Source organism: Salmo salar, chromosome 02, assembly GCF_965601325.2.
Source record: "Salmo salar chromosome 02, fSalSal1, whole genome shotgun sequence".
In the NCBI taxonomy this organism is placed as follows: Eukaryota; Metazoa; Chordata; class Actinopteri; order Salmoniformes; family Salmonidae; genus Salmo; species Salmo salar.
The window spans coordinates 51,078,161-51,345,000 of NC_138292.1; the positions used below are offsets into that span (position 1 = coordinate 51,078,161).

The 266,840-nt window shown below is 41.9% G+C and overlaps 7 protein-coding genes and 1 long non-coding RNA gene across 12 annotated transcripts in view; 3 read left to right on the top strand and 5 right to left on the bottom strand.

Annotated features, from left to right (window-relative positions):
• The window catches only part of LOC145861425 (uncharacterized), a 5,639-nt gene extending 5,527 nt beyond the window's left edge, over positions 1–112 (bottom strand). Inside the window, exon 1 of one of the 2 annotated variants that reach the window (XR_014381226.1) lies at positions 1–107. This exon is cut by the window's left edge and continues 45 nt beyond it. The gene's annotated coding sequence lies outside the window, so the exon portion shown is untranslated. The other variant, XM_082964100.1, reaches the window with a different exon arrangement.
• A 9,254-nt stretch (positions 113–9,366) lies between these two features.
• LOC106585074 (voltage-gated delayed rectifier potassium channel KCNH1) lies at positions 9,367–69,132 on the bottom strand. The gene is made up of 12 exons (XM_014170860.3): positions 68,552–69,132; positions 65,684–65,807; positions 62,974–63,080; positions 62,725–62,853; positions 62,076–62,194; positions 60,371–60,538; positions 59,878–60,102; positions 57,234–57,663; positions 38,144–38,343; positions 34,522–34,774; positions 25,371–25,567; positions 9,367–12,302 (listed from the first exon to the last, which is right to left on the bottom strand). The coding sequence occupies exons 1-12, from the start codon at positions 68,622–68,624 to the stop codon at positions 11,415–11,417; spliced, it is 2,913 nt and encodes a 970-aa protein (XP_014026335.1). The 5' UTR covers positions 68,625–69,132; the 3' UTR covers positions 9,367–11,414.
• Positions 30,387–32,460, bottom strand: LOC106585081 (uncharacterized). Its single transcript, XR_014381230.1, has 4 exons — positions 31,743–32,460; positions 31,531–31,612; positions 31,124–31,161; positions 30,387–31,037 (listed from the first exon to the last, which is right to left on the bottom strand). It is a non-coding gene; the product is annotated as an uncharacterized LOC106585081 (long non-coding RNA).
• A 2,137-nt stretch (positions 69,133–71,269) lies between the features above and the next one.
• LOC106585063 (REST corepressor 3) lies at positions 71,270–93,502 on the top strand. 2 transcript variants are annotated; one of them, XM_014170827.3, is made up of 12 exons: positions 71,270–71,506; positions 71,618–71,674; positions 72,090–72,167; positions 72,276–72,328; positions 72,693–72,854; positions 73,132–73,256; positions 73,343–73,421; positions 80,007–80,228; positions 86,476–86,553; positions 87,884–87,941; positions 88,046–88,290; positions 90,816–93,502. In XM_014170827.3, the coding sequence occupies exons 1-12, from the start codon at positions 71,383–71,385 to the stop codon at positions 91,164–91,166; spliced, it is 1,632 nt and encodes a 543-aa protein (XP_014026302.1). In that variant the 5' UTR covers positions 71,270–71,382; the 3' UTR covers positions 91,167–93,502. The 2 variants fall into 2 exon arrangements, with proteins under 2 accessions (XP_014026302.1, XP_014026312.1); XM_014170837.3 differs by having other exon boundaries at positions 88,046–88,113.
• A 349-nt stretch (positions 93,503–93,851) lies between these two features.
• Positions 93,852–105,750, top strand: LOC106585043 (TNF receptor-associated factor 5). 2 transcript variants are annotated; one of them, XM_014170798.3, is made up of 11 exons: positions 93,852–94,031; positions 97,213–97,452; positions 98,863–98,926; positions 99,219–99,320; positions 99,492–99,656; positions 100,666–100,743; positions 101,578–101,652; positions 102,914–103,006; positions 103,128–103,268; positions 103,828–103,999; positions 104,428–105,750. In XM_014170798.3, exons 1-11 carry the CDS (start codon positions 93,964–93,966, stop codon positions 105,027–105,029), a joined length of 1,800 nt encoding a protein of 599 aa, XP_014026273.1. In that variant the 5' UTR covers positions 93,852–93,963; the 3' UTR covers positions 105,030–105,750. The 2 variants fall into 2 exon arrangements, with proteins under 2 accessions (XP_014026273.1, XP_014026281.1); XM_014170806.3 differs by having other exon boundaries at positions 93,892–94,031; positions 97,220–97,452.
• Positions 105,751–111,918: 6,168 nt separating this feature from the next.
• zgc:172076 lies at positions 111,919–129,522 on the top strand. The gene is made up of 9 exons (XM_014170818.3): positions 111,919–112,269; positions 112,535–112,581; positions 114,503–114,701; positions 117,009–117,163; positions 119,214–119,346; positions 122,570–122,726; positions 123,394–123,517; positions 127,299–127,488; positions 129,063–129,522. The coding sequence occupies exons 1-9, from the start codon at positions 112,254–112,256 to the stop codon at positions 129,221–129,223; spliced, it is 1,182 nt and encodes a 393-aa protein (XP_014026293.1). The 5' UTR covers positions 111,919–112,253; the 3' UTR covers positions 129,224–129,522.
• A 234-nt stretch (positions 129,523–129,756) lies between these two features.
• mark1 (MAP/microtubule affinity-regulating kinase 1) lies at positions 129,757–243,043 on the bottom strand. 2 transcript variants are annotated; one of them, XM_014170765.3, is made up of 18 exons: positions 242,477–243,043; positions 224,675–224,878; positions 207,424–207,477; positions 168,209–168,257; positions 164,292–164,357; positions 163,744–163,814; positions 161,567–161,623; positions 161,078–161,314; positions 150,322–150,441; positions 149,836–149,935; positions 149,477–149,589; positions 148,828–148,981; positions 141,357–141,529; positions 138,235–138,326; positions 137,802–137,963; positions 136,606–136,863; positions 134,463–134,507; positions 129,757–132,262 (listed from the first exon to the last, which is right to left on the bottom strand). In XM_014170765.3, exons 1-18 carry the CDS (start codon positions 242,525–242,527, stop codon positions 131,917–131,919), a joined length of 2,352 nt encoding a protein of 783 aa, XP_014026240.1. In that variant the 5' UTR covers positions 242,528–243,043; the 3' UTR covers positions 129,757–131,916. The 2 variants fall into 2 exon arrangements, with proteins under 2 accessions (XP_014026240.1, XP_014026260.1); XM_014170785.3 differs by lacking the exon at positions 134,463–134,507 and having other exon boundaries at positions 242,477–243,042.
• Positions 243,044–247,389: 4,346 nt separating this feature from the next.
• The window catches only part of LOC106585011 (inactive tyrosine-protein kinase 7), a 54,070-nt gene continuing 34,619 nt past the window's right edge, over positions 247,390–266,840 (bottom strand). Inside the window, exons 7-20 of the mRNA XM_014170745.3 lie at positions 266,726–266,840; positions 266,163–266,299; positions 265,355–265,490; positions 259,489–259,608; positions 258,781–258,930; positions 258,270–258,414; positions 257,720–257,847; positions 257,108–257,305; positions 256,548–256,703; positions 256,166–256,419; positions 255,705–255,785; positions 255,249–255,400; positions 249,475–249,653; positions 247,390–249,031 (exon numbers count right to left, since the gene is read on the bottom strand). The exon at positions 266,726–266,840 is cut by the window's right edge and continues 152 nt beyond it. Of these exons, the coding sequence (XP_014026220.3) occupies positions 248,871–249,031; positions 249,475–249,653; positions 255,249–255,400; positions 255,705–255,785; positions 256,166–256,419; positions 256,548–256,703; positions 257,108–257,305; positions 257,720–257,847; positions 258,270–258,414; positions 258,781–258,930; positions 259,489–259,608; positions 265,355–265,490; positions 266,163–266,299; positions 266,726–266,840 (2,112 nt within the window). The 3' untranslated portion in view covers positions 247,390–248,870. The remainder of the gene's footprint in view (positions 249,032–249,474; positions 249,654–255,248; positions 255,401–255,704; positions 255,786–256,165; positions 256,420–256,547; positions 256,704–257,107; positions 257,306–257,719; positions 257,848–258,269; positions 258,415–258,780; positions 258,931–259,488; positions 259,609–265,354; positions 265,491–266,162; positions 266,300–266,725) is intronic.

Consider the following 266,840-nt stretch of genomic DNA (forward strand, 5'->3'; position numbering starts at 1 on the left):
CAAAGGCACATATATGATCCCGATAGAGTTTTTTTCCTCTCAAACTAGAAGGTTCAACCAGGATGCAAAAACAAATCTGCTAAATAATAGGAGGCCATGAACTCCACGGGGGAGGCAGGGAGGGGGCTTTAAAAAGGAGGGTCCACTCAGCAATTCTCACTGCAAACAGCAACGGATGATCCCGGCCAGCCAGCCAATCAGGGGGTCGACCACAGGGGCCCTGTTGCCATGACATCCGGCACTTGACCAATATAAAAAGCACAACACTTGGACAATGTATAAAGAGGTCAGCCAAACGGTCATGTCCCCACGGAAAGTGGGCACATAGTTGGATCATCTAACTTAAGTTCACTTACATCGGAATCTTTGCTTTTCTGGTGGAAGAAGATCTGGCCATTCATTTCCAGTACCTTTATTATTGCACTTTCACTACATTCTTTATCCCGGGGGAAATATTTGACTAAAATGTGCTCTACTGGCTCAAAAGCGACACAAACACTTAGACACAGCATATTTAGAACCCACCATGCTCAGAAATGTATCCTTTTACACTCACTATCAGCTATGACACCTTTTGTTAGTCCACCTTGTGCATTTAGTAATAGAAACCGCTGTAATTGTAGTGGCTACATAGTGCTCTCTAGAGGGAGCTGTGGCTTCAGCCAATACTTAATGAGATGCAGGAAATGTGTCCTCAGCCCAGGCAGGAGTGGGAGGAGTAGGACTGTAATGGCATGCTTAGTTGACAGTCTGCACAGCTCAGGATAGACTGCTGTTTTGGCACTGCAAAGATTGCTCAAGAAGAAAAAGGGGGAGGAGGAGGGTGGAAGACCTGGCACTGCATTGCAGATCATCAAATGGGAGGGAGGGAGGGGATTTCCAGAGGGATGCTGTGTGATTCCCTGTTGTAAGTCTTCAGAATATCAAATATGCCAGTCTAATGGCTCCTCTTACTCACTGCAGTTTAGTGTGTTAGGGTATGAATTTCAATTTGTCTTAATATTACAATTAATTTAATTGTATCATTATTTGTAGTTATCATCTTTGATTGAATAACTTACCCTCAATTATCCAGAGTAATTACCCTGATTATAATGGAACCTTGACTGATTGATCCTTATACACTTCACACATGGTTAAATAAAGTGTGAAGCCTTTATACATTGCATTAGGAAAGTATTCAGAGCCCTTGACATTTTCCACATTTTGTTACTTTATAGCCTTATTCTAAAACGTATAAATAAAAAAATTAAAAACATTTAAATAAGTATTCAGACCCTTTGCTATGAGACTCAAAATTGAGCTCAGGTGCATGTTCTTTCCATTAATCATCCTTGAGATGTTTCTAAAACTTGATTGGAGTCCACCTGTGGTAAATTCAATGTATTGGACATGATTTGGAAAGGTTCACATCTGTCTATATAAGGCCCCACAGTTGACAGTGCATATCAGAGCAAAAACCAAGCCAAGAGGTCGAAGGAATTGTCCATAGAGCTCCGAGACAGGATTGTGTCGAGGCACAGATCTGGGGAAGGTTACAAAAACATTTCTGCAGCCTTGAAGGTTTCCAAGAACACAGTGGCCTCCATCATTCTTAAATGGAAGAAGTTTGGAAGCCCCAAGACTCTTCCTAGAGCTGGCCGCCCGGCCAAACTGAGCAATCGGGGAGAAGGGCATTGGTCAGGGAGGTGACCAAGAGCCCGATGGTCACTCTGACAGAGCTCCAGAGTTCCTCTGTGGAGATGGGAGAACCTTCCAGAAGGACAAATATCTCTGCAGCACTCCACCAATCAGGCCTTTATGGTAGAGTGGCCAGACGGAAGCCACTCCTCAGAAAAAGGCACATGACAGCCCACTTGGAGTTTGCCAAAAGGCATCTAAAGAACTCTCAGACAATTACAAACAAGATTCTCTGGTCTGATGAAACCAAGCTTGAACTCTTTGGCCTGAATGCCAAGCGTCAAGTCTGGAGGAAACCTTGCACCATCCCTACAGTGAAGCATGGTGGTGGCAGCATCATACTGTGGGGATGTTTTTCAGTGGCAGGGACTGGAAGACTAGTCAGGATCGAGGGAAAGATGAACAGAGCAAAGTACAGAAAGATCCTTGATGAAAACCTGCTCAAGAGCGCTCAGGACCTCAGACTTGGGCTAAGGTTCACCTACCAACAGGACACTGACCTTAAGCACACAGCCAAGACAACACAGGAGTGGCTACAGGACAAGTCTCTGAATGTCCTTGAGTGGCCCAGCCAGAGCCCAGACTTAAACCCGATCTAACATCTCTGGACAGACCTGAAAATAGCTGTGCAGTGACGCTCCCCATCCAACCTGACAGAGCTTGATAGGATCTGCAGAGATGAATGGGTGAAACTCCCCAAATACAGGTGTGCCAAGCTTGTAGCATCATACCCAAGAACACTCGAGGCTGTGATCACAGCCAAAGGTGCTTCAACAAAGTACTGAGTAAAGGGTTTGAATACTTATTGTAAATGTGATATTTCCAAAATGTCTAAAAACAGTCTTTGCTTCATCGTTATGGGGTATTGTCTGTAGATTGATGAAGAAAATTGTACAAAACAGGAACACCTTCCTAATATTGAGTTGCACCCCCTTTTGCCTTCAGAACAGCCTCAATTCGTCAGGGCATGGACTCTACAAGGTGTCAAGCGTTCCACAGGGATGCTGGCCCAAGTTGACTCCAATGCTTTCCACAGTTGTGTCAAGTTGGCTGGATGTCCTTTGGGTGGTGAACCATTCTTGATTCACATAGGAAACTGTTGAGAGTGGTGCTACAGGCCAAATAAGAGCTTTATAAGAGCTAACTTCAGTAGCAAACTTCCTTGATGCTCACAGTAATGAATGAGACTTGAAATAAATGATAATCTAGGTTATCTAGGGAAGTTACTGTAAAGGGGGAAAAATGAATCCAAAGTACAAAATAATTTAATATGAACATTTTACACATTTTACAAATACTAATCTTTGTGACAGTATGTGAATAGAATGACATGTACAGTGCATTTTAGAAAGTATTCATACCCCTAGACTTTTTCCACATTTTCTTGTTACAAAGTGGGATTCAAATGGATTTCATTGTTATTTTTTGTCAACGAACTACACAAAATATTAAGTAAGTATAAGAACATTTTTAACATTTGTAAATAAAAATGAAACACTAATATCTTGATTAGATAATTATTCAACCCCCTGCGTCAATACATGTTGAGAGCTTCAAGTTCCTTGATGTCCACATCACCAACAAACTATCATGGTCCAAACACACCAAGACAGTTGTGAAGGGGGCGCGACAAAGCCTATTCCCCCTCAGGGGACTGAAAAGATTTGGCATGTGTCCTCAGATCCTCAAAAAGTTCTACAGCTGCACCATCGAGAGCATCCTGACTGGTTGCATCACTGCCTGGTATGGCAACTGCTCGGCCTTCGACCGCAAGGCACTACAGAGGGAAGTGTGTACGGCCCAGTACAACACTGGGGCCAAGCCTCCTGCCATCCAGGAACTCTATACCAGGCGGTGTCAGAGGAAGGCCCTAAAAATGTTCAAAGACTCCAGCCACCCTAATCATAGACTGTTCTCTCTGCTACCGCACGGCAAGCGGTACCGGAGCGCCATGCCTAGGTCCAACAGGCTTCTTAACAGCTTCTACCCTCAAGCCTTAAGACTCCTGAACAGCTATTAAAACATTTGGGGTTGATTGCCAAAATAGTAAACATGAAACAATTTGAGCCGCTACTTGTCCGCGGTTAAATAAATACCACACCCAGACTATTTGCAGTGCCCCCCCCCCCCCCCGTTATGCTGCTGCTACTCTCTGTGTATTATCTATGCATAGTCACTTTAACTCTACCTACATGTACATATTACCTCGACTAACCTGTGCCGCCACATATTGACTCTGTACCGGTACCCCCTGTATAGAGCTGCACTACTGTTATTTTACTGCTGCTCTTCAATTATTTGTTATTTAGATTTTTTACTTAAAACTTATTTTCTTAAAACTGCATTGTTGGTTAAGGGCTTGTAATTTAGCAGACACTCTTTTTCAGAGTAACTTACAGGTGCAATTAGGGTTAAGTGGCTTGCTCAAGGGCACATTGACATATTTTTCACCTGGTCAGCTCAGGGATTCAAACTAGTGACCTTTAAATTACTGGCCCAATTCTCTTAACCTCTAGGCTACCTGCAGTTGAATTGGATTTGCCCCAAACATAACACTTTGTATTCAGGACAAAAAGTTAATTGCTTTGCCACATTTTTTGCAGTATTACTTTTACAATATTTACTTTACTGCATGTCTTGGAATATTTTTGTACTCTTTTCACTCTGTCAATTAGGTTATTACTGTGGAATAACTACAATGTTGTTGATCCATCCTCAGTTGTTTTCTCCTATCACAGCCATTAAACTCTATAACTGTTTTAAAGTCACCATTGGCCTCATGGTGAAATCCCTGAGTGGTTTCCTTCCTCTCCGGCAACTGAGTTAGGAAGGACACCTGTATCTTTGTTGTGACTGGGTGTATTGATACAACATAAAAAATGTAATAACTCAAAGGGATATTCATTGTCTGTATTTTGTTTTATTACCCACCTACAGTGGGGGGGAAAGTATTTGATCCCCTGCTTATTTTGTACGTTTTCCCACTGATAAAGAAAGGATCAGTCTATAATTTTAATGGTAGGTTTATTTGAACAGTGAGAGACAGAATAACAACAAAAATATCCAGAAAAACGCATGTCTAAAATGTTATAAATTGATTTGCATTTTAATGGAGGGAAATAAGTATTTGACCCCCTCTCAATCTGAAAGATTTCTGGCTCCCAGGTGTCTTTTATACAGGTAACGAGCTGAGATTAGGAGCACACTGTTAAAGGGAGTGCTCCTAACCGTAGCTTGTTAACTGTAAAAAATACATCTGTCCACAGAAGCAATCAATCAATCAGATTCCAAACTCTCCACCATGGCCAAGACCAAAGAGCTCTCCAAGGATGTCAGGGACAAGATTGTAGACCTACACAAGGCTGGAATGGGCTACAAGACCATCGCCAAGCAGCTTGGTGAGAAGGTGACAACATTTGGTGCGATTATTCGCAAATGGAAGAAACACAAAAGAACTGTCAATATCCCTCAGCCTGGGGCTCCATGCAAGATCTCACCTCGTGGGGTTGCAATGATCATGAGAACGGTGAGGAATCAGCCCAGAACTACACGGGAGGATCTTGTCAATGATCTCAAGGAAGCTGGGACCACAGTCACCAAGAAAACAATTGGTAACACACTACGCCGTGAAGGACTGAAATCCTGTAGCGCCCGCAAGGTCCCCCTGCTCAAGAATACATATACATGCCCGTCTTAAGTTTGCCAATGAACATCTGAATGATTCAGAGGACAACTGGTGAAAGTGTTGTGGTCAGATGAGACCAAAATGGAGCTCTTTGGCATCAACTCAACTCGCCGTGTTTGGAGGAGGAGGAATGATGCCTATGACCCCAAGAACACCATCTCCACCGTCAAACATGAAGGTGGAAACATTATGCTTTGGGGGTGTTTTTCTGCTAAGGGGACAGGACAACTTCACTGCATCAAAGGGACGATGGACGGGGCCATGTACCATCAAATCTTGGGTGAGAACCTCCTTCCCTCAGCCAGGCTCATTGAAAATGGGTCGTGGATTGGTATTCCAGCATGACAATGACCCAAAACACACGGCCAAGGCAACAAAGGAGTGGCTCAAGAAGAAGCACATTAAGGTCCTGGAGTGGCCTAGCCAGTCTCCAGACCTTAATCCCATAGAAAATCTGTGGAGGGAGCTGAAGGTTCGAGTTGCCAAACGTCAGCCTCAAAACCTTAATGACTTGGAGAAGATCTGCAAAGAGAAGTGGGACAAAATCCCTCCTGAGATGTGTGCAAACCTGGTGGCCAACTACAAGAAACGTCTGACCTCTGTGATTGCCAACAAGGGTTTTGCCACCAAGTACTAAGTCATGTTTTGCAGAGGGGTCAAATACTTATTTTCCTCATTAAAATGCAAATCATCTTATAACATTTTTGACATGCGTTTTTCTGGATTTTTTTGTTGTTATTCTGTCTCTCACTGTTCAAATAAACCTACCATTAAAATTATAGACTGGTCATTTCTTTGTCAGTGGGCAAACGTACAAAATCAGCAGGGGATCAAATACTTTTTACCCCCACTGTACCAATAGGTGCACTTCTTTGCAAGGCATTGGAAAACCTCCCTGTTCTTTGTGGTTTAATCTGTGTTAGAAATTCACAGCTTTGACTGAAGGACCTTACAATTATCTGTATGTGTGGGGTACAGAGAGGAGGTAGTCCTTCAAAAATCATGTTTAAAAACTATTATTGAACACAGAGTGAGTTAAGCACATTTTTACTCCTGAATGTATTTAGGCTTGCCATAACAAACGGGTTGAATACTTATTGACTCAAGACATTTCAGCTTTTCATTTTTGTAAACATTTCTAAAAACATAATTCCACTTTACGGGGGTATTGTGTGCAGGCCAGTAACAACAAATCTAAATATAATACATTTTAAATTCAAGCTGTAACAACAAAATATGGAAAAAGGCAAGGGGTGTGAATACTTTCCTTACTATTCATTATTAGTCCTTACAATTCGTTATTAGTATTCCTTCAAATCTGAAATTCCAGAACAGTGCATACAGGATATTACAGTTTAAAGGTCAAGTACAAACATTGTGGTGTAATCATGCACACAACAAACAAGGCTGTAGGAAAGACAGAAGATGTAAAAAAATAAGAATTGAATCCAATAATTTGTTTACTAATTTCAATTACTGGTGTTATTTTATGAATAACAAATGTGTACTCAAGACAGCTGCAAGGCGACCCAAGGTCAAGTTGGTCAGTTAATAAAAATAATAGAAAGGGAAAGTGTCAAGGGCCAGCATTGGGAGATACTGATTCATTTTCTATGTCTTTTATAATTGCTCAAGGAAAATACATTCAGATGCAGTTCTCATGCATTGACTACAATATTTCTTTAAATGACAAAAGTGCAACTGTGAGAATGTCCTTATTATATTCCTTATACATTATCTGTAAATGCCACACACTCAGGTGCAAAACTATTAGCACCCTTGATAAAGATAAGCAAAAAAAGACTGTATACAGTGCATTCGGAAACTATTCAGACTCCTTGACTTTTTCCACATTGTTACGTTACAGCCTTATTATACAATGGATACAATTTTAAAATGCATTAAATAACCCATAATTAAAGCAAAAACCGTTTTAAAAAAAAAATCTTAGCAAATGCATTAAAAATATAAAACATAAATAACGTATTTGCATAAGTATTCAGACCCTTTGCTATTAGACTCAAAATTGAGCTCAGGTGCATACTGTTTCCATTGATCATCCTTGAGATGTTTCTACAACTTGGAGTCCACCTGTGGTCAATTCAATTGATTGGACATGATTTGGAAAGGCACACACCTGTCTATATATAAGGTCCCACAGTTGACAGTGCATGTCAGAGCAAAAACCAAGCCAAGAGGTCGAAGGAATTGTCCGTAGTGCTCAGAGACAGGATTGTGTTGAGGCACAGATCTGGGGAAGGTTACAAAAACATTTCTGCAGCATTGAAGCTCCCCAAGAACACAGTGGCCTCCACCATTCTTAAATGGAAGAAGTTTAGAACCCCCAGGACTCTTCCTAGAGCTGGCCGCCCGGTCAAACTGAGCAATCGGGGGAGAAGGGCGGGAGGTGACCAAGATCCCGATGGTCACTCTGACAGAGCTCCAGAGTTCCTCTGTGGAGATGGTTTTCCTTCTGGAAGGTTCTCCCATCTCTGCAGCACTCCACCATTCAGGCCTTTATGGTAGAGTGGCCAGACAGAAGCCACTCCTCAGTAAAAGGAACATGACAGCCCACTTGGAGTTACCAAAAGGAACCTAAAGACTCTCAGACCATGAGAAACAAGATTCTCTGGTCTGATGAAACCAAGCTTCAACTCTTTGGCCTGAATGCCAAGCGTCACGTCTGGAGGAAACCTGGCGCCATCCCTATGGTGAAGCATGGTGGTGGCAGCATCATGTTGTGGGGATGTTTTTCAGCAGCAGGGACTGGGAGACTAGTCAGGATCGAGGCAAAGATGAACAGAGCAAAGCACAGAGAGATCCTTAATGAAAACCTGCTTCAGAGCGCACAGGACCTCAGACTGGGGCGACGGTTATGAGAGCAAAATTACAAGATTATGTTATAATACTGTTATTGCATAAAATGGTTGTTTTATGCAACAGAATAGGGTTCTTAGAACTCTAATGTGTCTGTGTGAACTGAGAGTGGGCCTTTGGGGCTTAATGCTGATAGTAGATTTACGATGCCTTAGGTGATAAACCTAACAAGCCACATTCCATTCATGTGAGGGTGATTGCTCCAGTCTGACTGAAAGGTACCAGGGAGAGATGGCTCAGGTATGGATAATGATGAAGGGAACCTTGTCTTGGGGGCCAGACTCTGGTTTCCACACAATGAGAACAGTCTTTACAGTAGATACTGTCTGCTGTGAATTATTCATTTCTTTCATACAAATCCTAACCATGTGACCCATTCCACACATCTGTTGTTTGTCCTGTATACTAAGGTGGTGTATCTCTGCTATAGAAAATAGCTGTGCAGCGGTGCTCCCCATCCAACCTGACAGAGCTTGAGAGAATCTGCAGAGAAAAATCTGTAGAAACTCCCTAAACACAGGTGTGCCAAGATCGTAGCATCATACCAAAGAAGACTCAAGGTTGTAATCGGTGCAAAAGGTGCTTCAACAAAGTACTGAGTAAAGGGTCTGAATGCTTATGTAAATGTGATATTTCAGTCGTTTTTTTATACATTTGCAAACATTTCTAAAAAACAGTTTTTGCATTGTCATTATGTGGTATTGTGTGTAGATTGAAGAGGGGGGAGGGGGGACTATATAATCCATGTCAGAATAAGGCTGTAATGTAACAAAATGTGGAAAAAGTCAAGGGGTCTGAATACTTTTCGAATGCACTGTAAATATATTTTCTTACATTTTATTTTATACTAATACAATTGCACAGAGAAAATATATATCTAAAAAAGATGGGGTTAAAAATTATTGGAACTGCTAAAGATTCTTGTAAAAACAAACAAAATCTGCATTAACGTTCTACTTTTTAAATTAATCTCAGTTTAAATAACTGTATTGTGGTCTTTCATGGCTCTGTTTTACTGGGGTATAAAATGAGGTAACACGCATGTAAATATATCATCCATCGCCATGGGAAAATGCAAAAAACTCACAACAGGAACAAAAAATTGCTTATAAAACAAATATATCACTTACCACTATTATGTCAACAATTAAGAGGTTTAAAACCGTAAGCCTGCCTGATAGTGGATGCATGTGTATCTTGTCCCCACACACAGTAAGGAAGATGGTTTGGGATGTAAAGAAAAATTGAAGGGCCAAAGTTGGAGAATTATGGAAAACTTCAGGTCACCAAGTAAGTCTTTAAATCTAGAATTAGACGCCACCACCATGCAAATAGGCTCTTTGGAAGGGTTGCCAGAAAAACTTAATTGAGAGCAACCCACAATGGAAACGCTTGGAGTTTGCATTGGCACTTGGATTGGAACCTGTGCAAATAGAGCTCTTTGGCCACGCACAGGAGTGGTGGGTTTGGCATCAAAATAAGAATGCATATGCAGAAAATAACCTCATACCTACTTTAAAATATGGTGGTGGATCTTTTGATGTTATGAGCTATTTTGCTTCCACTGGTCCTGGGGCCCTTGTTAAGGTCAACGGCATCATGAACATTTTAGCCCAAAAACCTTGTTGCCTCTGCCAGGAGGAACCCATCTTTATCAAGGGTTCCAATAATTCTAGTATCTCCTTTTACTCCTTTAACATTGCAATTCAAATGCGAAAGACACAAAATAGATGGCAATACTTTGCATATTATATCAACAGTGATGACCAAAAATGCACAACGGTTTCATAGTTTAGACAAATTCATATTGATTTCTTGCCATGACAATTTAGGATGGATGTTGGTTGAAAAGATGCCATGGTTTCCACCATACATTGAAAGTTCACAATCATGATTTTTCCTTCATTTTAATACCACAAGGAGAGAGCAATGGTGTAAATAACAAGCCACAATGCTTTCAAGATATTTGTGTAAATTTGCTTTACTAAACAAGTTTACAGTTGTTTCCAATGTGTGCTTTGAGCTAGCATAGCAACATTTGTTTGGTTGTTGACTGGAAAAAAACAAATAATATAACGGTTGGATGGGGGTGAAAACGCGTACTTTAGAAATGGCTCAAACATGTATTTTTGGTGTAACTTAAATTTAGCATCATACCGTATTATAATGACCAAGCATGCGAGGACATTTAACACACACAAAAATTCAAAATATCCAGCTTTCCCACTGAAATTATACCACACATGGTATGTGTTCATATTGTGCAACTGTGCTTATCTACATGTACCCGCTGCCATTGGGCAGTGATGGATATCCAACATAACAATCCATCATTATTTTACAAGATTGTACTTTATCCCAGTAATACATTAACCTTTGACAAACTATAATGAAAGCAAATCCATTCATGGACATTGTCATTTTAGATATGTGTATCCTCGCTGCTGCTCCACACTGCTCATGTTATCATGGCCACATCACCCCCTGCAAGTTGAAGTGCTTTGAGACCTGGTGAAAAACTATATAAATGCAATAAAATATTATTGCTAATTCCAACTGAGTGCACAGATTTTATGAAAACCTCCTTAAGGGGTTAGTCATTTTACCATGTGAAATGTGTGACCAAATTAAAAGTAAAACGAATCCAATTGAAAAGAAATTAGACAACAAATGCGTTATGCGGTTTACAGTTTGAACCCCTACAAAAGTAGATCGATTGAATATCGCACAGTATGTACCTCAAGGTGCAGAGATAATCCAGATGTGCATTTTTTTAAAATCCAGATTACCCCTATATCTAATAATAATAAGAAGAAGAAGAAGAAAATGGTAAGAAAATCCCTCATTACTCATCTGTACTAATTTAGGAACATCTTACTGCCCAAGTATTCACAAAACCTCTCTCACAATATTGCGACACCGCAGCCAGCTCCTGGATGAATTCTAGGATGTATTCACTTCATGTTCCATAGACCAATGTTGCACAACTCCAGTTCCAGTACCCCCAACAGGACACATTTTTGGTGTAGCACCGGACAAACTCACCTGATTCAACTCATTGAGGGCTTGATAATTAACAAGTTGAATCAGGTGTGCTTGCCTGGGGCTGCTGTTGAGGGTAATCAGGGACTGGAGTTGGGAAACACTGCATAGACTGCCAAAACATGCAGTGTCAAGGTTGTGAGAAGCTGTCGTCCTTATGGGAATTGGGGGATGCTGGTCGTGACATCTCAAAGAAACAGGATGAGTGAGAGGCCTTTCTCGAACTAGAGGCCTTTTTCGATTTTAGTAGTTGAAGCATCTCGGCCAGCTGTGCCTCCACCACCGCCATGCGGCCATTAAGAGACCCGATGTCTCCCCTAAGTTCCTGCTTCAGCTCCAGGAAAGAGGCGTGCATGGTCTGTACGGGTATAGGACAGACAACCAGCTTCCCTTCTGACTGCATAGAGCTCCGGTCCTGCGGAGTGTGGGAGTCACTCACGTTATCTAAGCGCAGGTCGCTCTTAGTAATACCGCTGTCACAAGAGTCCGTCTTCTTGAGAGACATCTCGTTATGGGACTTAGTCCTGTCCGGCAAGGTCTCCATGGACTCGGCCTTAGAAACGCTGCTCCACGACCCTGCTTTCACAACAGACTCCTTGAAACAACCCCAGCCCTTTTTGGTCTTTGGCGCAGGCTCTGCAGACTTGCAGCCTATGAGGTTGCCGTTTTGGATGGCAGGGGCATGAAGCATGACTCGGCTAGAGGGCCTGGAGGACAAAGACAAAGATGTGGATGAAGCTGTGGGAGTGGCAGGGCTCTCGGTCACCATGATGATGCTGGTGGAGGCGAGGACCTCATGGTCCTTGGTTTGCTCCAGGTGGACAGTGCCCTTCTCCACATCTGGTGGCTCCCCCTGACAGGTTCGCTCCACTGCCAGTCGTGCCTCCCTCTGCTGCCGGAAGCGCTGGAAGAGGCGACGGACGGGGTGGTCCGGAGGAAGGTTCAGAGGGGCCTCGTTATTCCTCTTGAGCATCTCCTCTTCCTCACGTTTCACATCACTGATCTTCCGGAACACTATCTGTAACAAGAAATCAGAACATCAGGTTGGGATCAAGCCTATCTTAAATGTATTGGGTCCAAAATGGAATTTGCTGCATAACATCTACTCAACACGTTACCCTTTAAGTATTTTAACTTTAAGTATTTCTTTGGACACTTAAACATTTCTAAACTGAAGGAAAATAGCATAATGTCCCTAAGCCTCCAAACATACACTACATGACCAAAAGTCTGTGGACACCTGTTCGTCAAACATCTCATTCCAAATCATAGACATTAATATGGAGTTGGTCCCCCCCTTTGCTGCTATAACAGCCTCCACTCTCCTGGGAAGGCTTTTTACTAGATGTTGGAACATTGCTGCTGGGACTTGCCACAAGCCACAAGAGCATTAGTGAGGTCGGGCACTGATGTTGGGCGATTAGGCATGGCTCGCAGTCGGCGTTCCAATTCATTCTAAAAGTGTTCGATAGGGTTGAGGTCAGGGCTCTGTGGAGACCAGTAAAGTTCTTCCACACCGATCTAGACAAACCATTTCTGTATGGACCTCACTTTGTGCACAGGGGCATTGTCATGCTGAAACAGGATGGAAGCACAGAATCGTCTAAAATGTCATTGTACGCTGTAGCGTTAAGATTTCTCTTTTTACTGGAACTAAAAAAGGCATATCCCGAATCATGAAATGTTCTTCGACATGGATGGTCAGATGGTGGTGATGTCCTAAGAAAGATGTACAGTAATTATTTCATAAAGCAAAAGTGTCGTAACAATAAAGTGTTGGCATTTGGGAATAGTTAATGCCTCATAAGGGAAGTTGGCACTGACTAACCAGGTTTGACTGTAATTCAAATCTCAATCGTGGAGAGTTTGGAAGTGGTAATGTTTAATTAGATCAAATGTAGGTAATATTGTGCAACATCATTACTATAAACATGTGGAACTGGCACGTTAGCATCGACTAGTAGGCAACTACTCTGAGGACAACCACTCACTGCCATAAAAATATCAGTGCGGGTTTTGTTTGTCTCATTTATTTATTTAATTATTACATTTTCAATGGCCAGATGGAAGCTCACAGGAACAAGAAGCCTGCATTGTGTTTATGTAACACAGTGGTCTTTATTTAGCTGCACTCAGCACAAACACAAAGCAGTAGCAGCAAAAAGTAAAGCAGCTACCCCTCACCATAGTTATTTATCAAGGCAGTGGAAATGCAAAGTGTGGCCCCTTTTAAAATGGAAGAATATATTGAACCACATTGAAATCATGGCAGGTGACACATAAAACAATACAAACACATAAATAAGTAATGTTGGGGATAGGAAACATAATCAAAAAGGACAAATCTTATATCGGTCTGCTAATACAAGACTATTAAAGGCCCAGTGCAATAGTTTTGTAAAAAGCAAAAACAATAATTATTTATGATTTTTCTAGGGGTGCTGTGGCTATGAGCACAGGTATGGTTTGAGAGCATTTATTTGAAACCTTGAAATTGTATTAGTCTAACCAAGTAACTGAAATTAATTGGTTTTCTCGTCACATCAGATATTTTAGAGTGAAGTGAGTGAGGTTAACATTGACCTAATGCCTGTCGAAATGCTTTAAGCAACGCTTTATTCAAACTTGCCAGATTAAGGCAAAGCACTGGTCACAATAACTTTCCATCTCAAAGCATGCAAAATGCAGCTTTAGCTGTCTGTTCAAACAGAGACCGTCTATGTCTAATACACATTCAGACTCTTCTCCAAAGACTGCTCCAAAAGGCATAGACTATCCCAAAGTGCAAATTACATTTGTGTATTCATAAAGCACAATCCCCTGAACAGCCAATCAGATCTTTTGTATTTTTGGCAGACCAGAGAGCTGAGATAACTGCTTGACCTGAGGAAGGATTCAGTATGGCTAAAAAGTAGTGCTGAACGATTAACCAACATCTGTTAAATTATTTTAATTCCATTTTGTTCATTTTTTTTCTGTGAATTCAATGCACACATTGCACAGTTTATCTAGAGATAAATCCTATCTAGCCTGAACTGTGCAATGTAGTAGGGAGTTGTAGTTTCCAACAGGCAAATATTTGAAAATAATAAATTGGCAAATATTGTACAATCCAGGTGTGCAAAGCTCTGCCAAAGGCGATTCTAACATATTGACCCAGGGGTGTGAATACTTATGTAAATTATTTTTTATGCATTTCATTTTCAATAAATTTGCTAAAATGTCTAAACATGTTTTCACTTTGTCATTGTGGGTTATTGTGTGTAGATGGGTGAGAAATCAATGTAATACATTTTGAATGAATCCGGTAACACAACAAAATTTGGAAAAGGTCAAGGGGTATGAATACTTTCTGAAGGCACTGTATCTACCTCTCCAGTATCCCTGCACATGTATTGGAACTGACCCAGTATATAGCTAACTCATGTTCTTATTTTGTATGTATTGTGTTGTACTTTCATGTTATTTTAGTACTAAATTGATATTGATTACTGCATTGTTGTGTTTTAGAGCTTGCAAGGAAGGCATTTCACTGTACTTGTGTACGTGACATTAAAATGTAACTTTTATTTTCATGACGGTCGTCATCCATAACCATTCGTTTATACGGTAATTGTGCCCGCACTACAGCTGTAGTGTTCCATCTTCAGCAAATTACAGCGCTACAATTACTCACCTGTAATATGTCGTCTAATCATGGCTACAAGAAGTCGCCACATTGCCCATAACTGTCCCCATCTTTATCTGTCTCTAGGAATGTGGCAGATTCATTCAGTTAATATTACTTTGTTCATGACCATGATACTATTTGAGATTCAGTATGGCTAACAAGAAAATGTGTTGTCCATGTAGTGACAGATCAATCTCAGTATCTTGTGTTATTAAATAGACCTTTCTCAGATCATGATTACATGTGGTCATGCAGATTGCAGAGGCTTTTCCAGAATCACTTTGGCATTAACCACGTAATCAATATCTTTATTACCCTAGTCGTTTTCATTTAGCCATTTCACCTGGTGAAATTGAATCGTGACAATGGATTAACATTTGGGTCAGGAGATTTTAAAAGTTCTTGGTAGTCGTATAATAAAACATAGACGAAGAACAAGAGAGTAGTTGGTACATAAAGCTTTGTAGAGTGGATTATTGTAGCTAGTTGTTTAATGTTATGAAACAGCTGGTCATGAAATCATGTAGATCAATGTGTTATTAGGAAATACAGCACAAATACTGTTGTATTAGACTTAGATTAGATTTAGACTTGTATCCCAGACCTGTATCCCAGATTTCTCACAAGATCAGTAATATTGGCTGAAACTTCACCAGCAACCTTTCCGTAGAGTTTCTTAATGGAGATATCTTCGATTGGTGAAAAATACAAAAGAACTTTATAGTGTAGAGGGATTATTTTTGTAAATCCTGATGTGTAATGTCAAAAGATCTGTCCTGTGAAGCGACTGCAGAGGATGCAGTATGGGGTATTGCAGGTGGAAGACCAGCACTGTGCCTACTCAAGCGAGTCAGGGTCATTTCTCACACAGGAGATCATTATTGCACAGTGCGGCAGAACGGGTCCCATGCAGCAGGGCTGGGTTTCAGATCGATCAGGGGAAGGGAGAGGCCATGAGAGGGGTAGAGACAACGAAAGGGAAATAAAGAGGAGAAAAAGATAATGGGAAGAAGATGGAGAGAGACTGGTGATGACAGACAATACCCACCTAGTGTTTAATCAGCCTAGGGTGGAGAGGTGTTACACATAGGATTCAGTGGAGGCTGCTGAGGGGAGGACGGATCATAATATTGGCTGGAACGGAGCGAATGGAATTGCATCAAACCATGTGTTTGATGTATTTGAAATTATTCCACTGATTCCGCTCCAGCCATTACCACGAGCCCGTCCTCACCAAATAAGGTGTCACCAACCTCCTGTTATAGGATTTGTCTTTTGATCAAAAAGTTGGTGGTACTTATCTTCTTAATAGTTATGTACTTTGTACAGTGAGGGAAAAAAGTATTTGGTCCCCTGCTGATTTTGTATGTTTGCCCACTGACAAAGAAATGATCAGTCTATAATTTTAATGGTAGGTTTATTTCAACAGTGAGAGACAGAATAACAACAAAAAGATCCAGAAAAACGCCTGTCAAAAATGTTATAAATTGATTTGCATTTTAATGAGGGAAATAAGTATTTGCGGAAAACTCGCACTGTCGTTGCACCAATGTACCTAACCATAAACATCAATGCCTTTCTTTAAAATCAATACACAAGTATATATTTTTAAACCTGCATATTTAGTTAATATTGCCTGCTAACATACATTTCTTGTAACTAGGGGAGTTGTGTCACTTCATTCTCATTCATTCAAACAGCACCTTAGTGTGTTTGCCAGCAGCTCTTCAAAATTCTTCAAGCATTGCGCTGGTTATGACTTCAAGCCTATCAACCCCCGAGATTAGGCTGGTGTAACCGATGTGAAATGGCTAGCTAGTTACCCGGGTGCGCGCTAATAGCGTTTGAAACGTCACTCGCTCTGATACTTGGGAGTGGTTGTTCCCTTTGCTCTACATGGGTAACGCTGCTTCGAGGGTGGCTGTTGTCGATGTGTTCCTGGTTCGAGCCCAGGTAGGAGTGAGGAGAGGGACAGAAGCTATACTGTTACACTGGCAATACTAAAGTGCCTATAAGAACATCCAATAGTCAAAGGTATATGGGAATATTACCTGGGAAAATTGAAGACTCATGTTAAAAGGAACCACCAGCTTTCATATGTTCTCATGTTCTGAGCAAGGAACTTAAACGTTAGCTTTTTTACATTGCATATATTGCACTTTTACTTTCTTCTCCAACACTTTGTCTTTGCATTATTTCAACCAAATTGAATATGTTTCATTATTTATTTGAGGCTAAATTGATAGTATTTATGTATTATATTAAGTTAAAATAAGTGTTCATTCAGTATTGTTGTAATTGTAATTATTACAAATAAATAAATAAAAGTTTAAAAAACGGCCGATTAATCGGTATCGACTTTTTTTGGTCCTCCAATAATCGGTATCGGTGTTGAGAAATCCTAATCGGTCGACCTCTAGTATGTGGTAGTACTGTAGGTACTGTATTGTAGTAGTAAAGTATTGCCCAATACTATACAGTGAGGGAATATGATTGTAGTGTGTTTTATCCCTGTTGGCTGGCTTCTACCATGCTGTGCTGGCAACATTGCCAGGCTCTGCTTTGACTTTGCCTTTAAAGGACAACTGTCTGGCATTGGTGGTCAATATTATGAACCCTGAACTATCTGATCAGCCAGTCAGAAAGGTATGGGTTTACCTCTCAAGGGTCTAGTTCTTCTTAAGGCTTTTTTTTTTACTCCAGTCACCTTTGCTCTTTGTGGATTTGAGGCCCATGCTTTTTTGTTGTTGACCACTTCATTTGTAAAAAGTGATATACACATGAAAATTAATTGAATGACTGATTACAAATTTCAATTATTGGCGCATGGACAGTGATAGAACAAGTTACTAATGTCTCTCTGTTGTAACAATATATTCCCAGAGCTTGTGTGTTAGTCTATGAATCACTTTTTGTGCAAAGTCCCTTGCTGCTGCACTCAACTGCAATGCTGGAGGTCTTTCACACTTCCTGTTTCTCACCTTGACCTTATGAATTCTGGTAAAGAAGGGAATTAAAAAAAAATAATCTTCATGGTAAAGCAGAACCGAGAAGAGGATCTGACCATAGCCCTGAAGGAGTTCCCCCACTCGCCACCTAGGTTACTTCCCCTTCTGAAATATCGCGTTTTTTTACTTTATGCCTTGGTTTGTGCAACATGATTTGGAAACAATTAACATCACTAAGGGGCAGTATTTCTAACCTTAGATCTGTGGGTTTGACAAACATTTTCCTGCAAGTCTCCCACTGACATCAATGAATGATTCACGTGAAAGTAATGCATGCTTTTCCATACTTGGAATGGGGCCCCAACAATCTAAATAAAGCATTTATGAATTGTAAACCTTCTTTTGCCAGGTAAGTTGATAGAACTGCGAAAAGTTACAGGGGCGAGGTTTGAGGTTGAATGAGTCATCCATAACTATTTAATGAATATGATGTAACAGTTAAATAAAGGTGATAAAGATTCATGCATATTTGACATCCATCTCGCAGGCACTATAAAACAAGAAGTTGAAAGCAGCCCTCTCGTCAAATGTAACAAATGTATCCACTTCGCTGTACTGTATGTCGCTTCGGATAAAAACTTTTGCTAAGTGACATTTATATACACAACCGGTCAAAGGTTTTAAAACGCCTACTCATTAAAAGGTTTTTCCTTATTTGTACTATTTTCTACATTTAAAAAATATATATTTGACCTTTATTTAACCAGGTAGGCAAGTTGAGAACAAGTTCTCATTTACAACTGCGACCTGGCCAAGATAAAGCAAAGCAGTGCGACAAAAACAACACAGAGTTACACATAAACAAATGTACAGTGAATAAGACAATAGAAAAATATATGTACAGTGTGTGCAAATGTAGAAGAGTAGGGAGGTAAGGCAATAAATAGGCCATAGAGGAAATAATTACAATTTAGCAATAACACTGGAGCATTAACACTCTTGCAAAAGAGCAAGAGGAAAAGTAACAATATGGGGATGAGGTAGTTGGGTGTGCTATTTACAGATTGGCCGTGTACAAGTACAGTGATCGGTAAGCTGCTCTGACAGCTGATTCTTAAAGTTAGAGAGGGAAATATAAGACAGAGAGGGAGATAAAAATGACATCGCTGAAGTCAAGGATCGGTAGGATGGTCAGTTTTACGAGGGTATGTTTGGCAGCATGAGTGAAGGAGGCTTTGTTGCAAAATAGAAAGCCAATTCTAGATTTAATTTTGGATTGGAGATGCTTAATGTGAGTCTGGAAGGAGAGTTTACAGTCTATTGTAGAATAATAGTGAAGACATCAAAACTATGAAATAACACATATGGAATCATGTAGTAACCAAAACAGTGTTAAAAAAAATCTAAATATATTTTATATTTGAGATTCTTCAAATAGCCACCCTTTGCCTTGATGACAGCTTTGCACACTCTTGGCATTCTCTCAACTAGCTTCACCTGGAATGCTTTTACAACAGTCTTGAAGGAGTTCCCACATATGCTGAGCACTAGTTGGCTGCTTTTCTTTCACTCTGCGATCCGACTCAATTTGGTTGAGGTCGGGGGATAGTGGAGGCCAGGTGATCTATGCAGCACTCCATCACTCTCATTCTTGGTCAAATAGCTCTTACACAGCCTAGAGGTGTGTTGGGTCATTGTCCTGTTGAAAAACAAATGATAGTCCCACTAAGCCCAAACCAGATGGGATGGTGTATCGCTGAAGTGCCTTGAATTCAAAATAAATCACAGTGTCACCAGCAAAGCACCCCCACACCATAACACCTCCTCCATGCTTCAAGGTGGGAAATACACATGTGGAGATCATCCATTCACCCACACCCCGTCTCACGGACACGGCGGTTGGAACCAAAAATCTCCAATTTGCACTCCAGACCAAAGGACACATTTCCACCGGTCTAATGTCCATTGCTTGTGTTTCTTGGCCCAAGCAAGTCTCCTCTTCTTATTGGTGTCCTTTATTAGTGGTTTTGTTGCAGCAATTTGACCATGAAGGCCTGATTCACACAGTCTCCTCTGAACAGTTGATGTTGAGCTGTGTCTATTACCTGAATTCTGTAATGCATTTATTTGGGCTGTAAATTCTCAGGCTAGTAACTCTAATGAACTTATCCTCTGCAGCAGAGGTAACTCTGGGTCTTCCTTTCCTATGGCGGTGCTAATGAGAGCCCCAATTTTGTGGTATCCAATTGGTAGTAGTTACAGTCTTGTCTCATCGCTGCAACTCCCGTACGGACTCGGGAGAGGCGAAGGTCGAGAGCCATGCGTCCTCTGAAACACAACCCAACCTAGCCGCACTGCTTCTTGACACAACGCACATCCAACCCGAAAGCCAGCCGCACCAATGTGTCGGAGGAAACACCGTACACCTGGCGACCTGGTCAGCGTGCACTGCGCCCGGTCCGCCACAGGAGTCGCTAGTGCGCGATGAGATAAGGATATCCCTGCCGGCCAAACCCTCCCTAACCCGGACGACGCTGAGCCAATTGTGCGTCGCCCCATGGACCTCCCGGTCACGGCCGGCTGCGGCAGAGCCTGGGCTTGAACCCAGAATCTCTGGTGGCACAGAAAGCTAGTTTAATGATAGAGCTTGATGGTTTTTGCGACTGTACTTGAAGAAACTTTCAAAGTTCTTGAAATTGTCCAGATTGACTGACCTTCATGTCTTAAAGTAATGATAGACTGTCATTTCTCTTTGCTTATTTGAGCTGTTCTTGTCATAATATGGACTTAGTCTTTTACCAAATAGTGCTATATTCTGTATACTCTCCCCCCCCCCCCCCCCCCCCCCCACACACCAAGTCACAACACAACACATTTGCTCAAACGCATTAAGATGAAAATAAATTCCACAAATTAACTTAACAAGGCACACCTGTTCATTGAAATGCATTCCAGGTGACTACCTCATGAAGATGGTTGAGAGAATTCTAAGAGTGTGCAAAGCTGTCATCAAGGCAAAAGGTGGCTACTTTGAAGAATCACAAATATAAAATATATTTGGATATGTTTAACACTTTTTTAATTACTACATGATTCCATGTGTAATTTCTGAGTTTTGATGTCTTCACTATTATTCAACAATGTAGAACATTTAAAAAAATTAAGAAAAACCCTCGAATGAGTGGGTGTTCTAAAATTTTGGGCCGGTAGTGTATATTATGCATTTTTACTTCTCTCACCTCAGATTATGCTGCAATGTCAATAGTTGCATTGCTATTTACTTTTTTAAACGAATAAATTTACAGCCTTGGAGACTTTTGATCATGTGTCATTAAATTTGGTTTATAAACTTGCATGAAATTAAGTTTACAAAATAAATCCAGACTGCATATCTCAGTATCTCTGCTAAGAGCTCATTTCATTTTGTAAAAATAGATCCACAATGGGTGTGTTCCTAATTATTCACTTTTCACAACCGATCTGAGTAAACCACTCAACAAAAATAAACTACACATATAGGAAGCTACTTCAATACTTGTTTGTGAATCTGGTCCCGTCTCTCCAGTGTATAGTTCATTCATTAAACTTATGTAACATAAACCATGTTTCCAACCACAGTTTTTATGCGAATAAAAAGGTCATACCGTATAAAAAAAAAAACACGACAGCTGTGATGGAAACAGGAAGTTTCGGTACAATTGTATAAATGCCGACAGATTTGTTCGCTTGTGTAACGGTTTTTGCAAGGAGAGGATCAAGGTGCAGCGTGGTACGTGTTCATGACGGTATTTATTAAAACTGAACACTGAATGAAAAACAAAGAGGAACAAAAAATTGCAACCTACAGTTGAAGTCGGAAGTTTACATACACCTAGGTTGGAGTCATTAAAACTAGTTTTTCAACCACTCCACAAATTTCTTGTCGACAAACTATAGTTTAGGCAAGTCGGTTAGGACATCTACTTTGAGCATGACACAAGTACTTTTTCCAACAATTATTTACAGACAGATTATTTCACTGTATCACAATTCCAGTGGGTCAGAAGTTTACATACATACAGCTTGGAAAATTCCAGAAAATTATTTCATGGCTTTAGAAGCTTCTGTTAGGCTAATTGATATCATTTGAGTCAATTGGAGGTATTTCAAGGCCTACTTTCAAACTCACTGCCTCTTTGCTTGACATCATGGGAAAATCAAAAGAAATCAGCCAAGACCTCAGAAAGAAATTGTTGACCTCCACAAGTCTGGTTCATCCTTGGGAGCAATTTCCAAACACCTGAAGGTACCACGTTCATCTGTACAAACAATAGTACGCAAGTATAAACACCATGGGACCACGCAGCTGTCATACCACTCAGGAAGGGGACGCATTCTGTCTCCTAGAGATGAACGTACTTTGGTGCAAAAAGTGCAAATCAATCCCAGAACAACAGCAAAGGACCTTGTGAAGATGCTGGAGGAAACAGGTAGAAACGTATCTATATCCACAGTAAAACGAGGCCTATATCGACATAACCTGAAAGGCCGCTCAGCAAGGAAGAAGCCACTGCTCCAAAACCGCCATAAAAAAATTCAGACTACGGTTTGCAACTGCACATCGGGACAAAGATTGTACTTTTTGGAGAAATGTCCTCTGGTCTGATGAAACAAAAATAGAGCTGTTTGGCCATAATGACCATCGTTATGTTTGGAGGAAAAAGGGGGAGGCTTACAAGCCGAAGAACACCATCCCAAACGTGAAGCACAGGGGTGGCAGCATCATGTTGTGGGGGTGCTTTGCTGCAGGAGGGACTGGTGCACTTCACAAAATAGATGGCATCATGAGGTAGGAAAATTATGTGGATATATTGAAGTAACATCTCAAGACATCAGTCAGGAAGTTAAAGCTTGGTCGCAAATAGGTCTCCCAAATGGACCATGACCCCAAGCATACTTCCAAAGTTGTGGCAAAATGGCTTAAGGACAACAAAGTCAAGGTATTGGAGTGGCCATCACAAAGCCCTGAGCTCAATCCCATATAACATTTGTGTGCAGAACTGAAAAAGCATGTGCGAGCAAGGAGGCCTACAAACCTGACTCAGTTACACCAGCTCTGTCAGGAGGAATGGGCTAAAATTCACCCAACTTATTGTGGGAAGCTTGTGGAAGGCTACCTGAAACGGTTGACCCAAGTAAAAAAATGTAAAGGCAATGCTACCAAATACTAATTGAGTGTATGTAAACTTCTGACCCACTGGGAATGTGATGAAAGAAATAAAAGCTGAAATAAATCATTCTCTCTACTATTATTCCGACATTTCACATTCTTAAAATAAATTGGTGATCCTAACTGACCTAAAACAGGGAATTTTTACTAGGATTAAATGTCAGGAATTGTGAAAAACTGAGTTTAAATGTATTTGGCTAAGGTGTATGTAAACTTCCGACTTCAAATGTATCTACTGTGTCAATTATGCAATCAATGTATTTCTGAAATCAATATGACTTAGTATACTCATCAATATTTTTATCGACATTCACTGTCTAAATGCCTAATCAGCTCGCGTTAATGCAAAAGTCTATGAAAAATGGTGGTTGTCGACAGATTTCCATGGGCATAACCTTACAGAAAGGGGCACCACGACACTATGGCGGAACCAGGCTTGTGTTCATTAGGGCACACGATAGAAAACAACAATGAGCGTTTCTAATTGGACAGGTCCAGGTAGTTCTACAATTTGGTTCCTAATGATCCCTGCCCTGTATCATACCTCACAGCAGGTTCTAGCATTAGCCAAATCAACACCTGTGGTTACCTAACCTGAAAGGTACAGTGGATTAGTGGCTGCCTGAAGAGACTTATGCACCTGAAAGCTTTTCTAGACTCAACAAAGCAATAACCTTGATGACCGCGAGAAACCGCATGCACCACGGCTAAGGGTGCAGATCGTGGCTAACCATAATAGGATATGCGGTAAAAGTGAGTCATCGTATTAGTCAACATGACCTCTATTGCCTAACATATACTCAAGTTTGAATTGCATGATGATGACAAGGACAGAGGATTGCATCTTGATGAATCAACAGCACCTTCTGATGAATAAGCTATGTCCTCCTTGTGAAGATGCTGTGCTTTCTTCAGCAAAGTTTAATCAATTTCAGTACTTGATGTTTTATAGGAAATGCTGTGGGTTTTCAGTGACGTTCTCAGTTTACAAGTTTTGAGTGGGTGTAAAAAGTCAATGAAGAAACGCGCTCATCACTACCATGGTTAAAGGCTACAAGATTATAGCACTGATATTCAGATCAATAAGACACTGCGGGCCATTTGTAAAAACAAAGGCAACATAAAAAAATTATCAATAAATCTGCATCAATAATAATCTGTGAAATTATGCATTTATAATATACTATTCAAACACCATGATGATTGTCATATTGTAACGATCCTCGCTAATGAGCCCACTTTACAATTCCCCCTAAGTGAATTAACCCTATTGGAGCAATGCGTAGCGTGTCTTTAACACAAGCGACCTGGGTTCTATAATATTTTGATAAAGGCTGATGGAGCATAGTGGAGTTGATACTTTGTTTAGATGCCTTATCTTTTCACGGGTAAAATGACAGAAACAAAAGAGAAAAAAATGACATTTTGATAAAAATGGAGGACAAGGTGAATCCATTATTGAGTAATTATTCAACATTCTTCAAATATCACTTTGTGCATTTTACTTGTCTCTGAAAGGAAATATTGTACTATGCAATACAAAGACCGGGAACTGGCCATCATTTTGATCTCAATTCCTCTTGGTCCCAGAAAGTGAATCAATTATGAAAATCAATTATGGTGTAACCTCGTCAATTATGGTGTAACCTCGTCCCCAGCTATTGCGAGCATTGAGCGGATGTGTCTGGGAATGAGATTAACTATGGTGAAACAGCAAGGCCAGAGTCACAAATGAAGTGTGAGACACTCAGTACAACTGACTCTGCATGATGAAGGTATATTCAGCAATGACATCAGTTTTGGCAGATTGTTGTTGTTTATGCCTGTAAGGCAGAAGTCATTTTTTTATGCTGTTGTTGATGTCTAGCCAAAGGTTGCCCCACTGTGTTTGATGATGAAATATTGCTGAGTCTATCTTTAAGCTGTTCCCATGAAGAGAAGGTGCCACACCCACCAAAAAAAGCAAGCTTTGAGAAAGATCAATTGAGGTTGAAGTGTCAGCTTTTTTAAATAAATAAGAGCACCATTCATTGAGGGAGATGCCATCACCTTTGCTTTTTTGAACTACAGGACACAGAGAGATCTCTGTACCAATATCCTTAAATAGCTCTTGTTTCCCTCCAGACCACTGTTCAGAAAGGACTGGATAGGTGAAAAATAAATAACTTAGGAGTCTATCCAATCTTTTTGCCAATCAATAAGCTATTGGAGACTATCGAGACACAGTCAGAGAGAGAGCAGTGCCCCCGGGCAGCTTACCCTCTTTCTGAGGTTATAGGTGAGCAGCAGGTTGCGGGAGAAGTGGTTGGAGAAGGCCGTGTAGAACTCCAGAACTTTCTGCAGAGCGTCACGCTTGATGACGTGGAGGTCGCAGTAAGTCAAGGCCCGAACGTTGGCGCAAGCCTGGGCTAGGGTCACCTCCTTCCAGAAGACGTCCCCAAACACGTCTCCCTTTCCTGTGAAGATAAAAACAGGGGACAGAAAGGGGAGAGATAAATAGTGAGGTGAATGATAACAAGGGAAACCCCATCCATCCACAATGCTATGAATCAAACTGCCATGAAGCTAATCTTGCAGCCTTTCATGGTAATACAAAGTAAAAAGCCCAAGGTCATGCTTCTATGCTGAAATGTGCTTCAATGCAAACTGCCTGTACAATGTTAACACACAAAAAAATGGACCATTGAAAAATAGTGTGTTATGTAACTGGTAATTTAAAAAATATCTAGTTTGAGACCAATGGGGGGAAAATGATACACAGTGCATTTCTGATACCAATTGTAGAAGCCTTGTCGCCTACAAGGCAAACAGACGCTGTACTGAACCGTAAACAACATATTGTACCTCTTACTAATGTAAAGCTGCATCCCTCACTCCACCAAGCTCCTATTTTTCTGGAAACAGATCTAAAAAAGTATTAGCCAAGACTCTATAAGTCATGGTTATTAACACATATGCAGACCTTTTGTTTTTCACACATGAAAATACAAATCTGTCCCTTTCCAGTGTCCAAATACAGCTTATGGGAGCTTTTGGAGTTACAGTACAAAATCAAATGAAATTTTATTGGTCACATACACATGGTTAGCAGATGTTAATGCGAGTGTAGCGAAATGCTTGTGCTTCTAGTTCTGACAGTGCAGTAATATCTAACAAGTAATCTAACAATTGCCCAACTACCCATTTCAGTTTGTCCGTGATGTGTACGCCGAGGAACTTAAAACTTTCCACCTTCTCCACTGCTGTCCCGTCGATGTGGATAGGGGGGTGCTCCCTCTGCTGTTTCCTGAAGACCACGATCATCTCCTTTGTTTTGTTGACGTCGAGTGAGAGGTTGTTTTCCTGACACCACACTCCGAGTGCCCTCACCTCCTCCCTGTAGGCTGTCTCGTCATTGTTGGTAATCAAGCCCACTACCGTTGTGTCGTCTGCAAACTTGATGATTGAGTTGGAGGCGTGCATGGCCACGCAGTCGTGGGTGAACAGGGAGTACAGGAGGGGGCTGACCACACACCCTTGTAGGGCCCCAGTGTTGAGGGTCAGCGTGGTGGCTGAACCGATTCCGACAACACATCCCGAGAGAGCCATGTTTCCGTGAAACAGAGAATGTTACAATCTCTGATGTCTCTCTGGAAGGCAACCCTTGCTCGAATTTCATCTACCTTGTTGTCAAGAGACTGGACATTGGCGAGTAGTATACTCGGGAGTGGTGGGCGATCTGCACGTCTATGGAGCCTGACCAGGAGGCCACTCCAACTGCCCCTTCTGCGGCACCGTTGTACTGGGTCGGCTACTGGGATCAGATCCATTGTCCTGGGTGGTGGTCCGAACAGAGGATCCGCTTCGGGAAAGTCGTATTCCTGGTCGTAATGTTGGTAAGTTGATGTTGCTCCTATATCCAATAGTTCTTCACAGCTGTATGTAATAAGACTTAAGATTTCCTGGGGTAACAATGTAAGAAATAATACATAAAAAAACAAAATACTGCATAGTTTCCTCAGAACTTGGAGATGTACAATACAGCTTTGAGTGACTGGGTAAATATAGCTTTGTGAATAAAATAGACTGGGGGAAAAATATATACTGAACAAAAATATAAATGCAACATGTAAAGTTTTGGTCCCATGTTTCATAAGCTGATATAAAAGATCCCAGAGATGTTCCATTCACACAAAAAGCATATTTCTCTCAGATTTTGTGCACAAATTTGTTTACATCCCTGTTAGTGAGCATTTCTCCTTTACCAAGATAATCCATCCACCTGACAGGTGTGGCATATCAAGAAGCTGATTAAACAGCATGATCATTACACAGGTGCAGCTTGTGTTGGGAACAATAAAAGGCCACTCTAAAATGTACAATTTTGCCACAAATGTCTCAAGATGAGGGAGCGTGCAACTTGCATGCTGACTGCAGGAATGTCCACCAGAGCTGTTACCAGAAAATTGAATGTTAATTTCCCTACCATAAGCCGCCTCCAACATCATTTTAGAGAATTTGGCAGTACATTCAACCAGCCTGACAACTGCAGACCACGTGTAACCACGCCAGCCCAGGACCTTCACATCCTGCTTCTACACCTGCGGGATCGTCTGAGACCAGCCACCCGGACAGCTGATGAAACTGAGGAGTATTTCTGTCTGTAATAAAGCACTTTTGTGGGGAAAAACTAATTCTGATTGGCTGGGCCTGACTCCCAAGTGGGTGGGCCTATGCCCTCTCAGGCCCATCCATGGCTGTGCCCCTGCCCAGTCATGTGAAATCCATAGATTAGGGCCTAATGAATTTACTTCAATTGACTGATTTCCTTATCTTAACTGGTGACAGAAAATGTTCTGCCCTGCGTCCTCAGTGATGCCATTCACACACCAGCCGAATCGTTACAACTTCAGCTTTAAGATTTAGTCTGTCTGTGATGAACACAAAGTGGATATCTTTCACATCTACAAATTATGTTCTTTTATTTTTAAATTAAGCTCGAAATAAAACAATTTGCGTTTGTCATAGAGCAATGGGAATACTTTTTTTCAGCACGGAAGCTAAGACGCTCTCAAGTGGTATATGGCATGTCAGAGCGTGACATGTCCTTCCACCACAATAACAATAACAAAGTGAACTCCCCTCCTGTTTCTGTAAAAAGCTGAGGGCTGGAGAAATGTTATCACTCTCAAATTCATAGACAAGCTATGGATGCAAGGACTGACCATCCATGATATAACAATTAGTTTTAACCATGTTTTGAGGCTATATAATGTTTGTTTGGATTTACTTTGTTTACAAACATTGAACTTAAACAAGCTTATATTTTGGGTTCTGATGGGGTAATACAGTTGAACTAAGCCCATGAGCCATTTATACATTATATTCTTCAAGAATAAATGGGTACATATCATTGATTTATGTCCAGCACTTGATGTAGCAACTGCTGATTGTCCCATTATAAGGACATTTCACTCATAAATGAAAGTTGTCAGATGTTTTCGGGCCTCGAAAGTACAGTAATTTCAAGATGAAATAACCTCCCACAACATTGGTTGTGTAGATACCTCCCAAATGAATGGAAAAGTTAAGCACCGTCTAATTTCCTGGTTTCATTCGAAGCTTGACTTTTCTATTCATTTGGGGTGGAGGAATACAGCTGGATCTACACGTTGTCATGTGGTTTCATCTTGACATTAGATTACTTTAGAGGTCTGAAAACATTTGACAAACTTTGATTTGAAAGGGAAATTAATGTCCCTTTTTGATTCATTAACAGACAAACAGCTTGTCATTACACAATGGCTTGCTTTTGGGGAGACCCTTTCTTCCCTTGGCTGATATTTGAGGTGATATGTGAAAAATGGGTACGACAAGTCAAATTTCATCTGCTCAAGCCACATCTGGCACAAATTGCTTTAATGACACGTTACTCATACTAACCCAATGGGAAGAGGACATTAACATACACGACTTGGTAACATTAGCTAGGTAAATAAAATCATTTCTGCATTCTTACAAATGTAGCGGAATGCTGACGTTTAGCTGATCCATAGCTAGATAGGAGCTTTTAGGCTTACACTAGCTACCATATTAAAAGGTACCTTAGAACAAACCAGGCTTCATTTGCTCAATTTCATGGAAGTCATTATATTAGGTGGTTGGCCGAACAGAAAACCTGAATCCCCGATTTTTTTTTGTATATGTATTTTTTGTATATGGCCGTAAAACATTCTTATGACTATAACATTTGTTGGCACCTTCAATTCTTGAACATTTTCTTATAAGTGTATTTCACCACTCTGTCTGCTTAGGCAAGTTTTCAAAAATTCTGAACTTGGAACGAAATCCAGAACGCCCGTACATACCCCTCGTGATGACAGCAGCCAATGGCCTGCATCTATCTACGTCTGCGACGTAAACACAGCCTCTGGTGAAAACACTAGCTGCTGCCTGATGAAGAGGAGCGTGGTAAGCTCCCAAAGACTGAACTAGGATAAATATATTTTTAAGTGCACGTTAAATATGCAAAATGCAATACGAATTGTCTTGATCGTATGAAGCGGTAACTCTGTTAACCATTTAGCCAATTTATTGAAAGCTAGCCAATGTTACAGTTGGACTAGCGTTTCCAGCTACAGTAAACGTCAACTTGTGTTTCATTAGCCATCTGAATTACATTTTAGAATCATATTGTGGCCTGATTACATGTCTAATTTCATGTAACTAGCTGCAGGCTTAAAGAAACATTCCATCATATACTTTGTGTAGAAACCCAAATAAAAGCATGTAGATAGAAAGATGTGTGTGTGTCATGTATGCTAGAATGGACATGTTAATAAAGGAGATCTGCATATGCATATTAGCCAATACATATAGCATACTTTGCAATACAATATTCTCTAAAAACATTTGTACAATGTGCTCTGCAATAAGATTTAGAAACCAGACGAGTTCTCAAATAGCAGCTGCCCAATACCATGGTGGGCATGCATAATGTTGGATGCATTGGAATAATATAAGGTTTGAACAATAATAAAGAGCCTGTAGGCTTATAGAAAAAGCAGTTGGGGAAATGAATATTTATTTCAAATACTAAAATATTCAGTGAATGTGAGTATATTTAGGTGGTTTAAATTATTTACTTTTCTACTAACCTAGAAGTTGACGGTGCCAAAATCTTGCCAATCCATTCATTATTCTACTAACTATGACTGAGTATGAGTCATGTTTTCGTTTTCCATAATCTAAGTTTCATGCATATACATATGAACAAAGACCAGCATTACAAATAGTGTTTCACCATTTATTGAGTACGGAGACAAATAGCAAAAGGTGTCTCAAGCAGTATTTGAAGTATCTAAATATAGTGTAACCTACCAATACATGTATATCAAGTGCCGTGGAGGTAACAATCTTACAATATTGCAGTCCAGAAATGAAAGCTTTACCATCTATGCCAAAAGCCTGGGCCTCTGATGGAGATGTTACAACTGTCATCATGGCATGCTTCAGTATTCCCCCTTCTCTCTAAAAGCATTTGTGTGCCCAGGCCCCATAGGCATATCGAAAGGATCCCACCCTGCTCACCAATGTTGCTGACGGATGTAGAGAGAGACAAGTGCCTCTCACTCTAAAGCTTGTGTGGTCCAGAGACGAGAACTCTACCATCTATGGCGAAAGCCTGGGCTCCTGATTGGGGCAATATAATTCTCCCCACTGCATATTACAATAATCATCCATTTGTCACCTGTTAAACTGAATCTAAACTGAGACGCTCAAACAAGCATGTGTATCTGTAGTTGGTGTTCTTTAACTCTGAAATGCACTACACCTTGTAAGACAAAACCCACAAAGAAAAGACAACAGGCAAATGCATATGCAGTCTCAATGTCTAAATAGTGTGGATAGTACTTGGTTGATCTCTTGGAGCAGGACACAGGAGAGCTGAATAGATCATGTGAGACAATAATTAATAAAACAAATCACAGTAAAGGAATGTAGTTTGTGAGCTAGAAAATAAACATCCTTACAGTCTGAGGCAGGGTGCTCTGCAATCATCCTACTCCAACTATTGATAGGGATAATGTGACATTTCTTATTAGTCAGTATGAATTAAATTAGTGGGTCCTGCCTTGACTGTATTACACTCACACTACTTGTCCTATAGATTTTTGTAGTCTTAAATTATTACTTGAAATAAACTTGATAGCTAAAACGCTCCTTGTCTCAGAATGACATGCTAGCTAGTGATTAAGCTATCTGCTTCTGCTAGCTAGCAACATATCTACTTGCTGTAACTAGCTAGCTAACTAGCAAGCTAGCTACATTACCAATGTTGCGGTGTTCTAAATTAGGAGTAATTTTACAGTTTACATTGATGGTATCGTGTTTCTATAACTAAATAGTTAGATTACAAAAAATAAAATAAACACTTTACCTGATAGCAGTTTGTCGGACAGCAATCTCTCTCGAGGTTTCCTCAGCAGTTTACTACCTTTAGATACGGAAAACGTGGTTGGCTGACATGATCAGCAGAGATAGTACACGAGTTTTGATTAGTTTACAGTTTGATACTCGCCGATGTTTGCCTGTACAACTAGCGAACATTAAAAAAATAATAATTAAAGTGCAAGAATTGACATTACCTACCAACGGAAATACATATACACAATGTGTAAAAACCAGCTACTCCCTCGGCAGAGATCGATCATCTCGAAAACTAAAGCATAGCTTGCTACAGCCCACCACCTATATGAGATAAAAGCGAATTGCGACTGAAAACGATTATTCCCTGGGGAGATGCTTCTTGCCTGGACCTCCACGCAGTCAAGCAAAACAACAAAACATTGTTGAGATTTAAAGCTACGGCGATTTTTTTTTTTTATGTAACAGGCTGTTACTACAATTTCAATTTCAGGTATTTTTAAAATCAATAAAACACGTTTTTAAAAATACGAAAAATATATGTACATTTCAGCCGTTTCAAAATCATTGCTATTACAATTTTACTGTAAGAGTGTTGTCTCAACGAGACAATTCTGTTTACAGTGCTTACAGTCTAAACGTGACAAACTCGCAAGTTTACATTCCAGTATATCTGTAGCTGAGGGTATTACTGCAAAAAGTCTAGTAAGTGTGGAGACCCTATTACTGCGGGATATTCTCCTGCTCATTTCTTAAAGGTTAAATCCCTGCTAGAGGGAGAGGGCAATCCAAATATTTATCCCTCGCGTAAATACGAGCTCCATCGTGATAACCAGTCTTCTCGCTTGACGATTTGGAGGAAAAAACAATCACCGAAAGGATGCAGAGGGCAGCCCTAGAGTATTGTAAATTCATCATCCCACTTCCTGCCAGCGTTTTTCTGTCTCAGTGACACAGCTAATCTCTGAGGATGAGTTATCAGACCATCATGCATCTGACAGAGGTCTGACTCAAGAGCGCCTCTTCTCTTTCTATTTGGAAGACACTACATGAGCACAGCATAACACCTGCAAAAGCAATTTATATTTTAGAAATTATATCACACAAGCATTTTAAAATAATAATAATTTTGATAATAATCCAGAATAATTTTGGTAGCTCATGTTGACCAATAGTGTGTGCCACAGAAAGTATTTGACTCTAGCCACAAAATTAAGGAAATTAGATGGGGGGATTTCGGCAAGGATATTTTCTTTCGTGCCGAAATCCCCCCCTCTATCTTGGGACTGCAAGGTCTGGCACACGTCAGAATCATTTTGGAAGTAACACAATGTAAACTGATGAGCACATGCCATGGTCTCCTCTAGTTCATATTGCTTTTATAATGTTAGCAAAGTACAGTATAAACAAGTGATTATATATGACATTAGAATTATGCCTTAATTAATTGACTTGATGGATCAGTTAAAAACAGTGGTAAAACATATCTTTATGATTCTGGTGGTCAATGACTTTATGTCAATCCATGGAAATGTGATGAGCATGATGAATTTGCGGTTTGTGAAGAGAATAAAGACGTTTATTCTATCACGAGGAGCGAACATTACAAGGATTGCTGGAGCGCACCTGATTAGTAGGGCTAAGTATGAACATTTTTAAACAACTGTGAAAAAAATCATTTTAAAGTGAGATGAGAAAATATGGTTAATATAGCTATTATGTAATACATTTTTGTCCGATTTAATACTGTAAGGCAAAATATTGTGGTGGCGCAACATTGCGATGTTGAGTTTATTTATTTACATTTTTGATCTTTCATTTTTTTTAAAGAAGCTCTCATGCTAGAAAAGGTTGGAGAACCCTGCTGTAGACCTACAATGCCTTTTAAATGAAAGTTTGACAAAGTTCTCTTCACATCAGGTCCCAGACAACAGAGGTTCAGTATACTCTCAAAGTATCATTTCAGAAAGTGTCGTTTGTCTTCATTTGACTTCTCATGTGGTTGAACACAGATGTAGGATCTTAATCATTATAAAAAAATATATAATGCAATGCAGGAATGTTTTACTTGTAGTGTATGAGGTTTTAAAAAGGCTTCTGAAGTTTGTAATTTCCACTTTGAAATTCCAGACTGGATTTTCAGACTGGATTTGTATCAACCTCTACAAATTTTTTTTACATCATAATGTATATAATAATTCACATTTCCTGTTGCTGCAGGATTATTTTCCTGCTGTAGCAAACTGGCTCAAATTAAGGTCCTACATCTGTACATCACCTCCAGAGATCCACACAAAGCTGATTTTGTTTATTACAGTTAGTACTACTACTGTTTGCTTTGACATGCTCACTGCTAATTTTCACAACATTCATTTCCGCATAATAACGGATTCACGAGATTCGCCCTAAGGGGTTGCACAGATGTTGTTACAGCTCTTATGAAAGTAAAAAGCATGCGACTATCAAAACATTTAGTTTGCTCAATGTAGGCCCTTGAGCATACTTCCTGAACAGATTGTATAGAGAATAGGGACTCTTTTATTCACTTTTCATTAACATTAAAAAGAAGCACAGATGTAATTTGTTATTTTGAGGCTGGCTTACGCTTTAAAGCAGCAGACGTGAACCTACATCAAGGGGTGGATCTCCGCAATCAGAGTCTCTATTGTCGTCTTGAATACTAATGTGATGCAATACCTTACAGTCAGGTGTACACAAACAGGAAACACATGTTTTTCAGCGCAATCCACTTTACTCTCACCTCAATTTCACAAATGAGCAATAAGCCAGGTCCATCAATGCTCTATGCATTTAAAGGTCACTAAGCGTAATATGGTCATAAAAACACACCATTTTATAATGCAATTGTTTTAGTGTCAAATATTGACTATACATACAGATACCAAAGATGGCCTCTTGACCATGTCTCCCTCTGGTCTTCTGGACTCAATGACACTTCCTGGATAAATTAAGGTTTAAAAATTAAGAATAAATAAACCCTCACCTAATATGGCCACAACCTCATCGTCCTGGATGACCTCCAAGGACCCGGACACCACGAAACAGAGGCTGTCTACGCTTTCGCCCGCGTGGTAGATGAGGTCTCCAGGGGCACTGTGGGTGGTCTGGAACTCCATGGCCAGGGCCCGTAGGCACCCGTCACTCGCCAGTCGGAAGGCTGGGTGCTCCTTGAACACCTTTCTGTTAAGATGGACGCAAATGTCCGCCCGCATGTCCTTGGGGCAGATCTGCAACACCTGCGGGAGATGAAGGTTACTTATACATATTCACATATTGGTTGTGGTATTTTCTTCGTGGAGTTGATAAACATCAACAAATAGGGCACTGACAGCTGTTAGTGTAGCTAGCTAGCATGCTAACCTTGTCTAACTAGCTAATGATATGGTGTTGCGTTTAAAAAATAATAAAAAATGTACTACATCATATTCCAGCTCTATGGCTGGTTCTGGAGCTGGATTTGTCATAAGCATTGATTTTATTTATTTATATTTTTTATTTAACTAGGCAAGTCAGTTAAGAACAAATTCTTATTTACAATGATGGCCTACCCCGGCCAAACCTGGATGATGCTGGGCCAATTGTGCGCCTTCCTATTAGACTCCCAATCAAGGCCGGATGTGATATAGCCTGGATTCGAACCATGGACTGTAGTGACGCCTCTTGCACTGAGATGCAGTGCCTTAGACTGCTGTGCCACTCGTGAGCCCGATTTAGGGAAAGGTTTGCCACAGATGGAAACCACTGCCCTATCTTTGACTTCGCCATATATTGTCATCTACAAGGTTTTGGCATCGTTCATAAATTGCAGCCGTGAATCCACCTTATAAATAGATGAAATAATATGATGACGCTCCAGTAATATGGATAACTATTGAAAGATAGCTGATATGCGTTTTTCTACTTTGTAATGGACAAGGTGCAACCTTTGGTAGGAAGGTTTCTAGCAGGCTTTGCCTGAAGTACAGCAAAGTCAGCCTGTGCTCACAGGGAAAGTGAAATTATAGCCTACAATGACTGCTCGTGATCATGCACGCTGCAATTTTCTTTCGCAGCGTGGATAGCGGATAACGTTACACCAATCAAAGCAGTGGAGCATGCAGTGAAGCAAAACTTCGGTAGTCAAAAACGTTAATCTTGGGGCGACAGGGGGGGCGGGTTAGCAAAATGCTATCATACAGTTTTATAAAATGGTCCTGTATATATACTTTTAATACAGACTAGCTAAAATATAAGTGAAACGTGACAAATTATCCAATGGATTATGATAATGAAAAAATAATGTAAAAAAAAAAAGTGGAGGTTGAAATACATACGTTTGCACCCCCTAGTTGAATTTGTTCCATGGCTCAGGTAGCCAAGTGGCCACAAGGGTGTTTGGCTCATCTCAGTAGCGAATAGTAATAACATTGCAGCCTTTTCTGATTAATAAACAATGCATGCTGGTGGGTGGTTACATTAAAATAAAACCCAGCCCTGAAACGTAGGCTGACAATAATGTTTGTCATATCATAGGAAAAAACACCACATGCACACAGATTTGCGTGGAGTGGGCAGTTTGAATTTGTCACTTCAAGCCCAAAGATATCATACTTTGACTAAAACGATGTCTTATTGACTTAAATCATTGTGCAACATCATGGGTAAGCTCTGGCCATAGTCTTTCAGTTGAAAAAAAAGTGGATTTCTACTGGTATGGGCATTTAAAAAAGGTTTGAATGAAACAAGTCAAAAATAAGCTAAATCTCCCCCCCCCCCCCAAAAAAAAATGAATGATCCCTGTAACATCAACTTCAAAAGGGGTGAATCTTTGCAAATTTCAGTCTCTCCCTGTTCTGGGAATAGAGGGCCAATTGCACATGATTACCTCTGCACCTCCTATTGTGTCAAATGTTAAGAGGTCATACCCAACAGGCATTTGCAGGACCAGGTCAGGAATAATTCTAATTTAGGATGAGCCGGAAGACAAATAGGACCGGTAATGTTGAAATATGACAGTAGATGACAGAACATCAGATTGTATTTGTAGTTCTGTATGAATCTATTCCCTTTTGACATAATACAATAATGATAATAATAAATTGTAGGGATGTGCATCATTCCCTTTCAAGACGATTCAAATCTAGATACGTGGGCTCCGATACGATACAGGAACGATAAGTTTTAGTTTGAAACTATTTGGTGCGATTCAGTTGAATTCGAGAATGAATCGATGCGATACAATTCGATGCAGTAATATTTGTTGTTATAAGCACATACATTTTCCATTCTAAATTTTAATCTGCTGGTGATGGAACTCATGAGCTGGGCCTCTCTGAGCTGGATCTGTCTGAGTGTGTAAATTATGCTATGGTGTATACTATGTAGGCACCTAATCTGATCCATAAAGGAGACTTTCCATCTACCACCCCAATATCAGATTAGGAGGGGTGGGGACAATGTAGCCTAATTTTTTTGTCCCCCCACTTTGGCTCTGAAATTACCATCACCCACTAATTAACTTCTAATTTTTGCAGATCAAGTGTTTGAGCTAGTAATGTACATGTATCAATATTTTTCCGTTACAAATTAGCTATGACATAGACAATAAATATATAGCACAATTTTGGATTATACCCCCATCTCAAAATCAAATGGTTTTGACCGTTTGGAAGTGTAGTGAGTTTATTTTCTCCTCCCGCTTTAGCCATGCAGTGCTCCTCCCAAAGGTGATTCCTCCTTATGAAATAATGAACTTTAACCTGTATGTCTAAAAATGACCATATACACTAATTGTTTAAAGTAAAACTACCCAAACTATTGCTGATGGGTTTCCTGCCGCAAAATCAAATCTATTGTAAACCCTGCTCAGCAGGTACATCTAGATGAGAATTGTGTTTCTGGTAGCTTACTTTTATTTTGGTTAAAACACACATTTTCAACAGTGCATTGATAACAATAACCTAGCAAATTACATACGTTGTCACTCAACTAATAAACCCTAATATCACGCAAGCCATTTTAGCATTTGAACACAGATGTGCAAAATCAGCAACACGCCTTTTACCTCGCATTGGTCAGCGTGAGAAGCTGGGCACAGTGTGCAGTTTGACTACGCTACTGATATTCCCTAGGGTTGTTCGGAATGCAAAATTACTTGTAGATCAATGACTGTCAACAGTTACATGCTTTTAGTTTGACACTGAAGGAGAGGACACATCAGTTGTCACAAAAGATGAGGTAGTTTTGGAAGGTAAAAAGAAAGTAATATGAGAAAAAAATGTTAGTGAATCGGCGATTCCTAACTTTGAATCAATTTTCTGACTAATGCATTATACATTTGGATCGGTATGGGGTCCGAGGAATGATGCAGTCATATCTTAAACATTTGAATCTGGGGCCGATGAGTATCGGTAAATCGGTAAATTGTATCAATATAATAATAATTATAATAAATTAATAATAATGTATAACAATGACAACATAATACCACCAACACATACCAGTAATATCCATGGTGATGCATAACTTTTGCTTCCTCTCACAGACCAACTTAGCCATGAAATAAAGATGCATACTGTGAGATGGTAACAAAATGGTATGGAAGTTTTTAGCCACGTTTGCGTTACCTTGTCTGTTTCAATGCCTCTAGACATGGACCATGTAGAGACAATGTAGTCCATGACGCGTTCACTGAGGCCCTTTGGCACCTGGTAGAGCTTGAGGAAGTCGCGGACGCTGTTGAGCATCTCGTGGTAGCGGTTGGTGTTGGCGTACATCTGCTGGAAGATGGTGGTCACGTTACCGAAGATGGTGGCATACAGGAGTGCTGGAAAAGACCGATAAAGAGTGTGGTCAATGTGCTGTTAAATATGGCATACTGTAGATGTGTCAACTAAAGGATTCTAGCAAACGGGACCCTTAAAATATGAGCTGGTAAGAATAATGGTTTTGAGTTTATTAGCATTTTTCCACTGACAAGACTGTTCTGTGTATTATTAATAGTGGAAGAACAGACCACTAGAGACCCAAAGGAACCATTCGTGATGTTTTCTTTTGGCAGACAACAGTCTGTAAATCTATCACAATAATATCCCCATATTCACAGTCATAACTTGGAAACATCATTATGTGCCCTTGCAAATGCAGCGATGTGTGTAGCAAAACAAGTGGCATGTTACATTTATCATATCTTCTTCTACAAGGACATTATCTCTCCATTGGTCATAATGGGCTTTGGGAGATGGTCTGTAAAGACAAATGGTGTCACGCTCCCTCTCACTTCCCACTGACTGCTGACCAATCAGCCATCATTCATTCTGTGTCTCAATCCCGCAGCTATCCAATCAATATCGGCTCTCACAATTCATACCCAAGTCAGCACTTTGCCTGAGAATGTGTCGCCCTATTCCCCTTCCAGTGTCCCACTCCTCCACAGCAGGGTCAGAGGAATCAATAGAGGTCCTGTCAACCATTAGTGATGACACTGGTGGCATCCATTTTCAAGGGAAGTGAAACATAGTGCTCGTTTTCAATCGTTCAGGTGGCACACCAAAAGCTGAAAATCACTGGCTTTATTATAATCAAAGGGTCATCATAATTGTTAAACTGAAGGGGATATTGAGCAACCTTGCCAAAGGACGTTTTAGAAGGTGGATGTCATGACTATATTATTGTTGTTGCTGACCCTCGCAGAGGCGGCGAGCGAGCACAACAGGTAAACAGTCAGGGAGACGAGAGAGGGCCTGTCATATACACAATGGGGCAACGCTCAGAGGCATTAGGCTGGGATAAAAACGTCTGTCATTTTTCCAGCTGCAGCAGTGATGAGTGATGGGCCAAATAGACCTGTCTGATCAAGCCACAGAACTGAATTATGGGTAGTCGCCTGGGATAAAAATGCAACAGGATACTGTTGATTACTGTTAAATGCAACATCTTGGGACTGTCCTGACAACATACACTAAGTTGGATCATTCAGTTATCAGAAGCAATTTAAGTGTGTCATTTAATTGTAACTGGATTCAGAGACTTGTCCCGAAGCCACTCCTGCATTGTCTTGGCTGTGTGCTTAGGGTCGTTGTCCTGTTGGAAGGTGAACCTTAGCCCCAGTCTGAGGTCCTGAGCACTCTGGAGCAGGTTTTCATCAAGGATCCCACTGTACTTCGCTCCGTTCATCTTTCCCTCGATCCTGACTATTCTACCATAAAGGCCTGATTGGTGGAGTGCTGCAAAGATGGTTGTCCTTCTGGAAGTTTCTGGAGCTTCTGGAAGGTTCTGGAGCTCTGTCAGAGTGACCATTGGGTTCTTGGTCACCTCCCTGACCAAGGCCCTTCTCCCCCGATTGCTCAGTGTGGCCGAGCAGCCAGCTCTAGGAAGATTCTTGTGGCTCCATACTTCTTCCATTTGAGAATGATGGAGGCCACTGTGTTCTTGGGGACCTTCAATGCTGCACAATTTTCTTGGTACCCTTCTCCAGATCTGTGCCTCGACACAATCCTGTCTCGGAGCTCTACGGACAATTCCTTCAACCTCATGGCTTGATTTTTGCTCTGACATGCACTGCCAACTGTGGGATTTTATATAGATAGGTGTGTACCTTTCTAAATCATGTCCAATACATTCAATTTACCACAGGTGGACTCCAATCAAGTTGTAGAAACATCTCAAGGATGATCAATGGAAACAGGATGCAATTTCGAATCTCAAAGCAAAGGGTCTGAATACTTATGTAGGTGTCTTTTTTAATTGTAATACATTTGCAAAAAATTCTAAAAACCTGTTTTCGCTTTGTCATTATGGGGTATTGTGTGCGAAAAATATATGATTTAATACATTTTAGAATAAGGCTGTAACGTAACAAAATGTGTAAAAAGGGAAGGGGTCTGAATACGTTCCAAATGCACTGTATGTATGTATATGTGTGTGTGTGTGTGTGTGTGTGTGTGTGTGTGTGTGTGTGTGTGTGTGTGTGTGTGTGTGTGTGTGTGTGTGTGTCTGTGTGTGTGTGTGTGTCTGTGTGAATGTACACTACCGTTCAAAAGTTTGGGGTCACTTAGAAATGTCCTTGTTTTTGAAAGAAAATCAGATCAGAAATACAGTGTAGACATTGTTAATGTTGTAAATGACTATTGTTGCTGGAAACAACAGATTTTTTTATGGAATATCTACATAGGCGTACAGAGGCCCATTATCAGCAACCATCACTCCTGTGTTCCAATGGCACGTTGTGTTAGCTAATCCAAGTTTATCATTTTAAAAGGCTAATTGATCGTTAGAAAACCCTTTTGCAATTATGTTAGCACAGCTGAAAACTGTTTTCCTGATTAAAGAAGCAATAAAACTGGCCTTCTTTAGACTAGTTGAGTATCTGGAGCATCAGCATTTGTAGATTCGATTACAGGCTCAAAATGGCCAGAAACAAAGACTTTCTTCTAAAACTCGTCAGTCTATTCTTGTTCTGTGAAATGAAGGCTATTCCATGCGAGAAATTGCCAAGAAACTGAAGATCTCGTCCAACTCTGTGTACTACTCCCTTCACAGAACAGCGCAAACTGGCTCTAACCAGAATAGAAAGAGGAGTGGGAAGTCCCAGTGCACAACTGAGCAAGAGGACAAGTACATTAGTGTCTAGATTGAGAAATAGATGCCTCACAAGTCCTCAACTGGCAGCTTCATTAAATAGTACCCGCAAAACACCAGTCTCAACGTCAACAATGAAGAGACGACTCCGGGATGCTAGCCATTTTACAATTTTACACTGTAGAATAATAGTGAGACATCAAAACTATGAAATAACACATATGGAATCATGTAGCAACCAAAAAAGTGTAAAATAAATAAAAATCTATTTGAGATTTGAGATTATTCAAAGTAGCCATCCTTTGCCTTGACGACAGCTTTGCACACTCTTGGCATTCTCTCAACCAGCTTCATGAGGTAGTCACCTGGAATGGAACTTCCAAACCAAGATGGCGTAGCAGTCAGAAGTCTTTATCCTTCATCTTGTCGTGTCCCATATATATATATTTTTATAACTTTTTCTTTGTATATCTTTTTATATTTTTCTAACCCCTTACTTCAAAATACTCTCCCGTAACCCGCCTCACCCAATGTGGTGTGGACCTGCTTTTTCTCTAAAGTATTTTTCTTTACCTCTATTACTGGAATCTCTCCAACATAAGCTAGCCAGCTAACTAGCCAGCTAACGGTCATCAGCTAACCTTTAACTCAGAAAGCGCTCGCCAGTTTGTACAACGCGATTCAACCAGAGCATACCGGACCTATTTTTCTCTCCATACCCCCGGATTCCTACCGCAAGCTCTGAACCTTCTCACCTTCCGACCTTCGCAGCTAACGTCCCCTGAATGCTAGCTGTCTAGAGCACAATGGACTGTTAGCTTACGAGGCCCATCGAATACATTCCGAAGCTACTAGCTAGCAGTCAGCTATCCTTTGCTAGCGGTCATCAGCTACCTTTATCCCGGATAACTCTCGCCAGTCTGTACAGCGCGACTCAAACCAGAGCTAGTCGGACTTATTCTTCTCCATATCTCCGGATTCCTACCGCAAGCTCTGAACCAATTTTATATATATATATTTCACCTGGAATTATAGCAGCTAACGTCCCCTGAACGCACAGCCACTAATCCGCGGCCTGCTAGCTATCTAAAGCACATTGGACTGCTGGCTTAAGAGGCCCTTCGGACATATTTCTTTGGCCACTATACATATTTTGCCAATTGGCCTGGTTTACCACACGGAGCCCTGCTGATCCGTCCGCTGATGTAACTGCACGAGGGGGCCACAACAGACTTTCCTCCGTCGCGTTGTCCCTCTAAGGCCTTTCTGTTAGCCTGCTAGCCCCATGCCGCTAGCTGCCTGAAGCCACGCACTGGACTCGTATGATCACCCTGCTACGCATGCCTCGCCTTAACCTGTTAGGGCTAGGGGGCAGTATTGACAAGGCTGGATAAAAAAACATACCCGATTTAATCTGGTTACCACTCCTACCCAGTAACTAGAATATGCATATACGTATTACATATGGATAGAAAACACCCTAAATTTTCTAAAACTGTTTGAATGGTGTCTGTGAGTATAACAGAACTCATTTGGCAGGCAAAACCCTGAGACATTTTCTGACAGGAAGTGGATACCTGATGTGTTGTATTGCCTTTAAACCTATCCCATTGAAAAACACAGCGGCTGAGGAATATTTTGGCACTTCCTATTGCTTCCACTAGATGTCACCAGCCTTTACAAAGTGTTTTGAGTCTTCTGGAGGGAGATCTGACCGAACAAGAGCCATGGAACGATGATGTCCCATTAGACACCTGGTTGCGCGAGTTCATGTTGGGTACCCTCGTTCCAATACGTTATAAAAGAGTATGCATTCGTCCACCTTGAATATTATTCATGTTCTGGTTAAAAAAGGCCCTAATGATTTATGCTATACAACGTTTGACATGTTTGAACGAACGTAAATATATTTTTTCCCCTCGTTCATGACGAGAAGTCCGGCTGGCTTAGATCATGTGCTAACAAGACGGAGATTTTTGGACATAAATGATGAGCTTTTTTGAACAAAACTACATTCGTTATGGACCTGTGATACCTGGAAGTGACATCTGATGAAGAGAATCAAAGGTAATGGATTATTTACATAGTATTTTCGATTTTAGATCTCCCCAACATGACGTCTAGTCTGTATCGCAACGCGTATTTTTCTGGGCGCAGTGCTCAGATTATTGCAAAGTGTGATTTCCCAGTAAGGTTATTTTTAAATCTGGCAAGTTGATTGCGTTCAAGAGATGTAAATCTATAATTCTTTAAATGACAATATAATATTTTACCAATGTTTTCTAATTTTAATTATTTAATTTGTGACGCTGACTTGACTGCCGGTTATTGGAGGGAAACGATTTCCTCAACATCAATGCCATAGTAAAACGCTGTTTTTGGATATAAATATGAACTTGATAGAACTAAAAATGCATGCATTGTCTAACATAATGTCCTAGGAGTGTCATCTGATGGAGATTGTAAAAGGTTAGTGCATCATTTTAGCTGGTTTTATGGTTTTGGTGACCCTGTCTTTGAATTGACAAAACATTACACACAACTCTTGTAAATGTACTGTCCTAACATACTCTAAATTTATGCTTTCGCCGTAAAACCTTTTTGAAATCGTAAAACGTGGTTAGATGGCTAACAATTTAGTTCCACCTCCCACACACGCAGTGACATCACCTGGTTAAAATGCTATTTCTAGAGACAATATCTCTTTCATTATCACTACATGCACAGGTTTACCCCCACTGTATTCACATCCTACTATACCTTTGTCTGTACATTATGCCTTGAATATATTCTACCGTGCCCAGAAATCTGCTCCTTTTACTCTCTGTTCTGAACTTACTAGACGTCCAGGTCTGATTGCCTTTAGCCGTACCCTCATCCTACTCCTCCTCTGTTCCTCTAGTGATGTAGAGGTTAATTCAGGCCCTGCAGTGTCTAGCTCCACTCCCATCCCCCAGGCTCTCTCATTTGTTGACTTCTGCAACCGTAAAAGCCTTGGTTTCATGCATGTTAACATTAGAAGCCTCCTCCCTAACTTTTATTCACTGCCCTAGCACACTCCACCAATCCAGATGTCCTAGCCGTGTCTGAAACGTGGCTTAGGAAGACCACCAAAAACCTTAAAATTTCCATCCCTAACTATAAAATTTTCCGACAAGATAGAACTGCCAAAGGGGGTGGTGTTGCAATCTACTGCAAAGATAACCTGCAGAGTTCTGTCTTACTATCCAGGTCTGTACCCAAACAATTCGAGCTTCTACTTCTAAAAATTAACCTTTCCAGAAACAAGTCTCTCACCGTTGCCGCTTGCTATAGACCACCCTCTGCCCCCAGCTGTGCCCTCGACACCATATGTGATTTGATTGCCCCCATCTATCTTCTGAGCTCGTGCTGCAAGGTGACCTAAACTGGGACATGCTTAACACCCCGGCCATCCTACAATCTAAGCTTGATGCCCTCAATCTCACACAACTTATCAATGAACCTACCAGATATAACTCCAAATCTGTAAACACGGGCACCCTCATAGATATCATCCTAACTAACTCGCCCTCCAAATACACCTCTGCTGTTTTCAACCAAGATCTCAGCGATCACTGCCTCATTGCCTGCATCAATAATGGGAATGCGGTCAAACGACCAGCCCTTATCACTGTCAAACGCTCCATAAAACACTTCTGCGAGCATGGCTTTCTAATCAACCTGGCCGGGGTATCCTGGAATGACATTGACCTCATCCCGACAGTAGAGGATGCCTGGTTATTCTTTAAAAGTGCCTTCCTCACCATTTTAAATAAGCATGCCCCATTCAAAAAATGTAGAACCAGGAATAGATATAGCCCTTGGTTCACTCCAGACCTGTCTGCCCTTGACCAGCACAAAAACATCCTGTGGCGTTCTGCATTAGCATCGAATAGCCCCCGTGATATGCAACTTTTCAGGGAAGTTAGGAACCAATATACACAGGCAGTTAGGAAAGCTAAGGCTAGCTTTTTTAAACAGAAATTTGCATCCTGCAGTACTAACTCAAAAAAGTTCTGGGACACTGTAAAGTCCATGGAGGATAAGAGCACCTCCTCCCAGCTACCCACTGCTCTGAGGCTAGGAAACACTGTTACAACCGATAAATCCACTATAATTGAGAATTTCAATAAGCATTTCTCTACGGCTGGCCATGCTTTCCACCTGGCTACCCCTACCCCGTTCAACTGCCCGGCACCCTCCACAGCAACCCGCCCAAGCCCCCACCATTTCTCCTTCACCCATATCCAGATAGCTGATGTTCTGAAAGAGCTGCAAAATCTGGACCCCTACAAATCAGCCGGGCTAGACAATCAGGAACCCTATCTTTCTAAAATGATCTGCCGAAATTGTTGCAACCCCTATTACTAGCCTGTTCAACCCCTCTTTCGTATCGTCTGAGATTCCCAAAGATTGAAAAGCTGCTGCGGTCATCCCCCTCTTCAAAGGGGGAGACACTCTAGACCTAAACTGCTACAGACCTATATCTATCCTACCCTGCATCTCTAAGGTCTTCGAAAGCCAAGTTAACAAACAGATTACCGACCATTTTGAATCACACCGTACCTTCTCCGCTATGCAATCTGGTTTCAGAGCCGGTCATGGGTGCACCTCAGCCCCGCTCAAGGTCCTTTCGACTCTGTCAATCACCACATTTTTGTTGGCAGACTCAACAGCCTTGGTTTCTCAAATGATTGCCTCGCCTGGTTCACCAACTACTTCTCTGATAGAGTTCAGTGTGTACAATCGGAGGGCCTGTTGTCCGGACCTCTGGCAGTCTCTATGGGGGTGCCACAGGGTTAAATTCTCGGGCCGACTCTCTTCTCTGTATACATCAATGATGTCGCTCTTGCTGCTGGTGATTCTCTGATCCACCTCTACGCAGACGACACCATTCTGTATACCTCTGGCCCTTCTTTGGACACTGTGTTAACCTGTTAGGGCTAGGGGGCAGTATTGACACGGCTGGATAAAAAACGTACCCGATTTAATGTGGTTACTACTCCTGCCCAGTAACTAGAATATGCAAATAATTATTGGCTTTGGATAGAAAACACCCTAAAGTTTCTAAAACTGTTTGAATGGTGTCTGTGAGTATAACAGAACTCATATGGCAGGCAAAAACCTGAGAAGATTCTGAACAGGAAGTGGCCTGTCTGACAAGTTGTTGTTCATCTTGGCTCTTTTTATTGAAGACTGAGGATCTTTGCTGTAACGTGACACTTCCTACGGCTCCCATAGGCTCTCAGAGCCCGGGAAAAAGCTGAATGATATCGAGGCAGCCCCAGGCTGAAACACATTATCGCGTTTGGATAGTGGCCGATCAGAGTACTCTGAGACTCGAGGGCGCGAGATGTTTTTATTTTCTCTCTCTTTGTACGTATACACGCTTTCCAGGTCGGAATATTATCGCTTTTTCACGAGAAAAATGGCATAAAAATTGATTTTAAACAGCGGTTGACATGCTTCGAAGTACGGTAATGGAATATTTAGACATTTTTTGTCACGAAATGCGCCATGCTCGTCACCCTTATTTACCCTTTCGGATAGTGTCTTGAACGCACGAACAAAACGCCGCTATTTGGATATAACAATGGATTATTTGGGACCAAACCAACATTTGTTATTGAAGTAGAAGTCCTGGGAGTGCATTCTGACGAAGAACAGCAAAGGTAATAACATTTTTCTTATAGTAAATCTGACTTTGGTGAGTGCTAAACTTGCTGGGTGTCTAAATAGCTAGCCCTGTGATGCCGGGCTATCTACTGAGAATATTGCAAAATGTGCTTTCACCGAAAAGCTATTTTAAAATCGGACATAGCGAGTGCATAGAGGAGTTCTGTATCTATAATTCTTAAAATAATTGTTATGTTTTTTGTGAACGTTTATCGTGAGTAATTTAGTAAATTCAACGGCAGTGTTCGGTGGGAATGCTAGTCACATGCTAGTCACATGCTAATGTAAAAAGCTGGTTTTTGATATAAATATGAACTTGATTGAACAAAACATGCATGTATTATATAACATAATTACCTAGGGTTGTCATCTGATGAAGATCATCAAAGGTTAGTGCTGTATTTAGCTGTGGTTTGGGTTTATGTGACATTATATGCTAGCTTGAAAAATGGGTGTCTGATTATTTCTGGCTGGGTACTCTGCTGACATAATCTAATGTTTTGTTTTCGTTGTAAAGCCTTTTTGAAATCGGACAGTGTGGTGAGATTAACGCAAGCGTCCCACCTAGCCCATAGAGGTTAACTAACCTCCAGATGGGCTTCAATGCCATACAACTCTCCTTCCGTGGCCTCCAACTGCTTTTAAACGCAAATAAAACTAAATGCATGCTATTCAACCAATCATTGCCCGCACCTGCCCGCCCATCCAGCATCACTACTCTGGATGGCTCTGACTTAGAATACGTGGACAACAACAAATACCTAGGTGTCTGGCTAGACTGTAAACTCTCATTCTAGACTCACATTAAGCATCTCCAATCCAAACTTAAATCTAGAATCGGCTTCCTATTTTGCAACAAAGCATCCTTCACTCATGCTGCCAAACATACCCTCGTAAAACTGACCATCCTACCAATCCTCAACTTCGGCGATGTGATCTATAAAATAGCCTCCAACACTCTACTCAACAAACTGGATGCAATCTATCACAGTGCCATCCGTTTTGTCACCAAAGCCCCATACACTACCCACCACTGCGACCTATACGCTCTCGTTGGCTGGCCCTCGCTTCATACTCGTCGCCAAACCCACTGGCTACAGGTTATCTACAAGTCTCTGCTAGGTAAAGCCCCGCCTTATCTCAGCTCGCTGGTCACCATAGCAGCACCCACTCGTAGCACGCGTTCCAGCAGGTATATCTCACTGGTCACCCCCAAAGGCAATTCCACTTTTGGTCGCCTTTCCTTCCAGTTCTCTGCTGCCACTGACTGGAACGAACTGCAAAAATCACTGAAGCTGGAGATTCCCATCTCCCTCACTAGCTTTAAGCACCAGCTGTCAGAGCAGCTCACAGATCACTGCACCTGTTCATAGCCCATCTGTATACTGCCAATCTATCTACCTCATCCCCATACTGTATTTATTTATTTATTTACCTTGCTCCTTTTGCACCCCAGTATCTCTACTTGCACATCTATCTTTTGCACATCTTCCATTCCAGTGTTTCATTGCCATATCGTAATTACTTCGCCACCATGGCCTATTTATTGCCTTAATTCCCTTATTTTACCTAATTTGCACTCACTGTATATAGACTTTTTGTTTTCTTTTTTCTACTGTATTATTGACTGTATGTTTTGTTCATTCCATGTGTAACTCTGTGTTGTTGTATGTGTCGAACTGCTATGTTTTATCTTGGCCAGGTCGCAGTTGCAAATGAGAACTTGTTCTCAACTAGCCTACCTGGTTAAATAAAGGTGAAATAAAACAATTTATTAAAAAAATTCAATTAACAGGTGTGCCTTGTTAAAAGTTCATTTGTGGAATTTCTTTCCTTCTTAATGCGTTTGAGCCAATCAGTTGTGTTGTGACAAGGTAGGGGTGGTATACAGAAGATAGCCCTATTTGGTAAAATACCAAGTCCATATTAATGCAAGAACAGCTCAAATAAGCAAAGAGAAACGACAGTCCATCATTACTTTAAGACATGAAGGTCAGTCAATCAAGAACATTCGAAGAACTTTGAAAGTTTCTTTAAGTGCAGTCGCAAAAACCATCAAGCGCTATGATGAAACTGGCTCTCATGAAGACCGCCACAGGAAAGGAAGACCCAGAGTTACCTCTGCTGAAGAGGATACGTTCATTAGAGTTAACTGCACCTCAGATTGCAGCCCAAATAAATGCTTCACAGAGTTCAAATCAAATTGTATTAGTCACATGCGCCGAATACAACACCTTACAGTGAAATGCTTACTTACAAGCCCTTAACCAACAATGCAGTTAAGAAAAATACAAAGAAACAAAAGTAACAAATAATTAAAGAGCAGCAGTAAAATAACAATAGCAAGGCTACATACAGGGGTTACCGGTACAGAGTCAATGTGCGGAGGCTCCGGTTAGTCGAGGTAATTGAGGTAATATGTACATGTAGGTAGAGTTATTAAAGTGACTGCATAGATAATAAACAGAACAGCATCACCGTAAAAGAGGGGGGCGGGGGGGGGGGCAATGTAAATAGAAGCCTCTTGGACCTAGACTTGGCGCTCCGGTACTGGTTGCCATGCGATAGCAGAGAGAACAGTCTATGGGCGGCTGGAGTCTTTGACAAGTTTTAGGGCCTTCCTTTGACACCGCCTGGTATGATGTACTGGTGATGTACTGGGTCGTACACACTACCCCTTGTAGTGCCTTGTGGTTGGAGGCCGAGCAGTTGCCATACCAGGCAGTGATGCAACCAGTCAGGATGCTCTCGATGGTGCAGCTGTAGAACCTTTTGAAGATCTGAGGACCCATGCCAAATCTTTTCAGTCTCCTGAGGCGGAACAGGCTTTGTCGTGCCCTCTTCAAGACTGTCTTAGTGTGCTTGGACCATGTTAGTTATGTGGACACCAAGGTAATTGAAACTCTCAACCTGCTCCACTACAGCCTGGTTGATGAGAATGTGGGCGTGGCTCGGTCCTCCTTTCCTGTAGTCCATAATCATCTTCTTTGTCTTGATCACGTTGAGGGAGAGGTTGTTGTCCTGGCACCACATGGCCAGGTCTCTGACCTCCTCCCTATAGGCTGTCTCGTCATTGTCATCAGAAAACTTAATGATGGTGTTGGAGTTGTGCCTGGCCATGCAGTCATGAGTGAACAGGGAGTACAGGAGGGGACTGAGCACGCACCCCTGAGGGGCCCCCGTGTTGAGGATCAGCATGGCGGATTGTGTTGTTACCTACCCTTACCACCTGGGGGTGGCCCGTCAGGAAGTCCAGGATAAAGTTGCAGAGGGAGGTGTTTAGTCCCAGGGTCCTTAGCTTAGTGATGAGCTTTGAGGGCAATATGGTGTTGAACGCTGAGCTGTAGTCAATGAATAGCATTCTCACGTAGGTGTTCCTTTTGTCCAGGTGTGAAAGGACAGTGTGGATTGAAATAGAGATTGCATCATCTGTGGATCTGTTGTGGCAATATGCAAATTGGAGTGGGTCTAGGGTTTCTGGGATAATGGTGTTGATGTGAGCCATGCCCAGCATTTCAAAGCACTTCATCGCTACAGACGTGAGTGCTACGGGTCGATAGTCATTTAGGCAGGTTACCTTAGTGTTCTTGGGCACAGGAACTATGGTGGTCTGCTTGAAACATGTTGGTATTTTAGACTCAGACAGAGAGAGGTTGAAAATGTCAGTGTAGACACTTGCCAGTTGGTCAGCGCATGCTCGGAGCACATGGCCTGGTAATCCGTCTGGCCCTGTGGCCTTGTGAATGTTGACCTGTTTATTGACGCTTTGCCTGTTTGATGGTTCGTTGGAGGGCATAGCGGGATTTAGAGTCCTGCTCTTTGAAAGCGGCAGCTCTACCCTTTAGCTCAGTGCGGACGTTCCCTGTAATCCATGGCTTCTGGTTGATGTATGTACGTAGAGTCACTGTGGGGACGACGTCATCGATGCACATATTTATGAAGCCAGTGACTGATGTGGTGCACTCCGGAAGAATCCAGGAACATATTCCAGTCTGTGCTATTAAAACAGTCCTGTAGCTTAGCATCTGCTTCATCTGACCACTTTTTTTATTGACCGAGTCACTGGGGCTTCCTGCTTTAGTTTTTGCTTGTAATCAGGAGGATAGAATTATGGTCAGATTTGCCAAATGGAGGGTGAGGGAAAGCTTTGTAACCGTCTCTGTGTGTGGAGTAAAGGTGGTCTAGAGTTTTTTCCCCTCTGTTCGTACATTTAACATGCTGGTAGAAATTTGGTAAAACGGATGTAAGTTTCCCCGCATTAAAGTCCCCGGCCACTAAGAGCGCAGCCTCTGGATGAGCGTTTTCCTGTTTGCTTATGGCCGCATACAGCTCAATGAGTGCGGTCTTAGTGCCAGAATCGGTTTGTGGTGGTAAATAGACAGCTACGAAGAATATAGATGAAAACTCTCTTGGTAGATAGTGTGGTCTTCAGCTTATCATGAGATACTCTACCTCAGACGAGCAAAACCTTGTGGCTTCCTTAGATATCGTGCAAAAGCTGTTGTTTACAAATATACATAGACCGCCATCCCTTGTCTTACTAGAGGCTGCTGTTCTATCCTGCCGATTCAGTGTGTAATGTGTAACCCGCCAGCTGTATGTTATTCATGTCATCGTTCAGCCACGACTCGCGATATCTCTGTCTTTTTCTCCTGCGAATGACTGGGATGAGGGCCTCGCCGGGTGTCTGGAGTAAATCCCTCTCGTCCGACTCATTAAAGAAAAATTATTTGTCCAGTTCAAGGTGAGTAATCGCTGTTCTGATGTCCAGAAGCTCTTTCCGGTCATAAGAAACGGTGGCAGCAACATTATGTCCAAAATAAGTTACAAACAATGCGAAAAAAACTACAAAATAGCACGGTTGGTTAAGAGCCCATAAAACGGCAGCCATCCCCTCTACTTAGTAACAGAAATCTCAATATCAACTGTTCAGAGGAGACTGCGTGAATCAGGCCTTCGTGGTCGAATTGCTGCAAAGAAACAACTACTAAAGGAAACCAATAATAAGAAGAGACTTGCTTGGGCCAAGAAAAATGAGCATTGGACATTAGACTGGTGGAAATCTGTCCTCTAACCGCCGTGTCTTTGTGAGACGCAGATTAGGTGAATGGATGATCTCCGCATGTGTAGTTCCCACCGTGAAGCATGGAGGAGGTGGTGTGATGGTGTGGGGGTGCTTTGCTGTTGACAGTGTCTGTGATTTATTTAGAATTCAAGGCACACTTAACCAGCATGGCTACCACAGCATTCTGCAGCGATACGCCATCCCATCTGGTTTGCACTTAGTGGAACTATTATTTGTTTTTCAACAGGACAATTACCCAAAACGCACCTCCAGGCTGTTTAAGGGCTATTTGACAAAGAAGGAGAGTGATGGAGCTGCATCAGATGACCTGGCCTCCACAATCACCGACCTCAACCCAATTTAGATGGTTTGGGATGAGTTGTACCGCAGAGTGAAGATAAAGCAGCCAACAAGTGCTCAGCATATGTGGGAACTCCTTTAAGACTGTTAGAAAAGCATTCCCAGGTGACTACCTCATGAAGCTGGTTGAGAGAATGCCAAGAGTGTGCAAAGCTGTCATCAAGGCAAAGTGTGGCTACTTTGAAGAATCTAAAATACATATACTTTTTGGTTACTCCATGATGTGTTATGTCATAGTTTTGATGTCTTCACTATTATTCTACAATGTAGAAAATAGTCAAAATTAAGAAAACCCATTGAATGAGTCGGTGAGTCCAAACTTCTGACTAGTACTGTATATTGAAAAATTAAAACAGCAATTGGTCTCACTGAGGATCGGAGATTCTGAGGTTGATTCGAGTTGTTATTTTACAGTAGTGGAACCCTCTACATGTAATATATGTCACGTTAACGAGTGGAAATGTAACCAGGCTTTGAGGCTAGGAGAAACTGGGGTAGTGAAACTATGCTGTGTGAGGTCTGCCGAACCAGGTGCTTTCATAGGGAACTGGATCATCTATTTTTACCATTGGATTCTTGAGCCTGCTCATGAAGTAGTCTCAGGTACTCAGTGCATCCCTAAAAAGATCAGTCCAAGTAATAAGGCACAGCAGATTAGAGTAATTTTTGATTGTTAAGATATTCACAAATTACTACGCTAATGAGCTAATATGGTCCACCTGGACGTTGGTTGCTATGGCAACGAGTTCCCACAAATCTAGTACCATGCAGTGGCCCAAACACACAGTGTGTTTGATTGTCCGTGGCACACATTAAGTGTGACTCCTAAATCTAAATTAAACGCAGAGCTTGCTGACAAGCCACATAGCTCATGTCTGGGGCTTTGTCCAGGCTGGCTCGCACACAGTCATTCTTCTGAGTGTAATCATCGAGACCTGAAGGCACAAACTCTCACTACTTCTCAACTCCAAATGTTGCCTCACGGGGAGTGATCACCATTAGGGCTTGCCGTCAAGCACAGGGTCTCTCTTTGGTGACACTTGGATAAGGCAGCAAGCTGGGCTTTAGCTGCAGGTAGCTAACTGTCAGAGTGAGGAATGTGTGTGTGCGTGTGTGCAAGGGTTGGATTTGCATGTTGCCTTGAGCTTTTGTTCTAGATCATTGACACCGAATGTGTCTGCTGGTTGCGGAATGTGTCTGCTGATCATGGACTTCAAGGAAACAGCGGAGGGAGCACGCCCCTATCCACATCGACGGGACCGCAATGGAGAAGATGAAAAGCTTCAAGTTCCTCGGCATACACTTCACTGACAATCTGAAATGGTCCACCCACACAGACAGTGTGGTGAATTAGGCGCAACAGCACCTCTTCAACCTCAGGAGGCTGAAGAAATGTGGCTTTTACAGATGCACAATTGAGAGCATCCTGTCGGTCTGTATCACCGCCTGGTATGGCAACTGCACCGCCCACAACCACAGGGCTCTCCAGAGGGTGGTGCGGTCTGCCCAACGCATCACCGTGGGCACTCTGCCTGCCCTCCAGGATACCTACAGCACGAGATGTCACAGGAAGGCCAAAAATATCATCAAGGACATCAACCACCCGAGCCAGGGGCTGTTCACCCCGCTATCGTCCTGAAGGCGAGGTCAGTACAGGTGCATCAAACCTGGGATCAAGAGACTGAAAAACAGATCCTATCTCAAGGCTATCTGACTGTTAAATAGCCATCACTAGCCAAGCACCACCCGGTTACTCAACCCTGCCCCTTAGAGGCTGCAGCCCTATATACATAGACATGGAATCACTGGTCACTTTAATAATGGAACACTAGTCACTTTAAAAAAAATTACATACTGCTTCATATGTATATACTGTTTTCTATTCTACTGTATTTTAGTCAACGCCACTCCGACATTGCTCGTCCTAATATTTATATATTTCTTAATTCTATTCTTTTACTTTTAGATTTGTGTGTATTGTTGTGAATTTATGATACTACTGCACTGTTGAAGCTAGGAACACAAGCATTTCGCTACACCCGTAATAACATCTGCTAAATATGTGTATGTGACCAATAACATTTGATTTGATTTGAACCAGCTACCTTGCGATTTACACCAAAAGGTCCAAACCTCTTGACAAGGTCACTAGTGCCAATAATGGCAGTTGCATGAATCAAAATCTTCAGTGAATATTCTTTTTAGGGGTAGGCAGGATGTCAGTCAACCTACCTAAGTGGTCCCCTGTCATCCTGTACCGGCCCTGGGTGCCAAGCGCCAGATAAAAAACATTCTACTTGGCAATTTTTCAACTGACTTAAAATTGCTGACAACTCAGAATCAGTATAAACTGGCACTAGGATTTTATCAGGGGGTCATATGGGCTCAGAAAATGTATTTCAATGCACTACATTGGCATCATTATGCTGATACATAATACCCATGGCCTTTAGCCAAGTCTCCCTGATTTAGCTCATATTTTGTTTCAGAATGGGTTGAGTCCTGTACTCCCCCTCCCCTTGGGCACATCACAGAAGTGACAGTTCCCACTGAGCAAGCAATGAGTCAAAGAAGGGAAAATGCGTACTATGACAAAATAGGCAGTTTACTATTCGCATGCAAAGCAATTGGTTGATATTTTGAAAATGCAATACCTGGCAGCGTCTGCATATACAATAGGGAACCGTTTGGAAGCAAGACACTTCAAATGTATATGAAGTGACTTTGCTCATTTGAGTCAATTCCTCTTTTGAGAACATTTCCATAATGTCGTCTATTCGGCACAACACTGAGGATGAAAACTGCTATTTTGAGTTTGTGTTCAAGCAAGTCGTCATTACTGGCCCAAAAGAGAACATGACTTTATCAACTTGAAAAGGGGAAATGATTAGTATTAGCTAACTCTCAGCTTACGTCAAATGTTAACCTGTCTCCTCCCCTTCATCTAGACTGAAGTGGATTTAGCAAATGACATCAATCAGGGATTATAGCTTTCACCTGGATTCACCTGGTCAGTCTGTCATGGAAAGAGCAGGTGTTTCTAAATGTATACTCAGTGTATATAAACAGTGAACAAGCCTTGTGGGAGAGAGAGAGGAGCGGGAGAGGAGGGTTGGTGTGCGTATGGGGACACAGAAGGGTATGACACGGCTGGCTGCACTGAGACAAGACCACTGTGACAGCCAGGAACAACTTGTCACACCGCCACAGAGACTGTCGTGTCATAAGCTCTGGACACCGCCAAAATGCACCGGGGGTGAGTGGACCTCCGTGTTTTACGGCGACAGTTTGCACGATTATGAATGCTCTTGTTGGGACTAAGATTTGCAGAATAGTGGCGAATGTATTTATCAAGACCTAAACAAGAACACATATTCAAATACACATACAGAAAATACAGAACATACTCCCTCACAAAAAGACCAAGACACAAATGAAATCCAACCCATAACACACACACACACTGGCAGGTGACTTAACTGGCAACATATTGTATGACTAAGCTTCTGTCCAGCTTCCAGGCTGTGGGTGGCAGACTGTCTTCCCACCACTGAGGAATAGCAGCAGGACCACCCCGCGCCCCCCGTCACTCTCGCTTCCCCTATCATCTGCCACCCTGCATCACTGTCACCCATGGGCAGTGCCAGTCTCTCCCCGAGGTGCTAAGAAAACCTCTTGATACTCCCCCTCACCTGCAACACCAACACAACAATGCTGCATATTTCTGTTGTGAAAGAAATCTAAAAACTGCTTCACTTGTGAGTTACTTAAGTTATACTATGTGTCTTATAATTTAACAACATAACATTGCATTGTTGTTTTTTACTCAAACTGATCTCCTGAGCTGGATAACTTTCCCCCCCATGTTTTATGTATTAAAAGCTAAATAAGATGAGGTTCTGTTGGTTGGAGTGTGATGCTTTGAACACTAGGATTGTGGTTTTGATTCACAATCAGAAATTGATACCAAGTCACTATGATAGCAAGTCAGTATGGATCATAATGTATTCTAAATGGTCAGCAATGCATTCTGGGATGGAATAGTAGTGGAAAGGTGCAGATCACGATTGATTCATTATTCCGCAACTGTGATATTTCACAGGGATGTTAAAGTTTACTGGTCTGTCCATAGTCATGTTAAACAAACTTTTTTTATACTTGTAAACTTCAAGCATGACACTGGCACGCAAATTGATGATGCCTGCCACAGTTGGCCCAGTCCTATCACATTTTATGTCTATTTCCAGGTAGATAATGAAAGTCTCAACTTGACCTAAAAAGACAAAACAGAACTCTCTTTCCTTTATGCAATCCATCATATTCCCCAATCTTGAGACCTGCATTGCAATTGACAATGCAATTTAAAATCACAACAGGGTTCTATGAAAAGCAATGTCCCACAATAGGACCGGGACAAAACTGTGTCAATCGCATCTCCCGTAGAAGGAGTAACCATGGGCACGCGATGAATCACTCAGTTGCCAGCTCAAAATGGATGAAAGCATTTGAAAATCCTCTTTAAATATGTACAATCTTCACAGCACAAAATTAAACAAATTGGCATACTCATAATAAACCTTAAGCACCATGTGAAATTCACAACCTGTGTCTTTTCGGAACTGATTAGAACCATCACAATGTTCATAAATGCTTCAATCAAGCATTTTTCTGTAATAACTTAATGGTAAATTTAGCTGTGATTGAGTTGTATAGTAAGTACATTAAACAGCATGTTATCTTCTACTGAATTCCTCAAGGATTCATAGACATACTGGCCTGTTAACAATACTTCTCCCTGAAGAAGCAAGGGACACATCTGGCATGGTATTTCTTAATGAAATGTCAATTGTGTTTTTCATAAAGACAATACGGCAGTCAGAGGAGGCTGGTGGGCGGAGATATAATTGTAATGGCTGAAATGGAATCGGTGACAAGGTATCAAACATGGTTTTGATAAGGTTTAATTTGTTCCATTGATGACAGTGTGAAATTTCATGGGTAGGGTTCTTACTCACATCCGATCATCATCATTGCCACGGCGAAGAGCTTTTCTCCGTCGGTGGTGGGGGCGATGTTGCCGAAGCCGATGCTGGTCAGGCTGGTCATGGTGAAGTATAGGGAAGTGATGTAGACCGAGTCCTTGCTTGGCCCGCCCTCCCACCTCCCGGAGCCACTGGCGTTGAAGCGGTACGGCGTCCCCCCCGATTCGCTCAATATGTAGAGCCAGCTGTCCATCCTCACACTGTTGGTGTTCTCGTCGATGACCTCGTAGTCGCCGATGCTGTACCAGATGCAGGCCAACCAGTGGGCGGCCAAGCCAAAGACGCACACCAGCAGGACCAGGACAGCGGCCCCGTACTCAATATAGTGGTCCAGTTTACGGGCCACCCGACCCAAGCGAAGCAGACGGACTACTTTGAGGGAGCTGAAGAGACTGCTGATGCCCTGATGGGTAGAAAAAAAGAGGGGAATGGTTAGGCTTAGAGAGAGAATGAAAAGTAGAGCTTTACTAACCAACCAATAATTTTATTTTTTATTGAACCTTTATTTAACTACGCATGTCAGTTAAGAACAAATTCTTATTTACAATGACGTCCTACACCAGCCAAACCCGGACGACGCTGGGCCAATTGTGTGCCGCCTTATGGGACTCCCAATCATGGCCTGTTGAGACACAGCCTGGAATCGAACCAGGGTCGAACCAGGGTGTCTGTAGTGACGCCTCAAGCACTGAGATGCAGTGCCTTAGACCGCTGCGCCTCTCGGGAGCCCATTATCCATTGTTCATGGTTCTAACTATTTTAATAACTGTTCATTTATTGATTAAAGATAAACTGGAAGGGTCCCAACAGTGAACCCTGTGGAACTCCACTCCCTAAAACACTGTACAGTATATCCTGCATATGGATTTATGATAATGAATACAATGCTATTAGCAATAAAATAAAATAATAGCTGGAGGGTATGCTTTACAACATGCTACTTCCACAAAACATCACTTTTCTACAGAAGCGGGTTTAGTGAAGAATTCCACACTGCCGTGTGACAGAATAATGGTTATTTGGGTCCTGGACCAACCTCTGGAAAGTACAGTATTGGAATTAATTTAGCCCGGGGTTACTTTTGTTTTCATAGATGGGCACGGAGCAGGCACCCAAAATTAACGTTCCAGGATCTTACTCCGATAATGGAATGTGAAAGAGTACTAGGGAGGACAGGTTTCTGATCCATTTGGAGATGACACATTTAATTCCAGCATTTGAATGAGTCACTCGTATGTGGCTTTATCAAAAAATTCCATTACCCTCATTTGCTTGCTCAATTTGAATCAAGCTCTTGGTGTCTTCAAACGTCAAAATGTGATGTGAAATCAACTGCTCATCGAATCTAGATTCCCTAAAACATTTAAGACAGTGTGACATACTGTACAGAGAGGCTGAGATGTACCTGGCGCTTCCCGAAAGGGTGAATCTACATTGAGTACTGAAGGCAAACACATAATGCAGTGCGGTTTATGTAATCTCACTAGCCTCTGCTCGCATCCGCCTCCACGACGCGTGCAAACCTACTGCATCAAGCTATTTTCAGTTCACCAGGGACACATTCATAATGCAATTACGTTCAACTACAAAAAGCTGAAATGTGTCCCTGTGGCAACTTGAATGTCTCACTACAATTGTCATTGAATACAACAAGGTCACTGTGCTGAAAGCCTTTGCTTCAGAGGAGCAGAATGGATGCTAGCTGCACAATGCTTGTATCTGAAGCACAGCGCCGAATGAAAAGGAAGGATAACTGGCGTTGACAAGTGCAGCAAAGGCACATGCAACGCCCACAGGCTTTGTGGGAGCTCACTGTTGGGGTGCTATAATCTTTCGCCACACCACCCTTCGTACAACAACAGGCATACAACAGAACAGTACATAACACTGGAGATGTGGCGAGGAAATATGGTGGTTTCTGCACTTTTGTTTTGGTTCTAAGTTACAATGCCCAAAGGGCAAAAGCAGTGTTTTTACTTGTTAATTAAGCTATAATTGGCTAACAATGCTTGTTGTTTGACCCATGAAGCACGTGTTTATTCATTATTTAAATGTAATATTGACCTTTATCTGTGCCTTATGTAGTACAGAGTTATTTTTATGCTAATAATACTGTACTTGGGCGTAGGTTAGAATGGTATCACTTGCAGCATCTATTGATTACTTTAAGGTTATCAAGACTAGCGTGTGAATCAAGATGATCTGGACCATCCTACAAGGGCCTCTGTGCCAAGTTTGATTACAGTGTGTTTTACTACAGAATGTCTCGAAGAGGCATCAGAAAAATGTGCCTTACCAGCCTCCAATTCTTGTGTTCTTTTTAATATGTTAGAGGGATCTTGTCTGACTTTTTAGCCTCTATTCACAGTATTCCCCAGCAACCATTAGGCAACTGCAGGGGATGACATTTCTACTGCTGAGAAGTCCAGTCGGTGTCTATTATGCTATAATGATGTGGTGAGCTTTCCAAGAGTCAACGATGTGGTAAGCTTTCCAGATCCATAAACAATGTGTGTGTCTGTGTGTGTGTGTCTATCTGTGTGTCTGTCTGTGTGTCTCCATTCATATCCATCCATCCACAAACACACAGACCCCAGTTAGCAAACAAACCACTGACCTCGTCAACATTCTCGAAGGCGTTGATGACGTCGTACGGCAGGCAGGAGAGCAGGTCGATGACGAACCACGTCTTGACGTAGTTCATCCGGATCAGCTTGGGGTCCGAGATTACCTCTCCGGCTGGCCCCACAAACGTGGTATGGAAGTTGAGCACGATGTCCACCAGAAAGATGACATCCACGATGCTGTCCACCACCAGCCAGGTGACGTTGTTCTGCTTGGTCTGGAGGATTAGAGTAGAGAATCTTCGTTACTTAAGTAGTAGAGTAGAGAATCTTTATTACTTAAGTAGTTGAGTAGAGAATGAATATAAGTTATCCCTGAGTGGCAATTTACTTTACAGCTGGTACATAGTCAATAAAAGTACACACAAACAAAGTAAAAATCCCCAAAAACAGCTTGCTAAGGTTCGGTTTGGGGTTTAGAGTAAGGGTTAAGGTTAGGGTAAGGGTTAAGGTTAGGGTTAGTGGGTAGTTGAATAGAGTTTAGACCTTGAATGAGACGTTGTAGGGCACCATGATGGCTGTGTAGAAGGTCAGGATGAGGATGACCCAGTCCCAGGTGGTCTTGAAGGCGCAGTAGTGGAGGATGATGTGGGGAGGAGTTTTAGGCGTCTCCTGCTTGTACTGCGGGAGGATGTCTGAGCCCAGCTGGAGGACCTAGGTTGTTGGTTAAGAAACAGTTGGTAACAAGTCATGAATGAGTCAGTGTTTTGGCAGCTAGCTACCTTGAATTAGCCTGGTGGAACCAGCCTGATCGTTGCGTAGAATGGTGACCGCGATCAGGCTAGTTCCACAAGGCTAACACTGAATTGGACCAGCGTGTCATCTGTTTCTCCTGCTATTTACCATTTCAGGTGTGTGTTTTTACCTAGTGTACATAAAAATATGACAACATTTTAGTTTGTTATGACAGTGTCTCTTATTGTATGAGAGCGATAACTTTGACATAACACTCATAATATAAAATAGTAAGTCATGGCAATATAATGACCATGCTCTGTAGTCTTTTGGACCGCACAAAGACAGTTCAGTGTTGCCTTGATTTCATCTCTCAGTATCTCTTGGAAAAAGTGACATAACTCTTTATCCCAATCAATATAACATACAAAAAAAAGTGGAATTCCTCTCTCCCTTAATATATTTTTTTAATTAATGTAACTTTCCAGGATCAACAAATAAACTAACTGTAGCCATTTTGTTTTACCTAAGCTACTGTAGCAAGCTCATCTTCCCATTAGTAAACAGAGCACCTTATCTGACCATCTAAACACAATTAGCTTTTCCACCATTTTTCAAGAAACAGGATGTTGCTAGAAGATGGTGGTGGTAAGACATCTTGGACTAGTCCCAGAAGATGTCAGAGGAGATATCTACCCAAACAATCAGTCCCCTTGGGATATCAGAGAACTAGATTTTATTTCTAGCCTAGGGATTTTCAGAGGACTAAGGACTATTCAATCAAACCAGCATTGCTGTATGGTATATGCACTGTAGACTGTAGTATAGACGGCTGCATTATTCAGAGTAAAAAAAGTGTACGTGTGCCAGTAATAATCAAGTCCATAAACAAGTCAAACATTGCTGAAGCAGATTTAATTGAATCCTGCACCTGCTGACATCTATCCTTTTACACACTGATTATAAGTGAGTGCACTGGTTATAAGTCACTCTGGATGAGAGAGTCTGCTAAATTAGTCATGTAAATGTACATTTAGGTTACACAACTCCACAGCAAAGGTCATAGGGCAGGGTTCCCCAATGGGCGGCTCACGGGACAAATTCTTTGTCAAATACTATATCTGTTTCGGCTTCTTGCGGTCAAATGCGTACAAATTATGTATAACTATGTTCCTGCCCCCCGACCATGCGCTCAAGCCCACTGCTGAATGTAATTGGGGACTTCTGCCATAAGGATTTATGGTCAGGACTATATATAGAGTGATCATTCATATTAGAGGTGTGTCTGTCTGCAGAGTTACAGTTGCCCAGGTGGCCAAGGGCTTGCGGTCTTCTGCTTTGGGAATGGAAAGACACACTTCATTAGCTCAGAAGTTGCGAGTGAGTATGGGGACAGGATTAGGCATTTCATCTGAAGCTAAACAGAAGTGGGCTTGGAAAAATGAGACGGGTGCTCCTTCCAGAAACACTTAGGCAGATGAGTGCTTATCAACAGGGACAGAGGCACACACTCTACCTCAGCCAGACGAGAGTGCTTGTGGACGTTTTCGCCCTTGTGGACGGTGGGTGCCAGCTGCTGCAACACTCCCCGGCTGCTCGTCAGGGCCCGGGTGAGCCGAGCTAATTTACCCCATCCTGAATGACAGAGTCAAAGAAATGTGGAATACCAAATCAACCCATATCCACTCCCTTTAGCCTTGAAATCAAGACTGAATCATGCTGCATTTAAACAAATGTGACACTGAGCTAAATTCAAACTGAATTTTCAGGCTACTACCCCGTAGGCATATCTGTAAATCTGAAAAGATTTACTAGGTGTATTCAATATTACGGAAATTATTCATAGCAAATTTGATGGCAAATGGAACTAATACCATATGCTTATACCTATCCATTTCTTTCAGATCTGCATGAACTGCCTAAAGACAAGGGCTAGCTAGCAGTTGATTTGGAATTGTGAGAAAGTCCAACATTACTAGCTCAAATTATCAGACAAAAATGTAAGTAGTAATGTGAAATGCTGCACTGTGGTTTCTCTCAATAATGTCAGCAACCCACATTTGTAGCTGTCTAAAACCAATCGCATCTACTATCCTCAGCGTGATCCTGTCCTCATTAAAAACAGAATCTTCCTTAGATTATCTGAAATTCAGTGTCACGCCAACCTTTCACAGAGTCATCCTCAATGGGCTGTTTGAATGCCGTGATGTCACTGAAGGTGCACAGAAACAACACCACCTTGTCCTGCTCATTCCTGATAGGAGCGATCGTAACAAAGAACCACACCGGCATCCCTGTAGGAAACACAAAATGGTGTTATGGTATCTGTTCATATTCTAATGAATCTCATAAGTAATTGATGTAACAATTTAATTTGATATGATTCAATCAACAGAGAGCAAAGAAACACTTACGATTTTTCTTATACATGAGAATTTCGAACGAATTCATCTCATAATTCTCAAAGATCTGTTGAACTTTCTCACCCGTCTCCTTGTCTGTGAGCTCCCCATACATGAAACTGAAAATTGCATTGTTGGTGCTAATTTACATACACAACAAATAAAACTGGATAATACATTCAGATTCTACCAGAGCTTAGGCAGATGTGACACTGTTCTTGAAACAAATTATCCCAGCTACAAAGGCCTCACGAAAAACATTGCGGCTCACAAACAACATGGTTAAGCCATCTGCATAAGCACTGGTCACAGCGAATGTCATGTTGAATTCACATACAGTTGAAGTCAGAAGTTTACCTACACCTTATCAAAATACATTTAAACTCAGTTTTTCACATTTCCTGACATTTAATCCTAGTAAAAATTCCCTATCTTAGGTCAGTTAGGATCACCACTTTATTTTAAGAATGTGAAATGTCAGAATAATAGTAGAGAGAATTATTTATTTCAGCTTTTATTTCTTTCATCACATTCCCAGTGGGTCAGAAGTTTACATACACTCAATTAGTATTTGGTAGCATTGCCTTTAAATTGTCTAACTTGGGTCAAACGTTTCAGGTAGCCTTCCACAAGCTTCCCACAATTAATTTGATTAATTTTGGCCCATTTCTCCTGACAGAGCTGGTGTAACTGTGTCAGGTTTGTAGGCCTCCTTGCTCACACACGCTTTTTCAGTTCTGCCCACAAATCTTCTATAGGATTGAGGTCAGGGCTTTGTGATGGCCACTCCAATACCTTGACTTTGTTGTCCTTAAGCCATTTTGCCACAACTTTGGAAATATGCTTGGGGTTATTGTCCATTTGGAAGACCCATTAGCGACCAAGCTTTAACTTCCTGACTGATGTCTTCAGATGTTGCTTCAATATATCCACATAATTTTCCTACCTCATGATGCCATCTATTTTGTGAAGTGAACCAGTCCCTCCTGCAGCAAAGCACCCCCACAACATGATGTTGCCACCCCTGTGCTTCACGGTTGGGTTGGTGTTCTTCGGCTTGCAAGCCTCCCCCTTTTTCCTCCAAACATAACGATGGTCATTATGGCCAAACAGTTCTATTTTTGTTTCATCAGACCAGAGGACATTTCTCCAAGATGTACGATCTTTGTCCCCATGTGCAGTTGCAAACCGTAGTCTGGATTTTTTATGCCGTTTTTGGAGCAGTGGCTTCTTCCTTGCTGAGCTGCCTTTCAGGTTATGTCGATTAAGGACTCATTTTACTGTGGATATAGATACATTTGTACCTGTTTCCTCCAGCATCTTCACAAGGTCCTTTGCTGTTGTTCTGGGATTGAGTTGCAGTTTTCGCACCAAAGTACGTTCATCTCTAGGAGACAGAACACATCTCCTTCCTGAGCGGTATGACGGCTGCGTGGTTCCATGGTGTTTATACTTGCGTACTATTTTTTGTACAGATGAACGTGGTACTTTCAGGAATTTGGAAATTGCACCCATGGATGAATCAGATCTATGAAGGTCTACAATTTTTTTTCTGAGGTCTTGGCTGATTTCTTTTGATTTTCCCATGATGTCAAGCAAAGAGGCACTGAGCTTGAAGGTAGGCCTTGAAATACATCCACAGGTACACACCCATTGACTCAAATTATGTCAATTAGCCTATCAGAAGCTTCTAAAGCCATGAAATCATTTTCTGGAATTTGTATGTAAACTTCTGACCCACTGGAATTGTGATACAGTGAATTATAAGTGAAATAATCTGTCTGTAAGCAATTGTTGGAAAAATGACTTGTGTCATGCACAAAGTAGTTGTCTAACTGACTTGCCAAAAATATAGTTTGCTAACAAGAAATTTGTGGAGTGGTTGAAAAACTAGTTTTAATGACTCCAACCTAAGTGTATGTAAACCTCCGACTTCAACTGTACGTGTGCTAGTTCAGAGGCACATTTGAATTCCTTAGTGCCTATATTGTTTTCTCCCATTCCAAAACACTTGACTGCTGTTGACTGAAATTACCGGAATTTGCATGGAACAAACATTGTCAACTTATGTCTTATTTATATTGTAGTAACAATAGGATTACTAATGTATAGAATGTACTGTATGTTTAAACATTTATAAACTGTGTCTCGAACCCAGATTAAGTCTATTCCTGGACTAAAAATCACTTTTATTAGATATTTTCCATTGAGTATGACTTTAAATCGGGCAATCTGCAGTTCAAACAATAAAGCGGGCACCCTGACATTTTTTGGGGTTAACAAGCTATGGGATGGGGTTGGAGAAATGTTACCACTCTCAAATTCATGGACAGAGCTATGGATACAAGGATTGACCATCCGTGATATTAAAATGATCGTTTTAACCATGTTTTGAGGCTATAAAGTGTTTGTTTACAATAATCTTTACCAACAAAAGAGTAAAACCAGCTTTTATTTTGGGTTCTGAAGGGGTATGACAGTATCTATAAGTTATATTCAAGAATCATTGGGTATATATTATAATAATTGGATGTACCAATTGCCCCTTTAAATCCAGGAGTAGGTTTAATCTGGGTCCAGGAAACCAGCCCGATATGTTTATATGTTATTGTAGATATACTGTATTTATACTCTACTGTATAGTATTGCTGTTAGTGAAACAAAATGCTGACCCACAAAATCAGTGGTGCCATAATGCAGTCATAAGTAGCAAAGTGAGTACCTGCAGGTGCTACTCTTCTGCATGACCTCAGCACGGTGGTAACCGGAGAGCTTGCAGAAGCCGTCGTTGCTGTACACAATGGGCCAGTTCACAATCTGGGCATTGCCCAGAACAAAGTTGGTATCTACCCAGGGAGGGAAAACAACATGAAATCTGTTGAGAAAGAACTGATAGAAACTACTACAGCCCTATTAACTGTCTAACTCATTATTTTACTTGGAAGTTATAAGGTACCTGGATGTAGGCCTACTTGTCTTTATTTCATGAAATCATTATTGTACTTTTAAAATTAAATTGAAAACATGGCTCAAATCTATCCAAACCTGTACACATAAGTTATCTGTGTTTCTCGTATGTAAGACGACAGTTGATGATAGTTTTTTTATTACGAATAAGTTATTGTTCTTATTCTATATTATTGGATGTAATGTATTTGTATATTGTATTGTTTTAGTGAGTATTTGTATTGTGGCTGTGTAACTGCCCATAGCTTCCCTGGGACTACAGGTGCAAATTAGCCTTTGACTTTTGTAATATTGATGTTGATTAATGTGTACTGTACCCTATATATATTTTTTTTTATAAAAAAAAATGTTTAATCAAAATTAGTAGTCAGCTAACAAGTTAGAGTTAGGTAAAACCAGGTATTACTGTAATACTGAGCATTATGGCATATTGTTGAGTAATAACTGTTACCATCTACATCTATCTAGATAAATATCAAACAGACAAATTAGCGCATTGTAAAATAAAGTTTGAAGCATACTTAATATACTACCATACTTCTAAATATGTACTGCCAACTATAGTATGTGAATGTAAAATTTATTGGACATGAAATACATGTCGAACTCCACTATAGAAACAGGGGAAAGAAAGCATCTAAAACATTGCCATGATGATACAGCATATTGGCAAAGATGTTTTACTTGTTGTGGAAATTGAATCCGAGGCTACTGCAACAAGGTTGAGAGAAGAGTGAAAACGTGACAGTGAAATCAATATGCTGTACACAAAATCCAACAATTTCACTGTTGCCGATATGACCAATACATCATCTGCCAATATTAATCGGTCAATATTAACCTGAATATTGCATACTTTTTCATTTGCAGAAAGCTACTACATTAAACAATGTTTAAGATTCCACTGGTTCAAAGGGGTTACGATACAACACCACATATCCCTCTTGTATAGTATCGGACAGATTCAGGTGCCGGTATCCATTGTACCACAACTTTAAACCTGGTAAATGGGGTCTTGCCTGTTTTAATGCAACCTGACTAACATTATCATTGGCTGGGCAGTGGTGCCAATCATTATAACATTGTCTATCATTGGCTAGGTAGGCAGTGATGCAGTAGTAGCAGTGACCTCAGAAGGTGCTGTGTTGTGTTTAAACGTCAGGCGTCACTTTTAAGACTACATTCATTACAGTGTCATTAAAATGGCCCAGTTCTAGGTGATGAGCCAGCACATTTCAAGCAGCTGGGTGTTTTGCCCTTCGACCTTAGCTGCCCAATTCCAAAACTCTCTGAGCAAACTTTGAGCGGGGACTACCTCATTTGTGAAGTGGTCTTGGTACCATTATACATAACCTATGTGTCTATAATGGGGTGGGGGTAGAGAGAGCATAAGATGTTTTCCTCTCTTGTCTAGCACACTCAGGGGATGTATGTATCAAGCATTTCAGATCAGGAGTGCTGATTTAGGATCAAGTTCCCCCCCTCATCTTATTCATTGTGACCTAAAAGGCAATAAACACTGATCCTAAATCCGCACTCCTACTCTGATTTATTTTGTACTTACAGTATACTTAATCTCGCTCTTATCTTAAGAAAATATGTATTCTTCATACATATTAACAACACAGACCGACATGAGAATGTCACGAGACCATCACAGACATTGGGTATGTCAAAACATAATGTTTCACAAGACTGACACAACGCCTTGAAAACATGGGGAGTAGTACGGAAACTGGAGGGAGTTTATCTACTAGAGTATATCCCACATAGAATAGGATAGCATCAGGAATGAAAACTTGGGAAGCAAGTGCAAAGAATATTTGAGGGTGAAGCTATTCACCATAAGTGAGGTCTATGTGATAAAAAGTGGATAAGAAAAATGGGTCGACAGAACACAAACAAGTCTATGGTGGATGATTGGGGGAGGAACATAAAGGGGACATGACACCACTTTAAAACACTGCTTATACCTGTCTGTCTATGTGATAATGTCCAAACTGAAAAGTTAAAAAGAAAAGTAGTTAAAGCAAGAGGCAAAAAACAGTGTCAAAAACAGATAAATTAATTAACCATTGCAAAAGTTCCCGTGGCAAGCATGTCACTTTCAGAATAAATCAACGGATTAATTTTGCCCAACAAGTCTGGGTGCCTCCGCAAACCAATACATTGAAAACCAGTTTTAATTTGGGTTTACAACATGAATCGAATAATTATGTGAAGAGGAAAATGTTAATCCATTCATTTAGTTATTTATTGCACAAATCATGTGGAATGCAGTGATGTTTTGGTTTATTTTTAGGTGCAGTACAGTTGACTGGTAAGGAATACAAATTGTAGACAGCTATTTATTTGAGTTTTTTGTTGTAAAGACAACATCCATTAAATGCCATTATTGTTTGAATTGTTGAATCATTCTTTGCATAGCATGCTGGCTGTATAAATGTATAAATCAAATAGGCTAATCAACAACAAAAAAACGGTTAACAATGACTAGTGTCAATAATCGGTTAGTTGTCCTGAGTGTTTTGGTTTTAATTAAATCAATGTTTTTCAATGATTGGACAATGGACTATCATCCACAGTGTTTCTTCCTACAACATAAAAACGAACACATTCCTACCATTGGATCTTCGGACGATGTTCTCGAGAAAAGTGTTTTGTGGGGCCACAAGTCCTCGACGTCCACCTGCCATTCCGCCTCGTCATTCAACGTCGGTAAAAAGAGAACGCGTTTAGAGTGAAAGGATGCCTGAATTATCCGTAGGATGATACAGCTGCTCAAATCTCCACTCGGCTGCTTTCATGGTCCCTGTTCTGCTTAGATATGATGAGTGGAAGAATCCCTCACCTCATGCTGTTCCGACCGTTCGTCCCGTGGCAGTGCTCCCTCTGTTGAAGACGGGATGCAGGCAGACAGCGCATCACCTGTCTCTCGTCTCACATCTTTGCACATGAGTACCCCACCCCCACAATTGCGTGAAGGAATACCGAGTAGGTTACTAACAGCCCTGCGTATAGGCTATGAAGAACACGTTAGGCCTTATACTAGAACCCCAAAAATGGAAAACTGACTGGAAATGCGATTATTTTGCGCAGTGGATTCCGGGAAAACAACACAGATATATTGCACTTCACACTGGTAGGTGTTGCGACCTCATCGCTTTTTTTAGGCTAATAGGCCACAGAGGGGAATTAGAGCAGGTAGCCTGCCTTCAGGAGTGCAAGGACTAGCATCCCAAGGACTCAACACACACACACAGACAGAGAGACCAGGGTTGTGTAGGTTAGGCTACTTTCTAAATGTAATGTGTTAGTTAAGTTACTAGTTACATGTCCAGAATTGTAATCACTGATGTAACTTTTGGATTACCCAAACTCAGTAACGTAATCAGATTACTTTCAGTTACTCTTGGATTTCTTTCCCTTTAAAAGGAAAACTCCTCCCCAAAACTTCTTCTAAAACAATTTTGGTATTTGTTTCATCAGTCCATTGTTGATATAGTCCCAAAATGTTTTGCATCATGCGAAATGCATCATACTGGCTGTATTTCTGTATTTTGAAAGTTATATATCATTAAAACTTGATTGCTGACATGCAAAACATTTTGGGACTATATCAACAATGGACGGATGAAACAAATACCAAAATTGTTTTAGAATAAGACAAAAAGGATCCATCAAACGCATTTGGTGTGTCATCATAATGGTCGCTGACTTGTGGAACAAGTTTAAAAACTTTTTTCAAAACGGCCTTGAATGTCATTGAGACAACAAAGGTGTCAGTGTTTTTTTCCCCAAAAACATCCTTTATGAATTTAAAAGTAATTTCTGAATTTAGAAGTAATCTAGTTTTTAAAAAGCATCTGTAATCTGATTACAATATTTTTTGTTCAGTTAGTCCTAGTGGTTTCCCCGAGTTCAATATGGCACCATTGATTAACTCATTCTATAGGGCTTACTCAGATTGAAGAGAGTTGTAGCATAGGTATCATGGCGAAATTACATAAATTATTATGTTATGTGACAAAAGACCCCTGATCTTGGGTAAACAGTTTATCTGTATGTGATTGAACTATGGCCTCTGCCAAGTGGCATAGTGCACTTATCCCCCCCCCCCCAATATTATGTTTTTGCCAATGAATAGATGTAAGCCTACATTACAGTTATTTACATGTGAGCAAGACTATTTTGTACAGAAATGCAGCTCATATTAGGTACACTACAGTGGCCTGCCTAATAAATTGAAGATATAGGCATTTCTTTATTCTTTATCCATATTTGTATCTTTATTCATATCCAGTTTGCCTCCTTCATAGCAAACTGCTGGGGTCCATCTTCACTGACCATCTAAAGGGCTTTGTGTTTTTTACCAACCATTGTATCCATAGTTTAGTTCATAGACTAGGCAGAGGATAATGGAATGAGGTCTACCAATGTGGATTGGGAGGGATAGCCTACTGACATTTTCAGTTAATTAGGCCCGTACTCATTTTGGATACCTAAATGGTCAAAACCATCTCCAAACGCTCTCAAAGTCACCACTCATCACTCACACGGACATAAGTCAATTACATATACCTAGTAAACATTTAATAGGCTTATACTTCCAAATCAATAAATTACATTCGAAAAACCAAATAAACAATTCATTAATTGTGGGATCTCTCGAAATAGGCTAGTGGTCTTTTGTCTCCATCTGCTGGCAAACCAAGGACAATGTTCAGAATAAAAAGTGGCTACCCAAACGACAGGTTATTTTATTTTGTACAGTTGGGCTATATTCCTCTACTTCTCATTAGCCTAATATGGGGCCATCATTGCAAACGTAGAGTTGTTTATATTTGCAAAAAATTCAAGTCAAAAATAGCCTACGTTGAAATGCTGAAAAGCTGTGTAGCCGCTTCTGTGAATAAAGACGCTTCTTTAAAAAAAAAGAGCCTCGGGTTCTATATTGGCTTTACAAAACGCATCCAACGTGTCCAAACAGACGTAGCCTATATTATGTGTAAGAAATTGTAACAAATGATATTGTTGTAGCCTATTCGTCTACGGAGCGTGACTGTAGACAACTCCATTTTCACCGGCGCACGCAGAGCCGCAGTTCGGCTTCATATAAGCAAGTGCGTAAAAGTCCTTCCGCTAGACGAATTAGTTCTTTCTGATTTTAAATATTCAAATCCTGCATGTCTGAACAGATACAAGTCGTGTGAATTACACTAAAAACAACCAATATCAGACTCAGGAACAGGCTTGAACAATGTTTTTTATATATCTTTGTAAAACCATAATAAGCTAAAAAAAAAAAAAAAAAGGTGGATTAATACTGGACTGTGGCACAGTGTCACAGCTGCGTAGCTGTGGGAGTTATTGAAAAGACAGTCTGTGAAAAAATATACATTGCATGGTTATATTAGGTATTCTCCAGAGGAGAACCCACAAAGATACGTAAAAATGCCTGGGATGATGGATAAAGGGTCGGAGTATCTCGGAAAGGGACGCTCTAACGGAACAAAAAGCCCTTCAAATGCATCGAATGGACATTTTTCTGATGAGAGCGGCAGTGACGACGAGCACGGTATAGCCTCGAACACTCCTTTTGCATGTCACACTGTGCATGTATTATTTTGAACGCGAAAAACAGAAAAGGTGTCTATTAATGTGTTATACACATTTTTCCTAATTGCAGATGTCGGAATGCGTGTGGGATCCGATTATCAAGCCAATATACCAGAATTTGATCCTGGTAAGGTTATGCTTGATCTACCTGACTGTATTCTGGTGGTAGCCTCGGTCTAGGTTATGACAGTACATTTAAATGAACCTTCTTACTTTACAACCCATAGTCAGTAGTCTTTTATTTCAGAATTGAGCCAGATGTGTTGAGAATTATGGGCCCATTGAAAGATGTTGTCCATGTTTGGTTTATAGAAGCGTTTTGAAACACATTTCTATTCCGAGGCTATACTTGCCCATGCTAGGCTGCTATTGGTCTCCTTCAACTGAATTGGCTTTTTGTTGCTATCTAAACAATATTAACAACAATAAAGCAGCCTCTTTAGTCCTGCATGTATTGCTTTAATTAGGCTGTTAAATAACATGAAATTACACTATATGAAAATGTGTTTTTTCTAATTATGTAATTATATATTTTTCTGTAGGTTCTACCAAGTACAGTGATAAAGATAGTGGGGGAATGTTGGTGTGGTCTCCATATCACACCATTGTCGACCCAAAATGTAAGTCCGTTTGGATTTCACAAGCATCTTATTTCTAAAGACAACTAAAAGTTGATTTTACAAAAATATTTATAAGTAGTTTAATTAAACTATGATTTTTCCCCACAGTGGATGAATATATTGCCATTGCAAAAGAGAAGCATGGATATAATGTTGAGCAGGTATGTCTGCTTTTAGGATTATTAGGGCCACTTTTACTAAGCTTTTTCACCAATGCAGAGAATCCACCTTATTTTTCAAAATCATATGAAAAACTTATTGAAGCATATTCCCAATTTTAACATTTTCCAATCCCCCCGACAGGCCTAAAATGTACAACTGTGTGAAAGCTCAGTAAATTTGACCCACAATGTATTAATAAACTACCACGACATACTTAAAAATAACATATTCAAGTGTTATTTAGGGGAATACCTACTCTACCTATTCTAGTTCTGATGCTCAAGCATTTCTGGCTTTGTGAAGCCCCATAGACCTGCCTGGTGTCCATTCTCAGTAGATTCCACTCGTTGCTGTCCCCCACAGGCATTGGGCATGCTGTTCTGGCACAAACACAACATTGAGAAGTCCCTGGCAGACCTGCCCAACTTCACCCCCTTCCCCGACGAGTGGACCGTGGAGGATAAGGTGCTGTTCGAACAAGCCTTCAGCTTCCACGGAAAAAGCTTCCACAGGATTCAACAAATGGTAACATACATATATTAATATACAGCATCTTTTACTTGAATGTGTGTCTGTATACTATTCATACAAACATACACAAGCAGTCTGGATGAATATTGCAGTTGAATTTAAGGTAATTTACACTTGAGCCGACATCCGAATGCAACCTCTGTGAACGATTGCTTTTAAAAGGCGCATTGTCGACAGTGCAGTGCGCTTGTCGACAACGCGCCTTTGATTGAATCCCGGCTTTAATGTAAGTATAAATGATCGATTGGTACCATTTTCTCATCTGTTGTAGTTACCAGACAAATCCATATCCAGCCTTGTGAAGTATTACTACTCCTGGAAGAAGACCCGGTCCAGAACCAGCCTGATGGACCGCCAGGCCAGAAAGCTGGCAAACCGAAATGCCCACGATGAAAGGTAAGAGTTGTAGCTCGGCTTTTACTACTGTCTGTGAAATTCCAAGTGGTCGGAATCCAATAATGATTTGCGTTTCTTGACATTAGTGATGAAGAAATGGAGGAGGCCAACCCCATCGAAGCAAACGATAGCGATTATGACCCCACCAAGGAGACGAAAAAAGAGGTACGTTATCTAAACTTTAGAATTTAAACTGATGGAATGGCAGTTGGGATATATCAAAAAGTAATCTGACTAGCATTCACTTACAATGAGTAGTATCGTAGACAGACGCCAAAGAAAATAGTGAAATAAAATGCAAGGTGTTATGATGTGAGCGGGAAGGTTAGTGTTAGGATATACAGTAGACAAACACTATCCAGGATACACTTCCACACTCCATCCCCAGGTGGCAGTAACCTTGTCCAGGTATTGAGCCTGCTTGATAAGCGAGTCAGGTGCTGCGAATTAAGGATGATCATCTGTCAGTGTCCCAGCTTGCAAGCTGTGAGGTTGCTAGTTGGTTTGGTGGCCTAGAGGCCTTTCGTTTAGTTTTGAATCTTTAGTTTAGTCATACTTGTTTGTGGTTTCCTTTTTGAATGCATGTATTTTCGTCACCATCTGAACAAATGATAATCCACTTGGATGACCACGAGGTCAAGAGAGACATAGCTAGCCCTGGACCAAGATAAGATTGATGTCTCCCTGGGCACATGTGCATCCAACACGGTCCTCCAATGCTGATTTCTCACAAATGCACACATTCAGGTTACAGACCATGTAACTAGGCCTAGGACCACTGGATAAAGCGAGTGCAACAATATCCGTAGGCTAGTTATTGGGTTAGTAACAAAGGTCACACAAAAAATGTACAGTAAGCGATGCATAAAGTAAACGCAACAGGGCCGATTTCCACAACAACAAAGAGCGTTTGAAGCACGAGAATAAACTTTTACACAGTTTTGGTTCCATAGCTATTACGTTGTAGCAGTGAGAAGCACACCCATGCACTAGAATCCTGCATCGGGTTGGATACTCACTGTTGACCCGCAAAAAAACATTTCTGGCAGGTGGAATGAAAAGTCTTTCAACCCGTGGGTTGGATCGCAGTTCAGAACAATTATATTGCAGGTCAAAAGTTTTAAATCAACCTTTTTTTTTTACAAACCCAGGGGCTTGTTGAATTGTTGCGATTTCCATTATGTGAGCGGTGAGCCAGACATAGTCTAGGCTACCAGCCACACAGCGAGAATGGAGCAGGGAACTATTCATTATTTGTGTGTTGTTGAAACGTTCCTAATTTGTCCACGTGCTGACCTTACGTTTCCTTCCACCACGCAAGTTTATTTTCCCTGACTCCTAGCTCACGCAAAAATGGCTAAAGTAACAGGAGAAATGGAAAGAAAGGTAATGATGGTGGATTACACCATCGTGGAAACAGGTGCTCCGCGAGTGAAATCCCCGGTTTGGAAGGATTTTGTAGTCATTGTGGACAAGGAGGACAACCACCCAGTAGATGGACACACAGCCTGCAAAGTGCAAGCAGGTATTTGTTTACGATAATTCAGTTAATTATCAATGAATTACTACAATTATTCAGGCTTTTGTTCATTTAGACCATACGCAGGCTATATAAAGTCTAAACCTACTAAATAAATGTAGGATATATTTTTGCAGCCTATAGCTTATTCGATTCTGGGAATTGTTTATTTGTTTCAATTAAACAATTTGATTATCTAAACAATATTGAATGTAAAGGTATTGTTTCGTTATGTCGCCTATAGGCTTTAATTAGGTAAGAAGGCTAATTATAAGGCTTTTTTCAAAGCGATTTCAATTGTCAATGTGCACGCATTAAGAAAATAAGTTAAGGCTATCGTTCTTAATTCATGGCATGGTTTCCTTTTATCCAAATGTTTAATAGACATGCAGACAAATTCTTTCATGCAGGGAAGGGAAACCAAATTACATTTTATTTGTCACATGCGCCGAATACAACAGGTGTAGACCTTACAGTGAAATGCTTACTTACAAGCCCTTAACCAACAATGCAGTTAAGAAAATACAAAAAAAAAAGTAAGAGATAAGAATAACAAATAATTAAAGAGCATCAGTAAATAACAATAGCGGGGCTATACACAGGGGTACCGGTACAGAGTCAATGTGCGGGGCACCGATGTCGAGGTAATTGAGAAATATGTAGATGTAGGTAGAGTTATTAAGGTGACTATGCATAGATAATAACAGAGTAGCAGCAGCATAGAAGAGGGGAGGGGGGCAACACAAATAGTCTGGGTAGCCATTTGATTAGCTGTTCAGGAGTGTTATGGCTTGGGGGTAGAATCTGTTTGAAGCTTCTTGGACCTAGACTTGGCGCTCTGGTACCGCTTTCCGTTTGGTAGCAGAGAGAACAGTCTATGACTAGAGTGACTGGAGTCTTTGACAATTTTCTGGGCCTTCGTCTGACACCGCCTGGTATAGAGATCCTGGATGGCAGGAAGCTTGGCCCTGGTGATGTACTGGGCCGTACGCACTACCCTCTGTAGTGCCTTGCGGTCGGAGGCCGAGCAGTTGCCATACCAGGCAGTGATGCAACCCGTCAGATGTTCTCGATGGTGCAGCTGTAAAACATTTGAAGATATGAGGACCCATGCCAAATCTTTTTATTCTCCTGAAGGGGTATAGATTTTGTCGTGCCCTCTTCATGACTGTCTTGGTGTGCTTGGACCATGTTAGTTTGTTAGTGATGTGGACGCCAAGGAACTTGGTGAAAATTGGGGTGTGCTCGGTCCTCCTTTTCCTGTAGTCCACAATCATCTCCTTTGTCTTGATCACGTTGAGGGAGAGATTGTTGTCCTTGCACCACACGGTCAGGTCTCTGACCTCCCTATAGGCTGTCTCAACGTTGTCGGTGATCAGGCCTACCACTGTTGGGTCGTTAGCAAACTTAATGATAGTGTAGGAGTCGTGCCTGGCCGTGCAGTCATGAGTGAACAGGGCGTACAGGAGGGGACTGAGCATGCACCCCTGAGGGGCCCCCGTGTTGAGGATCAGCGTGGTGGATGTGGTGTTACCTACCCTTACCACCTGGGGGCGGCCCGTCAGGAAGTCTAGGATCCAGTTGCAGAGGGAGGTGTTTAGTCCCAGGGTCCTTAGCTTAGTGATGAGCTTTGAGGGCACTATGGTGTTGAATGCTGAACTGTAGTCAATGAATAGCATTCTCATATAGGTGTTCCTTTTTTTCAGGCGTGAAAGGGCAGTGTGGAGTCTGTGGATCTGTTGGTGCAGTATGCAAATTGGAGTGGGTCTAGGGTTTCTGGGATAATGGTGTTGATGTGAGCCATGACCAGCCTTTCAAAGCATTTCACGGCTACAGACGTGAGTGCTACGGGTCGGTAGTCATTTAGGCAGGTTACCTTAGTGTTCTTGGGCACAGAGACTATGGTGGTCTGCTTGAAACATGTTGGTATAACAGACTCAGACAGGGAGAGGTTGGAAATGTCAGTGAAGACACTTGCCAGTTGGTCAGCGCATGCTTGGAGTACACGTCCTGGTAATCCGTCTGGCGCTACGGCCTTGTGAATGTTGACCTGTTTAAAGGTCTTACTCACATCAGGTGCGGAGAGCGTGATCACACAGTCATCCAGAACAGCTGATGCTCTCATGTATGTTTCAGTGTTACTTGCCTCGAAGCGAACATAGAAATTATTTAGCTCATCTGGTAGGCTCGTGTCCCTGGGCAGCTCTCGGCTGTGCTTCCCTTTGTAGTCTATAATAGTTTACAAGCCCTGCCACAGCCGACGAGCGTCGGAGCCGGTGTAGCACGATTCGATCTTAGTCCAGTATTGACGCTTTGCCTGTTTGATTGTTCATCGGAGGGCATAGCGGGATTTCTTATAAGCTTCCGGGTTAGTCCCTCCTTGAAAGCGGCAGCGCTACCCTTTTAGCTCAGTGCGAATGTTGCCTGTAATCCATGGCTTCTGGTTGGGGTATGTACAGTGGGGAGAACAAGTATTTGATACACTGCCGATTTTGCAGGTTTTCCTACTTACAAAGCATATAGAGGTCTGTAATTTGTATCATAGGTACACTTCAACTGTGAGAGACGGAATCTAAAATAAAAATCCAGAAAATCACATTGTATGATTTCTAAGTAATTTATTTGCATTATATTGCATGACATAAGTATTTGATCACCTACCAACCAGTAAGAATTCTGTCTCTCACAGACCTCCTGTTCTCCACTCATTACCTGTATTAACTGCATCTGTTTGAACTCGTTACCTGTATAAAAGACACCTGTCCACACACTCAATCAAACAGACTCCAACCTCTCCACAATGGCTAAGACCAGAGAGCTGTGTAAGGACATCAGGGATAAAATTGTAGACCTGCACAAGGCTGGGATGGGCTACAGGACAATAGGCAAGCAGCTTGGTGAGAAGGCAACAACTGTTGGCGCAATTATTAGAAAATGGAAGAAGTTCAAGATGACGGTCAATCACCCTCGGTCTGGGGCTCCATGCAAGATCTCACCTCGTGGGGCATCAATGATCATGAGGAAGGTGAGGGATCAGCCCAGAACTACACGGCAGGACCTGGTCAATGACCTGAAGAGAGCTGGGACCACAGTCTCAAAGAAAACCATTAGTAACACACTACGCCGTCATGGATTAAAATCCTGCTGCGCACGCAAGGTCCCCCTGCTCAAGCCAGCGCATGTCCAGGCCCGTCTGAAGTTTGCCAATGACTATCTGGATGATCCAGAGGAGGAATGGGAGAAGGTCATGTGGTCTGATGAGACAAAAATATAGCTTTTTGGTCTAAACTCCACTCGCCGTGTTTGGAGGAAGAAGAAGGATGAGTACAACCCCAAGAACACCATCCCAACCGTGAAGAATGGAGGTGGAAACATAATTCTTTGGGGATGCTTTTCTGCAAAGGGGACAGGACGACTGCATCGTATTGAGGGGAGGATGAATGGGGCCATGTATCGCGAGATCTTGGCCAACAACCTCCTTCCCTCAGTAAGAGCATTGAAGATGGGTCGTGGCTGGGTCTTCCAGCATGACAACGACCCGAAACACACAGCCAGGGCAACTAAGGAGTGGCTCCGTAAGAAGCATCTCAAGGTCCTGGAGTGGCCTAGCCAGTCTCCAGACCTGAACCCAATAGAACATCTTTGGAGGGAGCTGAAAGTCCGTATTGCCCAGTGACAGCCCCGAAACCTGAAGGATCTGGAGAAGGTTTGTATGGAGGAGTGGGCCAAAATCCCTGCTGCATTGTGTGCAAACCTGGTCAAGAACTACAGGAAACGTATGATCTCTGTAATTGCAAACAAAGGCTTCTGTACCAAATATTAAGTTCTGCTTTTCTGATGTATCAAATACTTATGTCATGCAATAAAATGCAAATTAATTACTTAAAAATCATACAATGTGATTTTCTGGATTTTTGTTTTAGATTCCGTCTCTCACAGTTGAAGTGTACCTATGATAAAAATGACAGACCACTACATGCTTTGTAAGTAGGAAAACCTGCAAAATCGGCAGTGTATCAAATACTTGTTCTCCCCACTGTACGTAGAGTCACTCAATGCACTTATTGATAAAGCCAGTGACTGACGTGGTGTACTCCTCAATGCCATCGGAAGAATCCAGGAACATATTCCAGTCTGTGCCAGCAAAACAGTCCTGTAATTTAGCATCTGCTTCATCTGACCATTTTTTTATAGCCCGAGTCACTGGTGCTTCCTGCTTTAATTTTTGCTTGTAAGCGGGAATCAGGAGGATAGAATTATGGTCAGATTTGCCAAATGGAGGGCGAGGGAGAGCTTTGTACTTGTCTCTGTGTATGGAGTAAAGGTGGTCTAGACTTTTTTCCCTCTAGTTGCACATTTAACATGCTGATAGAAATGAGGTAAAACTGATTTAAGTTTCCCTGCATTAAAGTCCCTTTCCACTAGGAGTGCCGGCTCTGAATGAGCATGTTCCTGTTTGCTTATGGCCTTATACAACTCATTGAGTTGCGGTTTTAGTGCCAGCATCTGTCTGTGGTGGTATGCAGACAGCTACGAAAAATACAGAAACTCTCTTGGTAGATAGTGTGGTCTACAGCTTATCATGAAATGGCCTAATACTCTGGTCATAATTTTTTTTAAATAAATTGATGTTATTTGGCGTGTCATAGATCGGCTCTTGGAACAATTCTATGCTGGCGGGTCGTGTTGCGGAAAAAAATCTAACTTGATATCGGATGGGGCTCGGAATTGATGTGGCGGGGATGGGTTCGGGTCTCTCTCCGTGCAGGACTCTACCATGCATATGTGCAGATACTCTGATACTGTGAGAGCACAGTCTTGCATTGCGCTCATCTGAATATCAATGGTGCTGCTCATGGCAACTTCATATCGCTGAGTCTCACTTTAATATGGCACTTCTTTGAACTTGCAAAAGCTTCAGAAAATCCACACATCCAGGTACTTTTTTGCAGGTGCGTCAGTTATAGGTGAACTCATTACCAATTAAAATGAGAGCGCCACACTGCTCTTCATCTTCCCAGGTGATTTTTCATTGATGCCTGATGAACACCGAAGAGTCGAAACGTATCAATAAAATCACCTGGGAGCATGAACAGCAGTGTGCGGCGTTTCCTTTTATTATACCTCTTAAAATATTCTCCCAGTTGTCATGTCATATGTCCTAACAATGACCCAATAGATGTTACGAACAGTTGTGACAGCTAATAGAAAGTTTACCCACGCCTTTCCAGAGCCACACGGAGCCCCAGCCCCTGAGCTCCTCCAAGATTGGGCTCGGCCGACGGGAGCACCTGACGCTCATGCACCGGCACCACTCACAGCGTTCCAAGTGCCGGCCGCCCAAGGGCATGTATCTGACCCAGGAGGATGTGGTGGCAGTGTCGTGCAGCTCCAGCGCTGCCAACACCGTCCTTCGGCAGCTGGACATGGAGCTGGTGGGCCTCAAAAGACAGGTGAGCGTTGGGGATTCTGGTCTCAATGCAGGGCAACCTGGGTCCTCAAGGTGTTGAGTTGAGGCTTTTTCACAGTACATTTTAGTAATTTATCCAGAGCAACTTACACGTATAGGAGCAATTAACGTCCTCTTAACCGCTAGGTTACCTGCCGCCTTAGTGCTTAAGAATCTTTGGCTGTATCCTGAAAGTAAAAGATAAATACACAAGATATATATATATAAAAGTTTGGCCACACCTACTCATTCAAGGGTTTTTCTTTATTTTGACTATTTTCTACATTGTAGAATAATAGTGAAAACATGAAAACTATGAAATAACATGTAGTAACCAATGGTGTTAAACAAATCTAAATATATTTTATATTTGAGATTCTTCAAAGTAGCCACACTTTGCCTTGACAGTTTGCACACTCTTGGCATTCTTTCAACCAGCTTAATGAGGAATGCTTTTCCAACAGTCTTGAAGGAGTTCCCACATATGCTGATCACTTGTTGACTGCTTTTCCTTCACTCTGCGGTCCAACTCATCCCAAACCATCTCACTTGGGTTGAGGTTGGGTGATTGTGGAGGCCAGGTCATCTAATGCAGCACTCCATCACTCTCCTTGGTCAAATAGTCCTTACACAGCCTGTGGGTGTGTTTTGGTCATTCTCCTGTTGAAAAACGAATAAGTCCCACTAAGGGCAAACCAGATGGGATGGCGAATCACTGCAGAATGCTGTGGTAGCCATGCAGGTTAAGTGTGCCTTGAATTCTAAATAAATCACTGATGGTGTCACCAGCAAAGCACCCCAACACCATCACACTTCCTATCCTCCATGCTTCACGTAGGAACCACACATGCAGAGATCATCCGTTCACCTGTTTTGCGTCACAAAGACATAGCAGTTGGAACTAAAAATCTAAACTTTGGACTCATCAGACCAAGGACAGATTTCCACTGGTCATACTGGTCTCGTGTTTCTTGGCCCAAGCAAGTCTTTTCTTCTTATTGGTATCCTTTAGTGGTTTCTTTGCGGCAATTTTACCTTGAAGGCCTGATCCATGCAATCTCCTCTTAACAGTTGATGTTGAGATGTGTCTGTTACTTGAACTCTGAATTTATTTGGGCTGCCATTTCTGAGGCTGGTAACTCTAATGAACTTATCCTCTGCAGCAGAGGTAACTCTGGGTCTTCCCTTCCTGTGGCGGTCCTCATGAGAGCGCTTGATGGTTTTTGCACTTGAAGAAACTTTCCACATTGACTGACCTTCATGTCTTAAAGTAATGATGGACTGTCGTTTCTCTTTGCTTATTTGAGCTGTTCTTGCCATAATATGGACTTGGTCTTTTACCAAATAGGGCCATCTTCTGTATATTGTGCCCTGTAAAAGTATTCATCCCCCTTGGAGTTTTTCCTATTTTCTTGCATTACAACCTGTAATTTGAATTTATTGGGATTTCATGTAACGGACGTACACAAAATAGTCCAAATTGGTGAAGTGAAATGAAAAAATATATTTTTTAAACATGGTAAAGTGGTGCGTGCATATGTATTCACCCCCTTTGCTATGAAGCCCCTAAATAAGATCTGGTGCAACCGATTACCTTCAGAAGTCATAATTAGTTAAATAAAGTCCACCTGTGTGCAATCTAAGTGTCACATGATCTGTCACATGATCTCAGTATATATATACACCTGTTCTGAAAGGCCCCAGGGTCTGCAACACCACTAAGAAAGGGGCACCACCAAGCAAGCGGCACAATGAATACCAAGGAGCTCTCCCAACCGGTCAGGGACAAAGTTGTGGAGAAGTACAGATCAGGGTTGGGTTATAAAAAAATATCAGAAACTTTGAACATCCCACGGAGCACCATAAAATACATTATTAAAAAATTGAAAAAATATGGCACCACGACAATCTTGCCAAGAGAGGGCTTCCCACCAAAACTCACGGACCAGGCAAGGAGGGCATTAATCAGAGAGACAACAAAGAGACCAAAAACATACCTGAAGGAGCTGCAAAGCTCCACAGCGGTGATTGGAGTATCTGTCCATAGGACCACTTTAAGCCGCACACTCCACAGAGCTGGGCTTTACGGAAGAGTGGACAGAAAATAGCCATTGCTTAAAGAAAAAAATAAGCGAACACGTTTGGTGTTCACCAAACGGCATGTGGGAGACTCCCCAAACATATGGAAGAAGGTACTCTGGTCAGATGAGACTAAAATTGAGCTTTTTGGCCATCAAGGAAAACGCTATGTCTGGCGCAAACCCAACACCTCTCCTCACCCCGAGAACACCATCCCCACAGTGAAGCATGGTGGTGGCAGCATCATGCTGTGGGGTTGTTTTTCATTGGCAGGGACTGGGAAAATGGTCAGAATTGAAGGAATGATGGATGGCGCTAAATACAGGGAAATTCTTGAGGGAAACCTGTTTCAGTCTTCCAGAGATTTGAGACTGGGACGGAGGTTCACCTTCCAGCAGGACAATAACCCTAAGCATACTGCTAAAGCAACACTCGAGTGGTTTAAGGGGAAACATTTAAATGTCTTGGAATGGTCTAGTCAAAGCCCAGACCTCAATCCAGTTGAGAATCTGTGGTATGACTTAAAGATTGCTGCACACCAGCAGAACCCATCCAACTTGAAGGAGCTGGAGCAGTTTTGCCTTGAAGAATGGGCAAAAATCCCAGTGGCAAGATGTGCCAAGCTTATAGAGACATACCCCAAGAGACTTGTAGCTGTAATTGCTGCAAAAGGTGGCTCTACAAAGTATTGACTTTGGGGGGGTGAATAGTTATGCACGCTGAAGTTCTCTATTTTTTTTGTCTTATTTCTTTCACAAAAAAAAAACAACATTTTGCATCTTCAAAGTGGTAGGCATGTTGTGTAAATCAAATGATACAAACCCCCCCCCCCAAAAAAATGCCAAGGGGGGTGAATACTTTCACAAGGCACTGTACCACCCCTTCCTTGTCACAACACAACTGATTGGCTCAAAACGCATGAAGGACAGAAATTCCACAAATTAACTTTAACAAGGCACGCATGTTAATTGAAATCATTCCTCATGAAGCTGGTTGAGAGAATGCCAAGAGTGTGCAAAGCTGTCATCAAGGCAAATGGTGGCTATTTGAAGAATCTAAAATATATTATGATTTGTTGAACACTTTTTTTGGTTACTACATGATTCCATATGTTATTTCATAGTTTGTATGTCTTCACTATTCTACAATGTAGAAAATAGTACAAATGAAGAAGAACCCTTGAATGAGTAGGTGTGTCCAAACTTTTGACTGGTACTGTATATATACACAAATGTGGACACCCCTTCAAATTAGTAGATTTGGCTATTTCAGCCACACCCATTGTTGACTGGTGTATAAAATCGAGCACAGCCATGCAATCTCCATAGACAAACATTCACCGTAGAATGGCCTTACCGAAGAGCTCAGTAACTTTCAACGTGGCACCGTCATAGGATGCCACCTTTCCAACAATTTAGTTAATCAAATTTCTGCCCTGCTAGAGCTGCCCCGGTCAACTGTAAGCGCTGTTATTGTGAAGTGGAAACATCTAGGAGCAAAAACAGCTCAGCCGCGAAGTGGTAGGCCACACAAGCTCACAGAACGGGACTGCCGAGTGCTGAAGCGCGTCAAATTCATCTGTCCTCAGTTGCAACACTCACTACCGAGTTCCAAACTGCCTCTGGAAGCAATGTCAGCACAATAACTATTTGTCAGGAGCTTTATGAAATGGGTTTCCATTGCCAAGCAGCCGCACACAAACCTATGATCACCATGCGCAATGCCAAGCATCGGCTGGAATGGTGTAAAGCTCGCCGCCATTGGACTCTGGAGCAGTGGAAACGCGTTCTCTGGAGTGATTAATCACACTTCACGTCCGACGGACGAATCTGGGTTTGGCGGATGCCAGGAGCTACCTGCCCCAATGCATAGTGCCAACTGTAAAGTTTGGTGCAGGAATAACGGTCTGGGGTTTTTCATGGTTCGGGCTCTAGCCCCCTTAGTTCCAGTGAAAGGAAATCTTAACGCTACAGCACACCATTACCTTCTAGTTGATTGTGTTTCCAACTTTGTAGCAACAGTTTGGGGAAGGCCCTTTCCTGTTTCAGCTTGATCTAGCCTCCGTGCAAAGCGAGGTCCATACAGAAATGGTTTGTCAAGATCGGTGTGGAAGAACGTGACTGGCCTGCACAGAGCCCATCGAACATCTTGTGGATGAACTGGAACGCCGACTGCATGCCAGGCCTAATCGCCCAACATCAGTGCCCAACCTCACTAATGTTCTTGTGGCTAGATGGAAGCAAGTCCCCGCAGCAATGGTCCAACATCTATTGGAAAGCCTTCCCTGAAGAGTGGAGGCTGTTATAGCAAAGGGGGACCAACTCCATATTTATGCCCATGACTGTGGAATGAAATGTTCAAGCAACTGTCCATGTACTTTTGGTTCATGTAGTGTATCGGCACTACTTACTGCATTGTGGTGTTCTAAGCATATGTACGGTGCCTTAGAAAAGGATTCACACCCCTTGACTTTTTCGATATTTTGTGTTACAAGGTGGGATTAAAAAGGATTTGTAATTTTTTGTCAATGATTTACATGTCAAAGTGGAAGAATGTTAGTGTTTTATTTTTCTTAAATTCTCTTGAATACATGTATTCAACACGTATTAATCACCTTTGGCAGCGATTTTAAAGCTGTGAGTCTTTCTGGGTAAGTCCAAGAGATAAAAAAAAAGAAATGCAAATATTGTACATTCTTCAAGCTCTGTCAAGTTGGTCATTGCTAGACATCCATTTAAGTCTTGCCATAGATTTTCAAGCTGATTTAAGTCAAAACTCTAACTACACCACTCAGGAACTTTCAATGTCGTCTTGGTAAACAACTCCAGTGTATATTTGGCCTTGTGTTTTAGGTTATTGTCCTGCTGAAAGGTGAATTTATCTCCCAGTGTCTGTTGGAAAGCTGACTGAACCAGGTTTTGATCTAGGATTTTGCCTGTGCTTTGCTCTATTCCGTTTCTTTTTATCCACCTCCAAAAAAAGTCCTTGCCGATGACAACCATACCCATAACACGATGCAGCCACCACCATGGTTGAAAATAGTAGTTGTTGAAGTAGTTGTTACCCTTGCTCTGCAAGGGCCGCGGCTTTTGTAACGATGCTTCGTGGGTGTCAGTTGTCGATGTGTGCAGAGCGTCCCTGGTTCGAGCCCAGGTAGGGGTGAGGAGAGGGATGGAAGCTATACTGTTACATTGATGCTATTGACCCGGATCACTTGTTGCTGCGGAAAAGGAGGAGGTCAAAAGGGGGGTGAGTGTAACCGATGTGAAATGGCTAGCTAGTTAGCGGGATGCGCGCTAATAGCGTTTCAATCGGTGACGTCACTCGCTCTGAGACCTTGAAGTAGTTGTTCCCCTTGTTCTGCAAGGGCCGCGGCTTTTGTGGAGTGATGGGTAACGATGCTTCATGGGTGTCAGTTGTTGATGTGTGAAGAGGGTCCCTGGTTCGAGCCCAGGTAGGGGAAAGGAGAGGGACGGAAGCTATACTATTACACATGTTTGAGAAAACAATTCTGTACAGGCTTCCTTCTCACTCTTGACATTTAGGTTAGTATTGTGGAGTAACTACAATGTTGTTTATCCATCTCCAGCTTTCTCCGATCACAGCCATTTAAAGTCACTATTGGCCTCATGCTGTAATCCCCGAGTTTTCCTTCCTCTCCGACAACAGAGTTAGGAAGGACGCTTGTATCTTTGTAGTGACTGGGTGTATTGATACACCATCCAAAGTGTAATTAATAACTTCACCATGCTCAAAGGGATATTCATCGTCTGTTTTTTATTTTTATTTATTTTTTCATGTACCAGTAGGTGCCCTTTGAGGCATTGGAAAACCTCTCTGTGGTTGAATCTGTTTGAAATTCACTGCTCGACTGAACGACTTTACAGATAATTGTATATGTATGGGGTACAGAGATGAGGTAGTCATTTAATAAACATGTTAAACACATTGTACACAGTGAGTCCATGCAACTTATTAGGCACATAAAAGGGGTTGAATACTTGGACTCAAGACATTTCAGCTTTTCATTTTTTTATTAATTTGTAAACATTTCTAAAAACATAATTCTACTTTGACATTATGGGGTATTGTGTTTGGGCTGTAACAACAAAATGTGGATAAAGTCAAGGGATGTGAGTACTTTCTGAAGGCACTATGAATTTATCCCACAGGTTCAAAATGCAAAGCAACTGAACAGTGGTCTGAAACACAGGATGGAAGCGGGCATTGATGACTTCAGGCTGCCGGAGGTATGTGCCAAATGTTTAGATTTCAGTGAGAAAGGGACCTAGTACAAAGCTTATTTCTCAAATGGTGTGCACAAGTTTGTTTATATCCTTGTTAGTGAGCATTTCTCCTTTGCCAAATAATCCATCCACCTGACAGGTAGAAATGTTTACAAATTAATAAAAAAATGAAAATCTTATTAAAACAGCATGATCATTACACAGGGGCACCTTGTGCTGGAGACAATAAAAGGCCACTCTAAAATGTGCAGTTGTCACAAAACAATGCCACAGATGTCTCAAGTTGAGGGAGTGTGCAATTGACACGCTGACTGCAGGAATGTCCACCAGAGGTGTTGCCAGGTTATTTAATGTTCATTGCTCTACCATAAGTGGCATCCAACGTTGTGTTAGAGAATTTAATAGTAAGTCCAACCGGCCTCAACTGCAGACTTGTGTAACCAGGCCAGGACCGCCACATCCGGCTTCTTCACCTGCGGAAATGTCTGAGACAAGCCACCCCGACAGCTGATGAAACTCGTCGTCCTCACCAGGGTCTTGACCTGACTGCAGTTTGGCATCGTAACTAACTTCAGTGGGGAAATGCTCACCTTCGATGGCTGCTGGAACACTGGAGAAGTGCGCTCTTTACGGATAAATCCCAGCTTCAACTGTACCGGCCAGATGGCAGACAGCATATATGGCGTCATGTGGGCGAGCGGTTTGCTGATGTCAACGTTGTGAACAGGGCCCCATGGTGGGGGGTTATGGTATGGGCAGGCATAAGCTACGGACAACTGCATTTTATCTATGGCAATTTGAATGCACAGAGATAGCAAAGAGATCCTGAGGCCCATCATCTTGCCATTCAACCCACCACTATCACTTCATGTTTCAGCATGACAATGCACAGCCCCATGTCGCAAAGATCTGTAAACAATTCCTGGAAGCTAAAAAAATGTCCCAGTTCTTCCATGACCTGCATACTCACCAGACATGTCACCCACGACAGCGTGTTCCAGTTCCCGCCAATATCCAGCAACTTCGCACACCCACCCACAGGCCACAATCAACAGCCTGATCAACTATATGCGGAGATGTCGCGCTGCATGAGGCAAATGGTGGTCGCGGCAGATACTGACTGGTTTCTGATCCATGCCCCTACTTTTTTTTTAAGCTATCTGAGACAACAGATACATCTGTATTCCCAGTCATGTGAAATTCATAGATTAGGCCCTAATTAATTAATTTAAATGAACTGATTTCCTTATGAACTGTAACTCAGTAAAATCTTTGCAATTGTTACATTTGTTTTGTTCAGTGTATAATATCAGGTATTCTTTGTCTGTTCTAGTGCAACCAAAAAGTTAATGCCCGCTGGACAACAGACGAACAGCTTCTGGCAGTTCAAGGTAAACCTACGTTCTTTGTGCGTTTGTAGTCAGCGAATGTTCTTGTCCATGGCCCGCCAGTCTGTTTACCTTGTGCAATTTCAGAATATTTGTTGTTTCACCAGGTGTCCGCAAGTACGGGAAAGACTTCCAGGCCATTGCCGACGTTATCGGTAATAAGACGGTAGGGCAGGTAAAGAACTTCTTTGTGAACTACCGCCGCCGGTTTAACCTGGAGGAGGTGCTGCAGGAGTGGGAGGCGGAGCAGGGAACTGGCACCCCCAACGGTGACACTGCCACCTCTGGCGAGGAGGGGAAGAACAGCTCCAACACCCCTTCTGGGAAGAGTACGGACGAAGAGGAGGAGGAGGTGGTGGAGCGTTCCTTTATTCCCCTAAAACAATTTTTTTTTTACCTTCCCAGAAACCCCTTCTGTGATTTCGCTATAGTTAGCTATGGGAGTTGGCCCAACAAATCCCTAACACTGTTTCATAAAAATTCCTCCATAAAAAAAGTGTCTTAACATTATAATCAGGGCATAAGATGTCATAAGCAGTTCCTAACAATGTTAGTTGCATGTGGACATTCACACCCTGGGGGGGAAATATGCAAAACACTACATTTTCAATTCACAATTTATTATTCTACAAATTTCCCATTGACTTGATAACTTGTAGAATATCTGAATGTGGTTGACTAATGGTCTTTTACTCCTTGCATGATGTGTAGCTAAGTATTATTTCATAAGCAGTGGTAGATGACCATGCTATACAGTATAGAAAATAATCTAATACAAATACACTGCATGACCAAAAGTATGGACAACTGCTCGTCGAACATCTCATTCCAAAATCATGGGTATTGATATGGAGTAGGTCCCTCCTTTGCTACTATAACAGCCTCCACTTTTCTGGGAAGGCTTTCCACTAGATGTTGGAACATTGCTGCTGGGACTTGCTTCCATTCAGCCACAAGAGCATTAGTGAGGTCGGGCACTGATGTTGGGCGATTTGGCATGGCTCACAGTTGGCGTTCCAATTCATCCCAAAGGTGTTCGATGGAGTTGAGGTCAGGGCTCTGTGCAGGCCAGTCAAGTTCTTCCACACCGATCTCGACAAAACAAATCTACAATCTACACACAATACCCCACAATGACAGAGCAAAAACAGGTTTAGAAATGTTTGCTAATTTATAAAAAAAATAAAAATCTGATCACATTTACATAAGTATTCAGACCCTTTACTCAGTACTTTGTTGAAGCACCTTTGGCAGCGAGTGCAGCCTTGAGTCCTTGGGTATGATGCTACAAGCTTGGCACCCCTGTGTTTGGAGTTTCTCCCATTGTTGTCTGGAGATCCTCTCAAGCTCTGTCAGGTTGGATGGGGAGCGTCGCAACACAGCTATTTTCATGTCTCTCCAGAGATGCTTGATCATGTTCAAGTCCGGGCTCTAGTTGGGCCATTCAAGGGCATTCAGAGACTTGTCCCAAAGCCACTCCTGCGTTGTCTTGGCTGTGTGCTTAGGGTCATAGTCTTGTTGGACTGAGGTCTTGAGCACTGTGGAGAAGGTTTTCATCAAGGATCACTCTGTACTTTGCTCTGTTCATCTTTCCCTCGATCCTGACTAGTCTCCCAGTCCCTGCTGCTGAAAAACATCCCCACAGCATGATGCTGCCACCACCTTGCTTCACCATAGGCATGGTGCCAGGTTTCCTCCATACGTGATGCTTGGCATTCAGGCCAAAGAGTTCAAGCTTGGTTTCATCAGACCAGAGAATCTTGTTTGTAATGGTCAGAGTCTTTAGGTGCCTTTTGGCAAACTCCAAGGGGGCTTCATGTGCCTTTTAAGGAGTGGCTTCTGTCTGGCCACTCTACCATAAAGGCCAGATTGGTGGAGGACTGCAGAGATGGGAGAACCTTACAGAAGGACAACCATCTCCACAGAGGAACTCTGGAGCTCTGTCAGAGTGACCATCGGGTTCTTGGTCACCTCCCTGACCAAGGCCCTTCTCCCACGATTGCTCAGTTTGGCTGGCGGCCAGCTCTAGGAAGTGTCTTGGTAGTTTCAAACGTCCTTCATTTAAGAATGGAGGCCACTGTTTTCTTGGGGACCTTCAATGCCTAGACACAATCCTGTCTCGGAGCTCTACGGACAATTCTTTCGACCTCATGGCTTGGTTTTTCCTCTGACATGCACTGTCAACTGTGAGACCTTACATAGACAGGTGTGTGGACATGATTTGGAACAGCACAATCAATTGAATTTACCACAGGTGGACTCAATCAAGTTGTAAAAACATCAAGGATGATCAATGGAAACAGGATGCACCTGAGCTCAATTTCAATTCTCTTAGCAAAGGGTCTGAATATTTTTTATATTTTAGTCATTTAGCAGACGCTCTTATCCAGAGCGACTTACAGTAGTGAATGCATACATTTCAATTAATTTCATACTTTTTTTTTTTCCCATACTGGCCCCCCGTGGGAATCGAACCCACAACCCTGGCGTTGCATACACCATGCTCTACCAACTGAGCCATAGGGAGGCTAATGAATAATATGTAAATAAAGTATTTATGTTTTTAATAGATTTGCCAAAAATTCTAAAGACCTGTTTTTGCTTTTTCATTATGGTCTGAATAATATGTAAATAAAGTATTTGTTTTTAATAGATTTGCTAAAAATTCTAAAGACCTGTTTTTGCTTTGTCATTATAGATATTGTGTGTAGATAGGAGAATATTTTTTTTTTTTTAAATCAATTTTAGAATAAGACTAATGTAACACTGTGGAAAAAGTCAAGGGATCCCAATACTTTTCCGAATGCACTGTATGCTGTAATGTATTGCCCATCTGTGTTTTGGTCTGAAATCCCAACTCACGCCTCTCTCTTCCAGGGCCAGGTGACCCCCTCGTCAGGCCCTTCTCCCGCTGCAACTTTCCAGACACTGGTGACGTCGTCGGGAACCTCGCTCAACCAGCCGCCCCCGCTCCTACGGCCCTCCCTGCCGGCCACCCCAGCCCTCCACAGGCAGCCGCCCCCTCTCCAGCAGCAGGCCCGCTTCCTCCAACCCCGGCCCGTGCTCAACCAGCCCCCCCCACTCATCCGGCCCTCCAACCCCGCGCCCCCGCGCCTCAATCCCCGGCCGCTTGTCTCCACCTCCACAGGGTGCCCAGGCTCCAGCCAGCCACTCCCCACCCTGGTGGGCATCCCATTGGAGACGCCGTCCTCCTCCACGCTGCACTGAGTGTGTCCAATGGCGAAGGAAGAAAACTGAAAAATCGTGGTTGTTTTTTTTTTTACTTGGTCGTTTGTTTGCTTGTATTTTTCTTGACAATGATCTGTTGTTTTCCTGAAGGTCGTCGATCATTGGTTGTTATGAGGAAATTATGTATATTAATGAGAAAAGTAAAACCGTTGAAGTTTTTAAAGTTGATGTATATTAGGTTAGGTCTTAGTTTTTTTATTTATTTGAAATCACTTTTTTTTATTCACTCATCTTTAATAGACTTGCTTAGATGTTATGTGTTGGTGATGTTAAAGATTTACTAGAAGCATTGGTCCTTTTTGAAAGTGTTCTTGGCTTCTGGTTAATGTATATTTTACAAACTGGCAAAATTTGCAAGTAGTATATAAACAAAAGGTATATTGAAGACACTATGATGGACAATACACACAACTAGTGAAAAGGTGGCGTTGCCATATTTCTGTTGGATTCTTTGATTTGCTGTAACGCATATTTGTTCTTTGAGCGAATATAGACGTTTATCTTTTATATAAGCATTATTTATTTTTCTACTCGGTGCTATGGACTTGACTGATTTTTGCCTATGTCCAGTATAATAATAACCATTGTGTAAGTGCTCTTACACGTCTAGGACAACTGTATTTACGTGATTGAATTGATCTAAACTGGAAGAAACCTATTGAAAAAAATGATGAACCGGTTAATAAAATTAACTTGTTTAAATGTAATATTAAGCTACGAGGATGTCACTGTCAGTGAATTGATTGTTGTAGTCAGTGAGCCACATTTTCAGGAATTTGTTTAAATGATTTTCATTTAAGATATATTGAAGAACAAAATGTTTGACTTCTGTACAGTTGTGTCATTTGTTTGCTTAATTTTAAACCGTGATGATCATAACTAAATCCAAAAGCGTGGTTTTAACAGTCGCCTATCAGTAATTCCCCGTGTAAGATGTGGCATAGTCCCTAACATATCCATTCAAATATTTCTAACATTTTGTTTTATGTTGTCTGTCCAGCTATGACCAATAGTTTCTTTTACCAAGTTTTGGGAATTAATTAGTGCCACTTCATGTTCGGGGTTGAAAGATTCCGTAAAATGTTATATGTTCTCCAGAAATCCTGGTTGGAAGATTTCTGGAACATTTCTCAAATTCTGCCTAATCACTGTTAAGGAATGGAGGAAGAAATAGGCCAATTCACTACTGTACATGGTGACAAGCTTTAACATGTTGAAATGCGAACTTAAATTACCTTTAAACCACTAATACACTGAGTCATTAATCCTTTCCTGTGGAAATAATGTGGCCAGAAGTAAGTATAATCATGGACATTGAGGACTTGCATTTTGCCTTAAAAATACATGACATTGTGTTTACTATGCTATTCGCTTGCCATTATTTCGGTCTCTCGTTGCACTTGCATTTCAATCAAGCATCTTTCAAACATTTTTCAATTCCATGTCTATTGTAGTACATTTATTTGGTTTGTCTTTGTCCTATGTTGTCATAGTAAATTATTACGTTTCCCTGCCTGCTTAAATTGAAATGAATATTGCCCCAAAAATATAGCATACTAGTGCAATCCCAAATATACAACTATAAATGTAGCACTTAAATGAAAAACAGACATTTGGAATTGTTGCATAGTTTGCCTTTAATTGATTTGTCTACTTTAGCCTATCATTTTATCAGCATCCAGCATTGTTTCGGCTATTTACATTTTAGTAATTTAGCAGACACTCTTATCCAGAGCAACTTACAGTAGTGAATGCATACATTTCATACATTTTTTTTGTTTTTTTATACTGGCCCCCCGTGGGAATCGAACCCACAACCCTGGCGTTGCACACACCATGCTCTACCAACTGAGCCACAGGGAAGGCATATGATATGCCTAATTGACAATTTAATGGTTTCCCAAAATCATCACGCCTCAATGTAACTGCTGTGGAATAATTCTAAACAAATGCAATTAAGTAGTATAGTTAAAAAGCATAGGCTTATGTAAATAATACCTCCACACTGGGCAAAGACATCAGTTGATCTAGTTTTGGTTACCATGCCATTGGATTTAGGTTAAAGGTTGGGGGGGAAAAAATATGCCCTTACGTTGACTTTTTGCAAATACAGTCAGTTTCACGTTGATTCATCAGTTTTATATTGGTTAAAATTACGTGGAAACAACGTTGATTCAAGCAGTTTTGCCATGCATGTAAAAATATCAGCTGTGCTTCTTGGTGGTCTTGACTTACTAGGCCTAGGGCCTACATGATTCTGTTGTAATGTATTTGTTATATTAAAAAGCAGTATCAATGTGCTCAAAATTTCTAAATGTATGCATGTTATTTTTGACCACTTATTACATTTCCATATGCTCAAACGTGTAATACAGCAGTATTATAAGCACCACTATGACGTTTGATAGAACTACTAGCTCCGTGAACTGTAGCCTATAGTTAAATTATCACAATGTACTTGAAAATAACTAGAAACTTCTCCATTTTCAACTCTCATTTTCCAGCAAATACCATTTTAAACCTGTGGATGCATAAAAAAGGGACAATTTCTTCAGCACCCTACCTCGATACGCTTCAGGGAGGCTATGCAAGGTGCCAACCATACATTTTATTTTACAGCGTTTCAGGATACGGTCATTTAAAGGGTGTGAACCTCACACAGTGCCATTACATTCACTTCCTGAAACATTTTCCGCTCATATAGAATTTGCGGCACGCCGAGTTGTGACGTATAGCCTGGGCTACACACACTGTACTGTGCAGAAGTTTTTGCCATATGAACGTGGAGGTAAATTACAAAAGTATATCAAGAACATCGTCGCACATTCCGTTTTTAAAGACACGGTAAGAACGCACTGCATGCCTGCTCAGATCTTCAATCCAACAGTTTATTATGTAGGCTATGAAAACGAAAGCAAACTCATTTCAGTGTGCCGTTTTAACTAGAACTCCCTTGGATTTCGTCTTAACATTAAAATTATCTATTTTTATAATAATCATGACGTTTTCATCTATTGGAAACAACATTAATTATGCTGTTCTTCAGCAGTGGGGATTCCCCGACATTGTGGTGCTGCAAAGAGCGCATTATTCCGTCGCGGCTTTTTGTCTCTCTCAATATAACGTCAATGAATACCCTCGAACTGTTAATGCAATAATACAACATAAGACATGTTTTGCATATTTGTCCATTGTCTCATTAAGGATTTGCCGCGTACCATTAGCGTGGGCTGCGAGGGGGTTACCCCAAAGACAGAATCGCTGGTTCCATCAGCGCTAAGCCACTAGGCTTGGGGGATTTTTGAAAGGGAGATTTTGATGAGACAATGCACTGACGACCAACGGTCCTTCATGGGTGCCGATTGAGAATTATAGGAATATTTGCTTGATTTAACATTAAACATGTTAGAAGATGGAAACTTTACCACACACTAATGCCTTAATGAACATCCCGACAAGCAGGGCTGTAAGCTAGGGTCTGAGTTTTAGTGAGGTCTGGAAGGACCCCCCACCCCCCCACCATTTCAATAGATGTTAAGACAGTTGAAGCTCATTAACTGCATTTCTATACAATTTAAAAACGCTATTTGGAGAACCTCAAAAATAAGTAAAAATGACCCCAGCCATTATAACATTGGTTGCTGTAGCGTCATTCACCTCAGTCGATCTACAAACATATACAGTTGAAGTCGGAAGTTTACATACATTTAGGTTGGAGTCATTAAAACTCATTTTTCAATCACTCCACAAATTTCTTGTTAACAAACTATAATTTTGGCAAGTCGGTTAGGACATCTACTTTGTGCATGACACAAGTAATTTTTCCAACAATTGTTTACAGACAGATTATTTCACTTATAATTCACTGTATCACAATTCCAGTGGGTCAGAAGATTACATACTCTAAGTTGACTGTGCCTTTAAACAGCTTGTAAAATTCCAGAAAAGGATGTCATGGCTTTAGAAGCTTCTGCTAGGCCAATTGACATAATTTGAGTCAATTGGAGGTGTACCTGTGGATGTATTTCAAGGCTTACCTTCAAACTCAGTGCCTCTTTGCTTGACATCATGGGAAAATCAAAAGAAGTCAGCCAAGACCTCAGAAAAAAATTGTTGACCTCCACAAGTCTGGTTCATCCTTGGGAGCAATTTCCAAACGCCTGAAGGTACCACGTTCATCTGTACAAACAATAATGCGCAAGTATAAACAACATGGGACCACGCAGCCGTCATACCACTCAGGAAGGAGATGCGTTCTGTCTCCTAGAGATCAACGTACTTTGGTGGGGAAAGTGCAAATCAATCCCAGAACAACAGCAAAGGACTTTGTGAAGATGCTAGAGGAAACGGGTAGAAAAGTATCTATATCCACAGTAAAACGAGATCTATATCGACATAACCTGAAAGGCCACTCAGCAAGGAAGAAGCCACTGCTCCAAAACTGCCATAAAAAAGTCAGACTACGGTTTGCAATTGCACATGGGGACAAAGATCGTACTTTTTGGAGAAATGTCCTCTGGTCTGATGAAACAAAAATAGATATTGGCCATAATGACCATCGTTATGTTTGGAGGAAAAAGGGGGAGGCTTGCAAGCCGAAGAACACCATCCCATCCGTGAAACACGGGTGGCAGTATCATGTTGTGGGGATGCTTTGCTGCAGGAGGGACTGGTGCATTTCACAAAAAGATGGCATCATGGGGTAGGAAAATTATGTGGATATATTGAAGCAACATCAAGACATCAGTCAGGAAGTTAAAGCTTGGTCGCTAATGGGTCTTCCAAATGGACATTGACCCCAAGCATACTTCCAAAGTTGTGGCAAAATGGTTTAAGGACAACAAAGTCAAGGTATTGGAGTGGCCATTACAAAGCCCCGACCTCAATCCTATAGAAGATTTGTGGGCAGAACTGAAAAAGTGTGTGCTAGCAAGGTGTCCTACAAACCTGACTCAGTTACACCAGCTCTGTCAGGAGGAATGGGCCAAAATTCACCCAAATTATTGTGGGAAGCTTTTGGAAGGCTACACGAAATGTTTGACACAAGTTAAACAATTTAAAGGCAATGCTACCAAATACTAATTGAGTGTATGTAAACTTCTGACCCACTGGGAATGTGATGAAATAAATAAAAGCTGAAATAAATCTCTATTATTCTGACATTTCACATTCTTAAAATAAAGTGGTGATCCTAACTGACCTAAGACAGGGAGTTTTTTCTATGATTAAATGTCAGGAATTGTAAAAAACGGAGGGAATTTGGCTAAGGTGTATGTAAACGTCCAACTTCAACTGTAGCATATTAGCTATACAATTAGCCACTACACCTTAACTCACATCAACTCAGCACCGGAATTCAAAACTATAATTTTATATGTACAGAGGGATCTGTTGGCAGAAAAAGTATTTTGTCAACAAATAAGTTTGCTTTACAGATTTGTTGCAGTTTTACAGCCAATTTCCTGCAATTCTACACACTTTGCCATGTTTGTATAATATGAGTGAGAGTGACTACCAGAATGAATGTGGGCCCCTTGGAGGTCAGGACCCCTAGGTACATGCTTTGCGTTCCCGGTCGGTAATTCAGCCATGAAAGTTTAGCTGGCTAGACTAACGACTAATTTACCAATCTATAAAAGGTTAACAGTCATGGTCTAATTAAGTGACTGTCAGTCAGTGACAATGTATTTATTTGTATTCAAAAATATTACAGGAGGTCCAGACCTCGGTGTCCTCATATGTAGCTACAGCCCTGGTTATAAGTCCGTGTGAATAAACTCCTTAAAAAGATAGGTTTGTTTTACAATGTGGGGATTTTACATAAACCCCTCCCCCTATTTACTAAACACTTTCATGCACAAATGTTTGGCCTATATCTCATTATGGAGAGCTTTGAATGGGATTTTCTGAATGTCAAAGTCATGCAGGTAGTCAGTCAATTGCAGGACTTCTGGAATAGGAGTCTTTGTAGATGTACATTTGCATAGGTCTACAAACTGTCCAACATCTACCGCACACCTGTCAGTCTACAGGTTGGCATGGCAACAAAGGAGAGTGACCTGAGTGGATCCGGAGGACTCTCCAGGCAGAATTCGGGAGTGGCGGGACCGTGGGAATCGGACTTGACTGCAGTGCAGCACAGTTTGAAGTTTGTGAAGAAGCTGGAAGAGCACTATGTTTGTCCCACCTGTAAAGGAGTAGTTCTCAACCCACACCAAACTGGCTGCGGACACATCTTCTGCTACCGCTGCATCCAAGGGCTCCTGTAAGAATAGTAGTGATAATAAGACAGCCATTTACTGCATGTTATGTGTTCATATACATTTTTGGGGGGGGTATGATTTTGGGTCAAATCTATTTCAGTTCCAGTCAATCTAGGAGTTGAATCGAAATTCTATTTGTGATTTGAAAATGGTCCTTTCCCTTCTGAAGATTGTATTATTGTTTAAGTAAAAAATGTACCCAAGCTGACTGAAATCGAACTGGAATCAGCCCTCAATTACCAGCCCTCAATTGTGCAAGATCTGTCACAACTTAAAGGGGAAGTTCAGGATTTAGAAATTTGAAGTGGTCTTGTGTGGCTCAGTTGTTAGAGCATAGCGCTTACAATGCCAGGGTTGTGGGTTCATTTCCCACGGGGGGACCAGTACAAAAATGTATGCAGTCACTACTATAAGTCGCTCTGGATAAGAGTGTCTGCTAATTGTAAGTTAGGTGGTTCCTGAAAGTAGTCCAGGAGAAATGGTTTAGTTCTTTTTTTAAACAGCCACCACAAGACTGGAAATGAAAGCATTTGAGCATTGTTTTTTTGTTTTTTTTTAAACGGCCACATGACTATAAAGTAACATCAAACCAAATATGGAGTTAATTTCAGGTGATTCAGCCTTTAAATATATATTTATTTTAAATGCTCATGTTTGCAGTGGCTGTTTGATCTGCACTTGGAGCAGGGGTATAGAAGCAGCCCATGTCCAGGCAGTCGCACATGTCCTTGCCCAGGCAAGCAGCCATCCTTTGTACACTTTGTCCCCATGGTTGATTTGAATCTCTTTTAGCCCACCATGGGCTGGTCTTCCAAGAGTCCTTAAAGCTACAATATGTAACTTTTCGGGCAATTTGAACAAATTCACATGGAAATGTGAGATAAAGACCTGTCATCTCATTTAAATGAACTCTAATTAGCGGTAGATCTGTTCTAAGTTTTGTTTCTGCATCTTTCACTTTCGGTTTTGTAGACCAGCAAACAGCTGAACATACAATATTTTACTTGGTACAAGGATTCTCCACACTATACCTTGCTTATTTTGTCAAACTGAAATTAGGCGAACTATTAGATCCAGGAAATGTAAAAACATACAGAAATTTGGAAAAACTACAGAAGCAAAGTAAAAACAGATCCACATTCCTAATACCTTTACATATTACTAGTTACACCTGCCAAGAGGCATGTGCACATATTAATTTAAATACAACATTACATATGACAATAATCTCCTACCTATTCTAATTGTTCAAAAGGCTTTGTGAGTTAATCAAGTTGTACAATTCTGAATTTACTCTTTAATAATGTGTTAGCCCATTGAGCTAAAGGGCCATTCGTTGATACTGTAGGTAGCATATGTCATAAGTTAAAAGTCAGCAATCATATTGAAATGTGATGCTCTCTTTTGTGCAGGGAAAACTCCCCTGCCACCACCCCTGCCTGTCCTTTGGACAGAGGTTTGATCAAATCTGATGAGGTGAGATTAAGAAACCATGGTTCATTTGGGAAGAAAGCTAAATATGAAGAAATACTTTAGGCATACTTTATTCAGAATTACTTTTGCAGAGTACAGTTTTACTGATAACACAACTGATGTCTACTTTGTATTTTTATTGGTACACAAAAATATTTGGGGGTTTTACTTTTCATGAAACTTTAAGACACCCAACCTACTTCATTTGTAAGACAAACGATTGTATTGACAGAAATTAATCATGAGTTTCTTGAAATGTAAAACAATACTACACAATTGTTACCGTTTCCTGCAGGTTTTCCAAGACAATTGCTGCAAAAGGGAGATCTCAAATTTAGACGTTTACTGCACAAACTCCCCCAACTGCTCCCACAGAATGACATTATGTCGGTTGCAGGTAAATCCCACAAGACACCACAAGTACCCGATGTTACCCGTTGCTGTAGAAAATACGAGACAAACGCCAGCTGAAACAGGACTGTAAAATAAATCATTAACAAATGCTCAGACAGCAACATGACTAAACATTTGATACATGTCAGGCTCTCCCCTTCCCTCTCTTTCTCAGGAGCATCTACAGACATGTCAGTTTGAGTCATTGCAGTGTTCCAACGCAGGCTGCAGTGAGATCATGCAACGTAAGGACCTGCAGGAGCACCTCAGAATCAGCTGCTCCTATCGTATGGAGCCCTGTCACTACTGCAAGCATCCTTACACATGTTGCCAACTCGAGGTGAATGCCAGAGGAATTGACTGTTTTATAAGTCTGTTTTAATTTGTTCTTACTCTTGCAATGGTCAGGGTTTAAGTTTTCTGATATAAATGAGGACTTTCGATTTGCCGTTGTATTTGGGATTTTCTAAGATGGTGGAACGGTCCTCAGGTTCAACATAGTATTTTTACTCTGTTACGAAACCCATAACTAACCTACTGATATTGCTGCACCCGTTATGTCTAGGTGTCTTAGGCCTAGGTAACCGGATTTAAGATGTGCATATACAGTATGTGAGAAATCACTGTATGCACCTAGGTATTGAATGCATGTACCCAGGACACAGCTACCTTAACTTAGGTCCAAGGCCAGCTCCGTCTTGATCTTTTGGTCAGCCAGTCCAAGCTATTATTATTTGTTCAGATGGTGACAAAATAAATATGTACAAAAACCAAACTACGAAAAGGCCTGCCCATTCAAAGAGGTTAACTAACACAAAGAAACAAACAAAAGGCCGGCTGGGGGGCTTCTGGCCTCTCTTTCTCTTAGACTGACAATCATTTTAATTGGCTGCACCTGATGTGTTTCTCAAGGCTTAGCTCAGCATCTAGATCTGATTGCTGCCACCTGGGGATGGAATGTGGAAGTGTATCCTGGAAATGTGTCGCCTAACTCTGTGCTAACACTATGCTACCCCCCATATCATAACAAGTAATATTAAGGAAGTGGATTGTCCTTCAACTGTGTTCCCCCTCTAACCCTTGGTTGTACTACATTTAACCAAAGATTATTTTTACATAGTCTGGGAATTACGTATAGTAATTCTCCCAACAGGTGGCGCAAGTGACTTGAATATTTGTTTGAATCCCTCACCCTTACTTCAGTCTCTTAACAGTTCACAAAACTACAAGTGCCTTTGACAACACTTGATCGAAGTTCTTTTCAGTCTATTATGATATGATACTGTAAGTCACTAAGAAGGAACATCCTTCTTAATAATCCCTTATTATTTCTGTTCGGACTCCACCAGGATCATGAGAGGCATTCATGCCCAGAGGTTGAAATCAAGTGCCCCAACAAATGCTCCCAGATGATTAAAAGATGCATGGTGAATATTCAGATATGACCATAATATTTGTTTTATTTGCTAAATGTATTTTTTGAAGAGACTCATTTATTGTTTGAAGAAGGATTTTCTATATTCCTTGACATTTTGCCACAAGTACGTACACTGATTGTACAAAACATTAGGAACACCTACTCTTTTCATGACAGACTGACCAGGTGAATCCAGGTGAAAGCTATGATCCCTAATTGATGTCACTTGTTAAATCCACTTCAATCAGTGTAGATGAAGAGGGGGGGGGCGACAAGTTAAATAAGTATTTTTAAGACATGGATTGTGTATGTGTGCCATTCAGAAGCTAAATGGGCAAGACAAAAGATTTAAGTGCCTTTGAACGGGGTAGGTGTCAAGAACTGCAACGCTGCTGGGTTTTTCACGCTCAACAGTTTGTCTGTATCAAGAATGGTCCACCACCCAAAGGACATCCAGCCAACTTGACACAACTGTGGGAAGCATTGGAGTCAACATGGGCCAGCATCCCTGTGGAACACGTTCAACACCATGTGGAGACCATGCCCCAACGAATTGAGGCGGTTCTGGGGGGAAAAGGGGGTGAAACTCAGTATTAGAAAGTGATCCTAATGTTTTGTACACTCGGTGTATAATACACTGTACAGCTGTTTGTAAAACTGTATGAGTGTGTAGAGCTAATTTGGTTCCTGCTTCTACATCTCACCCAATCTCACTTATCCTTCTTCGTCTGACTTCTCTTCTCTATTCTCCCCTCTCTTTTTCACCTTTTTATACCCTCCCCCTCACTTTCCCTCTCTGACTAACACCTCTTTGCTTTTAATGTACTCTCTCTCTATCACACAGCTTGAAGACCATGCTAACCAGTGTCCTGAGGTGCAGACGGACTGTGTTTTTAAGAAATATGGCTGCTTTGTCCGGGTTGGTGGACATATTCTCCCACTCTCCGTGCTTTGGAATCCAATTCTACGCCAAAGGATATCTAGTTGTAGTCGGACAATCTCAATTTTTCGGTTGGGCTGGAAGCTCCAAAGTCGCAATGATTGCATTCTCAATGGGTCGAAGTCCTTATTCGACCCTCTTGGATGGGTAGTGGCTGACACAGATGTCGTGTGGTGATAAAACAATGGCCTTGTAACAATTCACTACAATAAGAAATGTCTATACGGTCTCCAGAATATCTGTCTGAGAGTGTCAGAATGAACAAAAATATATACGCAACATCCACGATTTTACTGAGTTACACATAAGGGAATCAATCAATTGAAATAAATTAATTAGCCTATGGGTGGTCATGGGAGGGCATAGGCCCACCCACTTGGGAGCCAGGCCCAGCCAATCAGAATGAGTTCATCCCCACAAAAGGGCTTTATTACAGACAGAAATACTGTCCGGGTGGCTGGTCTCAAACGATCCGCAGGTAAAGAAGCCAGATGTGGAGGTCCTGGGCTGGCGTGGTTACACGTGGTCTGAGGTTGTGAGGCCGGTTGGACGTACTGCCAAATTCTCTAAACAACGTTGGCGGTGGCTTATGGTAGAGAAATTAACAAAATTATCTGGCAATAGTTCTGGAGGACATTGCTGTAGTCAGCTTGCCAAATGCACGCTCCCTCAAAACTTCAGACATCTGTGACATTGTATTGTGTGACAAAACTGCACATTTTAGAGTGTCTTTTTATTGTCCCTAGCACAAGGTGCACTTGTGTAATGATCATGCTGTTTAATCAACTTCTTGATATGCCACACCTGGATGGAGGCGGCTGGATTATTTTAGAAAAGGAGAAATGCTCACTAACAGGAATGTAAACAAATTTGTGCACAAAATTTGAAAGAAATACGTTTTTTGTGTGTGGAACATTTCTGGGATCTTTTATTTCAGCTCATGAAACATGGGACCAACGCTTTACATGTTGCGTTTATATTTTTGTTCAGTAATGGTAATAGGTGTTTATATGAACTAGTCCTATACATTACAACCAAAAGACACATGAATTTGTCTTGGTTCAACAACAGCCTTACCCATCGTGACAAGTTAATGTCAATACAGTATGTATAATGAGTGTTATAATTTCTATGTCATTGTTTGGCATATCATTGCTAAACATGTCTAGACATGATAGGCAGTTGTATGGCAACAGATGATTGCCATACAACTAATTGTTATTTCTTTCTGTGTGGACAGGAGAGGAGAGCCCAAGTTCAAGTTCATGAGGAAACCGCTCTCAATGACCATATCCTCCTGGTTCTGGGGAGCAACACCAAGCTGGAGACACAGGTAGGACCAATCACTACCCAGAACCTTTCTCAAGTTAGGATTCAGCCCTTATAGTGTCTAGATCAGTGTACCAAAGGGCAAGTTGCACCTGGAGACTTTGACCATTCCTCTGACCCGGCAGATGGCAATCCTCCAGCAGGAGGTGCTGCTGAGGCACAAGGAGCTCCAGGAGAGGAGCCGCCAGGTCAGCGGTCTGGAGAAGGAGGTCCGCCCGCTGGCCCAGCAGGTCAGCCGATGTGACAACACCCTGTCTGCAGTACAGGTAAGAAGCATGTAACAAACTTCAAATAAATCACAGTACTTTGAAACAACACTGCATATAACTGTTGCCAGATAATTTTATGTTAATTTCTCTACCATATGTAACCAATACAACACCCAGAGGCCTGGCAGGTCTAGCGGTAATGTTTCTACAGTGTAGGTATAGGTTTGAATCTGGCCTACTGCCCTTTGACACAGCCGCTCTCCATCTTTCCCCACTTGCATCTTCTCTCTGTTTAATAAAATCTGAAAATACCTTATAAATATTTATGGAAATAATGCACTCTGTCTGCAGTACAGGTAAGAAACACTGCTGTTACTGTTAATGGAACCCAAAGCAGGAATCATTCATTCACACACTGCACTTAGTAGAATCCTTTGGTCATAGGAATCAAAACTTTAAGATTCTCATAAGAGAGACTACCTTGATTGTGTTTGAGGGCATGCAACAGAAAACGTTTTAAAACATTTTGTTTGGTGCCTAATGATTATGAACACTACCCAAGTAAATAGCAGTACTGAAAATAAAGTGTTACCGTTTTCTGGTCGTCCCTGTACAGAGGTCTCTGGAGGAGCAGAGGGACCACATCTCAAGCGTCCAGCTCCAGCTCGTGGAGCTGTCCAGTGTGTTTGGCCCTGGTGTGGCCCGGGAGGAACTGGGCCAAATCAGAGCGTCCCTGGACGCCCTCAGACAGCAGGTGTCCGTCACGGAGGGGCTCAAAGACCACCTGGGTGAGTGGAGGAGGTCCTTAATGGTCTGGGTGAACTAAAGGTGGATTAGAGATCATTATTATGGTTTCCACCGACAGTAAGTCCATGAAGTGTGAAAAGTGGGTCTTGTGAAATGTAACTGGCACTGGGTTATTTGAATTATGGTAAAACTGCCTCTGTCTTTGGCAGCATATTCCACAGAATTCAAGTAACTCAGTGGTTACCAATCCCGGGTTACTGGAAAGATGCAAGACTTTTAGGGCAATACGCTAAAGTCTCCAAGGCTTGTAACAGATTATGGAAAGACTCAAATGTTAGGCCAATGATCTTAAGTCTTTAAGGCTTTTAAGCGATTATAGGCAAATCATTAACATTGTACTGACATTTATTAAAATCACTTGTGGATTAATTAAAGTATAAAAAATTCCATCTCCCATCTTTTCCCCCAGGGGAGTTGAAGGAGACCTACATGCGCCACTCGCGCCTCCTCAGCATCCATACAGCACAGCTGGAATGCAACGAGAAGCACTTTAGAGAGCTCGAGTCCACCTCATACGATGGCAAGCTCATCTGGAAGCTCCGCGACTACCGCAAGAGGAAGGAGGCCGGGTCTCAAGGCCAGGGACCGTGCCTGAGCAGCGCGCCCTTCCACACGGGCCGCAGTGGCTACAAAATGGCCGCCAGGGCCTACCTGAACGGCGACGGGGCCGGCCGGGACACCCACCTGTCTCTCTACGTGGTCCTCATGAGGGGTGACTTTGACCCCCTCTTGCCCTGGCCCTTCAGACAGCCTGTGTCATTGTCAGTGCTGGACCAGAGCGGCACCAACAACCACCTGACTATGAGTTTCAAACCCGACCCAGAAAACACTAGCTTCCACCGGCCTGGCTCGGCCGCTGCAACCTCCAACGCCCCCACCAACGTGGCCTCTGGTTTCCAGTGCTTTGCCTCGCATGCCCAGCTGGAGACACCCAAGAACGCCATATACGTGAGAGACGATACGCTCTTTGTTAAGGTCAAAGTAGACACGAGCGGTTTGGAGGACTTGTAGAGAGGCCTTAAAGAACTGGTTCGAGATCATTTCAAAAACAGTTAGCTAATGCTACAAAGCTCAGTGCAGCTGTACTCCAAATTTAGCAAAGTAAGCAAACAGAAAGTGTCAGCAAGTCCATGCATTTTTCCCCAGATACTGAAACGATAAAGCAATACAGATATTTCAGTGAAGTATTTACATTTTTTTATTGCTTTAGCCTTGTCTGCAGACTGCTTGTATGTGTTCCCTGAGGATTCCAGTGTTAATGCTCCCCACAGATATTGCATTTTGTGTTAAAGTCCTACAATCTATTAATTGTCAATTGATGACAACTCAGGGATTTTAATGGACAGCTGTTAAAAAGTAGTTGATGTTATTAAAATACACTTTAACAACTTTACTGAATAAGCCAATATACCGTACATGTTGAAGGTTTATATAAATGATTGTAAATTATTTAGAAATGTAAACATTATAAAAGTAAGAATGCTTATTCATAAAAAATATTATAAAGTGTTACCATTGAGTGAATTGTTTCATGCTTTTTTGATTCATGAATTGAATGAATGTGTTTTTCCTTAATCATTTATAAACAAAACGTATGTTTCTGCATTGTTTTAAGTAGTTAGGGAAACCAAATGTGCTTGTTCTAGTAGAGTTGAAGTGACATTATTTTGAATGCTATAAAGTAAACAAAATTATTAAATGGCTATTAAAATAAAATAACAATTCAAATGTGTGTAAGTTCTATGTAATTGTGTTACCACCTTGAAAATAAGACATACAAGGACCTTGAATTCCCTCCAATGGTAAACTTATTGGGGGAAGGGTCTATATTAAAGAAAACGATTAGCTAATCATACCCTTTTAGTATTTCTTTTTGACAATTTGAGGATTCCATTGAGGATCTAGTGTCTAAATAAAAAGTGTAGTTAGTTTTTTCCTAAGTGTCATGGCCAAATGCCAATTCCACAACAACTCTGATAGAAAAATTACATATTTACCTGATTTGTTTGATAATAATATACTGCTCAAAAAAATAAAGGGAACACTTAAACAACACATCCTAGATCTGAATGAAAGAAATAATCTTATTAAATACTTTTTTCTTTACATAGTTGAATGTGCTGACAACAAAATCACACAAAAATAATCAATGGAAATCCAATTTATCAACCCATGGAGGTCTGGATTTGGAGTCACACTCAACATTAAAGTGGAAAACCACACTACAGGCTGATCCAACTTTGATGTAATGTCCTTAAAACAAGTCAAAATGAGGCTCAGTAGTGTGTGTGGCCTCCACGTGCCTGTATGACCTCCCTACAATGCCTGGGCATGTGCCTGATGAGGTGGCGGATGGTCTCCTGAGGGATCTCCTCCCAGACCTGGACTAAAGCATCTGCCAACTCCTGGACAGTCTGTGGTGCAACGTGGCGTTGGTGGATGGAGCGAGATATGATGTCCCAGATGTGCTCAATTGGATTCAGGTCTGGGGAACGGGCGGGCCAGTCCATAGCATCAATGCCTTCCTCTTGCAGGAACTGCTGACACACTCCAGCCACATGAGGTCTAGCATTGTCTTGCATTAGGAGGAACCCAGGGCCAACCGCACCAGCATATGGTCTCACAAGGGGTCTGAGGATCTCATCTCAGTACCTAATGGCAGTCAGGCTACCTCTGGCGAGCACATGGAGGGCTGTGCGGCCCCCCAAAGAAATGCCACCCCACACCATGACTGACCCACCGCCAAACCGGTCATGCTGGAGGATGTTGCAGGCAGCAGAACGTTCTCCACGGCGTCTCCAGACTCTGTCACGTGCTCAGTGGGAACCTGCTTTCATCTGTGAAGAGCACAAGGCGCCAGCATTCAAAAGTGACCAAAACATCAGCCAGGAAGCATAGGAACTGAGAAGTGGTCTGTGGTCCCCACCTGCAGAACCACTCCTTTATTGGGGGTGTCTTGCTAATTGCCTATAATTTCCACCTGTTGTCTATTCCATTTGCACAACAGCATGTGAAATTTATTGTCAATCAGTGTTGCTTCCTAAGTGGACAGTTTGATTTCACAGAAGTGTGATTGACTTGGAGTTACATTGTGTTGTTTAAGTGTTCCCTTTATTTTTTTGAGCAGTGTATATTTAACTAATAGTATGACATTTATGTTCTATTAAATGTCTGTGTGAGCTGAGAGGAGCCTAAAAACCTACAGCTGGCATTCCATAGATAAATGTGGTGGGTGTAACCAAGAGATAGAGCCTGGAGGAATAGAACAAAACCTTTATTGTGTCTAGTCTTTCTTGCATCTGGGAAACAACACCAGAGGCAGATGACCACAGGATAAACCCAAAGTGGCTTATGGTGCCCCCAATCGGCATGGGAGGGGTGGATCCAGCCATGACTAAGCATCTTTAGTATCAGTTATATAAAAACTCTGCAATGTCTGTAAAGGTTAGGCTACTCGGCCCAACAGTCGAGTGTTGGGTTGACTAGTCTCATTATTGCAATAATTAATGAATATTAAATAAAGATGATTGTTTGAAGAAATGACAAAGTCTCTCTCAGTATGAATTTTCCACGACACAACCCATTCATGGTAAACACTGTGCATGTCGGCTCAAACGTAAATATACTTTAAAACGTAAAATGCAATGTGCTGCTCTATACCGAGTATTGCATTGAATGCCGGCCTATGTTTCCGGGATGAGTACAACAAAATGGCACTCAAGCATAACAAGAAAAAAATATTTAACACTGTAACCATTGTTTAGTGAACTACACGAATCCAAACAGTAGTTTTGCAGCACAAGACAAATTAACTAATGCTGGAAACCTAGTAGTTACCAATTATTAGCCATAAGTTAATTGTTTGAGTTGTTTAATTTTGCTCTCTTGCAGAGATACAGCAAGCCATCTTTAGTCTCTCATATCTTGCCACACAGAACTTTAAGCATACAACAGACAGTTGTTGTATAATGAGGGAAGGCATGATCATTTGGTCTCACAGAAAGCTAAAGTTGATATACATTTGATTTTTGCATTAAAACTGTTCTCATTATTCAATACGGCTATTTTTCAATGAATGTATAATGTTTGGCTCCATATTTTCTAGGCTGAGGCTGCAGATCCGAAGGTAACCGCCCTGTTAGCTCCCCTGGAAGCCTCTTCCCCAGAGCTGAAGATCCGAATCACATCCTGGCCATGTGTTTCTTTACCTCTACTTTACCCACCAATTTCTGTGGTCACCCTACCTTCCCATTTCTCACTGTCAATTGTGAACGATAATTATATTTACTAGTGAAATGACAATGCAGAATCTCCATTCCAACCATTTGATCCCAATAAGTTTCATGGGAATACGCATTAGATCTTCTTGAATTATATGCAGTGTTGTTTCAAAATACTATGTTTTATTTGAAGTTTGTTACATGGTTTGTTCCTTACATTGTGTTTACATGCATAACACTTATGTGCATCACATCTCATATTCAGCCAGTAAATATGTAGACTGTGGTTGTGAGATGCCATTCATTTGTTCTATAATGCCTTTGATAGAGATTGGCGGGGAACAATCTTTAGTAACATTTTCCTACGTACTGTATCTGAAACCACTGTGGGATGGACATGAACCTCCACAATGACAGTGTGTGCGGGTCATTATTCTCATGACTGTGTTAACGGTAAAGCAACATTATGTGAGCTTTCATGTAAAAACATTATGGGATGCCAATGCATAATAAAAAGGACACTTCAGATACAGGTATGCAGCTGTATTATACATTTCTATGGGAATGGGGTGCTTTTCTGGGTAAATACTGAAATACCAAGGCTGGGATTCAATCCGAGGCACGTTACAGAGCAGTGAACTAAGCGGAAGAAAATTTATGTGATCTATGAGAAAGAAATTGCCTTTAAAAAGGTGCATTAACGGCTAGTACGCTGTTCCATTATGGAATCCCAGCCTAAGCCTTAAAAATAAGGGAAGAGTAACAACACACATGAATGGACCACAACAACCATATTTATGAATTAATGGTGCTAGTTTATTCAAAAAGCTGACACTTCAACCGTAGTCTTGTCAAAATGACAGCCTTGTCATTCTGTCTGAATCTACAGAAACACAGTTATACTTTACAGAAATATGAAAGCAAATATATACATTACATGTATGTAAATGCCTTAAGTCTCATAAAGAAAGTTCAGCCCATCAGATTGGAACATTTGGGGAAAAAATGATGACAGACAGATCCAGTAACTTTGGGCAGGTGCTGGAAGTTAAAGTAAATGTTCAACAAAAAGTACAAGTAGACATGGCACACATATCTTGTGGTTTAAGGAAACAAATGTTAACATTTCAACATATACCTATGGTAGATAAATTACAAGATTATGTTATAATATTGTTTATGAATCGAATAGCTATGATGAGTACTCTCTCATCTGTGTCTGTGGGACTGAGTTGGGCCTCTGGAGCTTGAGTTGACAATTGATTCATGACTTGGTGATAAAAACCTACAGCTGGCATTCCATAGATAAGATGTGGTGTGTGTGACCCGAGATAGAGATAGCTGGAGGAGTAGAACAATCCGTTATTGTGTCTAATCATTCTTGCATTTGGGAAATGGCACCGGGTACAGATGACCACAGGATGCACCCAGGATGGCTTTTGCACCCAGGATGGGGGAGTAGAACCAGCCATGACTAAGCATTTTTGGGTCTCCTACTGTATATAAGATCTGTTTTTTCATTTAAGGTTAAGCTCACGGCAACACACACTTTGGAGTGTGTGGTCGACCAGCTTCATTCTAATTAATCAATATTAAATAAAGATGATTGTTTGAAGCAATGACAAAGTCTCGCTCAGCACTATGAATTTCCACGACAAAACTTAAAAAAAATAAAAAATAAAAAGGGGCAATCTGCAGTTGCTACATCCAATTTGGAAATATATTATAAGTGATATATACCTGTTGATTCTTGAGCTTAGAGTTAAGCTGTGGTACCCTATCAGAACTCCAAATATAAGCTTGTATTTTGGGTTCTGATTGGGTACGACAGTTTATCTAAGCTCATGGCATTTATACGTTATATTCTTCAAGAATCAACAAGTATATATCACTAATATGTAAGTCCTCCAATGTTTTGTTATCTTGGTTGATCCGTCCTTGCATTCATAGCTTTGTCTATGAATTCGAGAGTGGTTACATTTCTCCAGGCTGACTGCTTTGTTATGTGGATTTCCCCTTAAAAGGGATAGTTTAACCTCATTATAGGTTTCCTTATCTTCAGACAAGATAATACAGCAATCCTGCTTTGTTTTAGTTTCCCTGGCCACTGTCTCCAAATGCTAACTTTTTAGCATGTGTGACCCAACAACAATCCCGTATATCAGCATTTTTCGTGTTTCAAATCTTATAGCTTAACTTAATTCAGCTACATAAGCAATTTCAGACACTTTAGGATGATTTGGACATGAAACGTGAACAATTATTAAACTACAACAATATTTGAAATGTAATAGGGCAGACATCTTACACAGAACAATAATAGTTTGGGATGGTTTACAGGAAAGTCGTCTAAGCCTTTTGAAATCTATGATTTAATACATAAATACACATGCCTTACATTATTGAAAGATACACCTGTGAAGATCAGAGAGGATTGGACCGATATACGCACGCACCTACCTCACCGATAGGATTTTACTGTCACAGCCACCTCTGATTGTCAGAGCCGTATATCACAGTTTAACTTCCAAACAGTGTTAATGACTGTAAACGTGTGTACTGTTGTCACAGAAAGCTAAAGTTGATATAGATTTGATTTTTGCATTAAAAACAACTGTTCTCATTATTCAATAAAGGCTATTTATTAATAAATGTATAATGATTGGCTGCATATTTTGTTGGCTGAGGCTGCAGATCCGAAGGTAACCGCCCCCTTGGAGATCCAAATCATGTTCTGGCCATGTGTTTCTTTACCTCTACTTTAAGCACCAATTTTTGTGGTCACCCTCCCTTCACATTTCTCGAAGGGAGGGTGACCTGTGAAATGACAATGCAGCATCTGCATGCCAACCATTTGATCTTAATCAGTTTCATGGGAATACGCATTAGATCTTCTTGAATTGTGTACAGTGTTGTTTCGAAGTACAGTGTTTTATTTGAATTATGTACAGGGAGCAAATTATAGAGCAGATGGTGTTAAGCTGTTAGCATACCTGTGTTTTGTTTCAAACAAAACACATTTTGCCTAGTGGTGCGCCTAGGGTTTTGGCCATGAGAGAAAAATGCTACCATTCTCACAATCATCCTAAATCTCATACGAAATTAGGTGGTGTTTTTTGTCTTACAGTAACGTTATACTATGCTATTATGTTCGGTTCTGTTATCCCACACATGCGCAGAAGCTTTGGATTTAGCTTTTGGGAAAATGGTTCTAGAGAATTTAGATCTGCAGCCACTCTGTATTTTGAAACTTCTCTTAATGGTCTATCAAGGGCACAATCCCTGATTCTGTTTCATTTTTTTACCAACTATATGGCAGCCCTGCTTTTTGGTGGCTGGACGTGGCTGGAGAAATGTAATCAGTGGGTATCATCATTCATTTATATTACCATCGAACAGCTGTAGATATTGCAGATTGCACCTTTAAAACAATTATTTACACTTTCTTTAGAAATATATAAAATGCACCAGTGATAATTTAGTCTGGTCCCAGATCTTTCTGTGCTTCATGTCATGTCTTTGTCACTCACTGTCATGCCAAATATGGAGTTGACATGTAGTTGACATGATGGCACAAACAGATCTGTGACTAGGCTAGCTGTCAGTAACTTTGACTAAACATTGAGCCCTGGGGGAACCTCCTCCAAATCAGGATTCTTCCATTTAGCACCATTCACTGCTATGGTGTGCCTATCCTAAATCAACTCTACGTTTGCGTGAACACCCATCCACCACATCCTAGCAGTGCTAATTTACATTGAGTTATAAAAAGACTGACATTGTTAGGGCCACGCAACATGACACCGGCGACCGTCGCACCACTTTGTAAAGATGAGCGTGTCAGGTGGGACTTGGACAGTCAAAACTGGGGATGACGAGACTCCACTGCTATTCTTAGCTCTTTTGTTCAGCGTTGAGAGAAGAGTTGGGACCGTACTATCACCTCCACTACCACCCTATACCCAGGCCACGAAGTCCAGACTGCCAGCCACCAAAGTAGTTCTCATTTGACGAGATGTGGAAGATCAAACGTAAGTGACGCCACCATTTTGTGGCATAAATGCATGCTCGTTCACATTGTCAAAACGAAAATAACAAAATGACTGCAAATGGCAAGTTGTTTTTCCCTACACACACAGGCTACAGTTCAGCATGGCTGAGAGACATTTTCAACCAGGCAACTAATAGAACTTGGTAGAGCTCACACCTTAAATTCCTTTGCGTTATGATTTTGATTAGAGATTAAGAATATAAATGCCACTATACTGCATTCCTGACGTAAAACTTCTCTTACAGCCCCCATCACGTACGCTTTGGAAGCAAAGTACAGGCCCCATCTCGAGGTAATACTTTTGGGAACCGTTTTGATCCAATCTAATTCACTGCCTAGCAGGGATTGATGTTCTATATTCCTACTGTGCAGGGTAACTAAGGACTAAGCTATGTGGACGAAAGCCATCGCAGCCTTGCAATTCCTACTGTGTTTTCAAACATCTGGTCGGACAACAAGGCAGACTCAAGACCAGCGTCATGTTCATTAGGCATCGAATGGAAGACAATGGACTGAAACAGGGAGGGATTACCTGGCCTTGTCTCCCCCCCCCCCAAAAAAAATGCTCATTAGGTTTCCATTGCAAAATTGTGTTAAAACATTTTCTGTTGTGTGCCTTCTTGAAACCTACCAAGGGTCCAGTTAAATAATGAACTCAATTAGAATTTAATTCATGAACTGAAAATCCATCAGGAAAATCCGAAGATACTGTATGTAGTCATTATAAAAATAGAGGACTTTATATCTTTGTCATTATAGCGCATCTGTGACAGCATGGGCAACACCCGAGCAGTGGCGGTTCTAGACCATTTCAACTGGGGGGGGGGGCAAGCTGGGGCCAGTTGTAGTGTTAGAGGGGCCAGTTACATTAGACATTATTGTTGTCATATCGTTTTCTTCACTGCATTGCAGGCAAAAGACCATGTTCATAATCATCATCGTTGCCAGTCTAATAACGGATGTAAAAAAAGAACGATATCAAAAATGTATGTAAAAATGATTTCATACTCCAGATTTAGGGGGGCCACAAGGGGGTCCAAATTTATTGTCACAGGGGCACTGCCCCCCCAGAACCGCTAGTGCGCCCGAGGCAACAATCCATAGGAATCCCACCCAGTTGACTACTTGGAATACTTTAAAGTGGCGCTAACCATGCCAAATCAGCCTTTTGGCCACTAGAGGCCTCTATCGTTCTCTATGGTGGAGAGTTAATTAAAGGCGTCAGCATGCTCCACAGCCGGAACAGTTCGTGCATATATTATGACCGCATTTTGTGACGAACCGAGCAAGTGTGCCAGCATACTTCCTTAAAAGACCTTTGGTTGAAAATGAGAAAAAAAGTGGCAATAATACTGTTTGTCCATTTTGAGATACCTTAGCCAGTATACACTTACTCAAAATAGTCCGAATTAATCTAAGATTACTCAAGAAATCTGTCATTCATTTTGACATTTTTGCAGAGGACATCTTAAGCGTGCAATTTTACATCTAAGATGTTTGGTCCAGTATTTCTCAAGTAAAAAAATGTGCATGAAAATTAGTTGTCTCTCATTGAATGACAACGACTATTGAAGAATCCCTACTGTTAACCAATCACAGACACAGAGTAAACTTCGGCTACCGACTTCGGCTTGCCTTGAGAAAACATTTTGTGTGCCCGAACAGCCAAAAAACCCAACAACAAAAAGTCTAAAACGAACATAAGAGTCACAAAATGTCGTCATAATATATGCACAAATTCTTCTGAACTGTTTTGGCTGGGAAGCCGAAACAGTGCCTTCAGAAAGTATTCATACCCCTTAATTTATTCCACATTTTGTTGAGCTACAGCTTGAATTCAAAATTGATTAAATAGATTCTCTCTCACTCATCTACACACAATACCCCATGACAAATCATCACTCCCATAGAATTCTATGGTCACTCCCACTAAGGCCAACTTTGAATCGTTGATGTACCAGACTTACATATATGCGCTGTGTGCAATAACCTGGGGATGAGGTTACCTTAGAACTATTCTATTTGTATGGTATTGGTCTGCATCTTTATGTGTAGGCCAATATGGGCCATAGTGTATGCATTTCCATTTAGGAATTGAAATTCTCATGCTATTCTATGTAGTCTACTGGTATGTTCTAGACAAACGGCCTTCAAGGCCAATAACGTTTATACTCTATTATATTGTCCCGTCTGACCACATCCTGTCCGCCCAGACCTTGGTCCCTACAGACCCCATGTCCCTGTTCAACCTGAAGAGAGGTTCCCCCGAAGAGGAGTTCCCTACCCTAAAATACAACTACACGTGTATGGCGAGCATCCTGACTCCAAAACTGTATACTCGCCAGTTCAACCGTGCCACCCAGAGCGGGGTCATCTTTGATGATGTCATACGCCCGGGCCTCGAGGAACGAGGTGACGTCAACAGGCATTACGCAATCTATAGGGAACGCTTGTCGCTAGATCTTTATGTGCTGAAAACAAAGGGGATTGAGTACTGTGCTATACTGTACATAGTACTAGTACCACCAGTGTAGGAAGTGATAGAGTAGTATATAGACTGTCTCTATACTACTCTATCACTTCCTACACTGGTACTATGTACAGTATAGCACAGTACTCAATCCCCTTTGTTTTCAGCAAAAAAACAAAGAATTAGGGATTAAGGTTAGGTTAAGGGTGTGTGTGGTTACTGTGCTAAGGAATCATAACATACTTTTCGTCTCCACCTTAAGCCTATATATAGCATGCGACGAGGTTAAGAGTTAGAGGTTAAGGTTAAGTTAAGGGTGTGTGTGGGAACTGTGCTAGGGAATCATAACATACTTTAAGTCTCCACCTGGTCGCAGGATATATATACACACACACACACTGAGAAAAAAAAGTATTTGATCCCTTGCTGATTTTGTACGTTTGCCCACTGACAAAGAAATTATCAGTCTATAATTTTAATGGTGGGTTTATTTGAACAGAGAGAGACAGAATAACAAAAAAAAACAAGAAAAACACATGTCAAAAATGTTATAAAATGATTTGTATTTTAATGAGGGAAATAAGTATTTGACCCCTCTGCAAAACATGACTTAGTACTTGGTGGCAAAACCCTTGTTGGCAATCAGAGGTCAGATGTTTCTTGTAGTTGGCCACCAGGTTTGCACACAGCTCAGGAGGGATTTTGTCTCACTCCTCTTTGCAGATCTTCTCTAAGTCATTAAGGTTTCGAGGCTGACGTTTGGCAACTCAAACCTTCAGCTCCCTCCACAGATTTTCTATGGGATTAAGGTCTGGAGACTGGCTAGGCCACTCCAAGACCTTAATGTGCTTCTTCTTGAGCCACTCCTTTGTTGCCTTGGCCATGTGTTTTGGGTCATTGTCATGCTGGAATACCCATCCACGACCCATTTTCAATGCCCTGGCTGAGGGAAGGAGGTTCTCACCCAAGATTTGACGGTACATGGCCCCGTCCATCGTCCCTTTGATCAAAGGATTTCAGTCCTTCACGGCGTAGGGTGTTACCAATTGTTTTCTTGGTGACTATGGTCCCAGCTGCCTTGAGATCATTGACAAGATCCTCCCGTGTAGTTCTGGGCTGATTCCTCACCGTTCTCATGATCATTGCAACTCCACGAGGTGAGATCTTGCGTGGAGCCCTAAGCCGAGGGAGATTGACAGTTCTTTTGTGTTTCTTTCATTTGCGAATAATCGCCCCAACTGTTGTCACCTTCTCACCAAGCTGCTTGGCGATGGTCTTGTAGCCCATTCCAGCCTTGTGTAGGTCTACAATCTTGTCCCTGACATCCTTGGAGAGCTCTTTGGTCTTGGCCATGGTGGAGAGTTTGGAGTCTGATTGATTGCTTCTGTGGACAGGTGTCTTTTATACAGGTAACAAACTGAGATTAGGAGCACTCCCTTTAAGAGTGTGTTCCTAATCTCAGCTCGTTACCTGTATAAAAGACACCTGGGAGCCAGAAATCTTTCTGATTGAGAGGGGGTCAAATACTTATTTCCCTCATTAAAATGCAAATCAATTTATAACATTTTTGACATGCGTTTTTCTGGATTTTTTTGTTGTTATTCTGTCTCTCACTGTTCAAATAAACCTACCATTAAAATTATAGACTGATCATTTCTTTGTCAGTGGGCAAACATGCAAAATCAGCAGGGGATCAAATACTTTTTTCCCCTCACTGTATGTATGCATACATGCATACATTACTTACATACATACATACATACATACATACATACATACATACATACATATAGCCTGCGACGAGGTGGAGACGAAAAGTATGTTATGATTCCCTAGCACAGTTCCCACACACCATTAATTTAACCTCTAACTCCAAACCTAACCCTTAAGCCTAAAATTGCATTTTAACAAATTCAGGCTAAATTTATAAGGGCATTCTGGTGACTTGTCAGGACATTGTGGTCCTGATACGGTAGGAAAACATCTATATGCTCATGCACACACACCTGTTAACGAGCAATTAAAATACATTTGCAAACCCGAAGCCATCTCTTCCACATTAAGCCATGCTCAGTTACATCATAAATGCCGGTTATAACGATAGTCACCCACTTAACAAATACTAAAACAATGTCCTAACATCTAGCTTATCCGAAATAACTGCTGCTGCTTATGCATAACAATGTGTGACTAGTGTGTGAGTGTGTACTTACTATATGTGTGTATACTGTTCCTGTACTGTCCTACAGGGGAGCTTCATGGACCCATGACTGTGGGTTGTGTGGCTGGTGACGCCCAGTCTTACATCCTCTTTTGTGACTTCTTTGATCGGGTCATTGAGGCCTACCAAAACCACAAGATGAGCAAGTTACAGGAGAGTGACTTTAATCACGACAACTTAAAGGTACTGTAGCGTGGACATAGAGTCTAGTCTTATAAGTGTATCTCAATTTCACATAAAAAAAATGTTCAATATTGTTAAAAAGTTTTATTTTAAGGTTTCTTCATAATCCCAACTACGACGTTTCATGCCTTTATGAAAAAGTTAACATTTGTCACATATCGCTTGGACTATTCACACGATTTCAGTGTGCCACACTTCATAACAGACTTCTACCAAAGATGTGATGTGACATGTCATAAAAACTGTTGATAGATGTTATGTCAAGATCTCAGTCATGTTTATGACAACCACAGTGGCTTGCGAAAGTATTCACCCCCCTTGGCATTTTTCCTATTTTGTTGCCTTACAACTTGGAATTAAAATAGGTTTTTGGGGGGTTTGTATCATTTGATTTACACAACATGCCTACCACCTTGAAGATGCAAAATATTTTTTATTGTGACACAAACAAGAAATTAGACAAAAAAACTAAGAACTTGAGCGTGCATAACTATTCACCTCCCCAAAGTCAATATTTTGTAGAGCCACCTTTTGCAGCAGTTACAGCTGCAAGTCTCTTGGGGTATGTCTCTATAAGCTTGGCACATCTTGCCACTGGGATTTTTGCCCATTCTTCAAGGCAAAACTGCTCCAGCTTCTTCAAGTTGGATGGGTTCCGCTGGTGTACAGCAATATTTAAGTCATACCACAGATTCTAAATTGGATTGAGGTCTGGGCTTTGACTAGGCCATTCCAAGACATTTAAATGTTTCCCCTAAAACACTTTAGTGTTGCTTTAGCAGTATGCTTAAGGTCATTGTCCTGCTGGAAGGTCAACCACCGGCCCGGTCTCAAATCACTGGAAGACTGGTCAGAATGAAGGGTGGCGCTAAATACAGGGAAATTCTTGAGGGAAACCTGTTTCAGTTTCCCAGTCCCTGCCGATGAAAAACCTCCCCACAGCACGATGTTGCCACCACCATGCTTCACTGTGGGGATGGTGTTCTCGTGGTAATGAGAGGTGTTGGGTTTGCGCCAGACATAGCGTTTTCTTGATGGCCAAAAAGCTAAATTTTCGTCTCATCTGATCAGAGTACCTTCTTCCATATGTTTGGGGAGTCTCCCACATGCCTTTTGGCGAACACCAAACCTGTTTGCTTATTTTTTTCTTTAAGCAATGTCTTTTTTCTGGCCACTCTTCCGCAAAGCCCAGCTCTGTGGAGTGTACGGCTTAACGTGGTCCTATGGACATATTCTCCAATCACTGCTGTGGAGCTTTGCAGCCCCTTCAGGTTTATCTTTGGTCTCTTTGTTGCCTCTCTGATTAATGCCCTCCTTGCCTGGTCCATGAGATTTGGTGGGCGGCCCTCTCTTGGCAGGTTTGTTGTGGTGCCATATTCTTTCTATTTCTTTATAATGGATTTAATGGTGCTCCGTGGGATGTTCAAAGTTTCGGATTTTTTTTTGTAACCCAACCCTGATCTATACTTCTCCACAACTTCGTCCCTGACCCGTTTGAAGAGCTCCTTGGTCTTCATGGTGCCGCTTGCTTAATGGTGTTGCAGACCCTGGGGCCTTTCAGAACAGGTGCATTTGTACTGAGATCATGTGACCCTCGGATTGCAGAAAGGTGGACTTTATTTAACTAATTATGTGACTTCTGAAGGTAATTGGTTGCACCAGATCTTATTTAGGGGTTTCATAGCAAAGGGGGTGAATACATATGTACGCATCACTTTAATGTTTTTTATTTTGTAGAATTTGAAACATGTTAATTTTTTCCATTTCATTTCACCAATTTGGATTATTTTGTCTAAGTCCATTACAGGAAATCCAAATAAAAATCCATTTAAATTACAGTTTGTAATGCCACAAAATAGGAAAAATGCCAAGGGGGATGAATACTTTTGCAAGGCACTGTATGTAGGGCATTGTGGCATGACATTCCAATAGTGTTACCCAGTACATCCATATCAGATGTGTTTAAATGGCTCGCTTTGTCATTCAGTCTCTCTGTATGTGTGTATGGCTGGCTGATTAATGTATACTTTCTGTGTGCGTGTGTGTGTAGGGAGGTGATGATTTTGACCGTGATTACGCCTTGAGCTGTGAGGTGAGTGTGGTGCGCGGTGTGGATGACTTCGGCTTTCCGACACACTGCAGCCGGGGAGAACGTAGACAGCTCTTCATGCTGGCCAAGAAAGGTATTGCGTGCTCTGATCTACAGTTGTGGCCAAAAGTTTTGAGAATGACACAAATATTAATTTTCAAGGTCTGCTTTATCAGTTTGTATGATGGCAATTTGCATGTACTCCAGAATGTTATGAAGAGTGATCAGATGAATTGCAAAGTCCCTCTTTGCCATGCAAATGAACTGAATCCCCCAAAAACATTTCCACTGCATTTCAGCCCTGCCACAAAAGGACCAGCTGACATGTCAGTGATTCTCTCGTTAACATAGGTGTGAGTGTTGACGAGGACAAGGCTGGAGATCACTCTGTCATGCTGATTGAGTTCGAATAACAGACTGGAAGCTTCAAAAGGAGGGTGGTGCGTGGAATCATTGTTCTTCCTCTTTCAATCACGGTTACCTGCAAGGAAACACGTGCCATCATCATTGCTTTGCACAAAAAGGGCTTTACAGGCAAGCATATTGCTGCCAGTAAGATTGCACCTAAATCAACCATTTATCGGATCATCAAGAACTTCAAGGAGAGCGGTTCAGTTGTTGTGAAGAAGGCTTCAGGGCGCCCAAGAAAGTCCAGCAAGCGCCAGGACAGTCTCCTAAAGTTGATTCAGCTGCGGGATCGGGGCACCACCTGTACAGAGCTTGCTCAGGAATGGCAGCAGGCAGGTGTGAGTGCATCTGCACGCACAGTAAGGCAAAGACTTTTGGAGGATGGCCTGGTGTCAAGAAGGGCAGCAAAGAAGCCACTTCTCGAGGAAAAACATCAGGGACAGACATATTCTGCAAAAGGTACAGGGATTGGACTGCTGAGGACTGGAGTAAAGTAATTTTCTCTGATGAATCCCCTTTCCGATTGTTTGGAGAAGTCCAGAGAAGACCAGGTGAATGCTACCATCAGTCCTGTGTCATGCCAACAGTAAAGCATCCTGAGACCATTCATGTGTGGGGTTGCGTCTCAGCCAAGGGAGTGGGCTCACTCACAATTTTGCCTAAGAACACAGCCATGAACAAAGAATGGTACCAACACATCCTCCGAGAGCAACTTCTCTCAACCATCCAGGAACAGTTTGGTGACGAACAATGCCTTTTCCAGCATGATGGAGCACCTTGCCATAAAGCAAAAGTGATAACTAAGTGGCTCGGGGAACAAAACATCGATATTTTGGGTCCATGGCCAGGAAACTCCCCAGACCTTAATCCCATTGAGAACTTGTGGTCAATCCTCACGCGGCAGGTGGACAAACAAAACCCCACAAATTCTGACAAACTCCAAGCATTGATTATGCAAGAATGGGCTGCCATCAGTCAGGATGTGGCCCAGAAGTTAATTGACAGCATGCCAGGGCGGATTGCAGTCTTGAAAAAGAAGGGTCAACACTGCAAATATTGACTCTTTGCATCAACTTCATGTAATTGTCAATAAAAGCCTTTGATACTAATGAAATGCTTGTAATTATATGTCAGTATTCCATAGTAACATCTGACAAAAATATCTAAAGACACTGAGGCAGCAGACTTTGTGAAAATTAATATTTGTGTCATTCTCAAAACTTTTGGCCACGACTGTCCAGTAACAACATAACACAAATATTACACACAGTGCAGGTTTGGTGTCAATTCCAACTTAATTTGAAATTCCAATTAAAATATTGAATTCAGTCATGAAGTGAATAATTTACTTTGAATTAAATTCACATGTTTAAATCTTCAAGTTATGGAATTGAAATTAGACTACTTTTTTAATTGGAATTGTAAAAACATTCTTTGAAATTTTAATTCAATATTTCTACATTTCCCAGTTAATGGAATTAACAGAGTATCAAAAATATAGTGTAGGATTTTTTTTTTGTAATTTCAACCTCTATTCCTATATTTACAGTATAGCTAGGCTGTCTGAACAGTGACATAAGTTAGAATTAGAATTGTTGGGGATAATATATAATTGGGAATTCAATTATTGGAATTGACCTAACATTGGAATTCAGAGGAATTGAATTTTCTCTGAATTGTAAGACTGACCTGGAATTTGAATTGAATTAAATGGAACGAGAACTGAATTCAAATGTAATTTGTGGAATTGACCAACTCTAATACAGTGTGATACTTTATCCTCAACTGCAATTAAAACTAAATGTAATTGAGCTCATTAACTCCAGCAGTTTAAGATGATATGTTTTAGACTATTCATTTAAATAATAACAATGAATATGAGGGCTGCTATCAATTTTAACAATCTTGAGGACACCAAGCAAAAGCAATCAATGCTCCTTCTCACACAGTAGTTTCAAGTAACATTATAATGGTACATGGAGTCAGGAGGAGGATACATTAATTCAGGTGTGCACAGCTCAAGGCTGAGTTCCACAGCTCGGCTGGTTTTCGCTTCACCCAATTGATGTTACTGGTTGGCCCAAATAGAAAGTCACTGGCTAAAAGGCAAGGACAAAAATCTGCAGAACTGCTGTCATTGAAGAATAGAGCAGAGCATCGCTGCACTAACCAATCAGACCTACTGTTACGAATCCCTTTGGCCCTGCAGTCTAGGGGGGATGGAAACGAGACCCGTAACATAACTCATGCAAATTATACTAGTGAAAAGGAACAATGAGAACAAAAACCACAGACAACTTAAGTCTACAGTCAAACACTCATGGTTTATTTTTAAACACACGGTAAAGGGCGGCGGGAAGAGGGGCTGAGTTGGACCCAAGGAAAGAAACAATCCCAAAACACCCCTAAACTAGACTAGCCTACTTGAACAACAGCTAGCTCACTAACCAATAAAATACAGTGGGTGGTCCGCCCAGTTCTAACTAGTGTACTTAGACAAAGTATTCCTACGGGTATTGTATGCTCATGGGCAACTTGTCTTGGTACCCCCTTTTCCCACCATCAAACAAACAGTCAACACTTCAACAAAACAATACTCACAGGTACCGGACAAATGTGACATGTAGGAGCAAAAACAAAAGAGAGCTCAATCCAAAGAGAGAGAGATGGAAACAGAGAGATCGAGCTTACAGAGAGAGGTTGAACTCGAGAAAACAACTGGCTGGGTTTTTAAACCAAGGGAAAGGGATGTGATAGGGTAATGTAAAAAGGAGCAGGTGTCTTCTGATTACTGACTGATTGGGGAATGATGATTGTCACCTGTGAGGGGAGAAGGAGAGAAAAACACACACAGGATACCTGTATCCTTAACACCTACTGCAAACATGATTGATTGACACTTCTTCCAGCCCTGGACCAATTGGCAGAGGAGTTGCCAGGGAAGCTGTACTCAAGGGCAGAACTGTCACATGACAAAGAAGACAAGGGAGTGACAGTGGGAGCTCCTTCCCTTTCCCAGTTGAGGAACGGGGTGGCCCGTGACTGGCCTGACTCCAGAGCTGTATGGTCAGTGCTGCTCTTTAAGTGCCACTGGCATGTTCCCTTCCTTACAACCTAAACAATTTGTGTGTGTTTGCCTTTTTATGTACTAAGATTCTTTGTGCAATGAAAAATGCGTAAATATAATGTAATGTTCACACGTTAATGTTGCAATAACTGCTCTAAGGTCTGTTTTGCCTTTTAGTTCACAGTAGTTGTAAACTGGATGGAGAAGTAAAACTGCTCTACGACCTGTTTTGCCATTAACACAGTTCGTTACTAATCTAGTGGAGAAGTGAGGCAGTGCACTCTTGTAAGTATAGGAGTAAATCATCATGAATATCTGTTTAAATAAACCCCATAGTATTCAAACCATTTTAAAGAAGCACCAAAAATACCATGGTGTCACAAACCCAGCTGATTCTGTAGCTCAACCCAGGTCCTGGGGTTAATCAATATTACTCAAAATGTACAAACAGTACAACCGAAAGTTAGATGGTGCCTTTACACAATGGGCCTTCTAACAGATTAAAGCTATGTTTTCAGCAGCACGCCACTTGTTTTAGTATATGGCTGAGGGACGAGGCTATATCTAACTACTCTCACATTCATAGACAGCGCTCTAGATGCAAGGACTGGCCCTGTAACTCCATTGAACAATGATACTGTTGTGATGACCATTACCACTCTGCAGGGTCAGTAAAGACGGGACCCTGGTGGTATGGGTCAACATTGACGACCACCTCAGATTGGTGACCACGCGAGATGACGCCAACATCGCAGAGGCCTTCCAATGTATCTGTGTCAACATCCTTAAGGTTGGTACCCTCGGAAGACACAGATCCTGAATGCATGATTACCTTAAAGTGGAACTGACAGGATTTTAGCAACATGAAATCGTATTAAAATCAGTTCATATACACCGAGGACAAATATGAGTTTTTTTAAGCGAGCACTTTTTTATTCTTACCGTTTTATTTAGTTTTTATTGCAACAATAATAACATTATTACACATCAATACAGGGACATTCCAGTGAATACAATGAACAAAATTAAATAATAAAACACCAGGCGAACCCCGCCCCCCAAAAATGAATAATTCAGGACATCATTAATATGTGACAATGAGACATTAACAGACATTCAGATACATGACTTCTAATACGTTTCAGGGATTTATACAATTGTAACAGTTCAATGGAAAAAAACTACACAATAAGGACTTTTTCCACCCTATTTACATTTGTGAATATAATATTTGGCCAAGAGAATAATAATGTTAATAAAATAGTTATGATCGGAATTACAAGGATATGTATAATGCCATTTAACATCAAAGGTAAACATAGGTCATTCTAGAGATTTTATACACAACCAGTCATGAAAGCACTTAGACATGGTCATTTACAAGTTTTCATAAATTATTTAAATGTTTGGGAATTACGTATACTAAGGCATTTGTGAAAATGCTATAGCAATATCGAGTGGGGACGCGGCCGTGCGCTTGGACTTAATAGACACTGCAGTAAATACAACCTAATAAAAACATCCGTCTCGTCCAGGACCAGAGTCTACGCAAATACAACCTAATAAAAACATCCGTCTCGTCCAGGACCAGAGTCTACGCAAATACAACCTAATAAAAACATCCGTCTCGTCCAGGACCGGAGTCTACACAGACCGATGCACCAAAGCCGATCAGCTCTAGTCTGACCATTTTACTCGCCCTAGCAGATCTGGTTAGGCGCTTTACATGTTATCTAGAGCGTTCGTGACTAACTATAACTAAACCAATATAAACCACAGTTTTGTCGTTTCAAATGGAAACAAATGAGTCATAGTTGGAAGAACAAGCACAAGCTAGCGAGATCCTGTTCATGCACTCCAGCATATTCTCGTTAGGGAACGGCTACCCTGCGAAGTGCAATAACGCAATTCGCCTTTGCACCCCTTCTTAACGCAATTTTTCAAAACTTTGGCAAAGGGCAAAGTCTACAAAACCTAGTTCACTCTGTTCGTAACATAATCTAGTTTTGGGAACAGAAAAATGCATTGAGATCAAAATCCATCTCGTTCCATCTTCACCCACTGCCTGCTACTGGGCTTCCTCTAACTAGCGTTTGATGAGTGGAAACGCCAAGCGGATGCCTCACATTTATACATCAAGGGAAATATATCCGTCTCATTGTTCTAGCTGTGTTATTACTTTCTTCGCCTCATATTGAGCGGATATTGCGCATTCGTAAATTCATCAGCTATTCTGCGCTCTGAAATCGGAGTAGATAAGATAGCCAGAGTGAATTTGCGAACGCAAGAGATATGCTAACTGAATAACAGTCGTTCAAGTTATTGCTAGCTAACCAAATGATACCTGCATCTCTAGCTGTGTATAGGCACCGAAAAACGATACGGAGGGGAAAATGTCAGTCAGTCACTCCTCCAATGACATTACATCCTCCTAGCAGCTAGCTAGCTATCTAGCTAACGTTAGGCTCCGTAATTTTAGCTTGCTACATAAATATACTGAACAAAAATATAAACGCAACATGTAAAGTGTTGGTCCCCATGTTTCATCAGCTGAAATAAAAGTTGCCAGGAATGTTCCATAGCTCAAAAATGTGTTTACATCCCTGTTAGTGAGCATTTCTCCTTTGCCAAGATAATCCATCCACCTAACAGGGGTGGCATATCAAGAAGCTGATTAAACAGCATGATCATTACACAGGTGCACCTTGTGCTGGGGACAATAAAAAACCACTAAAATGTGCAGTTTGTCACACAATACAATGCCACAGACGTCTCAAGTTGCTGACTGCAGGAATGTCCACCAGAGCGGTTGCTAGAGAATTTAATTGACAGTTTTAGAGAATTTGGAAGTACATCCAACCGGCCTCACAACCGCAGACCCCGTGTAACCATGCCAGCCCAGGACCTCCACATCCGGATTCTTCACCTGTGGGAAATTGAGGAATATTTCTGTCTGTAATAAATCCCTTGTGTGGGGAAAAACTCATTCTGATTGGCTGGGCCTGGCTCCCCAGTGGGTGGGACTATCCCCTCCCAGGCCCACCCATCGCTACGCCCCTGCCCAGTCATGTGAAATCCATTGATTAGGGCCTACTTAATTTATTTAAATTGCCAAATTTCCTTATATGAACTGTAACTCAGTAAAATCGTCGAAATTGTAGCCTGTAGCGTTAATGTTTGTTCAGTATAGATACGCTAGCCTATTAGCCACGTTATGACTGATGTGATCATTGCCCTTGCTAGTTTGATTGTATTGTCATTCCCAGCCTTAGTTAAATCTGTCAGTTTTTGTCCGAAATATTGAATAGTGGAAACTGAAACCATGCATCCCGAATGGAGGCAGCAAACAATGTACACGGCCAGCTGTGATTTACAACCTAAGAGCAATATGTTTTGGACTACCAAGAAATGTATTGGTGAATTATATTAACCATGCACAGTGGTGTAATACTTTAAAGTACTACTTTTGTCGTTTTTTTATATATTTGTACTTTAAGTAAAGGTTGTCTAAAAAGTAACTACATTCCTAAAGAAAATAATGTACTTTCTACTGCATACATTTTCCCTGACACCCAAAAGTACTCATTACATTTTGAATGCTTAGCAGGACTGGAAAATGGTCCAATTCATGCGCTTGTCAAGAGAACACGTGGTCATCCCTACTGCTTCTTATCTGGCGAACTCACTAAACACAAATGCATCATTTGTAAATGAGTGTTGATTCTGCCCCTGGCTATCCGTTAATGTTTTAAACAAGAAAATGGTGCCATCTGCGTTGCTTAATATAAGGAATTTGAAATTATTTACTTTTGATAAAGTATATTTCAGCAATTACATTTAATTTGGATATTTATAACCACATACTTTTAGAATTTTACTCAAGTCGTATTTTACTGGGTGACTTTTACTTAACTTTCTATTAAGGTATCTATACTTTTACTCAAGTATCACAATTGGGTACTTTTTCCATCACTGATAATGCATTGAACTGCATCAATGTATTCTGCCAACAATGCCTTAGTGTATGTCATGGAATGTTGAGGCAAATATAACCCATTTTTAAAACCTCTTATAAAGTTGCTTTTGTGGCATAAACTGGGAATTTGATATTTTTTACTGATGTTAGGATTGTCTGTTTCGTATCTGCAAAGTAGTTAACATGCTGTCAGTCCCACTTTAAGGCAGTGGTAGGCAATTCTGGATCTAATGAAGCACAGGTTGAACACGAGTGTACAGGCTTTTGTTCCAGCATAGCATGAAGGTGTTTATAATTCAACCATGTATCTGACCGCTGTACTGGTAAGCGATATTGTAAGACTCTGGTTAACAGTTCGCTTAGCCATAGGCCATTTGAATTTCTGATTCCTACCACCAAACTTTTACCCTTTTCACACTTCTGAGCCACGTCCAAACTAAGCTCTAAAGCGGTAGCGTATTGTTTGGGTCAGCATGATGTATGAAAGTGGTATGGATGTCCAATCCAAACTTCTGTGCTGGTGAAAAAAACAAGTCTATTAATAGATATTTAATGGAGCAAAGCTAATGAGCTATAACCATCTCTTGTTGTCCAGTTGGAGGCGCTGTACAAAAAGCTGAGGCACCCATTCATCTGGAAGCAGCAGCTCGGCTGGGTAGTGAGCTCTCCAGCAGATGTGGGGACCGGCCTGAGGGCTAGCGTTCGTGTCAAGCTGCAACACCTGCCCAGATACAAACGTCTGGAAGACGTCCTCAAGAGACTGCGCCTCCGCATGGACAACACCGGTAATGCAGATGGACGGGCTGAAATTGTTTTAGTGTAAACTAATTTGAGTAAAGAATACATCTATTCTGAATTTCAGCGCTTCCTTGGCACATTTGACAGAGTTTTGGTACAATTGGCATTGGTAAAATGTATATAGGTCATGAATCATTCTTCTAGATATTCTGATGAGTATAACTCTAGGTGTAATATACACTATAGATACAAAAGTATGTGGACATCCCTTCAAATTAGTGGCTTTGGCTATTTCAGCTACACCCGTTGCTGACAGGTGTATAAAATCGAGCACATAACCATGCAATCTCCATAGACAAACAGGAGAATGGGCTTCCTGAAGCGCTCAGTGGCTTTCAACATGGCACCCTCATAGAATGGCACCTGTCCAACATGTCAGTTCATCAAATTTCAGCCCTGCTAGAGCTGCCCCAGTCAACTAAGTGCTGTTATTGTGAAGTGGAAACATCTTGGAGCAACAACAGCAAAGCCACGAAGTGGTAGGCCACAAGCTCACAAAACGGGACCACCGAGTGCTGAAGAGCATAAAAATCGTCTGTCCTCAGTTGCAACCCTGACTACCAAGTTCCAAACTGCCTATGGGAAGCAACGTCAGCACAAGAACTGTTTGTCGGGAGCTTCATGAAATGGGTTTCCATTGCTGAGCAGCCGCACACAAGCCTATGATCACCATACGCAATACCAAGCATCGGCTGGAATGGTGTAAAGCTTGTCGCCATTGGACTCTGGAGCAGTGGAAACACGTTCTCTAGAGTAATGAATCACGCTTCACCATCTGGCAGCCCGACGGACGAATCTGGGTTTGGCGGATGCCAGGAGAACTTTACCTGCCCCAATGGATAGTGCCAACTGTAAAGTTTGGTAGAGGAGGAATAATGGTCTGGGGCTGTTTTTCATGTTTCGGACTAGGCTCCTGCAGCATACAATGACATTCTAGAATGATTCTGTGCTTCCTACTTTGTGGCAACAGTTTGGGGAAAGCCCTTTCCTGTTCCAGCTTGACAATGCCCCCATGCACAAAGTGAGGTCCATACAGAAATGTTTTGTAGAGATCGGCGTGGAAGAACTTGACTGGCCTGCACAGAGCCCTGATTTCAACCCCATCAAACACCTTTGGGATGAATTTTAACACCGACAGTGAGCCAGGCCTATTTACCCAACATCAGTGCCCGACCTCACTAATTCTCTCGTGGGTGAATGGAAGCCAGTCCCTGCAGCAATGTTCCAACATCTAGTGGAAAGACTTCCCAGAAGAGTAGAGGCTGTTATAGCTGCAAGTGGGGGGGGGTAACAACTCCACATCAATGCCCACAATTTTGGAATAAAATGTTTGACGAACAGGTGTCCACATACTTTTAGTCATGTATTGTATAATGTGTGTGTATATAGTATCTATATATGCTATATAAGTTAGTTACTTTAAATTATGAAAGTTTTTTTTTACAAGGATAAAAAAAATATATATACTGCTATAATTTCCTCCAAATTGACAAGGAAGTCCTTACATACCTTACTTTGATATGGTCGAAATAACTGACGTTTCTTACCTCTTTCTCCTTAGACTGCAGTGAGGTGTATAACATCAGTAATGCCCAGACAATCGGCTTGGACGAGGTGGGGTTCACGCAGCTAGTGGTGGACGGGGTCAAGCTGCTCATCCGCATGGAGAAGAGGTTAGAGGGTGAAGAGAACATCGATGATCTGGTGCCTTTACAGAAGTAGAGCCGAGGAAGATGGGAGGGAAAGGGACTGTTGTCCTAATCAACACAAACGTCACATTTTAGTAGTTTGACTGGGAGCGTGCTATTGTAATACTGTACAGGGCTTTTGAAGAGAAAGACATGATCATGAGTTTTTCTAAAACCAACAATGTTTTAACAGCTGACTATGTTAATGTTGATTGTACTGTGTTCTAATTAAATTAACACTGTGACATAGGTACAAAGACTTATTGCATCAAAAAGTAAAATACTGTTCAAAAATGATGCTTATGTGCTGAATATAAAAACTGACTTAAAATATTTTTGTATAATTTCACCTGTTTGCATGGCCATACACATTTGGATAATCAGCAGCTACAGAGCAATACATATTTCTTTACAAATTACAAAGCTCTTTCCAGGACGTATCATTACTCCATGTTACTCGGGTTATGTTAAACCGATTGGCTGTGAAGCCATGGTTACTCACACAAAATTGAATAGTAAATACTGGTAAAAAAAAAAAAAAAAAAGACACCAGACATTTGCTTGAGACTCCTTTCAAGTAAGCTTTAATATTGTGCACGAGTGAGACTGAATCTAGATGACTCGAGCTTTCCTCGCATGTATGTTGTGGTAGGAGGGGTTTAGGTGGGGGGAGGGGTTAATGGAGATGAAAAGGGCGAGACATAATCATTTACATTTCTTTAACACTTTCTGCTTATCCTCTACACTTGATCTGCTAAGGCAACACAATAGACATCCCCTCTGGAAGTTGTACCGTTAACAATTAGGAATATGCATTTCTCTTCCACGTGCACTACCCCCTCCAACCCTCCCTGCTCCCATAATGCCACAGAAAGTCAGCGGTGGAGATTTCCCGCTCAGCTTCCAGAAGGGCTCACAGCTTTTAACCTTGTTTTCATTTTTTTTTTTTGATTACTCGCCTTTGCTTTTTCCTTTCTATTGTGTCTTTTGAAATGAGGAAATAAAATGTCTGCATTCTGTTTGCATTCTCTACGCTGCGTTAAAGGGTGCGGTCTAGGCCCATCTCTCATCTTTACAGTAATACAACATGGAATACCATTGCACAGTTGACCCTCATTACTTTTCATACAAAATAACAAGTAGAAACGTACCAGCACTAGTGGTTATTTTACGTACTCATCGCAATCACTAATTACAAAGGGGAAAAACCTAAAACAAAATAAAAATGTGCGAAACTAGTTATATCCTATTTTTTTTATCTCGTACAGGTGAATGCCTCAAATACCAAGCAGCACATTAAAAAGGCATAATGTGGTGGAATAAATACAATATATTTTGCAAGAAAATAAAATTGAGCACAAAACAAGTCAGACAGGTGTCGCACAGTAACTACCAATTAACTGCAGTTTAGAAGGGAGTAAGGGAAACGGAGGGATATAGTCACTAGTGAGGTCAAACTGCTTGGGCATCACTTTGTGTGAACCCTTCAAGCTTTGGGCAGTCTCAAGGAGAACATGAGATATTTGAGGCAGTTATAATAATTTATGTCTCTTCCTGACCTAGAATGGTGGCCGGTGCATTTATGCTACTAAAAGACCATGAATAGTGTTTTGAATGGGTAGTTTTGTCCCAATATTTGTTAGAAGAACATTTGATTATTCATCGAGCGCGATGCCAGCGACATTTGCAACACCGTGTTCAAGACGGCATAAAGCGGACTTTATGAGAGCAGGCATAAAATTGAGTGCAACTGAACAATTTGTGGTCCTGTTAGTCTACACTGTATATTTGGGTTCTCAAAGGTAATAAAAGGACATGGTTCGTCACATCTGACTTAGCCAACATAAGATCCCTTATGTAAATTCTATGCAATAAACTGCAGTGCTAACGTCATTATTCAGCTACGCTACATGAAAGAGGATTGTGAGAATGGCCAAAATAGTGCATTAGGAGGAATGACTTGATTAGGGCTTTGGGATGTGTAGACTTTTGCTTTTCAACACAGATCACGTCACTCGATCTCTCCTGTATTGGGAAAGGAACTGATTATCCATGAAAAGTAAAAAATAAGCTTGTTTTTTTTTATTTTCCTTGTGAGAATAAAAATGTTTTTTCTTCTTCTAAACATTAGACTTCAGTGGAGGCAAACAATCTACAAATATGTCAACAAGAAGGAAAGAACTCCAAACGAAAAGGAAAAATACAGTATGACACATTTAAACACTTTCTGTACAGAAACTCAAGACTATACAATACCTGCAGACATTATGCTGAAGAGTCCTGTTTTATACAACTCTGAACAATACAACAAAACATTCTCTATTTTATACTGTACATGTGGAAAAAGTAGCTTTGCAGTCTCTTATTTCAACCCCCTTTAATGGTAGTTTAGCAATGGAATTGAAATTTTGCAGGCCATTGATACAAATGTTTTCAAATTATTGCAATAATGGTCAGTTCTCACCTCTCGTTTTAATCAACGATTTTGTAATACAGGGGTTTGCCTTGGGGAGGGAAAATGGGAGTGTATTTTGTGTCGTTTCACCAAGCAATATGGCAGTAGTCTCGAATAGCGGTAAACTTAATATTGCGGCTGACTCTCTTGGGCCCGACACTTGGGGCGCCCGCAAACTCAAGGAACACCAGGATTATGTCCTCTGCCCCCTCCGTTTTCAATGTTGTATGTTAATTCTCTTTAGTTTGTTTAGTCTTCCCAAAAGTCACTTTTCACAGCTTGAGCTCGTTGGCTACTTTGGAAGCAATATTCTTGAAGGCGATAGACGTGCCTGAGATCCGCTTGAAGCGCACGCCGTTGAGTGACAGGCGTGGCAGCTTGCACACCTCCATCTCCCATTGGACCAGACTGTCCTGGCGGGCATCGCCGTGCACGCAGAAGAGCATGAAGCGCTCGCGCTGCTCGTAGTCGCAGTTGTTGGCATCCAGGACCTTCCGGATCTCACGCATCATGTCGCCGGGCTCCATGGATGAGGTAGTCTTCATGCTCCACGTGAAGCGCAGTGAACGGGGTTTGGAGTCCCGGGAACCGTCCTCCTTGGGTTCCCCTGACGCGCTCCTGGAGAGGAAAAGAACACAGGAAATAGTGTTAATTGAATGGGAGATAAGTAGGTAGATGCAAAACCAAAAAAAGTCAGTGAGGTGCTGACCATATATAAATATATACACTGCTCAAAAAAATAAAGGGAACACTTAAACACAATGTAACTCCAAGTCAATCACACTTCTGTGAAATCAAACTGTCCACTTAGGAAGCAACACTGATGGACAATACATTTCACATGCTGTTGTGCAAATGGAATAGACAACAGGTGGAAATAATAGGCAATTAGCAAGACACCCCCAATAAAGGAGTGGTTCTGCAGGTGGGGACCACAGACCACTTCTCAGTTCCTATGCTTCCTGGCTGATGTTTTGGTCACTTTTGAATGCTGGCGGTGCTTTCACTCTAGTGGTAGCATGAGACGGAGTCTACAACCCACACAAGTGGCTCAGGTAGTGCAGCTCATCCAGGATGGCACATCAATGCGAGCTGTGGATAGAAGGTTTGCTGTGTCTGTCAGCGTAGTGTCCAGAGCATGGAGGCGCTACCAGGAGACAGGCCAGTACATCAGGAGACGTGGAGGAGTCCGTAGGAGGGCAACAACCCAGCAGCAGGACCGCTACCTCCGCCTTTGTGCAAGGAGGAGCAGGAGAAGCACTGCCAGAGCCCTGCAAAATGACCTCCAGCAGGCCACAAATGTGCATGTGTCTGCTCAAACGGTCAGAAACAGACTCCATGAGGGTGGTATGAGGGTCCGACGTCCACAGGTGGGGGTTGTGCTTACAGCCCAACACCGTGCAGGACGTTTGGCATTTGCCAGAGAACACCAAGATTGGCAAATTCGCCACTGGCGCCCTGTGCTCTTCACAGATGAAAGCAGGTTCACACTGAGCACGTGACAGACGTGACAGAGTCTGGAGACGCCGTGGAGAACTTTCTGCTGCCTGCAACATCCTCCAGCATGACCGGTTTGGAGGTGGGTCAGTCATGGTGTGGGGTGGCATTTCTTTGGGGGGGCCGCACAGCCCTCCATGGGCTCGCCAGAGGTAGCCTGACTGCCATTAGGTACCGAGATGAGATCCTCAGACCCCTTGTGAGACCATATGCTGGTGCGGTTGGCCCTGGGTTCCTCCTAATGCAAGACAATGCTAGACCTCATGTGGCTGGAGTGTGTCAGCAGTTCCTGCAAGAGGAAGGCATTGATGCTATGGACTGGCCCGCCCGTTCCCCAGACCTGAATCCAATTGAGCACATCTGGGACATCATGTCTTGCTCCATCCACCAACGCCACGTTGCACCACAGACTGTCCAGGAGTTGGCGGATGCTTTAGTCCAGGTCTGGGAGGAGATCCCCCAGGAGACCATCCGCCACCTCATCAGGAGCATGCCCAGGCGTTGTAGGGAGGTCATACAGGCACGTGGAGGCCACACACACTACTGAGCCTCATTTTGACTTGTTTTAAGGACATTACATCAAAGTTGGATCAGCCTGTAGTGTGGTTTTCCACTTTAATTTTGAGTGTGACTCCAAATCCAGACCTCCATGGGTTGATAAATTGGATTTCCATTGATTATTTTTGTGTTACTTTGTTGTCAGCACATTCAACTATGTAAAGAAAAAAGTATTTAATAAGATTATTTCTTTCATTCAGATCTAGGATGTTGTTTAAGTATTCCCTTTATTTTTTTGAGCAGTATATATATATTTTTTTAAAGAGTCATACGACGTGGTTGAGAGTATACAGAGCGTGCGACTATTTATTTTTCAAAGATGGAATGGGGGCATAATAGAGGACAAAAGGTAACGCACAGAACTTGTATAACCCATGTGTTTGGGACCTCGTAAGACTGACAACTGAATGACTCAAGTATATTTTATTCAAAGATTACACACCTATTACTTACTTCCGTGTAACACACACTCAGATCAGACACTTCTAGACAGTTTAAAACACACACGGTCCACCAAGGTCTAGCAAGAGCTTGGTATTCTGGTTCACACCACTTCGGCACAAAAAGCGCAAACACCACCACTGTGTGACAGAGGGCATGGGGACAAAGTACACACATAGCACAACAAAGAACAGAACAACAAGAGTGAACCGGTGACATTCGCTTTGGATCCTGAGACTAGTAGTGACCCTCATTGACATGCCATGCTTTCATTTCGAGGTTGTTGTTACTTTTTCTGTGGGTGGCTGTGCCAATGCCTCACCTTGGGGGGTCTGTACTGCCACTGGCCTCTCCTTCAACCGTGGCCCTTTGGGAAGCAATCAGAGTTCAGAGTTCAACAGAGCAGTAGAAGGGGTCGTCAGTGTACACACAGACGATGGGATATGTGAACGGGAAAAGGAAGAGGGTGGGATGGGGTCAAACCTATAAACATACACGGTCACGCGACTCGACTCGTTCTAGGGAGGCAACTGGCGAGAACTGCCAAAAAACCAATATGACACGTATATTGGCAAGCAAGCTAAAACGGAGGATGATACAATGTGGAAATCATGTGAACGGAGAGAGAGATGGATGATAGAAGTCCTCTACAGTACACAACACACTCAAACCAAACTACGAAACAAGAAGAAGTCGGAAAGTGAGTGCAGGTGTCTGCAAACTACAAGGCATCACAGGCAAGGCATCTCGGGAGTCTCAATCTCACTCTGTTAGTGGTGCAGGGTCAGATAGGGGGGTGGAGAAAGCGGAGCAGTGTAGTGCCCCTGCACAGTGGATTTTGGGGGGGTGGGGAGGGGTTAGGGAAGGGGGGCTGGCACCAGGGCATGAATGATTGCATGTCATTGAAGAGGGCTTGGAATTGCGATGAAGAGAGGGTGTGGAGGTGACTCATTGTAGGGAGTGTAGACATGGTAACCATTCTGTGCGCTCCTACCTCTGGCCAGCCCTGAAAGACATAGTTCTAAAAAAACAATGAAAGAAGTAATTTTAAAATAAATTGGTAATTTTTGTTTGAGTGTAACTATAGATGGAAATGGAAAGACAGAAAAGGGTGTTGTGGGAAATGTTGTTCAATGACTTTCTCATAATGTGGCAGACATGTACGATCAAATGGTGATGGGTCAACTATGTCAGCAAATCGATCCCAATTTTTCATTAAGAAATTGTGTGCTTAAATACACGTTACATATGCTTTCAGCAATAACCCTAAATTCACTATGGGCTGATTGAAGGCACTAAGAACCAACTAGTTCATACTGGTTGGTTCATAACCAGTTCATACCTACTACACATGGAAAGTCTGATTGACAATTGCTCTCAACAAACTATAAGAACAAAAACATTTCATCTTAAATAAAAAATCTTCATAAATAATGCACATTGATTGCTACAGTAGCATACGATGAGTGTATAGAACCTTTCAGTTATGCAGGCAGGGTGCAGTGTGATAGGTTCGTTTGTCATGCTCTAAGGGTGGAGCCCCAGGCTGGTGATAAAAAGCTGCAGACTCCGCACTCTCTCTGTGTGTGTGTGTGCGGGGGTGTGTGTGTGTGTGCGCAAAAGAGAGAGACTGCATGCATTTATGTATGCGTGTCTGTGCCTTTGCGTGTGGTCCTGCAAGTGTGTGAGCATATCTTTAAGCAGCCCACGTCTCTCTCAGACCAGAGCCTGCTCACTGCAGGCTCACCTAGGAGAATAGGGCCTGGACACGACATCTGTGGGCTTAGCGCTCCGGGGTTAAGTTTACCCTAGGAACAGATTTATGATCAGCTTTCCCTCCCCCAATCCTAACCTCAACCATTTGTGGGAAATGCTAAATTGACCCAAGATCAGTGTCTAAGGTCAACTTCACCTGATGCAGGATTGAGAGAAAGAGGAACCCAACCACACACTATTATCCCTCTCCACACATTTTAAGCAGCCTTGTACCTTACATGGTACCCTAGTAAAGAACTAGATATACTGACTAGTACAAAATGTGCAGCTGTTACTTTCAATATCAGATGCAAACGCTGGGTAAATACGGCCCTAAGGAAGGGAAACATGAGACATGATATGTAGAAGGTCGGGGTCAATTCCATTTCAATAACGTCAATTCAGGAACTAAATTGTAATTGCAGTTTACTTGCTGATTTGAAATGGACTTAGACCATAGTCCTGCAGTGTAGTATTGTAAATACCAGACCTGAGTCAAATACATTGTCAGATACTTTTAAATAATGGAGATGTGCCCGGTACAATGGAACCTATAGAATGGGCCCAAAATTGCCAACTCTGCTCAGCCTTGCACGCAGTTGAGGATAAATCAAGCGCACCTAAAATATTTCAGGGTAGGCCATCTGACTATTTGTCCCAGGTTTGGCAAACATATCAGTATGATGCATTTTCCATCCATTTCCACTGACCTGCGGACAAACTTGGAGGTGATCTTGCTGATGATGCCCGTGGAGGTGCCCCTGCGTGCCTGGGACAGAGCCCCCGTGTCGTGGGAGAGTGTGGGCGAGGCGGGCGGACCGTTGTAGGTGGCCGAGCGGCGGTCGCGAAGTTGGGCCCCGTGGAAGGTGGAGCGGCTGGAGGAGCCGCGGGGGAAGCGCGTCCGGTCAGGCGGCGTGGCGGCCGTGCTGCTGCTGATGCTGTGCGCCGACGGCGAGGCCGTTGGAGGGCTGCGGAGGGAGAGGGGAAGAATAGATGGAGGGAAAGAGGAAGTAGAAAGAAGATATAGATAAGAAATATCACCTTTTTCTTCCCTCACCTAATATCAAGACATTAGTAGTAATAGAACATTATACAAATAAAGTTACATCTCTGACTTCTAGGAAATAGTATCGTTGGGCAATGAAAAAACATGGACGTTCTAACAAGTAATTTCTCACAGTTCCTCAACCCTCCATTGTCTTATACCCTTGCTCAACTCTAAATTTACCCCTACCTATAGGCACTTCATTTGACCTATATACTAGGTGGTGTCAGAGAAAGGGCCAAAAAATGGTCAAATACTCCAGTCACCCAAGCCATAGACTTCCCTCTGCTACCGCACGGTAAGCGGTACCGGAGCACCAAGTCTAGGTCCAAAAGGCTCCTTAACAGCTTCTACCCCCCAAGCCATAAGACTGCTAAACAACTAAACTAATCAAATGGCCACCGGACTATTTACATTGACCCCCCTCCCACCCCACGTTTGGTTTTACACTCCTGCAACTCGCTGTTTGTTATCTATGCGTAGACACTTTACAAATGACCTCGACTAACCTGTACCCCATACATTGACTCGGTGCCAGTACCCCCTGTATATAGCCTCATTATTGTTATGTAAATGTATTGTGTTACCTTGTGATATTTTTACTTTAGTTTATTTAGTAAATATTTTCTTAACTATTTATTGAACGGCATTGTCGGTTAAGGGCTTGTAAGTAAGCATTTCACGGTAAGGTCTACACCGGTCGTATTCAGTGTAAGTGACAAATAAAATGTGATTCGATTTTTTGATTTAGATCTGAAGAAAAAAAACATGTATAGGGTAGGTATTAGCAATTCATATAACTTGGGCCCCTTCCTATTTGGGACTTGAGCCCCTCTCACTCTCTCTAGCCCCCTAGCTCACCCCTTGTACTCCGCATTGTCGTCTATGGGAGGCAGCGGGGACTTGATGGGGTGGCCCGACGCCGACATGGACTTGACGTGACGCGGCCGAGTGGAAGGGACAGCTGAGGCTGCCCCTGACGATGGCGAGGAGCCACTGGCCGAGCCTGACATCTCAGTCAGACTGAGAGAAAGACAGCGAGAGAGCGAGAGACAGAGAGCAGGATGGTGAGAGAAATAAGGCGAAAGAAAGGGGTATAGAGAGGACAAGATGGGTCACAGGAGGAAGAACACAAGGAAAGCGGGAGAGAGGGGTAGAGAGGTGACAAGAGCAGGGAGAGAGTCAGTTCTAGAGTCACACTCCAACGCCTATGTATTTAGGCAGGTAAACATTGTCAACAGCAATCAAAGTTGCAAACGTTATCAACAGCAATCATCCCCATCGCCCTCCTAACCTGCTGTCCTTGCCATTGGGAATGGCTGTGTAGTGATCTGTGCTCGACCGCTCACACACGTACGTGTTCCTCCTGGTCATAGCGTTGCTGTTCTGTGGGTCACACACGACAGACAGACAGACGACAGACAGACACACACGACAGACAGACAGGACACACACACAGGGCAGACACACACGACAGGCACACACGACAGACAGACACACACGACAGGCAGACACACACGACAGGCAGACACACACACGACAGGCAGACACACACACGACAGACAGACACACACACGACAGACAGACAGGACACACACACGACAGACAGACAGGACACACACACACGACAGACAGACAGGACACACACACACGACAGACAGACAGGACACACACACACGACAGACAGACAGGACACACACACACGACAGACAGACAGGACACACACACACGACAGACAGGCCACACACACGACGACGGCCCCACACGACAGACAGGACACACACACACGACAGACAGGCACACACACGACGACGGCCCCACGACAGACAGGACACACACACGACAGACAGGACACACACACGACAGACAGGACACACACACGACAGACAGACAGGGCAGACACACACGACAGACACACACGACAGACAGACACACACGACAGACACACACACGACAGACAGACACACACGACAGCACACACGACGACAGCACACACGACGACAGCCCACGACAGACACGCACGACAGACACAGACGACGCACAGACGACAGACACGACAGACACAGACACGACAGACACAGACACGACAGACACAGACACACACACACGACAGACACACGACAGACAGACGACAGACAGACACACACACGACAGACAGACAGACACACACACGACAGACAGACAGACACACACACGACAGACAGACAGACACACACGACAGACAGCACACACACGACAGACAGACACACACACGACAGACAGACACACACGACAGACAGACACACACACGACAGACAGACACAGACACGACGACAGACAGACAGACAGGACACACACGACAGCCCACACACACACACACACCACACACGACGACAGACAGACACACACACACGACAGACAGACAGACACACACACGACAGACAGACAGACACACACGACAGACAGACACACACACGACAGACAGACACACACACGACAGACAGACACAGACAGACACAGACAGACAGACAGACACAGACACACACACGACAGACAGACACACACACACGACAGACAGACAGACACACACACACGACAGACAGACAGACACACACACACGACAGACAGACAGACACACACACACGACAGACAGACACACGACACACACACACGACAGACAGACACACGACAGACACACACGACAGACAGACACACGACAGACACACACGACAGACACACACGACAGACACACGACAGACACACACACACGACAGACACACACACACGACAGACACACACGACAGACAGAGACACACACAGACAGACAGACAGACAGACAGACAGACAGACAGACACGACAGACACGACAGACAGACAGACAGACAGACACACACACGACAGACAGACACACACAGACACACACACGACAGAGACACACACGACAGACAGAGAGACAGAGACACACATGACAGACAGACAGAGAGACAGAGACACACATGACAGACAGACAGAGAGACACGACAGACAGAGACACACACACGACAGACAGACAGAGACACACACACGACAGACAGACAGAGACACACACACGACAGACAGACAGAGACACACACGACAGACAGAGAGACAGAGACACACATGACAGACAGACAGACACGACAGACAGACACACAGAGAGACACGACAGACAGACAGAGACACACGACAGACAGAGAGACAGACAGAGACACACACACGACAGACAGACAGAGACACACACACGACAGACAGACAGAGACACACACACGACAGACAGACAGAGACACACACGACAGACAGACACACACACACGACAGACAGACAGAGACACACACGACAGACAGACACACACACGACAGACAGACACACACGACAGACAGACACACACGACAGACAGACACACACGACAGACAGACACACACGACAGGCAGACACACACGACAGGCAGACACACACGACAGACAGACACACACGACAGACAGACACACACACGACAGACACACACGACAGACAGACACACACGACAGACAGACACACACGACACACACACACACGACAGACACACACACACGACAGACAGACACACACACGACACACAGACACACGACACGACAGACAGACACACACGACAGACAGACACACACGACAGACAGACACACACGACAGGCAGACACACACGACAGGCAGACACACACGACAGGCACACACACACGACAGGCACACACACACGACAGACAGACACACACGACAGACAGACACACACACACACACACGACAGACAGACACACACACACACGACAGACAGACAGACAGACACACACACAGACACACACACACGACAGACAGACACACACACGACAGACAGACACACACACGACAGACAGACACACACACGACAGACAGACACACACACGACAGACAGACAGACACACACGACAGACAGACACACACGACAGACAGACACACACGACAGACAGACAGACACACACACACGACAGACACACACACACACACGACAGACACACACACACACACGACAGACAGACAGACGACAGATAGACAGACACACACGACAAACAGACACACACGACAGACAGACACACGACACACAACCCACGACAGACACAGCCTTCAATAACTTATTTCACAATGTAGACTATTTCTGTTCTGACAGTCCCACAAAATAAAAACCATAATGGAAGCTAAGCATCTAGTGACTGGTTATGACAGTCTAGATGGGTTCTAAATTACTTTGGGAATGACTAACTTTCCTGTACATTTTGGGATAGAAAACTACTTTGTGCCAGTCATCCCCTGCTTATTTGGAGGCAGAAACTGCTGAAACCTTAGCCCTTTGAATATTATAAAACATATCCTGCATAGCATTTTGACCCCCAGAAGGGCACTTTGACCCCTCACCCCTGAGGCGGTGGATGACTTCTTCCTCTCCTGTGCCACCAGCGGCGAGGTGGGCACGTCGGCCTTGGAACCGGCCGTGCCAAGCTTGTGGGCGGCATCACCCTTGTCGCTCTCCACGCTGTTGGCCTGCGCCCGTTTGGTGTAGGACATAGACGGGGGGATAGAGGGCGCCACTGAGGAGCCACAGAGCAATGACATGACAGTACGGACTTTATTCTTTTTTATTTAACGGAAGCCCGTGGTTTCCGCAGAGTTAGGGCAAATACCATTTAAACTTCAGTCAATGCAGAACATTTATATAATAATGATAGTTAAACAGCTGAAACTACATTTGGATGTTTTATTGACTGGCATTCACCTAAAATTCCTACTGGTCTTCAGTAATTAAACATTTCCATTGGATGTACGATAGTAGGCCACATGTAAAGAAAGCTCTGCTTGCACGTGTTGCACACTGTTCAAGTGTAAAGGGAACTTCCTTAGGCTAATCAGTTCAACTTAAAAGGGATATTTCAGGATTTTGACAATGAAGCACTATCTACTTCCCCAGAGTCAGATGAACTCGTTCAGTTGGAAGGAAGTTGCCAACTACCGCTAGCACAATGACTGGAAGTCTATAGAGCCCCACAGTGGAGGTGTCATAATACCCATAACACCTAGTAGTAAAACAGGGAAATGGTTCCAATCATTTTCCACAATTCATTTTTACCATAGGGAATTTTAGACACACTTAAAATATGGGTTGTGTTTCGTGTAGGCTTACCCTGGTGTGACGTTTTGATAACTATGTAAATTGCTCTCGGACAAGATGACTTATCAATATATTCCATTTACTCTCAGATTCGAAAATACTCATTAGCATCAAAGTAGATATCACACAAGACTACAAATCCCTGCATGCCTCTGCACGTCATCTCTAGCTGCTAGTAGTGTCCCCTTTGGTAGGGTCAATTTAAAACTTGCACAAGACATTTCACAGAATTGCCAATTTAAAGAAATGTAGCCAATTTATTCATTACTACATTTAGCTAACAGACAGTTAATCCACAGAATCTTACCTTTGCCTCGACTCATCAGTCTCGTCCAGATCACCATGGCATTTGTAGTTCTTTATGATAACCACATTAGCAGCTAATTAGAAGCTAATTAGAATGTCATTTTTGGGGGGTAAATACAGGCAAATGTATTGATAAAAGCCACCTTGTCCTAGAGAGATTTACACGGTCATCAAAACATTACGCCAGGGTAAGCCTACACGAAACACAGCCCTTATTGTAAGTGTTTTTAAAATCCACTATGGGATAGATGAATGAAACCATTTCTTTGTTTGACTGCTAGGTTTTATGGTTATTATGACTTATACTGTGGCACTCTATGGGAACAGCTAGCATGCTATCGGTTTCTGTAGACAAGGGCTCTCCAACCCTGTTCCTGGAGAGCTACCCTCCTGTAGGTTTTTTAATCCAACCCCAGTTGTAACTTACCTGATTCAGCTCATCAACCAGCTAATTACAGTGCCTTCAGAAAGTATTCATACCCCTTGACCTATTCCACATACCCCTTGACCTATTCCACCTATTCCACAGCCTAAATGTTTTATGGATAAAATTATCCCCCCCTACCCATCTATACACAATACCCCAAAATGACAAAGAGAAAACATGTTTTTAGAAATGTTTTCAAATGTATTGAAAATGAAATATATACAGTTGAAGTCGGAAGTTTACATACACCTTAGCCAAATACATTTAAACTCAGTTTTTCACAATTCCTGACATTTAATCCTAGTAAAAATTCCTTGTTTTAGGTCAGTTAGGATCACCACTTTATTTTAAGAATGTGAAATGTCAGAATAATAGTAGAGAATGATTTATTTCAGCTTTTATTTATTTCATCACATTCCCAGTGAGTCAGAAGTTTACATACACTGAATTAGCAATTGGTAGCATTGCCTTAAAATTGCTTAACTTGGGTCAAACATTTCAGGTAGCCTTCCACAAGCTTCCCACAATAAGTTGGGTGAATTTTGGCCCATTCCTCCTGACAGAGCTGCTGTAACTGAGTCCTCCCTGCACACACACGCTTTTTCAGTTCTGCCCACAGATTTTCTATGGGATTGAGGTCAGGGCTTTGTGATGGCCACTCCAATACCTTGACTTTGTTGTCCTTAAGCCATTTTGCCACAACTTTGGAAGTATGCTTGGGGTCATTGTCCATTTGGAAGACCCATTTGCGACCAAGCTTTAACTTCCTGACTGATGTCTTGAGATGTTGCTTCAATATATCCACCTATAATTTTCCATCCTCATGATGCCATCTATTTTGTGAAGTACACCAGTCCCTCCTGCAGCAAAGCATCCCACAACATGATGCTGCCACCCCCGTGCTTCACGGATGGGATGGTGTTTTTCGGCTTGCAAGTCTCCCCCCTTTTCCTCCAAACATAACGATGGTCATTATTACCAAACAGTTCTATTTTTGTTTCATCAGACCAGAGGACATTTCTCCAAAAAGTACGATCTTTGTGCCCATGTGTAGTTGCAAACCGTAGTCTGGCTTTTTTTAATGGTGGTTTTGGAGCAGTGGCTTCTTCCTTGCTGAGCGGCCTTTCAGGTCTTTTGATTTTCCCAAGATGTCAAGCAAAGAGGCACTGAGCTTGAAGGTAGGCCTTGAAATACATCCACAGGTACACCTCCAATTGACTCAAATTATGTCAATTAGCCTATCAGAAGCTTCTAAAGCCATGACATCATTTTCTGGAATTTAAAGGCACAGTCAACTTAGTGTATGTAAACTTGTATGTAAACTTTTGTCCCACTGGAATTGTGATACAGTGAATTATAAGTTAAATAATCTGTCCGTAAACAATTGTTGGGAAAATGACTTGTGTCATGCACAAACTTGCCAAAACTATAGTTTGTTAACAAGAAATTTGTGGAGTGGTAGAAAAACGACTCCAACATAAGTGTATGTAAATTTCCGACTTCAACTGTATATCTATCCTACCCTGCCTTTCTAAGGTCTTCGAAAGCCAAGTTAACAAACAGATCCCAGACCATTTCGAATCCCACCGTACCTTCTCCACTATGAAATCTGATTTCCAAGCTGGTCATGGGTGACCCTCAGCCACGCTCAAGGTCCTAAATGATATCATAACCTCCATCGATAAGAGACAATACTGTGCAGATGTATTCATCAATGATGTCGCTCTTGCTGCTGGTGATTCTCTGATCCACCTCTACGCAGACGACACCATTCTGTATACTTCTGGCCCTTCTTTGGACACTATGTTAACTAACCTCCAGATGAGCTTCAACGCCATACAGCTCTCCTTCCGTGGCCTCCAACTGCTCTTAAATGCAAGTAAAACTAAATGCATGCTCTTCAACCGTTCGCTGCCCGCACCCGCCCGCCCGTCTAGCATCACTACTCTGGACGGTTCTGACTTAGAATATGTGGACAACTACAGATACCTAGGTGTCTGGTTTAGACTGTAAACTCTCCTTCCAGACTCACATTAAGCATCTTCAATCCAAAATTAAATCTAGAATCGGCTTCCTATTTCGCAACAAAGCATCCTTCACTCATGCTGCCAAACATACCCTCGTAAAACTGACTATCCTACCGATCCTTGACTTCGGCGATGTCATTTACAAAATAGCCTCCAACACTCTCCTCAGCAAATTGGATGCAGTCTATCACAGTGCCATCCATTTTGTCACCAAAGCCCCATATACTACCCACCACTGCGACCTGAATGCTCTCGTTGGCCGGCCCTCGCTTCATATTCGTTGCCAAACCCACTGGCTCCAGGTCATCTATAAGTCTTCGCTAGGTAAAGCCCCGCCTTAGCTCACTGGTCGCCATAGCAGCATCCACCCGTAGCACGCACTCCAGCAGGTATATTTCACTGGTCACCCATAAAGCCAATTCCTCCTTTGGCCGCCTTTCCTTCCAGTTCTTTGCTGCCAATGACTGGAATGAACTGCAAAAATCACTTAAGCTGGAGATTCTTTTCTCCCTCACTAACTTCAAGCACCAGCTGTCAGAGCAGCTCACAGATCATTGCACCTGTGCATAGCCCATCTGTAAATAACCCATCCAACTACCTCATCCCCATACTGTATTTATTTATTTTGCTCCTTTGCACACAAGTATCTCTACTTGCACATTCATCTTCTGCACATCTGTCACTCCAGTGTTTAATTGCTAAATTGTAATTATTTCACTACTATCGCCTATTTATTGCCTTACCTCATTTGCACACACTGTATATAGACTTTTCTATTGTGTTATTGACTGTATGTTTGTTTATTCCATGTGTAACTCTGTGTTGTTTGTGTCGCACTGCTTTGCTTTATCTTGGCCAGGTCGCAGTTGTAAATGAGGTTGCAGTTGTAATTTGTTCTCAACTAGCCTATTAAGGTGGAAAAAAAGAAGAAAAAAAAGCTCCGTCAAGTTGGTTGTTGATCATTGCTAGACAGCCATTTTCAAGTCTTGCCATAGATTTTTCAAGCTGATTTAAGTCAAAACTGTAACTAGGCCACTCAGGAACGTTCAATGTCAGTCTTGGTAAGCAACTCCAGTGTATATTTGGCATTGTGTTTTAGATTATTATCCTGCTGAAAGGTGAATTTGTCTCCCAGTGTGTTGGAAAGCAGACTGAACCAGGTTTTCCTCTAGGATTTTGCCTGTGCTTAGCTCTATTCCTTTTCTTTTTATCCTAAAAAACTGATGCAGCCACCACTATGCTTGAAAGTATGAAGAATGGTACTCATGTGTTGTCCCCAACCATAACACTTTGCATTCAGGACAAAGTTAATTTCTTTGCCACATTTCTTGCAGTTTTACTTTAGTGCCTTACTGCAAACAGGATGCATGTTTTGGAATATTTGTATTCTGTTGAGGCTTCCTTCTTTTCACCCCGTCATTTAGGTTAGTATTGTGGAGTAACTACAATGTTGTTGATCCATCCTCAGTTTTCACCTATCATAACATTTCAACAACATTTCACCTATCCTCCCTCCTGAATCCTCCTCCCCCTCCCCCCCCCTCCTCCCTCTCTGCGGATGACTTCGTCAACCATTTTGAAAAGAAGGTTGACGATATCCGATCCTCGTTTGCTAAGTCAAACGACACCGCTGGTCCTGCTCACACTGCCCTACTCTGTGCTTTGACCTCTTTCTCCCCTCTCTCTCCAGATGAAATCTCGCGTCTTGTGACGGCCGGCCGCCCAACAACCTGCCCACTTGACCCTATCCCCTCCTCTCTTCTCCAGACCATTTCCGGAGACCTTCTCCCCTTCCTCACCTCGCTCATCAACTCATCCTTGACCGCTGGCTACGTCCCTTCCGTCTTCAAGAGAGCGAGAGTTGCACCCCTTCTGAAAAAACCTACACTCGATCCCTCCGATGTCAACAACTACAGACCAGTATCCCTTCTTTCTTTTCTCTCCAAAACTCTTGAACGTGCCGTCCTTGGCCAGCTCTCCTGCTATCTCTCTCAGAATGACCTTCTTGATCCTAATCAGTCAGGTTTCAAGACTGGGCATTCAACTGAGACTGCTCTTCTCTGTGTCACGGAGGCTCTCCGCACTGCTAAAGCTAACTCTCTCTCCTCTGCTCTCATCCTTCTAGACCTATCTGCTGCCTTTGATACTGTGAACCATCAGATCCTCCTCTCCACCCTCTCCGAGTTGGGCATCTCCGGCGCGGCCCACGCTTGGATTGCGTCCTACCTGACAGGTCGCTTCTACCAGGTGGCGTGGCGAGAATCTGTCTCCGCACCATGCGCTCTCACCACTGGTGTCCCCCAGGGCTCTGTTCTAGGCCCTCTCCTATTCTCGCTATACACCAAGTCACTTGGCTCTGTCATATCCTCACATGGTCTCTCCTATCATTGCTATGCAGACGACACACAATTAATCTTCTCCTTTCCCCCTTCTGATAACCAGGCGGCGAATCGCATCTCTGCATGTCTGTCAGACATATCAGTGTGGATGACGGATCACCAGCTCAAGCTGAACCTCGGCAAGACGGAGCTGCTCTTCCTCCCGGGGAAGGACTGCCCGTTCCATGATCTCGCCATCACGGTTGACAACTCCCTTGTGTCCTCCTCCCAGAGTGCTAAGAACCTTGGCGTGATCCTGGACAACACCCTGTCGTTCTCCACTAACATCAAGGCGGTGACCCGATCCTGTAGGTTCATGCTCTACAACATTCGCAGAGTACGACCCTGCCTCACACAGGAAGCGGCGCAGGTCCTAATCCAGGCACTTGTCATCTCCCGTCTGGATTACTGCAACTCGCTGTTGGCTGGGCTCCCTGCCTGTGCCATTAAACCCCTACAACTCATCCAGAACGCCGCAGCCCGTCTGGTGTTCAACCTTCCCAAGTTCTCTCACGTCACCCCGCTCCTCCGCTCTCTCCACTGGCTTCCAGTTGAAGCTCGCATCCGCTACAAGACCATGGTGATTGCCTACGGAGCTGTGAAGGGAACGGCACCTCCATACCTTCAGGCTCTGATCAGGCCCTACACCCAAACAAGGGCACTGCGTTCATCCACCACTGGCCTGCTGGCCCCCCTACCTCTGAGGAAGCACAGTTCCCGCTCAGCCCAGTCAAAACTGTTCGCTGCTCTGGCACCCCAATGGTGGAACAAGCTCCCTCACGACGCCAGGACAGCGGAGTCAATCACCACCTTCCGGAGACACCTGAAACCCCATCTCTTTAAGGAATACCTAGGATAGGATAAAGTAATCCTTCTAACCCCCCCCCCCCCCCCCCTTAAAAGATTTAGATGCACTATTGTAAAGTGGTTGTTCCACTGGATATCATAAGGTGAATGCACCATTTTGTAAGTCGCTCTGGATAAGAGCGTCTGCTAAATGACTTAAATGTAATGTAAATGTAATAACCATTAAGCTCTGTAACTGTTTAAAAAAGTCACCATTGACCTCATGGTGAAATCCCTGAGTGGTTACCTTCCTCTCCGGCAACTGAGTTAGGAAGGACGCCTGTAATTTTTTTTGTGACTGGGTGTATTGATAAGCCTTCCAAAGTGTAATTAATAACTTCAATGCCAATGACACACAATTTCAATTTAATCAATTTTAAATTCAGGCTGTAGCAACAAAATATGGAAAAAAGTCCAGGGGTGTGAATACTTTCTGAAGGCACTGTAAGGCGCACTACATTAGGGTTGGAGTGATACCTACAGGACAGTAGCGCTCCAGGAACATGGTTGGAGAGAGCCCTGCTGTAGACTTCCAGTCATTGTGCTCATGCTAGTTAGCATTGACTCGCAAAACTAACTAACTTGCTTTATACTGGACACAGAGACATAAAAATGCCATAACTCTTTAAGCTACGATTAGCCAATATATTATAATAACTATGTTTTCTGTAATAATGGTGATAAAACTCAAATCTTGTGCCATGAGATTCAAGATGGTCGACAATGACGTCCTTACCATGGTCGCTGAAGCGCCGCTGCTTCTGGTTGGCCGATATGCTGCGTGTGACCTTTGAGTGGGCTGGCGATTGGCTGGAACTGTTGTTGGCCTCGCTGCTGGGCCGTGACCTTTGACACAGGTTGCTATTGGACAGAGACTCGCTCCCCTCAAACTGTCCAATGAAAGGAGGGGGGGGGGCATTTGAAAAAAAAAAGAGTCATTGCGTACATTATAACGTGGTGGTCATGTAGACTTAAAGGTAGACTGCAATATGACATCAGTGAGGCGAATTCCTGTTTATAGAAATCAACAAGAAAATTCTAACCTACCAAGACCGCCACTATTGGCTCTTCCCAGGCTTCAAGGTAAATTGGGAAGAGGAAATAATGGCAGTCTTGGCAGATTACAATTTTGTTGTTGTTGATGTCTGGTAAGCAGGAAGTTGCCCGCTGTGTATGATTATTTCACAGTCCTTGATCCATAGCTCCTAATAAAAATTTGAGAGTGGTTACCCCTTCCCTCAGATTTATAGCAAACCAAGTGGTGGAACTGCCGGGTCGTGGTTTTCAAATAAAGGAATAAGTCTTTAATGTGCGTATCCATAGGATACATATGAATTGTTTGTTTGTGAAGTCTGTCATTAGTATGGCTATAGCGCATGTCTCACCTCGGCTGGTTTCCTGCCCAAAAGGAGGTAAGTGGCCATGGTCTCATCATACTTCTGTCCCGTTAACGCATCTGTGATGTCCTCTTTGGGGAAGCCCATGGTTATCATCAGTTCTGTAGGGAGAGAGGAGGGAACATAACACAATGAATGAATGACATGAAAAGGGTAGTAATATAATTTGTCTAATTCCAATGTAACACCTGAAGTTCCCTTTAGAATAATAACGTTATTGTATTTTATAATTTTGTGGCAAGGAATTTATATTTTTCATAAAATATAGCGTGTTACCAAACAGCCCATAAGTGAGGAAGGGAGAGTGTCCAATCAGACGATTATGATATTGGGCGTGTGTGACTGACCTATCCGTTTGGTGTCGTTCCAGTCGGGTTCCGGTTCCTGGTGGGGCTTCAGCTCCTCCTCCTCATGGCCCACATTCATCCAGCGGTCTCTCATGATTTGCTGAGGGGCAGACAGACAGATGGACCAATGGACAGACAGAGACAAAGGTAGAGAGGACTAAACAGCTTCAGCATAGTGAAAAACATGATACTTTGTACATCTGTATGCTCAAGTTGGATTTAGTAAGATGTAGAAGAAGAAAAAAAAAGAAAAAAACTCTGAGCAACACATAAAAGTGTTCCAGCGGCTAGAAGCCATCGGTTTAACATGTCTTCTTTAGTTCCATGAAAGCAACCTGTAGACGTTAACTAGAGATTTCTTTATCCACATGTTTGTATGAGCATGCACATGTGGTATGCGTTTGAGTCTATAAGTGTGTGTCCATGCATGTGTGTGTGACCGTACATTCGCGCATGTGTCAGTGTGTGTTGCTCGCACTCTCTTACCTCCAGGCTGCTCCGTTTGCCAGGGTTGAGCACCAACAGTTTCTTCAGCAGGTTTTCACAGTCTGTAGACATGTAGAAAGGAATACGATACTTCCCTCTCAGCACTCGCTCTCTCAGCTCCTATGGAGTGAGATAGAGTAGAGGTTTTGGGTTAGTCTCTAGACATGTAGAAAGGAATACGATACTTCCCTCTTAGCATTCTCTCTCAGCTCCTACACAGGACAATTAACAACAGGGGATGAGACTTTTTGGCCAAAGGAAGAGAAAGACTAACACTCAACACTTTATTTGGCATGAAAATGTTAAATATGTAACAGGACCATGTCAAGTAGTGTTACCAAAAACAGTGTTTTGTTTTGCAGTACTGTATAAGGCGACCGTAACTTTAAGTGTGACCAAAAACTTTCTAGAAATGAGAACTGTGGAACAACTGACACAGCAATATTCGACTACGGTAGCAACTGAAGGAGAATGATGTGTTCCACATCAGAAATAAGTAGCTCCACACACGTGCACACACCTCCCCTTGGGAGAATCAAAGGGCATAAAGGATAACCTCCAGGCTACCGTCCCTTTCGCTTTCTCCTTACATCTGTTCCATACATCCATCCCATGCCCCACCACACAATCAAGTATGTTGGCCTATCAAAAACAAAAAAATATGTTTTAAGTGAGAATAGGCATCGGTCTGAAGCCGAAAAAGGAAATTCACATGAGCACCACAATGCCTATTCCATCCATGCTATAACAAGGTTTTCCAGCACACAGCTTTGACCTACTACAGTAGCTATGTGTAGGCAGGTTGCTTAGGATTCAAACAGCCTGATTCATACTCTTAGAGGAGGTGCTTCCACAATAACGTGATTTGTAACGCATGCAAGGTAAAGAATTAGAGTCTTCACACACCACAGTAAGACATTATCCCATTACGCTACCTTTTCATGTTTTTTTTTCATTAAATGAACGCAAGCTTTTCTTTTATATACTTACAAGAATCAGGCTTCTTTTTGCCTGTATTTCCTCAACTCTTTACTTTAGCAAAACATGTCTTTTTTTTAATGTATATCATAATACTATCCTTTCTTGGTCAGTAGGTTCACAACTTAACATGTGGTGGTGTGCTGAACAGAGTAGCTCAGATAACAGGAATGCAGATGTAACTTTATGTAACTGTTAGCATCCCTGTTCATTGACATGAGCTCAAAATCACTTGTTTCAAACATGGCCCTGTTTTATCAATTCCTGTGCTGATCAATGGACAGTTCATAACCTCTGTCAAAATAATGTGTAGCTTAAAGTTGTTTGTTCTTGTATTTCTCTTTGCAATAAAGATGGTGACACAACACACATTTACAATAGGCCTACATCTAAAAATACATACAGCCAAATGAGATAGATAGATAGTGATATCACTATCTATCTATCTATACACTGAACAAAAATATAAAACACAATTTCAAAGATTTTACTGAGTTGCAGTTCATATGAGGAAACCAGTCAATTGAAATTAATTCATTAGGCCATAATCTATGGATTTCACATGACTGGGAATAGAGATATGCATCTGTTGGTCACAGAAATCCCCCAAAAATGGGCCGCAGGATCTCGTCACGGTATTTTTCAACATTCAAATTAGAGGTCAACCGATTATGATTTTTCAACACCGATACCGATTATTGGCGGACCAAAAAAGCCGATACCGATTAAATTGGACTAATTTTTATAGATATTTGTAATAATGACAATTACAACAATACTGAATGAACCCTTTTATTTTAACTTAATATAATACATAAATAAAATCTATTTAGTCTCAAATAAAGAAACATGTTCAATTTGGCTTAAATATTGCAAAAACACAGTGTGGAGAAGAAAGTAAAAGTGCAATACGTGCCATGTAAAAAAGCTAAAGTTTAAGTTCCTTGCTCAGAACATATGAAAGCTGGTGGTTCAATATTCCCAGTTCTTCAATATTCCCAGTTAAGAAGTTTGAGGTTGTAGTTATAGGAATTATGACGCGTTGACCATTTCTCTATATACCATTTGTTTTTCATATACCTTTGAATATTGGATGTTCTTATAGGCACTATAGTATTGCCATCCTAATCTCGGGAGTTGATAGGCTTGAAGTCATAAACAGCGCTGCGATTCAAGCATTGCGAAGAGCTTGCTGGCAAACGCTGGAAAGTGCTGTTTGAATGAATGCTTACGAGCCTGCTGCTGCCTACCACCGCTCAGTCAGACTGCTCTATCAAATATCAAATCATAGACTTAATTATAATACACACACAGAAATACGAGCCTTTGGTCATTAATATGGTCAAATCCGGAAACTATCATTTTTAAAACAAAACGTTATTCTTTCAGTGAAATACGGAAACATTCCGTATTTTGTCGAACGGGTGGCTGTGAATCGATGATAAGTCTAAATATTGCTGTTACATTGCACAACCTTCAATGTTATGTCATAATTATGTAAAATTCTGGCAAATTAATTACGGTCTTTGTTAGGAAGAAACACAGTTCGCAACAAGCCAGGCGGCCCAAACTGTTGCATATACCCTGACTCTGCTTGCACTGAACGCAAGAGAAGTGACAATTTCCCTAGTTAATATTGCCTGCCAACATGCATTTATTTTACCTAATTATGCAGTCTTAAAAAAATATACTTCTGTGTATTGATTTTAAGAAAGGCATTGATGTTTATGGTTAGGTACATTTGTGCAACGAATGTGCTTTTATTGTGAATGCGCTTTTGTTAAATCATGGGGCGGCAGGTAACCTAGTGGTTAGAGCATTGGACTAGTAACCGAAAGGTTGCAAAATCGAATCCCGGAGCTGACAAGGTAAAAATCTGTCATTCTGCCCCTGAACAAGGCAGTTAACCCACTGTTCCTAGGCCATCATTGAAAATAAGATTTTTTTTCTTAACTGACTTGCCTTGTTAAATAAAGGCAAAAACAAAAGTAATAATTTATATATATTTTTTTTTTAAATCACCCATTTGGCGAAGTTGAATTAGGCTGTGAATCGATGATAATTTAACCGGCACCGCATTGATTATATGCAACGCAGGACAAGCTAGTTAACCTAGTAATATCATCAACGATGTGTAGTAAACTTGTGATTATGTGAAGATTGATTTTTTTTTTCATAAGATACGTTTAATGCTATCTAGCAACATACCTTGGCTCATTGCAGCCACAAGGTCCTTCTGACGCTGCACTCGCGTAACAGGTGATCAGCCTGCCACGCAGTTTCCACATGGATTGCAATGTAAATCGGCATCCAAAAAGGTCGATTACCGATTGTTATGAAAACTCGAAAGCGGCTCTAATTAATCGGCTGTGCCGATTAAACGGTCGACCACTGATAAAATGCAATTGTGTTTGTTGTCCGTAGCTTATGCCTGCCTATACCATAACCCCACCATGGGGCACACTGTTCACAATGACGTCAGCAAACCGCTCACCCACACGACGCCATACGTTTGTGAGGCCAGTTGGATGTACTGCCAAATTCCCTAAAAGAAGGTTGGAGGTGGCTTATGGTAGAGAAATTAACATTAAAGTGTCTGGTAAGAGCGCTGGTGGACATTCCTGCAGTCAGCATGCCAATTGCACACTCCCTCAACATTTAAGGCATCTGTGGTATTGTGTTGTGTGATAAAACTATACCTTTTAAAGTGGCCTTTTATTGTCCCCAGCAAAAGGTGCACCTGTGTAATGATCATGCTGTTTAATCAGCTTCTTGAAACGATGCTGTGCGTTTTATTTAATTTATTAATTGATAAGATCCCAGCTCATAATCCTACTGATCATTGCTCAAAGCAAATTGGCAAGAGCAACAAACAAGGACTGAAGCAAATATTTACTATGCGACTACACAATGTAGCTGGCTAGATGACTACAGGAGCGTGAAATATGGATGAGCCGTTCTCAATGTGTTGGGAGCGGCCTGTCAAAACTAAACTATGTAACGGTCAAAATATCTCCTCCGGGAGGCAAACCAAAAATGTTCTGATCCACAAGCGCTAACTTTAACCATTACACTATGAATTCTGTTCTCATCACATTGACTTCGACACATCATTTAAATGTCTGGAAGCGTTCGTTCCAAAACTATTTCATTCATTCACTCAATAGTGATTGCACGTTTATTTCTCTTGCTTGGATAAATACAATAGTCTAAAACAGTGGATTTGTTGAAAACAGACTCATTTAATAATCAGGTAGTTAAGAAAAATGTCATTTTTATTTTGACTGAGTGCTGCTGCAGGCTGCAACCTGATCTCATAGCGTTTCATATTATTCTGTACATAAATCTGAGACACTCCATTTAGTAAGTTGTGTTTCATAATGTATGTATTATTATTTTAAGGGGGTGGATTAGCTTTAATATTGCAAATAGATTGTGGCTTCTATCAATGTAATTGTCTACATCATTTCCAATCCCCCAAATATTTATATAAATATATTACACACACGTCAAAAGTTTGGACACCTACTCATTCGAGGGTTTTTATTTATTTTTTTACATTGTAGAATAATAGTGAATATATCAAAACTATGAAATAAAACATATGGAATCATGTAGTAACCAAAAAGTGTTAAGGGCCATTTGACCAAGAAGGAGAGTGATGGAATACTGCATCAGATGACTTGGCCTCCACAATCAATCCAACCTCAACCCAATTGAGATGATTTGGACCACAGAGTGAAGGAAAAGCAGCCAACAAGTACTCAGCATATGTGGGAAGTCCTTCAAGAGTGTTAGAAAGCATTCCAGGTGAAGCTGGTTGGGTCATTGTCCTGTTGCAAAAAACACATGATAGTCCCACTACGCCCAAACCAGATGGGATGGTGTATCGTTGCAGAATGCTGTGGTAGCCATGCTGGTTAAATGGGACTTCAATTATAAATAAGTCACAGACCGTGTCACCAGCAAAGCACTCCAGCAAAGCACTCCCACACCACCTCCTCCATGCTTTACGGTGTGAAATACACATGCGGAGATCATCCGTTGACCCACTGCATCTCACAAAGACACTGCGGTTGGAACAAATTTCCACCGGTCTAATGTCCATTGCTCGTGTTTCTTGGCCCAAGCAAGTCTCTTCTTATTGGTGTCGTTAAGTAGTTGTTTCTTTGCAGCAATTCAACCATGAAGGCCTGATTCACACATTCTCCTCTGAACAGTTGATGTTGAGCTGCATCTGTTACTTGAACTCAGTGAAGCATTTACTTGGGCTTAGATTTCTGAGGCTGGTAACTAATGAACTTATCCTCTGCAGCAGAGGTAAATCTGGGTCTTCCTTTCCTGTGGTGGTCCTCATGAGAGACAGTTTCATTATAGCGCTTGATGGTTTTTGCGACTGCACTTGAAGAAACTGTCAAAGTTCTTGAAACATTCCGGATTGACTGAGCTTCATGTCTTAAAGTAATGATGAACTGTAGTTTCTCAAACGCATTGAGGAGAGTAATTCCACAAATGAACTTTTAATTGAAAGGCATTCCAGGTGACTACCTCATGAAGCTGGTTGAGAGAAAGCCAAGAGTGTGCAAAGCCATCATGGCAAAGGTGGCTATTTGAAGAATCTCAAATATAAAATATATTTAGATTTGTTTAAACGTTTTTGGGTTAATACATTATTCCATATGTGTTATTTCATAGTTTTGATGTCTTCACTATTATTCAACAAAGTAGAAAATAGTAAAAATAAAGAAAAACACTTGAATGAGTAGGTGTTCTAAAACTTTTGACCGGTAGTGTAGTCAATACAACAATTTGTTCAGCACTTTTGAAACAGAATTCAGAACATGGGCCGTTCTTACAATATTCTCCCTGTACACCATGTCAGAACCGTAGGAGAAATAAAGGGGTATATAAGCACAATGGTCTTACAATATTCAATGACATTTCTCTAAAACAGGCTACATGTGCCCCACCAAGTCAGAACAGTAGGCTAAATTATGAATTATGAGGGGGAAAGGGACAAAATTACTAGGATGAGGCACAACATACATGTAGTATTACTTTCTTATGTACACTGTTGCCATCTCCCTGGCATATTACAAAGAAACTTGTTTCTCATGGTCAGAGTCCTTTAGGTTCCCTTTTGGCAAACTCCAAGTGAGCTGTCATGTGCCTTCTACTGAGAAGTGGCTTCCGTCTGGCCACTCTACCATAAAAGCCTGATTGGTGGAGTGCTGCAGAGATGGTTGTCATTCTGGAAGGTTCTCTCATCTCCACAGAGGAACTCCTGAGCTCTGGCAGTGGTCATCGGGCTCATGGTCACCTCCCTGACCAAGGCTCTTCTCCCCCAATTGCTCAGTTTTGCTGGGCGGCTAGCTCTAGGAAGAGTCATGGTGGTTCTAAACTTCTTTTATTTAAGAATGATTGAGGCCACTGTGTTCTTGGAGACCTTTCATGCTGCAAACATTTTTTGGTACCCTTCCCCAGATCTGTGCCTCGACAGAATCCTGTCTCAAAGCTCTACAGACAAGCTAACATGCTAAGTACTAAGTAGTAGCAAAGTTGGTAATTAGCTAAAATTGTCCATGATGAGATTCGAACACTCAACATTTGGGTTGCTAGACATTCACGTTATATGCCTATCCTTCCACCCCAGCAAACCACCCTTGTTTTTGCCTTAACTGAGAATTGTCATATTTCTGAAGTAAATCTCTATTGTTGATGTACAGTGAGGGAAAAAAGTATTTGATCCCCTGCTGATTTTGTACATTTTCCCACTGACAAAGAAATGATCAGTCTATAAGTGTAATGGTAGGTTTACTTGAACAGTGAGAGACAGAAACAGAATAACAACAAAAAAATCCAGAAAAACGCATGTCAAAAATGTTATAAAATGATTTGCATTTTAATGAGGGAAATAAGTATTTGACCCCTCTGCAAAACATGACTTAGTACTTGGTGGCAAAACCCTTGTTGGCAATCACAGAGGTCAGACGTTTCTTGTAGTTGGCCACCAGGTTTGCACACATCTCAGGAGGGATTTTGTCCCACTCCTCTTTGCAGATCTTCTCCAAGTCATTAAGGTTTCGAGGCTGACGTTTGGCAACTCGAACCTTCAGCTCCCTCCACAGATTTTCTATGGGATTAAGGTCTGGAGACTGGCTAGGCCAGTGCTTCTTCTTGAGCCACTCCTTTGTTGCCTTGGCCATGTGTTTTGGGTCATTGTCATGCTGGAATACCCATCCATGACCCATTTTCAATGCCCTGGCTGAGGGGAGGAGGTTCTCACCCAAGATTTGACGGTACATGGCCCCGTCCATCGTCCCTTTGATGCGGTGAAGTTGTCCTGTCCCCTTAGCAGAAAAACACCCCCAAAGCATAATGTTTCCACCTCCATGTTTGACGGTGGAGATGGTGTTCTTGGGGTCATAGGCAGCATTCCTCCTCCTCCAAACACGGTGAGTTGAGTTGATGCCAAAGAGCTCCATTTTGGTCTCATCTGACCACAACACTTTCCCCCAGTTGTCCTCTGAATCATTCAGATGTTCATTGGCAAACTTCAGACGGGCATGTATATGTGCTTTCTTGAGCAGGGGGACCTTGCGGGCACTGCAGGATTTCAGTCCTTCACGGCGTAGTGTGTTACCAATTGTTTTCTTGGTGACTATGGTCCCAGCTGCCTTGAGATCATTGACAAGATCCTCCCGTGTAGTTCTGGGCTGATTCCTTACCATTCTCATGATCATTGCAACTCCACGAGGTGGGATCTTGCATGGAGCCCCAGGCCGAGGGCGGTTGACAGTTCTTTTGTGTTTCTTCCATTTGCGAATAATCGCACCAACTGTTGTCACCTTCTCACCAAGCTGCTTGGCGATGGTCTTGTAGCCCATTCCAGCCTTGTGTAGGTCTACAATCTTGTCCCTGACATCCTTGGAGAGCTCTTTGGTCTTGGCCATGGAGGAGAGTTTGGAATCTGATTGCTTCTGTGGACAGGTGTCTTTTATACAGGTAACAAGCTGAGATTAGGAGCACTCCCTTTAAAAGTGTGCTCCTAATCTCAGCTCGTTACCTGTATAAAAGACGCCTGGGAGCCAGAAATCTTTCAGATTGAGAGGGGGTCAAATAATGCAAATCAATTTATAACATTTTTGACATGCGTTTTTCTGGATTTTTGTTGTTGTTATTCTGTCTCTCACTGTTCAAATAAACCTACCATTAAAATTATAGACTGATCATTCCTTTGTCAATGGGGAAACGTACAAAATAAGCAGGGGATCAAATACTTTTTTCCCCTCACTGTATATGGGATGTTATAGAAGGGTCCATATACTTTTTTGTGTGATTTGGCTCGTTTTTGAGAGACTTACCCTATTCACGATTCACTTCCTAATTTCTCGTTGTGTAGTATCAGGGCACGTCCTTTTAGATACAGACATGCTCTCAGTATTGTAACGACCCTGGGTTTATAAACGCGGATATCAACTCTGCCGCTCGATCATGCTTTTGCGGCACAGTCGATAGCGCGCTGGACTTCAGGCTAGAAGGTCGAGGGTTCGAGACCTGCTCCCTGCTGTTTCATTACAGTATAGTGATACAGGTCTTTAGATGTTGTACACATGAAATTATATCATTCCGAACTTTATCTGCAATGTTATAATCCATTTTGTGTGACTCGAGACGTTTCTTCTACCAGCTGTGCTGCGCCGCCCACGGGACACGCTTGGCCTGAACAGTTCCGTAGGGGAATTTCATGTGTACTACATCGAAATACATACATAACTATACTGAGAGCGTGTCACATGCGCCCAATACAACAACTGTAGACCTTACAGTGAAATGCTTACTCACAAGCCCTTAACCAACAATGCCGTTTTAAGAGAATATATTTTGAGCTTTTGTTCATCGTTGTGTACTGATACTGCACAACGAGCAATGAGAAAGTGAATTGCGGCTGAGGTAAGTTTCTCAAAAACAAGCCAAATCACACAACAACAAAAAGGGTCCGGATCCTTCTATAACATGCCATTTACACCAAAAATAGAGATTAACTTCAGAAATAGGAACATTTTCCCTTAAGTAACTTTGTTTTATGTAACATATACTTATTTCAGTGTCCTTGATTTACATTTAGTATGTTGCTTCTAATCTATGAGACCAAACTGGCACACAGCAAGTCGCGTAACCAAGCAATGATTCTGATGTTGTTATTTTAACCTGGTGCAGCGTGTGGAGCCCCCTGACTATGTTTTACTTGTGTATGGCGATTTCGGATTTTCTGTGTACACACTGAAAAGTAATTTGACACTGTGTTGGTCAGTCAGCACACATTTGGGATATAAATGTAAAGACGGCAAGAGAGGGAGTTTATGCCAGAGCTGGAATTTATTCAACATGTGTTTGAAACAGCGATGCTGTTAACCATCAGTTGCGCTTTCCAAGGCTATCTGTACATGTGCGTTTGGGGTTCAACAATATATTATATGCGGTTCAACATAGCTAACTTACTGTTTCTTAACAAAGCAATTTGTTTTCTCTGTTATGGTTTGTGTTGTGGTCTTGGTTGTTCTTAGTCGAGGAAATGTAGCATGGCTAACTGCAGTGTTTGTCCTGTCTGAAATCTGGCTACCTCGTCTTAACGTTACCATAGCTCGGTCTGTACAATGCAAATGAAAGTGATTAGCTTGGCAGTTTCCCAAAGTAACATTAACTAACTAACTAACGCAAGAAAGTATGATATATTGTGGTGCATGATCTGGCCATCAACGTTAGCCAACGCTACAGTCTTCGGGTGGCTTAGGTTACTTAGCTAGTTAAAGTTAAATTGGCGTTCATAGCATCCAAGGACGTTCGCTAGTTTATTTGTGCATATTTGTTTGTGCTCCGATTGCACGCAAGTGTCTAGATCAGCAGTTAACACATGATGACTTTATGTGAAAAACCATACTTGGCTAAATATAGCTAGCTAGCTTTTTCACTTGTTGGTTAGCTACCTAGCCAGCGTTAGCTCTCATCTAACGCTACATTAGATAGCGAGCTATCTACCGAGCTAATCAAAACTACATTCATTGGCCAGCTACCTTTATTTGCCTGTCCATTATCTAGCTAGCTTTCAGCTGACAGGTGTTAACTGGCTACAAAGGCTAGCTGCTGGACTTTGTACAAGCTAATGTTCGCTAGTTAGCTACCTAGCTAACCAAAATATCTGTTTGCATTTATTGATTAACCTCAGCTTGAATACCACCATATAGCTAGCTATATACAGTAGCTTAGGTTTGTTTGCATACACTTCTTATGACTGGCAACATGGTGCAAGCAGCCATGTTGTTTCCGAGCAACCGACCCGGTGTTTTTACTCGGAGTTTGGGCAAAAAACAAATATGTTAACATTGTCAGAAATGCTACAAAAAGGTAGCACATCGTTGTTTCTTAAAGGATGGAAATGTGCACGTGAGTGATAAATTATACATTTAATAATAAAAGAAATAAAAAAAATGGCATTTAAGTCCAATGGTAACTTTATGGACGCTATAGTCTCGTTTTAATCCGACGTCCAGAATTTGAGAAAAAATATATATTTTTTAAATATACCATAACGGACGGCTCATGACGAAAGAGGCGGGGAGTGTGTTGTGTACCTCCAATAAAGTTGATTTGCGAATTTTTATCGAGATTGGTGTCATATTGGAATTTAACACTGAGCTTCAACCAATACCTATAACCCATAGGTTCCATACAGAATTTCCCCCAAAACCCACACACAACCACCCCCCACCAAACACACCTTTAGATTCTGTCCATCAAAGGGCAGTGAGCCGCTGACAAGTGTGTACAGTATGACCCCCAGGCTCCAGACGTCCACCTCGGGCCCGTCATACTTCTTCCCCTGGAACAGCTCTGGGGCAGCGTAGGGCGGGGAGCCGCAGAACGTGTCCAGCTTACTGCCCAGGGTAAACTCGTTGCTAAAGCCGAAGTCTGCAATCTTGATGTTCATGTCTGCGTCCAGGAGTAGGTTCTCAGCCTGATTGGAGATTGGAAGAGGGGGGTGAGTATCTGTATACAAGAGATACAGCAGACAGAAAGACGGATATACATTGATCGAGAGAGAGAGAGAGAGAGAGAGAGAGAGAGAGAGAGAGAGAGTCTGAGTGTCTGTCAATCTGTAACGATCAATGTCTACTCAGACAGTGAATCACAGACAGACAATGTGTGTGTGACCCTTGATGGCGCAAAGTTCCAATGCTACAGCAGCATGTATGGTATTGGTTTTCACCTTCAGATCCCTGTGGACAATCCTCTTCTGATGGCAATACTGCACTGCAGAGACAATCTGAAAGAAAGAAAATTCTGTTGGAGGGGGACAATTTCTTTTCAATCCATTCCTAGGGGTCTCTCAGGCTGTACATTTCTACCCCAGCATTAACACACTTGATTTAACTAAATCAACAAATTACCAAGCTAAGCTAACAGATCTCAATGGTAGATTTAGCCGCTACGCTATCGCTCTACTGACGGCTAATGCTACGCTACAAATTAATTAGTCCCCATTCCTAGCAGAGGTTGGATTGCATTAGCCTCCTAGCAATAAGGCTCTCATCAGTCAACGCTCTCATCAGTCAGAGATGGGGTACTCTGTTTGAATGCTACATAAATAAGTCATCCTTCCTCCCTCGAGGTATGCTAACGCTACATCAATTCTGACAAGACTGGATAGGACAACACTAAAATGAAGTGGACGCCACACATTTTCCAGGGCCGAATTCATAAAGTATCTCCAGAGTAGGAGTGCTAACCTAGGATCAGGTCCCCTTTGTCCATATTATCTCATGATCTAAAAAGCAGATCCTAGATCAGCAGTCCTATTCTGAGACACATAATATGGGCACTGATCTGTTAGCTTAGGTGACTAGATTTTAGCTGCGCGAAAAATTGATTACCCCTCCATAGTTCTAAATCTTAGCATATCACCCAAGTTTGGTAGCTATGCTGTTGGAGGCACTTTCTGACCATGGGCATGGTCGTTCATGCAGTGGTTACAATATAGGTTATCACTGATAAATATTACCATAAAAGGAAAACGAGTTGGGTACAGTGAAAGACAGCATTTTTATATGTAAATCTGATTGGATACAGTGTTTGATTATTTCAATATCAGCCTCATTTTAACTTCAGAGTTGCTTTTTTCTTTGAGGGCTAATCAGGGACATTTCCAGGGACATGCCACCAGAATCTGGGACTGTCCTGGAAATTGGGGACATCTGGTCACCTTACAGTTAGCTCAAAGGAGAGATAAAGGAAGGATGCAAAGAAAAAGGTTAGACATTTGTCCCATTCCAAATGAACAGTTTAGACTTTTTGTGCAATTCTATATTGTCTCCTAGGTAGATCTGAAAGGACTGGATAGGGGACAGCAATATAGTAATAGATTGACCTTGCGCTATGATTTTTTTGCCCTGTTTCTTACACCTATCCAATCGCTTCAGATCTACAAATGTGCCAAGGTGGGTAGTGGATATGGGCTAGGGGTTGTTTCTGGACAGGGCCATTGACCAACACAAACCTTATATACTTGGGAGAGACACTTCATAAAAGGATTCTGCTATGCTTAAGGACTACCTCTAGAGTCTAGGGGAAAGACCTAGGACCTGTTTCTAGACGGGGCCATTGACTAACCTATACTTAAGGGGAATCGGAGCTTCCGCTTAAGTCAAATTTTAACTTAGTCACGCAAGGATGCTGTGATGCCAAAACACCACCACTAGAGGTCAGTGTGGGTTGACAGAAGTGCACTAGGGGAGTAATAAATGACTATAATGATGTTCTGTATTTCTGCTTGGTGAATCAGCATGAGGTCTGTTCGTGCTGAGTAACAGATATGGGAACTTCATGAGCACACACACACACTTTACTGAGATGTTATCAACGCACACACTGCCTGGCTTGTAGAATACACACAAACTGTAAGAGACATGCCCAACCTCGCCTGGAGGACTCAAAGTGGCATGACACACACCCTAATAGACAGCCGGTGCCGATGACGTGGATGCCGATTAAGGTAGCCCCCAGAGGGGTTGGGTTAAATGTGGAAGATGCATTTCAGTTGAATGCATTCAGTTGTACAACTGACTAGGTATCCCCCCTTTTCCTGTAGAACATGAACATACATGCAGTCATGAACTGTTCCTAGGAGGTCATTAACTCATCCATTTATTCAGAGCACGGACCCGTCTCTTGCAGTGCCTTTCTCTCCTTTCCTCCCTCCCCACTAGATTGATGACAGAGGATATGTCTGGTGACATCGCTGCACCTCTTCACACAGCGGTTTTCAGCAGTGTGTGCGCGCACGCACGTGCTTGTATCGCTATACTCTGTGTGTAAGTGTGTGTTTGCGGGAGTGTGTGTGAGCCTGCAGTTGTGTGTGACCGAGTGTGTGTGTTAGCAGTAACTCACCTGGCGAAACTTGGCTCGAGCTTCTTTTTCCTTCATCCTTCCATGTGCAACTAAGTAGTCAAATACCTCACCTGGACAGGGACATGGCGAGAGAAAGAAAGAGTGAGGTCTGGAGTGAGGGAGGAAACACATCTACTACTGCAAACCAAAAAGCTTCGGCAGCTCCAGTCCTGGAGAGCCGCAGGTGTGCAGGCTTTTGATCCAGCCCAACTAACACACCTGATTCAAGTCATCAGCTAATTACAATCTTCAGTTTGTACCAGAATAATAAGAATAATTTGGCGTCTTAGCTGAAAGCCTGCACACAACGCGGCTCTCCAATACCTGGGAGTTGTCTGCCAATGTGCTAGTACAGCTGCTCTTTAAGGTGCACACAAAATATACAAATGTCTCAAAAGAAAGAGAATGTGCGCTTACTGAAACGGGAAAAGACATTTATGGTCAAAACCTTTATCACTTGCCCCCAAAAAAATACTGTGCATGGGGGGGAAGCATTATAGTTAACAGACAGTCATTTTAGATTCAATCATTATTTTGTTCATACTCACCACCACTGGCGTACTCCATTATCAAATAAAGTGTCTTCTCAGTCTCAATGACTTCAAACAATTTAACTGGAGAGAAAAGGAGAGAAATAGAGGATGAGTGAGGACAGCATATCCTGTCAACTACTAGCTAACAGACGAAAAGGGTGCATCTATAACTGAACAAAAATATAAATGCAACATGCAACAATTTCAAAGATTTTACTGAGTTACAGTTCATATGGAAATCAGTCAATTTAAATTAATTAATTAGGCCTTTATCTATGGATTTCACATGACTTGGCAGGGATGCACACACTCGGCCATAGGTTGGCCTTGGAGGGCATAGGTCCACCCACTGGGGAGCCAGAACCAGCCAATCAGAATGTGTTTTTATAACAAAAGGGCTTTATTACAGACAGAAATACTCCTGCAGGGGAAGAAGCCGTATGTGGAGGTACTGGGCTGACATGGTTACACGTGGTCTGCGGTTGTAAGGCCAGTTGGATGGACTTTCAAATTCTCTAAAACAACGTTGGAGGCAGCAGAAATGAACATTAAATTCTCTGGCAACAGCTCTGGTGGACATTCTTGCAGTCAGCATGCCAATTGCACGCTCCCTCAAAACTTGAGACATCTGTGGTATTGTGCGACAAAACTATACATTTTAAAGTGGCCTTATTGTTCCCAGCACAAGGTGCACCTGTGTAATGATCATGCTGTTTAATCAGCTTCTTGATATGCCACACCTGTCAGGTGGATGGATTATCTTGGCAAAGGAGAAATGCTCACTAACAGGGATGTAAACAAATTTGTGCACAACATTTGAGAGAAATAATCTGTGTGTATGAAAAAAAAAGCCATGTATTGTTCAAAGAAAGTGATTCATTTCTCATTGCTCTGGATGCATAAAGGCTCTTTCAAATGCACACGCGCACGCACACACACACACACACACACGGGGAATATGATGTGTGTGCGTGCGCTTTTGACTTAGACGCACGTCATAGACAAATACATTTTTCAATGAACTACAACGAAACCACACCAACCCCTTCCATCTAGCCATCTCCTCCTAGGACACCCCCCGCCCCACACACGTAGACACATACAGCTGCCTGACAATGTGGAGACCAGCACGCCGAGTCTGTTTCAACATGTAAAGGAATGAAATGACCTACCTGTCACACTTATTTCATTACTCTGGGCATAGAACGGGAAAAGAGAAAGGTAGTAAGAGACTGAAGGTTTGATCAGGGCTGGACTCAAGTCAAATTGACCTGATTATTAAAATATAATGACGATTACTTAATTGTCCATTGTCTTAACTTCACTAGGATAGGGGGCAGCATTTGGAATTTTGGATGAAAAGCGTGCCCAAACTAAACTGCCTGCTACTCAGGCCCAGAAGCTAGGATATGCATATAATTGGTAGATTTGGATAGAAAACACTCTAAAGTTCCTAAAACCGTTAAAATAATGTCTGAGTATAACAGGACTCATATGGCAGGCGAAAACCTGAGAAAAATCCAACCAGGAAGTGGGAATTCTAAAGTTTGTAGTTTAAGTGAATGCCTATCCAGTATCCAGTGTCAGTGTCTGTGGGGTCAGATTGCACTTCTTAAGGCTTTCAGTAGATGTCAACAGTCTTTAGAAGTTGTTTCAGGCTTCTATTGTGAAAGGGGAGCGAATAAGACCACTCAGAGTAAGTGGCTCAGCTGAAAGCCATGAGTTGCTCACGGCCACGAGCGATAAACGTGCCATTCGTTTGAGGAATTTTAATTAATTATGAGATTTCTGTTGTTTGAATTTGGCGCCCTGCAATTTCACTGGCTGTTGTCGAGGTGGGACGCTAGCATCCCACAAATCCCAGAGAAGTTAAGGAAACAGATTTGTCTTCTGCTTTATTCAAACTCCTCAAAACCCTACATGCACATCCCAGGAGCAGTTAAGAACCTAAGTGCCCTGCTCAAGGGCACAGTGGCAGAAGATGGCCTCTAAGATTCAATATCAGCGACTGCCTGCACAACCCACCCTAAACTATCCCACCTAAAACAATAAGCCAGTTATCGAGAGCAAAGCCACCCTAATAATTGCCAGCCCTGCCCATCCACTCAACTAGCCTGGTCCCAGATCTGTTTGTGCTCTTACCAACTCCATAGTTGTCATTGTCAAGCCAAACATGTTTGACATAATGCGTGACAAAGAGCTGGCATGATAGCTAAAACTGACTGGCGCTCAGGCTACCACAACTACTGCTTCAACCCGTTCCCATCAGGTCAGGTCAGATGTGTTAGATTTGGATTAGTTCTAAAAATGGGATACATCAGCCTAAATTTAACAATAAAAAAGGTACTGCAGACATTAACTTGATTTTAAACATAACCCAAAAACAGAAAGACACTACATGCCAGTTATGGCTGAAAGAAATTGTATCGGTTGGTGAATAATAGGTTGTAAAAAGCAACTAGGCGTGTCTGGGGTTTTAAGTGACACTGGTTACCTTCAGATAAATCTCTGCCCTTGCCTTGAAGTGTGTGTGCGTGTGTATTGTGTAATCATTCCCAGGCCCAGGGTCTTAATGACGCCATCGCCCAGTCAAAATTATGTTTTATGGGAGTACTTCCGACCCCCTGTTGGCTAGCCGGAATGGGCTGACCCAGAACAGGAGCATCTCAAAGCCAACCGGAATGTGATCCGGTCAAAAACAAATCATTCTAATAAGGGCTGCTGGCTCCCTTTTCCCTATTCGTCACTGCACAGCGACATCCCGGAATGCCGTTTCATCCTGGAATGCCACTTCGCTTTCCATCAAGTTCTCTTGTTATTAGTTTGTTATTATTTTATGTATCCTTTACCTAGCCTGGCAAGTCCCAAGTCCCAGAGTAAAATGTTTTGCTCTGGACAAGAAGTAGCATAAAAACATTAATAGGAAGACAATGCATACATGTACTTATCCTAGGTCAATTCTCCCGAGCTGGCGCAGGGGTCTAAGTCACTGCATCTCAGTGCTTGAGGTGTCACTACACACCCTGGTTCGATTCCAGGCTGTATCACAACCGGCCGTGATTGAGAGTCCCATGGGGCGGCGCACAATTGGCCCAGCGTCGTCCGGGTTAGGGTTTAGCCGGGGTAGGCCGTCATTGTAAATAAGAATTTGTTTGCCTAGTTAAATAAAAAATGAAGTCTTTGGGTGATATTCAATTTTTTTTTTATAGATGGCTCTGTTCTCAAAACTGTCCACGTCACAGAGTATGGAAAGAAATGGATACAAATGAACTGGATGTTGTACAATAGGTTTTGAAAGAAGTCGTGTTAAGTGGTAGTAATATCTCTCTTTCTGTCTTTCTCTCGGAGGACCTGAGCCCTAGGACCATGCCTCAGGACTACCTGGTATGATGACTCCTTGCTGTCCCCAGTCCACCTGGCCGTGCTGCTGCTCCAGTTTCAACTGTTCTGCCTGCGGCTATGGAACCCTGACCTGTTCACCGGACGTGCTTGTTGCACCCTCGACAACTACTATGATTATTATTATTTGACCATGCTGGTCATTTATGAACATTTTAACATTTTGACCATGTTCTGTTATAATATCCACCCTGCACAGCCAGAAGAGGACTGGCCACCCCTCATAGCCTGGTTCCTCTCTAGGTTTCTTCCTAGGTTTTTGGCCTTTCTAGGGAGTTTTTCCTAGCCACCGTGCTTCTTTCACATGCTTTGCTTGCTGTTTGGGGTTTTAGGCTGGGTTTCTGTACAGCACTTTGAGAATATCAGCTGATGTACGAAGGGCTATATAAAAATAAATTTGATTTGATTTGATTTTGATTTGATAGTGTTAGTATTAATAGGGTAGCATTAGGAGTAATCTTGCTTGACACTGGCATTGCTTTTGAAAATAACTTGCATTGTGAGGATAGAATAGATGTGTTGGTTGGTCTTACCTATATTGGGGTGATTCAAGATCTTCATGATCCTGACTTCACGAAAGAGCTGTGAAAAGAAGAGAGAAAGATGCCATCTACAATCATAATCTCCTGCAATCAAACTCACTGTCAGGGATCATTCGTAATTTTCATCACGGAAATCAAGGAAACAAAATAACCAAGAACAAAATCAGTTTTGAAAGTGAGATAAGATAATACTTTGTCTTCTTGCACAGAAGTTGGATTGTATCTTGACTGGAATGACTGGAGCATATTATTGTCATCTCCTGATGATAATTGTTGGTACTGTGAGTGTCCATGAGCTTCACTGACGTTTAAAAAAGCCCAACACAACAGGGCCACATTCAGATCATCGAGCAGTTGCATCAGTGTTTTTTGGATGACAATGCAGCTGCATTGAACAGATGTTTCAGATGAACAACATGAGCATTTCAGGGTACAACACCAAGATTAAACATCTGTTGTAAATAGTTTAGGGCAGAGTAACCCCAACTGGCGGCTCGCCGGCAGAATTTGGACCGCGGGTGATTTTTATTTGGCCACCCAAGTTCTGAGCTAAAAATAAATACAAAATTTGAGTTATTATTGATGGACACTAAAGACAAAAAAATAACACCAGCAAATCAGTTCTAAGTGATTTTAATTTTGGAAAATTGTTCCACAGAATTCCCACACATATTAGAGAGATACTGTATATGTGATCGTATACAAATGCAAGCAAGGTTTGAAATGATTATATATCTGTTTTGGCTTCTTGCAGTCAATTTGCAGTGTACAAATTATTTGTAATTAATGTTCCGGCCCCCTGACCATCCTCTCAAGAAAAGATGGGCCTGCGGCTGAATCTAGTTGATGATCCCTGGTTTAGGGTGTACATCACTAATGACACGAGTGGTCTATAGGATACTGTAACAGTATAAATCAAACTTCTGTCTAGGATCAAGACTTGGATGCTGCATTCTGGCTATTACCATTCAATGAGATTAAACTGCACACCTCTGGACATGTACTATACCAGACAGTCGATACCATTGCTGGGCAGCTGCAGTGACACACCTAATTGTAGAACCTCTGGACTGCCCCTTTTATTCCAACAATAACAGAACAATAGTTGAATGTTATCCAACAAGTCCACATAGACATTTTCCAGAAGTGTAACTAGAATATGGGCTTTAAAGAGAGCTGGAGATATGATTGACATGCCTGCTGAAGTGGAGTAGAACATTAGGCATTTTCATCTTTGACTGCTCATGTGTGCAGCGAATTTGTCACTGCTTCATATATGGATGGCAGGTTTTGTATCTGTGTGTGTGTTAAAGTGAGTGAGTGAATTCATAGTGTGCGTGCGCTTACTGTGTGTTTGACAGACTCCCATAATGGCTAATGGGGTCTGCGCGGCTACAGTCCCTGTGGCGCACCGTTACCTGTGTGATTAGGCAGCCTCTGTCAAGCGGTGACAGGGTGCTGTAACATGTGTTGGCTGCCTGTCCACTCCTCCCGACTCCCTCCTCTCCCAGAAGGCGAACGAGGACCAGTACAGAAAAATTCCATTCACCATGCCACATTGTCTGTAGTGTTCAAGTTACCAACAGTTTGCTAACAAAACGATACACCAAGTCAAGTATCACGATAAATCTTTATTTTTATTTTTTATTATGTCACATGCCCGGAATACAACTGGTGTAGATCTTTGTGAAATGCTTACTTACGAGCCCCTAACCAACAATGCAGTAAAAACAAAAAACACAGATAACAATAAATATAAACATAAGTAATTAAAGAACAGCAGTAAAATAACAATAGCGAGACTATATACAGGGGGGTACCAGTACAGAGTCAATGTGCGGGGGCACCGGTTAGTTGAGGTAATATGTACATGTAGGTAGAGTTATTAAAGTGACTATCCATAGATGATAACAACAGCGAGTAGCAGCCGTGTAAAAGAGGGGGGGGGGGGGGGGGCAAATAGTCTGGGTAGCCATTTGATTAGGTATCTTATGGCTTGGGGGTAGAAGCTGTTAAGAAGCCTCTTGGACCTAGACTTGGCGCTCCGGTACCGCTTGCCGTGCGGTAGCAGAGAGAACAGTCTATGACTAGCGTGGCTGGAGTCTGACAATTTTTAGGGCCTTCCTCTGACACCGCCTGGTGTGGAGGTCCTGGATGGCAGGAAACTTGGCCCCAGTGATGTACTGGGCCGTACGCACTACCCTCTGTAGTGCCTTGCAGTCGGAGGCCGAGCAGTTGCCATACCAGGCAGTGATGCAACCAGTCAGGATGCTCTCGATGATGCAGCTGTAGAACCTTTTGAGGATCTGAAGACCCATGCCAAATCTTTTCAGTCTCCTGAGGGGGAATATCGCGAGTAGGGATGCACGATATATCGGAATCGGCTGATGCTTAGTTTAACACCGATGTTAAAAAACAATGTCAAAGCTACCGTGCATACTTATATAACCCCTTGGGTTGTGCCGTGGTGGAGAGCTTTGTGGGCTATACTCGGCCTTGTATCAGGATGGTAGGTTGGTGGTTGAAGATATCCCTCTAGTGGTGTTGTGGCTGTGCTTTGGCAAGTGGGTGGGGTTATATCCTGCCTGTTCGGCCCTGTCCGGGGGTATTGTCGGATGGGGCCACAGTGTCTCCTGACCTCTCCTGTCTCAGCCTCCATGCTGCAGTAGTTTGTGTGTCGGGGAGCTAAGGGCTGTCTGTTATATCTGGAGTATTTCTCCTGTCTTATTCGGTGTCCTGTGTGAATTTAAGTTTCTCTCTCTCCCTGATCCCTAGGACCATGCATCAGGACTACCTGGCCTGATGACTCCTTGCTGTCCCCAGTCCACCTGGCCGTGCTGCTGCTCTAGTTTCAACTGTTCTGCCTGTGGCTATGGAACCCTGACCTGTTCACCGGATGTGCTACTTGTCCCAGACCTGCTGTTTTCAACTCTCTAGAGACAGCAGGAGCGGTAGAGATACTCTGAATGATTGGCTATGAAAAGCCAACTGCCATTTACTCCTGAGGTGCTGACCTGTTGCACCCTCTACAACCACTGATTATTATTATTTGACCCTGCTGGTCATCTACAAACATTTGAACATCTTGGCCATGTTCTGTTATAATCTCCACCCGGCACAGCCAGAAAAGGACTGGCCACCCCTCATAGCCTGGTTCCTCTCTAGGTTTCTTCCTAGGTTCTGGCCTTTCTAGGGAGTTTTTCCTAGCCACCGTGCTTCTACACCTGCATTGCTTGCTGTTTGGGATTTTAGGCTGGGTTTCTGTACAGCACTTTGAGATATCAGCTGATGTAAGAAGGGCTTTATAAATAAATTTGATTGATTTGATTGAGGTACATGACGCAATAACGCCACGTACAATTTTGCGCTACACGTGCAATACAACATTCCTAACCTAGCCCACACAATGTCTGCTGTGTGGATCGAGCAGTCAACAAGTCGAGCAGTCATTTGAAAGAGTAAGAACATTTCAGCGAGACAACTCAAAGGCGAAATCCATTAAAGCCAAGATAATGGAATTCATTGCCCTTGACAATCAACTGTTCTCTGTCGTGGGTGATGTTGGCTTTCGCCGACTGGTCGAGCACCGGTACACACTACCAAGTGCGCTATTTTCAGATGTTGCCCTACCGGAGTTACACAGTAATAGCTTCACTGCCATTAGCTTCACGACATACAGTACATATTAATGGAACGCCGTGTGGGTCTTTGCGTGTCAAAAAAGATACAGTAGCACTGTCAAAGTTGTAAAAAATAAATAATCAGCAAACACTGGCCATGACCGATCTGTTTACAATACCGCGTTGGTAATAAAGCATAATTTGTTTGACCGCAACTTCTGGGGAGCTAGCTTTAGCTTGGTACCTAGCTAGCACCAATACAACCAGCCTGCAAACAATGACCAGTAGAAACTGCAGTCATTTTCATTATTCTTAGGAATCCTTGTGAGTAAGTATTGTTGTTCGCCTATTGAAATTGCACTTCAGTTCATAAAAACAAATAGCTAGCCAGCTACTTAACCCTGTTGCCCAAAGACAAGCTAACGTTATAAGCAGCCAGCTAGCGTCATCTGGCTAGTGAGGCTCGACCGGACCGTGTTGTGAAGCTAGCCACAATAAGGATTAGGCACAAGTAGAATTTGCGGTTTGCCTTTAAAATAAAAGTAATTGATGGTGATGCAAATCTATACAAATAGTGTAATTATGCCATACTTTTATTTTGAAGGCTAACCGCAAAGTCCACTATTGCGGCTAATCCTTATTGAGGCTAGCTTCACAGATGGGTCCGACCACCATTAATCAAATAAGAACGGTCCTGTAAATTAGGGTTATTTTAGATGACACCTAGCTATATAGTTAGCTAGCTAACTATATAGCTACTGTAACAGATTTTGACGTGTATCTTTTTTGACACGCAAAGACCCAAACAGCGTTCCATAGAAATCCTGGTTGAGAATGAAACAACTGAACAACGAAACAGCAAGTAAGTGAAATAAATAGGTTTGGATTATGTTTCACTGGTAATGGGACATACGTAAATGTCAACAAAATAACTTTTTGGTCAGTGTGGAGGGTGTGTGTGTGTATAACCTGTTTTTAACTAGCCAAGTCAGTCAAGCACAAATTCTTATTTCCAATGACACTGGGCCAATTGTGCGCCGCCCTATGGAACTCCCAATCACGGCCAGATGCGATGCAGCCTGGATTCGAACCAGGGACTGTAGTGACGCCTTTTGCACTGAGATGCAGTGCCTATGACCGCTGCGTGCATGTGTGTGCGTTAACTATTTAACTGTACTAGAATGCTTAAAAGGCCGCTAAAATCTTTGATATCGGTATCAGGTATGTTGGCAAGGAAAATAACGGCCATCGGTATCGGCCAAAAATGTCATATTGGTGCATCACTAATCGCGAGTGGTATCGCAATACCACAGTGGAAAAAAATCTGAGTGGCCTAGCATCCTGTTCGCCCCATCCCCCGACACTTGTTCACGTTCTAAACGTTATGCACGTGCTACACAAAACCTGTCACCGATATTCACACTTCTACATATTGAATTTAACTTCACACTATATAATAGAATACAGCATAGAATCGCTGATTTGCTCATATTTGCAAAGGCCTGCCTGTGATTTGGCTGGAGGAATGGGAGGAAGGAATAGACATTCATAATGATCTGCATGTCATTGTGGCAGTATGAGGAAAACCCTGCATGAAACATTTAATCTTCAGTTAACACAGACACACACTCTCTCCTTCAAAACACACACCACTTTTTCCCACAAACCCATACCCTCTGCTCCCAACTTTAAAAAGTTGGGCACCAAACAGAAATGTAAGGAGCACCAGAAAGATAGGATTCATATAAGCCTAATGTAAACTACCTTTGAAGCACATCTCATGAGTAGCAGACCCTTTTGCTGTGTCAATCAAATTTGCCTAGACCTACTGTCAAGTTACCAGGTTTTTAGCGAGCTAGGTAACATGACTGAACAACGTATGTTATCCAAACAATAATTAGCGTCCCCGGATTAGTTTAAAAATGGCAAGCAGCACGGTTTGTGAAATTATAGAAAATGTGCGCGAAATCGCAAATCAAGGAAAAAAAGGTAGCTGCAGTAATATGAGTAATTTCTTAAACCGTTTGAGCTAGAGACGAGACGTTTAATTTGCTGTAAAGCTGCAAGCATGACCGTCTCAAAGCCGTTTTTCCCTCTCTGGCACTGCTGCGTTGCGTGACAGCAAACATGCAATGCCTATCAGACTGGCCTGTGCTCTTGGTTATACCAGGGTTGAAATTATATACAATGCATCCACTTTGTTCGCTCTGAGCGCTGCTCCAATGTGTCAAATGTAACAACAGAAGACTGATCTGGATCTGAATAAATGACATGTTAAACTGATGGAGGAAGAGAGACCCGGAGAGTGGCTTCGGCTGGCGGATTATAGCCTCCACACCTGATATGCACATGAAACAGGATCTGTTAACCGGTAATAGCCGGCTTTTTGCCTATATTTTTGTTGTTGTTGAAAAGCCGATTAATTTAACATTGGAGCCAGCCAATTTTCCATTAGAAAAAAATCCCATAGCGAAATAAAGCTTTTTTACCTATTAATTGGTGAAAATACCAGTCGACTGGTCAATTAATTGGCATAATTTAATGGAATTAAAATTAGCGCGTGTGAAGGCTACAGTATATTCCTTGTGTATCTGATTTATCACGGCGTATATCCTATGAGAGGAAAATATGTCAGACAGCGCGAGACCTACTGCAGCAGCATCAAATGGGAGGCAGGCTTCATCAGCGCTTCACACACTACTTTGCAATGTAACTTTTATTTAACTAGGCAAGTCAGTTAAGAACAAATTCTTATTTTCAATGATGGCCTAGGAACAGTGGGTTAACTGCCTTGTTCAGGGGCAGAATGACAGATTTTTTACTTCTTAGCTCAGGGATTCGACCTTGCAACCTTTCGGTTACTAGTCCAACGGTCTAACCACTAGGCTACCTGCCGCCCTGAAACCTGAACATTTTAATACATGAGGTATATCTTACCTTGCTTCAAAGTAGCTGAATAGATTTCCTCTGGGTGGACGCCCTAATCAGTTTACGCACCCAATGCACATGGGTCCGTCAGATTTCTCAAATGTCCAGTAAATGTAAATGTTGCCAGTCAAATGTCCTGCACCACATTTTCCTAACAGAAACCCTGGCACGAAAATGAAGTGGACATGATTGGACCTGCGCATACAAGTGACTAGTTGCTGTTGCTTAAATTTAACAATTTATAAACACTGACTTAATAAACATTTTATAAACAGGCAGTAGCGGGTTCTTTAGATCGGTAGGGCCCAACAATTTGGTAGTATCATCAAACGGTACTACAGTATTCAAAAATGTAGGTATCATAAGTAACATGACGTCCGTGGTACCGGTATACCTTGCAACACTAATTTGTCTACATCCCAAATGGGAGTGGTGGAAAAAGTACCCAATCTTCATACTTGAGTAAAAGATAATCGAAAATGACTAAGGTAAAAGTGAAAGTCACACAGTAAAACAATACTTGAGTGAAAGTCTAAAAGTATTTGGATTTAAATATACTTAAGTGTCAAATGTACATTTCATTGAACAAATATACTTTAGTATCAGAAGTAAAAGTAGAAATCATTTCACATTCCTTATATTAAGCAAACCAGATGGCACCAATTTATTTATTATTATTATTTTTTTTTTTTTTAAGGATAGCCAGGGGCACACTCCAACACTCGGGCACACTCAGACATAATTTACAAACAAAGCATTTGTTTAGTGAGTCAGTCAGATCAGAGGCAGTAGGAATCACTTTGGATGTTCTCTTGAGAAGTGTGTGAATTGGACCATTTTCCTGTTCGAAATGTAACGAGTTTTGGATGTCAAGGAAAATGTATGGAGTAAAAAGTACATTTTCTTTAGGAATGTAGTGAAGTAAAAGTTGTCAGAAATATAAATAGTAAAGTACAGATACCCCAAAAAAATACTGTAGTACTTTCAAGTATTTTATGGCACCCTATTCCCTATATAATGCACTATGTTTGACTAGGATCCAAGTAGTGCGATGGGCCCTGGTCAAGGTAGTGCAGTATATACGGAATAGGTGTGCCACTTGGGAGGTAGCCATCATCCTCTGACTGAACCAGTGGGAATCCCCTCAAGGTATTTCAAGGTGAGGGAAAAAATGAAAACCTACAAAAGACAGAACTATGGTATGCACACAAACGCTTAACAGCATGCATTTAACAGGTATGGAAATCAACTGAGAAAGTAGAGAAGCTTGTACTTCTGTAAATGTTGCCTTTTGGTTGCATTAACATAGTATTGTGGGGTATGGTGACGCTATTGCTCAAAACATTTTCTTCCTTGCTTTTCCTGCAAATATAATGCTCTACAATTTACACACATGCCTGGTGAGAGAATCCTCCCCCGCATCCCCTCCCTGAAACAAAGGGAAAACCAAACCATGACCCTATGAATCATTATCACAATGAATAGAAGGTAGGGCTGGCCGATATCGAATTCATTCTTATTTGTTTTAGCACAAATGTTGCAAATGCCTCCATCGCAAGAATCGAGGTCCAAATATATTTTTTCATTTTTATTAGTGGTTTTTTTGGGTCTCGTCTCCTTCGCATCTTCTGTGCCATCTGTACTGTGCACCTTCCCGCTCGGAAGCCACTCCCCTGTCACTCACAACAACAAAGACAAACAGTTTCAACTCGCCATTTGCATTTGGAGGTTTGCTCAAACAGAACTGATCACAAGGACACCGAAACACAATAAGACATTTTACTGTAATAGAGTAAACCTTTCGAACGATACCATTTGTATGTCTCAACTCCTCAAATTGTGCGAAGAGCAGAACCTACTAAAACGGGAGTATCAATGAACATTGATTCCGAATGCTGAGTTCGTCACACGCCTCATTGTGGTACCACTTACCGCTAGCAGCATTTGTCACATACTGTTATACTAGCTGTCTGGTACACGTTTTATAAAATGTGCAATGAGCATAAAAAAATATTATATAAGGAATTGGCAACTTTCTCATTCTGACGAATAAGGTAAACCACTTGATTTCAACATCTGAACAGTGGACAGCCAACCAATCTGTTCAAACAGTTGGAGATAGACAGAAGGGTGTGTTCTACTTTGTTTGCTTGCAAATATAACCAAGTTGGCTAGACTTTAAATATAAAGATTAGCTGCCTACCAATTAGCACGTGGACTTCTGCTTGAGAGATTGTTTATATGAGACCTGTGCTAATTTTTTATAATGCCTGCTACAAGAAGTTGGTAATTATTAGTAAATGTGCATTATGCATGGTTCTGGTTAAATTTAACAAAAAGGGAATTTTCATAGACAGACTTAAAAAGCCAGATCAGTGATTGCAAAAATGCTGATTAAATTAATTTCATAAAACAATTACATTACATTTACATTTTAGTCATTTAGCAGACGCTCTTATCAAGAGCGACTTACAGTAGTGAATGCATACATTTCATACATTTTTTTTTTTGTACTGGCACCCCGTGGGAATCGAACCCACAACCCTGGCGTTGCACACACCATGCTGGCGTTGCAAACACCATGCTCTACCAACTGAGCCACAGGGAAGGCCTGTACAAAAACATTAGTGGGTCTTATGGTTGTGGAAGGCTTATATTTAGCCCAGGTATAATTTCACAAGCCCCGAAATCATTAGATTATTGCTGATATTTGAAATACAGTGCATTTCACCTTTAAATAAGCTTTGTTGAACAATTAGAGGAAACATTCAAACCCGAGATGTATATCGTGAATTGGCCGTAAGTTTGTAATAATCAAGATATTTTTAAGCCATAATCGCCCAGCCCTGATAGAAGGTGCTTCATCTTCAGCCATTTCTATGGGGAAAATGTTTTGGGGTAAAGTTTACTCTAGGTACCGATCTAGGAACAGCTTCCCCTCCTCCAATCCTAACCATTACCAGGGTAAATGCAATACTGACTCAAGATCAGCATCTAGGGTCAAGTTAACCCTACACCATGGAAAACACTGTACACAGGTGCACTATTAGAATGAGGTGTCAGTGTACAGAAACGTAGTGACGCTGTAGTGGGCAGGAACAGTGGTTGTATTTTTAGATCAGGGGCTATAAATATCCCCGCTCTTGGATACGGGAGAGCCTTGTAGCCACGGGACTCAACTCGATTCATATTCATGACATTGTGGCTCGTGATTGGCTCCTCAAAAAGCGAGGCTGGGTGGGAGCAACGAGCATTCGTGAGTAACGGATTGTGTGTATTTTTAAACGTGTGGATGTGTACATTGAATATGTGAAATCCATGCATGTTTATATCTGAGCATCGGGGTACTTCTGCCCAGTACACCCAAACCAGTCTACCACACAAACCACCCTCTTTGAAATGCACAAAGAAAATTGTGAGGGAACTGTAATAAACAAACACACACTGAATTTGAGCATTAACTTTGGTTTTTATTCATGATTTGCGTCATTCACTGTCTCGGACCACGTGTCTTACACAGTCTTGCTCTTAAGAGCCCCTCTAGAGAGTTTTCATACATCACAGCAACGTCAGCCCTCTCACACACCAGGCACTCACACGTGCACACAAGCATGCACTCACACATACATTTCTCAATGAACTACACAGACATCGCCTTTTTTACCTAGTCCTCTACTCCCTTTGCATCCGAGGCACCCCTTAGGGTGGCCTCTTGATGCTTGACTGGCTGATGAGGAGTGACAGACATGTGGGCCAGACCTCCCCCTCCCATGACGCAAGTAGCAAAAGGAGTCTAGTCTGATCTACTGCAGAGACCTGGCTTGCGTTCAGCAGGCACCACTGTATGAAAGTGTTCTCAAACGGGAAATGAAAACGTATGTTTTATTATCAGTCAATTTTAGGGTAGTACTGCCTCGGTTGGTGCCACTCCCCGCCCCCCAAAAAAATCTGGTTTCATGCCCCCTGAGCTTGTACCTGTGTTAGACAAACCAAGAGCCTACTTTCAACCAATCTAATTAACCTAAATGAAAGCTGCAATGTAGTGATACACCGATGACAATTTTGGCCGATACCGATATCCAATATTTTCCTTGCCAAAAAACCCCCGATACCGATAATTAAAAATGAGAGCGGCCTTTTAACTATTTAACTGTACTAGAATGCTTAAAACACACACACACACACACACACACACACACACACACACACACACACACACACACACACACACGCAGCGGTCTAAGGCACTGCATCTCAGTGCAAGAGAAGTCGCCACAGTCCCTGGTTCGAATCCAGGCTGTATCACATCTGGCTGTGATTGGGAGTCCAATAGGGCGGCACACAATTGGCCCAAAGTCGTCCAGACCGTCAGTGTAAATAATAATTTGTTCTTAACTGACTTGCCTAGTTAAATAAAGGTTACACACACACCAAAAAGTAATTTCATTGGCATTTACACATGTCCCCACTAGCAGTAAAACATAATCAAAACCTATTTCTTTCACTTACTTGCTGTTTCATTGTTCAGTTTCATTCTCAACCAGGATTTCTATGGAACGCTGTTTGGGTCTTTGCGTATCAAAAAAGATACACGTCAAAATCTGTTTTAGTAGCTATAGTTAGCGAGCTAACTATATATCTAGGTGTTATCTAAAAATAACCCTAATTTATAAGACAGTTCTTATTTGATTAATGGTGGTCGGACCCATCCATGTATAGCTAGCCACAATAGTGGACTTCGCGGTTAGCCTTCAAAATAAAAGTATGGCATAATTATACGATTTGTATTCATTTGCGTCACTGTCAATGACATCCTTTATTTATTTTCAAGATTGCTTCGATCACGTGGACTGGGATATGTTCCGGATAGCATCGAACAACAACATTGATGTATACGCTGATTCGGTGAGCGAGTTTATTAGCAAGTGCATTGGTTATGTTCTACCCACAGCGAAAATTAAAACCTTCCACAACCAGAAACCGTGGATTGATGCCATCATTCGTGCAAAACTGAAAGCGCGAACCACTGCTTTTAATCAGGGCAAGGCGACCGGAAACATGACCGAATACAAACAGTGAAGCTATTCTCTCCGTAAGGCAATCAAACAAGCTAAGCGTCAGTATAGAGTAGAGGGCGATCGATAAATCGGAATGGCTGATTAATTAGGGCCGATTTCAAGTTTTCATAACAATCGGTAATCTGCATTTTTGGACACCGATTATGGCCGATTACAATGCACTCCACGAGAAGACTGCGTGGCAGGCTGACTACCTGTTATGTGAGTGCAGCAAGGAGCCAAGGTAAGGTCCTAGCTAGCATTAAACTTATCTTATAAAAAACAATCAATCAATCACAATCACTAGTTAACTACACATGGTTGATGATATTACTAGTTTATCTAGCTTGTCCTGCGTTGCATATAATCGAAGCGGTGCCTGTTAATTTATCATTGAATCACAGCCTACTTCGCCAAACGGGTGATTTAACAAGCGCTTTCGCGAAAAAAGCACTGTCATTGCACCAATGTGTACCTAACCATAAACATCAATGTCTTTCTTAAAATCAATACACAAGTATATATTTTTTAACCTGCATTTTTAGTTAATATTGCCTGCTAACATTAATTTCTTTTAACTAGGGAAATTGTGTCTCTTGCGTTCCGTGCAAGCAGAGTCAGGGTATATGCAGCAGTTTGGGCTGCCTGGCTTGTTGCGAACGGTGTGAAGACCATTTCTTCCTAACAAAGACCGTAATTAATTTGCCAGAATTGTACATAATTATGACATAACATTGAAGGTTGTGCAATGTAACAGGAATATTTAGACTTAAGGATGCCACCGGTTAGATAAAATACATAACGGTTCCGGTATTTCACTGAAAGAATAAACATTTTGTTTTCGAAATGATAGGTCATTAATATGGGCAAATCCAGAAACTAAGGCTCATATTTCTGTGTTTTATTATATTATAATTAAGTCTATGATTTGATAGAGCAGTCTGACTGAGCGGTGGTAGGCAGCAGCAGGCTCGTAAGCATTCATTCAAACAGCACTTTCCTGCTTTTGCCAGCAGCACTTCAAGCATTGCGCTGTTTATGACTTCAAGCCCATCAACTCCCGAGATTAGGCTGGCAATACTAAAGTATCTATTAGAACATCCAATGGTCAAAGGTATATGAAATACAAATGCTATAGAGAGAAATAGTCCTATAATAATTACAACCTAAAACTTCTTAACTGGGAATATTGAAGACTCATGTTAAAAGGAACCACCAGCTTTCATATGTACTGAGCAAGGAACTTAAACGTTAGCTTTTTTACATGGCACATATTGCACTTTTACTTTCTTCTCAAACACTTTGTTTTTGCATTATTTAACCTGTTTAGGATAGGGGGCAGTATTGACACGGCTGGATAAAAAACATACCCGATTTAATCTGGTTACCACTCCTACCCAGTAACTAGAATATGCATATACTTATTACATATGGATAGAAAACACCCTAAATTTTCTAAAACTGTTTGAATGGTGTCTGTGAGTATAACAGAACTCAAATGGCAGGTCAAAACCTGAGAGATTCCTTTACAGGAAGTGGCCTGTCTGACCATTTCTTGAACTTCTTTTCCATCTCTATCATTTACTAAGGATCTCTGCTCTAACGTGACACTTCCCACGACGTCCATAGGCGCTCAGAGCCCGGGAAAAAACAGAATGTCGTCATTCCAGCCCCAGGCTGAAACACATTATCGCCTTTCTCAAGTGGCCGATCAAGGGACACTGGGCTTATGCGCGTGACCCCGACCGCCCCCGCCTTTGGGATTTTTTTCCTCTGTTTGCCGAAAAGGAGATTCCCTGTCGGAATATTATCGCTTTTCTACGAGAAAAATGTCGTAAAAATTGATTTTAAACAGCGGTTGACATGCTTCGAAGTACGGTAATGGAATACTTAGAATTTTATTGTCACGAATTGCGCCATGCGCGCGACACTTCTTTACTATTTCGGATAGTGTCTGGAACGCACGAACAAAACGCCGCTATTCGGATATAACGATGGATTATTTTGGACCAAACCAACATTTGTTATTGAAGTAGCAGTCCTGGGTGTGCATTCTGACGAAGACAACAAAAGGTAATCAAACTTTTATAATAGTAAATATGATTATGGTGAGTGCTAAACTTGCCGGGTGTCTAAATAGCGAGCCCGTGATGCCTGGGCTATGTACTTAGAATATTGCAAAATGTGCTTTCACCAAAAAGCTATTTTAAAATCGGACATATCGAGTGCATAGAGGAGGTCTGTATCTATAATTCTTAAAATAATTGTTATGCTTTTTGTGAACGTTTATCGTGAGTAATTTAGTAAAATGTTAGCGAATTCCCCGGAAGTTTGCGGGGGGTATGCTAGTTCTGAACGTCACATGCTAATGTAAAAGCTGGTTTTTATATAAATATGAACTTTGTTATACAATACATGCATGTTTTGTTCAATCAAGTTCATATTTATATCAAAAAACAGCTTTTTTACATTAGCATGTGACGTTCAGAACTAGCATACCCCCCGCAAACATCCGGTGAATTTACTAAATTACTCACGATAAACGTTCACAAAAAACATAAATTATTTTAAGAATTATAGATACAGAACTCCTCTATGCACTCGATATGTCCGATTTTAAAATAGCTTTTCGGTGAAAGCACATTTTGCAATATTCTCAGTAGATAGCCCAGCCATCACGGCTAGCCATTTAGACACCGACCAAGATTAGCCCTGACCAAAGTCCGATTTACTATTACAAAAGTTTGATTACCTTTGGTGGTCTTCGTCAGAATGCACTCCCAGGACTGCTACTTCAATAACAAATGTTGGTTTGGTTCAAAATAATCCATCGTTATATCCAAATAGCGGCGTTTTGTTCGTGCGTTCAAGACACTATCCGAAGTGTAAATAAGGGTCACGAGCATGGCGCAATTCGTGACAAAAGATTTCTAAATATTCCATTACCGTACTTCGAAGCATGTCAACCGCTGTTTAAAATCAATTTTTATGCTATTTTTCTCGTAAAAAAGCGATAATACTCCGACCGGGAATCTGCGTTTAGGTAAACAGACGAAAGAAAACAAAGCATTCGGTCGACGCGGGCACGAGCCTGAGTCTCACAGTACTGTAACCAGCCACTACCCAAACGCGCTACTTTTTTTTCAGCCAGAGACTGCAAAGCCACGATTCAGCTTTTTGCCGCCTTCTGAGAGCCCATGGGAGCCGTAGGAAGTGTCACGTAACAGCAGAGATCCTCTGTAATGGATAGAGATAATCAAGAAGGGCAAGAAATTGTCAGACAGGCCACTTCCTGCATGGAATCTTCTCAGGTTTTGGCCTGCCAAATGAGTTCTGTTATACTCACAGACACCATTCAAAAAGTTTTAGAAACTTTGGAGTGTTTTCTATCCAAAGCTAATAATTATATGCATATTCTAGTTTCTGGGCAGGAGTAATAATCAGATTAAATCGGGTACGTTTTTTATCCGGCTGTGAAAATACTGCCCCCTAGCCATAACAGGTTAATGGATTTCGCCTTTGAGTTGTCTCGCTGAAATGTTCTTACGCTTTCAAATGACTGCTCGACTTGTTGACTGCTCGGTCATATACGTATGCACGGTAGCTTTGACATCGGTTTTTAACATCGGTTTTGAACCAGACATCAGCCGATTCCGATATGTTCACCGATATATCGTGCATCCCTACTGCAATGTGTAACTTTTTGGGCGACCTGACCAAATTCACATTGAAATATGATTTATACCTCTGTCATTCTCATTGAAAGCAAGTCTAAGAAGCAGTAGATCTGTTCTATGTGCTAAATTTCTATGCGTCCCGTTTTTATGTTTTGTTTTTGCGTCATTTACTTCTTTTTTTTTTACCCCAGCGTCAAACAGCTCAAAATACAATATTGTCGGTTATGGAAAATATATTTCACAGCGATTTAGATGGTACAATGATTCTCAACAATATACATTGCTTGTTTTGTCACAAACTGAAATTAGGTTAACATTAAGAATTTTAGCAACCAGGTGGATTCATTAGGATACAAGATGGCGCCGGAGAACAAGGCTGACGTTTTACATATTCCTAACCAATTGTGTTTCTTTGCATTGTCTGTAACTTATTATTTTGCATCATGTTGCTGCTACAGTCTCTTATGACCAAAAATAACTGCTGGACATCAGACCTGCGGTTACTCACCACGGACTGGCAGAATCCTTTTTTCCCCATTAATGAGTCCGACGTGAATGATATACTGCTTTCCCGGGAACAGGCCAAGATCCGTCATATGCGTTTAGAGAAGCGAAGAAAAAAGGGGTCAGAGGGCGGGGCTGCCTTCGGATTATTTGTAGTCGATCGAATAAAGCCCCACTTCTTTCCATTCTGCTTGCAAACGTGCAATTTTTGGAAAATAAAAATCGATGACCTACACGGAAGGTTAAACTTCCAACGGGACATTCAAAACTAATATCTCATGCTTCAGAGAGTCGTGGCTGAACGACGACATTATCAACTTACAGCTGGCTGTTTATATGCTATGTATTTTTGTAAATAACAGCAGGTACACGATATCTAAGGAGATCAAGGTTTGCTCGTCTGAGGTAGAGTAACTCATGATAAGCTGTAGACCACACTATCTACCAAGAGAGTTTATCTGTATTTTTTGTAGCTGCCAGCATCAGCATAGACTGATGCTGGCACTAACGCACTCATTGAGCTGTATACCACCATAAGCAAACAGGAAAATGCTCAACCAGAGGCGGCGCCTTACACCCACCCGTCTTCCAAATTTCATGTTAAATATGGAACCAGAGGGGAATTATTATTTTTTTTTAATATTTTTTTTTTTTTTTAACTCTGGACCACCTTTACTCCACACAGGGATGCGTACAAAGCTCTCCCTCACCCTCCATTTGGAAAATCTGAACATAATTCTATCCTCCTGATTCCTGCTTACAACAAAAACTAAAGCAGGAAGCACCAGTGATTCGATCAATAAAAAAAAGTGGTTAGATGAAGCAGATGCTAAGCTACAGGACTGTTTTGCTAGCACAGAGTGGAATATGTTCCAGGATTCCTCCGATGGCATTGAGGAGTACACCACATCAGTCATTGGATTCATCAATAAGTGCATCGATGACGACGTCCCCACAGTGACCGTACATACCCCAACCAGAAGCAATGGATTACAGGCAACATCAGCACTAAGCTAAAGGCTAGAGCTGCCGCTTTCAAGGAGCAGGACTCTAAACCGGAAGCTTATAAGAAATCCCGCTACGCCCTCCGATGAACCATCAAACAGGCAAAGAGTCAATACAGGACTAAGATCGAATCATACTACACTGGCTCTGACGCTTGTCGGATGTGCCTTTACAGACTACAAAGGGAAGCACAGCCGAGAGCTGCCCAGTGACACTAGCCAAACTACTTCTATGCTCGCTTTGAGACAAATAACACTGAAACATGCATGAGAGCACCAGCTGTTCCGGAAGACTGTGTGATCACACTCTCCGCAGCCGATGTGAGTAAGATCTTTAAACATGTCAACATTCACAAGGCCGCGGGGCCAGACGGATTACCAGGACGTGTACTGCGAGCATGCACGTGCCTTCCCACCAGAGACTAGATTCAATTCCTGCATCTTGTATTCCTGCTATATCTCCTCCTTCCATTCTCTCTCTGTTTCTAAACTATCTGTAATAAATCATTAAAAAAAAAATACAAAAAGGGGAGTGGAATTCCACTCTAAAATAAATAAAAATTACCCTTATAGGACAAGCAGTACTACTATATTATGACTGTCATGTTGTACAGGCAAAGACCAGTGAGTTCCATAAGTGCCAGCTGCCAGCCAAATAGCTGACGACTAACCCTTATGTTATTGGGGTGTTAAAGATGTCACCAAATTTGATTTTGTAGGGCAAACGTTGTGTGGTGGGGCATGCCCCTAGCTTGCTACTGATTTTATTCCAGTGTCATATACCCATTGGTGCCTTATAAGACACTTATTTAGTAATATGTGCACAAAACAAACAACTAAATTACATTTAGCATGTTATACACAAATGGCCATAGTAAGAACAGCTGCCATGTCACATTATAAAAACAATACATTTCTCGTTCTCCCCATGTAGAAAAAGATCATGAAACCCTATCACAGAAGAAGCAGTACAAATGTGGGGGTGGGGGGGGTGATCAGCCACATAGGAACGAGTGAGGACATCTACGAAGTGATGTGCACAGTGCTTTCACAGTGTATGAACTTCAAAATATGGTGAACATTTATCACAGGTTTGTGTAGGCGCGTGTATATGTGAAGACAACATACATAAGAGCAAACACCACAATGAATGTGTCGCAGACACGCACAGACAAGGGGTGGAAAAGTCGGGGAGCGGAAAGGTCACCTACCTGCTTAGAATGCAAGATGCGAAACTAAAGAAGAGATGGAAAGAGGGAGAGAGAAAGGCACAACGCTAAATGATGGAGCAACACGAAGCAGGAGAGGGGTCGGGCCTCTTTTTCATGACACCATCACCACCGGCCCCAAAAATCTCCTCCAACAATAGTGACAGATCAATTGATCACATTTGGATGCAGTCCTATCCCTTTGTTCCCCTCACTACCATTGGAGCGCTCCAAATTCTCCGACTTGTCTTTCGTGAACGCAACAGAGTCTAGTTCTGACACGGCAGACAGACCAGAGGGGTACCAGCCAGGGAATATGCAGTGCTAACTAGTATTGTATTATTATTATTCAATAGTTGTACAACTAACATCATTATCCAGCTAAGGAGCGACACCGGACACCTGTCAACAACCTGTCAACATGGCATCTGCCATGTTGACAGGAAGCTCTGGAAGATCGACTTTTCAAACCGTCAACCCCAGACGACCAGATTTTATTATTTAACTAGGCAAGTCAGTTAAGAACAAATTATTATTTACAATGACGGCCTACCCCTGCCAAACTCTAACCCGGACGGCACTGGGCCAATTGTGCGCCGCCCTATAGGACACCCGATCACGGCCGGTTGTGATACAGCCTGTAATCGAACTAGGGCCTGTAGTGACGGCTCTAGTACTGAGATGTAGATTATTATAGTACAGTTACAGTAGTTTTAGAATTGAAGGCTTTATATCAGAGCTGTTCAAGTATTACTATGGTAACTGCAGCGTATAAGTGGCCTTACAGCTCAGACTGAGTAATTATAAAAGGAACACGCTTGAATACACCAATTGAAAATAGACAAGCCAATTAAAGCAAGCCATTTAAAGCAAATCAACCTTAAACTGAGAGGAAACAAACTAAAACAAATGAAGCAGCCTTACTACTTAATAATGGGTAGGAATATATGGAATAAGGCTGGGCGATATGGCCAAAATATCATATCGTGGTATTTTTCAAATTTGTGACGGTATAACGGTATTTTATGTTTTTGATTAATAAAAGTTCTACATTTGCTTTATGAGTAGTGCGTGACCCTAGAGTGGCAAGACATATATTCTAAATTACTTCAATGGGTCTTTCTCCAGTCGGATTGTTTTATACAGTTCAATTCAACTTCAACGTAAAATAATTTCCTGCATTTCCATCAATTTCTGCATTTCCTGCACTCAATTTGAGATTATTTCCACACTGCCACGATATGGGAAAAAAAATACTAGGCCTTATTTTTAACCAAATTGCGATTTAGATCAAAAACACTTGGGTGAACTTTTGGAATCATGGAAATAGAATGTTTATTTTAATTCTATAGTTAGAATATAAATAATAGTGGGCACTTTGAATACAGTGTTTGACATGACAACGAATGAAAACGCCATGGATTAGTTATTTTAACAGGGTAGGAAGCAAAGTTATGTTCAGTGTTTCTTAGGGGACCTATAATCTTTGGCTACATTAAATCTTTATTCATATAGCCAACATATTCATGCTTCGCCTATTCCTCTTTGATTTAGAAGATACTGTTGCACAAACAACATGCTGATTTAAGCCTCCACCAGTACTGGTATTATCAGGCTGTATTAGCTAACTACGCTTGCTCTGACTCTGTACTTTTATTAGCTAGTTAGCCAGCTAACTAGCGGCTAACACGATTTAGCTTAACTTGCTAAAAAAATACAAACTAGCTGTTTGCAGAAGATGTAATAAACACAAACTAATATTGTAATTATAGAACACTTGTGGATTTATATTAAGATCAAAGTGGAAACATTGTCATCAGTATTGTTGCATGTGCTGAATTGACCATGCAGACTGAACAAAAGAGCTCCTTGAGTGACAGGGTGGGACCAGGTCTGTGTGGAAAGCGGCATAGAGAGAGAGGGATGACTCAAGTAGAGGAGTAAACTATAAAAATGGACGTTACACACGGCATCACATTTAACAAACCAAACATTCAAATACCGTTATAGAAGGCAGAGTAAAAACCCAAACTGGTCCGTGCATAAATACCAGTAGATAGTCAAATACATTATACCGCGCAGCCCTAGTATGGAATGGGATACGTTTTACATTACAGCAGCCTTATAATACTAAAGTTATGCTTAGGAAATAGCTTATGTAAGCAGTGGGACCAGAAATTGTCATGGGCATTTATAACACAGCATGTTATTGAGAACCATCTTGTCAAATTAGATATATATACATATTTTTCTCATTTGAAATTAAACACTACCCTGACTTCATTCTGTTATCATTTTTCTCAGTAGGCTCCTCACAAAACATACCCATTTGACTACCAAACACATTCTATTCAGAGGTCCTTAAGGATGCTCCTTCCTCTTCATTCTTAATATGAAATTTGTAATGCATTCTTGTGCATTGAGCTGAGCAACTGACATGGCGAAATCTATGGGATATTTTTAGCAAGATATTTCCAAATTCCACCACAACAACATTCCGAGCTGCCTGAGAGGTGTACAACTTCCTGCGAGGGTGGAATTATTTGACTGTGTGAATGTGGATAAATGTCTGTGTCCATCTTTCCGACTCGCTCTTGGTTCCCTCAAACACTTTCTCAGGCGCACACACACACAGTACGTTTGTTTATTCCATGTGTAACTGTTGTTGTTTTTGTTGCACTGCTTTCTTTTATCTTGGCCAGGTAGCAGTTGTAAATGAAAACTTGTTCTCAACTGGCCTAGGTGGTTAAATAAAGGTGAAATACATTTTATTTTTAAATCCCACACCATTAATCTCTGTTCAGTGCAGAAGCAGGGGTGCACATTTCTTGAGACAAACACACGACACAATGACGCACACGCTGAAAAATGTTGTCTTTTCAGCTAGGCTTGTTAAGCTAGGCTTGTTAAGCTAGGCTTGTTGATTGCTTCCAGAAGTTGAGCCCTCTTTCCATTATGGCACAGATAGAAAGGCTCATCTTTGTATCTCGGCATTGGGTTGTTCCATGTCATATCAGCAAGCCATGACACCCACCATCTCAGATTGCTCTGAAATCATTTCTGTTGTTAGAAACAGATAAGATTAGCGTTCCTGCAACATTATTTTGTTGAAATATAAATTTGATCTGAGAAATTAAGCTAATTGATTGCACCCTTATTGGCCATTTTATTTGACAGGATTCATATAAATAGAGTACCTAACATCCGATTTGGATGCTAGCTTTCCTTGCTAGCTTACAGCTAAAGCGAACATTAATTCACTAGCCTAGTGCTTTGTTATAATATGCAAATAACGCAAATTACGCTGATTTCTGTGACTTGCTAATATGCATATTTTTTTGCCGTGCTATCAAGTATCGTTATGGTATCGAGTATTGTGAGAATAAACCTTGTGTCGGTATCAAAATCAAATTCTGGTTTCGTGACACTAATCCGATCCATGTGTACATTCACACAGTAGTGTACAGCAAGCAGTTCAGCAGTTACACAGCCGGGCCCTGGTGGCAATAAATTAACACAACCGAAAGCTTACCTTGACTTGGAAGAGTTGCCGTGTTGGATAGCCTTAGCCAGCTAGCTAACATAAATAGCATTCCTCTGAGTCAGGTTATTGAGTAGGCAAAATTAGCTGCATTAGCTAAGTAAAAAGGTAAACCAAGAAGAAAAAAAGCCATCTCTCCCTCTCTCTTGCTGCTGCTTCTCCTTACATTTAAGAAATTAATTTGTTTAAAACTGTTCAACTATTGTCTCTCTCTTTCTTTGAGTCAACCACTCACCACACTTTATGCACTGCAGTGCTAGCTTGCTGTATCTTATGCTTTCAGAACTAGATTAATTCTCTGATCCTTTGATTGGGTGGACAACATATCAGTTCATAACGCAAAAGCTCAGACAGTTTGGAGGACATCCTCCAAAAGTCGCCATAATTACTGTGAAAGTCTATGGAAGGGGGTGAGAACCATGAGCTTCCTAGGTTTCTTACTTAAGTCAATGTACCCAGAAGAGGATGGGGAAATAGCTGTCATCTGGCAACACCATGGTGCTACCTTATAAAGTGCTGTTGAAGCTACTGTAGACCATTGCAAAAACAGTGTATTTTAGTTATTTGGTGAGATGTAAATTAGGGCTGTCAAAGTTAATGCGTGACATGTTTATCGCCATTTTTTTGGACGGCGTTAATCACGTCTCCATTTCTTCACCACACGGACCCTTTTAAGCGCAGAACACAACACTGCTGCAGGCAGTGCTTGCTGCTTTGCATGGCTGAAGACCGTGTGCCTCTAGCCAAAATCATGTGAAAAGTTATGCCTAATATTACCGGAGCTATGTTTTTTCTTTCTGCCGTGGATTGTTGCGCATGTCACAGGCCGTTTTAAACTACTCGTGAGCCGCTATTTGTTGATTTAATAACAAAATATTTTTAGCTAGCTAGTCATGTTACCTACCTTTGTTACTTAGCTAGCAAACTGAACTTGACCACTGACTAGGCTATGCACAAATTTGAATGGCACAGGAAGAACTGAAAAGGAATAGGCTCTTCAAAGAGATGCTTCAAAAGGTAGGCTGCATATGCAAGAGTGGGGTGCAAGAGTACAGTGAAATGCGTTTCTTGCTTGCTCTTTCCCAACAATGCAGTAATCAATATCATAGTCAAGTGTGAGCGCGGGAGTAAGTGAGAGTAATTCTCTACCAGAAAGTTGGTTGGCCCTCTGTCACGTAGGTTGTCACGTAGGCTATGCTATCATTTATAAAGCCATTTTACAAAAAGTCACACTGTACCTAACATCATTACTAAACTTTAAGTTACCACACCCAGTCTCAAGGATGGCTAACCCTGTAAATTCCTTTGGTCTGTAGTTAGGTAAATCAACTCTTAGTTCTCTTGCACCTTATTTGCACACACTGTATATAGACTTTCCTATTGTGTTATTGACTGTACGTTTGTTTATTCCATGTGTAACTCTGTGTTGTTGTTTGTGTCGCAGTGCTTTGCTTCATCTTGGCCAGGTCGCAGTTGTAAATGAGAACTTGTTCTCAACTGGCCTACCTGGTTAAATAAAGGTGAAATAAAAAATAAATAATTTAAAAACATTTGTGGAACAATCTTAAATTTTTTGTAATTTTTTTTTTTACATTTGATGTTCTGGCAAGTCAAAAAGCTGATTAAGGACCGTATTACTGAAGAAAACATTCGTGTTTTTCCTTTTGGTTTGCATGTCTTTTTTGTACTTCAGGGGTCATCTGTAAAAAAGAGACCCTGGTCTCAGTATATAAAATACAAGGCTAAATAAAAATGAGAGTGTGCAGGCCTATGTGTGTAAAGTTATCTGAACAGTACAGATGGTTAAAGTGTTTTAATAACATCGTTGGACAAGTTTAAGAGCTCTGTTCTTTGTATCCCCTATAGTCCAGGGATCATCAACGAGATTCAGCCGCAGGCCAGAACATAATTAAGCCTACAAATAATTTGACTGCAAGAATCCCAAACAGGTAACATTTGACTAAATCATAATAATTTAAAATCTTGCTTACGATTGTACACGATCACATATATCCCTCTATTATGTGTGGAAATACTTTGGCACAGATTTCCAAAAAAATAAATAACTTGGAGCTTATTTGCTGGTATTTTTAGTGTTTAATGTCCAACAATTATACTTTTTTTAAACAGTTATTTTTTTGTTTAGCGAACTCGGGGGGCCAAATAAAATCATCAGCAAGCCAAATTCGGACCGCGGGACGCCAGTTGGGGAACCCTGCTATAGTTACAATCATTTAGAATGCTTGAAGCGTTAACAGTAATTAAAGCTGTGTGTGTGCGTGTGTGTGTGAGTCAGTCAGAGACTGCTGTGTGCAAATGTTAAACTTCAAGAACATTGATATGAGCGAGTAGACCACCTTAAAGCTATGTGGAAAACGCTATTAAAACATTCTGATGTAGATAATTTTGTGTTTCCGTACCTTAGAAATCAAAGCATAGTTTGCCTGTAACTCAATGCAATGCTTTTTAAATTGAAAAATCTTTCTTTAGGGCCAAATTTGAGCGAAAAAAAAGGAGTCACGATTAACTAATGCTATTAACTCAATTATTTTCATCATTTGACAGCCCTAATGTAAATATAATTTAGTATAGTTTATCTAAAACAGATAACTTAAATATTTCACAATGCCTTGCAAAAGTATTCACCCTCCTTGGCATTTTTCCTATTTTGTTGCCTTACAACCTGTAATTAAAATAGATTTTGGGGGGGGTTGTATCCTTTGATTTACACAACATACCCACCACTTTGAAGATGCAAAATATTTTTTCTTGTGAAACAAACAACAAATTCGACAAAAAAAATAAACTTGAGCGTGCATAACTATTCACTGTGGGGATGGTGTTCTCGGGGGTGATGTGAGGTGTTGGGTTTGCGCCAGACATAGCGTTTTCTTTGATGGCCAAAAAGCTCAATTTTAGTCTCATCTGACCAGAGTATCTTCTTCCATATGTTTGTGGCATTTCCCACATCCCTTTTAGCAAATATTTTTTCTTTAAGCAACGTCTTTTCTGGCCACTCTTCCGTAAAGCCCAGCTCTGTGGAGTGTACGGCTTAAAGTGATCCTATGGACAAATACGCCGATCTCCGCTGTGGAGCTTTGCAGCTCCTTCAGGTTTATCTTTGGTCTTTGTTGCCTCTCTGATCAATGCCCTCCTTGCCTGGTCTGTGAATTTTGGTGGGCGGCCCTCTCTTGGCAGGTTTGTTGTGGTGCCACAACTTTGTCCCTGACCTGTTTGGAGAGCTCCTTGGTCTTCATGGTGCCGCTTGCTTAGTGGTGTTGCAGACTCAGGGGCCTTTCAGAACAGGTGTATAGATACACTGAGATAATGTGACACATCATGTGACACTTAAATAAAGTAAACCTGTGTGCAATCTAACTAATTATGTGACTTCTGAAGGTAATTGGTTGCACCAGATCTTATTTAGCGGCTTCATAGCAAAGGAGGGTAACACATGCATGCACCACTTTTCCTTTTTTATTTCTTGAAACAAGTTATTTTTTTCATTTCACTTCACCGATTTGGACTATTTTGTGTATGTCCATCACATGAAATCCAAATCCAAATCCATTTAAATTACATGTTGTAATGCAACAAAATAGGAAAAACGCCAAGGGGGTGAATACTTTTGCAAGGCACTGTATTTGTATGCAATTCACTGATAGAAGAGGAAGGGGAGGACCATCCTAAGTAGCCGCCATTGCCTCGGGATAAAGATAACATAAGGATACTATTGTTTATCATCCAATGATATAGCAGCATGAAAAACAGAGGCAATAGCAGACAAATTAAATCACAAATAAATTATATATACTTGATACTCGGAGGGCAACACACACAATTTGGACATTCTCTTGCCAATATGTAGCCTTCAAAGCAAGTTTACAGATCAGACTTGTTCACTGACGTTTACTGTTCCAAAAATGTTTCACTCAGACCCCCCCTTCCAGCATTGGGGCACATCCCACCCCCTCCCGCCATGTCTATTTCCACAGGCACAAGCACTGTTCATGACAAACTGTTTACGCCCCTCTTGTTGACCGAGAGAACATTTTGCAGGTTTAAAGGTTATTTCTTGCAATTCTATACATTTTGTTATGTCTAATGTGTATTCATGTGATATTTGAGTGACTCAAACATTACCACAAAATCTATTGGTTAAAAACATTATCTGACATGGGCTAGTTGAGCTGGACATTTCTGACAAGTTATAAATAGCTCTAAGGTATTCAATGACTGACATGACAAAAGGAAAACAGATGCTGCACTACCAATTTGGACCTTGTGCATTCTACTATTACAACTTTCAAGCGTAAGCTGAAAGCCCCCCCTGCTGACCCCTCGCACCCCCTAGGGGCTGCGCCCCACAGTTTGGGAACTATTCAATGCTGGCCAAATTCCACTTAAGATTTTAGAGGGGTAATTTATGAGTATGGGACTATAGGCTGCACAAATCCATCAAAATGCCCTGGTCAAGTCTACTGCTCCACCAGCAAGCCAACAGAGATGTGTCTTGTGGGGAATCAGAGAGCAGACTCAAATGATTCATCAGAAAACAGGCCCTGAAAATTCCTTCCCTTGGGAAGTACTTTGCAGCATGGTCAAGTAATTGACGGGCAGACCGTGGGCCAATTTCAGCTTTTCCGACCACACCGGAAAAAAAAAACATGTAGCAGAATAGTAGCAGGGTAACAGGCCTGCGGAGCTTTGACAAATCCCACCCCGTGTTTTTATAACGCGAGAACTCATGGCGCGTGCGTCTCGATAGTCCAATGTGGCTTCATCTCCATCTGACAGATCTGAAAACACGGGATAAAGGGACAGCAATATGCCGAATGCCTTTTAGGAATTTGCTTTCACTTGGAAATAAAACGAGGTCTCTAAACTATTTATATTCAAACTTATTTCAGGTATGCACAGATGGAAGAAAAGGAGACGAGGGGAGGAGGCCTTTTTAGACTATTGACGTGCATCCTTTGTGTTGAAGGATAAAGCACCCATGGCTGGGGGAGGATGTGGCCTAATGCGAGCTATTGATCAGCTGGAATACGATAGCGTGGATGGCCCTCGCATTATAAGTGTCTCGGGCCATTAGCGACAGATTCTGCCTCCTGTGAAGTCACAAGCCAGCCTATGTCCTGTTTCATGTTCTAAAAGAAAGCTTTACCTAAAAGATTATATTTTTCTGTCTGTAACTCTGCATGTCCATCTATCAGTCTATCTGCTGAGATCATCCAGACATCCACCCACCCATCCTAGACAGGCCGATGCAGGGTGTTCTGAATGACATCCACCACCAGAACTGCTTGTTGTGTGAGAGAAAGAGCGAGAAAGAGACTCTTGCGTGACTTATTACTGAGCTGAAACGCGAGCACACACTGCGTGGTGTGTAAACAACCGGAAGCCTGTGATGCGACTTCCGCTTTTGGAAGTTAACAAGGCGACACTCCATCCAAACCCTTTACATTCGTGAGAATTGGCCTATATGGATAGGACTAAATTGAAATGTTTCTTATAGAAGAAATATGAAAAGCATAAGCATGGTAGCAATTGAAAGGGAACAGTTTGGAGATTATGGGAAAATGATTAGACCAAAGGTAAGGACGCAGCAGTTCACCAGATAAGACTGAATCCAAATACAATGTTGACTTTGTGCATTTCACATTCTGTATTTTGCCGGATTTGTTGTTGATAAAATCAGAAAACACTCTTGATTTGATATTAAGATGAAAATGCATTGGACCTTTAACTTGTTATGGATAGGGGGCAGTATTTTCACGGCCGGATAAAAAACATACCCGATTTAATCTGGTTATTACTCCTGCCCAGAAAGTAGAATATGCATATAATTCGTAGCTTTGGATAGAAAACACTCCAAAGTTTCTAAAACTGTTTGAATGGTGTCTGTGAGTATAACAGAACTCAAATGGCAGGCCAAAACCTGAGAAGATTCTGTACAGGAAGTACCCTGTCTGACCATTTCTTGGCCTTCTTTGTCATCTCTATCCAAAACAGAGGATCTCTGCTGTAACGTGACACTTTCTAAGGCTCCCATAGGGTCTCAGAAGGCGCCAGAACGTTGAATGATGACTCTGCAGTCTCTGGCTGAAAAACAGTAGCGCATTTGGATAGTGGTCGATCTGAGAACAATGAGACGGGCGCACGCGTGCACGTGAAGAGTCCATTTTACATTTTCAGTCTTTGAACGAAAACAATGACTCCCGGTCGGAATATTATCGCTATTTTACGAGAAAATTCGCATAAAAATTGATTTTAAAACAGCGTTTGACATGCTTCGAAGTACGGTAATGGAATATTTTGAATTTTTTTGTCACGATACGCGTCCGCGCGTTACCCTTCGGATAGTGTCTTGAACGCGAACAAAACGGCGCTATTTGGATACAACTATGGATTATTTTGAACCAAACCAACATTTGTTGTTGAAGTAGAAGTCCTGGGAGTGCATTCTGACGAAGAACAGCAAAGGTAATCCAATTTTTCTTATAGTAAATCTGACTTTGGTCAGGGCTAAACTTGGTGGGTGTCAAATTAGCTAGCCCGTGATGGCGAGCTATCTACTCAGAATATTGCAAAATGTGCTTTCACCGAAAAGCTATTTTAAAATCGGACACCGCGATTGCATAAAGGAGTTCTGTATCTATAATTCTTAACCTCTCTAGGGTCGGCGGGACGAAATCGTCCCACCTACTCAACAGCCAGTTGAATCCCGTGGCGCGTTATTCAAATACCTTAGAAATGCTATTACTTCAATTTCTCAAACATAGGACTATTTTACACCATTTTAAAGACAAGACTCTCGTTAATCTAACCACACTGTCCGATTTCAAAAAGGCTTTACAACGAAAGCAAAACATTAGATTATGTCAGCAGAGTACCCAGTCAGAAATAATCAGACACCCATTTTTCAAGCTAGCATATAATGTCACATAAACCCAAACCACAGCTAAATGCAGCACTAACCTTTGATGATCTTCATCAGATGACAACCCTAGGACATTATGTTATACAATACATGCATGTTTTGTTCAATCAAGTTCATATTTATATCAAAAACCAGCTTTTTACATTAGCATGTGACGTTCAGAACTAGCATACCCCCTGCAAACTTCCGGTGAATTTACTAAATTACTCACGATAAACGTTCACAAAAAGCATAACAATTATTTTAAGAATTATAGATACAGAACTCCTCTATGCACTCGCTATGTCCGATTTTAAAATAGCTTTTCGGTGAAAGCACATTTTGCAATATTCTGAGTAGATAGCCCGGCATCACAGGGCTAGCTATTTAGACACCCACCAAGTTTAGCCCTGACCAAAGTCAGATTTACTATAAGAAAAATGTTATTACCTTTGCTGTTCTTCATCAGAATGCACTCCCAGGACTTCTACTTCAATAACAAATGTTGGTTTGGTTCAAAATAATCCATAGTTATGTTTAAATATCCTCTGTTTTGTTTGTGCGTTCAAGACACTATCCGAATGGTAAAGAAGGTTGACGCGCACGACGCATTTCGTGACAAAATATTTCTAAATATTCCATTACCGTACTTCGAAGCATGTCAACCGCTGTTTAAAATCAATTTTTATGCCATTTTTCTCGTAAAAAAGCTATAATATTCCGACCGGGAAAGCGTGTTTACGTTCAAAGACAAAAGAAAATAAAACATGGGGTCGACTCGTGCACGAGCCTCAGTCTGATGGTACTCTGACCGGCCACTATCCAAACGCACTAATGTTTTTCAGCCAGAGGCTGGAATTACATCATTCAGCTTTTTCCCGGGTTCTGAGAGCCTATGGGAGCCGTAGGAAGTGTCACGTTACAGCAAAGATCCTCAGTTTTCAATAAACAGAGCCAAGAAGAACAAGAACTTGTCAGACAGGCCACTTCCTGTAAGGAATCTTCTCAGGTTTTTGCCTGCCATATGAGTTCTGTTATACTCACAGACACCATTCAAACAGTTTTAGAAACTTTAGGGTGTTTTCTATCCAAAGCCAATAATTATATGCATATTCTAGTTACTGGACAGGAGTAGTAACCAGATTAAATCGGGTACGTTTTTTATCCGGCCGTGCAAATACTGCCCCCTATCCCCAACAGGTTAAAATAATTATGTTTTTTGTGAACGTTTATCGTGAGTAATTTAGTAAATTCACCGGAAGTGTTCGGTGGGAATGCTAGTTCTGAACGTCACATGCTAATGTAAAAAGCTGGTTTTTGATATAAATATGTACTTGATTGAACAAAACATGCATGTATTGTATAACATAATGTCCTAGGTGTGTCATCTGATGAAGATCATCAAAGGTTAGTGTTGCATTTAGCTGTGGTTTTGGTTTTTGTGACATTATATGCTAGCTTGAAAAATGGGTGTCTGATTATTTCTGGCTGGGTACTCTGCTGACATAATCTAATGTTTTGCTTTCGTTGTAAAGCCTTTTTGAAATCGGACAGTGTGGTTAGATAAAGGAGAGTCTTGTCTTTAAAATGGTGTAAAATAGTAATATGTTTGAAAAATTTACGTTTTCGGATTTTCGAGGAGTTTGTATTTCGCGTCACGCCCTATCATTGGATATTGGAGTGGTGTTCCGCTAGCGGAACGTCTAGATGTAAGAGGTTTTAATATACCACAGTATATAGATATGCAGGACTAAGTTTAAAAGGCTGAAAATGCAATGGTGACTTGACCAGCTAGTTACACCTAGCACAAGACCAGCTAGTTACACCTAGCATATTTGAGGCACAAAATAGGCCCACATATTGATTTTATACAATCGTCATGCCACACTTTTCTTCATCCATTGGTTGTAACCCATACCCAAAACACTAAGATAATAACATGTCCCTTGGTCTTTTTCCCAACAAAATCAAGATAAATGTATGAATTACTCGATAGAAATCTGTAAATCGCTAGTTTATGAAATTACAGTTCAGCAATCCCACAAATTCTTGTTTTTTTTGTGTGCGTTGCTAGGAGCCCTCTGCATGTAAACCTGTAATAATGGTATTGTAATGACCAACGTTTCATTCCCCAGGCCGCACCAGATGACATATCCTGACAAAGCTCTATCTAGGGGATTTTGGTGTTTGGATTTCAATGCAAAAAGAGGAGACCTGGTATGCTTCCCTGTCTCCCCCTTCAAGCTCGTATTTCTAGTGAATCGAGCACACTTCCCCTGAGAACACTGATAGAGCTCACAAACAAGCTCTGGGTTTGAAATGGAGAACTGTCAGAAGCTTTTGGTTCAGGTTCATTGTTGTATCACGGCTAAGTTACTTGAAAGAGAAAGGTCTTGCAGGTGTCCCAGATGCGTTACGTTTCAAAACACAGGACAAAATAAAAATAAAATACTTATGCTGGAAGGGATCTAGTGAGGGTGCAGTTCGCACCAAGACACTGTCAACCAACACCGTTCTAGGTACACGTCTCCATTAACAACCGATCTAGGACCAGCTTACCCTCCCCGTCATACCTTTGACAATTAGGTGGTGAAAATGGCTCAACTGATGTTAGATCAGTGTCTAGGTGCAACTGTCTAGGTGAAACTTAATCCTATTCCACCAAACCCAGATTATCTACAGCTAAACCCCTCCTATCAGACCTAGACACAACAAGGTTGCTCTAATTATCACAAGGCCTAGCCATAGGCCCAACCACATTTCCGAACTAAGGGAAGCGCTGCATCAAAGGTAATAAGCATTTACTGTTGGTCTCTCGCAGAGCCACAGATAAACCCAGTTGGCTAAACTATGTTTAAGATGTTGAATTTCCATTGGCAGCAAAAGTCATGTGACATCACTATCCAATTAAAACACACATCATGTTGTTGTTATGGAAGGCTTGGAGCCAAAATGGAGGAAGGTTTAACGAACGCTGGGGGGGGGGGGGGCAATACTCGTGAACTTTTGCAAAGACCATTGGTTTAAACCGTGTCCCTTGTCAGCCCCCACTCACTGGACCCATATATTCACTTGGCGATGCATGCCTCTCTCTAATATCAATATGCCTCGTCCATTACTTTCCTGATTAGTGATTACTGTCTTATTTCACTGTAGAGCCTCTAGCCCTGCTCAATATGCCTTAACCAACCATGTTGTTCCACCTCCTACATATGCGATGACATCACCTGGTTTAAACATCTCTAAAGACTATATCTCTCTCATCATTACTCAATGCCTAGGTTTACCTCCAATGTACTCACATCCTACCTTACCTTTCTCCGTACACTATGCCTTTAATCTATGCTATTGTGCCCAGAAACCGGCTCCTTTTACTCTGTTCCGAACGTGCTAGACAGCCAGTTCGTAAAGCCTTTAGCCATACCCTTATCCCACTTCTCCTCTGGTGATGTAGAGGTTAATCCAGGTCCTGCAGTGCCTAGCTCCACTCCCACTCCCCAGGTGCTCTCATTTGTTGATTTCTGTAACCGTAAAAGCCTTGGTTTCATGCATGTTAACATTAGAAGCCTACTCCCTAAGTTTGTTTTACTCACTGCTTTAGCACACTCTGCCAACCCGGATGTCTTAGCCGTGTATGAAACCTGGCTTAGCAAAACCACCAGAAACCCTGAAATCGCCATCACTAACGATAACATTTTCCGCCAAGATAGAACTGCCAAAGGGGGCGGTGTTGCAATCTACTGCAAAGATAGTAATACAGAACTCTGCAGGCTATCCAAGTCTGTACCAAAACAATTCGAGCTTCTACTTCTAAAAATGCACCTTTCCAGAAACAAGTCTCTCACTGTTGCCGCTTGCTACTGACCTCCCTCTGCCCCTAGCTGTGCCCTCGATACCGTATGTGAATTGATTGCCCCCCATCCATCTTCTGAGCTCGTGCTACTTGGTGACCTAAACTGGGACATGCTTAACACTCTGGCCATCCTACAATCTAAGCTTCATGCCCTCAATCTCACACAAATTATCAATGAACCTACCAGGTACAACCCCAAATCCGTAAACACGGGCACCCTCATAGATGTCATCCTAATTAACTCGCCCTCCAAATACACCTCTGCTGTTTTCAATCAAGATCTCAGCAATCACTGCCTCATTGCCTGCATCCGTAATGGGTCTGTGACCAAAACGACCATCCCTCATCACTGTCAAACGCTCCCTATAACACTTCTGCGAGCAGGCCTTTCTAAATCAACCTGGCCGGGGTATCCTGGAATGACATTGACCTCATCCCGTCAGTAGATAATGCCTGGCTATTCTTTAAAAGTGCCTTCCTCAACATCTTAAATAAGCATGTACCATAAAAAAAAGTAGAACTAGGAATAGATATAGTCCTTGGTTCACTCCAGACCTGTCTGCCCTTCACAAGCACAAAAACATCCTGTGGCGTTCTGCATTAGCATCGAATAGCCCTCGAGATATGCAACTTTTCAGGGAAGTTAGGAACAAATATACACAGGCAGCTGGGAAAGCTAAGGCTAGCTTTTTCAAAACAGAAATTTGCATCCTGTAGTACTAACTCAAAAAAGTTCTGGGACACTGTAAAGTCCATGGAGAATAAGAGCACCTCCTCCCAGCTGCCCACTGCGCTGAGGCTAGGAAACACTGTTACCACCGATAAATCCACTATAACTGAGAATTTCAATAAGCATTTCTCTACGGCTGGTCATGCTTTCCACCTGGCTACCCCTACCCCGGTCAACTGCCCTGCACCCTCCACAGCAACCCGCCAAAGCCCCCACCATTTCTCCTTCACCCAAATCCAGATAACTGATGTTCTGAAAGAGCTGCAAAATCTGGACCCCTACAAATCAGCCGGGCTAGACAATCTGGACCCTCTCTTTCTAAAATTATCTGCCGAAATTGTTGCAACCCCTATTACTAGCCTGTTCAACCTCTTTCATATCATCTGAGATTCCCAAAGATTGGAAAGCTGCCGCGGTCATCCCCCTCTTCAAAGGGAGTGACACTCTAGACCCAAACTGCAACAGACCTATATCTATCCTACCCTGTCTTTCTAAAGTCTTCGAAAGCCAAGTTAACAGATTACCGACCATTTCGAATCCCACCATACCTTCTCCGCTATGCAATCTGGTTTCAGAGCTGGTCATGGGTGCACCTCAGCCACGCTCAAGGTCCTAAACGACATCATAACCGCCATCGATAAGAGACATTACTGTGCAGCCGTATTTGTCGACCTGGCCAAGGCTTTCGGACTCTGTCAATCACCACATTCTTATTGGCAGACTCGACAGCCTTGGTTTCTCAAATGATTGCCTCGCCTGGTTCACCAACTACTTCTCTGATAGAGTTCAGTATGTCAAATAGGAGGGCCTGTTGTCCGGACCTCTGGCAGTCTCTATGGGGGTGCCACAGGGTTCAATTCTTGGGCCGACTCTCTTCTCCGTATACATCAATGATGTTGCTCTTGCTGCTGGTGATTCTCTGATCCACCTCTACGCAGACGACACCATTCTGTATACTTCTGGCCTCTCTTTGGACACTGTGTTAACTAACCTCCAGACGAGCTTCAATGCCATACAACTCACCTTCCGTGGCCTCCAACTGCTCTTAAACGCAAGTAAAACTAAATGCATGCTATTCAATCGATCACTGCCCACCCGTCCAGCATCACTACTCTGGACGGCTCTGACTTAGAATATGTGGACAACTACAAATACCTAGGTGTCTGGTTAGACTGTAAACTCTCCTTACAGACTCACATTAAGCATCTCCAATCCAAAATTAAATCTAGAATCGGCTTCCTATATCGCAACAATGCATCCTTCACTCATGCTGCCAAAAATACCCTCGTAAAACTGACCATCCTACCGATCCTCGAGTTCGGTGATGTCATCTATAAAATAGCCTCCAACACTCTCCTCAACAAATTGGATGCAGTCTATCACAGTGCCATCCGTTTTTCACCAAAGCCCCATACACTACCCACCACTGTGACCTGTACACTCTCGTTGTTTGCCCATCGCTTCATACTCGTCGCCAAATCTACTGGCTACAGGTTATCTACAAGTCTCTGCTAGGTAAAGCCCCGCATTATTTCAGCTCACTGGTCACCATAGCAGCACCCACTCGTAGCACGCGCTCCAGCAGGTATATCTCACTGGTCACCCCCAAAGCCAATTCCTCCTTTGGTCATCTTTCCTTCCAGTTCTCTGCTGCCAATGACTGGAACGAACTGCAAAAATCTCTTTAGCTGGAGACTCATATCTCCCTCACTAGCTTTAAGCACCAGCTGTCAGAGCAGCTCACAGATCACTGCACCTGTACATAGCCCATCTACCTGCCTCATCCCAATACTGTATTTATCTTGCTCCTTTGCACCCCAGTATCTCTACTTGCACATCTACCATTCCAGTGTTTAATTGCTATATTGTAATTACTTCGCCACCATGGCCTATTCACTGCCTTAACTCCCTTATCCTACCTCATTTGCACTCACTGTATATAGACTTTTTGTTTTGTTTTGTTCTACTGTATTATTGACTGTATGTTTTGTTTATTCCATGTGTAACTCTGTTGTTGTATGTGTCGAATTACTATGCTTTATCTTGGCCAGGTCGCAGTTGCAAATGAGAACTTGTTCTCAACTAGCCTACCTGGTTAAATAAAGGTGAAATAAAATAATTAAAAAAACATTGGTCTTAAATGGCAAGCTGACAACTTTTGTCATAGGTCAACCTGGCAAAATTAGCCACGATTCTGGGGATGGCCAGCTGAGGAGATAATTACATCCGGTAAAAAATAAATAAATGAATCAACCTATCAGAGACCTTAACCTGTTATGGCTAGGGGGCAGTATTTTCACGGCTGGATAAAAAACGTACCCGATTTAATCTGGTTACTACTCCTGCCCAGTAACTAGAATATGCATATAATTATTAGCTTTGGATAGAAAACACCCTAAAGTTTCTAAAACTGTTTGAATGGTGTCTGTGAGTATAACAGAACTCATATGGCAGGCAAAAACCTGAGAAGATTTCATGCAGGAAGTGGCCTGTCTGACAAGGTGTCGTTCTTCTTGTCTCTGTTTATTGAAGAGTGAAGATCTTAGCTGTCCCGTGACACTTCCTACGGATGCCATAGGTTCTCAGAAGGCGGCAAAACGCTGAATCGTGGCTTTGCAGGCTCTGGCTGAAACAAAGTAGCGCGTTTGGGTAGTGGCTGGTTACAGTACTGTGAGACTCAGGCTCGTGCCCGCGTCGACCGAAAGCTTTGTTTTCTTTCCTCTGTTTAGCTAAATGGACATTCCCGGTTCGGAATATTATCGCTTTTTTACGAGAAAAATGGCATAAAAATGGATTTTAAACAGCGGTTGTCATGCTTCGAAGTACGGTAATGGAATATTTAGATTTTTTTGTCACGAATTGCGCCATGCGCACGACCCTTCTTTACCATTCGGATAGTGTCTGGGACGCACGAACAAAACGCCGCTATTGGGATATAACGATGGATTATTTTGGACCAAACCAACATTTGTTATTGAAGTAGCAGTCCTGGGAGTGCATTCTGACGAAGACAACAAAAGGTAATCAAACTTTTATAATAGTAAATCTGATATTGGTGAGTGCTAAACTTGCCGGGTGTCTAAATAGCTAGCCCGTGATGCCTGGGCTATGTACTTAGAATATTGCAAAATGTGCTTTCACCAAAAAGCTATTTTAAAATCGGACATATCGAGTGCATAGAGGAGTTCTGTATCTATAATTCTTAAAATAATTGTTATGCTTTTTGTGAACGTTTATCGTGAGTAATTTAGTAACTTGTTAGCAAATTCCCCGGAAGTTTGCGGGGGGTAGGCTAGTTCTGAACGTCACATGCTAATGTAAAAAGCTGTTTTTTGATATAAATATGAACTTGATTGAACAAAACATGCATGTATTGTATAACATAATGTCCTAGGTGTGTCATCTGATGAAGATCAAAGGTTAGTGCTGCATTTAGCTGTCTTCTGGGTTTTTGTGACATTATATGCTAGCTTGAAAAATGGGTGTCTGATTATTTCTGGCTGGGTACTCAGCTGACATAATCTAATGTTTTGCTTTCGCTGTAAAGCCTTTTTGAAATCGGACAGTGTGGTTAGATAAAGGAGAGTCTTGTCTTTAAAATGCTGTGAAATAGTCATATGTTTGAAAAATTGAAGTTTTTGTATTTTTGAGGAATTTGTAATTCGCGCCACGCCTATCATTGGATATTGGAGCAGGTGTTCCGCTAGCGGAACGTCTAGATGTAAGAGCTTAAACAGTAGAGACACCATCCAATTGCAATTGTTAAAACGGGTCAACTTGGCCACTAGATGGAGATAGTTAAACTATCCAACTAATATATGCCATTTATCAGATGCTTTTATCAAAAGTGACTAACAGTCATGCATGCCAACTGCTTGGTTTAGTTTGTTACCATTTGTCTTGGTAAGTGGAGTGTGCCAATATATAGTGTACAGAACATTAGGAACAACTTCCTACTATTGAGTTGCACCCCTTTTTCCCTCAGAACAGCCTCAATTCGTCTAGGCATGGACTCTACAAGGTGTCAAAAGCATTCCACAGGGATGCTGGCCCATGTTGACTCCAATGCTTCCCACAGTTGTGCCCAGTTGGCTTGATGTCCTTTGGGTGGTGGACCATTCTTGAGTCACACAGGAAACAGTTGGGTGTGAAAAACTTGAGTTGCAGTTCTTGACACTCAAACCAGTGTGTCTGGCACCTACTTACATACCCCGTTCAAAGGCAATTCAATATTTTGTATTGCCCATTCACCCTCCATCCAATTTGCCACAGATTTATGCAAATATTTTCAAATCTGCATTTTCCCATCAAACAGGCTTTTTGCAGATAAAAGGCTATTCGTGATGACGTATTGCACATAAGTAACTTTTGCTGTTATAGTTTTCATTAGGGACATGGGAATTTAAGTTAAATGTGTTTCCATCGCATTTTTAACTGATGGTTTTGTCACAAATCTGGAGCATTATATAGCAAAGGTCCCCACTCTGGTCTTGTCACATGCGCTCTAGCAAACAGCTCACAGATTCAGTGCTGGGAGGCTACCTACATTGAGATTATTATGGATAAGAGCGGTAATTACTTGTATTTGTCAAATGGCAGCCAAGCATCAATCATCATGTCACCAGAATAAGAACCTTGATATTTATATATTCAATGTAATATTTATTACCTTGCACACTGGCCACCCAGGGAAGTTCATCTTCATTTATTTGATCTGTAGTCTAATAAACTGCATGCTTTCCCCGAGTCGTAGTGGAGGACCACACAACATATCGCGTGACTAAGTTTACTTCAATATGATGGTTATTATATCAGTATTTGCACAGAAAGGCATTTCGGCTGCCATTTCTCGCATATTTATTTTACCAACAAAAAGATCCCACCATGTCGAACAAACAAATTGTTGGCATTTACAAAATTGTACAGGCATAACATGTTTCCATGAGCCCGGTCGTGACTTGTTTTATGCGTCAGGTAATTCATCCGCATGAAATGGTTGGATGGAAACGTGATTACTGGCACACATACACTAGCCATGTCTCAAGGCTTAAACATATTTTTTTAACCAAGCATCTCCCCTTCATCTACACTGAATGAAGTGGATTTAACATGTGACATCAATAAGGGATCATAGCTTTCACCTGGCCAGTGTCACAGAAAGCAGGTGTCTAATGTTTTGTCAACTCAGTGTATTTTGAATGATGCTTCCTTGACTAGGCTGATGTTACACAAAATTGAAAAGGCAGTAAGGCACGTTTCCGCATACATACCAAATTTCATGTTCTTGCTCACTGCTTCGTACACATTCGTGCTTTTACGTGATTTTTATTTTATTTTAATAGGAATATGCATTTATATTCGTATCTACATCCATCATAAAAAGATTGAAGAGGATGGTGGTCTTGTCGACTGTTCGGTGGCATAGTCCATGCAGTATGATTATTAGGTCCTAGCAATGTGTTTGTGAACAAGGCTGAAGACATACATGTATTTCCTTATGGAATTCATTCTTAAAAACTTCATGTTCATGGTGATGACAGAATTGTTTTTCTTCAACACAATACATCAATGAATGTTAGTTTACATTTCAAAGGAAAAGTGATGATGGGGATTCAAAATTACAGAGCAAGTTGTGATAGATAGATCAGGAACTAGGCACTGTTCACCGAGCTAATTGTCAAGACACATTTGCATGGGATGTAGTTCATTGGATTATCGGAAATTGCAGTGGATTTCTGGTAAGGATGCTTTAGTGAAAAAGTGTTGGAATCAGATCCAACTACGTCGACAATTTTAATTGGCTGCTAAGGATTTAGTTACTGGATATAATTATCTGCTCAGCTAGTCGGCCCCAGCATCGTGGCTAATTTTGCCAGGTTGGCCTATGAGAAAAGATAGCAGCTAGCCATTTAAGACCAATGGTTTAAACCAATGGTCTTAGAAAAAGTTAATGAACATGGCCCTTGTCTGGCTCTGGTCTCTTTTACACAATGTCATCCGGTGTCTGACGCAAAACCCAAAAGGGAGGCTGTATAGATATCATCTGATCTCTGTGCTGACGTGACCCATCATAGACCATGTTTAACAAAGAGAGCGAGAGAGGGGATCAGAAGAAAGAAGAGAAAAAGGGAGAGAGAAAGAAGTTTGAATGTGAGGCCTTACCTTCTGTAGACTAGTGGGGTTCAACTGCGTTTTGTCTATTATCTTCACGGCAACCTTTGGAAGCAGAGACAAACAAGAAAGAGACATTACACACCAATCACATCAGGCCAAAGCCCTGTGACATCACCATTTTGTGTTTGACAATGGAAGGTTTTGATCCTCTAATCCTGACCCAGGTTTACCGGAGTCTGAGGAGCTTCCGAGAGAGAGGCTGTGTCACAAATTGCACTATATTCCCTCTATAGTGCACTACTTTTGATCAGCGCCTTATGGGCCCTGATCAAAGGTACTGCACTATATAGGGAATATGGGGCCATTAGGATACAGCCAGAAAGTTATGATTAAATGGTCATTTAGCATCATGGTTAGCACCACACGAGGTGTGCTTTCCTCAGAAAAGGGGGATCAAGTCGCCAGAGTGCAGATTCGACAGCCTTGGGTTGGGTAACTTGAGCTCAAAATTGAAAATCTATTCAGGCCCAATTCTTGCAGTCTGCCGGCGAAACAAAATAGATAAACGCTGTCCCTGTTATGAAGGCTGCAAATGCACAAACTGATGAACGTTTTGAATGGAGGACAGTATGAGAATGTAATTTGGATGCACACACCAACACAGACACACAGTGACACCCGCCAGCCCCACACACAGAGATGGTGGTTGTAATGACTTTCCTCAACAATAATTTCAAGCGAGACTGGTCTTAGAAATGTCTAGAGATGACTGCTGAGGTATACACAGGCTCTGTTGGTTCCTTTCATATTGGTAAATAAAAACGTATCCTGGCCACTGAGTGAGGGATCTTAAAAGGAAGCCTCGGACGTGATGCCGATCTGCCTACATGCTCATAGTGTAAGACGGTAGGCGGCCAATTTCATCTATCAAGGTCTAGACCAGAGGCTCGTGTCGATCCATAATTTCTAAGATTAACCATTCAAAAGAGACTAAGCGTATGTCCAACAGTTAAAGCGACACTCCTTAATTTGACTGTGGCTATTTAAACTTAAGGCTCGGGGGCAGTATTTTGATGTCCGGATGAAAAGCGTACCCAAAGTAAACTGCCTGTTAATCAGGCCCAGAAGCTAGGATATGCATATGATTGGTAGATTTGGATAGACAACACTAAAGTTTCTAAAACTGTTAAAATAATGTCTGAGTATAAAATAACTGATTTGGTTATTGGTTTTCTATGGGAAACCCTATTTATGAGGAACCTGGTTGCAGTTCCTATGGCTTTCACTAGATGTCAACAGTCTAGAAATTGGTAGATGTTTATCTTTTGAGAAATGAAGAAGTAGGGCTATTCATTCCATGTGTCACTCTTAAGGTCCCTACTATTTTGGTGCGCGTGAACAGGAACGCGCTTCAAAGTTGTTTTTATCCGGTATTAGAAACAGTTTATCCCGTCTTAAATTTGATCGATTATTTACATTTTAGGATACCCGGAGGTTGGATTGGGAACATTGTTTGAACCGTTTGGACCAAGTATACAGGTAACTTATTAGATACTTTGTAGTCATGTTGGGCGAGTTGGAACCGGTGTATTTCTGAATCAAACACGCCAAATAAATGGACATTTTGGGGATATAAAGAAGGAATTTATCGAACAAAACGACCATTCATTGTGTCACTGAGACATTTGGGATTGCAAAAAGAAGATCTTTAAAAAGGTAAGGCATTTATTATATCGTTATTTCTAACTTTTGTGTCGCACCTGCCTGATTGAAAAATTATTTTCATGTGTTTGTATGCGGGCTGCTGTCCTCAGATAATCGCATTCGCCGTAAAGCCTTTTTGAAATCTGACAGCGGCTGGATTAACAAGAAGTTAAGCTTTATTTTGATGTATTACACTCATATTTTCGTGAATGTTAAATATTGATATTCCTGTAGTTTGAATTTGGCGCTCTGCAATTTCACTGGATGTTGTCAAATCGATCCCGCTAAAGGGATTGGCGCGTGAAGGGATCCATAAGAGGTTTTATGGACAATGAATCAGAGTTCAAATCTTGGAGTTGGTTCAAATCTGAGCTGGTGCAGTGCTGCTGTTTTGTCCTCCTGGTGCAAAATATTAACTGCTTCATAAAGTGGAATTGAGAGGAGGAATAAGGTGATTTATTTGGGCCTGTGTTGGTGTACAAACTCCTCAGAAAAAGCATCATTTAAAAAGACACTATAATAACTCACTAGCTGTTTCATTTGCCCAGATCCACCCCGACAAATTATAAACCACTCAAAAGGGCTGCTGCTGCACTTGAGGTGAAAGTTACAGATTGTGACTTTAAAGACGCATATGAAATTCTTCGTGTACACCCCAGTGTGCCATAGATCATTTTAAAGCGTCACTGAGAAAGGTTGCATCAGTCTCCAAGACTACAATTAACCATAATCACTATAATCAACGAACAATCATTTTTGGGATAGGATATGACACTAGCACAATACAAATCATAGGCACCGTAGAATATACCTCCTTTGCAAAGAACAGTGCCTCGTCTTCTGAAATATGGATATGAAAATCGGACACCATTACTGGGTAGAAACAGCAGGCTCACGAGACCATAAGCATTCGCATCCTATCAGCCAATCTCTGAGTAGGCATACTGGAATGTTTGATTTCACACGTAACATCTCACTCAACACTCTGGCGAGAGTACTGACGTACATTGCATCAATAATTTAACTTATACTGTGGCTCATGCTGGGTCAGAGTACCCAGCCAAAGTTATTTCCACTTTTTAAAATGCGGTGCGGTTTTGGTCAACACTGAAAGAATTGTTGAGTGGTTGAGGTCAACCAGTGCAGCCATATCTTGCGAACTCTTGATTTGTCTTAAAAAATCTGACAGCATTTTAGCAACATCAAATCGTATTAAAATATGTTCATATACACCCCCAGGAGAATGACACCATTTTAAAAAAAAATGTTCTGATAAGCAACCACTGATAAGCAACCACCATTTTCACATTTTCATAAATTCTTAGAATGTTTGGAAATTACATATAAAAAGGCATTTAATTTTTTTTTTTTATCTACAGCAATATAGCGGCTGTGCGTTTGGACAATTAATAAACACTGCACTAAATAAAACATGTCTCGTCCAGGACTGGAGTCTACGCAGACCAGTGCACCATAGCCAGTCGGCTCAGTTAGTAGAGCATGGCGCTTGCAACACCAGGGTTGTGGGTTTGATTCCCACCGGGGCCCAGTACAAAACATATGAAAACATATGCACTCACTACTAGGGCTGTGGCAGTCATGACATTTTGTGAGCCTTTGATTGCCAAGGAAATAACTGCCGGTCTCACGTTAATTAAACATAAAGCCACTGATGCAGACTTTTGGAACATCTACATTTTAAAAAGTCTAAAATCAATTTAATATAGCCTACAGCATCACAATAAATCCATTATTCATTTTACACAAATCTAAAGAAACATCATCTGAAGAGCAAGAACAAAATAGCATAATCTGAGTTGTCCTTATGTTAGGCCCTGATCTTGCTATGCCATATGGCTGTGGGCTACAATAGTTAAATTTAGCAGACAAGATTTGCTTAGAATACCGTGGCATTATTTTATAGTACGAAGAATACAACTGAACATAGGGGAATAAAATATACTGCTCAAAAAAATAAAGGGAACACTTAAACAACACATCCTAGATCTGAATGAAAGAAATAATCTTATTAAATACTTTTTTCTTTACATAGTTGAATGTGCTGACAAAATCACACAAAAATAATCAATGGAAATCGAATTTATCAACCCATGGAGGTCTGGATTTGGAGTCACACTCAAAATTAAAGTGGAAAACCACACTACAGGCTGATCCAACTTTGATGTAATGTCCTTAAAACAAGTCAAAATGAGGCTCAGTAGTGTGTGTGGCCTCCACGTGCCTGTATGACCTCCCTAAAACGCCTGGGCATGCTCCTGATGAGGTGGCGGATGGTCTCCTGAGGGATCTCCTCCCAGACCTGGACTAAAGCATCCGCCAACTCCTGGACAGTCTGTGGTGCAACGTGGAGTTGGAGCGAGACATGTCCCAGATGTGCTCAATTGGATTCAGGTCTGGGGAACGGGCGGGCCAGTCCATAGCATCAATGCCTTCCTCTTGCAGGAACTGCTGACACACTCCAGCCACATGAGGTCTAGCATTGTCTTGCTTTAGGAGGAACCCAGGGCCAACCGCACCAGCATATGGTCTCACAAGGGGTCTGAGGATCTCATCTCGGTACATAATGGCAGTCAGGCTACCTCTGGCGCGCACATTGAGAGCTGTGTGGCCCCCCAAAGAAATGCCACCCCACACCATGACTGACCCACCGCCAAACCGGTCATGCTGGAGGATGTTGCAAGCAGCAGAACGTTCTCCACGGCGTCTCCAGACTCTGTCACGTGTGTCACGTGCTCAGTGTGAACCTGCTTTCATCTGTGAAGAGCACAGGGCGCCAGTGGCAAATTTGCCAATCTTGGTGTTCTATGCCAAACGTCCTGCACAGTGTTGGGCTGTAAGCACAACCCCCACCTGTGGACGTCAGGCCCTCATACCACCCTCATGGAGTCTGTTTCTGACCATTTGAGCAGACACATGCACATTTGTGGCCTGCTGGAGGTCATTTTGCAGGGCTCTGGCAGTGCTTCTCCTGCTCCTCCTTGCACAAAGGCGGAGGTAGCGGTCCTGCTGCTGGGTTGTTGCCCTCCTACGGCCTCCTCCACGTCTCCTGATGTACTGGCCTGTTTCCTGGTAGCGCCTCCATGCTCTGGACACTACGCTGACAGACACAGCAAACCTTCTTGCCACAGCTCGCATTGATGTGCCATCCTGGATGAGCTGCACTACCTGAGCCACTTGTGTGGGTTGTAGACTCCGTCTCATGCTACCACTAGAGTGAAAGCACCGCCAGCATTCAAAAGTGACCAAAACATCAGCCAGGAAGCATAGGAACTGAGAAGTGGTCTGTGGTCCCCACCTGCAGAACCACTCCTTTATTGGGGGTGTCTTGATAATTGCCTATAATTTCCACCTGTTGTCTATTCCATTTGCACAACAGCATGTGAAATTTATTGTCAATCAGTGTTGCTTCCTAAGTGGACAGTTTGATTTCACAGAAGTGTGATTGACTTGGAGTTACATTGTGTTGTTTAAGTGTTCCCTTAATTTTTTTGAGCAGTGTAGAAAGAATATTTTCTCCAAACAACTTGAGGCAGTGCTCGCATGTGGCTATTCTGTGTTGAGCGGTTAACAAAGGAACAGGTACTCCTACAGTGAGGGGAAAAAAGTATTTGATCCCCTGCTGATTTTGTACGTTTGCCCATTGACAAAGAAATGATCAGTCTATAATTTTAATGGTAGGTTTATTTGAACAGTGAGAGACAGAATAACAACAAAAAAATCCTGAAAAATGCATGTAAAAAATGTTATATATTGATTTGCATTTTAATGAGGGAAATAAGTATTTGACCCCCTCTCAATCAGAAAGATGTCTGGCTCCCAGGTGTCTTTTATACAGGTAACGAGCTGAGATTAGGAGCACACTTTTAACCTCTTAGGGCTAGGGGGCAGTATTTACACGGCCGGATAAAAAACGTACCCGATTTAATCTGGTTACTACTCCTACCCAGTAACTAGAATATGCATATACTTATTAGATATGGATAGAAAACACCCTAAAGTTTCTAAAACTGTTTGAATGGTGTTTGTGAGTATAACAGAACTCATATTGTAGGCAAAAACCTGAGAGATTCCTTTACAGGAAGTGGCCTGTCTGACCATTTATTGGCTTTCTTTGACATCTCTTTCCAAAACAAAGGATCTCTGCGGTAACGTGACACTTCCCACGGCTCCCATAGGCTCTGAGAGCCCGGGAAAGAGCTGAATGTCGTCATTCCAGCCCTAGGCTGAAACACATTATCGCCTTTGTCAAGTGGCCGATCAAGGGACAGTGGGCATAGGCGCGTGCACTGGTCGCCCCCGTCTTTCTTTTTTTCTCCTCTATTTACCGAAACGCAGATTCCCGGTCGGAATATTATCGCTTTTTTACGAGATAAATTGCATAAAAATGTATTTTAAACAGCGGTTGACATGCTTCGAAGTACGGTAATGGAATATTTAGAATTTTTTTGTCACGAAATGCGCCATGCTCGTAACCCTGATTTACCATTTCGGATAGTGTCTGGAACGCACGAACAAAACGCCGCTATTTGGATATAACGATGGATTATTTGGGACCAAACCAACATTTGTTATTTAAGTAGAAGTCCTGGGAGTGCATTCTGACGAAGAACATCAAAGGTAATCAAACTTTTGTAATAGTAAATCTGATTTTGGTGAAGGCTAAACTTGCTGGGTGTCTAAATAGCTAGCCCGTGATGGCTGGGCTATGTACTTAGAATATTGCAAAATGTGCTTTCACCAAAAAGCTATTTTAAAATCGGACATATCGAGTGCATAGAGGAGTTCTGTATCTATAATTCTTAAAATAATTGTTATGCTTTTTGTGAACGTTTATCGTGAGTAATTTAGTAAATTGTTAGTAAATTCCCCGGAAGTTTGCGGGGGGTATGCTAGTTCTGAACGTCACATGCTAATGTAAAAAGCTGTTTTTTTATATAAATATGAACTTGATTGAACAAAACATGCATGTATTGTATAACATAATGTCCTAGGTGTGTCATCTGATGAAGATCATCAAAGGTTAGTGCTACATTTAGCTGTGGTTTGGGTTTATGTGACATTATATGCTAGCTTGAAAAATGGGTGTCTGATTATTTCTGGCTGGGTACTCTGCTGACATAATCTAATGTTTTGTTTTCGCTGTAAAGCCTTTTTGAAATCGGACAGTGTGGTTAGATTAACGAGAGTCTTGTCTTTAAAATGGTGTAAAATAGTCCTATGTTTGAGAAATTGAAGTAATAGCATTTCTAAGGTATTTGAATAACGCGCCACGGGATTCAACTGGCTGTTGAGTAGGTGGGACGATTTGGTGCCACCTAGCCCAGAGAGGTTAAAGGGAGTGCTCCTAATCTCAGTTTGTTACCTGTATAAAAGGCACCTGTCCACAGAATCAATCAATCAGATTCCAAACTCTCCACCATGGCCAAGACCAAAGAGCTCTCCCAGGATGTCAGGGAAGGGATTGTAGACCTACACAAGGCTGGAATGGGCTACAAAACCATCGCCAAGCAGCTTGGTGGCAAGGTGACAACAGTTGGTGCGATTATTCGCAAATGGAATAAACACAAAAGAACTGTCAATCTCCCTCGGCCTGGGGCTCCATGCAAGATCTCACCTCGTGGAGTTGCAATGATCATGAGAACGGTGAGGAATCAGCCCAGAACTACACGGGAGGATCTTGCCAATGATCTCAAGGCAGCTGGGACCATAGTCACCAAGAAAACAATTGGTAACACACTACGCCGTGAAGGACTGAAATCCTGCAGTGCCCACAAGGTCCCCCTGCTCACGAAAGCACATATACATGCCCGTCTGAAGTTTGCCAATGAACAGCGGAATGATTCAGAGGACAACTGGGTGAACGTGTTGTGGTCAGACGACTCATCAGATGAAACAACTCAACTCGCCGTGTTTGGAGGAGGAGGAATGATGCCTATGACCCCAAGAACACAATCCCCACTGTCAAACATGGAGGTGGAAACATTATGCATTGGGGGTGTTTTTCTGCTAAAGGGACAGGACAACTTCACCGCATCAAAGGGACGATGGACGGGGCCATGTAGCGTCAAATCTTGGGTGAGAACTTCCTTCCATCAGCCAGGGCATTGAAAATGGGTCGTGGATGGGTATTCCAGCATGACAATGACCCAAAACACAAGGCCAAGTCAACAAAGGAGTGGCTCAAGAAGAAGCACATTAAGGTCTCGGAGTGGCCTAGCCAGTCTCCAGACCTTAATCCCATAGAAAATCTGTGGAGGGAGCTGAAGGTTCGAGTTGCCAAACGTCAGCCTCGAAACCTTAATGACTTGGAGAAGATCTGTAAAGAGGAGTGGGACAAAATCCCTCCTGAGATGTTGGCCACCAGGTTTGCACACTACAAGAAAAGTCTGACCTCTGTGATTGCCAACAAGAGTTTTGCCACCAAGTACTAAGTCATGTTTTGCAGAGGGGTCAAATACGTATTTCCTTCATTAAAATGCAAATCAATTTATAACATTTTTGACATGCGTTTTTCTGGATTTCTTTGTTGTTATTCTGTCTCTCACTGTTCAAATAAACCTACCATTAAAATTATAGACTGATAATTTCTTTGTCAGTGGGAAAACGTACAAAATCAGCAGGGGATCAAATACTTTTTTCCCCTCACTGTATATGCTTATTTCAGAGTTCAGTTGTAATAAAAATCAACACATATAGCCCAACATTTGTAAGACATTCTAAGGCTGCATGATGGAACTCTAATGATTTAAATACAGTTACATGAAAAGGCATGAGCTCTGCTTTGTTTTGCGCAGGCTGTACACACTTCAGTCTCTCATTCACAATTTGACAAGCACTTGATAATGCCTCAAATTTCCCGGCTGCATCCCCTTTGTGGCCTTAATGCCCCCTAAAAAAAATCCATGCCTTTTGCGGCCAGTGGCCGTTGTGCCCTTGGGCTGAATATAATAATTATAATTCCCTTCTCCCAACTGCGTGCCGAAGCACCTCTCACTTACATGGCTCTCCGTCCACGTGATTGGGTCTCTCACAGGCTACAAGTGAAGATGGACACATCGGGGATGCAACTGCACGCATCCTTATCCAATTCCGAAGTGCATATTGAAGATATAGGAAGAACTGTAATTTACTTTTCATCAGCCAACAAGATGAGTTGGCCTAACGCACAGCAAAAGCACTAGCCTATTTCAATCTACTATCCCCGATAGGTCAACTTCTGTACTATGCTAGAAATAAATATTCCAAACAGTCTGGGACAGTTGTGGGATGCGATAGATCCCAAATTAATAATACAACCACAAGCATAAAAAAACAGATCAGAACGTTTAGCTTAAAAATGTTGCTAAACTATTAGGCTATTTCTTCACATTATAAGCGCAGCAATGCGCACATGGCAGTAGGCTATAAGCGCGAATGTTCCATTAGCAGGAAACGCCATTCTCAAAAGTGAACGCAAATGCGATTATGCATGTAACGCTTTTATAATAAAAGGTGCATTTGTATGGTGAAAATTTTCCCCAAACTTGAATCTCACGTGCTGCATATGTATGCCAGTTACACTCTACACCCAGTGTAATGCGGATTAATCCGTATTAATTTTAATAAGTTATTTGGCCATTTTAGTTGTGATACAAACCTTAAAACATATAGGCCTATGGGCTAGACTACATGAGGTGTGCGATTATGATTGGAAAAAGTCGCAAAAAAATCCATGGCCGTTTCTTACCTTAAGCTGGGCATCATTCAAGTGATAGGCTAATATTGTCACCCTTCAGACTATTTTTGATTCAATCTGGTCTTTACATATACTAAATAATATATATATGAAGTTAGTTTTTATTTAGAATAGACCACTATCATGCACCTGTCTCAAAACAGGGGGGGGGGGGGGGGAAATGCATGTCATCTAAATAGCGAATGGAGGACGCTTTTCCCCCCAGTTAATTTTCATGCCAAGCAGATAGACTATACTCCTGTTGTCAAGAGAAGCAATGTGCTTAATATTAGGAAAGTAGAGAAATAAATATAGGCCTAGCCTATAAAAAAAAGGATCCCATCAGCTTTTTAAGAGGCCATCACTCCGTTTTCTCACGTAATTGCATAGCCTATAGAAATGCTGCGCAACATGAGCTCATGGGCTCTCATGAAGTGTTTGATAAAATGTTTGATACCATTTGCATTGATGTCAGAGTGTTTAGAGGGACAATAGAGCGCTGAGTACCAGGCAGTTAGCAAGTTTGGTAGGCTACAAACGACCATCGGCAGCATCAGAACTTGGGGAAACCTAATTAACGTGACTAAACAGTCACGTGGAATTTGACTGCCATCATGACTCGTGACCGCCGGTGTGGCGATAATAAGTCACTGTATGAGCGCCTGCTAAATTACTCAAATGTAACTACAGTAGGTCTTTACGCAAACAAGCCATTTGCCACACAAGCCTGCCATCATTCACTTTGAACTGGACTGTGTGTTTACAGGGAGTTGCGACTAGAGGTCGACCGATTCTGATTTTTTTAGACGCCGATACCGATGCCGATTATTGGAGGCCCAAAAAATGCCGATGCCGATTAATCGGACGATTGTTTTTGTTTATTTATTTGTAATAATGACAATTACAACAATACTGAATGAACACTTATTTTAACTTAATATAATACATCAATAAACTCAATTTAGCCTCAAATAAATAATGAAACATGTTCAATTTGGTTTAAATAATGCAAAAACAAAGTGTTGGAGAAGAAAGTAAATGTGCAATATGTGCCATGTAAAACGTTTAAGTTCCTTGCTCAGAACATGAGAACATATGAAAGCTGGTGGTTCCTTTTAACATGAGTCTTCAATATTCCCAGGTAAGATGTTTTAGGTTGTAGTCATTATAGGACTATTTCTCTCTATACGATTTGTATTTCATATACCTTTGACTATTGGATGTTCTTATAGGCACTTTAGTATTGCCAGTGTAACAGTATAGCTTCCGTCCCTCTCCTCGCTCCTACCTGGGCTTGAACTAGGAACACATCGACAACAGCCACCCTCGAAGCAGCGTTGCCCATGTAGAGGAAGGGGAAACAACTACTCCAAGTGTCAGAGCGAGTGACGTTTGAAACGCTATTAGCGCGCGCCCGGCTAGCCATTTCACATGGGTTACACAAGCCTCGTCTTGGGAGTTGACAGGCTTGAAGTCATAAACAGCGCAATGCATTGCGAAGGGCTGCTGGCAAAACGCACTAAAGTGCTATTTTGAATGAATGCTTACGAGCCTGCTGCTGCCTACCACTGCTCAGACTGCTCTATCAAATCATAGACTTAATTATAACATAATAACACACAGAAACACGAGCCTTAGGTCATTAATATGGTCGAATCCGTAAACTATCATCTCGAAAACAAAACATTGTTCCTGTTACATTGCACAACCTTCAATATTATGTCATAATTACGTAAAATTCAGGCAAATTAGTTCGCAACGAGCCAGGCGGCCCAAACTGTTGCATATACGCTGACTGCGCGCAATGAACGCAAAATGACACAATTTCACCTGGTTAATATTGCCTGCTAACCTGTATTTCTTTTAGCTAAATATGCAGGTTTAAAAACGTATACTTCTGTGTATTGATTTTAAGAAAGGCATTGATGTTTATGGTTAGGTACAGTCGTGCAACGATTGTGCTTTTTTCGCAAATGCGCTTTTGTTAAATCATCCCCGTCTGTCTTTGTTAGGAAGAAATAGTCTTCATAGTTCGCAACGAGCCAGGCGGCCCAAACTGCTGCATATACCCTGACTCTGTTTGCAAGAGAAGTGACACATTTTCCCTAGTTAAAAGAAATTCATGTTAGCAGGCAATATTAACTAAATATGCAGGTTTAAAAATATACACTTGTGTATTGATTTTAAGAAAGGCATTGATGTTTACGGTTGGAGCAACGTGTACCTAAGCGATTATATGCAACGCAGGACAGGCTAGATAAACTAGTAATATCATCAACCATGTGTAGTTAACTAGTGATTATGATTGATTGATTGTTTTTATAAGATAAGTTTAATGCTAGCTAGCAACTTACCTTGGCTTCTTATGCATTCGCGTAACCTCGTGGAGTGCAATGTAAAGCAGGTGGTTAGAGCGTTGGACTAGTTAACCTTAAGGTTGCAATCTGTTCTGCCCCTGAACAAGGCAGTTAACCCAATGTTCCTAGGCCATCATTGAAAATAAGAATGTGTTCTTAACTGACTTGCCTAGTTAAATAAAAGGTGTAAAAAAATAAAAAATATAAATACAATTTAATCGGCCAAATCGGCAGTCAAAAATACCGATTTCCGATTGTTATGAAAACTTGAAATCGGCCCTAATTAAATCGGCCATTCTGATTAATCGATCGACCTCTAGTTGCGACTTTAGTCTATCGATCATTAGAACGCATTCGCCAAAAGCCACAAAATACACCCGAATGGATTTCTGCAAAAATATCAATACCACGGGAGTCTTCTTACATTTGTGAACTTTACAGTCCTATTGATCAAACAACGATGAAAAGGTAGGCTTTCTCCCCCTGTTATGCACATCAACAACTAATGCTAGCCTGAGCAAGATTAGCTAAAATCTTACGAAGGAACATTTTATAAACCTTCACTGTTTGAGCTAGTTGGCCGTCAAAATTGCAATGATAAACGATGGGGAATTGTAGCCTACTCATCCTTGTGCAGCTTGCCTGCAACCAAGCTAACTGGCTAAAGTTGGCTAGCTTGCTACTTAGACACAAATGATAGAAGACCGCACTCTGACCAGCTAGGCTGTTTACATGTTATCTAGAGCGTTTGTGACTAACTATTATTTTTTTGGCCCATGTTTACTGACACCGTCCATATTCAGCCGGTGTTCATCAGTTATTAGTCTTACTCTGACAAGAGTGCTCTGAAATTGGAGTAGATCGCCAGAGTGAATTTGTGAACACAAGATATGGTAACAGGATAAAAGTAATTGAAGTTCTTGCTAGCTACTGTAACCAAATGACACCTGCATGTCAAGCTGCGTATAGCCACCAAAAAAAACGATATTAGGGGAAATAGTCACTCACCCACTCCTCCAATGACATGACATTGTCCCCCAGATCCTCAAATGGTTCTACAACTGCACCATCGAGAGCATCCTGACTGGTTGCATCACCGCCTGGTATGGCAACTGCTCAGCATCTGACTGTAAGGCGCTACAGAGGGTAGTGCGAACGGCCCAGTACATCACTGGGGCCAAGCTTCCTACAATCCAGGACCTATATAATAGGCGGTGCCAGAGTAAAGCCCATATAATTGTCAGAGACTCCAGTCACCCAAGTTAGACTGTTTTCTCTGCTACTGCACGGGCAAGCGGTACAGGAGCGCCAAGTCTAGGACCAAAAGGGTCCTCAACAGCTTCTACCCAAACCATTAGACTGCTGAACAATTCATAAAAATCACCACCGGACAATTTACATAGACATCCCCCCTCTTGTACACTGCTGCTACTCGCTGTTTGTTTGTTACCTATGCATAGTCACTTCACCCCCACCTACATGTACAGATTACCTCAACTAGCCTGTACCCCTGCACACTAACGCGGTACTGGTGCCCCTGTATATAACCTTGTTATTGTGTTTCTTTTATTTTAGCCTACTTTGTAAATATTTTCATCTTGAACTGCACTGTTAGTTTAGGGCTTATAAGTAACCATTTCACAGTAAAGTGTTGTATTCGGCGCATGTGGCAAATAAAGTTTGATTTGACATCCTCCTAGCAGCTAGCTAGCTAACGTTAAGCTAAAAACACAGAGCCTGCTACATACAGTTGAAGTCTGAAGTTTACATACACTTAGGTTGGAGTCATTAAAACTAGTTTTTCAACCACTCCACAAATTTCTTGTAAACAAACTATAGTTTTGGCAAGTCGGTTAGGACATCTACTTTGTGATTGTAAACAATTGTTGGAAAAATTACTTGTCAGACAGATTATTTCACTGTATCACAATTCCAGTGGGTCAGAAGTTTACATTGACTAAGTTGACCTTCAAACTCTCTTGCCTCTTTGCTTGACATCACAAGAAAAATCTAAAGAAATCAGCCAAGACCTCAGAAAAAAAATTGTAGATCTCCACAAGTCTGGTTCATCCTTGGGAGCAATTTCCAAACGCCTGAAGGTACCACGTTCATCTGTACAAACAGTAGTACGCAAGTATAAACAACATGGGACCACGCAGCTGTCATACCGCTCAGGAAGGAGACGCGTTCTGTCTCCTAGAGATGAACATACTTTGGTGCAAAAAGTGCAAATCAATCCCAGAACAGAAAACAACTTTGTGAAGATGCTAGAGGAAACAAGTACAAACGTATCTATATCCACAGTAAAATGAGTCCTATATTGACATAACCTGAAATGCTGCTCAGCAAGGAAGAGGCCACTGCTCCAAAACCGCCATCAAAAAGCCAGACAACGATTTGCAACTGCACATGGGGACAAAGATCGTACTTTTTGGAAAAATGTCCTCTGGTCTGATGAAACAAAAAAAGCTGTTTGGCCATAATGACCATCGTTATGTTTGGAGGAAAAAGGGGGAGGCTTGCAAGCCGAAGAACACCATCCCAAACGTGAAGCACGGAGGTGGCAGCATCATGTTGTGGGGGTGCTTTGCTGCAGGAGGGTCTGGTGCATATTGAAGCAACATCTCAAGACATCAGTCAGGAAGTTAAAGCTTGGTCGCAAACGGGTCTTCCAAATGGACAATGACCCCAAGCATACTTCCAAAGTTGTGGCAAAATGGCTTAAGGACAACAAAGTCAAGGTATTGGAGTGGCCATCACAAAGCCCTGGCCTCAATCCTGTAGAAGATTTGTGGACAGAACTGAAAAAGTGTGCGTGAGCAAGGAGGCCTACAAACCTGACTCAGTTACACCAGCTCTGTCAGGAGGAATGGGCCAAAATTCACCCAACTTATTGAGGGAAGCTTGTGGAAGGCTACCCGAAACACTTGAACCAAGTTTAAAAAAATGTAAAGGCAATGCTACCAAATACTAATTGAGTGTATGTAAACTTCTGACAAACTGGGAATGTGATGAAAGAAATAAAAGCTGAAATAAAATCACTCTACTATTATTCTGACATTTCACATTCTTAAAATAAAGTGGTGATCATATCTAACCTAAGACAGGGAATTTTTACTAGGATTAAATGTCAGGCATTGTGAAAAACCGAGTTAAATTTTATTTGGCTAAGGTGTATGTAAACTTCCGACTTCAACTGTAAATATATATCGTTGCCTATTATCCACTTTATGACTGACTTGTGATCATTGCCCTTGCTAGTTTGATTGCATTGTCATTCCCAGCCTTAGTTAAATCTGTCAGTTTTTGTCCGAAATATTGAATAATGGAAACTGAAACCATGCATCCCGAATGGAGGCAGCAAACAATGTACAAGGCCAGCTGTGATTTACAACCTAAGAGCAATATTTATTGGACTACCAAGAAATGTATTGGTGAATTATATTAATCATGCATTGACCTGCATCCATCTATTATGCCAACAATGCGCGAGTGTGCATCATGGAATGCAGAGTCAAATGGAACTTACTTTTAAAACCCTTTATAAAGTTGGTGTTGAAGCATAAACTGGAAATTTGATATTTTTGACCGATATGATTGTTTCATATCTGAAAAGTAGTTAAAATGCTGTCAGTACCACTTTAAAGGGTCAGTTCACTTCCTTGTTTTAAAGGGACAGTTCACTCCAAAAACCAAAGTGTCAGATGTTTTCAGACTAAAAGTGGTCAGATGTTGATAAATCCACATCCCTCCTGTAATCCAAAATGAAAAGATAAGCACTGTTTATTTGGTGCTCATCTTTTTAAATACATTTGTGTATGAGGGCATAGACTGGATCTACGCAACCAAAGGCATGTGATGTGAGGACATTAAACTACCTTTAAAGTCAGAAATACATACATTTTCCTTTAACATCTGCTTTCATAGAGATATGGGACAGTACTTCAGTACTGTATTTCTCAAGATTCACTCAGTTGTTGAGCCCATAAAGCAAAAATTCCGAGAAATTTGGACATGCAAACAATGTAAAAACGTTAGGAACTCCACACCTCTTGAGTCTTTACATGGAATCGCTAAGCTGTTGGCATGAATTCAATGTCTAAATATTTCCGTGAGTGTACCAAACAAGACAGACACATGCAATTTCCAACAAGGTCAATAACAGCAACAAACTTGACATGCCACGCGCTTGAGACCAATTCGAAAGAAGGAAAACTGGGTAATTTTCTGTTTAGGCATTTAAAATAATACACTCAAGAGATAGAATCAACATGACCTCTTAGAACAGGGATCATGAATTAGATTTAGCCGAGGGCCAATTGTTTCTTAAGCGGATGGTCACGGGGCCGGAACATAATTACAAATAATTATAAAACAGATATAATATGACTAAAACATAACTTCAAACCTTGCTTACATACATACATACACATACATACATACATACATACATATTATGCGTGGAAAGACTTTCAAAATTAACATTTCTTGGAGCTGATTTGATGGTGTTTTTACAGTCTTTTGATCAAAAAAAACATTTCATTATCTGTTCTAATTGTCTGTTGTGGGGAATGTATCCTGAACAAAAATATAAAAACTCAACATGCAACAACTTCAATGATTTTACTTAGTTACAGTTCATAAAAGGAAATCAGTCAATTGAAATGAATTTGTTAGGCCCTAATCTATGGATTTCACATGACTGGGCAGGGGCGCGGCCTGGGAGGGCATAGGCCCAGCCACTGGGGAGCCAATCCCAGCCAATCAGAATTAGTTTTCCTCCACAAAAGTGCTTTATTACAGACAGAAATACTCCTCAGTTTCATCAGCTGCCCGTGTGACTGGTATCAGATGATCCTGCAGGTGAAGAAACCAGATGTGGAGGTCCTGAGCTGGCGTGGTTTCACGTGATCTGCGGTTGTGAGGACGGTTGGACGTACTGCCAAATTCTCCAAAACAACGTTGGCTTATGGTAGATAAATTCTGACAACAGATTTGGTGAAACATTCCTGCAGTCAGCATGCTAATTGCACACATACCTCAAAACTTGGAGATATCTGTGGCATTGTGTTGTGTGGAAAACTGTACATGTTAATGGCCTTTTATTGTCCCCAGCACAAGGTGCAGCTGCATAATGATCATGCTGTTAAATCAGCTTCTTGATATGCCACACCTGTCAGATGGATGGAGTATCTTTGCAAAGGAGAAATGCTCACTAACAGGGATGTAAACAAATTTGTGCACAAAATTTGAGGGAAATAAGCTTTTTGTGCATATGTAACACTTTTGAGATATTTTATTTCAGCTCATGAAACCAACACTTCACATGTTGCATTTATATTTTTGTTCAGTATAAGTATCTTTAGCCACATTTAAATTGAAAACAGACCCTGGTTACGCCTGGGTTAATCTTTGTCTAAGTAATCAGTCCTAAAAGAAAAGGAATCACAAAAAGACCAACTTGCTAAATGACAGTGACAAATTCATAACGGAGGAAACGTACCTCTCGTCCTGTCAGTATATGCCGGGCCAGCTTGACTTTGGCGAAGTTCCCCTTGCCAATGGTCTTGAGCAGCCGGTAGTTCCCGATGTGTGGCTGCTCCTCCGTCGTGGACGCTACAGAGTTCCGACATCTCGGCAGGCTGTGCCGACTCCCCGACTTGGCCGGCGGGGCCGGAGGCTCCTGGTAGCCCTCCACAGAAGTGTGCTGTAAGAACGTGACATGTGTGGAGATGAACAACGTGTCTGTTTAAAAAATATGTATTTTTATTGAACAGATAGAGGATGTGGAACGATAGAGGTTGTGTCAAAGGGGAGTAGGCCAGATTCAAACATCAAAGACATATGCCAGAGGCTGAGGCATTACGACTAGACCAGCTTTCCACCAGCAACATGCACGTCTCTTCTACACAGTCACAAAGCTAAACAGCTAGCGATACTATATCTGCTACATAAACCAGGTCTCCATCCAGTAAAAGTATGTCAGATAAAAAAAACGAATCACGACAAGCCTGATGGAAACAGAAAATGTTACTGTAAAGTTTTTCAAATGTCGACAAAACAAACAGTTTAGACAAGAGGTGGGATCTATGCGTGTCGGTAAAATTACGCGAGAAATGGCAATGGAAACGCTTTTATGCGCAAATATTGATTATAATAACCATCATATCAAAGTAAACTTGAAGTTACGTGATGATATGTTGTGTGGTCCTCCTACTACAATTCGGGAAAGCATGCAGTTTATTAGGCTACTGATTAAATAAATTACGATGAACACCGAGGCCAAGTGCACAGTGATGAGCTTCATGCTCCTTTCCAATAAATATTGACGGTCTTATTCTGGTGTCAGAATGATCGATGCTTGGCTTCCGTTTGACAAATAATCTTGCTCTTTTGTCCATAACAAAACCAGTGGCCCCATTCGCTATAGCCTATAATGCAACATTTTTGCAACATCAGTACAGTTGAAAATGCGATGGAAACCCATTTAACTTGTATTTTTCATTCGGTACATGGGAATTTTAACAAACTATTTTTATGTGAACTACATCATCATGCACAGCTTTAATCCTCAACAAGTCAATTTGATGGAAACATGCACATAGTTTTTATGCAGATTTTAGAGTATTCGCATGAAAATGTGTTGCCAGTTGGATGCATCACATTGAAAGTCATGTTCTTTTCCACACAGATCATACACAATTGCGTGATGATCTTCCCTGAACTTCCCAATAGCTCCGATGCATTTCAATTCACTTCAAAACCATACTTCAGATTGACTTTTTATTTTATAGTATTTCAGACCGAATTTTAAAAAACTGTCATAAGCCCAAATAAAAAGTAAAAACACTGGCTGTTGATTCTAACACCTTTTTCACAGGGTGAGGTCGCAATACCAAAACAAATTGAGTTACTAGATCTCAACTTGTTGACCTTGGACTTCTAACCTGGATATGTGATCTGACTGTTTACTTTGAAACCCTGTCAGCTGTACCCTCGGCATGCGTAACAAGAATTGAGGTGTCAGCGTCTACTTCCGAGGTGGCCCATGTGTGATGCCTTAACTTCCTAGACATTATCCAACAAAACTTTTTTGCAACCACAGAAATTAGTGACTCGTGTTCGTTAGTGACGCATTTATACAGCAATGTAGTAGTTAAGCAAACAGTTTTATCCAGTGTGTATAGTGCACATCTAATTTGCTTTCAAAAGTCAACATTTCTTCCCAATAGCAAATACATGGAGTTTCTAGATTTCTTTTCCCTCAAAGACGTTGCTACTGGGCACAAACCTCTCAACACACAGCTCCTGTTACAGATGAATTCAGATTATGTGCCTCTGGTCTTGACATTTTGATGGACTGATGCCACCGAAATGTGAAGCCATTTTCAGCTTGCTTGAATGTCACTGTACACATAAGCAGTGGGATCATAGTATACTGATATACTGCACAATCAAATTATGAAATAGGACTGAGATGAACTACAATGATATGCCTATGGCTTCATAACAACGTAACAGGGAAGGAGTGTCGGGGATTAACCCTGTAACAATTGGGAAAGTACATTTAAGCTGCCGAGAAGCGCAGATATTTGTCATGACCATACTTCTCCTTGCGCCACACTGAGTTCTTAGCACTTTGTAGCACTGACATTCACCTTTTATTTTAGTTGAAGTCGGAAAAACTAAAATCAGATCCTGACTGCATTTTATGTCTAACAGAGAGCCAGACCTATTCTCCATATCATTTCAACACTAGAAGCCCAGAGCTACCATCTAGAACAGACGTTAGTTAGCATGATTAGCTACCATTTCTTGTTAACAACTGAGGACACAGATGTCCAAGTAATAAAATGTTTTGTTGCAAAAAGCTGTACAATAAAAACACCAATACGCCTAGACGTTTCTGTACCCAGGCTGCCAATGCTGGGGCCCAATTCATTAATGCACACGTATCAAAAACATTTTTCGGCCCATTTGCTTCTGTTTGTTTCCTAGTGAATACATCCCAGGACTCTCTCACTGGAGTAATTCATCACTGGTGAGGGTTTGTCCTAGGAAAACCTTGCCTAAAAGATAGGGTCGTACTTGGGGACACAAGGTGGTAAATTACGGTAATGATAGAATAAACAAGACGACCCATAACCCGCCACTAACTAACTAATGGAGTTACACTAACTAAATGTAATACATCTGGAGAGGAGATGTGGCCTTGGGCCAAACGCAGGAGTCGTCGTTAGCTGTTAGCTATTAACGGTTAGCCTTGACACGTTCGTCACTGCAGATGGGAAAGGGACGGTGGTGGGCAGACCTCACAGATCATTTAGCGACTGATGACTGAAGGGAGTGGCGTAAAATCAGATTTGTGGGGTGTTGTCCAGGAGTGTCTACTTAAGGGGAGTGATGAATTCCATATTATAGGTAATTCCTTAAAAATCATAAAAACAGGTGGGGCTGCACAACTAAAACAAGTGACAGCAGCGTATAGAGGTGGAGCGCTGTTATTGTTTTTTTATTCTCCATCCTTTGGCAGGAGCCTTGTGCAGTTGTGGTCAATAATACTTTGTGAGCAATATCAACACACTACTAGTCACCTCCATATGTGGGCTACCATTAACAATCAACCCAGACAAAAATATGAGAAACAGAGGGATAGACGAGGGACAGTGGCAACTCCCTTCAATAAAAATGGAAAGCATATCATTATACAAACAGACTGATATAGTCAACAAAATAGGTGAAGTTGGGAACTGCTTAACACTATGGAAAAGTATTATAATCAACAATATTATCATAATGACAGCATTTTACTGTATAGTGGTAATATAATAACCGACCAGAACGTTGAGGATTCGCAAACCACACTTCCTCTCGTTTCATTACTGTATTATAACACCTATTTAGTCTAATTAATCAGATGTTTGATGGATGGTTTGTTTTCAAAATCAGCCCATTACACGGCACCAGTGCCCATTGTTGTTTTAACCAATTCTTTCCATCCAGATAATTCATGATGCCTACCTTCTGAATGGGGGTTAGGGGCATTTTGTGTTTGCCCTTGCTTTTAGCCGTTCGCCACTTATTTCTGCTCAACTTGCTCGCTCGTTCACGCTTGCATGGCTCGCTAAGCCCTAGCAACAGAACATTGTGTTTTGTAACACACGCTTTTCTGAATTCTCCTTCCTCGTCTGCCACTCAAGGGTCTGGTTTGATCACTAAAGGTAAAATGAAGCTCTCAGGTCCTACTACCTTCACTCCTGAGCCTGTATTCATAAAGCGTCTAAGAGTAGGAATGGACTACAAGAAAAGGAGGGCCAAACAGGCCCCCATTAACATTGACGGGGCTGTAGTGGAGTGGGTCGAGAGTTGGTGTCCACATCACCAACAAACTATCATGGTCCAAACAACAAGACAGTTGTGAAGAAGGCACGACAACGCCTTTCCCCTCAGGAGACAAAAGATTTGGCATGGGTCCCCAGATCCTCAAAAGGTTATACAGCTGCACCATCAAGAGCATCCTAACCGATTGCATCACCGCCTGGTATGGCAACTGCTCGGCATCTGACCATAAGGCGCTACAGAGGGTAGTTGGTACGGCCCAGTACATCACTGGGGCAAAGCTTCCTGCCATCCAGGACCTCTATACCAGGCGTTCACAGAGGAAGGCCCTAAAAATTGTCAAAGACTCCAGTCTTCCAAGTCAGACTGTTCTCTCTGCTACCGTACAGCAAGCGGTACCAGAGCACCAAGTGTAGGTCCAAAAGGCTCCTTAAAAGCTTCTACCCCCAAGCCATAAGACTGCTGAACAATTAATCAAAAGGCCACCCGACTATTTACATTGACTGACCCCCCGTTTATTATCTAGTAGTATATAGCCTCGTTATTTTATTAGTGCTACTTTGAATTTTTTTACTTTAGTTTATTTAGTAAATATTTCCTTAACTGTTTATTGAACTGCATTGTTGGTTAAGGGCTTGTAAGAAAGCACTTCACGGTAAGGTCTACATCTGTTGTATTCGCCGCATGTGACCATTTTTTTTATCGATCTCGGATCAGGTCCCGACAACTCAATTTTATCCATTATGTTCTAGAAGGCAAAACTGATCCTTTATCAGCACTCCTAATCTGACACGCTTTGTGGATATGGGCCCTGATCTAGGATCAGCTTGGTCTTTTAAATCGAAATGAATAAGAATTCCTACTATCTACTCTCATATTCAACTCTCAGCTACCTAACTACCGGTCCTTCTAGTAACCAGTAGGACATTCCTGACAAGTGGCATGTTGTGTAAAGAAGCTGCCTTAAAACCGCCGTGTCTTTGTGAGACGCAGAGTAGGCGAATGGATGATCTCTGGATGTGTGGTTCACACCATGAAGCATGGAGGAGGTGCTTTGATGGTGACACTGTCTGTGATTTATTTAGAATTCAAGGCACACTAAACCAGCATAGCTACCACAGCATTGTGCAGCGATACGCCATCCTATCTATTTTGCCCTTAGTGGAACTATCATTTGTTTCTCAACAGGACAATGACCCCCACACACCTCCAGGCTGTGTAAGGGCTATTTGACCAAGAAGGAGAGTGATGAGTGCTGCATCAGATGACCTGGCCTCCATTATCACCTGACGTCAACCCAATTGAGATGGTTTGGGATGAGTTGCACCGTAGAGTGAAGGAAAAGCAGCCAACAAGTGCTCAGCATGAGGGAACTCCTTCAAGACTGTTGGAAAAGCATTCTAGGTGAAGCTGGTTAAGACGATGACCGCTTTGCACACTTGGCATTAAGGCAAAGGGTATCTACTTTGAAGAATCTAAAATATTTTGATTTGTTTTACACTTATTTGGTTACTACATGATTCCATGTGTTATTTCATAGTTGTGATGTTTTCACTATCATTCTACAATGTAGAAAATAATACAAATTAAGAAAAACCCTTAAATGAGTAGGTGTCCAAACTTTTGACTGGTAATGTATGTACAGTTGAAGTCGGACGTTTACATACACCTTAGCCAAATACATTTAAACTCAGTTTCCACAATTCCTGACATTTAATCCTAGTAAAAATTCCCTGTCTTAGGTCAGTTAGGATCACCACTTTATTTTAAGAATGTGAAATGTCAGAATAATAGTAGAGAGATTGATTTATTTCAGCTTTTATTTCTTTCATCACATTCCCAGTGGAATGTAATTGAAGAAATAAAAGCTGAAATTGACAGTGTCAGGTCTGAATGAATGAAACAACAGCATGGGACTCACTCCAGCTGTGGACTTACTTCCCTTTCACTGCCAGGGTTTGTCTCACACAAAACACAACAGAGGGCTAGAGCGCTGACGAATTACCTCAAAATCAACAGCCACTTGCAGAGGCTCATCTAATGGGAACATACTTTAGGTCATTGTAAGAGCAAGAGAAGTTTATCTGAACTACTGAGGAAGCTTTGTCAGGTCCATTTACTTTGGCGCTGCTTTTTATTCATTTCCACCTCTTGGGGATTTCAGAATCAAAAGTTTTGAAAAACTATTGTCCAGTATGGAAAAGTGAAACTCATGAGATTCAAATAAATGTATCTGAAAAGGGACTACTTCAAGAACTCCTGTGGGAACTAATATGGTTTGACCCTCATGACTTTCAGTAAAACACTCATTTAAAACAGTACATCTACTGACCTCTGAACTCAAGACATTTTGAAAAGGAATATGGTCTTGTTGAACAATATCAAAACCACACAAAGGTTGTGTATCAGCTTATTACCTGTGCTCATTTTGACAGTGATGTTAAGGTTAAGCTTCACAAAGTAGGAAATTGTAGCCCTGCAAGGACGTGAGGGAATTAATTGACCAATTCCTCCCAAGCTTTGAAAGCAGACCTTCCCATACCTCATTCATGTCATCTAGAGCGCTGACATCTGTAGGGGAAACTCCAATTATGGAATTTCACCAACATTCTCTTCTCCCTTGGCCCCTGAGGGAAGCGTTGATCAAATGAACCCAGGCAACTGCTCCAGCACCAACCTCAAACGTGGTCAATTTTGTACATCAACATGGTTGAGGACGTAATGCAGGCATGCCACAATGGTATCCGGCTTCACGGTCCCGTCGATAAGCTGTCCGACCACGCAGAAAATGACAGAAACTGGGACCGGTATAGGGATAGCATCTGACTAAGAAGAGCTGTTGCCACTTGTATCTGCGCTAGAGGTTGACCGATTATGATTTTTCAACGCCGATACCGATTATTGGAGGGCCCAAAAAAAAGCCAATCGGTTAAAAAAAAAATACAAAATCGGCCGATGTATTATTATTATGTATTATATTAAGTTAAAATAAGTGTCTATTCAGTATTGTTGTAATTGTCAATTACAACAATACTGAATAGACACTTATTTTAACTTAATATAATACATAAAATGTATTTAGTCTCAAATAAATAATGAAACATGCTCAATTTGGTTTAAATAATGCAAAAACAGTGTTGGAGAAGAAAGTAAAAGTGCAATATGTGCCATGAAAAAAAGCTAACGTTTAAGTTCCTTGCTCAGAACATGAGAACATTTGAAAGCTGGTGGTTCCTATTGAGTCTTCATGAGTCTTCAATATTCCCAGTTAAGAAGTTTTAGGTTGTAGTTATTATAGGACTCTCTCTCCCCACACCATTTGTATTTCATATACCTTTGACTATTGGATGTTCTTATAGGCACTATAGTATTGCCAGCCTAATCTTGGGAGTTGATAGGCTTGAAGTCATAAACAGCGCTGTGCTTCAAGCATTGCGAAGAGCTGCTGGCAAAAGCAGGAAAGTGCTGTTTGAATGAACGAGCCTGCTGCTGCCTACCACCACTCAGTCAGACTGCTCTATCAAATAATATACTTAATTATAATAAAACACACAGAAATATGAGCCTCAGATTATTAATATGGTAAAATCCAGAAACTATCATTTTGAATACAAATGTTTATTCTTTCCGTGAAATACGGAACCGTTCCGTATTTTATCGAACGGGTGGCAACCCCAAGTCTAAATATTGCTGTTACATTGCACAACCTTCAATGTATGTCATAATTATGTAATATATTGGGCAAATTAATTACGGTCTTTGTTAGGAAGAAACAGTTCGCAATGAGCCAGGCGGCCCAAATGATTGCATATACCCTGACTCTGCTTGCAATGAACGCAAGAGAAGTGACACAATTTCCCTAGTTAATATTGCCTGCTAACATGAATTTCTTTTAACTAAATATGCAGGTTTAAAAAAATATACTTGTCTATTGATTTTAAGAAAGGCATTGATGTTTATGGTTAGGTACACATGGGTTTAACGATTGTGCTTTTTTTGCGAATGCGCTTTTGTTAAATCCTCCCGTTTGGCGAAGTAGGCTGTGATTCAATGATAAATTAACAGGCACCGCTTTGATTATATGCAACGCAGGACAAGCTAGTTAACTACACATGGTTGATGATATTACCAGATTAACTAGTGATTATGTGAAGTGATTGTTTTTTTATAAGTTCAATGCTAGCTAGCACCTTACCTTGGCTCCTTGCTCCACTCGCGTAACAGGTGGTCAGCCTGCCATGCAGTCTCTTCGTGGATTGCAATGTAATCGGCCATAATAGGCGTCCAAAAATGCCGATTACCGATTGTTATGAAATCGCCAGTCCCTAATTAACATAAGCGTACCAGAACCAATGAGCTTTATTACCTGCTGAAGTGGATAAACGTGAGAAGATTCTTTATGTTTCCATCCAATCCGAGCCTTCATTGGCTGCTAGTAAGTGTATGCAACACTTGTGCTTATGCAGCGCCAAAGATGATCTGTATCGACCATTGCTGGTCTCTTGCGGGCACTAGCTATAAACGTTGCCATATGTGCCACAGGGTTGCAAGGTTACTTGGCTACACATCAAATGTGATCTAAATGGAACAGTGCCCAGAGTGGGTGCATACTGTTAATCGTAAACACATTTACAGGACACCAATGGAACCATTCCTTTTCTTGCTTCACCCTTACGAGTCAGGGCCATGGACTGATGTGTAGTTTGAGAAATTAAATCCATTAGTTGCTTCTCAAGAAATGTCTGTTTATGATTCATGCCAAGGGGACTATTATGTGTAAGCTAAGCTGAACAAGGGTAATTTAATATGAAAGGAGCTGTAGAAAGTTAGCCATACTTTGATGTCCACTCAGAGCCATGTTCTCTTCACAAAGGGGTTACGAGTCAAGGTTGTTCTGTGAGAAACATTTTTCACTGTAGGCCTGTATTTCAGCATTGCACCATATCTTGAAGATACTGCTAAAACACTAATAATCAGTTCCTGGGAAGCAGAAGATACTAGTAAAAGTATGCAACTGCAATTATCTGCAATGTTAAGGGCAATGCAACAAAAACCATCGGATACAAAGCAGTCCACTTATTTCAAATTAGCAGCAAGCTATAGGTAGCAGTAACCGAAAGGTTGCTGGATTGAATCCCCAAGCTGACAAGGTAAAAAAAAAAAAAAAAGAAGATCTGTCATTCTGCCCTTGAGCAAGGCAGTAAGTTGTTTTCATGCTATCCAGATGAACGCAGTGAAAGACACCAAGGAGCCACTTCTCTGTCAGCCAACAGTGGATTCTGTTTCCTTTCCTGGAAAGCTGGTAGGCGCACCAGAGGTTCTTTCTGTGGTGTTTTCTATTAACAGCGATAACACCACTAAATTGCCAGCGTTTATGTGACAATGAGCACACTGCCTGGACACAGCATTCCAGAAAGGTACATTAGCCCGCCCCCCGGCCCGCCTCTTAGAAAGCCTCACTCCTTTCTCGGACCCCTTGACACTTGTTATGCAATTGTTGGGCCGGTTGAAAAACCATGCAGTAATATGGTAAGCTTCAGTGAACTCCTCTCTTTCCCTCGCTCAGTCTTCCACTCTCACTTTCTTTACAGAGAGTTACTGGTTCCTTTCAGCCTGAGGGCTGTTAGTTAGTAGTGCAATGCCTGCGGCAACAATGGGCGGTCTTCTTTATGCCAATCTGATGGAAAGGGCAACATTTCCCCCCAGAGGCTAATTTTCTTCTGATTTATTATCATAATTTTTGTAGCAAGACCAAAAGGGTTCATTTATGCGCAGGAAGCAACTTTATACATCCCATAAAGTGATACAAAATGATGAGCTCTTGGACTTTAAAAAACACATTTCTCAAATCTTACCAACTCTGTCCTGCTTTTGATAAATATTTGATGAGGTTATTTCCATCTCAATATATACCTTTTAATATGTGGAGAGAGGCAGATATTTGGCGAATGGGGGGGTATTGAAGCCAGTCAAGCTACTTTGACTTGGCCCAGACAAGTTGCAGTTGTCAGATATTCATCGACAAAGGCCCAAGAGACTTGTCACCTGCATTTAGTCACATTACTCTGATACAGGCTCTCCTAGAAGATTTAAAAACAAACCAAAAAGCAAATCCCCCTCAACTTATTCCAAGCAGTCTTGAACACAGTTATAATTTTCTTTAGGAATTCACAATGTTTCACTACATAGAACTGATTCTTTCGACAGCAATATCAAGATTCTAATCATTAGCCTACTATTACACTGAACACAATAGTCAAAGACAGTGATTTGCAATTTATTTTTCGGCATTACACAATGTCTTGTAATAGGGCACTTAACTGGATTGTAATGGAAATTGGCCCTGCTACTGCAGTTAAGAGGAAAAAGGACCCAGTTCTGTCAACTTGCATGTCTTCAAAACCCATTATCTTTCAGTGCAGTATTTTACAGCAAGTTGACAAAACAACTCGTTCTGGAATCAGAAATGGAGTAAAGACTTCAAAATATATCCCTCCTGACAGCAGCACTTTGCCTTTCCATGTGGCATGCTATGCTTAAATGTATTAATTTATTTCATTAGTCAGCCATTAAATCTAGCTTGTATTGAGGCAATAAGCAGACTAGAGACAGACAATAATAATGGAAGTGACGTATAGATTCACAAAACAAAAAAGTAAAGAGGTAAAGTGATGTGGAACTCATAGAATGTCATTCATCCAATGAGCAGTGCATATGTCAAGGGATGCATTTGCTACATACATTTTTTGGTGGCCCACTGATGGTTGACTGAAGAGATTTTATATCCAAATGAATTATGCCAAAAACAGCAGTCCGCAGATATTACTGACCCAGTCTAGGTGGAACGCTACCAGTTGTAGATTAGGTTACAAAGGGTGGAATGATTATATTCATTAAAAAAAAGTTGAGAAGTGAACCTTTTTTGTGGGATACACAAGGCAATTCTAGGTCTTGTGGCATATTTTGGTTAAACTATCCCCAATTCAATGGAATTGCAACCCTCTGCATGCACAGTGCACTCTTCCATCACATGTACAGCTGATTCTAAAGATCTTGCACACTAATGAGATGCTACTGAGCCCACACTACTACACTGTATGAGCCAAGGACTACATGCTTTCTGGTATGTTTTTATTACAATACTGGGTGGGGTGAATATATTTTATATGGCATACCAATTTTTTTTGTTAACTAGTAAATAGTAGCCTACAGCAAAGTGTGTTTAAATCATTTCTAACTTGTTAACAATTTTGGCTAGTTAGTTTTTGCTACCATGTGGGTTTTATCTGGCTTGAGCCTGCTAACTGAGGAGTGTTAATTCACCCGTTTCATTTTAAAACATGTATCTTACAAAGGAGTTGTTTAATCTAACTGCTTAACTATTCATCTGTACATGGAATTGTATTTGGGCTTTTTAACCATTTTTTTTCTCAAATCTTTACAGGGAAATGCCACGGGCACTATCTGATGTGTGGAGACATTTCACTGCAGCTAATGTAGAAGGAAAAACTGTGTACATTTGCAAATACTGTGCCAAACCATATGGGAAGAATGCAACAAAGATGCAGAATCATCTGGCCAAGTGCATAAAGTTCCCTCAGCGCTCACAACAAGCAACCTCTGACAAAAGTCCCTCTACTTCTATTCGAGGTGAAAATGATGAATCAGACACCTTATCAATAGCAACAGCTCATGGTCCTCCTGGAATCAGAAGTTTTGACTCAATGGAGAAACATAGTCAGAGAAATGCTGATGAATGTCTTGCTCGAGCTGTGTATGCAACTGGATGACCTCTGATACTCACAAGCAATATGTATTGGAAGTAGACCGATTAAAATCGGCATGGCCGATTAATTAGGGACGATTTCATGTTGTTTTCATAACAATCAGTAATCTGCATTTTTTTGGACGCCGATTACATTCCACGAGGAAACTGCGTGGCAGGCTGACCACCTGTTACGCGAGTGCAGCAAGGAGCCAAGGTAAATTGCTGGCTTGCATTAAACTTATCTTATGAAAAACAATCAAACAAGCACTAGTTAACTACACATGGTTGATGATATTACTAGGTTAACTAGCTTGTCCTACGTTGCATATAATCAATGCGGTGCCTGGTAATTTATCATCGAATCACAGCCTACTTTGCCAAATGGGGAGGATTTAACAAAAGCTCATTCGAACAAAAAGCACATTCGTTACACGAATGTACCTAACCATAACTATCAGTGCCTTTCTTAAAATCAATACACAGAAGTATATTTTTTTAAACCTGCATAATTAGTTAAAATAAATTCATGTTAGCAGGCAATATTAACTAGGGAAATAGTGTCACTTCTCTTGCATTCATTGCACGCAGAGTCAGGGTATATGCAACAGTTTGGGCCGCTCGCTCGTTGCAAACTAATTTGCCAGAATTTTACATAATTATGACATAACATTGAAGGTTGTGCAATGTAACAGCAATATTTACACTTAAGGTTACCACCGTTCGATAAAATACGGAATGGTTCCGTATTGCACTGAAAGAATAAATGTTTTGTTTTCGAAATGATAGTTTCTGGATTTTACCATATTAATGACCAAAGGCTTGTATTTCTGTTATTATATTATAATTAAGTCTATAATTTGATAGAGCACTCTGACTGAGCAGTAGTAGGCAGCAGTAGGCTCGTAAGCATTCACTCTACTGTGTTTGCCAGCAGCTCTTAGCAATGCTTGCTTCACAGCGCTGTTTATGACTTCAAGCCTATCAACTCCTGAGATTAGGCTGGCAATACTATAGTGCCTATAAGAACATTCAATAGTCAAAGGTATATGAAATACAAATGGTATAGAGAGAAATAGTCTTATAATTCCTATAATAACTACAACCCAAAACTTCTTAACTGGGAATATTGAAGACTCATGTTAAAAGGATCCACCAGCTTTCAAATGTTCTCTTGTTCTGAGCAAGGAACTTAAACGTTAGCTTTTTTTACATGGCACATACTGCACTTTTACTTTCTTCTCCAACACTGTTTTTGCATTATTTAAACCAAATTGAGCATGTTTCATTATTTGTTTGAGACTAAATAGATTTCATGTGTTATATTGAAATAAAAGTGTTCATTGTTCATTCAGCATTGTTATAATTGTCATTATTACAAATAAAAATTGTCCGATTAATCGGTATCGGCTTTTTTTGGTCCTCCAATAAATCGGTATCGGCGTTGAAAAATCATAATCGGTTGACCTCTAATTGGAAGAGATTTCTGAATGTTCTTCGCCCAGCATACACCCCTCCAACCAGACATGCTTCATCTACTCATTTGCTGAATGCAGAGTTCAACAGGGTTCCAGGTCCAGCAAATCATAGAGAAGGCAAACTGTATTGCAATCATCTCTGATGGGTGGTTGAATGTTCGTGGGCAAGGAATAATTAACTACATCATCTCCACCCCTCAACCAGTATTCTACAAGAGCACAGACACAAGGGACAATAGACACACCAGTCTCTACAAAGCAGATGAGCTGAAGGCAGTCATCAATGACCTTGGACCACATAAGGTATTTTCACTGGTGACAGACAATGCTGCAAACATGAAAGCTGCTAGGTCTAAAGTGGAGGAGTCCTACCCTAACATCACACCCATTGACTGTGCTACTCATGAATTAAAACTGCTCCTCAAGGACATCATGGCACTGAAAACAAAGGATACACTCTACAAGAGAGCCAAGGAAATGGTTATAGCAGCAATCTTCCACACCAAGCAAAGTGAGAAGAATAAGAGCACCACATTGAAGCTGCCCAGCAACACCCGTTGGGGGTGGTGTTGTCATCATGTTTGACAGTATCCTGGAGGGGAAGGAGTCTCTCCAAGAAATGGCCATATCACAGTCTGCCGAAATTGGACAGCCCCATCAAGAGGATCCTCCTGGATGATGTATTTTGGGAGAGAGTGATAAGCAGCCTGAAACCTATAGCAGTAGCCATTGCACGGATTGAGGGAAACGATGCCATCCTGTCTGATGTTCAGACTCTGCTTGCAGATGTAAGAGAAGAAATCCTTATTGCCCTGCCCACTTCACTGTTGCTCCAAGCAGAGGAAACTGCAGTTCTGAAATACATCAAAAAGCGTGAAGACTTCTGCCTGAAGCCCATACACACCGCAGCATACATGTTAGACCCCAAGTATGCTGGCAAGAGCATCCTGTGTGGTGCAGAGATCAACAAGGCCTATGGTGTCATCACTGCCATGTCTCGCCACCTTGGCCTGGATGAGGGCAAGGTTCTTGGCAGTCTGGCGAAGTACACCTCCAAGCAAGGGCTTTGGGATGGAGATGCAATCTCATCAGCCACATGGTAAAAGGGACTTTGTGGATCTGAGGCTCTTTCCCCTGTTGCCTCCATCATCCTCCAAATCCCACCAACATCAGTCACCTCAGAGCGCAACTGGTCCTTGTTTGATAACACACACACACACACCAAAGCACGCAACAGGCTGATCAATACAAGGGTTGAAGAATTCATGGCCATCCTGGCAAATTTGAGGCTTTTTGAGCCTGACAACAAGCCATCCTCAACAAGGTTGAAGGTGACAGTGAAGATGAGGCCTCAGAGTCTGATGTTCAAGAGGTGGACATTGAGGAGGCCCAAGATGAAGACATGGAAGCCTGAGAGGAAGACAGTCTAGAAACTAAAGCTTTGGGTATCATTTCACAGATGTATGTTGAAAATGTTTTTGGGAGCTGCGATTCAATATTCCCTTTCTTTTGTTGTTCAGTGAAATCATCCCATGTGAAGAGTCAACTCATTTAATTAAAGTTCAATTCGTAACTACATTTTTCTATTAGAAGGATTTAATAATTTGCAATTATGTCTACTTATGATAAGGTAAAAGGTTTATGTTTCTGTCCCCATATGATATGGTAAATATTTCCAATGCAAAAAACATCTACATTTAAAAATGGTTTTCATATTAATTTGCATATATTTCCGTTAATTCCCATATATTCCCACAGAAAGTATCCACCTCTGAATATTCCCCAAAAAGAGCAACCCTAGTTGTAGGCCTATTAACCGTGTCATGTGACATTCCAAAAGAATGATAGAATGGTTCGGAAAGTTTAGAAAATCTCCACAATACCTTTATTCTCACAAGTCAGTCTACTGTTTATAAGGCCTAAAAAGGCAAGATTCACCCATTTTGAACGTTACTGTTTTTGTGCATCTCTGAGGGAAGTTCTATCGATTCCCTGGGTAATTTAATGTTTTCATGTGTATCTGAGCTATTCGCCGTTCAAGCAGGCAGAAATACGGTATGACGAGTTATGCTTCATAAAATATATTCGACCATTGGCTTTCATACTTTACTAATTCTGCGTGCTGCCCATTCAGATGAAAAGAAGTTGCGTATGCGAAGCTGCGTTGGTTGGGAATTTCGGAGAGGTGTGCATTCGGGCTGGGCATTCCCCGCGGACAGTCTCAGAGGCACGTAGCTATGTCACAATGGGACGCCAGACTATCACGTCTCTGCGTCGGTGGACTCTGAATTACGCTTTACACCTGGTGCCAACAGTCATTCATAAACATGCACAATCGCAAACCCTTTTCTCAGTGACAGTTCAAAAACTTGACTGGCTTCATTATTAAAGTCCAACTGAAAGCGTTTTAGCAACATAAAATCTTGTTAAAAATCTGCTCATATACACCCCCAGGAATAATGACACTTTTCTAAATTTTCTGACAAGAGAGCACTTAGTCATTTTCACGTTTTCATAGATTGTTTGGAAATGACGTATGGGAAAGGCATGAGAAAATTCTACAGAAATATAGAGTATGAATCAAAGCAGCAGTGCTTTTGGACAATTACTACACTGCAGTAATTAAAACATAATAAAAAAAAAAGCATCCGTCTTGTCCAAGACTGTAGTCTACATAGACCGGTGCACCATAGCCAATCATAGCTACACTAAGCCTATACGCAAACAAGCCATTTGCCACATGGCCCTGCCATCATTCACTTTGAACAAGACTGTGCTTACAGGCAGTAGCAACAGCGCAACTTTAGATCATTACAAAGCATTCGCCAAAAGCCACCCGAATGGATTTATGAAAATATATCAATACAACGGGAGTCCTCTTACATTTGGGAACTTTACAGTCCGCCAACCATGGGTAGGCTCGCTCTCCCTCAGTAGACTATCAACAACAAGATCAACAACTAATGTTAGCCAGAGAGAGATTAGCTAAAATCTAAAGAGGGAACAGTAGATAAGCCCTCAAACTTTTTCAGCTTGTAGTTGGCCGTCAAAATTGCACTGATAAATGACAGTGAATAGTAACCTGCTCGCCCTTCTGCAGCTTGCCTGACCTAGCGGTTAAGAGAGTTGGGCCAGTAACTGAAAGGTTTGTCTATGTGCCTTAACCTTAATTGCTTCTGTAAGTTTATCTGGATAAGAGCATCATTTAAATTACTTAAAATGTAAGTGTCAATGCATGCTTGTTCCAACCAATGATTTATACACACACACGCACACACACACACACACACACACACACGGCGCTGTGTTGATGCCACCGTGCCTCCATCTTGGCACTCCCCCATCATTGTAAAAAAATATTTTGGGAGCTACAGAAACACATTTATAAATGTCTACATTGACACGTTTATTATATTATACACTTTTTTTTATACACTTTAATGCATATGTTTAAATTATATTATGTGAGCTAAACTTCAAAATAAAAAAAATAAAAAAATAAATAAAAAAAAGAATTCCTTAAAGTAATTAATTCTACTGTCCACATCAAAAACGTTAAATCTATGTAATTTTGCATTTAAAAACATTTCATTGAAATAATGTAGAATTCCATTCATTCCTATGGAGGACTGCGTCTACCGGGGAGTGTCAATATGGCCGACCGGTGGCTTCAAATCCTGTCAATGGCCAATACACAGTATCAACAATCCAGGGTTTATATACATCATTGGTCACAACCTACGTTTTGACATCTGAATGTTCAAATTCATAGACAGCTGTGTGGATGCAGACTGACCATCGATGAGATCAAAATAATATTTCCATGTTTTGAGTGTTTAACAACGATGACATTGCTTACAAACAGGAGCTTATATTTGGGGGTAAGACAGTTGAACTAAACTCATGAGGCATTTCGGAGTTATATTCTTAAAGAATGAATGGGTATTTAGCCTATCATTAAATTACAAGTAAAAAAAATTGTATGTAACAACTAGGCCTACCTGTAACAACTACCTGAAAGCCATGTTAATTGTCTTAAATCAGAGCAAAATGCGTCATTAACGAAAGACGATAATCATTCAAGGTACTTAGACGGCCTGCTGAACTAGATTTCTTCCCGCACGTAGGCCTACCATGGTCTCAAAGTTGAGTCACAGCTTTTGAACATGGTCTACATCTAATGTTGCAGTAAGCTAACAATAGCAATTGTCCTATGCTATGGCACATTTTAAAAGCGGCCTCCTCCAGAAATTGAGATGGGGTGTAACTTTGGCTGTTATAAATCAGCGAGGACCGACAGACACAAGGTAACATTGTATCGGATTTGTAGACTACGGTTTCCCACACATAGATAACCGAAAGCATCAGAACACAGTCTTCCACGCTGACATGGCCAAATTCGAGCTACTACAAATATGAATGTTTACGTGTAGTCTGTTATAGTCTACAATGGCATGCGTAAAATTTGATCCGACGAACAATTTCAAATGCAATAATGTAAAAATAAAAAAGACAATGGCAGAGGATGGGTAACGTTAGCTAAATCCCCATTGCCCCAGTGGGCTATGCGGCTAGCTTGCTGACCGATATGTACCATAGACAAGCCCAATTTAAGCGTTATGATGATTCACACGTACCACCACACAAACACATCAACAACAAAAAGTATATCGTCCTTAGAAAAATATAGGCCATAGGGGAAGAAGGAACATTGGATACTTACATTCTCTGTATCACGCTCATTCACTGTGGGCAATGGCGTTCTGGTCGACATTTTGTGTGTACAGGGCCGCTAAGCACCGAGCTTGGCAGCCGCCGAGAACAGTGCTACGAGTGAAAATATTAATTTGACCTTTTTTTTTTTTTTTTTTACACCACCGGCATTTCCTACCCGACGGTCCAAACAGCAGTATTCCAAACTACAGCATATCTACCTCAAGGCCCGCTCGGAGCCAGCGCAGGTCTATCTATGCTGATAGATGCGCCCCCGGGTACGAGGCAAGCGAGTGTAGCGGGCCGAAAGAACGGATAGGAGTTTTGTATGAAGGAAAGAATCCAGCATTGATCCACCCTGATATATAGGCTGACACACTAGGAAAACGAACGCGAGATGGGGGAGTAGTAGTGAAAGGAACACCCTACACAGGAGCGACCTTCATTCTCCCTCCCAAAAGGCTTGGATGGATGCATGCATGCAGGATAGCCGACGCGGGTACAACCAGTGTTCATGGAATATCTTTTATAGAACGCATGCGAGAAAAAACATATTCCTTCGCAACGCTGTAAGACGAAAGAATATGACAGTAGCAACGCCAGGTGGCGAGAGAGGGATCGAGCAACCTAGATCAAAGGGATTATTTTTTTTTTCAATATGAATTTAATAAAAATATTTATGAAGACGTCTTTGTGGTAGCAGGAGGAGGTTCTTGATTGTTGACATATGCTGCCAAGGATATGCATGCATGTGCGAACTGTTTTTTTTTTTTTTGGAAAGCATCATAATGATCATTATTCTTGGGCGGTAAATCATCTCGAGATTTAAAGAATGACCTTCCTCAACATTCAAAGTACCCTATTTGTAAGCATACCATAATTTCTAAGCATATTGGTCATTGATTCCTGGTCAAAATGCATCGACTTGGTATACATTCATTAAAAATGCAAGGAAATTACCCCCTTGTTTAGTAATAGCAGAACTAAAAAGCCATAACTAAGACTTTCGTCTATTATTTGCAACGTCAAAAACTAGTTAAATGTGCCAATGCCCCCATCTAGCGTTTATAATTCGGAATCGCATTGATAATGTTAATTTGCCTTTATGCTGTACCCTAAAACGCCTGAGACTGAATCTATATGCTAGCGTTCAGTTATACAAGTGACTAGGTATCACCTATTCTCTTTCCGCCAATGTCATCATCCTATGTTATGCTACATTTCTGGTACCCCGTGTACATATGCAATTTTTCGTTACTCATTGTTTTCTATTTCATTTTTTCCCTCTGCATTGTGAAGGGCCTGTAAGTAAGCCTGTAAGTAAGCATGTGACACGATTTGATTTCAGGTCCTATGTGTAATTTGCAAGGTAATGAAGTGCACTTTACAGTCGTGCTCAAATAGTGTGGCACCCTTGCACTTTACAATGGAGCAGAATGTTCTGTTTTCTCTTTTCAAAACTGTTTGAATGGCAATTGTTTACCCTGTAGGGTATGTTAGGTAGGGCTGGGGAGTAACGGATTTCATGGAATCAGTTACATGTAAGGGATTACAAAAACGGTAACTAATCCGTTACCAGCAGAAATATTGTAATCAGTTTGGAGACTTTTGAAAAACAAGATGATTACTTTGAAGATTAATTTTAAATTCAGTAAGGATGTTTGCGAACAAAAATATTTGACACTGCTGTTTCCTCAATGACATTCAAATCAGCATTGAAAAAGGCGCAAATGTAAATTTGGACCAACTGAGCGAGTCTGACCACAAGTCAGAGACTACATTGATGACACACCAATTGTGTTTGGGAAAAGAGCACGAATAGGCTTTTGTTGTCTAGAGTCCAAGCAATATCTTCCAATGGTGCGACTGCTGTCGGGATTCAAAGATTATCCAACTTGAATAAACGCTTGGAGGAAAGGATGACAGCAGTGTAGTCTACGGCAATATGGATATCACTTATTATTGATATCTACATAGCGTGTTGATGTGAATCACACTGCTGCTCTCTCATTTAGCTATTTACAGATTGTGGTTGTTGTGGATGGCTATTCACAAATCTAAGTGTGTATTTGAACCCAATAATGGTTGAATTCAAAAAGTTCAAGGTGCCTATCAATCATTGTTTTTGAAACCAATGGACAGCCAGTGAAAATTGCGCTCTTGCAACAGCTGCATAGTGCGGATCCCAGCCTATGAGCGATAAAAGCCCCACTATTATTCCAATCTAATTCATGCTGATAAAAAAAAAACGTAGGCCTAATGGACACATGCTCAAACTCATACACTTTTGACTGTCCCTTTAAGTCTATCTGTAGTTGGTATATCCATTTTTGGACTTCTAAATTATATATATTAATGTAAAGATATCATTTAATTGTATTATTGTATGTAGTAGAAAGCGATGGGTTAGAAGAAGTCTACATAACCAACCATAAAGTAAAATGTAATATTCATATGGCCAGGTATGTAAACTTTAACGTTGATCTATCCTGCAATAGATGTTGTTCAATTGGTAACATACAAAAACTTAAAACACCATTTGATTTTTGCCCAAAGTTTAGAAGAAAACTCTAAATATTAAAGATAAGTATTCAGACCCTCAGTACTTTGCTGTAATTGCTGCCTAAGGTGCTTCAGAGTCTTCTTGGGTATGACGCTACAAGCTTGGCACACCTGTATTTGGGGAGTTTCTCCCATTCTTCTCTGCAGATCCTCTCAAGCTCTGTCAGTTTGGATGGGGAGCGTCGCTGCATAGCTATTTTGAGGTCTCTCCAGAGATGTTCAATTGGGTTTAAGTCCGGGCTCTGGCTGGGCCACTCCAGGACATTGAGACTTGTCTTGAAACCACTCCTGCATTGTCTTGGCTGTGTGCTTAGGGTTATTGTCCTGTTGGAAGGGGAACCTTCACCCCAGTTTGAGGTCCTGAGCGCTCTTCATCAAGGATCTCTGTACTTTTCTTTTCCTCGATCCTGACAAGTCTCCCAGTCCCTGCCGCTAAAAAACATCCCCACAACAGGATGCTAACACCACCATGCTTCACCGTAGGGATGGTGCCAGGTTTCATCCAGATGTGACACTTGGCATTCAGGCCAAAGAGTTCAATTTTGGTTTCATCAGACCATTGAATTTTGTTTCGTGTCTTTAGGTGCCTTTTGGAAAACTCCAAGCAAGCTTTCATGTGCCTTTTATTGAGGAGTGGCTTCCGTCTGGCCACTCTACCATAAAGGCCTGATTGGTGGAGTGCTGCAGAGATGGTTGTCCTTCTGGAAGGTTCTCCCATCTTCACAGACGAACTCTGGAGCTCTGTCAGAGTGACCATCAGGTTCTTGGTCAACTCCCTGACCAAGGCCCTTCTCCCTCGACTGCACAGTTTGGCCGGGCGGCCAGCTCTAGAAAAGAGTCTTAGTCGTTCCAAACTTCTTCCATTTAAGAATGGAGGCCACTGTGTTCTTGAGGACCTTCTATGCTGCAGACATTTTTTGGTACCCTTCCCCAGATCTGTGCCTCGACACCATCTGGTCTCGGAGCTCTACGGATAATTCCATGGCTTGGTTTTTGCTGTGTGCGTGCGCACCTTTCCAAATCATGTCCAATCAATTAAATTTATCACAGATGGACTCCAAGTTGTAGATAAATTGAAAAAGGATGCATTTGAGGTCAATTGAGTCTCATAGCAAAGGGTCTGAATACTTATGTAAATAAGATGTTTATTTAATACATTTGTAAAAATGTCTAAATCTGGTTTTGTGTAGATGAGTAATTTATTTGATTTCATCCATTTTAGAATAAGACTAACATAACAAAATGTGAAAAAAGGTCAAGGGGTCTGAACTTTCCGAATGCACTGTAAATATACCAGCGTTGCTAAAAGCAGCTAGGACTGCAACTGCTCTCTGCTGTGCTGGAGGATCCACACTAGACTGGAGACACAAGTAAATGTGGGCTATAGCAGGGTTGGTCTTAATGCCTTGTCTGTCTTAGTCCTCTAGAACCATTATGGAGAATTTTGCAACTCAGTAACGGTTAACATTTGTGGACCATTTGATGCTGCAACAAACCAGGGCTTCAAAACTTTGTCCTAATATAGCTGGGGGGAAACGTATTTGAAAACGTACTCTTCAAAGAATGTTATTATGTATTTTTACAGATCATAGGGACTATGTCTTAGGCCTAGCTATGACAAATGATATTAGCAGTCTGATAGAGAAATCTCTGTTCCCTCGGATGCCACTGTAGGACAGAGGAAACCAGGAGGATGAGCCAGGAAGCCAACATCTCCCGTTGAACCTCAACAACCCAAAGGGATTTTGTGTCAAGAGCAGCTATTGGGCCACTGCTACTGGGAGGGAGAGTGGACTGGAGGAGAGAAACCCAGAGCCATATCAGTGGGGGTGATGTCAAAACAGACTCAGGAAGAGTAGTGAAGGAGTACATGGAGCAAAATGCAAAGGCTGGGGGATCAAGTTCTATCCTTACTCTTGAGAGCTGGCCTGCGCTCATCAGTCAGTTTGTGGTTTATCTGAACTGGCCCAGAGACGGCCTGTAATTCTACCTAATCGATTCACTTGGGTCAAGTGTTCCTCTGCATGCATTCCACACCACGTTCACAGAGCCACACTATGCTGGATTTAGGATTCACAGATCTTCATCCTCCACTCTCTGCAAGCTGGACTGACCCTCAAAGACAAAACAATACAGACTTGCTGAGTTTGATGATACCGATATTAACTTTGGATAAATATCAGATTTGGACAAAGCTTGAATATCCTTGCAGAGGGTTATTTTTTGTTAAACTGTTGATAAAAAAAATATCTAAGGTATACTCTTACTCAAGCCAAACTCTACATGTTACCGGTGAGATCTTATATTCGTTAATAATGCTGTATGCACAATATTTCCCAAACGGCATACAAACAGAAAAGGTACATTTACAACAAAAATATTTTATTGGACCAGCGGCAAGTATATGTGTTTGTATAAACATACTTAAAATAGAACCAATATCCAAATTACTACAATTCAGATGAAAGATGGATTTTGTACATAAAAACAAAGGGGAAAAACTGCAATGTATAAAAATGTTCAAGTAAAAAAGTAAATATTCAATCAATAGCAAGACTGATGCAAAGTCCTTCATTTGCCAGGCACTTCAATTTCTTTTACATTTCAGGATAACCTTAATTCCATATGTTTTGGTTCAATAAATGACAAATGAACTATTCCACACAAATCCTAAAATGCCTTGCACATAAAAAAAAATGTATATCAAAGAAGCTTAGTACCTTTCTATACAGTGAAAACATACAAAACAGGACCTTGAAAATAAGTTAACAGGTCTCCGAAACAACCCTTCTAGAATACAAAAAGGTATAGTTGTGATCAGTGCATGTTTTAAACATGTATACAAAGCACTATTAGACGAAGGTCTACAAAGAAAGGTTTCTCCCACTCTGATTGGAAAAGCTCAGGTCGCGATAGGATTGGATGATTGATGGGCAAATGAAGCAGTAACAGTCAGAAATCTTTGATAGGAGTACAAAACTGTTCATGGCAGGATGGCCTATAATGCTACAGCTCAGATCTGTTACCTTAACTCAAATAGCATGTTGAAGCCAATTCAGGGCCCATATACTGTCACGACTATACTTTACATCAACCAAAGATTTACCTTCAAGGAAAACTTGTGAGCGTTGATTCCATCCACACTCCAGCTAAACACCACACAAGTTTAATAATGCCACCGCTGGCCCTTTACCTTGTTCTGATCATATCTAACAGGGTGAGACATTTGATTTTTACACCTGAGGAGGTTGTACCTTACTGTTCCGTTTGGCTCTGGGCAGAAAATTGACCTTTTTGTCTTGTCCATTCACAAACATGAGCAACAGAAAAGATCCAATTGGGGTGAAAACCGTGCCAATATTAACTGTCATTAGTTTGTAGATTAAATGTTATAGACACCATTTGACCTGCTAAGGCACAATATAAGTCCTCATTGTAAAAAATTGTCATTTTAATCCATAGAGACGTGAAGGAGAAGCTCGTCGGATGTTGATCTCTTCTCGGCTGGGTCCTCATTTGGGACCAAAGTTCCTTGTTGTTAAGAGTCTCTTTCTGCTCTTGCAGACGCTAACTACAGAGGCCAACAAGGCAGAGTAGGATCGTCCTGGAGTGCGAGACACACAAACTCAAAGGCCAAAACATACATGCTCACGCACACACACCAACACCTCTATACGTCCTTCACATACACACTGATCCACCGGTTTGTGTGTGTATGGACTTAATCACATTCGTACACAACTGCTCTCTCACACACACACACACACACACGTCACCTCCCCCCATTCCTAACACATTCATACCCTTACACACACACACACTGCACCTGGGCCGTGTGTGTGTTACACCTTGCTCTCGGAGGGCAGTTCGCTGAGGGCAGAGATGATGTCACTAAAGCAGGAGCGGTCCTTGGGGCTGGAGGCCCAGCAGCGAGTCATCAGCTTGTACACCCGTGAAGGACAGCCCTGGGGCAGGGGCAGCTTCCCCCGGCCCTCTCTCAGCTCTGGTAGAGGGGAAGACGTGAGAGAAAGACATACATGGGGTGAGAGCGAGCGAGCTGCAGGGAAAGAGGTGAAAGATGGAGGGATAGAGAAATAAAAAGGACAGAACAGGAGAGAGCAATAAACCTTAAAGGGGAATTCCACCACTTTTGAACCTTATATTCATCTCCAGCATTACCGCAATGTCAACAAATGCGAAAACAGTAGGTATCCATGTTTTGTACAACAAAAAAGGGTTTTTTGATAATATCCTCCAGTGACATTGATGACGTCATCTGGTGTGCATTGTGTGGTTTTAAACAACTATGAGCAGGCAAAGGTTAGTAAAGTAACCATTAGGAGGATGACAAAATGTGTGACCCTAGAATAGTGGACTTCTCCCCCCATCTGGGGTGAAGTAGCATCCTTCAATAACACTTCCAAGCTCCAGTTCGACTGCCCTCACCTTCGAGGACCTTGTCGTGGTCGAGCGCAGCGTGCGGCAGCTCGCCCAGGCTAAACACCTCCCACATGAGCACGCCGAAGGACCACACGTCCGTCTTGGTGGAGTAGTCGTCCTCGAACACGGCCTCGCTTGGCAGCCAACGCAGAGGGATCCACGCCTGCCGGTAGTGATAGTACTCACTGGAGGGGGAGAGAGGACAAACAGGTTAGCACCAGGACTAAGGTAACCTCCACTTTGAGTGTTGTTTGGTAGTCTGGCCACTGGGTGTCGCCACAATTAAATCCGTCAATTCATCAAAATCAAATTTTATTGGTCACATACACATGATTAGCAGATGTTAATGCGAGTGTAGCAAAATGCTTGTGCTTCTAGTTCCGACCATGCAGTAATATCTAACAAGTAACAATCTAACATCTAACATCTAACAATCTAACATCTAACAATCTAACAATTTCACAACAACAAAGGAATTAATAAGAATATGTACATATAAATATATGGATGAGTGAATGCCGAACGGCATAGGCAAGATGCAGTAGATGGTATAGAGTACAGTATATACATATGAGTGGCTAGTGATACATTTTATTACATCCATTTTTTAATTATTAAAGTGGCTAGAGATTTGAGTCAGTATGTTGGCAGAGTGAACAGGCAGTGGCTTGGGTGGTTGTTGTCCTTGATGATCTTTTTGGCCTTCCTGTGATATCGGGTGATCTAGATGTCCTGGAGGGCAGGTAGTTTGCCCCCGGTGATGCATTGCGCAGACCGCACTACCCTCTGGAGAGGCTTATGGTTGTGGGTGGAGCAGTTGCCGTACCAGGCGGTGATACAGCCCGACAGGATGCGCTCGATTGTGCATCTGTAAAAGTTTGTGTTTTTGGTGACAAGCCAAATTTCTTCAGCCTCCTGAGGTTGAGGAGGCACGGCTGTGCCTTCTTCACCAGCTGTCTGTGTGGGTGGACCATTTCAGTTTGTCCCTGATGTGTATGCCGAGGAACTTAAAACTTTCCACCTTCTCCACTACTGTCCCGTTGATGTGGATAGGGGGGTGCTCTCTCTGCTGTTTCCTGAAGTCCACGATCATCTCCTTTCTTTTGTTGACGTTGCGTGCGAGGTTATTTTCCTGACACCACACTCCGAGTGCCCTCACATCCTCCCTGTAGGCCGTCTCGTCGTTGTTGGTAATCAAGCCTACCACTGTAGTGTCGTCTGCAAACTTGATGATTAAGTTGGAGGCGTGCATGGCCACGCAGTCATGGGTGAACAGGGAGTACAGGAGAGGGCTGAGAACGCACCCTTGTGCAGCCCCAGTGTTGAGGATCAGCGGGGTGGAAAGGTCCTACCCTCACCACCTGGGGGTGTCCCGTCAGAAAGTCCATGACCCAGTTGCACAGGACAGGATCGAGACCCAGGTTCTCGAGCTTAATGACGAGTTTGGAGGGTACTATGGTGTTAAATGCTGAGCTGCAGTCAATGAACAGCATTCTTACATAGGTATTCCTCTTGTCCAGATGGGTTAGGGCAGTGTGCAGTGTGATTGCATCGTCTGTGGACCTATTGGGGCGGTAAGCAAATTGGAGTGTGTCTAGGGTGTCAGGTAGGGTGGAGGTGATATGATCCTTGACTAGTCTCTCAAAGCACTTCATGATGACGGAAATGAGTGCTACGGGGCGATAGTCGTTTAGCTCAGTTAACTTAGCTTTCTTGGGAACAGGAACAATGGTGGCCCTCTTGAAGCATGTGGGAACAGCAGACTGGGATAGGGATTGATTGAATATGTCCGTAAACACACCAGCCAGCTGGTCTGCGCATGCGCTGAGGACACGGCTAGGAATGCCGTCTGGGCCGGCAGCCCTGCGAGAGTTAACGTTTAAATATGTTTTACTCACGTTGGCTGCAGCGAAGGAGAGCCCGCAGGTTTTGGTAGCGGGCCGTGTCAGTGGCACTGTATTGTCCTCAAAGCGAGCAAAGAAATTGTTTAGTCTGTCTGGGAGCAAGAAATCGGGGTCGGTTTTCTTTTTTAGTCCGTGATTGACTGTACAGTTGTGGCCAAAAGTTGAGAATGACACAAATATTAATTTTCAAAGTCTGCTGCCTCAGTTTGTATAATGGCAATTTGCATATACTCCAGAATGTTATGAAGAGTGATCAGATGAATTGCAATGTCCCTCTTTGCCATGCAAATGAACTGAATCACAAAAATACATTTCCACTGCATTTCAGTCCTGCCACAAAAGGACCAGCTGACATGTCAGTGATTCTCTTGTTAACACAGGTGTGAGTGTCGAAGAGGACAAGGCTGGAGATCACTCTGTCATGCTGATTAAGTTCAAATAACAGACTGGTGCTTGGAATCATTGTTCTTCCTCTGTCAACCATGGTTACCTGCAAGGAAACACGTGCCGTCATCATTCCTTTGCACAAAAAGGGCTTTATAGGCAAGGATATTGCTGCCAGTAAGATTGCACCTAAATCAACCATTTATCGGATCATCAAGAACTTCAAGGAGAGCGGTTCAGTTGTTGTAAAGAAGGCTTCAGGGCACCCAACAAAGTCCAGCAAGCGCCAGGACTGTCTCCTAAAGTTGATTCAGCTGCGGGATCGAGGTACCACCAGTACAGAGCTTGCTCAGGAATGGCTGCAGCAGGCAGGTGAGAGTGCATCTGCACGCACAGTGAGGCGAAGACTGAGGAAGGCCTGGTGTCAAGAAGGGCAGCAAAGAAGCCACTTCTCTCCAGGAAAAGCATCAGGGACAGACTGATATTCTGCAAAAGGTACAGGGATTGGACTGCTGAGGACTGGGGTAAAGTCATTTTCTCTGATGAATCCCCCTTTCCGATTGTTTGTGGCATCCAGAAAAAAGCTTGTCCGGAGAAGACAAGGTGAGCGCTACCATCAGTCCTGTGTCATGCCAACAGTAAAGCATTCATTTGTGGGGTTGCTTCTCAGCCAAGGGAGTGGGCTCACTCACAATTTTGCCTAAGAACACAGCCATGAATAAAGAATGGTACCAACACATCCTCCGAGAGCAACTTCTCCCAACCATCCAGGAACAGTTTGGTGACGAACAATGCCTTTTCCGCCATGATCGAGCACCTTACCATAAGGCAAAAGTGATAACTAAGTGGCTCGGGGAACAAAACATTTATATTTTGGATCCATGGTCAGGAAACTCCCCAGACCTTAATCCCATTGAGAATTTGTGGTCAATCCTCAAGAGGCGGGTAGACAAACAAAAACCCACAAATTCTGACAAACTCCAAGCATTGACTATGCAAGAATGGGCTGCCATCAGTCAGGATGTGGCCCAAAAGTTAATTGACAGCATGCCAGGGCAGATTGCAGAGGTCTTGAAAAAGAAGGGTCAACACTACAAATATTGACTCTTTGCATCAACTTCATGTAATTGTCAATAAAAGCCTTTGACACTTATGAAATGTTTGTAATTATACTTCAGTATTCCATAGTAACATCTGACTAAAATATCTAAAGACACTGAGGCAGCAGACTTTGAAAATTAATATGTGTCATTCTCAAAACTTTTGGCCACGACTGTAGACCCTGCCACAAACCTCTTGTGTCTGAGCCGTTGAATTGCGACTCTACTTTGTCTCTATACTGACGCTTAGCTTGTTTGATTGCCTTGCGGAGGGAATAGCTACACTGTTTGTATTCGGTCACCTTGCCCTGATTAAAAGCAGTGGTTCGCGCTTTCAGTTTTGGGTGAATGCTGCCATCAATCCATGGTGTCTGGTTGGGGAAGGTTTTAATAATCACCGATGCACTTGCTAATAAACTCGCTCACCGAATCAGCATATACATCAATGTTGTTGTTCGATGCTATCCGGAACATATCCCAGTCCACATGATTGAAGCAATTTTGAAGCGTAGAATCAGATTGGTCGGACCAGCATTGAACAGACCTGAGCACGGGCGTTTCCTGCTTTAGTTTCTGTCTATAGGCTGGGAGCAACAAAATGGAGTCGTGGTCAGATTTGCCGAAAGGATGGCGAGGGAGGGCTTTGTATGTGTCGCGGAAGTTAGAGTAACAATGATCCATAATTTTTCCGGCCCGGGTCGCGCATTCGATATGCTGATAAAATGTAGCCTTGTTTTCAGATTAGCCTTGTTAAAATCCCCAGCTACAATAAATGCAGTCTCAGGATGTGTGGTTTCCAGTTTTACATAGAGTCCAATGAAGTTCTTTCAGGGACGTCGAGGTGTCTGCTTGGGGTGGGGATTCTCTTGGTAGATAATGCAGTCAGCATTTGATTTTAAGTAATTCTACGTCAGGTGAACAAAAGGACTTGAGTTCCTGTATGTTGTTATGATCACACTACAACTCGTTAATCATAAGGCATACACCCCCACCCTTCTTCTTACCAGAGAGATGTTTGTTTCTGTCGGCGCGATGCGTGAACAAACCAGGTGGCTGTACCGACTCTGATAATGTATCCCAAGTAAGCCATGTTTCCGTGAAACCGAGAATGTTACAATCTCTGAAGTCTCTCTGGAAGGCAACCCTTGCTCGGATTTCGTCTACCTTGTTGTCAAGAGACTGGACATTGGCAAGTAGTATACTCTGGAGCGGTGGGCCCGTCTACGGAGCCTGGCCAGAAGACCGCTCCGTCTGCGGCGCCATGGTTTTGGGTCACCTGCTGGGATCCGATCCATTGTCCTGGGTGGTGGACCAAACAGAGGATCCGCTTCGGGAAAGTCGTATTCCCGGTCATAATGTTGGTAAGTTGACATTGCTCTTATATACAATAGTTCCTCCCGGCTGTATGTAATAAGACTTAAGCTTTCCTGCTAGCTACTGCCCTCATTCAATGCCATTTTGACTATGCTAGTACTTCCTGGTTTGGGGGCTTATCTAAACTTTTGAAGGGGAAGCTCCAGATAGCCCAGAATAAGCTGATCAGGGTAGTATTGAAGGTGAGTCCACGTACTCACATAGGTAGGAGCTGCTTTCAGGAACTAAACTGGCTGCCTGTTGAGGCTAGGGTGTCCCAGATTAGACTAGGTTTGGTTTACAGGAGTATTTATGGTCCTGCGCCCAGATATCTAAGTGATTACTTTCCTTGTGTTAGAGATGCACACAATCACAGCACCAGATCAGGTGTTGCTGATGTGTGCTTATACAGGTTCAGGAGTAATGCTGGGAAAGGTACTTTCTTGTAGAATGGAATGAGTTGCCTCTGCCTATAAGAACAACGTCCTCTCTGGACAGCTTTAAAAATAAAGTAAAAATATGTTTGATGTCTTCTGTGCCCATATGAATAACCCCTATGATGTAACTGGAATGATGAGATAGATGTTCTTCTATGTTTTTGTTTTATTATTTCTCTGCCATACTGTGTTCGATCTTGTCTGGCCATCTTGTCTCAAGAGGACCACAATGGAAATAATTCCCAGACTTTATTGTGCGTTATAATCAATGATTTTATTCATGTGCATGTATGGCTTTTTGAAGTTGTGTGCTTTTTTTTTTTATGGTTGAATTAATAAACTAAACAGTAAGAAATAATACATAAAAAAACGAAATACTGCATAGTTTCCTAAGAACGCGAAGCGAGGTGGCCATCTCTGTCGGCGCCTTTTTCACTATACATATCACAGGTCTCTTTAAATGGAGACTTTGGGAAATCTAAATTACCGATACAATTATGCTGTGACTGGATTCATTGAAATGAATAAAATCCTTAAATGTGGTTTTCAACCGCAAGGGATCTTTCCTGGTTAAATCAAGATTTAATCAAATGTAATCTTACTCGTTGTAGACATCTTTGCTGAGCCCCAGTGCAGACACCTTGACCTGTCTCTTGGCGCTGATCAGACAGTTGCGGGTGGCTAGGTCCTTGTGGACGAAGCGCTGATTGGATAGATGCTCCATCCCCCGGGCAACCTGCAGACACACCCCCACCTGAGGGAGAGAGAGAGAGTGGGACATACGGTGCATTAAATCAGTGTTTTCAAGTATGTGTGCGCCTTCAAGTGAGTGAGTTAGCGTGTGTGTTTAAGCACTTGAATGGCTTTTTTTTTTTATTACATCTTCTGGTTAATCTGTTTCTCCTTCTGAGTGGTCCAACAGACACAGTGAAAGCCAATGGCATGATGCAGCAGGAGAGACTTACTGTAAGCACCAGCTACCAAATCCTGGCCTACTGCACTGAAGCCAAGACCTGATTAAGATGCAAATTTTTGTCTTCTTGTGTGTGTAAACTGACCTTCTGCTTGGTGCTGAGGTGATGGGACTTGGGTTTCTCCTCCTTGTTCTTGGACATCTTGAGGTATTGCTTCAGGTCCCCCTAGGAACATATACACAGGTCTGGGGTCGATGCTAAATCATGGATGATTTTAAAAAAGTATACCCACACACGTTTTTCAATGCACTGGGGTCAGTGTGTGCATAGGTAGCTCATATTTTAAATAGTCTTTATTTTATCAAGGCATTTTACTTTAATACCCATGTATTTCAATTATGCAATTGACTGCCATGTAGGATACATAAATAACGTGTGTGTGTGTAGGGAGTAGGGTGAAGTTCAGTTGCCCGAAGACACTGATCTTGGGTCAGTTTAGCATTTCCCCCACTAATGGTTAAGGTTTGGGGGAGGGGAAGCTGATCCTAGATCTGTACCTAGGGGACACTTCACCCTGGAGCATAAGCAGGTAGCTCCCTCCTTACCAATTCAGCATACTCCAGTATGAGGTAGTGAGGCTCCTCTTCTCTACACATGCCCAGTAGGCACACCAGGTTGGGGTGGCCCAGCTTGCCGAACATCTCAACCTCGCGACGGAACTCCAGGTGCAGGGTCTCGTCCCGCGTCTGCAGACTCTTCACCAGCACCACTGTCTCCTCCTCATCCTCACTGCCTCTTCCTCCTGCCGACATGATGCCCTTGGCTTTGGCCAGGAACACCTCGCCAAACTCACCTTTCCCTATGTAGGAAAGGGGAATCAGTATAATTTTATATAGCCTTTATTTCTACAGGTAAGTCAACGAAGAACAAATTCTTATTTACAATGATGATGTGTGTGTGTGTGCACATGCATGCGTTGCTCTATACCCAGAGTGGTGATGGTGGTCAGGTTGGCGCGGGGGTAGTGCCCTTTGTCGTGGCTGCTGTGGCGCTTGTTGGCGCTGCTGGCCGTGGTGCCCATGTTGGTTAGTGCCACCTCCTGGATCTCAGCGGTGGCCTGTCCGTTGGTCTGCACCGTGCCCCCTGTAGTGCCAGGACAAAATGGCATCCTTCAATACCGGTAACTAAACATGATGACTGCTTGTACATACTCCATAGTCCTCTTCTTATTTCTAGGTACAGAAATGTTAAAGAAATACAGCCATGGAAATGAATCACTTGAAACAGTTCCGTTTTGGAGCCCAACTCAGGAGGATAAGCGGTTTTTATTTTAATTAGCCATTTATTGATATCGTATAAAAAATTTAAAAAATGCTGACAACATTGACTTTACATATCGGTGCCTGTCACTAGTAATAAATGTAAACGTATAGTTGTACTGCATATTTGTAATGTTTTCAATACATTTCAACTCAATTTGCCTCACACTACCAGGAAAACCAGACACTATTGAATTCAACTGAATGGAATCGACTGCGAACGCTGACCGTTGAGGTGCTCTGTCTCGGCCTCTTCTCCCTCAGGGCTCTTTAGTCTTTTGGCGTTGCGTCTCTTTTTGCAGTAGAACATCAGGCCCAGGACGATGATGATGTAGGCCACGGCGGCGCCCACCGATAGGCCGATTGTCTGGATCATCTTGTAGGGCGCCTTTTCGTCGTCCTCCAACGAGTGGTGCACAGGCTTCTCTGTTGACACACGTAAGTGCACACACACACACACACACACACACACACACACACACACACACACACACACACACACACACACACAAAGACAGGTGACATGATGTGCTTCTCTTATTGAATTAAAGTCTATTGGAGTCTCTACTGAATCACCATCTCAACCTCCGATGTCAAGTGGACATCTCAAGATGGCACCTCTCAATTACATTCTTTCTAAATGAGACATTGCAGTGCCGAAATGTGATTTGTTTGTCTTGACCCCGCTACTATCAATACACATTCAAGCGCCAAAAGAGGTAATTACAGTTTGGTGCACTGCTTTATTTCCTCCACCTACCACAACCATTAAAATACTTTAGACAGCTGCGGCAGGCACACAAAGTTTACTTTTTCATTTTTTCCCCCCTGGTGTCTTACCTACGACATAGAGCTCTGCCGATGTGTGGCCAATATTGCAGCTGTTGCCAGCGATGCATGTGTAGCTTCCCGTGTCCTCCACACTCACGTCGTGGATGACTAGAGAACCGTTGGGCATCTTCTGAAACCTGGAGAGCAAACAGCAGAGGAGGACAGGGGTGAGGCCGTGGCTGCATTCAATTATTTTCCCTCGTTTACTCCTATTCACGGTTGATCCAGTTCTATTTCACTTCCTACCCCTTCCCCCTGGCCTTAACCCTTTAATATCGGAGGGGTCTCGAGTTATAAGCAGTGTAGTGGAAGTACTTCCACCATATTGCATTTACAAAACAATGAAGGGTTAGGCCTAAGGGAAGGGAATTGGGACTGGCTGATAGCAATATGGCAAAGGCTAGACAGTGACATCTTCCCTACCATGATAAACTATCAAAACACACTATCCAAACATGCTGTTTGGCAAAGTGTTCAGAACAAAAAACCCACAAATGAGAAACCAAATACTACAAAATTACTTATGGCCTTAACAAAACAGACAGTTGTGTTTCTCTACCTGCTCTTGCGAGGCTCCAGGAACTTATCTTTCTTCTTCCACTGGATAAAGGGCTGGGGGTCGCCGGTGGCCTGGCAGTGCAGAATGGCTGTGTGGCCCTGGTAAACAGTGGTGTGCTCCGGCTCCATATTAAATGTTATATATACTGGGAGAGAGAGAAGGAAATAAAGACATGGTGGAAGAGTTGGATAAGATGGATTAAGTGGCGATGGAGTCTAGAGACATCTTTGGTGATGGTGGCATTAGCACTGTTGAAATCAGATAACGTAGTTCTGCCATCTTGAATACTGCCGTTTTTGTTTCTAAACCCTGGAACTTAATCAATTACTGTCACAGGTTGGCTGGAGCATACATACATTTTTCACAGGTAGAAATCAATCTCAGGTTAAAAGTAGAGGACGACAACCGGAGGACCTTTGGTCTGTGTAGTGTCTGGTTGTATAGGTGGCAGGTTGTGGTGTGTCTGTGACCTGCATTGGTGTGGTTGGCATTAGTGTTAGTGAAGGGATACCTGCTACGGTGAGCTGTACGGCGGCTGTGATCTGGCCCTGCAGGGTGTTGGAAGCCAGGCAGGTGTAGTTGCCCGCGTCGTCCCTCGTCACCTTTGCAAAGTGGAGCATGCCGCCGGTCTGGACTACATGCTCTGGCATTTCACTGCCATCTGCAAGGGGGGAATATTAGAGATTCAGAGTCACATTTATTGTCCTACAAGTGGAGCACAGCTCACACATTAGATGTGTTTTCTAAATAGACAAAACCTATCAGGAAACAAACAATGTAACAGTTGAGAGAGCAGTTCAATATCAAACCCTAGCCCAGGCTTATTAAATTCCATTCCTGGAGGGTCGAATACTCTTCTGGATTTTATTCTAACCTTCATGTGTCGGAGACTGACTTAGACATGGGATAACAGGTACGTGCAACTTCCATGTAGAAACAAAAGTATTTTAGCCCTCTAGCACCTCGATTGAATAGCCCCTCGACCGTACCCCTAAACATATACATCTACAATTAAACAATGTGTGTAAAAAGATGTCAGAAAATCTTACTATGCCAATAAGCTAGGAAGTTATTACCATATTGCTTACACCCATGTTATCCTTTGAGATCAACTAGAAGCGTCTAGGTACAAGGGGTAGGGGCTACGAGTAGATTTTGGATTGGATTGAGCAACATAGGACTCAGACACACACGTACAAGGAGGTCCGCGAACACCCACCTGCTTTGGTCCACTGGACGGTGGGGATCTCGCGGCCCTTGGCGGAGCACGGCACAGTGCCCTCCTTGTCCAACTCCAGACACTGGGAGGGCTGGGGGGTGGGGGTGAACTTCAGCTTCTCTGGAGGAAGGAGACAACCGTGTTGGAGACAGAACGTGGAGTAGAGACAGACACAAGCATACACATCTCCAAGCACATACATACATACACCAGGAAGAATAGATTTATCGGACATTTGATACATTTACCGGTCATCCATAGGCATTGGACGCGTAACCCATTAGGTCTTCCACTCATGCAGCCAGCGCCATCAATAAATTAGCAAAATTGGCCAAAAGAAACACTTCAATGTTACTAAACAGCCTATAACTAATTACAAAATACTATTTATTCCTTGTTTCGATGTGTAGCATATGCAAAACTGAATTTCTTTATACTTGTCAGAAAGGTGACTGTCTGCTGTACAGATATAGGCGTTCAGAAGGGGGCTAATTCGGTAATTTTCTAACAGAATATTTTTTGGGGAAAGATAATGCGTTTATTGTAAGATTATATTAGTAACTCTGGTAGGCCTAAAACATTCTTCCTCACCTCAAATGTCGAAGTCAGTTGGAGCGCCAGTGTGCACTGCCTTCAAATTATAGGCCTGTAGTATAATAGGCTACACAACACCAAACCTTCACAAAAGCTTTTAAACTTTATTAGGGTAATATCAAAAGTATAAGAAAACGACTCAACAAAATGAAACGTCGTTGGACACTTAACTAACCTCCAGATGAGCTTCAATGCCATACAACTCTCCTTCCGTGGCCTCCAACTGCTCTTAAATACTAGTAAAACTAAATGCATGCTCTTCAACCGATCGCTGTCCGCACCCGCCCGCCCGTCCAGCATCACTACTCTGGACGGTTCTGACTTAGAATATGTGGACAACTACAAATACCTGGTCTGGTTAGACTGTAAACTCTCCTTCCTGACTCACATTAAGCATCTCCAATCCAAAATTAAATCTAGAATCGGCTTCCTATTTCGCAACAAAGCATCCTTCACTCATGCTGCCAAACATACCCTCGTAAAACCGACCATCCTACCGATCCTCGACGATGTCATTTACAAAATAGCCTCCAACACTCTACTCAACAAATTGGATGCAGTCTATCACAGTGCCATCCGTTTTGTCACCAAAGCCCCATATACTACCCACCACTGCAACCTGTATGCTCTCGTTGGCAGGCCCTCACTTCATACTCGTCGCCAAACCCACTGGCTCCAGGTCACCTACAAGTCTCTGCTAGGTAAAGCCCCGCCTTATCTCAGCTCGCTGGTCACCATAGCAGCACCCACTCGTAGCACACGCTCCAGCAGTTATCTCTCACTGGTCACCCCCAAAGCCAATTCTTCCTTTGGCTGCCTCTCCTTCCAGTTCTCTACTGCCAATGACTTGAACGAACTGCAAAAATCTCTGATGCTGGAGACTGAGACCTACCTCACTAGCTTTAAGCACCAGCTAACAGAGCAGCTCACAGATCACTGCACCTGTACATAGCTCATCTATAAATAGCCCATCCAATCTACCGCATCCTCATACTGTATTTATCTTGCTCCTTTGTACCCCAGTATCTCAACTTGCACATTCATCTTCTGCACATCCTACCATTCCAGTGTTTAATTGCTATTAGAGGTCGACCGATTATGATTTTTCAATGCCGATACCGATAATTGGAGGACCAAAAACACCGATACCGATTAAATCGGCCGATTATTTATTTTTTGTTTGTAATAATGCCAATTACAACAATACTGAATGAACACTTATTTTAACTTAATATAATACATCAATAAAATCAATTTAGCTTCAAATAAATAATGAAACATGTTCAATTTGGTTTAAATAATGCAAAACAAAGTGTTAGAAGAAAGTAAAAGTGCAATATGTGCCATGTAAGAAAGCTAACGTTTAAGTTCCTTGCTCAGTACATATGAAAGCCGGTGGTTCCTTTTAACATGAGTCTTCAATATTCCCAGGTAAGAAGTTTTAGGTTGTAGTTATTATAGGACTATTTCTCTATACGATTTGTATTTCATATACCTTTGACTATTGGATGTTCTTTAGTATTGCCGGTGTAACAGTATAGCGTCCGTCCCTCTCCTCGCTCCTACCTGGGCTTGAACCAGGAACACATCGACAACAGCCACCCTCGAAGCATCGTTACCCATGTAGAGCAAGGGGAAACAACTACTCCAAGTCTCAGAGCGAGTGACGTTTGAAACGCTATTAGCGCGCACCCGGCTAACTGGCTAGCCATTTCACATCGGTTACACTAGCCTCATCTTGGGAGTTGATAGGCTTGAAGGGGTGGGTAGAATTTGTGGAACGTTCCAACAGGAATCTGTTTCAAAAATCTTAAAGTAAAAGGTTGCCAACCAACATACATACAAAGTAGCAACGCATACAAACCTAGCTAACTAGCTGCCGAATAGGCATCAACTCACCACGTAGTTTATTCTTAATGTTTTTCCATAGGCAACCAGAGTGAGGACAGACATTTTTCGGAATAAACGTGATGAGTGAAAAACGCAATGAAATAGACCACTCCCTACCCGGTATCTTATTCTGCCGCTATACAACTTTGTATGCGTTGTTTTTTGGCAACCTTGTTATTTACGAAGTTTTTGGAATAGATTCCTGTTGGAACGTTCCACAAATCATACCCACCCGGCTTGAAGTGATAAACAGCGAAGAGCTGCTGGCAAAACGCATGAAAGTGCTGTTTGAATGAATGCTTACGAGCCTGCTGGTGCCTACCACCGCTCAGTCAGACTGCCCTATCAAATCATAGGCTTAATTATAATAAACACACAAATATGAGCCTTTGGTCATTAATATGGTCGAATCCGGAAACTATCATCTCGAAAACAAAACGTTTTTTTTTCTTTCAGTGAAATACGGAACCGTTCCGTATTTTATCTAACGGGTGGCATCCCTAAGTCTAAATATTCCTGTTACATTGCACAACCTTCAATGTTATGTCATAATTACGTAAAATTCTGGCAAATTAGTTCGCAACGAGCCAGGCGGCCCAAACTGTTGCATATACCCTGACTGCGTGGAATGAACGCTAGAGATGTCACACAATTTCATGTTAGCAAGCAATATTAACTAAATATACAGGTTTAAAAATATATACTTGTGTACTGATTTTAAAGAAAGGCATTGATGTTTATGGTTAGGTACATTGGTGCAACGACAGTGCTTTTTTCACAAATGCGCTTGTTAAATCAACACCCGTTTGTCGAAGTAGGCTGTAATTCAATGAGAAATTAACAGGAACCGCATCGATTATATGCAACACAGGACACGTTAGATAAACTAGTAATATCAACCATGTGTAGTTAACTAGTGATTATGATAAGATTGATTGTTTTTTTTATAAGATAAGTTTAATGCTAGCTAGCAACTTACCTTGGCTTCTTGCTGCCCTCGTGTAACAGGTAGTCAGCCTGCCATGCAGGCTCCTCGTGGAGTGCAATGTAAGGCAGCTGGTTAGCGCGTTGGACTAGTAACCCAAGGTTGTAAAAACGAATCCCCCCCGAACAAGGCAGTTAAACCCCGTTCCTAGGCCGTCATTGAAAATAAGAATGTGTTCTTAATCTGACTTGCCTAGTTAAATAAAGGGTGTAAAAAAAGTTTTTAAAATACAAATTCTTATTATTTATTATTTTTTTTTTTTTTTGTTTGTTTGTTTTTTTTTTAATCGGCGGCCAGAAATACCGATTACCGATTGTTATGAAATCGGCCCTAATTAATCGGCCATTCTGATTAATCGGTCGACCTCTAATTGCTATATTGCAATTCATTTGCCACCATAGCCTATTTGCCTTACCTCTTATCCTACCTCATTTGCACATGTTGTATATAGATTTTTCTACTGTATTATTGATTGCATGTTTGTTTACTCCATGTGTAACTCTGTTGTTGTATGACAAACTGCTCTGCATTATCATGGCCAGGTCGCAGTTGCAAATGAGAACTTGTTCTCAACTAGTCTACCTGGTTAAATAAATAAAAACACTTGTACATAAAGTTTTGAACAGGCTATATTGCAGCAATTACCAAGGCAGGCTAATGCCTAACGTACCCAACAAATGCAAGCAATAGGCTAATGATATTTATATTACAACAGGCCTACTTAAAACTAAATACAGAGCACACCATTAAAAAGACAGATCAAACTTAAATTTAGCCAACAAAAATGTCTCAGAATGAAACAAAACACATTTTGCATATTTAAAGAACTGGTTTAGATTAATAAATAGGCCTACAATAAATAAATATTTCAAAATTGCATCCTACCTGAATATCAAGTTGCAGCCTGCATTTGGCCATGCCAACATTCATCTCATCTTTGTCCACTACAATATTAGAACTTGTCCATACAGAGGACATGCCCCTTGTAGCAGGGATCCAGACTAACATTTTTAAGTGCCACCAAGTTTTTTTCAGTTGGTAGCACCAACCCATGATTTGGTCACACCAAAAATGTTCACAGCATCACGCAATATAAAAAAAAAAATGTGTAGGCCTATCATCTTATAACGTAATTCAGTGCTTTATTAAAAGGTGTATTAGACTGCTGAGATGGTATTGAAGTAAGTTGTTTCATCATCTGATTCAAAATATTTATGTCCAACCATACTCCAGTGATTGTCATGCATTTTGGGTAGAAAATTATACTATTATATTTTACTGTTAATATTATCATTTTTTGGGGGTTCAAAAGAGATGACTTTGCCTGCATCTTTATGTGATCTAATATCAGACTAATTTATTTGAGGCCTATTCACCACCTGAGTAAATGGAAACTCAAAACACATTTGCTAGATCACTAGCTCTAAATTGAATACCCACTGCTAGTAGCCATGTATCAAATCTAACAGTACATTTAATGTCCCCAAAAAACATTGCCGTTGTAGCCTACTGTCCAATGACGCCTATGCACTCACAATGGCCAATGCGCAGTTCGTGCGCTCCGTATCACACAGCCATATCAAATATCTAGTTTGTAAAATAGTTACTATCGAGCTCAAAATAGAAAGTTGAGAAATACAAAATATATCTACAGAAAGCTGAGAACATCCTCTCTCCACCTGTGACAACTGGATAGCTGTAATAGTTTTTTTTAAATGTTATACAATCAGAACACGTCATTCTCCTGGAAAGGAAAGCGTGGCTCGCTTGACACAGCAGCAGGCTCCAGCAAAACCAGTACAGGGGCAGGTAAGCAGACACTTTCATTACAGGAATCATGAGGATAATGCACTTTACTGTTTGGAGTGAGGTGAATGAATGTGCAGCTCGCACTGATGCGACCAATAGTTTTTTTAACTCGTACAGCCAAGTCAAAGGTCCTCAATATGCGACTAAATGGTTGAAGTCTGGAGCCCTGCCTTCTAACTTTCGTTTTACTTCAATGAAAAAGGCCCAATCTTCGTAATCAACAGTAGCCTAGGCCAAGGCTCCTCTCCCTCAGTGGGGCAGCCCCAGGCACTTTGACCGGCTACAATTTTATTTAAAAATTAAAAAAATAAATAATAATAAACAAAATAATAAAAAAATATTATAAAAAAATTCGGCAAAAAGCTGGCAATTACCAGCTAACGGAAACCCTGATACACACATATATAACATGGCACTCCCACACACACAAAGTTCTTTCTTTCTCTCGCTCACATACATACACTCACTCTCACACATACACACAGGGCACACCACAAACACATTATGGCACTACCACACACTTGCATGCTGTCTCTCCCTCTTACAAACTCACACCTACGCATGTGCCACACACACACACTCACTCACCAAGAACAAAGACCCTGGCCCGGCACTCCACCCTCCCAGCCTCCGTCTGGCTCCGGCACATGTACAAGTGGTTATCATACACCTCCACGCTGTTGATCCTCAGGGTCCCGTTGGGGTACAGCTTAAAGCGAATGTCCTACAGTCAAAAGACAACAATGGGTTAACAAGAGGTTTCATAGAAATGAAAGTTACAGATTGCACCTTTATGCACATCTGTTAAAGTAAATGCACCGTCAGGGGCATATTTGAGAAATGTATTTCATTATAGGGATTATCGTTTGATGATTCTTAATGAACTTGACACTGCAAGAGAATATCATATTAACAATGTCCAGAACCGTATGTAAATATAAGTATATACACTCAGTGTACAAAACATAACATATTGAGCTGCACCCCCGTTTCCCTCAGAACAGCCTTAATTCATCGGGCGTTGACTACAAGGTGTCGGAAGCGTTCCACGGGGATGCCGGCCCATGTTGACTCCTGTGATTCCCACAGTTGTGTCAAGTTGGTTGGATGTCCGTTTAAAAATGTTGTCTTACCCATTTACCCTCTGAATGGACCGCACACACAATCTACGTCTCAAGGCTTAAAAGTGCTTATTTAACCTGTCTCTTCCCCTTCATCTACACTGACATAAGTAAATTTAACAAGTGACATCAATACAGGATCATAGCTTTCAACTGGATTAACTGGTCAATCTATGTCATGGAAAGAGCAGGTGGTCCTAATGTTTTGTACACTGGTTGTGTAGTAGTTCTTAGTGTATATTCCCACTTCTTCTCAGAAGGATCAGGACACACACCTCGGCGGTGATGGGGATGAAGTTGCGGTACCAGGTAACCTCGGGCTGGGGCGTGGCGCGGGTGTGGCAATGCAGGTACCCAGGGAGGCCCTCCTCCAGTTGGCTGTCCTCTGGCTTCGTCACCCACTCCGGAGGGGCTAGGGGATACACACATTTAGCATCTCTTCAAAAGTAGTGTCTACACCCAATACATTTCAGCAGGTGCAGGTCACAACAAATGCCACAATCCTTCAGAGTTTTGTCCAACTCCCACCTCAGCAGTGAAACACCTGGGTCGTGTTCATTAGGGCACACTGTAGCAAAATGTTACACAACGGAAAATGGAAATTAGAGGTTTTTAATTTGACAAGTTTATATACTGCGTCCCTCGATTTTAGACCGTTTTCACCACAAGTACCCTTTTCACACCATCTTGCTGACCTGGTCCAAACTGTGCTAGCTCCGATATTTTCATTTTACATTGTGCTTTTCATCAAGGTTCCAGAGACAATTGTGGATGTGTAACCAGACCAGCTTGGCTCAGTAGTATGAAAAGCCTTTAGGGTCTTGAGGTCTATACTCACTGGCCACGGTGACGGTCAGCTCCTGCCTCCTGGTACCGGCCTTGTTCTGGCCCACGCAGGTATACAGTCCAGAGTCTTCCCCCTGGGTGGGGCTGAAGACCAGCTCCAGTCCGTC

What these genes read in the sequence shown, in the direction of transcription:
- LOC106585043 (XM_014170798.3), top strand. Translation starts at nt 93,964, where the DNA reads ATGAACGTGGAGGTAAATTACAAAAGTATATCAAGAACATCGTCGCAC. An exon ending in GTTTGATCAAATCTGATGAG is followed by an intron (nt 98,927 to 99,218) that starts GTGAGATTAAGA and finishes CGTTTCCTGCAG; the next exon opens with GTTTTCCAAGACAATTGCTG. An exon ending in ACACCCTGTCTGCAGTACAG is followed by an intron (nt 103,269 to 103,827) that starts GTAAGAAGCATG and finishes GTCCCTGTACAG; the next exon opens with AGGTCTCTGGAGGAGCAGAG.
- mark1 (XM_014170765.3), bottom strand. Translation starts at nt 242,527, where the DNA reads ATGTCGACCAGAACGCCATTGCCCACAGTGAATGAGCGTGATACAGAG. An exon ending in TGGGCAGGAAACCAGCCGAG is followed by an intron (nt 148,982 to 149,476) that starts GTGAGACATGCG and finishes TTCATTGGACAG; the next exon opens with TTTGAGGGGAGCGAGTCTCT. An exon ending in GCGGCGCTTCAGCGACCATG is followed by an intron (nt 141,530 to 148,827) that starts GTAAGGACGTCA and finishes GTGGCTCCTCAG; the next exon opens with TGGCGCCCTCTATCCCCCCG.
- LOC106585074 (XM_014170860.3), bottom strand. Translation starts at nt 68,624, where the DNA reads ATGGCAGGTGGACGTCGAGGACTTGTGGCCCCACAAAACACTTTTCTC. An exon ending in CAGAAGAGTAGCACCTGCAG is followed by an intron (nt 63,081 to 65,683) that starts GTACTCACTTTG and finishes TGCAATTTTCAG; the next exon opens with TTTCATGTATGGGGAGCTCA. An exon ending in CCTATAACCTCAGAAAGAGG is followed by an intron (nt 12,303 to 25,370) that starts GTAAGCTGCCCG and finishes TTCTTGTTACAG; the next exon opens with ATAGTGTTCCGGAAGATCAG.
- LOC106585063 (XM_014170827.3), top strand. Translation starts at nt 71,383, where the DNA reads ATGCCTGGGATGATGGATAAAGGGTCGGAGTATCTCGGAAAGGGACGC. An exon ending in CACCATTGTCGACCCAAAAT is followed by an intron (nt 72,168 to 72,275) that starts GTAAGTCCGTTT and finishes TTTTCCCCACAG; the next exon opens with TGGATGAATATATTGCCATT. An exon ending in ATGGATATAATGTTGAGCAG is followed by an intron (nt 72,329 to 72,692) that starts GTATGTCTGCTT and finishes TGTCCCCCACAG; the next exon opens with GCATTGGGCATGCTGTTCTG.
- zgc:172076 (XM_014170818.3), top strand. An exon ending in CCTGACTCCAGAGCTGTATG is followed by an intron (nt 122,727 to 123,393) that starts GTCAGTGCTGCT and finishes ACCACTCTGCAG; the next exon opens with GGTCAGTAAAGACGGGACCC. An exon ending in CCTCCGCATGGACAACACCG is followed by an intron (nt 127,489 to 129,062) that starts GTAATGCAGATG and finishes CTTTCTCCTTAG; the next exon opens with ACTGCAGTGAGGTGTATAAC.